The following is a 288,358-nucleotide window of genomic DNA, read 5'->3' as shown; positions in this document are numbered from 1 at the left end:
GGAAAAAAAAATAAATGAATAAAAATAAATTTAAAAAATAAAAAAAAAAACACTCATCTGTAGCATTTTCTTTTTTCATGGTATAAACGCTTTTACCTAGGCCAGTTTTGAGCCTTTACGTAGGCCATTGTTGAGTGACCATTGAACGTGGATTTGGGAAGAGAAGCACAAATTGGAGAGTCGGCAGGAGCCAGCCCCAGCACATCACCATATCAAGGTCACACTGACTTATTCTCTGAACTGGGATAAGTTAACATTTCAAATCCCCAGTTTCATTGCCTGTAAAGTGGAGACTAGGAAAGTTTCCTCAAATATTGATGGTAAGACTAAATAAGGTATTATATGAAAACTCTCACCATAGTATTTGACCTATAATAAAGATTCAAAAGTACCATTTCGGCCGGGCATGGTGGCTCATGCCTGTAATCCCAGCACTTTGGGAGGCCAAGGCAGGTAGATCACCTGAGGTCAGGAGTTCAAGACCAGCCTGGCCAACATGGTGAAACCCCGTCTCTACTAAAAATACAAAAATTAGCCGGGCATGGTGGTGAGTACCTGTAATCCCAGTTACTCGGGAGGCTGAGGCAGGAGAATTGCTTGAATCCGGAAGGTGGAAGTTGCAGTGAGCCCAGATTGTGCCAGTGCACTCTGGCTTAGGTGACGACAGAGTGAGATTCTGTCTCAAAAAAAAAAAAAAAAAAAAAAGTAACATTTTCTCCCTTTCCTGATTTTGTTTTATTCTGGATGTCAGGAGTATTCTGGGTACCCAGATGTGGAAATATTGACACCAAGGCAGAGAAATACAGGAAAAGGGTCACAGAATTCTATGGCTTTATAATCAGTTACTAATTGACATGTGACTCTAAATTTTGCCTAAACATAAAGCACCATGGCAAGAGGCCCTTTTGCTTCTGGTGTCCTTACATGAGACTGTTCCCCTATCAAGGGATTAGAGTATTCACTCAGAGAAAGATACATGCATATCTGGGTTTTATATATATACACACACATATAAATAAGATAAATCAGATTATTTCATTTCTGGGTATGTTTATTTTTCATGTGATTGTAAAATTAGACTCTCCTACACAGACATTAGTGACAGTGAGTTGTCCATATGTCCCCTCTTGTCTCATTGCTATTGTCTGCCTTCTCTCACACTGCAGCAGAGTCCTGTCTCAGCCTTTGACGCATTTTGAAATTCACATGTGAAAACAGCCTTTCTAGATCTAATCCATTTTGTTCTGTAGTAAGAATGTGGCTTGATATGGATTCACTTTCTGTTTTTTTCTACTTCTAGGCAATCTGAGACAATTTTCTAGCCTAAAGTTAATGTATTTTAATGGGAAGCTTGAATAATAGTCACAATGTGTCTTTTGATATCCTCGTCAGGCATATAATCTCGGTCAACCCTGTGAGATAGACATCATTCAACTTATTTTATATAATTTGGGACTGATGATCTGAGATGTTCATCCTCTTCAAGTTGGCACAGATGTGGTTAGCCATTTCTGTGACACCCAACCTTCCCTCTCCTTTTCTTCTCCCCACTGTATACTCAAATATGGCAATACATAATTAATTTAGTACTACATGCTCACTAGGTGCCAGTCACCAAGATAGGCAGTGAGTAAATAAGACAGAAAGCAGGATTCCTTGTCAATCCTCATTCTATATGATTTTTCATCAAATTTTCACACTTTCACAACTGCCTACTTTTGAAGACACTCAATTCCCTTGGCTTCCATGACCTAGGGATTTCTTTGTTAGGGATTTATCTTCCACTATTTTCTTTTTGAAAATTAAACTTTAGAGGTCCTAGACCCTCTCCTTTTACTATATATTCTTCCTGTAAGCAAAATTACGCCACATCTCCAGCTTTAATTGCTATCTCTTGTGAGCTGAATTGTATCCTACCAAAATTTGTATGTTGAAATCCTAAACCCAAGTGTGTCAGGCTATTACTGTATGTGGAAGTAGAAGCATTGAAGAGAAGTTAAAGTAAAATGAGATTGTATGGGTTGGCTCTAATTCAATACGACCACTGTCCTTATAAGAAGAGGATATCGGCACCAAGGGAAGAACATATGAAGGCACTGAAAGAAGATGACCAGTTTCAAGCCTAGTAGTGAAGCCTCAGAATCAACCTGCCAAGGCCTTGATCGTGGACTTCTAGCCTCCAGAACTATGAGGATGTAAATCTGTTATTTAAGCCACTCAATTCATACTTTGTTAAGACAGGCCCAACAAGCTAATACATCATCTATATGCAGGGGCTACCCAAATTTATGTTTCTAAACCAGCTGTCTTCTTTGAGCCCTAGACTGTGTTGTACAACTACAAGATATACCTTCTTGGATACTTTAAAACACATCTGCAAAACCAAATTAATGATATCTCCCATTCAGATATGGCCATCTTCCAGTATTCTCTCTCTACGTCCATGTCACTACCACCAAGCTTTACACATTTGTCTTTATTACCCTCATGTCATCACCCATTTTTGTCCATTTTACCCGCTAAATGTCTATGGAATTCATCCACTTCTCTATCTATCAACTTGGTCTAAGCTACCATTGTTTCTCATGTGTGCTATTATGCTAACCTCCTAACTGGTGTTCTTGTATCTGCTCTTACTTTTTCCAGTCCATTTTCCATGCTGCAACTAACCTACTGAGTTAACACCTTTCCTTCCACCCTCCCATTGCTTTTACCAGAAAGATGCCCACTTTAAGATGGTAGACAACGTGGTTCTGGGTCAGTTAACTGAATATCAGTTCATCAAAAGCCATTTGCTGAATTATGAGGATTTATTTTGTAGTTTTCTATTTTCTCTTTGTTCCTTCTTTGTCATTTGACCTTGAATCTGCCCCTACCCTCTTGTGAGCTCTTGTTCATGGTCACAAAACAGCAGATCCGAAACATATACAGAGGTAAACAGCAGAGCGAAGAACAAACACAGAGACAGGGGCAAGACTAAAACTCTCAGTGATCAGTCCAACTGGTTGTGAGGTAAGTGGCTCACCAGTTTAGAAGAATTGACTCTAGGAATCAATTTCTGAAGAATTGACCTACTTATCCACTCCCTAAGAGTGCTAAGAGATCTGGGTACCACCATTCTTTCCAAGTTATTTCATACCAATTCCTTTTTTACAATCCTGCCCGTCACCTTCAAAGACAAAGGGCTTTTTAGAGTCCAATGTAGTGGTTCCTAACTGGAGGTATAAAGCTGTCTTGGAGATGCTTCAAAATGTGGGAATCATTTTGTTGTCATAAGAAGCAGGGTAGAATTTGGGACCCAGATCCTAGCCTTTCTCAGATGAAGGTAAAAATGCCAGATATTTTTCTATGTAGGTAACAATTCCACCCAATAATGTCTCTGTTGAGAAACATTTGGAGTGCGTGAGTCATCCCACGATAGGCCTTCCCACTTGCTGCTCTTTCTCCCTCCAGTGCTATCCCCACCCTCTCTTTTACCAAGTTAATTCCTACTTAACATGTAGACCTTGGATAAATTGCTACTTCATAGGAACGTTTTGACCTCCCAAATACGTCAAATTGTACACTCATAGCACTGTGTGCTCACAGTGTTATAGTTAGACATTTATAGAACAGTTGACTGTCTGTTTTCCCAGAAGTCTGTACAGCTCCATGTGGGTAAGAACCATACCTCCTTTTGGTAATGGCTTTTTCGGGTAATCCCCAGCACCTGACAGAGTACCCAGCACATGGAGGCACTCAGTCAGTGTTTGCAGACAGCAAAAGTTAATGAATGTGTGAATGCATAGGCCTTGATCTCAAGGGACTTGCTGTATGGCTGGCGGCAGGGAACAGAGCCTGGTGTCAAGCCCAGCATAGAACCACCACTGAGCAAAAAAGCAGTCTGCCCACTCTGTACAAAGTGCAGGGCTGGATGGAAGGTTAACCCCTCAATTACATTTTAAACACTCAGGACTAAAATTAATCATTGGAATGGTGACACTTGATGTAAACCACTTCAAATGGATTGGCTGTGTAAAACCTCTGTCTTGCAGATGTCCTGAGTCAACTCACGGGTAACCACACCAGCTTTTTTCTGGAGGATTCAAAATACCCCTGGACTGAAGAATGCTGCTGTTTGTTTGCTCCTCCAGCAAAGGCTTAGTTGTTTCTTAGAGAACAAAAGGAGGAAGCAGTGGTCTAGTGCTGGTCAGAGCAAACTTCAGAGCTGCAGGGTGAAAGGGCAGAAAATGATGGAAGAGAAAAATTGAACTGGAGATGAGGAGCAGGAAATAAAAGAGCCAGTTTTAAAATGTTTCCTGTAATTGAATAGAAACATGTGTCCCTCATTTGCAGAGGAACCCCGGGGCAGACAGACCACCTCAGGATATTCATTATTTCTTTAAATCTTTAATTGGGCACTTCAAAAGATCGCAATTAAGCTTTTTAAAAATACAAAGTTTTAGTTGAAAGAAATCCATGGGGACCTACACCGTTCAGTCTCCTGGTCTGGACCAATGGCCTTATTAAAAACAGGAGGAGGTGATGCACAAAGGCATCGTTCCTGAGTCATTGGTTAAAGGAAGCATTCAGACTGTCTCTTCCCCATTAATAGGCTAAGAATCAAGGAAACAAAACAAAACAAAACAAAAAAACAAGAGAAGACAGACAATTATGCCCTATTCAACTCTAACTCCCAAATGGAGATGTGCACCCCAAGAGGCCACCTCATTCCTAATGCCTGTGAAAAAATAAAAGTCAGGGAAATACTTACGGTCCATACTGATCTGCTCTGAACTCTGCCTCTGCATTTGTGCACTTCAGTCCTGTCAACACTTGCATGCGTTGTGAATGGGCCCATCCACTTCTACTTTCAGGTTCTAAACCGCTCACTCCTCATGCTGGACTTGCCTCCCATGGCCTCAGCATCCAGATATCCTGGTTAATTCTGCCCTCTGCTGGAAACTTGCTTTGTCCCTGCTGTGGTCACCTTGGTCTCTAGTCTGCTGCTCTGTAACTCATGATTGCTTTCCTAACATCGATCCTTTCTTCCTGTCATTGGGTCCCTCTAATTCTAACAAGCAGAAATACTCATTATATTCCTAGTGTATGGAGTGCTGCCCAACCACTGCAAGCCAAAGACAAATGAAGGAATCTCAGCTCAGCAACTTGGAAATTTATCTCTGTCTTCCTTGCTTTCACTATGTTTGTTCTGTCCTTGAACCCCAGCTGATATACTTTTGCCTTTTCAATGTCACCACACCCACACAAGGCATTCTACAATTCCTTTTTCTGCTCAGTGCTCTAGATCAGCTATGACAGAGGACCTTTGTTGTTAGTAGGAGTCTTAAGCCTAAAGTCTTAAAGCTGAACTGTAGACAACAGAGCTGAGTAATCATGGTTCTTCCAGAATCTTCCTGAATCTGCTGGGGCTTCCACTGTTTTGGAAGGCTGGAATGGCTAGCGCCATACTCTACATGAGTGGCCAATAGAGCCTGATGCTCGTTGCCCTGTTACACAAAATCCTGGCTTTCCTAGACACCCACCCATTGCCAGTGACACACTCTCAAGAGGCCCCCAGCCTCTGCCTGGTAGCACACTACTTCTGTTGGGTGGTTTGCGACAGGTAGTATGCAGCCTTGCATATCTTTCTGATTACTGGGAGGCTGCCCTTTCTGAGGAAGGTCCTGGCACTTACTGGGTTTGTGATGGAGATTTCTTGGCTGTAGCCTGCCTCGGGGTGAGCACTGGGTGTAGGCTGATTCTATTCATCATCTCTAGCTTGTTTCTTCAGCTCTGTTTCATCTCTGTTGACCTGTTGTGATGTCTCTTTATACAGGTCAGCACAGCTCACACTCCTGACATGATCCCAGGGAACAGGTTGAAATGACTGAAGGAAAGCACATTTATTATAAACTGGTCCAAAGCCATTTGGGGCTTCTTGAGAAATATCACATTATCAACCTCAGGTACAAAACAGCTAGGTGTCCAATGAATATTCTCTCAGTCATTCAGGACAGCTCTTCCTAATGACCATTTTCTCTAAGGCTCTTCAGATTTCTCTAGTTATATTACAGGCAACTGATGCTTTATTGTCATCACAGAGTGACAAGTGGACAGAGGTAAGAAAGGCAGTTAAATAATTATAAGGTTATCCATTGCAGCATTGTAGCAATAGTGTCATATTAGACACAACCTTAATGTTCATCCATAGGTTACTGGTTGAATAAATTGTGTGTCATTAAAAAAAAGAGTAATTTTCAACTATGAAATAAGATTTATTTCTATCAAATAATATAGTGTGATTTACTGGATGTATCATGAAGTGAAAAAAGCAAGTAGACATTACTACGTATTGTAAGTAACTCTACCTCTATGTAAAAAGGAAGGAGCACTGAGGATATATACTTATATGTTTGTATACATGTAGGTATTTTACATGCTTTCTTGCAAAAAGAAATACAGGAAGTATATACCAGAATCTGAAGATAATAATTACTTGTGAGAAAAAAGTTGGATAGGAATGGAAGCTGAGTGTGGTGGCTCACACCTGTAATCCCAGCACTTTGGGAGGCTGAGGTGAGTAGATATCTTGAGCTTGGGAGTTCGAGCCCAGTCTAGGCAACATGGTCAAATCTCATATCTACGAAAAATTAAAAAAAAAAATAGTGGGGCATGGTGGTCCACACCATCGTCCCAGCTACTCAGGAGGCTGAGATGGGAAGATGGCTTGAGCCCAGGAGGCAGAGGTTACAGTGAGCCAAAATCATGCCACTACACTGCAGTCTGGGTGATAGAGCCAGACCCTGTCTCAAAAAAAAAAAAAAAAAGAAGAAGAAGAAAAAGAAAGAAATGGATATACAAATTTTCTGAGTATAGCTGTGTATATAATCTTTACTTTAGAACTATATACATGTTTTACATATTCAAAAACTAAAACTAAAATGAGAGCTGAGCTATGAGGATGCAAAGGCATAAGAATGACACGATGGATTTTGGTGGCTCAAGGGGAAGGGTGGGAGGGGGGTTGAGGAATGAAAGAATATACGTTGGATATGTGTACACTGCTTGGGTAACAGGTGCACCAAATATAAGAAATCACCGCTAAAGAGCTTATCTGTATAACCAAGCAGATTCCCCCAAAACTATTGAAATAAAACAAACAATGTAAATTATTTTTTAAATTCACTTAGCTATTGCAATTATTATGTCTCCTTGTGAACAATTGTGTACTGAACTTTTAGTTCTTCCCACATTTCTCAGAAAACTTGAATTTGCCACAGTCTTCCTTTTCTCTCAAACTCCTGTTATTTTAAAGGGCAACTCCAAAATCCATATGGGTGAACTGAATAAATGCCTAACCATAAAGATTCTTGAGCTCCTCGAATCCGTAAATCTTCCTAGGTAGGGCACCTATTAGCCTGTGAATACAATGCTCACCTGGCAAAAAGCAATGCATCTCTAAAACTTTGCTCTAATATTCAATGTTCTGATCTTTGTCTTCTGTGTCTCCAGCTGCCTCATTGATTCTCCTCCACTCTCTCCCTTTCATCACCATCACATGGAATCCCTTCCTCCGTTCTGCAGCCTATATACACAGTGGTGCATCACTTTACCACTTTTTATATTTCTTTATCATGACTCTTCATATATCTAGAAACCTGAATAGAATGGGATAATTAATGACCTAATTCTTAATACTTTTCAACTGTTTTTCTTTTTGCCTTTCCACTTTGACAATTCACAGTAAGCATTTTATCTAGTTCCCAGTCTCAGAGGGAATGCTTCTAATATTTCACCATGAAGTATGATGCATGCTGGAGGTGTTTAGTAAATATTCTTTAGTGTGTCAAAGAAGAGCCCTTTTATCCCCAGGATTCTAGGAGATTTTATCATTGATGACTTTTTAATTTCATCACTTGATTTTCTATATGCATTGAGGTGATCTTTCTCCTTCATTTTGTTAATATAGAGAATTGCAACTATTGATTTTTGACTGTTAGACTAACTTCATATTCCTAGAGTAAATTCAACCATGGTCGTAATTTATTTTCTTTTTGTATAGTTAGCTGAGTGTCTGCAAATTTTTAAAGGGTTTGTATCTATCTCCATGCAAAAAGATAACATACTACTTACCTCTCTTATAATGGCCTTGACAGATTTTTCTCACAAAACAAGTTGGAAATATTATTTTTTCTTTATTCTCAAAAACATATTTAAGATTGTTACATTTATTTTTTAAATATTTGCTAGAATTCATTAATGAAGTCATCTGGGCCTGAAGTTTTTTTATAGGAAGTTCTAAAAATATTGTTTCATTATTTTTAATAGATACAGACTTATTTAGCATTCTTTTTTTTTCTGTCAGTTTTGTAAACTACCTCTCTAGGAATTTGTCCATTTAATTTATGTTCTGAAACATAGTAGACAATTTTGTAAATAATATTCTTATTTTAATGTTTGCAGGATCTGTCATGATGCACACTTACAAATTTCTGGATGTTTTTCACTACCAGTTTCACTAGTTATCGGTTATATTAGTCTTTTCCAAAAAATATATACTTTTGCTCAAAGAAAGTATAGTTGAGGTTTACAATGTGATGTTATGGTATACATACACATAGTAAAGTTGTTACGTAGTGTGGCAGATTAACATATCTATTATCTCACACAGTTACTCTTGTGTGTGACAAGAGCAGCTAAAATCTACTTATTTAACAAAAATTCTTAACATAATACAATTATAGTAACTTTAGTCCTCAGGTTGTACATTAGATCTCTATACTTATTCATTCTATGTAGCTGCTATTTCATACCCTTTGACCTACATCTTCCCATTTCCTCTCCATACCTCCCCCTGCCCTTGATGACCAATATTTTGCTCTCTATATTTGTGTATTTAAGTTATTTTTTAATATTACACATATATATATTAGACTATGCAATATTTTTCTTTCCGCATATGGCTTATTTACTTAGTGAAATGTCTTTCAGGTCCATTTATGTTGTGGCAAATAACATAGTCTCCTTTTTATGGCTTCCATTTGTCTAATTTATCTTTTGTTGTCTGTGTTTTTGTGGTCTTCTCCTATAAGTCTTTATTCAGACCAATGACCTGAAGTGTTTCCCCAATGTTTACTTCTAGAAGTTTCATAGTTTCAGGTATTATATTTAAGACTTCAGTCCATTTTGATTTGAATTTTGTGTATGGTGGATAAAGGAATCTATCTTCATTCTTCTGCATACACTTATCCAGTACTCTCAGCATCATATATTGAAGAGACTGTCCTTTCCTCAGTGTATGTTCTTGGTGCTTTTGTCATTTATGAGTTGGCTGTAAATGCATGGATTTATTTCTGAGTCCTCTATTCTTTTCAATTGTCTATGTGTCTGTTTTAATACTAATACCATACTTTTTTGGTTACTATACCTTTGTAGTATATTTTGAAGTCAGGTAGTGTAATGCCTCCAGCATTGTTCTTTTTGCTCCATATTGCTTTGGCTACTTAGAGTCTCTTGTGGTTCCATACAGATTTTAGTTAGTTTTTTTTTTTCCCCTATTTCTGTGAAGAATGTCACTGGTGTTGTGGTAGAGATTGCATTGAATCTGTAAAGCCCTTTGGATAGTGTTGACATTTTAACAATATTAATTCTTCCAAAATTATGAACATAGGCTATCTTTTGTTTGTATGTGTGTGTTGTCTTCAGTTTATTAAATCAGTGTTTATAGTTTTCCTTGGAGATAACTTTCACTCCTTTGATTTAATTTATTCTACAGTATTTCATACGTTGTGTTACTATTGTAAATGAAATAGCTATCTTGATTATTTTTCAGTTGTTCACTGTTGGCATGTATAAATGGTAGTAAACTTTTATGTCAGTTTTGTATCCTACAACTTTATTGAATTTGTTTATACATGCTAACAGTTTTTAGGTAGTGTTTATATCATGTTGTCTACAAACAAGCATAATTTGACTTCTTCCTTTCCATTTCAGAGGCACTTAATTTCTTTCTCTTGTCTAATTGCACTGTCTAGGACTTCTAATACTATGTTAAAGTGATGAACGTATTCATTCTTGACTTATTTCCAATCTTAAGAGGAAAAGTTCAATTTTCCCCATTGATTCTGATGTCAGCTGTGAGTTTGTCATATATGTCCTTTATTTTTGTATGTTCTTTCTGTATCCAGTTTGTTCAGTTTTTATCATAAAAGTATGTTGAATTTTGTCAACTACTACTTTACCATCTATTGAAATTATGATTTGTTTTTTTCCTTGATTCTGTTAATATGATATATCATGTTCATTGATTAGCATGTGTTGAACAATTCTTGTATCCCTGGAATGAATCCCTCTTGGTCATGGTGAATAATATTTCTAATGTGTTGTTGGATTCAGTTTGCTAGTATTTTAGAATAATTTTTGCATCTGTGTTCATCAGGGATATTGGCTTGTAGTTTTTCATCTTTGTTCTATACTTGTCTAGTTTTGGTATAAGGGTAATTATTGACCTCATAGCATGAGTTTAAAAGTATTCTCCATCTCTGATTTTTTGGAATAGTTTGAATAGAAGTGGTATTAATTCTTCTGTTAAAGTTTCGTAGAATTCAACAGTGAAGCCATCAGGTCCTAGACTTTATATTGATGGGAGACTTTTTATTATTGCTTTGATTTCATTACTCATTATTGATCTGTTCAGGTTTCGCATTTCATCATGGTTCAATCTTAGTAGGTTGTATGTGTCCAGTTATTAGTCTATTTTGATAGGTTTTCCAATTTGTTGGCATATAGTTGTTCATAATAGTCTCTATTGGTCAATTGCCTTTCTGTGGTATCAGTTATTTCTCTCTTTCGTTTATAATTTTACTTGACTCTTCTTTCTCTTTTCTTAATCTAGCTAATGGTTTGTTAATTTTGCTGGACTTTTTGAAGACAAACCTTTCATTTTGTTGATTTTTTTTTTTTTTTTGGGACAGAGTCTCGCTCTGTCTCCCAGGCTGGAGTGCAGTGGCTTGATCTCCGCTCACTGCAAGCTCTGCCTCCTGGGTTCACGCCATTCTCCTGCCTCAGCCTCCCCAGTAGCTGGGACTACAGGCTCCCGCCACCACGCCCAGCTAAATTTTTTGTATTTTTTTAGTAGAGACGGGGTTTCACCGTGTTAGCCGAGATGGTTGTGATCTCCTGACCTCGTGATCCACCCGCCTTGGCCTCCCAAAGTGCTGGGATTACAGGCGTGAGCCACCGCGCCTGGCTGATTTTTTTTTTTAGTGTCCATTTTATTTATAGCTGATCTGAATTTTTTTTTATTTTTTCCTTTTGCATAGCAGGGAGGCTGAGGTGGGGGAAATGCTTGAGCCTGGGAGTGTGCACCATCACACCAAGTTAATTAATTATTATTTTTTTTGTGTGTAGAGACAGGGGTCTCCCTATGTTGTCTAGGCTGGTCTTGAACTCCTGGGCTCAAGAGATCTTCTTGCCTTGGCTTCCCAAAGTGCTGGAATTACAGACATGGGCCACTGTGTTTCACCTGCTCTTATTTTTATTATTTTTGTCATTCTACTGATTTGGGGTTCGGTTTGTTCTTGCTTTTCTAATTCCTTGAAGTGCATAATTAGGTTGTTTGTGTCAAATCTTTATACTGTTTTGTTGTAGGCTTTTATTGCCATAAACATCTCTCTTAGCACTATTTTTGCTGTATCTCATAGATTTCAGAATATTGTATTTCCATTTTTACTTGTTTCAAGAAATTTTGAAATTTCTGCCTTAATTTCTTCATTGACCCAGTGATCATTTAGGAATATGTGTTTTAATTTCCATGTATTTGTATAGTTTCCAAAATTCCTCACCGTATTCCATTGTGATCAGAAAAGATACTTGATAAAATTTTAACATTTTTGGATTTGTTGAGACTTGTTCTATGGCCAAAAGTATGGTTTATCCTGGAGAATGTTTCACATGCTGATGAGAAGAATGTATATTCTGCAGCAGTTGGGTAAAATGTTTCCTAAACATCATTATGCTCATTTGGTCTAGAGTGTTGTTTAACTGATGTTTCTTTATTAATCTTATGATCTTATGTCTAGATGAACTGTCCATTACCGAGAGTGGGGTGTTGAAGTCCCCAGTTATTGTTGTGTTATGGTCCATCTCTCCATTTAACTCTACTAATGCTTGTGTTAAAACTTTGTGTGCATTGGCATTGGGCCATATATACTTACAATTCTTACATCTTCTTTCAGAATTGACCTCTTTATCATTATATAGTGACATTATTTACATCTTTTTACAGTCATTGACATGAAGTCTAAATTATCTGATAAAAGTATAGTTACATTTGCTTGGAATATCTTTTTCCATTCTTTCATTTTTAGTCTCTGTGTCATTGTATGTGATGTCAGTTTCTTTTAGGCAGCATATATTTAGTTCTTTTTTTCAAATTATTCATTCACTACATGTTTTAATTGGAACATTTAGTCCATTTACATGCAATACATGCAATGTTATTATTGATTTACTTTTCTTTGGTTGTTTTATAACTTCTCTCTTCCTTTCTTACTATCTTTTTTGTGGTTAATGGTTTCCTCTAGTAGTATATTTTAATCTATTGTTTTTGAGAGTTTATTTCTAGTTTCAGTGTATCTATTATACACTAAAATATATATGCATATATATACTTTTGCTTTGTGGTTACCATGAGGCTTACAGAGAACATCTTGTAGACATAATAAGTAAGTTTAAACAGACGACAAGTAACTTTTATCACAAATAAACAGACAAATAACAAAAACTCTACACTTTAACTCTATCTCCCCTATTTTGCCATTTTTGTGTCTTAATTTACATCTTTGTATATTGACTATCTCTTAACAGTTTTCCATAGTTATTTTTATTTTTGGATAGATTCATATTTGTGTTTCATACTAGAATGTGAGTGGGTTACACACCACAATTACAGTGTTAAAGTATTGATTCTGTGTACTTCCTTTGGTCAGTGAGTTTTATACCTTCAAAGGTTTTCTTTTTGCACATTTATATCATTTTATTTTAGACAAAAAACTCTCTTTGGCATGTCTTGTAAGAGAAGTCCAATGGTGACGAATTACCTTGGTATTTTTTTTCTTTGCCTGAGAAAGACTCTGTCTCTCCTTCATATTTGAAGAAAAGCTTTGCTGGATACAGTATTTCTGCTTGAAAGTTTTTTTTCTTCTTCAGCACTTTGAATATTTCATCCTAGTCCCTCCTGGCCTGTCTTTTTTTCCCTGAGAAGTCTCTTGCCAGATGAATTAAAGGTAGTTTATTTGCTACTGACTTCTTTTTGTTGGCTTATTTTAGAATCCTTTCTTTGTCTTTGATATTTGAGATTTTGATTATCATACGCCTTAGGATAGTCTTATTTGGGTTGAATCTGTTTAGTGATGTGTGATCTTCCTATTCCTGAATAATTGTATCTTTCTCTAGGTTTGAAAAGTTTTCTTTTATTGTTTTGTTTAATAAGCTTCCTACCCCTTGCTCTTTCTCCACTCTCCCTTTAGTGCTAATTATTCTAAGATTTGCAAGAAATATAGATATTCTTTATATCTTCGAGATGTTCCTTATTCTTTTTCATTCTTTTTTTTCCTGATTGTATATTGTTCAATAGCCTGTCTTCAAACTCATTGATTTTTCTTCTGCTTCATCCTTTCTGTTATTGAGAGCCTCTAACGTATTTTTCAGTTCAATAAATTAATTTCTTAGTTCCAGGATTTCTGTTTAATTTTTAAATTATTCAATCTCCTTGTTAAATTTACCTGATACATTTCTGAATTGCTTTTCTGTGTTGTCTTAGAGTTTGCTGAGTTTCTTTAGGATTATCGTTTTGAATTCTTAATCTGAAAACTAACACATCACTCTTTCTTTATGGTTAGTCATTGGCTCCTTGTTTTTTTTTTCCATTTGGGGAGGTCATGGTTCCCTGTCTGTTCTTGTTTATTGTAGATATATGTGTATGGCTTCACATTGAAGAGGTATTCTAGTTATTTATTCTAGTCTTTGCTGTCAGGTTTGTTTAGGTCTTTTGAAGGTATGTATATTTACTTAGAGGTTCTTTGCAGTTGCCTTTGAGTCCCCTTAGTCCTAGATCACTGTTTCCTTATCAGTACTAGATGGTGGCTTAAGTCAATGTTAGCCTTGGCTCTTGCAAACATGAAGAGCACTGCCCATCCTGGAAGGGAAAATTGCAAAATGGATATGTGGCTATGTGGAAAGGCTGGTGTGGGTGCCTGCCCAGAAGACCCATGGAACATGCCTCCTATAGCATAGTGCTAGTACATAGGCACTGTGATTTAGCATCTCCTTTCACTAAGATAAAGAGCAGGGTTTTATGGGCCGATTTTTTTAGTTCTTGCTGTTCTCATTCTTCACAGCTGCCTTTAGGTGTTTTCTACCTAAACACATTTGGAATGCTTCTCTTGGGTTGAGGCAGAAATGGTATTTCTGCAAGGAAATCCAAAATGATGGAGACGCTAGTTGTCAGCCCCAATTTCACTTTTTCCAGTGTAGAAGCCATAAGTCCAGGAGGAATTTTCTGTGCATGGTGCCTGGTAGATTGGGAAGGAAGCATTGTGTATATAGAATTCTATTTGTACTACCATTTCTCTGAGTTTTTAACCTCTTTGTGCCCCTGGGGACTTTCTCAGCTACAGATTTGAGTTCTAGGATATTGCTGATGACGATCTTGGCATTAAATATTTGTTTTTGGCTTTCTCTTGGGGACAGTGAAGCCAGATTGCTTCTACTTCACAGTTTTTGTGCATCACCTACAGCGAGGGCTGGCTTCATGGTGCTACTCTCTGGACTCTTTCTGGACTGGACACTGCTGTGCCCCAGAAAGTGCTCACTCTGTGGATCATGGACTCACCTTCACAAGGGGGCCTTAAATAAAATAAATAGCAGCCATTGTTTTGAACTGAGATCCTCAACAAGGTCCTGATAGATAAATCATAATGGAGTCACTTATGCTAAATATCACAGAATCAAACAGAATTTAAGAATGGGTCTATTTTCCAAAAGAAAACAGGAGATTCACAGCAAGCAGTTATAAGAAGCCCAGATAATCTGACATTAATTCATACCAGGAAAGTAACTTTGAACCACCAATTCACTTTTTGTTCCACATTTCTCCTTCCTTCAGTCTTTTCTGCCTATAAGATCCACCACCCCTGCTCTGCTCAGCAAAGCACCTTTCTATTTCACAGATTGAATGCTGCCCTATCAGTGAATCAGCAATGAAAGCTAATTCGTTACTGATATGGTTTGGCTGTGTCCCCACCCAACTCTCACTTTGAATTGTAATAATCCCCATGTGTTAAGGGCAGAGCCAGCTGGAGATAGTTGAATTGTGGGGGTGGATTCCCCATTTCTGTTCTTATGAGAGTGAATAAGTCTCATGAGATCTGATGGCTTTTTCAAGGGGAGTTTCCATACACAAGCCCTCTTGCCTGGCCACCATGTTAGACATGACTTTGCTCCTCCGTTGCTTTCTGCCATGATTGGGAGGCCTCCCCAGCCATGTGGAACTGTGAGTCAATTAAACCTCTTCCCTTTATAAATTACCCAGCCTCCGTTATGCCTTTTTTAGCATCATGAGAACAGACTAATAGAGTTCTTAAATTCTTAAACTCAACTTCTTAAAATGTCATTCTTTGACAGCCTAGAACCATTTTATTTCCCAATGAGTTATAGCTCTTCTCATCAAAAAGTGTATGTGTGTATATATATGTTCTATATACATATATACACATATATACATATATACGCATATATACACATATATACATATATACATACACACATACATATACGTATATATGTATACACACATATATGTATACATATATGTACATATGTATACACACATATATGTATACATATATGTACACACACATATGTATACATACACACATATATGTATACATACACATACACATACACATACACATATATGTATACACACATGTATACATATACATATATGTATACATACACACACGTATACATACACATACATATATGTATACATACACATATATGTATACATACACATACATATATATGTATACATACACATATGTATACATACATATACATATATACGTATACACGTATACATACATATACATATATACGTATACATATATACATATATACGTATACATATATACACATATACGCATACATGTATACATATATACACATATACGTATACATACATATACATATATATGTATACATAACAGTCGTTGTTGTTTCTTATTTCTGAATATTCTTTAATAGCCTTACAAGATTCACAGCTTGGCTCAACAGGTTGATACTATGGACTTCATGAGCCAGTTTTTCAGTTAGATTTTTCCAAAGGGATGCACTGACAGGGTATGGAAGGTTGGCAGGACCTTCTCTGCTTCTTTTCTGCTAGACCATTGGATGACTGCAGCTGAAATTCCCTACCTAAAATCACAAGTCACATACAGAAGCCCTCTTCTATAGCTACTGTGATAACTTCCTTTCAAATTCTAAGAAAGATATTCTCTCTTTGTTCCTCCTTCTGTTTTTAATTTAATCCACTTTTTCCAGTTTTGTTAGTTGAAGAGTCTATCAGAATTAATGTACCAATTTTTGAAAGCGAATTCTTCATCTACTTTTCATGGCTTCGAATGGCCTTAGATGTTATACCCCACTGATGGATAGCTACACTTCAAACCTGTTTAAGTTATAAACACAAATATCTAATTGCCTGTTGGAAAACTCCATCCCAATTTACCATTCATATCTACAACACAACATGTTGCAAAATAAATGTTTTATATCTAGCTTAAATGTGTTCTTTATCTCTGATTTCTTACCCAGTTGAATAATCTTTGTCAATAAAAAGTTTGTATTCAAGTGACATGTATTCAGGCCCGAAAATATGTGAAAGTTTAATTGTGAATTTCTGAGATTTTTCACTTCTTCCTTTAGAGAAAAGTTTAAGAATCTCATGTTTTTTGCTGTCTTCTTCTGCATGAAGGGGTTATTTATTTTTCACCTGTCACTTATGATCGAGGTTTTCATGAGTCTCAGTTGTATGCTCTCTTCTATCGAACTCCTTACCCTGGGAAGGCTGTAGGATTTATTTCTTTCTTCTCATTTATATGTTAAAAAGAGAAGCTGATGGAAGTCAATGTTAGCAGATACTTTTGAGTGAAAATTGGCTTTCTTGGTTTCTTGAGTCACAGGAATTTTATTTTAAACTTATGTCTGTTGACCAAAAAAGAAGATGCTGAGGCAAAGTTAACAAAAGTAGAGAGTTTATTTGCACTAAACTTGTGGATTGCAACCTGGGAGCATAGACTCAAGTTGCCCTGAATATACCCTTCAATTAGCAGCAGTCACAAGTAGATTTTTAAAGACAAAAAAAAAAAAAAGAGGAAGAGGAAGAGGGAGCGAGGTGATACAAAGTTGTTTGTCAGGGTTTCTCATTGATTTAGGAAAACAGCATTGATTAGTGATTGGCTACACATTGTCAAGCTATAGGGTGTTGGTTATAGTGTCCGGAGCAATATTATGAGGTTAATGTGTTGCTATTTGTGTCAATAGCAGGTTTAAGAAATGAACACACAGCTCAAGGGGGGAAGTGGGACATGACCTGCTGCAATCTCATTTGACATCTCTCTGGGCCTAATAATTTAAAAGGACTCATATTCCTCAGATAAAAGTTTTTTTTTTTATTCCTCATGTCTGAGCTTTATTTTCTTTCTTTTTCTTTTATTTCTCTATTTATTTCTTTTAGGGCAAATTCAGTAAATCATCTTTCTTATTTTAATCAAAACCCTTGTTTCCAGTGGGAACATTTTATGGTATTTATCCCTCCTTTAAGTTGGTTGATCCATTTATTATGATCAGTCTTGAGTATCTTGAGAGGGTGGTAGATGAAGCACCTCTTGCCCTGACCTTTATTTCTCATGGAGAACATGTACCATGGAGGTCATATAACTTCAAAACAGAGCTTGAGATCCAAAGAATCCTGATGTATTTGTAAATAGCCTAAGTAGTTTTAACTTTGAGTTCCCAGAAGGACCAATTTAGCCATTGGTCCTTCTGGCTCAATGCTACACACATAAAGAAAAAACCTGAGGATCATTTGATCCAAGTGCTGCAGTATTGGCTGTAGAAAACAAAACAAAACAAAACAAAAAACAAACAAAAAACCCTCATTGTTCATCAAAATTGTTTCTCTTTTACTCATACAATGAATTAGTCACTGAGAGGTAGCTGACCTGCCAGAACCTACACTTGCCATGCTTCCTTGCCTTTAGGTGTAATCAAGTCACTTCTTACCACGGAGTTATAGGGAGCAGGTGTGCTTTTTTTTACTACCAATTTTTCCTTCCACCACTTGGGTATAAATGGCTCCAAGATTAGGATACTGGAACAGTAAGATTAAGTTGTCTCTGTCACTGAAAGAGAGTTACCTGTCAATAGTTACACCTTTATAGAGCAAGAAGTAACTTTGATTTTGTTAAACCACAAAAATTTGGGCAGTTAACTTGTTACCACAGTGCTATGGCTTGAATGTTTGAATCCCTTCAAAATTTATATGTTGAAATCCTAACCTACAAGGTAATGGAATTAGGAAGTGGGAACTTTGGGAGATAATTAGGTTGTGGGGGCAGAATACTCATGAATGAGATTAGTGCCCTTATAAAATAAAAGGACCAAGAGAGACCTCTTGCCCTCTCCAGCATGTGAGAAGACAGTAAAAGATGGCTGTCCATAGAATCAGGAAGCAGGTGCTCACAAGACACTAAATTTGCTAGTGCCTTGATCTTGGACTTCCCAGACAGCAAAACTGTGAGAAATAAATTTTAGTTGTTAAGACATGCATTTTATGGCATTTTGTTATTGCAGCCCAAGTAGACTAAGACATACAGATAGTGGTTGGAACTCACATTTATTGAAGTCTGTAATTACTGCAATTGTATTAGGAATTATTAAATACTGCAATTTACTAGGAATTTTTACACATTACTTTTAATTTTTCTGGCACACTTAGTTGGCAAATTTTATAACTAATTTACAGACAAGGAAACTTAGACTCATACAAGCTTATCTTGTCCAAAGTTAAAGCAAAACACTTAAGCATTTATCATTTTTAGATGGCCAGAATGTTTTCCCTTCATTACAGTTCTAACAACAAAATTTCTTCTCCTTATCCATTCATTGGTCACATGACTCACCTTGGCCAATGAGTCTTCCATTCCACCAGCTACACTAATGCCAGTAGACATCTCGAAACCAAACAGAGCCTATTCGGAGCTCTCCACAGGACTTAGTGGACAGACATTGACATAGAAAACTTCATTCCATTGGAGCTACTTACCTAGAACATGTTCCCAAGCATCATTTTTATTGGAGGAACTAACTTCCTCTGCAAAATAAAGTCCAGCATGAATAAGGGCAGATCAAAGAAAGAGTCCTGGCCATGTTGAATTTTGGTTCTAGCACTTGAGACCTGGCAACTGTAACTATATCTTGGTTCCTGTGAGCTTCCCCGACAACCCTCACAGTTACCTGAGCCAATAAAGTTTCAGTTATGCTTTAACTTGTGTGAGCTGAGTTTGTTACTTATTGCCAAAAAAGCCTAACTAACATAGTCATAAAATTTCACATAAAAGCGCCATAAGCCAGGTTTACTTCATGACTAACACTTCATATTGTATCTCTTTCCCGGTACTTTTAGCTAAGCCTTATTTTAGCTAAGCTGTATCTATATATGTCGTTATTGCTCAGGCTCTTTTGACAAGGTAATTCACATCTTTCTTGTGTATTTATTTCTTTGAGATCAGATAGCATTCTTACTGGTATTTTATGAATTGAGAAAATTGACAGCTGCAATGTCCTTCTGTGTCTTGTCTTAACTTTTGTTGAATTTAGGAACCAAAGTCCAAAATTGAAAAATTAAAATTGTATGAAAGTCTCATCTCAATAACAGTTGATTTTTTAAATAAAAGAAAATATTATCTTTCTAGTATCTCCAGTTGTTCAAAGTTTCGAAGCTTAGAAGAACTATATTTTAAATCTCTCTCTCTCTCTAAATTTATGTGTGTATAGAAGTAAAACTGTTGGGTTAAAAATTAAGAATAAGGAGAAGCTGCAACATTACTGGGTTTATTTTTTGATGAGAAGCTGGTAATGGGGCAGGCAGCACCTTTCATGCTTTCAACACATGCATCAGATATACAAACTGGCCTGGAATTAAATCCCCTTAGAGTTTTCTCAGAGGAGGGAACCATATTTTAACTTAGAATTCATTCTGTTCATATAAATTCAAATATGTTTTTTCATTACACTGGGTGCCTCCCAGGTATAGGATAAGAAAAGAAACACTCATGAATCCCATATGACAGTAGGCACAGAATGCTAATGCATACAAAATTCCCCTCATTGTTACTATCACTGGGTATACCATAAAAGAAGCAGCTTTTTTGTTCACAGCTCTGTCAAGAGGGAGGATCCACCTTTTGCTCAAACCCCAGTCAGAAATATACTCTTTTCTCTTAATAGAGAAGGGTTTATCAACCATCCTGGTATAGGGAACAGGTAACTGACCAGAGACTTAGAAAACCAACATTAGAAAGGCAAAAAGGTATAGAGCCATACGAAGAAAGCAAAACCCTGCCTCCAAACCTATAATTTGTAGCAGACATTTTATACATCCTGTTGGAAAGAACAAAAGTTTACTTTAAATGTCATGCCAAAGACACCCAGCTTGAAGTACAAATTGAAATAATAAGCAAAGTGGAAAAATTTTATATCCTGTATCAAGAAAGGACAGGACATGAGTATTATCTTATAAAAAGAGATAAGAGACAAGGAGATCATAGGGTACTTGCAAAGAAACATGTAGAATATAGGATTGATTTATTTATGGCATGACTTTTTGGTCACAACATTCATAATTGTTTTATAAAATTGCATTTAAGTAACTTTGGAGTTGTATGCTCATGCTTTCAATTCCACAATTAATACTGCATCTATAGACCACATAAAGCCATGAGTTGAAGAAATCTTGAAGCATGTATGAATTGTGGGCCCCCATTTGACGACTGTAGTCAAGACTGGGCCTCCCTTAAAAATAAGTGATCTGACTCTTCTCCAACCGCTCCTGTCTCCCAAGGAGCAGCAGCCTGAGTGCTGAGGGTCTGATAGGTATCCCTGGCCTGGATTTCCCTTGTTGGTGGTAGTGGGAAGCTTATTGCTCAGCACTGCCTGGACAGCCCTTGAGGCAGCAAACTTTGCTTTTTCTCCCTGTTGGAAAAAACAAAGCTTTTGTGTACGGAATTGGTTTCTTCCAGTGGGTGCTTGGTCTTGCTGACTTCAACAAAGTGGGTTCTTGGTCTTGCTGACTTCAAGAAGTAAGCCGTGGACCTTCGCGGTGAGCATTACAGCTCTTAAAGATGGTGTGTCTGTAGTTTGTTCTTTCCCATGTTCAGATGTGTCTGGAGTTTCTTCCTTCTGGTGGGTTCGTGGTCTCGCTGACTTCAGGAATGAAGCCGTAGACCCTCGCTGTGAGTGTTACAGCTCATAAAGGTAGTGTGGACCTGAAAAAAGTGAGCAGCAGCAAGATTTGTTGTGAAGAGCAAAAGAACAAATCTTCCACAGCATGGAAGGGGACCTGAGTGGGTTGCTCCTCTGGTTAGGGTGGCCAGCTTTTATTCCCTTATTTGGCTCCACCCACTTCCTGCTCATTGGTCAATTTTACAGAGCGCTGATTGGTCCATTTTACAGAGTGCTGATTGGTCCATTTTACAGAGTGCTGATAGGTGCGTTTACAATCCTTTAGTTACATACAGAGTGCTGATTGGTGCATTTATACAGAGTGCTGATTGGTGCATTTACAATCCTTTAGCTAGACACAGAGTGCTGATTGGTGTGTTTTTACAGTGTGCTAATTGATGTGTTTACAATCCTTTAGCTAGACACAGAGCACTGATTGGTTCATTTTTACAGAGTGCTGATTGGTGCATTTGCAATCCTTTAGCTAGACACAGAGTGCTGATTGGTGCATTTACAATCCTTTAATTAGACACAGAACACTGATTGGTGCGTTTACAATAATCTAGCTAGACAGAAAAGTTCTCCAAGTCCCCAGTCAACCCAGAAGCCCAGCTGGCTTCACCTCTCAGTTTGTTCCCTGAGGGCAGCTTGCCTTTCTTCAGTCTCTCTTTTTTGACTGAATGGGGCATTGGAATCTGTTAGATTCAGCTGTTCCTCAGGGGTAAGCAGCTGTCCCAGTTTCTCAGGAATCAAGGATTTTCTGGGATGAGTACTTTCAGTACTAAAACCAGTACAATCTCAAAACTGGGACTGTTAGTTACCCTAAATCAAGGTCCCCATTCAAGAAAGGTGATAGATGGCCTTGGCACAGTCTCTGCTCTTGTCAGTTTAAGTTTTTCCTAAATGTAGGAGGTGGAAATCTGGGTGCCAGTGGAATCAACAATGATGAGGATGATAGAGATAATAACACTGTTGATAATCACTGAGACCTTATGATTGTGCAGTAATTACTATAAAGATTTTACATGTATTATCTTATTCCATTTTTCCAAGAACCCTAGCATTAGCAAAAGTGCCATCCCTATTTAACACATGAAGAACAGAGAGCAAAGAGGTTATGAAAATGAATCTATGTCCACCTGGTGAGGTAGTGGTACAAGGTGAGAACACAGGCAGTCTAACACCTGAGCTTGCACACTTAAACACTACCATATTTTAATACTCCTTTAATCAGTGACTCTAATGTCCATGGATTCAGTTAGAACCTGGGTGAGCCAGGGGTGGGTCCTGGGCCACTTGACCCCAATCTTTCCCCTGACATCAACCCAGAGACTCTACTTAGTTTCAGTGAAACCCCAGTTTCATGGGGTTTTCTGAAAATCTGTCTGCTAGTTACATTACATGGCACTTTTGAAACGGGAAAAGTTCCCTTGTCCCCCTCGCAGGGGTGTGCGATGGGAATGTGGCTTGCTTCTTCAGTGCCCCGCTACTCAAACCTCTAGGGGAGCATACAGACAGGCAGGCTGTGGGGCTCTGACCCCACGGCAGTGTCTAAGGGTGAATGTTTACAGCTCCTAAAGCCCCAGTGGGTGTGTGTTACAGGGTGCTCTTTTAGTTTTGCTGTCTGTAGGCTTGTGTTAACCAGCTCGACTTAGACCCTTTCCCTCGTCGCAGGACAGAGGGCTTTCTGTATCCCGGGTTCTTGCCTTGGTGTACTGGAAGAATCGAATCACACGTGGGCTTGGAGAATGAATACAAGATTTTATTGAGTGGCAGTAGCTCAGGGGAAGTCAGAAGGGATGGAATGGGGAGATGTTCCCCTGGAGTCAGGCCACTCACCGGCCAGGGCTGTCCTCCAACTCCCCAGCCAAACTGCATTGTTCTACTTTGCCTGTGGGTGGCCTGGCAGTGTGTTCCTCTCCATGTCCAGTCACCCAGGTATTCCTCCGCTGATGTGCTCCTCTTGACGTCCAGCTGCCTGTGTGTTCCTCTGCTGATGTGCTCCAGCCACCTGTGTGTCTGCCTGCTAGAGTCTTGGGGGGTTTTTATAGGTACAGTATGGGGGAGTGGCAGGCCAGGGTGGTCTTGGGAAGCGCAATATTTAGTCAGGAAATGCCTGTCCTCACCCAGATCCATGGGGGTGGAGCCCTAACCAGGGACCATGCCCTCCTCTATCCAGCACTTCCCTTCCTCCCTTCTGTATCTTTTTTTTTTTTTTTTTCTTTTTTTGAGACAGGGTCTCACTCTGTCATTCATGCTGGAGTGCAGTAGCGCGATCTCGGCTCACTGCAACCTCCGTCTCCCGGGTTTAAGCGATTCTCCTGCCTCAGCCTCCTGAGTAGCTGGGATTACAGGCGCCTGCCACCGCGCCCGGCTAATTTTTGTATTTTTAGTAGAGACGGGGTTTCACCACCTTGGCCAGGCTGGTCTCAGACTCCTGACCTCGTGATCCACCCTCCTTGGCCTCCCAAAGAGCTGGGATTACAGGCGTGAGCCACCGCATCCGGTCCCCTTTTGTCTACTAAAATTCTTTCTCTTGGGTTTCAGTTTTCTCCTTTTTAAGAGGATAATAATAATTTTCATTATCACCAAATTAACAATCTTGTCATGATTATGCATAATCACCTATATGAATAACAACTTTAAAAGATAAATATTGGTTAGACTATCAGACTTTCAGCAAGCTTTCATAGAGTGGAGAAAAAATAAAATCACACAGATCTGACTACAATGTGGAAGTTATACAGAAGTGCTGAAAAGAGAAGAGCGTGGTTCCCTCTGTCTCAAAAAAAAAAAAAAAAAAGAATTTGCTTCATTAACCTCTATTTTCTAGGACCATAGAGTGATGGAATGCAACAAGGTGTTGGGACAGTATCTCATTCTTAGTCTAAGAAACCTGTCATATTAGGTAGAATCCTCTGCAAGAGATGCAGCCAACAGCAGGCAGAGATTTACTTGAATAAAGATGCCAGTGTACATTGATCTATGAAAATGTGCTCTACTGTCTGATTAGAATGGAATAAAGCCTATCATTTGACATTGGACCATCCAGATGTGGATCTAATAAGTAATAAAAATGTATGTGTAGAGTACCTGTTGAGGGCTCCTTGGTTGTATGATCGTTCTCTCATGCTTCTGCACAGAATATAGAGCAAAAATTTCCCAAACAGAATATATATTTCTGATAAAAGCAATCTTATTTTTCAAGCCTTGGGGAAAATGACTCTCTGCAGCTTTTTATTTATATATCCGTATTGCATAGGTTGACAGTCTAGGAAGGGAAGAAGAGTTCATGCTTCATGTGGTACACCTCCAACTCTCCTCTGAAGGAAAGAAGTAAATTGTTATAACAAAGAACACCAGCGAAGTCTTGTCAACATCACTTTCTGATGGCAAAGCCCAGTAAAGTTGAATACATGGTAAGGAAAAATAAATATTCTTATTGCCTACAGGACTTGATATCTACATTATCTAGTTTAGTATTGATGAAATTACATTATGTTTCTCTATTAGTGCCATATTTGTAAAAGATAGTATATTTTTTAAAAAGTAACTAATGTCCATAATGAGAAATTTGGTAGTTGACTCAAATCATCTTTCTACTGAGATGATACTCTATTTTAAAACAGATGTACCCCCAGTCTGGGGCTCTTCATCTCTGTTGCCTCAGAGAGTCTCTTTAGGAAACTCATCCTAAAGCTCATCTCATCATTTTATGTGGCCTCCATAGCAGGCTTTTTATTTTCGCTGCAGTTTCTGCCCATAGTGCACACTTGGTGTTTCAGTTGCTCTTGCTTGTCAGTCGACCAGGAATTCAGTTCAGCTTCACTCTTCTATGGCTATCCCATTCAGTCTTGTGCAAACCTATGAATTCTAAGATTTGAGGACACTTCTAGGACACTTCAGGCCCCATAAGTACCTGCTCAAGCTCTTCAAGCTCTATCATCATCCAACTATATTTTATTGACATTTCTTACATTCCAGGTACCTTCCAATATTAATGGCTACCATTGACAGAGCAATTACTATGACCCAGCTATAACAGAGATGCACACATATTGACTCACTGTACCCTCACACACAATCTCTGCAAGGTAGATGCCATCATCATCCCAATTTTAAGATGAAGGACATGAGGTGCAGCTAGGAAGTGGCAGTGCTGGCATTTGAACCTTGGTAATATATCTCAAGTCTCTGTACTCTGCATCACTGGACTATGTTGACCTTTATATTTGTTACTAAATTTTATCTCAATTGGTAAAAATCTGTATGTTGGTGTATATTCCAATTTTACATTTGAAGACATGATAATTCAAAAAGGTTGAACACACTTCTCACAGTCCCACACCCAGTTAGAGGCAGAATTGGAGTTTGAATCTAGGTGTAGCTGACACCAAAGAACATGCATTTTCCAGTAAAATAGTTTCCCTCTGTTGTGGCCTCATAATTTTGAAATTCATATGTTGCATTGATTGCATTGCACCTGTCATGGTATTTATCTTTCACGTGAATGTTAAAAAGCACATGGTTAGGGCTTAGCATGAACCAGACACTAGATTTGGACAATGCTGTCAACACATATGAGGACAGTCAAAAAGATAGACAGTGGCCAGTCTCTAACCTCTAAATATCAGATATCGAGTTATCACACTTTCAACAAAGAACCTGCACAGTCAATGGGAATTCCATTTGTTAATTACAGTTTTGTAGGATTCTGCAGCCAAGAGTTACCAGGGAGCAAAGAGGAGGCCAAAAGCTAACAAAGCTCTGCCTGCCATCCCTACCTAGCCTGTGAAACAGGGCTACACTTTTTGTCTGCCCATTTATGCAAGTTCTCAGAAACAGGGAAGCTTTAAAAAAATTTTTGATTGAAAACTGCAGCTTGGAAACATTTTCACAAAGTCATTGTAATGGCTTTATACTTGATATGAGTTCTATTGAGAGCCTTCATAAGAAACCTCTGATCCTAGCTCAGGAGGCCCTCCAGGCTGATGCTGTCAGTCTTTGATGACCTTGTTTGCTGGTCTAGCAATTCCTGAAGCTTTATAATTGCCCAATCAGCCAGTTTCACATTCTGGCCCTGTAACTGTTTTCTCTTGAAATTAGGTAAATAAGTTTCTCTTCTTCGTCTCTCTGGGAACATCCTAATCATTGCTTAAAGACTAAGTCGATTTTAATTTCTTCAGCAAAGACGGTTCTGCTCTTTAACTGTAGTTGATCATTCCCTTCTTCCTACAACTTCTATGCCTGTGTTTCTTATTACTGTATTTATAACTGGCACCAAATTTATATGTTTACATATCTATCTCTCCTTCTAGATTATATATTCTCTGGGGCGTGAGAGGTGCTGTAGTTTAGTATATTATATAGACTAGAAAAGGCAAACTGTGTTTTAAGAAGCTTTGAGCTTGGGAGTCCCTTAAGAACTTCAATTTGGCTAGGACTACAAACGTCTGCAAACAGAGTGGTCAGGTCACCAGACAAGAGTCCCCACCAGTGACTTGGAGCAAGAAATCAGATTCCTTGGGACAGTAGGCTGGTCTGAGGCAAGACCCAGTGGTGATGTGATTTTGTGCCAAGGTCCCTGGAGAGAAGCAAGTAACACTAGAGACAGAAACTGGGCACTGGCACCAACTATGAAGACATGCCCCTCAGCCTTTAGCTAGGAGAGACAACCAGACTCAAGGCCAGATGGGAGCAAATGTAGGAAGAGAGCAGGCCAAGCAGAAAGGACTTAGGACAGGAATTATCAGGGCACATGCCTTTGTGTGCTGGGGCCACATTCCTATCGCCTGTGGAAGGTGCAGGGTTAGGATAGGATGGACCAATTTACAGATGGAATTTCAATTCTAAAATCCTGGTTTTGAGGGAAGAAGACCTATTTTTACCTTTGAAACGCATTTTCAAAATCTTTGGTCACCAATGCATGATGAGTTCTGGAAAAAATTTAAGAGCTTACCCTCTGGTGTCGTTGATATTGCTAGCAGGTTATGGCTTTGCTACACCTATTTCTCTCAGTGAAATGCAGCCTAGCATGTCTTTTAGAACAATGAAAGAATGGATTGCATTTTCTGATGACTTTATCTGATGTCATAAATGAATGAAAGTTGAATGTTTCTTTGAGCGCTTTAAGAAACACACTGAATGCTAATTAGCTAATAGGATAACAGGAATTTGTCCCTGGAAAAGAGCATCAAAGATGAAAACATTGTGAAGAATATTTAGGATTTGGAGAAAGGATTTTGGCTTCTGAGAATGTTCAAGGCCATTTGTGGTTTTATATATTACAGTAAAAACCTGAGGGATCCTTGTTTATGTACTCTAACGGATTGTGCTAACATTTTCCTGAATGGAGGAGAGAGCAGTGTCACATGTTTAATTCATTTCAGTATAGGGACTTATAAGAATTAATGCCAATTGCACTCACTTTCTACATGTGCCAGGGACTCTGCCATGCAGGATAGAAGCACATTTTCCTACTTGCATTTACCACAAATTTATGCACTCATTTTAGAACCATAAAATGAATTTGCAATGGGCCTGGGGAGACGTGAAATTCATACTGCTTCTCTTTCAGAAGAGGAGGCCAAGGGCTGTTGATGTTATGTCATTTGAACACTGGACCTGGAATCAGGAGACCCAGGCCACAACTCCAAGCCTGCACCTACAAGGTCTTTGATCTTGAACATGTTATTTAGTATCTTTGAGCCTGCACTTCTTTCCCATAAGGAGGGGAATGTATATCAATCTTAGGATGTTTGTTGTCAGAAGAAAATAAGATGATGAAAACGTGAACATTTTTGATATGATCTTAAACACATATTCGTTGCATTTGCGTCTTCACCCAAGGGCACAGACGCTTATGATTACTTGGGCCTTTCAGGTCCCATCTTGCCAGGTCCTCCATAAAGTCATCCCCGCTGATTGCCCACTTAAAAGTCGCTAAATTAGACCCCTCCCTTCCCATATTAACTTATTCATTTACATATATGTTTACCGATTTCTATATCAGGGACTCTAAATTTACACTTGATGCCAGTGTGAGTTTAATTGTGGCGGCCATAACAAATTACCTCAAACTTAGTTTTGAGGTTTAAAACAACAGATACTTATTATCTTACAGTGCTGGAGGCTGGAGTCCTGAAATCGAGCTGTCAGCAGGACTCCCTGTGCTCCCTCTGGGGCCCCGGGGAAGAATATGGCCCTTGCCTCTCTGTTTCAGGTGGCTGCCAGCATCACCTGGCTTTTGGCCACATCACTGCAATCTCTGCCTTTCAGGCCAAGTTGCCTCCTCCTCTGTGTATGTGCCTAATCTCTCTCAGCTTCTCTCTTAGAAGGACACAAGGGATGGAATTTAGGGCTCACCCAGAGAATTAAGGATAGTCTCATCTCAAGATCCTTAACTTAATTATACCTCAAACGTCCTTTTTCCAAATAAGGTAATACACATTGCTGAGATAATGATATAGACCCATCTTTGAGAGCCATTATCAGCCTGCCACAGAGTCCCAGGAAGAATTTAAGATTATTTATTGATGTCCTGGAACAAAATACTTGAACAGCACTTTATAGTTTAAGTCAACTTATAGAGCAGAAAATAATCTTAAGTGGGTTAGCATGGGCTGACAACGGCACTCTGGCAGGTTCTCCTGCCTATCAGTGCCAGGTGACACAAGATGGGTGAGGCGTGCCCAGCAGGAAGTCAGTCCAGGGCACAGACAGCTTCACCAGAGTTCCCTCCTCGCCCTTTCTGACTGATGCAGGATTTTTCTCAGGCTGTTCATGGGACTTGAGATGGGGGCAAACTTTTACTTTGCCTGTCATGCTCAACCCCTTGCGGGAGGGAGCACGTGAGCGAGTGAGTGCAGAACCCGGCTGGCCGCTAAGGGCACCTACACAGGAGCAAGTTCCCTGCGGGGCCCATGACCAGACCAGTGACAAATGAGCGAGTGTGAGACTTACTTGGCCAGCCACTCCAGGTGCCAGCAGGAGCAAGCTCTGGCGGCAGCGCCTAGGTCAGGGCAGCGAATGTCTGCAACCCGCCCCAAGGACCCAGAGCGAGTGTTACAATGCTCCTTTAGTTCCACTGCCTGTGGACAGCTGTGTGTTAACAGCTCAGTTAGCCCCTTGCCTCATTGCATGGGGCGGCTGCCCTCCACCAGCAAGGGCAAAGGGCTGGTGTGACGGCCTTGTTTTGGGTACCCACACTTGGTGGATCCTGAACACTTGTCCAGTGTAAAAGAAAAATGCTTTTGTGGGGGCACTTGAAGGATGGTGAAGGCAAATAATTTTATCGAGTGGTGGGAATGGCTCTCCGTGTAAGGGGAGCTGGATAGGGGACAGGAAGGGCAGATAATTCTCCCTAAAGTCTGGCTGTCTCTTCCCCGAAGTTAAGCTGTCTCTTCTTCCCGAAAGCCTGGCCATCTTCTCTCTGAACATAAGCCATCTCTCCCCTCTACCAACTGAGTATGGGGTCTTTATAGGCACAGGATGGCGGGGATGGGGCAGCCCATAGGTAGTTCTGGAAAAGGCAACATTTGATTGGTGAAAAGGTATTATTCACAAAGAACCAACCTGGAGAGAGTGGGCAAACAGGAATAGAAGTTCTCACTTTGGGCCCCGGGTTTTAGGCTTTTTGGCTTAAAGGTGGGGTTTCACCAGGAACCTGTCTCTCTCTGCCTAGAGCCTCTATCTCTGCCTCCTGCCTCCATCATGACCAGAGGCTTGTGTCCTGTCATTTGGATTTGCAGAACATATTACTGTATCTGATGTACACAAATCTTCACAAACCAGATTGCTGCTATGAGACTGTGGATTAAAAACACTAATGTAAATGTACTTAACATTTACTTGTGCTAAATGTAAACACAAGTAAATTATAAGACAATAGCAATGATGATATCTCTCCCTTTTCTGATACACTCTCATCATTGTCACTTGTCCACTAAGTATTAAAATTACCTGGAAGGCTAAAATATATTTTTGCTATCATTATTATGAAGAATAAACATTGCCTTGAGTATATTGTGCCCTTAAGTTACTAGCTACTGATAACAGAATGCAAAAATGAGTGGCAAGTTATTAAAATATACATTGTTTATTTTATCTTTAGTTCAACTTTAAACCTTGTTAATTTATTTGTTTCTTTGCATACATAATATATCTGAACAGGAGTACCTGTATGTTGGAGGTGAATGTACTTGTTTTTCTTATAGAACATGCAATCAAAAAGGTTTGGTGATCGTTTTTCTACCTCCTGTGACTATAGCTTGGGTGCTTATTTGACCTCTATGTTCTCAACTCTTTTTTTTTTTTTTTTTTTTGAGACAGAGTCTCGCTGTGTCCCTCAGGCTGGAGTGCAGTGACGCGATCTCGGCTCACTGCAAGCTCCGCCTCCCAGGTTCACACCATTCTCCTGCCTCAGCCTCCCGAGTAGCTGGGACTACAGGCGCCCGCCGCTGCGCCCGGCTAATTTTTTGTATTTTTTAGTAGACAGCGTGTTTCACCGTGTTAGCCAGGATGGTCTCAATCTCCTGACCTCATGATCTGCCCGCCTTGGCCTCCCAAAGTGCTGGGATTACCGGCGTGAGCCACCACGCCTGGCCCTATGTTCTCAACTCTTAACTTCAAGTCAATGCCTCTTGAATTTGCAGTTTTGATAGTCTCAGTTATCTTGGCTACATTTGTCTTTCCCTTTGACTTGAAATAATATGAAGTGATCCAGGGTAACTCCTCCAGGACAAGCTCAAAACTTGTTACTAGAATATACTCAAAGAAAGAATCTAAACAAAATAGAATTGTAACATAAATGAAAGATTTAAATATTAAATCACTTAGGTCAAATATTGAAGGAGGATTTGTTTCTGAGCAATGAATACACATCCTCTAATAATATTTCACAGGTGTTCTTCTCACAAAATTTAGAAAATTGCTTCACATTGTGGATATATAGCTATTAAGGATGCCAGAGAATTTCAGTGTTGAGAAATGTATTTAACACTGTTTGGCTGAGCATGTGTCATTTGAACACAAAGCCATTGTCCCACAGGGCATAATATGTTGTAGGGTGATATAGACAAACAGATAACTGACAGAAGAGAGACTTTGGCATGGATTGTAGAGAGACTTTGGCATGGATCGTTACAGTAACATTTTATGCACTCAGCTTGCTGGTCTATAAACCTGATGATTTTTCCAGTGGTACTGTTTCACTATTCCGTGTAAATGATCATTGTTCAGCTGACACTGATTGCTGTTGTATCCAACTAGAAACCTACCTTAGAGAGGAATTGTCACTATTGATGATTTGTACCCAATCATTGCCTCTTGGATACTATTGCAGATTAAACAGACTCTTCCTCATGCCCCAATTTGCAGGAGAGACTGAGAGAGTTGCCCCCAGAGTTGACATGGTGAGGTGCTTGCACAGATAACTCACTCTGTTGCTCCAGGGCTAAGTTATGCTTTGGACTTGGGCATAAGACAAATCTGTTTCAGACTTAGTTCAGTTTTTCACTGGCTGCCTTATTTCCCTGATAGCTCTGATCCTTAGTTTTAGCATCTGTAAAATAGAATACATTTTTACAAATTCAACGGCTACATGAATGACGATGAGAAATCCCTCAGAACAATTCCTCTCCTTGGTTTCTTACCTACCGTCATACTATGAGAACTTCAAGTGTTAAGAGTTAACTATTATTTCAATTTTTCATTGTATCTGAAACTGTTTTCTCCCATATCTGATTCCTCTCTTTATTGGGTTTGCCCTCTGCATTTCTATGCCCTTACCATGAGGAAAAAACAAAACAAAACAAAAAACGCTTAGTCAAATTAAATTTAACAAAGTTTAATTTAGCAAAGAACAATTCATGAATTGGGCAATCTCCCAAGCCAGAGCAGGGTCACTGAGACTCCAGTGTAGCTACATGGGGGAAGAAGATTTATGGACAGAAAAAGGAAAGTGATACAGAAAGTGGATGTGAGGTACAGAAACAGCCATATTGTTTACAGCTCAGCATTTGCCTTATTTGAACATGATTTGAACGTTGACCACCTTTGATGAACCAAAGCTCAGTGATTGATTGGCACAAGAGTAGACTACAGTCTGTTTACGCCTCTGTGCAGGTTATAGTTCACAATGTACAGAGAAACTTTTAGGTTGAACTTAAAATATAGAAGGAGGCATCTTTAGGCTAAACTTGACTTAACACATAAAATTGGTAATAAGATTCTAAAAGTTTCTATGTAGAATATATTCAAATAATAATATTAAAAAGGAAATAATCATGTTAATAAAATAGGTACTATTTATTAAGTGCCTACTATGTGTGATATATTGAGCTGTTCTATATATTTATTTTGATTTGATTAGACTTAAGATTGGGATCCAAAGAGTTCAGAGTAAACTTCACAGTATTAAAACATACAATGACATGAGGAACAATGTAAAATATATGTTGCTTACTCATAAATAAATTATGCATGAAATAAAAAATCAAACAAAACTATTATCTCAGATTATTTTATTGCTACTGTGAGGCCCATTTGACTAGCTATTTCAATGCACATCAAAATTTTTTGTTGTTGTAATGTTGGTTAAAATTTATTTGTATTGGAAAAATACTGGGCTATGTAGAGAGTAGTTTTCAGAATAAACACATTGTGAAAACTCTTTAGAGCTTTATCAGGAGCAATCTGTAAATTGTGTGGATTGATAAAATAACCACCACAATGCCTACTGTGACTTCATTGTTGAATCAAGACCACCATGGTGTGAGTTTGAAAAAAAATCAGAGAGGGGCACTTAAAATGCTAGAAAGAAGGGGCATAATTGAAGGAATTAGAGCCTGGAAATTCTCTGAGGTGTAGAATCTGAGGTGCAGGGAGGTGGGTTTCTATCCTTACCATCAGGACCAATGGCTTACTGGCCTACAGTTCAGAGTTACTGTGACGGAAATACAATGGTTACTATGGTAATAGTAAAACAATTAAGCTTAATAAACCTGTTTTATACCTAAAGCTCAGTAACAAATCCAGGTTTCTATAGAGAAAAGAAGTAGCAGAAATGGCAGAAAAATGGAATTGACACATTTATTTCAAAAATAAAACAGCTAAGGAATTCACAGCTTTCTAAAGGAAAAAGATAATATGTATGCAGTCCAACCAAGCACCATGAATTCTTGTTGACTGCTACAGTTGAGCAAGCCTGTTGGTTTTTGTAGGACAGAGCTCTGGGATTAAAGTATTTGGATGAATCCACCTAAACCTCTCTGACTGAATGTGCTACTCCCAGGGGAGGGGCCAGGTCTCTGAACTCATCATGCTGGCTACGGATTCTGGGTCTAGAGGAAAGAAACAAAGAGAAAAAGAATACTAGGGATAAACATGGAACCAATGCATTCTTAGAATTCTGAATTTCTAAGCTTTTCACTAAAAAGTCTATTTTCATAAAAATATTAATTTGTCATTTTTTACATAATTTATACATGTGTGTATGATATATACACATGCATCTATATGCACATATACATGTAAATTATATATACACACATGTATATATACACACATATATACACATATATATTTATATATATATAAGTTTTCATGAATTCTTTCATTTTTAAAACCAAATTAAAAACTTCTTTGGGCTAGGCATTGCCCTCCCCACAACTTATAAAATAGGGCAAGAGATATGCTGGTAGAAGATCCATGTATTAAAAGGCCGGGTGCAGTGGCTCACGCATGTAATCCCAGCACTTTGGGAGGCCGAGGTGGGTGGATCATGAGGTCAGGAGTTCAAGATCAGCCTGGCCAAGATGATGAAACCCCATCTCTACTAAAAATACAAAAAATTAGCTGGGTGTGGTGGTGCACGCCTGTAGTCCCAGCTACTTGGGAGGCTGAGGCAAGAGAATCACTTGAACCAGGGAGGCAGAGATTGTTGTGAGCCGAGATCGTGCCATTGCCCTCCAGCCTGGGCGACAACAGCGAAACTCCATCAAAAAAAAAAAAAAAGAAGATGCATGTATCCTGGTTCACTTCATTGTTTTAATGTTATCTCAAGAGACCTAGATCTTGCCATATGATGGAGGCTCAGGTACCTTTGAAATGACCTCTATTTGCCTGATAAAGATAGGACATTCCATGCTTCCCTTTTGTAGTGGAAAGGAAGGGTAAGAATAGTTAGATGGTATTTATTCTTCAACACACTAGCCCCAGATATAAATTGATGGGAATATTTTTTGATTGCTGGTTTAGAGAAATGAAAAACAAAAATTAAGTCATTGAAAAGTGAAAGTGAAAGCATTTATTGTCCATCTTGTCCTTGTTATGCATAAATAATATTTCCAGAAATTCAGAAATATAAATGCTTGTAGATAAGTTGAAGGATTATCACTGCTATTCTTTTAAATTTCCACTTTTATTTTAGATGTGGGGGTAAATTTTTAAAATTTCCACTTTTGTTTTAGATATGGGGGTATATGTGCAGGTTTGTTACATGGATATGTTGCACCCAAGTAGTAAGTATAGTACCCAATAGGTAGTTTTTCAAGTCATGACACTCTTCTTCCCTCTCCCCTCTAGTAGTTCACACTGTCCATTGTTCCAATGTTGATGTCCATATGTGCTCAAAGTTTAGTTTCCACTTATAAGTGAGAACATTTGGTGTTTGCTTTTCCGTTCTCATGTTAATTTGCTCAGGGTTGTGGCCTCCAATCCTTCAGTATCATTGCAAGGGACATGATTTCATTCTTTTTATGGCTGCATAATATTCCATGGTGTATATGTACCACATTCTCTTTATCCCAACTGCCATTGATGGGCATCTAGCTTGAGATGGGTCTTGTCTCAGAGGAACCAAGACAGACCGGGTCAAGCTCCACAGCATGCTAGATGTTGATTAGAGAAAGTTTCTCTTGTTGTGCCCACATGCTCTGCTAGGTTAGGCCACCAGCATGTGTGTGCTTGGACCCTGCCCTCCTCACTACATGACACTCTCCCACTTTTACTTTCTGTACCAGGCACAAGAGTCTTTGGAGAGATCCTAAAATTAACCACGTTTTTTCCCAACTCAGGGATTTTATATGTCTCTAACTTTGTTTAAAACATCACTGCCCCTCTAATCCCATGAGGAGTGGAAATATATCATTCAAATCTTAGTTTAAATATAGATGTTTTCTTTCATCGTTATTGCCAATATCAGTGCCTTGATTATTTTTTCGTACATTTACCTCAATGTATAGGGATTCATTTTATATATTCTGTTTCTCTCATTAGACTGTGAGTTCTATAAGGTTAAGAACAGTCTTATCTTCATCCATATAGCCAAAGCCTCTAGCATGATTTCTGGCAAGTTGCTCAATAATATTGTAAAGTATGTAAGAGATAGGTGATAGGACACTCACAGCAACTCGTAATGTAGATGACAATCTTGCTTTATCACAGACACTTGGGAAATTCTCAGGAATACTTAGGAGTATTCCCAGATCAGATCCCCAGAGATTCTGATGCAAGGAACCAGGACCCTCTACTCACTGTGATTCTGGCTCAGCAGCATCCAAATCTCCTGGGAGCTTGTTAGAAACATAAGATCTCAGGCCCTATTCTAAACCTATTGAATCAGAGTCCAAGAATCTTTGGTGATTCCTATGCACATTAACATTTGAATAACACTGGTTGAGGATGTTTACAAAATAGTCCCCAACTGTTTCTAATGTTCCGTTTGTTTGAGAACCATTGATCAAGAATATGGCCAAATCAATGGAATAAAAAACAAAATTACTCCCCAGGCAGAACAGATAATATTACACTGTGCATTTCTTCATTTAACACAGCGTTCATAATGAGCATCTACTTTAATTAGCACTATGCCAGGCTCAGAAGATACAAAGCAAAATCAAGAATATTTCTGTCTTTTAAGAGAATTTAAGTCTAGAAGTAGGACACATACTCAAAAACAATTGATAGCAATAATATGCTAGAGATACAATTGTAGACATCACATAGGCAAGAAAGATGTGCTGAATAGAAAAGGAAGCCCTTTTTACTGGAATCTATATGAAAACCCTTAGGAAACCTACCCTGGTGATACATCTTGACCTGTGCATTGAGGTTCACATGTCAGGGAGAGGTACAGAGGTACAGCGACACAGAGCAGGCTGCTGTGACTGAGAATCTGTGACACATTTGTAGGTCTGGCAGGAAGCAAGAGAAGACTGGGAGGGCCTCAGGGCCATGTGATGCAGGGTGAACATCCACTCTACTTGTGCAACCTCTGCCGTTGGAGCCCAAGAGAGGAGACTGGTGCATGAACAGGCAATTAAATCATACAATAACCAGTGCTCGCACAGGTGTGAGCACAGGAGCTCTGGAGCCATAGGGAGGGCCAGTAGCTAGCCTAGGAACCACAGCTATATCCCAAGCGTACCCAGACAATATGAAAGCGAAGGGAAAAGCAGAGATTGCAACACATTTGAAGGCTTAACAGTTAGGCGAGGCTTCAGAGGGGGGTGGGGTTTAAGGAAAAATAAAAGCTCCCCAGTGTTTCCAGACCAAGTGTAAGGGAGGTGAGGCAGCTATGAATCTGCAAGGTAGGAAAAAGCCAAAGCATGCAGAATCTCCAGTGTCACACAGGCAGCTTGGATTTTACCGTTTTTTAGTGGAAAAACTGTAAATGATTTTGAATCGGAAAGCAATATGATCACACTGTATTTGAAATTTCAGAATGGCAAATAAAGAATTGGAGAGGAAGAGGAGAGATGTGGAGGCCAGATTGTGAGTGAGGATGGGTGTCAACAGTCCAAACAGGAAATGATGAGAATTGGCCCTTGTAGATGAGTATAAGAAGGAAAGGTTTGTTACACAAAGTACAACTCTCAAACACAAGAATAACATATTCCTAAGGACTTTTCAGGAAAAGTGGGAAGTGTGTTCATGAAGGCAGGAAAATGCCTTATCTCATTAAGTTTGAGCGCATTTCTTTTCAAAAGAATTCCCACTACAGCTTGTCTTGGCACTTCCAGGTGTACATAGAAAGTCTTACAGCTCTGCAGACCAGTGACCCACAGCCTCCTTCTCTTACCTTTGACTGTAATTCTGGACCACTCAATCTGGGGCTTTAAAGCCCGGGGAATTTGGTGAGAAAGGTGGAGGTGGAACAGGAGGGGAACAGCAGAAGCAATGTCTCCACAAAGTGACCTGACATGGTTTTCTGATGACGGTCATCATAAACGGCAATGCAAACAATAAGAAGAGGACTGTGGCAAATACTGTGTCTCAGACCAAGGAAAATTGTCAAATTACAGCTCTTTGGTTTAGGGTCAGAAAATAAAGACTGGCTGCATAATATTTGTGTTTCCTCACCATGGTCAGGAGAATTACTGATGAGTTAATTTCCTAAATCAGAAGATTCCTGAAGTCCTGAGAGAGAAGTGGAGGGAATTTTGTAAAATGCATGCACCTAGGCAAAGAAAGGTGTATTGAGAAAAAGGAGATTAAAAAACTACAAAAATATTTAAGTTACATGTAAACATTTTTTAAAGCTTAGGAATTATGAAATTTCTGGGAATGTTTTTTTTTTTTCAAAACACTGACTGTGAGAGCAAGGTGGTAGAGATGAATTTCAAATCCAAGGGATTATCTGGAAGATAAGTCTCCATGAGAGGAAAGCTTGTAAAAATGTGAGTGATTGACTGGAAAAATTCCAGGATTGCAAAAATAGTAGTACAAATAGGAGCCAACAACTTTTGCACATTTACTATGTGCTAGGCGCTATGGTAGCATCTGTTAGTTAATTTAGTCTTCCCTTATAAGGAGAGTTCCATTAACATTCCCATTTCACAGATGAGAAAACTGCTGAGCTGAAGTAACTTAGACCACAGAACTTGTCAGGGACAGAGCTGGTGTCCTGATGCCAAAGTGGCTGCTCTGAACAAATGTGGATTATAGTTAGCTTCTATTATGTATTGCAAAACATGACAAATTCAAAAGGAAGAAAAGCTCCTGAACTTGAGGCTACAATTCCTATTTGAAGCTGGGAAGCATATCCTGATAATCCAATCAAATTGCCACAAACATACAACCATTATCAGATTGTGTTTTCTAAAGAAAATCATTCGCATATTGTTCTCCTGTTCAGACTCCCTTAATAGCTATGCCTTGTCTACAGCAGTAGGTACACATGCCTGAACCTGGCTTGGATTCCCTCCACAATCTTGTTAAAATATCTCCAGACTCAATCATCTGTGCATTTTTACATTCTTACCTCTTTCTACACTCTCCCTTCAAAATCTGTGCTCCAGCCACAGAGAATCACTGTTCCCCCAAAAGCACTTTGTGTCTCTGCTTCTTATTCACCGCCACAAATTGGGCATATTCTTCTCACAAGCAATATATATGAGTTTTTATTTCCCTAAAACATCATAAACTGTTTTGGAACCATGATGGGCACAAACATCTAATTCATTTTGTCACACAACTAGTAAGTAGGAAATCTAGCATTCAAATGAAACTTTTCTAACTCTAAAACCACACTTTTTCTGTAAATTAAGTTGTCTTTCCTTGCCACACTACTTGCCTCTCATTATCTATGCCATTGATTAATTTCAGTTCACTCATGTTGGAGAAGGAAATCTTGACTAAGAAAGATTTTGTTTCATGACTTAAGACAAGTCAGTTGAAGTTCCAGATTAAACAAGACAGTGATTGAGAAGATTATTGCAGCCTATAATTTAGCATGTCTAGATTCATTCCTATGATCCTATCTTCCATATATGAATTGCTGAATAACCAAAGCTGAAAAGAAATTATCCAAGAATAAAGCAGTAAGAAGAAGCAAGCAAGTACAAGTTTCCTACCTTGTTCTTTATCCATATTTCCTTCTCCGAGTCGAGGCTCTTCTTTCAACTCCATGCAGTAAATATTTCTACAAGACCCAACCGGTGCCAAATTCTTGTAGAAACTGAAGCTCTAAAGGTAAACACCCAGAGTGTACTTCCTAGTGAAGTTAACACTAGAGTAAGGATCTTATTGCAAAAAAAACTTCACACGGCAGAATGACCTGTGAACAACAATTCTGCAAAATGCTTTCTTAAAGAGGTTGATCCCACAGTCTAATAAGCCTGGGAAATGCTATGTGCTCTTAGCTCTTCCTTGGTATTTGTTGTAAATATTGTCATGCGTGTCCATGTAGAAGACCACCTAAACAGGCTTTGTGTAAGCAACAAGGCTGTTTATTCACTTGGATGCAAGTGGGCTGAGTCCGAAAAGACAGTCAGCGAAGGGAGATAAGAGAGGGGCAGCTTTATAGGACTGGGGTAGGCAGTGGAAAGTTAGAGTTAAAGGTGGTTATCTGTTGTCAGCACGGGAAGGGGTCACACAAGGTGCATGGTGGAGAGATCATGAGACTCATTGTCCAGGAGAATTGATTGGATGGATTGATAAGTTAGGGTAGGGCAGGGACAAGTCCTAGTGGTGGAATGTTGTAAGGTGTGTTAATCAGTTAAGGCAGAAACTGGTTGTTTCACTTCTTTTGTGGTTTTTTGGCTGCTCCTGACTTCTTGGCTCCTGCAGGCCATCGGGATGTATATGTGCAGGTCGCAGGGGTTACAATGGCTGAGCTTCGGCTCAGAGGCCTGACAAATATTAGCTTATTAAATATCTTGCAGTGATAAAAATCTGTTTTGCTTTACTTAGCTCTGAATTGACTAAAACCCTATGACTACAGACACTTCTGTTTTCCCCTATGCAATATTTAGTAACATTCTATGGAATTAGAGTTCGTTCAAATACATTTGAGGCAACGGTAGCCAAAAATATTTTAACAGCCTCATAATCAATATCTATCTCTTTTTTTCTCCTTCTTCAGACAGTTACTTACACTATTGCCAAGGTTGTCTTCCTCAAATAATTCAGATTATAGAATTTATGCCATGTATACACATGCACACACACACAGGCACACAATTTCAAATCAAACAAACAAAAACAAGAAATCCAAGGTCTACCATTTTATAGTAAATTCTAATGCATCACCAGAGCCTTTTAGGCTTTTCTTTTCTGTCAAAAATGTTTCTTCACTTTTATGAACTATTGTTTTCTTCATCTTAACTCAGTGACATGGTACTATCTACCATTCCCACCAAGCCACCAGACCACACCCTTGATGTTGGTTACTATGGTATTACTCTCTTCCATCTCTGCCTTTAGAGACTCCATGTACTCTGCTACAATCCAGGCCAAGAACTTCCATGAAATCATTCTTGATCCCCACCACCTTAGGTAAGCAGTCCCCCTCCTGTGCTTCCATTGTCTATGCCACTGGTTCTTCTCACAGTCTATGCCACTGATTAATTTCAGCTCACTCATGTTAGAGAAGAAGGTAAGTGTGACTAAGAAAGATTTTCTTTGATGACTTTTTAAGACAAGTCAGTTGAAGTTCCAGATTAAACAAGACAAGTGGTTGAGGAGATTATTGCAGCCTATGATTTAGCATATCTAGATTTTTTCCTATGATCCTATCTTCCAAATACGAATTGTTGACTAACAAAAGATGAAAAGAAATTATCCAAGAATGACATAGTATAAAGAACTCTAAAGTAGTATAAAGAACTCTTCTTGATCCTTTCTTGAAGAATGCAACACATCCTGCATCACTCACTGATACTCTCTTTCTCTTTTTCTGCTGGCCCCTTGAAGGGTACGGTGCATGAGCTAGCAGCATGGTGCCCTGGCTTCACCACCTGTCTTGTGTGAAAGTCCCCATCCTGGGGCATCAAGGCTGCTTAGCTGACTAACGATCCTTGGAAATGGATCCGAACTCTGGGGTAATACAGAATATCATCTTGCCTGGGGAATGTGATTTGTCTCCCTTTCCATTTCCAAATAACAAAAGTAAAAAAAAAAAAACCTCTCATTGGTAAAATAAAAATGGGTTATATTCAATCTTAAAACGAGATATAAGATCGAAATGTAATCAATATTAGCTCTGGTGATGTCAAGTTCCTGACTGGCCAATCAGGTCTATTGGTCTCTCAGGAAGCTTCTTTTCTGTCATTGCTGTGTAACGGCCCTCTTGTTCAGCCTCTGTTCAGAAAACAGCCAGGAAATACATCCAAGTTCAGATACCTTCCAGCAAGACTGTAGGTTAAGGATGACTGTGCATAGAGTCAGGTCCAAGTGTCAAGGAGAAGCCAGCTTTGTGAGGTAACAGTGACTTCTGTCACTCAGCTATCAGATATTTCCTTCTCATAAAGTGGACATATCTGAAAATATTTAGTTAATAAAAAGTGTAAGGTAAAGTTCATTGAGTAGTCACTATCAGTGCGGGGGCAAAAGGCAGAAGAAGAAAGACCTGAGCTCAAAGAAGTTACCTAATTTCCCTAAGATTACAGAACTAGCCACTGTTAAAGTGGAGTGTGGTATCCAGGTGTGTGGCTCCAAACTCTGTGCCCATAACGGTGATCCTCTCCAAGACCACTGCAAGTTCAGGCGAGAAAGACAGGATGCTCCAAAGTGTGCTGTTGGACTGAACATCCAAGAAGGTTTTTTGAGTAAATAAACCAAGTATTTTCTTGGAAGTTGGCTAAATGCAACTTCCCTGCGTGATATAGTTAGACACATGATTTTGCTTGAGTTGCTGTACATTATACCACCAAAGTGGGGGGGGAAAAGTCTGGGTTTGAAATGCCAGTGCCTGTTTCAATGTAAATTCTCCATATGTTCAGTAAAGTACATTGACTTCCAAGTAATAGTTTACTTTTGACTTGATATGTATTGACTCATGCCTACTAGGGACTTATTGATTGTTTTCAGTAAATACTCTGTGAAATGTTTTCTCACTTAGCTAAAAAGACAGCTTAGCCTTCAGCAAGATTTTTTGTTTTCCTTTTCAAGTAGAAAAAAATTTGGTCCTGTTGCCCATTCTCAAAATTGATCTGAAACCATTCATTTTAAGTGTCTATAATCTAAAGACCTAAGGGGGAGAACGTTATTAAAAAAAACAATATTGCCGATTTAGAAAGGAATATAATATTTGTTACTACCACATTAATATAAATACAAAACTATACTTAATATTACCCCAAATATGTAAAATTAGCAAATAAAAATAATTGTAAAAAGATATTAAAAATGGATCAGACCTTCATACACATGAAGATTATTATCTGATTAATTTCCAAAGGAATACCAAAAAAAAAAAAAACATTTAGATGGGCTGTTGTTTGGTCCCAAGTATGTATTTCCATTAAGAGCTTTGTTTACTTTGTTTCTCTTTATACGCCATGAACCAACTTCAAAACTTTCATTCATACTGTATCACTTGCTAAGTCACTGTATTTTCAAAAAAGAAATAAGGCTTTTCCCTCACACATTTATAATTACTCTGTTTCTGACACTGAATGGACCAAAAACACATTCTCATATTGAAATAAGCATGTTGGGGTATTGGCCAGTGTCCAGGACAGAAAATTGTTTTCCCATATGGCAGCTTAATTCTAATTCACATCCTAGGAAAACTGCAGCCACCAAATCAAGCTAATTTTGTTATTTTATCCAAGCAGTTAAAATTATGTTAATTTTAAAATTTTAAGTATCTTCTCTACAACAATATGTTAATAGTAGCTATCCACAGACACTGGGATGATGGGAAAAATATTTTTTTTCTTTCTGCTATTGTTCTGAGCTTTCAATTTTCCTTATCAGTTGACTTAAATAAGATCACTTTAAAATAAAGAGAAGTTTAAAAAAACCTAGGACTTTACATTTTAATTAGGGGATATCGAAGAGATTCTTCAACATGGTTTATTAATACATATATCATTGCATTTTATATCATATTTATATACCATTGCGTTAGAAACAGATATTTTACAGATATTCCATAACTGCTTTAGACATGGAGTGCAGCCTATAAAGTGTAGTTACAGCTTCTGATGAGCAGGAATCTAGAACTAGCATCCCTATTACCATCAAAAAGGGATTTTGTAGGGGTTATTTGCAGACTTCTCTGTGCCCCATTCCCTGTGCTCAATTCCTTGTCTTTCTGCTCTTCTGTTCTCTATTACAGAAACTACATTTCCCAAGATCCTTTGCCAACTGGCTCGCCATGAGATTCAGCCAATGGTAGGTACTAACGGATGATTTGAAGTCTGGAGAAGGGCCATCTTATGGGAGCATGTTTCCTTCCCTCTTTGCCTCAGCTTGTGTCATCTGGAGAAGAGCTCGTCTGTCCTCTAGTATGTCCCAGGGCTTGCTCCAATCACGTTGAAGTCCATCTTCCACTAGCTGGCCCTTGCTCCCAGTTTCCAACAACACTGTCTGCTCTTCTGCTTCCTCCATTTTGGGGTGCAGTAGTTTCCTGTTTGGGTCATTGCTAAGACCCTATTTGCTTTCTCTGGTTTTCCATCACCATATGACCAATTTTCTGCATTAAATTTATCCTGTTCCAAGTATTTAGATTGGTTTCTTTTTTCTGACGAGACCCAGGCACATACAGTGGTCATTTTTGTCATATTCTATGGCCACCATAGCGATTGTGTCATCGCCACTTTCTTCTAAATTTATGAAGCAAGAGCGTATTCCATATGTGCACTGATTATTTTAAGTCTACCACTTACTGAGCAGCCACTGTGCACCAGGTATTGTAATGGATGCCATCCAGCCTATTTCTCTTCAGCCTCACTGCAAGACACAGTTGTCCTCATTCTCTTTATTCCAGACATGTTGGTTTTCTTTCAGGTCACCAAAATAACACATTCGTTTCTACTCAATGCCTTTGCACATGCTATTCCCTGTGTGGCATGGAGGAATGGTTCCTAATCCCAGAAATGATCCTCATTTATTCTATATGTCTCAAGTTAAAATATTACATCTCTAGGTAGGTTTTCCTGACCCTAGACTGTTAATGTTTTCCTGCTGTACACTGCCATTTTACCATGTACTTGCCCCCTTGTGGTAGTTTCAAAATTAATTAATTTACTGTATAGTTTGTATTTTAATATCTCATTGTATCTGTTAAAATGTATGACCAATCGCTGGGCACGGTGGCTCACGCCTGTAATCCCAACAAATTGGGAAGCCAAGGCAGGTGGATCACCTGAGGTCAGAAGTTCAAGACCAGCCTGTCCAACTTGGTGAAACCCTGTCTCTACTAAAAATACAAAAATTAGCTGGGCATGGTGGCATGCACCTGTAGTCCCAGCTACTCGGGAGGCTGAGGGGTGAGGCAAGAGAATCGCTTGAACCCAGGAGGCAGAGGTTGCAGTGAGCTGAGATCGTGCCATTGCACTCCAGCCTGGGTGACAAGAGTGAAACACTGTCTCAAAAAAAAGTATATATATATATATGTGTGTATATATATATGTATATATGTATATATGTATATATGTGTATATGTGTATATGTGTATATATGTATATATGTGTATATATGTATATGTGTATATATATGTGTATATATGTATACTATATATATGTATATACACACACACACACACACACACACACATATATATGTGAAGGCTAGGGCCAAATTCACATAATTCACCTCTGTGTCCCCAGTAGCTGTGTTGATTCTTACACACACAAACATTTGTGCTTGATATTTGGTGAATAAATTATTTCATAATCTTCTCAGCATCCTTTTAAGATGGAAATTATCATATTTTATATAATTGTATTCAATTCTTTCTACAGTGTATTGAATAAGCTGCTACATCACATGGACCATTTTAAATGCTGAAAGATAAAGCAGTGATCAAGACAGACAAAAGTCTTTTCTTCACACAATCAATCACATCAACACAATCAACATCCTAGCTAGGAGTTGTGCAATAAACAAGTGAATGCATAATATGTCAGATGATAAGTGATATTGAAAACAAATCAGGGAAGGGAAGTAGAGTTTGCCATATGAAGGCTAAGTGTTCTGAGCAGGAAGGTTGCAAAAACCTTGATACTGTGATGTGTGAGCTGAGAACTGAAGAAGCTGAGACAGTAAACCAAGTGGGTAGAAGAGAGAAAATAATTTCAGAAAGAGGAAACTGCATCGATTTTAGAGATAGGGAAACTAAAATTCTGAGGGGTGAGGCTAATTTCCTGATAGTATAAGAAGTCTCCATCTGCAACCAAGTCCACATGACCTTAGGCCTGCACACTAGCCAATGTGTTATCAACATGTTGAAATCCTAGTATGTGGGATATAAAATCATTGCAAAAATTTCACCACAGCCCACATCAAATTGAACCATTCAGTTATGATCAATATATTCCTACTCACCATGCTAACCATAGTTTATAAGAGAAACAGCAGGTGGACACAACATTAAGAATAGAATTCCGCTTCTGATTTTAGGCCAGTTTGGCTAAAAACATTATTTTGTAGGTGTTTGTTAGCAGTGGGTTAGGACATCATTACTGGTAAAGCAAAGCTCTGGGCAGCATACTTCAGAGAGCCACTGAATTTTGTACTGTGTCAGAGCTGTGGTCAGACCCTCACCATTTATCTCATAGGAGCCAACAGAGTTGTGGTGTTGGATGCAAGAACATCTACAGTGATGTGAAAACAACTTAAAACTCATATGTCACCTTCATGCACACGGCCATTATCAAGACATCGAAATGATCCTTTTGAAGCCTTGACTAGTGAAAAGCTGATGTTTAGTTCTGTCTTTTAAGTTAGCTGTGGCATTTCTCAAAATTATTTTTATGTGTTAAGAACCACTAATGAAGACAGATGAATACAACGGTCTGTGTAGGAACTCACAATGACAGCTCATGTCACATTGTCCAATTGTAGAGTTCTTTTGGTCGGAAATGGCTCACCATTGCCATGGTTACTACTTCTGCTCATGTCCTTCCCTCTGTTGTCCTTGAGCCTCGAGATTAAAAGAAAACATTCAACTTCAGTGATGAAGTTGCAGGTGGGTAGAGATTTGGAGTTTTCTAAGCTTGGGTTTTTAATTCTAGGTCCAGCAGGGATTAATTATCAAAGATTTATCCCTCCCAACCCCACCACTAAAATACAGGAGCTTGTATTACTAAACTTCAAAGCTTAATACAAAATTATCAATAGTCCACATTAACTACACTAATATTATCTGACAGGTATTAGATCTGAGCAAAAGGCTGATATATTGCATATGTTGTCTGATTATAATTGACATTGTTTAGGAGAAGCAGCTTGGTAGAGGACAAAATCACAAGAAACTGGAACTGAGAAAGCTGAATTATGTCTTTGCTATTCCAATGACTAGTACTGTGACTAGGGCCACATAATGTACCTGTGGAGCTTACTTATTTATTTATTTTTGATCAGCAGTTACAAAGTGGGAGTAGAAGACTTCAAGTTCCATATTTGAAGGAAAAAAATTTTGTGGTTCTCTAACTTATACAGTCAATGTACTTGTATATGTTGGCATCTGGCATTTACAGGAAAATGCAATCGGAAGCACTTGAGAAGATGCTTTTAATGGAAGTAGAATAGACTTCCATTAAAAAGACATATTACATCTGGGAAAGGGCAGCCGTTCTCAATCTCAAATAGCATTTGATTCCACTGTAATACCATCCAGGCTAACCAAAAAGATTACGGATACTTCCTCAGGTAGCCCAGAGTGCTGGAGTTTTTTCTCTCTAATATTTGATAAAGCAAGAAGTAAAAATTATATAAAATACTAAGGTCAATAAAATAAGAGCAAGATGTTTTCAAAACAATAATTAAAAATCTAATGGAAGGGCTCGGTGCAGTGGCTTACGCCTGTAATCCCAACATTTTAGGAGGCCAACGTAGGAGGATCACTTAAAGCCAGGAGGTCCAGACTAGCCTGGGCAACAAAGCAAGACTCCACTCCATCTCTACAAAATAAAAGTGGAAAAGATAAGCTGGTTGTGGTGGCCTAAGCCTGTGGTCCCAGCTACGTGGGAGGCTGAGATGGGAGGATTGCTTTAGCTTAGGATGTCAAGGCCTCCTAAGTTGGAGTGTAGGCCACTTAATCCTGTCTCAAAGGTTAAAAAAAAAAAACTTAATGGAGTTTTGTCTTCCCAGTTTTCACAAAAAATTTCTATCTAGCTTTTATAACCCTGTCTGTATTAATAAGTCTGGAAACATCAGGCGCATTTATGACTACTTGCTTGAGGGTAAATAGCATTTTACCTGTTCTGTTTCTCTGCATTGCTGTTACACAGGTCATTTGTCAGACCTATAGATACTTTTGTATTTTGCAATTATTCTCTCTTCCTGAGAGCACTTTATTGCCTTCCCGATGATTACCTGCTCCCCTCCCCATAATTTTATCTTCCAATGAAAAGTGGAGAAAACACTGCACAACATTATGTCAATTCTTCGAGAATCTCATAAACTATAAACTGTAGAAATTGGGACTGCCCTTTAGAATTTCTCTCCTTTTACTTGGAAGACTGTACATTCCTTGATTTGTAATTTTAAATAGGCAAGCAAGTTCAAATCTTTATATTTGCCCTTTTTCACTTTTGAACAGTAGCTTAGCTTATGTTCTGGCAAACGAATATTCATTAATGTTTGCCTTTCTTTTCTCCTCAGTAGCATTGATAATGTTGACTTTAATGTGACAATGAAACTTTAATGTGATTTATGACATATCACTGACAAAGTATTGGTATGCCTAATATACAAAAAAAAATCTTCTAAAAAGAGAGAGGAATATGATAAAATATACTAATTTATCTATAGAAAATGGGTTAGAGATATGAACACATATTTTGCAGAAAAAGAAAGGCCAATTTCCTTTAATCATATGAAAACGTTCTCAAACTGGGATATAATGAGATAAAGGAAAACTTGAAATGCAGTAATATATCATTTCTTATCTAACACATTGGCAAAATCCAAAAGTTGACAATATGCACTGTTGTGGAGACTATGGGGAAATAGTGTCTGTGGAAATGTAAAAATGATATAATACCTAGGGAGTGGAATGTTGCAATATGTATCAAACTTACATGAGCATTTACCCTTTAATTTCAGCAATTCACATTCTATAAATCTACTGCGGCCGGGCGTGTTGGCTCACGCCTGTAATCCCAGCACTTTGGGAGGCCCAGGTGGGCGGATCACGAGGTCAGGAGATTGAGACCATCCTGGCTAACACGGTGAAACCCCGTCTTTACAAAAATACAAAAAAATTAGCCGGGCGTGGTGGCGGGCCCCTGTAGTCCCAGCTACTCAGGAGGCTGAGGCAGGAGAATGGCGTGAACCTGGGAGGTGGAGCTTGCAGTGAGCCGAGATCGCGCGTATGCACTCCAGCCTGGGCGACAGAGCGAGACTGTGTCTCAAAAAAAAAAAAAAAAAAAAAAAAAAAAAAAAATCTATTGCAAGACATATGCAAAAGGAATGTGTGCACATGTAGCTTATTTGTATTAGCAAAAGATTGAAACAACCCAAATGTCCACACTTAAGAGACTGAATAAATTCTGATAGCTCTATCTACAAAAAGGAGTAGAGATAGCTATAAAAAGTAATGGGGAATGCTTCTGTATGTTATTGTGAGTAAGGTCCTGAATATAAGGGAAAAGACAGCAAAGTGGAGAAAAATTTATTCTTTACTATAAATATATAAAATAGTTAACTAATGTTTATTTGTGAATGTACACACCACATACAAGCACACACACAATACATGCCTACATTTATAAGAAAAACAATGAAAGCATAAACCATAAAATTGAACAGAAAGCTACCTTTGTGAGCAAGAAGACAAAAGGGTAGAAGAGACAGGAATGGAAGCTGGACTGTCCCGAATATATAGCGTTTTATAGATTTGATTTTGTAAGCATGTCAATATTTTAGATACTTATAAAGTAAAATAACATCCCAATGAATAAGAAGATGAAGACAAAGACATTTACATGTGTATCAAGTTGATGATATTATTAAATGAAGAAGAATCATTTCAAAGTATGTGAAACCCAATAATATCCCCATCTTACTAGTGGATTATCCCACAAAGAAAAAGAGAATTGTAAAATAAAATAAAACAACTCCAACTATTTTATTTGCTGAGTCATAATGTTGAAGGTGATGCTGGCATTATTATCCTCAGACCACTGAGTATGTAATATGGGATAAAGCAATGACTAATTTTCTTGCATCCTTAAGGATCAAGATAAAAAAAAAAGAAATGAGTTCACCCAAGCTAAGTAAAGACAATATAGTCCTGAATTTGAATTGGAAGCACCAAAATGACCTTGTGAGCATTTTATCTGTAAAAAGAAATACATATTTTCTAGCTATTCCACAAAACAGTCTATGAAGAAATACCAAGCCAGAGAAAATGAACAACTCTAGCACACAATGTGTGTTCTTAAATGTCATTTTCTACTAAAAGGAACCAAAACTCCTTGCAGAAATGGCTGAGTTGAAAAAGTAAAAGATGAATTCAGGAGCTCTAGTTTGACTAGAAAACAAGAAAGTTATCAGAGACTAATAACATTTTATTAACATATCTCAATTATAAATTTTAAAAAGAATACCACTGACTATATGTGAGACAACCTGAGCATAAATGATGATAAATACTAGAGAGAACTGATGCACATTCATTATAATTAAATCCAGGAATTCGTTCAGAGGATACCAGGAAAATATATTGTAAGTTTAAAAAGTTGGTATATAAAGAAAGAAAAAACCATACGCTTCCTTTCCAACATGTACTGTACTTCAAGATATCCAAGATATCCAAATAATGGATACAGTTTTTCCTTTTAAAGTGTTCAAACTAATATGAAAAAGAGTGACAAAAGTTAGGAGTCATTTTTAACTCCTAACAAATTGATGAATCTTGATAGTGATCATTAATAGCTGCCAATATCACTTCCAAGAAAGTCAACTAGACAGTGTGTGTTTCTGAAGAAAATATATAACCCACCTATGAAGCAATTTTGCCAAAAGCTCTAGAAGATCTACAAAATGTAAAAGCAAATTTACAGGAATACTAGAAACAGAACATGTGAAATGAGACTAGGAGGAAGACTAGAAAATTTGCAAGATAAATATCTGGTTTCTTTAACAAACAGTTGCAAGGAAAAAGTAAAAAGAGATCAACAATAGATCAATAATTCAAATGGAACTTAAGAGACACATCAGTCAACTGCTATATGTTTGAAACCCAAATTTAAATAAGCAAACTTAAAAATACATATATCCAGTGAAATTTAAATACCGTCTAAATCCCTGCTGATATTAAAAATGTATTGCTAGTTGATTTATATATTTGATCCTGATAGTATGGATATTTTAAAAGAAAAATCTTTCTTAGCTTCTAGTAATTCATGCTGATATGTTTACAGATAAAACAATGTGATCTGAGATTTTCTTCCGAATAACCAAAATTGGAAGAAGTGGGTGGTGGTATGAATAAAACAAGACTGGTGATAACTTGAAATTTTGGATGTTATCTATGGGTATCTGGGGGTTTATACTATTTATGCTGTTTATATGTCTGAAATAGTGTATAATAAAAAGCAGAATAAAAGTGTTTATTGCATCACTGCTTAGCACTTTGACCTTTCTCAAATATGGATTAAATAATTAGCTGATGATGTGGTGGTATGAAGAAATCCCTCCAAAAAATGATTCCCAGAATAAAAGTGTTTTCTTACCAGCTAGTCACATATGACCCACTTTTTCTTCTTATACGATTATGACTTTTGTCTCTTGGAATCCATTGTTACCGTATAAATTCCACCCCAAGAGAATCAAAAGCACTAATAATCACAACTTTGTGAGAATTATACCACCAGAGAGCTTGCTTATTGTAATAGCTAAGAAAGGATGCTATGAATGGATTTAAATTTTTCCTTGAAACACTTCACTTCCAGGAGATAGATGCTATTCTAATCAGTTTTAAGTTGGAAGGGGTTTAATATAGGGTATAACGTTGCCTACAGAGGGTTAGGAAAATTAATAAAGTAGTGTAAATTGAATTTCTAAGTATTACTTCCAAAGCCACACAACAAACCTGGGCTGCCAAGGTGACCACTGACTTTTCTATGATGAGAAAAGCTTATGCAATCTGGATATGACTACATTTGGGATACCGTAGTGCCCCAGTCAGGAAGCCAGTTCCAGGACTCTGAACCACACCTGTTACAAAATGTGTCAGAAAAGAAAAAATAACTGCAAGTGTATCAGATAGGCCAAATTTAAATCAAATTTGGATTTCTCATTAAAAAGGTCTGCAAAATATAGTTTTGGCTCTCTAGCCATCTTATTCCTAGAAGTCACATTTGATAGAGGATAGGACTGAAGTGAGACACCAATCAACCACATTCATCAGAAGGACAGTATGTTTTTGGTACACATTTCATCATCATCAGAGAGACTAGGCAGCAGCAGAACACAATCCAAAAATGTCGCTCAGAAGTGGCACTATTTTGCTGCAGAAAAGCTTTTTCTAGATAGAAAATGATACCAGGAACTTGTTCTTTGAAAATAATAATAATAATAATAGAATAACAGAACACATATCAGGATAGTAATCAGGAACTGGTTCGAAAGAAAGTACCAGTGCTAGCAGGAGATAATGGCATCTAATTAAGACATTAATTAAAACTAATAATACTTACCTAATTAGAAAATGTAAAAGTACTATTAGACATTTTTTCTTTTAAATTAGCTGAAGCAGATGATTAGCAGGTGTTCTTAATGTAATTCTTGTAATTAAATAGAATACCACATGCGTAAAATTAGACCTGTAAATAAAGACATTGCAATCAATCATTATTAAATGTTTGTAGAAGACTTTGGAGAATGGCTGTGGAGGTGCTGGCCCCACCATGCTGGCACTTTGCCAACTGTATAATTGCTTTCTTCTGACTCCCAAATTCTACTATAGCTTAAATTGAACAAGCCCCATTCTTCAACATTTTTCCTGAACTTTCTAGTACTCCCTATGCCCTTTGGATCTCTCAGATCTCAGGTTCTAAAAGGAATTACCCAAAGGAATGATTTAAATTGGAGCAGAAAGAATATAGGTTAAACAGGAAATATTACAGTGGGCACTGAAGAAGTTAGCAAGGTTTTTAAGGCTACCCTAGAGGACAAGCTATGTTCTCATTTGCTGGAGCAAGTGCAGGGTTAATGCAATCTTCAGTAGCTTCCCATATCTATGTCTTCTGATTTCTAGATACTATACTTATATGTATTATATTATATTATGTTATGTTATAAAAGTGTTTTCATTTGTTACTCATTTTCATTCTTCTGGTCAAATTAAAGCTTCTTAAGAGTAGGCATTAATCTATCATGTTGTATTGACTGCTACATTCACAACACCAGAATGAGATTGAGAACAAAGTAGCTGGTCACTAAATATTGAGTTAATGAAATAATGAATGAATGAACGCTACTCTGAGTTTGTGTACAAGATGTGTATGCAGGTGTGTAGGTGCATTTCCTCTGGCATTATAAATGCTTGAGGAAAGTACTGTGTGTGTAACTTTTCATAGAATCAGAACTTCTAGCATGCTGGTCAGTAGTAAAACATTCATATCAAGTCTGGATTAAAACTCCATATCATGGAGATATGAAGTTTTAAATAAATGTAATTAGCCTGAGGCTGGTAATAAGATGGCTGTGCTCAGCCATTCAATCTACTCTATTAGTTCCCACAAACAACATCATACCTGAGGACCACTAACCCACATGCATGGAATAAAAATGCACAAAGGCCAAATTCGACTTCCATGTACTGGAGACTGTACATAAGGATGAGGCATCAATGAAATAGCACCACGAGTGCAAAAATGCACGGACATAAATACCACATAGCTCACACTGTTAGGGCTTTTTGATAATTAGGATGGCAGAGTCCAGAGCAAAGCTCTGAGGAATGGCTGGAAAAGAGAGCAGGATCTAGTAGGGACAGAACCTTGGATGTCAGGCTAACAGGCTTTATTTTACAAGGCCTCAAAACCAATCATTGATGGATATGAATTGAAATATCGACTTGTAAAATCCATTTGGATAATGAATTCTAGGGGCCAGAGATGAGACAGGAAGATGGCTTGGCACCAGGATAGTTCACCTTGATTCCATTTCTGAATTTCTAATATCAAGTGTCTAATTAAATCAAAAGTACTGCCTCTCTTGTCCTTTCCACATTCTTCTTTGAGGTTTCTATACTTCCAGCAGAAGTTCTAAGCCCATTAAGGCTTTTTTTAACAAATAAAAAGATGAAGTGAAAATGGAAGAGAGAACCTAAATCTATCAAAATCAGTAGTTTCCCTGACGGTTGCTGTAAAAGGATGGCCTGTTTTCCTGAGCCTTGGTGTGTGTTGAATAAAAGCACTGATGTCTTCACAAGAGAAAAGATATAAAAGTGTTACCTAAAGTTGTTGGGCAGCTATAAAGAAAATAAATGACTCTATTACTTTGAAATGTAAGCAAACATCAACTCTAAAGCCCTGGGCAACACATGAAGCCGCCTCTATTTATAAAAGGGAGTTTGATGACATCTCCTCATATAGTAAATAAAGGAACAACTGCGTCATTGTCTGGGAAAGGGTGTTTGGATGCTTGCCACTGAAGTGGGATTACTGGGGTGTGGTGGTGTGATCCCTCCTCTTCCTTCTAGTCACCGTTAGGCTTCCTCTGTGTCCACAGCACATGGGGACCCAGGGGGAATACAGCATCCACCCTTGGCTGGTTGGAAAAGCTTTACCCAAAACAGACCACAGTATTCCAAGAACTTCAAAGTCAGATGTCTTTCAGTACCTCTACAACATGTAATTTGGGAACTCCCTTTACTCTGTAGGGGGCGTTCATGAATGTTTTATATTCAACCCCAAGGGATAAAGATCTCAGAGGCTACCGTGTTTAAAGACATAGATCTGGTGCTGGCGGCTTGGGGTGGAATGAAGTGGGGAAGCTATTTTCAGGTGGAAGAAGAGACAGTTTAGAGCTACTGCCTGTTTTTCTCTCCTCCAATATGTGATTGGCTGATTAGAAGATCCTGGGTTGTCATGCCCTTGGCTACTGGAGTAGGTTCAGAACAAAGCAAGCCTGGAGTGGGCAGGAAAAACACACTCACACTGTTCTACAATGCAGAGAAGCGTTCAGTGTTTCCTGTGTGCTAGGGTAGCTGCCTTATTCTGCCATTTGAATGGATGACAACATGAGCAAATAGATTGATTGACCCTGGAGAAGAGAGGTAGAGAGAACATTTATTCTAGGTAGCAAAAAATTAAATATCTTTTTCTTGAATCAGACTGTAATTATAATTTATATTAACTTCATTGATTTTGGGTAACCTTTTATATAACCTCTCAGGCTTAATTTCAAGTGCAAAATCCAAGAAAAAGAAAAGAAGAAGAAAAATATCAGATTCACAGGGGTTTGGGGGCATAAAATGGTAAAATGGCCTGACATATGTAATTACTGAGTATATGCTGATTGCATGTAATTAGTATTTTATCACTACTGTTATGTTTATTATTACTATTATTATTGAGAATATAAGAAGGGGTCAATAGGGTTTTCATGAGAGGAAAAATAAATAATCAGAAAGAAGACTTCAAGGATTGTGTGTTCCAATCACCAAAGGAACATTAGCCAGGACAATCTGTTAGGTATTTATCAAAACACACACATACACACAACCTCCCCGTATATTGATTGTAACCTGCATCCATAGCAAGTGGAGGTTTCAGGGCTTTGCAATTGGGTTCCTAACTATGCTGTATTCCAAAGTCCACCAGGCATTCAGCACAGAACTGTGGTGCAGAGCAGGATCTCTGGTTGCTCATCAGAAGTAGCGGTGGATCACTGCAGAATCACAGCAGCACCTTTGGCTGGGTCTGGTCCATTCACAAAACATCACCACCACGCCATGGACCATGTTTACTTAGGGCTAGTTTAGCTTAACTGACAACCAGTCCCTGTGATGCCTTCTTATTTCCATGCTCATAGTCGTGTTTATTCTCTTGAGGCTTGAAGCTGCCCAGGTTGTTAGGTGTCCATATGATGTGCTAAATTAATTTATGCCAATAGGTCATAGTCAAATAACACCTGATTATAATGCACTGGTTTTCATTAAGGTAAAACCACTTGGTGGAGAATGTAAAAGCCTCATTGGTGGTGAGTAGTGTATTCTTAAAAGATTGATGAGTTGCTATTGTTGAGACAGTCAGACCCTGGAATGCCTGGCTACTTTATCTACAGGATCATCAAGGTAATACCCATATAGCCCCAAGCCTGAGAGGCCTTGGTAGCTGTCTCTTCTTCCCCATCAGGACACTGGCTGAGACTCTCTGGCGTAAGCCCTGTTTGCCTTTGCTCTTCCATTCGGTGGGTCCACTGCCTGCAGGAAGAACCTCACTCCTTCTTCTCTCCCTGCAGCTAGCACAGGGAGTCTGCTGCCTAGGGCAGTGGGCAAATGTAGCCCTTACCCTTTGACCTCTCTCATCTTTCTTCTCTTCTAAGTTTCGGAAGGACAGAGACATTAATGATTGCTTTTTGTTTACTTGTACATTGGGAATATAGCTGTCAGTGGAAATGCTCACTTATTTGTAGCAAAAAGGAGTTGATTTTAACACTTGGAGCTATGAGGTTAGACAACACAGGAAGGAAATGCATCTAGGAACCCTGATGGGGGGTGGACATTGGGGTCCTTCTAATTACCGAGTCCAGACTGCTGGTATTAAGGTGTGCGCGTGGACAAGGAAGGTTGAGGAGGCAAGTCCTGACTGTAACCAGTAGCCTGAGGTTTGGGCTCCACCTCACATGTCTTCAGAGTTTGGAAACTATTAGCAAGATTGTTCTTAGTGTCTTCGTCTGCTGTCTGTCCTCAAGAGATTACAGGGGAGAAGGGAGATTAATAGGGTAGCATCCAGGCCTTCTTGCCTCCCTCACTTTGATATCAAAGATGCCATCACAACCTAACCACTAGTCTTAACAGCTGCTGCTATGGATCACTTGTGCCGTGTATGTACTGGACCAATCCTTCTCCGGAGGCACCTAACATGGAAAAGGACAGGCCCTGGTCCCAAAGGAGTCCAAGTTGACAAGGTTATCAAAATTGAGAGGCTGTGAAGAACATGGTATATCCCATTGGTGGGACAAATTCAGTCTTCAAGAAGCCAAGGTTATCTATGGAGGAGTAGGAGAGGAGAAAAGGGAAGAAAATCAGATAAACTGAGTGCTTACTAAGCATCAGGCATCAGTTACTTTCAAACATAATATTTCAATCTGATGGCAAACCTAGAGAGTAGAAATTTTCTTTAAAGCAAAATATTTTGTATTTAATTGTAGATTTGCCTGTATCTGTAAGAAATAATACAAACAGATCACATGTATCCATTAGCCAATTCCCCCAATAGTAACAATTTACAAACCTATACTACCACTGCCACAAAACCAGGATATGAACATGGATACAGTCAAGATACAGAGGAAGTCCTTCACCCCACGATCGCTCAAGGTGACCATTTACAGCCACATGCACCACCCTCACAACCCACCCTCTCCTTAACCCTTGGCAGCAAATAACCTGTTTTCCATTTTCATAATTTTGTCATTTTCCTTTTGTATGACATTTTAAGAATGCTATATAAATTGAATTAGACAGTTTGTCATGTTTTGGGGATTAACTTCTTTTATTTAGTATAATTCTCTAGAGATTCATTCACATTGTTGACTATCAACAACTCATTCCTTTTTATTTCTGCATAGTATTCCACACCATGGATATATCACAATTTATTTAACCATTCACTTGTTAAAAGAATATATAGATCATTTCCAGTTTTAGACTCTTACAACAAATAGAGCTACTGTGAATATTTGTGTACAAGTTTTTGGTGTGTATGATCGTAAGTACCCACTCCCCCATACTGGGATAAATACTCAAGAGTACAATTGCTGGGTTGTATGATATGTAGGTAGCTGCATAGTTTGTTTGTTTGTTTGTTTTGTAAATGCCAAGCTGTTTCCTAAAGTGTCTGTACCATTTTACATTACCACAAAAGTGTACGAGTTATTCCATTTTTCTGAATACACACCAGCGTTGGTTATTATATATGTATATATACATATATATATACCTTTATTTATGTCTACCATATATCTTTATTTAATTTTTATTTCATTTATTCTTATAAGTATTTCATTGTGGTTTAAGTCACATTTCTCTAATGGCTAATGATGTTGAACATATTTCATGTGTTTTTCTGCAATCCATATTCCCTTTGCTGAATATTTTGCCTATTTTCTATCAGGATGTTTTTTACTGTTGCGTTTTGAGAGATATTTATAAATTGTAGATACTGGTTTTTGGTTAGATATGTGATTTGCAAATATTTTTGCCAAATGTGTAGCTTTTCATTCTCTTAGAGCATTTCACAGAGCAAAATATTGATAAAATTTTAATTTTGATAAAACACAAAGCATCAACTTTTTTCCCACTTTTGTTGTCAAGCCTAAAAAGTATTTGCCTTGCTCAGATTCCTGAACATTTTATTTTATTTTTCTCTAAAGGTTATACACTTTTATATTCTACAATTAAGTCCATGATCCATTTCTTGTTACTTTTTGTACAAGGTATGATGTTTAGGCAGAAGTTCATTTTCTTGGTCTACAGAATCACTTCAGCACCACCTGTTGAAAAGGCTCCACTTCCTTTATTAAATTGCTTTCGTACTTTTGTCTAAAATCACTTGGGCAAATTTGAAAGTGTCTATTTCTAGGATCTCATACTGTTCAACTGTTCAATTTGTACACCTTTTTGCCAATAGCACATATTTTTAATTACTCTAGCCATGCGATAAATATTCTTCCCGTTGCATTTTTCATTTTCAAAATCATTCTAGCTATTTTAGTTCCTTTGTCTTTATACATAAATTTTAAAATAAGTTGGTCTATATCTGCAAAATATCTTGTTGCAATTTTAATAGAATTGCATTAAACCTGTACCAGTTTTGGGAGAACTGGCGTCCACCTTTGCTTTGTTGTGTTGTCCAATTCTGAGCAAAAAATGCTTTCTCCATTTATTTTGATCTTTTGATTTATTTCATCGGTGTGTTGCAGTTTTTAGGACACAGGTCTTATACATCTTTCATTACATTTTTATCTAAGTATTTAATTTTTATCAATTATAACTGTATTTTTAATTTCCCTGTTCATGTGCTATTTTGTATATTATATATAGTAACCATTGACTGTTTGTTTATCTTGCATACTGATACCCGACTGTAATTACTTTTTCATTTGAGGATATGTTTTTAATTTGGGAATTTTCTATGTGTCATCTGCAATTAGGAAGAGTCGTACATCTTCTTTCTCTACCTTTATGCCTTTTCTTTTCTTTTCAACTTTTTGTAATAGTTACACCTTCTAGGAGTATGTTAAGTAAGAGTCGTGAGAGCAGACATCCTTTCCTTGTTTCCAAAATTATGAGAAAAGTATTTCATCTTAAACCATGAAGCATAAGATTAGTGCTGTATTATATATTTTTTTAGATACCATTCATCAAGCTGAGAAACTTCTACTCTATTGCCACTTTTCTGGGAGTTGTTATCATCAATAGGTACTGCATTATGTGAAACTCTTTTTTTGTGTATCAATTAATACTGTCATGTCTTTTTTCTTCTTTAGGTTGTTAATATGGTTGATTACATTTTCAAATATTGAACCAGGCATGCATTCTTAGAACCAATCCCATTTGGTAATGGTGTATAATTCTTTTTACTAATTGCTTAATTCTATTTGTTAATATTTTAAATAATGTTTGCTTCCAGCCTTATGAGGAAGTTAGTCTCAAATTTTCCTTATTTTTTTCTCTTTTATTTCTCCTTGTATTTTTCATTTGAATATAAAAGTAATATAAGCTTCATAAATAAATTGAAAATTATTTTATCCTCTTCAATTTTCTGGAAGAGAATCTGCAGAGTTAATATTAATTATTTAAATGTTTGTTAGAATTCAATAGTAACATTGTCTGAGCCTGAATTTTTTGAGTAGGAGTTTTTAAATTACAAATTAAATTAAATATTAGTTATGGGGCTATTCAAAACATCTATTTTATATTGAGTGTGTTGTAGTAGTTTGTGCTTTTTGAAGAATTGGTCTATTTATCTAAGTTGTCAAATGTATGTGTATAGATATGTTTATACTAATTCCTAATCCCTTATTTTCTTTTGATGTCTGTAGAATTTATAGTGATGTCCCTGTTTTATTTGGGTAATTTGTGCCTTTCTCTTTTGTTCTTTGTCAGTCTTACAACCGGTTTGTCCATTTAATTAATCTTCTCTAACAATCAGCTTTCTAAGTGGACTTTTTACATTATTTTTCATTTTCAATGTTATTGATTTTTCTTCTTTACCATATTATTTCCATCCTTTTTCTGTGGGGCTTATTTTTCCTTTCTCTTTTTTAAAATAAGTTTTCAATGTGAGAGCTTAGGTTATTTATATGAGATCTTTCCCATTTTCTGATATAAGCATTTAGTGTTACACATTTCCTTTTCTCCACTGCTTTAACTGTGTCATACAGATTTTGATCTCATGTTTTTTTTTTTCATCTTTTAACCTGTTCAATGTACATTTTACTTTCCCTTGATATGCCTTCTTTTGCCCAAGGATTATGTTTTTCAAATGTCATTTGGTTTTCAAATATTTGTTTTTTTTCATATTGATTTCTGGTTTGATGATTCCCTTGTTCTAACAGAACACACTGTGTATGATTTCAATGTTTTTAAATTTGTTTGTTTTAAGGCCCAGAATATTGTCTATCTTCATTTGTGTCACGTGAATGCTTGAAAAGAGAGGTTTTTCTGTAGTTTTGAATTGGAGCATTCTATAAATGTTAAATAGCTCTTGTTGGTGGATTGTGTTTTTATATATATGTGCTGATTTTCTGATTGTTTGATCCATTATTGGGAAAGGAGAACTGAACAATTGTAATTGTGAATTTGTCTATCTATGTCTTTGTTCAGTTGCATCATATTTTATTTCACACATAGTTATATTTTTTAGTGTGTACAAATTTAGGATTGCAAAACAAGGAAACAGAAATAAAAATAATATTTAGAATTGCCATGTGTTTAATCCATCCTGCCAATAACTCTCTTTTACTTGGTGTATTAAGTCTACGTTTAATGTAACTATTGATGTATGAATTCTTAAGTCGGCCATTTTTATTTGTTTTCTATTTGTTCTTTCCATTTTCCTTTCTTTCTTTTATCTTTTTTCTCCCTGTAGGTTACTTGAATGTTTTTTTAGAATTCCACTGTATGTATCTATAGATTTTTAATTTTTCTAGTGTGTCTCTTTGTATCAGTTTTTAGTGGCTTCTTTAGAATGTGTGTATGTGTATATATATACATTCATATGCAGTTGAACTTTGAACAGCATTGGGGTTTGGGGCACCAATCTCCTGTGCAGTCAAAATCCACGTATAACTTTTTGACTCCCCTGCAACTTAACTGTGAATAGCTTACTGTTGACCAGAAGCCTTACTGTAACATAAACAGCCAATTAACACATATTTGTTATATGTATTATATAATGTACTTTTACAATAAAGTAAGTTAGAGAAAAGAAAATGTTATTTAAAAACCATAAGGAAGAGAAAATATATTTAATATTCATTAAGTGGAAGTAGATTAACATAAAAGTCTTCATCCTTACATTGAGTAGGCTGAGAAGGAGGAAGAAGAAGAGGGGAAGGCATTTTTTGGCTCAGAGGTGGCCAAGGAAGTAGTGGTGAAAGAAGTAGCAGGGGAGGCAGGAGAGACAGGCACACTCAGTGTAACTTTATGGAAATACACCATAATGTCCGCCTGAATGTTCTGCTATTTTACTGTCCTAAAAATGTTTCCATTCAGTACCAGTCTTTTTTTTTTTTTTTTTTTGAGACAGAATCTCGCTTTGTTGCTCAGGCTGGAGTGCAGTGGCGCGATCTTGGCTCTCTGCAACCTCCGCCTCCTGAGTTCAAGTGATTCTCCTGCCTCTGGCTCCCAACTAGCTAGGACTATATGCACGTGCCACCACGCCAGGCTAATTTTTTTTTATTTTTAGTAGAGACAGGGTTTCACCATGCTAGCCAGGATGGTCTCCATCTCCTGACCTGGTGATCCACCCACATCGGCCTCCCAAAGTGCTGGGATTAGGGGAGAGAGCCACCACGCCCGGCCTATAGTACCAATCTTTCTTCTACCACTTGCTTTAGTTTCAGTGCCCATGTCATAGAAGGGTTCATATTGTAAAAGAAATCAAAAGCCGAATAAGCAGAACCCTTCTGAAAGATTATCTAGTGTCAATTTCTTTTTTGGCACTGTTTCTTCTGTCTTGTTCCTCATCATCTGGCACAGATTCAGAAGCATTCATTTCCATTTAGTCATCTTCTGTTGTGTCCCTATTATGTCTTGAGTTTATCTGATCCATATCTTGAAACCCTTTATTTTTCTCCTTCCACCATTTTTTTTTTTTTTTTTTTTTTGCCATATCTACAATCTCTTTCATGATTTTCTTGATTGGCCCTGCCGTAAAAACTGTGAAGTCATGCACAACACCTGGACAGTTTTCTACAGCGAGAATTTATTGTGTCCAGTGTTACAGATAACACAACATTTTCTATAACAGTGATGGTATCTTCAATGGCGCATCCCTTCTGGACTTTCATGATGTTCTCTCTGTTGGGGTTCTCTTTCTTATTGTTGACAATCCTTTCCATAGTGTGTAATGAGTCTTAAAGGTGCTTATGATGCCCTAATCTAGAAGCTGAATTAGAGATATGTTTGGGGGCAAGTAGATCACTTTGACATTTTTAGTGTTAAATGCATGGGGTTCTGTGTGGTCAGGGGCATATCAAAAGAACTTTAAAAGGCAGTTCCTCACTGGCAAAATACTTCCGGACCTTGGCGACAAAACATCAATGGAATCAATCCAAAAGATGGGGGCTTTTGTTGTCCGGGCCTTCTAGTTGTACAACCGAAAGACAGGAATCTGCTGTCAGATCTTTCCTTCAGGATTAGCAGTTTTACAGATATAAGCACAGTAAACCAAACTACATTTATACAAAATAGTAGAGTGAGCCTGGCCTTTCCTGCAGTACATCCTGGTGCTCAATCCCCTTTCTAGTAAATGTCCTTTGTGGCATTTTTTTTTTTTCTTCCAGAATAGAGGACTTTCATCTGCATTAAAAACCCGATCCTTTCTCCTCAGTGACTTTCTTAATGGCATCTGGGAACTTGTGTGCTGCCTCTTGATCAGCAGAAGCTGTTTTTCCTGTTATCTTGACATTTTTAAAGCCAAATATTTTCCTAAAATTGTCAAACCATCCTTTGCTGGCATTAAATTCTCCAGCTTTCAATTCTTCACCTCCTTTTTGCTTTAAGTTGAAATATAATGACTTTACCATTTCTTGAATCATGTTAGATTCTGTAGGTATGTCTTTCTTATAGCAATCCTTTGCCAGCATGAAAGCTGCATTTGTAATACTAGATAAAAAGGTATTTCACACAAAGTGAAAGGTTGTTGCATCTTCTGGCATAGCTGCCGCAAAGGCTTTATAAAGTGCTCTTTACTCTGCTTTTTAGAAGTACTTCCAACATCAAGAGTAGCACTTTCTATGGGTTTCATGGTGTTATTCTAGGTTTACAATAGGTGAGATGAAAAATATGCAAGAATTGTGAGATCGCCTTTTACTGCAAAATGCAATGTACTGGAGAGATGAACTGCTCATTTTAAGGGGATAAGGGTAACACTTGAGCTCGCCACAATAGCAAGAGGAGATGACTATGAAATTATTACAGCACTACAGCACATACTATCATGAATTGTATGTAGTTTTGATTTAATACTACATCTTTACATTGGTTTACATTTCTCTTGACTGTGAATGGCATCATGTGCAGTCTGTGTTGATGTGCATACGTTTTGATAAATTTTGACTTTTTATAATAGATTTGTATATACTTTATGCTAGTAAATTATAAAATATACTAGTATTTACATATATTTCGTGCATTCATGACATACTTTTTTCTTAATTTTTTAAAATATTTCTAGGCTTCTCAGCCTGTGAGTTTTTTCAATCGTCACAACTCTCCAAAAAATGTTTCCAGTATATTTATTGAAAAAAGTCTGCACTAAGTGGACCTGCACAGTTCAAACTCATGTTGCACAAGTCAAACTGTATATATTATGCATCATATATATATATAATATACACACTATATATGTAATTGTGAAATATATTATCTTAGAATTTATTGATGCCAACATCTTACCAGTTTGAGTGAAATGTAGAAACTTTACCTCATTTTATGTCCCATGATGCTTTACATATTTACAGTATGAGACCTTTTCTCTTTTAGAAACTACTCAGTAAAAAAAGTAATATTTTTTGCTTCTGATGGAGAGCTGATGTATTGACTTACAGTTGTTGGCATTTAGGCAAACTGTTTTGGGTGAATATTAAACTACAAGGGAAGTCCCAGAATGAAAGTGTTGGTTCCCCTTCTTATGGATGTACTCACATATATGCATATTTGTTTTGAGAAAGAGAGCACCTATTACTGTGTGATCTGTTGCTTTTTAGCTTTATATTTAGGGAAGATAATTTATCATGGAGGAGAGAAGCCCATGCAGCAGGGACATGTGATAAGCTCCTTGTTCTGAATAATGAGATAGAATAGAGGTATCATAAAACTTCCAGTTAATCATCATCTCAGCAAGGGTATTGGGGACTCAGAAAATAACTCTGAGAACTTAAAAAGACTACTTAGATTTTGTAAAGTTGCCTTCAGTGTAGAAAAATAATGTATCCTCACAAAGATGTCTACATTCTAATCCCCAGAATCTGTGCATACGTTGTTACATGGCAAAGGGAATTAAGGATAAGATGGAATTAAGTCTTTTAATCAGGAGATCATAAAATGGGGAGATTCTTCTGGGTGACTGGGGTGAGGCCAGTAGAATCAGCACAGTCCTTATAAGTGGAAAAGGGAGGCAAATTGGAGTGAGTGTCAGAGTGACGCAGCATGAGAAAGGCTCAACGAGCCCTAGGTGGCTTCAAAGATGGAATAACATAAGCCAAGGAATGCAGGCAACTGGAAGCTGGAGAAAGGACAGAAATGGGATTCCTTCCACAAGGAACGCATAAGGAATGCAGCCCTGTCAACACTTTGATGTCAGCCAGGTGAACCAATTTTGGACTTCTGCCATTGATAGCTGTAAGATAACATTAGGTTGTTCTAAGCCACTAAGCTTGTGATAATTTATTACAGCAGAAATAGAAAACAAATACAGCAACTGTTAATTGTCCTTTTCATTAAAATTGAGATTTCTCCAGTTTTTGACATGATGAGTGGTTTTCAATTGAAATCTGGACATCTAGAATGTAATGTTTTAAAATTCTGGATCTCATTTAATTGAATTTTTAGATGGCTTTTCTAATACTACTCCAGCAAGGAAAGTGTGGATGCTGCCTCAGTGTTGAAGGTGGGGGTAGATGTTCAGGTTCCGTACTTAGCTTCTAATGACACCTGGTAATGAGGATGTGGGTATAATTACTTCTGGGTGGGGGTAGAGTTTCTGTTTCTCCACAGGCTGCCACTGATACCACCCTAACTGGGAGGGTCAGGAGTACCTTGTTACTTTTTCCTATGTGGCTTTGACATCATGGGGACTGGCCTCCTTACCACTGCATTGCAGTGAAAATCTAGACTCTCCACCAGGTCTTCTAAAACGCCATCCCCACATGGAAGGGAGAGCTCTCTTGTTACTGTTTGATGTGAATGGAAGTCCAGGTTGCACACATGATCTCCACCGACATCAGATGAAGTTGGTACATTACTCCCCAGCACCATTGAAAATGCTGGCTTTAGATTCAGCCTTCTCTTGATCCACCTGGAGTAGTTGGGGATGCATCATTACAGCCTGGTGAGAATGGAAGCCTAGGTTCTCCACTCAGCTTTTACTGTCTGAGTGCTGGAGGGGATGCAGAGTTTTTATGGTGTTTAGCTGGTGTGGAGTGGTTCCCATCTAAAACTCTTCTGTCTTTTTAGACTGCTTTTTTTGTTTTTTTGTTTTTTTTTTTGTTTTTTTTTTTTTTTTACTGGTTCTTTGTCTATAGAGAAGAGGCTTTTGTTGGGGCTTTTTGTCTGTACCCTGTGGTGATTTCTGGTTGCCCGCTGCTTTCACTCCATGTCTGGGACTTAAGAAGCAAAAAGGAAGCCCAGGGACTCCCTGCTGTGTTGCTGGTTCTGTCCTGAGATCTGTAGCTCATCTGCCTTCTTCTTTCTACCTTTTAGAGTCTTCTTGCATTGATTTTTATTTTTAAATATACAGTCAATGATTTTTTGTTCTTAGCAGGAGGAACAGAGAAACATATGTCTAATCCATCTTCCTGAAAGCAAAAACCCTACCATTTTCTCTTTAATCATAAATAAGATGAGGTACAAAGATGTTAAATAATTTGCTAAAGCTTACACATCTATTCATCCAGTAGACGTGATGTTGAAGTTAATTGCCTCTCCTCACTTTTTTTTCAACTCTAATAGTTGTAATGATAGTTTAGGGCCAAATAATTGAATGTTTTAAATGTTAAAGAATGTAGACTTTTTTCTAAAGGTAACACAGAAGCGTTGAAAACAATTTAGAAGAGCCAGAAAGGGCATGTGATCAAGTCATTTGGCCCAAGTTTTTATTTAAAATGGGACTTAAGTCTGCGTCTATGTCTAAAACATTTTCTCTTCAACATACTCATATAATTTCTTCTGAACACTGGCTATCTTTTGGATTGTATAGCTATTTTTGGTTTCTGCTTCTAATTCTCACTTGCATTTCTCGAGCCTCAAAATAGATCAACTGGGGGAACAAGGCTGCACCTTGTCAGGTTACCAACAATCTCAGGCAGAGGGTGGGTAAGGAGAGTGTCAAGGGATATTCTGACAGAATTGCCAAATTAAAACAGCTTTAAAAATATGTATTTAGCCAGCACACCTTAGCAGAGCAGCTGTGAGTGCCTCTTGAAAGAGCCAACATGCATTCATCTCACAGAATCCAGCTTTTTTGTGCTAATTTATTTGAACAGAATAAGTGTTTGTGTATGAGTATTTATACAGAAAACACACGTCCATCTCATACACAACTAGAACTACTGCATATCTGATATACCATGACAAGCAGGAAAAACACGTTTTATTTTTTCTTGGATGTATTTTTTCGAAAGTTCCAATGAAACGTTTTCATCCAAACAAATAAGAATTTATTGAAGTCCTAGTGTATGCTTGGTTTATAACAGGATAGAGATTCTTTATACGTTTTAGCTTTGAGACCTGTTTCATCTTTATCAACCCTTCTATTCAATCTGACCTCCTGATGTTCATTAGAAAACCTCACTTCCTACTCAATGAGTAAATCTTGGCCAAATGAACACAATTATTTTAACTTTTCTTTTCTTCATGTGCATGTTCTTCTCCCATTTACTTCTGTTCAAGAAGAAGGTGTATCCCTCACCCGCCATTCCAAGGCTAACGTCTTCATCTGGGAAATTCTCCCCCGTTCCATTCTCAGCCTAGGGCAGATGCTTCTAAGCGTTCTTGCTTCACAGTGCTGGCAGGGTCTCAGTAACTCGTTCATTGACTGCTAGGCCAAAAGAATTACCTAACAGTTCCATTTGTTAAGTCATTAAGTCCCCCAAAATGGATAAAAATGTGTGTCCCAATAGCTTTGTATCCTCTAGAAAAAATAATTTACATTAATTGTAAAAACTATTCTAAGAAAGCACAATTACTTACTAATAGGACAGGTATGCCTGTTGGGCACTTCTCAATTTCTGAAGCCTTGGAATCAGACAGGATGCCAACACCCTCACACCCTGTTTCACAGTGATTTTCACATGGTATTTGTTTTGTATCATGGCAAATTCTGACAATATGGTTTCAAATCAACAGGAGCATGGTGCAGTCTAAAGTAAAATATGTGTACTATTTTGCAAAAGAAATTCATCACATGGAGCTTTGCAATTTAAAATTAAAAATATCCCATGGTGGCCATGTGAGTTTACTGTGCTTCTCTCAGGCACCTGAGCACCCATTGTGTCAGCCATGGGCATAATAGCTGTAAGTATCAACCACAGAGACAGACAGTGTGAGCTCCAGCCCCACCTCCGCCACATCATAGGTATGTGACTTGGGAATAAATCACTTCTCCTGTGTTTGCAGTGTGTACTGTGTGTGTGGTGTGTGCGTGCAGGTGTGTGTGCACACACACACGTGTGCACATGTCCTCACTTAAAATTTTTCTGGATGATAGTATTTATTTCATTGGTTTTAAAAATGCAAATTAAGTAAACTACATATATATACATATATATGATATATATGTGTGTGTGTGTGTGTGTGTGTATAAATTATTTTCAACAATCCCAGGCACAGAGTATACATTATATAAATAAGTGTTAGCTATTTATGTATGTGTTAGCTATGCCCTAATTTTCAAAACTTTAAAAAAATTATCTACTAGATCTTTCCCATAAGACTCAATATATGCTAAAGGCCCCTACCAGTCTAAAAATAAAAATTTTAAAACAACATAAAAAAGAAAGAAAAACATGATTTTCTTAAATATTCTGAAGTCATGTATCCTTTTTTTAGAAAAACAAAATCCTGCTAAAATGCTCTGAAGAATTGAGCTCTGCTCCCACCACCTTCCCACACATGCATCATTCTTCACTGCGTAGCATCTGGTCCTCCAGTACTCTAATTTTTTGGGAAATCTTGTTCTCTACTGTCTTCTCAGGCAGTGAGATGCCTTGGTCTTCCTTCCTTTCTGACTGCTAGTCAATATACAGGTATACCTCAGAGATATTGCAAGCTCAGTTCCAGACCACTGCAATAAAGTGAATATGGCAATAAAGCAATTCATATATTTGTTTGGTTTCTCAATGCTTATAAAAGTTAGGTTTACAATACACTGTAGTCTATTAAATGTGCAATGGCATTATGCCTAAAAAACAAATGTATATATCTGAATTTAAAAATATTTTATTGTAAAAAATGCTAAGAATCATCTGAGCCTTCAGGCAGTCGTAATTCTTTTGCTGGTTGAAGGTCTTGTGTCAATGTTAATGGCTGCTGACTGATCAGGTTAGTGGTTGCTTAAGGTTGGGCTGCCTGTGGCAATTTCTTAAGTAAGACAACAATAAAGCTTGCCATATCAATCAACTGCCTCTTTTTTTTTTTTTTTTTTTTACAAAATATTTCTCTGTAGCATGTGATGGTGTTTGATAGCATTTTACCCATATTAGAACTTTTTTCAAAATTGGAGTCAGTCCTCTCAAGCTCTGACACTACTTTATCAACTAAGTTTACTTAATATTCTAAATCCTTTGTTGTCATTTCAACAATGTTCACAGCATCATCACCAGGAATAGATCCCATCTCAAGAAACCACTTTTGTTGCATGCACATAAGAAGCAACTTTTTATTCATTCAAGTTTTATCATGAGATTGTAGCAATTCAGTCACATCTTCAGGCTCCACTTTTAATTCTAATTCTTTGGCTGTTTTCACCACATCAGCAATTACTTTCTCCACTGAAATCTTGAAGGCCCCAAAGTGATCCAAGAGGGGTGGAATTAACTTATTCCAAACTCTTGTTAATTTGATATTTTGATCTCCTCCCATGAATCATAACTGTTCTTGAGGTCATCTAAAATGGTGAATCTTTTCCAGGAGTTTTTCAGTTTCCTTTTTCCAGATCCATTAGAGGCACCGTCTATGAAAGCTACAGCCTTAAAAATGGTATTTCTTAAGTAATAAAGCCCGAAAGTTGAAATTATCCCTTGATTGACAAGCTACAGATTGGATGTTGTGTTAGCAGGCAGGAAAACAATCTTCACCTCCTTGTAAATCTCCGCCAGAGCTCTTGGGTGGCCAGGTGCATTGTCAATGGGCAGTAATATTTTGAAATGATTTTTTTTTCTCAGCAGCAGGTCGCAACAGTTGTTTTAAAATATTCAGTCAGTAAATCTTACTATATAATCAGATGTGCTGTCATGCAGGCTTTGTTGTTCCATTTATGAAACGTAGGCGGAGAAGATTTAGCATAATTTTTAAGGGTCCTAGGATTTTCAGAAGAGAAAATGAAAACTGGCTTCAACTTAAAATCACCAGCTGCATTATTCCTTAACAAGAGAATCAGCCTGCTCTTTGAAGTTTGAAGCCACGCATTGACTTCTCTCTCATTATAAAATTCTTAGATGTCATCTTCTTCATTATAATGCTGCTTTGTCTGCATAAAAAAATCTTTTGTTTGAGACAAGCAGAGGATTATCATGGCAGACGGGAGGCAGGACTAGATTGCAGCTCCAGACAGCACAGTGTGCAGAGGCTTGCATTGTGAATTTTGGCTCCAGGTAGACTGCAAGAACAAACCAGCAATCCCGAGAGGACCCCTAGAACCTCTAAAGGAAGCGAACTGCTCCTGCAGGACCCGGAAGACACCCCCAAATACTGTGAGTGCCACAACTGTGGTAGTGGGAAAGGGAGAGCCTCCTCTCCTGAACACACACCCCCACTGGGGAAACTGAAGGTCTGCTTGCAAGAGAAGCTTCTGACCTTACTTGGAGCTGAGTCAATTTAGAGAGCCAAGCAAAATACAGGGGTAGAGAAAGCAGCAGAAAGGTCCTGGGAGCTCGCCAGGTCCCTAAGCAGGCTATTCTTGCCTGGCACCAGATGAATCCATCTGGAGGGCAACCAGAGGAGTGGGGGGTAAAACTCCACAGGGAGAAGGGAATCTCTAGCCCAACTGTGTAACAGTGTGAACGGAGGTGGGGAGAAGCCTCCAGGCCAGAACTTAGGGGAGGCCATAAATCCAGGGTGCAGACTCCACAGGCAGGGAAAGAACCAACCCCTTTTCTTTCACAGCTGAGAGGTAGGTAGCCTGGGGCAAGTTTTCAAGCCCAGCTCATCCACACCTGGAAACAGACTCAGGGCTGTTGGGGGCGGGCACAGTGGGAGTGAGATGGGCCCTATGGTTTGCAGGGGAGCTGAGTGAGGCCTGTGATTGCCGGCTTTCCCCCACTTCCCTAACAACCTACATGACTCAGCAGAGGCAGCCATAATCCTCCTAGGTACACAACTCCAGTGACCTGGGAATCCCACCCCCATCCCCCACAGCAGCCACAGCAAGACCTGCCCAAGGAGAGTCTGAGCTCGGACACTCCTAGCGCCACCCCAACTTGATGGTTCTTTCCTACCCACCCTTGTAGCCAAAGACAAAGAACATATAATCTTGGGAGTTCTCGGGCCCTGCCCACTGCCAGTTGTTCTCCATACTACCAGAACTGATGCTGTCTGGAAAGCAGCCACCTCCTGGCAGAAGGCCAACCAACACAAAAATAGAGCATTAAACCACCAAAGCTAGGGACCCTCATGGAGTCCACTGCATACACCGGCCCCGCCACCTCCACCAGAACAGGCACTGGCATCCACTGCTGAGAGACCCATAGACAGTTCACATCACAGGACTCTGTGCAGACAACCTCCAGTACCAGCCCGGAGCCTGGCAGACTTTCTCAGTGGCTGGACCCAGAAGAGAGACAACAATCATTGCAGTTTGGCTCATGGGAAGCCACATCCATAGGAAAAGGGGGAGAGTACTAAATCCAGGGAATACCCTGTGGGACAAAACAATTTGAACAACAGCCCTCAGCCCTAGACTTTCCCTCTGACAGAACCTACACTAATGAGAAAGAACCAGAAAACTAACCCTGGTAATATGACAAAACATATTACCATATCTTTGACACCCCCCAAAAATCACACTAGTTCACCAGCACTGGATCCAAACCAAGAATAAATCAGTGATTTATATGAAAAAGAATTCAGGAGGTTAGTTATTAAGCTAATCAGGGGGATACCAGAGAAAGGTGAAGCCAATGCAAGGAAATAAAAAAAAAAAATAATAATACAAGAAGTGAATAGAGAAATATTCAAGGAAATAGATAGCTTAAAGGAAAAACAACAAAAAATTCAGGAAACATTGGAAACACATAGAGATGCAAAATGTTTTCAAAAGTCTTAGCAATGGAATTGAACAAGTAAAACAAATAAATTCAGATCTCAAAGACAAGGTGTTTGAGTTAAACCAACCCAACAATGACAAAGAAAAAAGAATAAGAAAATATGAACAAAGTCTCCAAGAAGTCTAGGATTATGTTAAACGACCGAAACTAAGAATAATTGGTGTTCCTGAGGAAGAAGAGAATTCTAAAAGCTTGGAAAACATATTTAGGGAACTAATCAAGGAAAACTTTCCTGGCCTTGCTAGAGACCTAGACATCCAAATACAAGAAGCACAAAGAACACCTGGGAAATTCATCACAAAAAAATCATCACCTAGGCACATTGTCATCAGGTTATCCAAAGTTAAGACGAAGGAACAAATTTTAAAAGCTGTGAGACAGAAGCACCAGGTAACCTATAAAGGAAAACATATCAGATTAAGAGCAGATTTCTCAGCAGACACCCTACAAGCTAGAAGGGATTGAGGCTCTATCTTCACCCTCCTCAAACAAAACAATTTTCAGCCAAGAATTTTGTATTCAGTGAAACTAAGCCTCATATATGAATGAAAAATACAGTCTTTTTCAGGAAAACAAATGCTGAGAGAATTTGCCACTACCAAACCACCACTACAAGAACTGCTAAAAAGAGCTCTAAATCTTGAAACAAATCCTGGAAACACATCAAAACAGAACCTCTTTAAACCATAAATTACACAGGACTTATAAAAGAAAAATAAAGATAAAAGGCCAAACAAACAAAAATCCAAAGTACACAGGCAACAAATAGCACAATGAATGCAAGGATACCTCACATTTTGATACTAACATTGAATGTAAATTGCCTCAATGCTGCACTTAGAAGATACAGAACCACAGAATGGATAAGAACTCATCAATCGACTATCTGCTGCCTTCAGGAGACTCATCTAACACATAAGGACTCCAAGTAAAGGGGTAGAAGAAGATATTTTATGCAACTGGACACCAAAAGCAAGCAGGGGTAGCTATTCTTGTATCAGACAAAACAAACTTTAAAGCAGCAGTAGTTAAATGAGACAAAGAGGGACATTATATAATGGTAAAAGGCTTTGTGAAGTAGGAAAATATCACAATCCTAAATATATATGCACCTAACACTGGAGCTCCCAAATTTATAAAACAATTACTACTAAACCTAAGAAATGAGATATGCAGCAACACAATAATAGTTGGGGACTTCAATACTCCACTGACAGCAGTAGACAGGTCATCAAGACAGAAAGTCAACAAAGAAACAATGGATTTAAACTATACCTTGCAACAAATGGATTTAACAGATATATACAGAACATTTCATCCAACAACCACAAGATAAACACTTCAAAAGTTCATGGAACTTTCTCCAAGATAGACCCTATGATAGGCTATTAAACAAACCTCAATAAATTTAAGATAATTGAAATTATGTCAATCACTCTCTCAGACCATATAGGGAAAAAAACTGGAAATAAACTCAAAAGGAACCTTCAAAACCATGCAAATATATGGACATTAAATAATCTGCTCCTGAATGAGCATTGGGTAAAACATGAAACAAAGATGGAAATTTAAAAATTCTTTGAACTGAAAGACAATAGTGACACAACCTACTAAAACCTTTGAGATACAACAAAGGCAGTGCTAAGAAGAAAGTTCATAGCCCTAAACACCTACATCAATAAGACTGAAAGAGGACAAACTGATATTCTAAGGTCACACCTCAAGGAACTAGAGAAACAAGAAAATCCAAACCCAAACCCAGCAGAAGAAAGAAAATAACCAAGATCAGAGCAGAAGTAAATGAACTTGAAACAAAACAAAACAAACAAACAAAAAACACATACAAAAGACAAATGACACAAAGCTGGTTCTTTGAAAAGATAAATAAAATTGATAGACCAATAGCAAGATTAGCCAAGAAAAGAAGAGAGAAAATCCAAATAACCTCAATAAGAAATGAAACAGGAGAAATTACCTCTGACACCACTGAAATACGAAAGAACATTCAAGGCTACTGTGAACACCTTTACGCACATAAACTAGAAAACCTAGAAAAGATGGATAAATTCCTGGAAAAATACAACCCTCCTAGCTTAAATCAGGAAGAATTAGATACCCTGAACAGATGAATAACAAGCAGCAAGATTGAAATAGTAATTAAAAAATTACCGACCAAAAAAAAAAGCCCAGGACCAGATGGATTCACAGCAGAATTCTACAAGATACTCAAAGAATTGGTACCAATCCTTCTGACACCATTCCACAAGACAGAGAAAGAAGGAACCCTCCCTAATTCATTCTATGAAGCCAGCATCAGCCTAATACCAAAACCAGGAAAGGACATAACCAAAAAAGAAAGCTACAGATCGATATCCTTGATGAACATAGCTGCTAAAATCCTTAACAAAATACTAGCTAACCAAATCCAACAACATATCAAAAAGATAATTCACCATGATTAAGTGGGCTTCATAGCAGGGATGCAGGGATGGTTTAACATACACAAGTCAATAAATGTGATACCCCACATTAACGGAATTAAAAACAAAAATCACATGATCACCACAATAGACGCAGAAAAGGTATTAAACAAAATCCAGCATCCTTTTATAATTAAAACCCTCAGCAAGATTAGCATACAAGGGACATACCTCAATGTAATAAAAGCCATCTATGACAAACCCACAGCCAACATAATACTGAATGGAGAAAAGTTGAAATCATTCCCTTTGAGAATGGGAACAAGACAAGGATGCCCACTCTCACCACTCCTCTTCAACATAGTACTGGAAGTCCTATCCAGAGCACTCAGACAAGAGAAAGAAATAACGGTCATCGTAATCAGTAAAGAGGAAGTCAAACTGTCACTGTTTGCTGATGATATTATCGTTTACATTGAAAACCCTAAAGACTCCTCCAGGAAGCTCTTAGAACTGATAAAACAATTCAGCAGAGTTTCCAGAAAACAAGATTAATGTATGCAAATCAGTAGCTCTTCTATACACCAACAGCGACCAAGCACAGAATGAAATCAAGAACTCAATCCCTTTTACAATAGCTGCAAAAAAAATAAAATACGTAGGAATATACCTAACCAAGGAGTTGAGAGACAAGGAAAACTACAAAACACTGCTGAAAGAAATCAGATGACACAAACAAATGGAAACACATCCCATGCTCATGGATGGGTAGAATCAATGTTGTGAAAATGACCTTAATGCCAAAGCAATCTACAAATTCAATGCAATCTCCATCAAGATACCACCATCGTTCTTCACAGAATTAGAAAAAACTGTTCTAAAATTCATAGAGAACCAAAAAAGAGCCTGCACAGCCAAAGCAAGACTAAGCAAAAAGACCAAATCTGTAGGCATCACACTACCTGATTTCAAACTATACTATAAGGCCATAGTAACAAAGACAGTGTGGTACTGGTATAAATATAGGCACATAGACCAATGGAACAGAATAGAGAATCCAGAAATAAACCCAAATACTTACAGCCAACTGATCTTCAACAAAGCAAACAAAAACATAAAGTGGGAAGAAGACACCCTTTTCAACAAATGGTGCTGTGATAAATGGCTAGCCACATGTAGGAGATTGAAACTGGATCCTCATCCCTGCCTTATACAAAAATCATCTCAAGATGGATTAAGGACTTAAAGCTAAGGCCTGAAACTATACAAATTCTAGAAGATAACATTGGAAAAACCCTTCTAGACATTGGCTTAGTCAAGGATTTCATGATTAAAAACCCAAAAGAAAATGCGATAAAAGAAAATATAAATAGCTGAGACCTAACTAAAGAGCTTTGAATGGCAAAAGGAACAGTCAGTTGAGAAAACAGCCCACAGAATGGGAGAAAATCTTCACAATCTATACATCTGATAAAAGACTAACATCCAGAATCTACACCAAACTCAAACAAATCAGTAAGAAAAAAATAAACAATCCTATCAAAAAGTGGGCTAAGGACATGAATAGACAATCCTGAAAAGAAGATATACAAATGGCCAATGAACATATGAAAAAATGCTCAACATCACTAATAATCAAGGAAAAGCAAATCAAAACTACAATGCAATACCACCTTACTCCTGCAAGAGCAGCTATAATCAAAAAAGCAAAAAACAGTAGATGTTGGCGTGGATGCGATGAACAGGGAACACTTCTGCACTGCTGGTGGGAATGTAAACTAGTACAGTCACTATGGAAAATAGTGTGGAGATTCCTTAAAGAACTAAAAGTAGAACTACCATTTGATCCAGCAATCCCACTACTGAGTATCTGTCTACCCAGAGGAAGTCATTATACAAATGATTATACATTATACTTGCACACATATGTTTATAGCAGCACAGTTCACAATTGCAAAATTGCAAATGCCCATCTATCAATGAGTGGATAAAGAAACTGTGGAATATATATATGATGGAATACTAGTCAGCCGTAAAAAGGAATGAATTAACAGCATTTGAAGAGACCTGGACGAGACTAGAGACTACTATTCTAGGTGAAGTAATTCAGGAATGAAAAACCAAACATCGTAAGTTCTCACTGATATTTGGGAGCTAAGCAATAAAGATGCAAAGGCATAAGAATGATACAATGGGTGAGGCATGGTGGTTCATGCCTGTAATCCCATCACTTTGGGAGGCTGAGGTGGGCAGATCACGAGGTCAGGAGATTGAGACCATCCTGGCTAACACGGTGAAACCCCATCTTTACTAAAAATACAAAAAATTAGCCGGGCGTGGTGGCGGGTGCCTGTAGTCCCAGCTACTCAGGAGGCTGAGGCAGGAGAATAGCGTGAACCCGGGAGGCGGAACTTGCAGTGAGCCGAGATTGCACCACTGCACTCCAGCCTGGGCAGCAGAGCGAGACTCCATCTATGAAAAAAAAAAAACCAACAAAAAAAAGATACAATGGACTTTGGGAATTTTGGGGGAAGAGTAGGACAGGGAGTTGAGGATTAAAAGACTACAAATATGGTGCAGTGTATATTGCTTGGGTGATGGGTGCACCAAAATCTCACAAATCACCACGAAAGAACTTACTCATGTAACCAAATACCACCTGTACCACAATAACTTATGGAAAAAATTTACAAAGTATATTTGGTTTAGTGTATCTACCTTAATGAATTATCTTAGCTGGATCTGGATCATTTGCAGCAGCTTCTTCATTAATAGTTGCTGCTTCACCTTTCACTTTTATGTTATGGAGATGGATTTTCTTTCCTTAAACCTCACAATTCAACCTTTACTAGCTTCAAGTTTAATTCTGCAGCTCCCTCACCAATCTCAGCCTTCATAGAATTGAAGTGTTAAGACCTTGCTCTGGATTAGGCTTTGGCTTAAGGGAATGTTGTGGCTGGTTTGATCTATCTAAAACTTCCTCCATATCGGCAATGCAGTAAGGATGTACTACTTTCTTATCATGTGTGTGTTCACTGGGGATCACTTTTTTTGAGAACATTTTTGCATTTGTAACTTGGCCATTTGGCACAAGAGGCTTAGCTTTCAACCTATCTCAGCTTTTCACATGCCTTCCTCACTAAGTTTAATCATTTTTACCATTTGATTTAAAGAGCTATACAAGTCTTCCTTTCACTTGAACACTTAAAGCTCATTGTAGTATTATTAATTGGCCTAACTTCAATAGTGTTGTGTCTCAGGGAATAGAAAAGCTCGAAGAGAGGGAGAGAGATGGGAGAATGACGGGTCAATGGAGCGGTGAGAAAACACACATTTATTGATTAAGTTTGCCATATTTTATGGGCACAGTTTGTGGCACCCCCCAAAAATTAAAATAATAATATCAAAGATCACTGACTACAGATGATTATATCCAATATAATAATAATGAAAAAAGTTTGAAATATTGCAGGCATTACCAAAATGTGACTCAGAGACATGAAGTGAGCACATTGTCTTGGAAAAATGCCACTAACAGACTTGACATACAGGACTGCCAAAGACCTTGAATATATATTTTTAAAAAGCCATATCTGTGCAGTACAATAAAGCAAAAACAATAAAACAAGGTAGGCTTATATTTTAGATTGTGCTCTTCTCTCAAACTTTTAAAAGCAAGTAATTATTAAGGTTCTTTCTTGGTAACTCTGTGCCTCAGCATTACAATATGCAGTACAATTCGTTTATTTTAAATTAAGGGTGATGACTGGTCCCCATCTCTATAGATTCTGCTTGGTTGAATCAAATGTCAGAATCTCACACAATAAAAGTAGAAATAAAAGCAATATCATGATCCTGATTTCTCAATAACTGAATATGGTTTCAAAACTGATCCCCTTTTCCATTGTGGTAGGGTGACAAGCCCAGGCAGTTTGGGTTTTCCTTTTTAAACCAGATTTCATCCATATTGGAAGAGTTTTTCTAAAACTGTGCTGATACCCAGTGAACCCGGCACTAGCCCACTGGGGCTTGGTCATCAGTCTTTGAAATTTCTGTTGCATCATCTCTGTGTCAGTCTGCAAGCACCTTCTTTCTGGAGGCTCTCTTAGAAACCCAAGCACATTCCTGATTGTGTGGAATTGCAATCCTACCTCCACACTACAAACGGGTGCTAGAAAGCTCTCCTAGGCCCTCTCTACATAGGCATTTCCAGTTCAGGCTGTTCCTGTCTGCATTTGCTTCTCAAGTCCAGAGAACTTTGGTGTAGTGGGGAGAGGTGGCTCTTATTCATTTGGGGTCCTAGTGACTTTCTCTTCCTCTCAGGAAACAGAGCTTTAATGGCCAGCAACAGCAAGCTTCCTGTTTCTGATTTTTGTCTCAAATCATTTTCTTGAAGTAATTATCACAGATTGGTCAACCTAAGTAAATGGGGAAAATGCCTATGGCATGAAAGGAAATATTGGATAGAAAACAAATAAATACTGAGGTTTCTGAAATGTAAATAGCTTTGTAGGTTATTCAGATGTGCAGCCAACATGGAGACCCAATGTTCTACATTTTCTACCTTATTCATTTTATAAATGCCATTTATCTCCCATCATGTTTAAATTCATGGTTCCTGTAGTTTTGCCTCTGACATACCATATGATTCTGATGTCCATTTTTTCCTGCTTGACATTTCCACTGCTCTGCATTAGCTTTATCTCAGCATAGCTAATAAGCAAGTATTAACTTGGTTCAAAATTTATATTCCTCTTCAATTCCCAATCTTGGGAAATGGCATCTACCTAACATTTGGTCTAGGAAACTTCAAACTAGCCTTCCATTCCATAGCTCTATACGTCTACTCAGATGTTAAATGGCATAGATTCTGTGATCCCTTTCTAAGACAGACACTGCTTATTCTCCACTCTAACTGCTAACTGACATCTTATAGTGCAGTATATTGCATTTGTGATTTAACACGTATAATCCCAACTGATCTGTATAATAACTCTGTGATGTGGGAGAGGGAGATACTGTTACCACCATTTCACAGGTAAGGAGCCTAAAGCTCAGAGGACTGATGTCTGTAAGCTCATAGTAAGTCAAAATCAACAACTCTATGCACTTCCTCTTGGGCTTAATGATATCAGAGGAAAATCATACTCGATTTATGTGGAAAATAAACATATATATAAAGTTATCCTATAGATTTGACCCTTGAACAATGTGCGGGTTAGGGGAACTGACCCCCTGCATAATCAAAAATCTTAACTACTAATAGCTTACTGCCGATCAGAAGCCTTACCAATAACATAAATGGTTCATTAACACATATTTTGTATGTTATACCTATTACATACTTTATTCTTACAATAAAATAGAGAAAAGAAAATCTATCCAGAAAACCATACATAAGAGAGAAAATAAATTTATTATTCGTTAAGTGGAAGTGGATCATCCTCTTCCTCTTCATGTTGAATAGACTGAGGAAGAGGGAAAAGAGGAGGAGTTGTTCTTGTTGTCTCAGGATGGCATAGAAGAAAATCCACATATAAGTGGGCCTGCCCAGTTCAAATCTATGTTGTTCAAGGGTGAACTGTATGTACATATAGGTAGATGTATTCAGATTAATAAATTAACTGATCTATCTCTGGAATTGACCAAATTTCTCACCTCTCAAGATGTCAGGGTAGCCTCTGGATACACCCATGTGTAAGAACCTTAGGGCTTTCATTACCTCTGTAAGAAGCACTTTTATCTCTAGAATGGTGGCTTGTCCAAAAATTTTATGTTGCTCATTTGCTTATGTTCTACTTAAATCATTTCAATATGATTTTCCTCTGATATCTTCACCACTATTTACATGTTTCTCCAAAAATTTGAGTTTAGTTAGAAGGAAATAAATAAATCCATATTAGGAGGTTTTAATAATATAAAACCCATACATTTGCCTTTGTTTTTGGTCTGAGGCATTCCAACTTAGCCTTAATGTATGCTATGTTTTGTGCAGCTGTTATTTGCCAACTCCTGAAATGAGAAATTTCAATCACAGGAAAAGCACGTGGCCAGAGACGCATGAGCAGATGAGTTTCCATCCCCGCATGTGACCTGCTCCTATTGATAGCTCTATGGGCTGATTTTCTGAGCAAATGAACAAGCTTATACAGCATATCCCAGGGGCAAACCACTGGAGGTGGGAAGAACATGATCCTCCTTTTGTTTTACCTGTTTTTTCCTCCTGTATGCTTGGTGACAATACTTCATGGGCTTCTCAACTTGATCCAATCTGAGAATAAGGTTTGCCCTTGAGCAAAAGGTCTTAGAAAGTCTTCCAATGTATGCTTGTTCTGGAAAAATTGAAGAAATATATCACTAAAGGGGTACAGAGTTTCATAGAATTCATAAGGAAAGGAAAATCGTTGGTTTATAAAGTGTTGATTTGTGGAAGAAGGAAAGCTGTGGGACCTATTGTGCTCCTAATAAATATGTGATAGAGAAGAGAATTAAATGTTAATTCAAACTTAATTATACATTAAAAGTGAGAAACCAAATGGAGTCTTGCTTAAGTACTCCACATGCTCAGCTAGGTAATATAAAGTTATATTGCATTTTCTTGACAAAAATTTATTTCCCAGAGGAATCTTCTTCCTTTGTTCATTGAGATTGCTTCATAAATGAAAAGCAGAATGCAAGAATGATGCTAAAATATCAGCACCAAGAATGCACCATCTCATACAGTCTTAGTGCAAATGTTCTCCAAAATAACATGCTTTGGCGTAAGAAAAAAAAAGTCTTATTTACAAAAGAAGAAAAAGAATAACTAAATAGCAGATTGGATCTGAAAGTATCCAATAAAAGGACAGTGGTAGAAATCACAATTCTGTTGGCAGTGCAGAGACAAAAATAATTTATTATGGGACTCCAAACAAAAGAGAAACCAAAAAATGAACTCGGAGGCTGAAAATTCTAGTTCTGCCACTGACTCCCAGACCATGGGCAGATCATTTAAGCTTCCCTGGCCTCTGCCTCCTCATCTCTAAAACATTGGCAGATCCCATCAGAAAGCACCGTGTTATGGTTACACAAAGGTTCACAGTATCTGTTCCCAAACGTCCTGTCTTTCACACCATTCTACTCTGCAACCTCTCACGTTCTTTTCCAATAATCCCAGGAAACTGCAGGGCTGTGGCCCCACAACTGACTCTCTTATCTATAAGCAAGTGCTATTGTCTTCCTTGCTTATAGAGGTAGGCATATTTTGTTGCTGAATAAACCATACAACCTTAGAGGGCCTTTCTTGCTTTCCCTGATAGTGTTTGATGCTGCTGCTTCTTATAGCAGAGTGTCCAGATTAAATCCAACATCACTGTAGCATTTCTAATTTTCCTTAAAATTCTTCCTCAGTGAAGTGTTCCCTGATTCCCTCAGTTATTACAATTTTTTCTTTGTATCTCAACTGCCTTTTGTTCACAGTGTTCTTACTGTGCTTATCTCATTGCATTGCACTAATTTGTGTATGTGACTCACTCCCCAACATTTATTAAATGAATTGATGAATAAATGAAGGCATCGAATTGAGCAATAATGAGGTCAAGAAGACTGGAGTGAAGCAGGGTAATGGGGAGTATGCTTCAGCTTAATCCTTCTATAGGAGTTAACTGCATCCCTCACCACACCTCACAAAGCACATACTCAAAGCAACCAGTGCTATTTCCTTTTTGCCCAAAAAATACTAGTATTGCTCCAAGGTCAACCTGTGTAGGAATCAGCTCTTGATTTTTGTAAACATAGTATTAGAGAAGACTCAGTTGGCTTGGTACTCAATTTTTCCAGATCTAGGAGCAGCAACAGGAATTTTACACCCAGCACCAGAATCACCTAAGATTTGAATCGTCACCCTTTCCTTCAGCCATCCACACTGCCAGTCTAGGGAGAAATGTTTCAAAAACTGAGAAGAGGTGAACAGAGCGACATTCAGGTGGCATGTGGAAGATGAGATGAAGAACCAGAGCATTTGAAGAGAATAATTGCAAATCCCTAGAGCCTCATCGTGCAGGTGAAAAACAGTTACATCCTCTCTTTGAACACATAATCAAAAACACATAGTGAAGAAAGGTCAGCTAGAAATGGATACCTTTATGTCAGTCTGGGAGGTATTTGATCTGTCTCCAAACCCAATCTAAACTCAAATTTCTGAGCTATCTCTTGCCTTCACAGAAGGAGAAGCTTCCTCAGACACAAGAATCAATGGATTAAGTGGCTTGTCTGCAAATGTTGAAGGTCTTTGTAGAGAGGACTCTGTCTTATTTTGTTCTTCAACCTCTTAGCCTACTACAGAGCCACACATATCATGCTATCAACACATCTATGCTGAATTAAACAAGTTTAGAGAACTGAATTGATGGAGTCACATAGATGTCTGGATGGTAAAACAATTGCCACTCTCTTCTTTATCTCTTAAGACCATTTCTTTTCCTTTCTTTTTCTGTGGTTATTTTTTTTCTTGCTGTAGATTACAAAGAACTAGGGATGAGAATACATTGTTTTCCTTTTGGTTTGTAAGCACATACATTATTGACATGTTTTACTGGAAAAGACAAAGCTAAACTTGCAACTAGATGATGCTGGTAGAATTTGATTGGAATAGTAGATGGAAGGTAAGTCCTACCATTCTAAAAGGAAACACACACACACACACACACACACACACACACACAGCTCACATCCCATTAATCTGTTAGTAGCGCTACAAGTTTACACTACAGAGCCAGTCATTTGCCCTTAGTCTTTATTGTGAAACAAATTTATTGATAGGTTCTTTCCAATGATAAGACATAAGAAGAACATGAGGTTAGTGACAGGTAGGAGGACAGAGGCTTTTTGAGCTTGTAGCTCCCCAGACAAGGTGTGTGCACAGTCCATGCACACCCTAACACTTCCACCAGATTGACCAATGCTATCTTCAGATACTATGCTAAGCTCTTATCTGTGCTAATAGATTTAGTCCTCACAGTAACACTGTGAAACAACTACTATTGTGGTTTACACCACACAGAGCAAGAAACTGAAACCAAAAGAGGGGAAGTCATTTTCCAACAAAGAAACTAAGTGGAGGTTCTGGGGATCGAACTCAGACAATTCGCAAGTACCTGTTAAAAAATAAGTGGCGAGATGGGAACTTCTACCTTGCTGCCTCTGATTAAAGTTAATCTTGCTGCCTTTGATTAAAAAATTATATATATATTAAATATATTATATATTTAATATATATTTATTTAAAATATATATTTTTAAAATAGAGTATATATATAAAAGAGCCTGTGAGGTGTCAGTTTCTTTATTTTTCTAAAATCCTCACATTTTCTTTGGTTTCATATATATATATGATCTTTCCAGCATATATGTATATGTATATATATAGTGAAATATATATATAGTGAAATGTTTCAACAACGCAGCCAATAATAAATAGATACATGCATACATACATACAGTATATGTACAACAATTTTCTTCATAAACTTTCTTCTTCCAAATGATGTTTCCCTGTCCAGTCCCACCCACAACCCTGTAACCACTGCTCCAGTTTGAGGCCTTGGATTCCTCAAATACAAATAGACACTAAAAATAGGGAAGTTATTGATTTTTTTGAGAGAATAATAGAGGCCCCAGAGCTACAGAGCTTTGGTTCTAGAGGTCCTAAATGTTTTATTTAGTCAGAAAATCACAGGGCTATCCTTCAGGTAATGTAACATCTAGTTAAAACTCTACCACTAACTAGCTGTGGCCAAAAATTAATTATTTAGACTTTATTTTCTTTAGTCATAAAATGAATGAGTTCTGTGATGTGTGAGTTTCTTTATTTTTCTGAAATCCTCACATTTTCTTTGGTCTTTTATTAAATGAAAATGAGATGAAATGCTAAATGGTAAAATAATATCAATTGTAATATATTTTGAAAATTATGTTAGTGTAATTTTTCACAAGGCTTGATATACAGGTTAAAAGTTTTTATTATGTTACTTTTAAAAAAGTACTAATATACTAGTCAACAATTTTTGTTTTGTTACATTAAAAAACAATCCTATCACAAAAACACTGTTTCTCTTCTTTCCTTAAAAGTTCTTTTTTTTTTTTTTTTTTTTTGGAGATGGAGTCTCACTCTGTTGCCGAGTCTGGAGTGCAGTGGTGCAATCTTGGCTCACCACAACCTCCACCTCCCAGGTTCAAGTGATTCTCCTGCCTCAGCCTCCTAAGTAGCTGGGATTACAGGAAAACACCACCATGCTCGGCTAATTTTTGTATTTTTAGCAGAGACAGGGTTTCACAACTCCTGGCCTCAGGTGATCTGCCTGCCTTGGCCTCCCAAAGTGCTGAGATTACAGGTGTGAGACACTGTGCCTGACTAAAAATTTTTATCTTCTTGCATATTAACCAATTTTCTGCATTTTCTTGAAATATCAAGTCTCAGTTTTTTCTTGACATACATCAGCTATCCCTAGTTTTCTTATGGCCTACTTGAGTTCACAGATCTTATTCTGATTGTGGACTACACAGCCCATGAAATGTTAGTAGATAGGTAAAAGTGATCAGTAAGGATAAACAATAGATGTCAGATGGAGCACCCCTGCTCATCGTGAGTTAAGCAAAAAAATCATCCATTCCAGAAATATTTATTTGTTGGTGCCGCTATCTGCTGAACAGAGTTCTAAGCATTGACGATAGAGACAGACAAGTTATTTGTTCCCACAGAGTGTACATTTCCGTGAAGGATGCAGAAAATAAATAAGCATACAAGCAGAATAATTTTGGGGGGAGCAAAGGGTCATGCAGAATTAAAGCAGAGTGATTTAATAGAGAATATAGATAATTATTTTAGATGGTAGATTTAAAAAGGTTTCGCAGTGGAGCTGAGCTGACATCTAAATGATGAAAAATAAATTATGGTAGAAATAGATAGAAAACCATCAGGTCTGTAGGGATTTAGAACCTTGTAGGACACAGTGAGACATGAAAATTTCATTTTAAGTTAAAAGGGAGGTCAAGGGTTTATGTAGTAGGGTAAGACGATTTGAGCAATCTCTTAAAACATTGCATTCCCCCTCATTCCAACAATCGATAGAAGTTCATTGTCTCACTCCAAAATACTCTTGAATTCCAGGGTTGGTTTTGCCATCCTTTCCATATGTTAGAATCCATATCTCCTTAGATGACATCTCATAGCCACAATTAAGGTTTCTTTAGTAATTTACCAAAAATAATACATTTAAACAAATGTATGAAGATTTTTAAGGAAAACAAAAGAAGAATTCATATTACAGCAATCCAGAAAACATCCAATTAACTTCCTACCTAAATTCTTAAAATATATTTCAGCCATCCCACAACCATGATATTCTTTGATTTTAACTAGTGTTACCTGCTGTCCATTCTGCTAAATTTTTCTTTATAGTCACATTTTGAGAGATGAAGCCAGCTAGGCTTCTGGGTCAGGTGGGGTCTTGGAGAACTTTTCTGTCTAGCTAAAGGATTGTAAACACACCAATCAGTGCTCTGTGTCTAGCTAAAGGTTTGTAAACTTAGCACCAATCAGCACTCTGTAAAAACGCACCAATCAGCACTCTGTAAAATGGACCAATCAGCGCTCTGTAAAATGGACCAATCAGCAGGATGTGGGCAGGGCCAAATAAGAGAATAAAAGCTGGCAAGCCAGTATGGGCATCCATCTCAGCTACCCTTCCACTCTGTGGAACCGTTGTTCTTTTGTTCTACATGGTAAATGCTACTGCTGCTCCGTTTTTGGGTCTGCACTACGTTTATGAGCTGTAACACTCACTGTGAAGGTGTGTGGCTTTCCTCCTGAAATCGCCAGACTGTGAACTCACTGGGAGGAACAAGCAACTCCGGACACACCACCTTTAAGAGCTGTAACACTCACTGCGAATGTCTGGGGCTTCACTCATGAAGTCAGCCAGACGACGAACCCACCGCAGGAAGAAAATCCAGACGCATGTGAGCAGGGGAAGGAACAAACTCTGGACACGCCATCTTCAAGAGCTGTAACACTCATGGCTAGGGTCTGCGAGTCCATTGTTGCCAGACCAAGAAGCCACCGGAAGGAGCGAATTGCGGACGCGTTTGTTTTTTCCTCTCCAATGATTGGACAAGTAGTTGCAAATTTCTCTTTTTCTACATCATGTAACATTCCAATACTGTAATACCTTGATTTCCTCTTTAAAAATTAGATTCTCGAATTTGAAATGTTTGATCATCAAAAGGAGTCTTATTACTCACCAACAATAGAAGATAGATTTTTTTGTTTTTCCTACTAAAAGTTTCTACAGTTCCTCTTAACATTGAAAGTTTCTAGACAATGTTATTTTATTTAAGACCGTAAGTAAGGCCGGGGCAAACTATCAGTATTTTGGTTTTTCATGTTTGTTAGACTTCTCTTTTATGATTACTTGGGATAAATAGCAATGGAAAATGAAATAAATGGATCTTTCCAAATTAGTTGAATGTACCACAACATAGAGAAACAGTCCAGCTAACTTTACTGGTATTTTCTATTTTACTGTAGGTGATGATGGAAAACCTATTTCTTCCCCTTTTTCTTGGAAAACATGCTGGTCTTTGTTTTGTTCAGTTTTACTGGATGAATAACTTAGGAATACACTCAAATTATGCTCTTAAAAATAACAATATATTGTTTGAGTTACAACAGGATGTACGTTCACAGTTCAAAAATTCTTGCTTTGCTTAATTACCATTTATTTTGTTCATCATTGGCATAAAGGGAAGAAATATCTTTGGGAGCATTTTTAAGGGATTGAAAATAATATATTTTATTCAAATTCAACAGAGCAGGGGAAGTGATACCTATTTTTTTCTTCAATTATTTAATCTATTAAGTACACAATATTTAGAAGTATGTGAGGATAAAGGAACTTGCCATTAAAAGATAAAGGTGCTTGCCATTATTTGAAAACTACACATTCATACAAACATAAAAAGATAGTACTAATCTTTTCATATAGATTGTGCATGATTACACACTTTGATAGTGTTTGGGGAATTTCTTATCTCTGGGTGCCCTCTCTCTGCTTGTTTCTTCTGTACAGCGTCAGTTTATTTCTACCAGCCTCTCAAGGCACGCAATTCAGCTAGTATTTTTCCATCTAGTTTTGTGCTCCAGAGAATAGAAGGAAACGTTTTTCTTTTCATGGATGAAAGTATGAGTTTTCTCCAAAAACCCAAGAGCTCTCTTTTAAAACGGGCAGCAATTATCATTTTGTGAGATATTGTATTGAATTATGTGGGGTCCCATAAAGGAGTGTAGAAACAGTTGACAGGACATATTGGGAGGTGAGAAGAAATCTTAATGACCTGCTCCGCAACATGAAGAAATGATGGAAAAAACCCTTGATTTTATTTCTCTTGATCTTGCATGCTTACAATGCAAATTCCACAAGACTTAATTTCTGAATCAGAAAACCCAGGCATGATCAGTAAAATTCTGCTGAATTTCTGTTTTGGAACTTCATAAAGAAGACTGGGAATAGTTGTAGACTTTTAACTACTGTTGACGTAAATACTCGAATTGACTCTTAAATCTCTAATATAGTTGGATTCTCCTAGTGATTCCGTGAACACTGTGAGCAATGGAAGCTTTCTGGCCTGAGCGCTTGGCTATGAATCTGGTTCCATAAGAATGTTCTGTGTTCTCAGTTTCTGTTTCTGAATTTAGAAAGCCTATGCATACGGATTCTGCAGGTTGGCTACATCGCATCCTTTGTGAATGGGCAGATTTTCCACTAACAATATTGATGTCTTCTATTCAGGCTAATAGAAAAATATTTAGGGTTATATCATGTATGGTACTAGGGAAAGGTGTGTGACTCCCCTGTGACATCCACTGTCACGTTCCCACATTCTTACTAGATGTGCTATCAGTAATCCGAGCTAGGGTTTACAGGGAAGAGGATGCCACTTTATGGCGTAATGTGGCAGGCAGTGCCATTTTAGTTATCTTCTGAGCTGGTCCGGTTCTACCTAGCTCCTGAGCCTAAGGTCCACCTCCTCCTGGCCAAAAGCCTATCAGCTGTTCCTGAGTTCCCTTCCTCAGCAACAGGGATGTGCAGTAGCTTTGAGTCTGCGGTTGACTCTCTGTCATTCTTGCTGTAACCTGTTGGATGCACTTCCATGACTAAACGCTCCCTCAGACCTTAGCTCTCATCTTCAGCGTGTACCTGGTGCTGCTCTAGAACGGGCAGAACTCAGAGAACGCTGACTACTTAAGGTTAGAGTGCTCTTGGTGACTAAGGAGGAGTTAGTTGACCTGACACCAACATCTTCATTTAATCAATCATATTATGAATCTTCAGATTCGATCAATATTTATTACAAAAAAAACCTTGTTTAACCATCTTGTTTTGGCTATTCTGATAACCAAAACATGGGTATTTAGAGAGAAGCTGAGAGTTTAAAAGTGCACAGTTCCAAACTGTGTGTGTATGTGTGTTTATAGGAACACAACTTGATTAGAAGATCACACTGATAACAGTTTTTTTTTTTAAATGGAAACTCACATTGAGTTGCAGGTAAAATATTAATATTTTCTTTATATTCATGTTAATATATTTCATAGACTCAAATTATTAAAGTAAAATAACATTTGGATATTTGCTTATATATAAATTTGCTTATATATGAAGCCTGTGTCCCAGAATTATTAACCCTAAAAACTAAGAATAATTGATTTTGTTGCTTGGATTCCCAGCTCTTTATTATTTCAAAATTAAGATCTTAATTATTAATATTGACCAGTCAAATTGTGTGATTAAATATGATGAATAAATGACAAAATATAAGGCCTCCCAATTAAGGTATTTTTGAACAGTGTGTGTGTGTGTCTGTTATTGTTTTCTACTTTTCTCTTGCCTGAGTTTCAAGTGAATTGGTAATAAGGAAGGATGGGGAAAAACATCTAACATTAAAAAGAATGGGAAAGGGCCTTGAAAAAAAATGAGAGATTTGAAGGTGCTGAGAGAAGAATCACTTCGGCGGAAGTTCTAGCTCAGAACAAGGGCTAGAGGGGCCTTCACCAGGGAGGCACCCATCTGTGTGGGAACCCCAGAGTAGAATTTGGAAGGACTCAAGGCAAGAACAAGAGTGGCCTTGAAAATTAGGGAATAAATGGAAAAACTTTCCACATTAAATCTATGCCAGTGGTGCATACCACTATCCCTCCCTTTACCCTCCCTTCTAGGGTGACTAAAGTTAGCTGTCCAAGCAGCTAGAAGACAGGACTTGGAATGTTCCACACACAGAGAAGTGATAACTCCTCGAGGTGATGGACACCCCACATACCCTGACTTGATTCTTACACAGTCTATGAATGTAACAAATACATATACACAAGCACGCAATGTAATATTAATGTCCACTGAGAACAAAACAATTTCAAACTAATAAAACAATCGCTTATTATCTCAATATGTTGCACAAACTATCTAGGGACACTGGATAGAACATTACTCCACCCTAACAGGAGAAAAGCCAGTTAGATTACAAAGGTATAACTCTCTTTGAGCCTAGAGAGCCCTCCATATCCATCTCCTTCCTTAAATATCAAATAAGAGCTCTTTCATAATTGCTTTTCCCTCCAGCCTTTCTAGTGCCAAAAGCCAGTTCCTCTGTCCTTGCCCATGTGTCTATAGCTGGGGCCCATCTTTTCTCGCCTAGCTGTCTGGAGCTTGCTGAGAATGTTTCTTATTTTCTCTAGGACACTAAGTTCTCCCAGGGAGAAAATATAACTAATGTGTCTGTATACTGCCTTTAGAGGGATAGAACTAATAGGATATATGTATATGTGAAAGGGAGGTTTATTAAGTAGAACTGACTCACACAGTCACAGAGTAAAGTCCCACAATAGGCTGTCTGCAAGTTGAGGAGGAAGGAAGGCAGTGGCGGATCAGTCTGAGTCCCAAAACTTGAAAATTAGAGAAGCCGACAGTACAGCCTTCAGTCTGTGGCCAAAAGCCAAGAGCCCTTGGCAAACCACTGGTGTAAGTTCAAGAGTCCAAAAGCTGAAAAACTTGGAGTCTGAAGTTCGAGGGCAGGAAGCATCCAGCATGGGAAGAAGATGAAGGTTGGAAGACTCAGCAAGTCAAGTCTTTCTACATTCTTCTGCCTGCTTTACTCTAGCTGTGCTGGCAGCTGATTAGATGGTGCCCACCCAGATTGAGGGTGGATCTGCCTCTCCCAGTCCACTGACTCATATGTTAATCTCCTTTGGTAATACCCTCACTGACACACCCAGGAACAATACTTTGTATCCTTCAATGCTTCATCAAGCATTGAAGCATTAATCAAGTTGACACTCAATATTAACCATTACAAGTGCACCCCTTGTCAACTTGAACCAACATACATCTCCTAAAATCATACGCAATCTTCAAATAAAGACAATAATAAGGTCATAATTAGTCATAATTACACCTAACATAATACAGCTATCGTTCATACAACCCAGTGTGCACTAATCCTTAACCTAGATGTTATTACATAGAGTTAAACACATTTAAATGCTGATATGAAGTCAATAAATCTTATGTCACACAGTAAAGGGAAAAAGGAAATAAAATGAAAATATTCTCTTAGTACAAGTGTCTACGTGCACAAATATGTTCTTAACAAAATAAGGAGGAAATACTCATAGCAGTTACAGTCACTCCTCATTCCTGTAACCTGGTCAAATGGTTGTTACTGGTATTGATGATTACCTTCTTCTACTACCCATTTTTTATTCCCTTTGCCTTCAGCAAGCACCTCAGAAGGTCATGGGTTTTTTTTAATTATTATTATTTTGTATGTGTGTGGTTTTTGTTATGTTTTTGTTTTTGTTTTGTTTTGTTTTGTTTTCCTAGTGGAGTGACTCAAACCTTCATTTCTGAAGGGTCTGGATCATTTGTAGTCCAGCCTGGATTGGGTAGTTGTTGTTTCCCCTTGACCTTAATCACAGGGTAATACTAAGAGTAGTCGTAAGAGATTTCCTGTATTCCAAACATAGTCTTCCTTATCTCCATTGTGAAGTAGTAGACTAATTTCATCCTAATAGTCTGAGTCAATCATCCCAGCCAACACTGTAACTCCCTTTTTAGCCCACTGACTTAGAGGTAGGAGGAACCCAAAGTGTCCAGGTGGCAATCTTCACTTCCAGCTTAATGGAATTATTGTTGTGTCTCCTGGTGGCAGCATCCCTCCCTCTGGAACTAAGACCTCTAGGCCAGCAGTACGTAATGTCACAGGAACAAGAAGCAAAAATTTTGCTAGTGGGTCACTAGGGGTGATGGTGAGTGGTGCCATGTCCACTTCTGCCCCTTGATTCCTGGACCCGTGAATCCTGGCTATGGGAGGAAGAGTACCATATGCTGGATGCTGATTCAGAGCATACACAGCCTTCTGAAGAACTTTGCTCCAGCCCTGCAAAGTATTGTCACCTAGACTTGTCATTGTAATTGTGACTTCAAAAGGTCATTCCACAGTTCTATCAATCCAGATGCTTTAGGATGATAGGGAACATGGTAAGACCAGTAAATTCAATGAGCTTGAGCCCACTGCCCCATGTCTCTAGCCAAAAAGTGAATGCCTTTGTCAGAGACAATTCAATGTGAAATACCATGATGGTGATGATGGTGGATAAGGCATTTGGTGAGTCCACGGATAGCAGTCTTGGCAGAAGCACTGCATGCAGGATAGGCAAACTCATATCTGGACTAAGTGTCTATTCCAGTGAGGACAAACTGCTGCCCTTTTCATGATGGAAGGGGTCCAGTATAATCAACCTGCCACCAAGTAGCTGGATGATCACCTTGAGGAATGGTGCCATATTGAGGGCTCAGTTTTGGTCTCTGCTGCTGGCAAATTGGGCACTCAGCATTGGCCACACCCAGGTCAGCCTTGGTGAGTGGAAGTCCATGTTGCTGACCCCATGCGTAACTTCCATCCCTGGCACCATGACCACTTTGTTCACTGGGCAATGACAGGGGTGGCTGGGGAAAGAGGCTAAGTGGTGTTCACAGAACGAGTCATCCTACCCACTCGATTATTAAACTCCTCTCTGCTGAGGTCGCCCTTTGGTGAGCACTTACATGAGATATAAATATCTTCACAGTTTTTGACCACTCAGAGAGGTCCATCCACACCTCTTCTCCAAATTTCTTTGTCACCAATTTTGCAATCATGCTTTTTCCAAGTCCCTAACCATCCAGTCAAACCATTGGCTGTTACCCATGAATCAGTGTAAAATCGCATATCTGGCTATTTCTCTTTCCAAGCAAAGTGCACAACGAGGTGGACTGCTCGAAGTTTTGCCTACTGGGAAGATTTTCTTTCACCACTGTCCTTCAAAGATGTCCTACAAAGGGGCTGAAGATGCAAAAACATATCAACATATCATCCAATATATGCTATATCAGGGCTCCCTTACATGGAGCACTTTTCCTCTCATTATTAGTTAATCCATTGCTATATGGCCGACACTATTCCCATTGTTTGAGTTATAGATATGCAGAATATGAACCATGTTCCTGAAGGAAAACATAATAATCCTCCCCAAAATATTGAAGATGACTAAATTAAATACACTAAAAGCGTGGGCTCTGTTTGCCTCATGGCAGGGCATAAATCTTTCCTCACTAAGGACAGCACTCGCTTCTCAGCCTACAGACGATACCAGCAGGCACCAGAGGAATCTGAGAAGCGATTTGACTAAGTTCTCACATTTTCCCACCTTTTCAAAAAATGGAAGTGTTCTATTCTTTGTCTTGTCTCTATTTTGGACTTATGGCTCTTTGTTAAAATATTATTTAAGCAAGGCACGTAAGCCACTGCCTTGAGAGAGAACTACTTTTAAGCTAAGGCTTCTCCTGCATGATGGGTACAGCACGTGTTCATACACTTCTGCTTTGTTGTTGTTGTTGTTAATTTGACTTTTGTTTTCAGGAGAGTGTCTCAACTAAGAACTAAGAAGAGAAAGAAAAGAAATTATGTTTTCTTCCCTCCATCCCTAGCTTGTGAAATTGACAGTGTACCAGGGAAATAGTCATATAACAGGTAAATAGCATTTGCTGAAATGCCACAGCAATATGAAGCACAATCCTGAACCCATCCTTTCTGTCTCTACATTTTCTCTAAATCTAAAGGCCCACATTTTAAACACTCCACGAGTCACTTGTATTTGGATGTTTTGCTATCATTTTAAGCAGTGTGCCTCATCTGAACTTGGTAACTTCTCCTGGTATATTCTCCCTCTTTCACGTTTTTCAATTCTCTTAATAACAATATCTTTGCCTAATGACAAATTTTTAAAAGATCCTTTATATTCTAACCCTAACCAAGGGCAGCAAAATCCTTATCAGAAACATTTTTACATTTTCCTTTTGTTTTAATTTCCACTGCTGACTCTCTGGTCAAAGTTCTAGTCGCTTTGGCTCCAACTCTGTTTTCTCTCCTTCCAGTTGATCTGCACAAGCTTACTACCTCCTGCCTCAAAACTATTGGCTTTAAACATTTTATTTGATGCTTAATTGACCACAATAATTGTACAGTTTTATGGGACACCCAGTGATATTTTGATGCATATAATATATAGTACTCAGATCAGGATAATTAGCATACCCGTCATCTCAAACATTTATCATTTATTTGTATTGGGAACATTCAGTATCTTCCTTCTAGCTATTTGAAACAACAGATTATTGTTAACTATAGTCATCCTGCAGTGATATAGAACACCAGAACTTAATCCTCCTAACTGGCTGTAATTTTGTATCCTTTAGCAAATCTCTCCCTATTCCTCCCCCTCACCCCTTCCCAGCCCCTAGTTTGTTAAATGCTTTTAACACTTAAAATGTCAATACTGCTTCCTATAATCAGTTGTTCCTTTGTCAGATAATGCTACTAGAGAAAGTCACATATCAATAGAATCTCAAAGGCTAATAGGAACATGGAACTAGTACTAGACAGATACTACATGGTTGCTGGCAGCTGAGGGGATGGTGTGTTCAATGTGGGAGGTAGGGTTTCCACTTAGTAAAAGTGCATAGATGAATACCTAGAGGCAAATGATATTGAGAGTTAAGAGTGCAATGAGGGGTATAGAAGTAGTTAACATTATGCAGAGACAGAGTTAGAGAAGGTTGAGCAGAATATCTCTTGCGGAGTCTAGCTTTAATTTTTCAGGCACTGGGAAGTCAAAGATGTGGTTTTAGCAATATAATTATATGATTGGATTGGGAACCTTTAAAGAAAAATCATTCTGGCATCTTTCTCTGCATACTGCAGTTCAAATTGTTTATTCTTTTTCCATTAGGTTAAGATCTGCTCAAGGGTGAAGACCAAGTCTTAATCCTGAATCTCCAGTGAGAACCAAAGTGGGTGGTTATAGCAGGCACACGCCCCCTGTTGACTGATAATGGATGATAGTGGATGGTAACAGAAAGTCTCTTCCAGACATTTTCCACTTAATTATGTTTTAAAGTCGTCCTAGAACAATTTAACAGTGTGTATTTTCTCTCTCCAGTTAGACACATTGTTATTTATTTATTTTTTAGACAGAGTCTTGCTCTGTCCCCAGGCTGGAGTGCAGTGGCATGGTCTCGGCTCACTGGAACCTCTGCCTCCCGGGTTCAAGTGATTCTCCTGCCTCAGCCTCCGGAGTAGCTGGGATTACAGGCGCGCACCACCATGCCCAGCTAATTTCTTTTTTTTTTTTTTTTTTTTTTTGAGACGGAGTCTCGCTCTGTTGCCCAGGCTGGAGTGTAGTGGCACTATCTCGGCTCATTGCAAGCTCCACCTCCCGAATTCACGCCATTCTCCTGCCTCAGCCTCCCAAGTAGCTGAGACTACAGGCGCCCACCACCACGTCTGGCTAATTTTTTGTATTTTTTAGTAGAGACGGGGTTTCACTGTGTTAGCCAGGATGGTCTCGATCTCCTGACCTTGTGATCCACCTGCCTCAGCCTCCCAAAGTGCTGGGATTACAGGCATGAGACACCGCACCTGGCCATTGCTATCTTTTTTTAAGGGTAACTATTATATTTTATTATTAAATTAAATGTATATATATATATATATATATAGAGAGAGAGAGAGAGAGAGAGAGAAAGAGTCCCCTCCTCTCAATGCAGAAGACACAGGGCATCACTTATAAGGCAGTCATCGATTGGAGCTATTGATCTATTGATAGATTCGATCATTTTTTTTTTGAGACAGAGTCTCACCCTGTCACCGAGGCTGCAGTACAGTGGCACAATCTCCACTCCACTCACTGCAACCTCTGTCTCCTGGGTTCAAGCAATTCTCCTTTCTCAGCCTCCCAAGTAGCTGGGACTACAGGTGCATGCCACCACGCCCAGTTAATTTTTTGTAGTTTTAGTAGAGACAGGGTTTCACCATATTGGTCAGGGTGGTATCTAACTCCTGACTTCAGTTGATCCACCTGCCTTGGCCTCCCAAAGTGCTGGGATTACAGGCATGAGCCACCACGCCCGGCCTCTTTTCTTTAATATAATAGGTTAGCTGTTCTCGTACAACATAATGACAGATTTTCTAAATGAAAATTTTCAGTGTTGTTAAAGTCCTGTCCAATTTCCCAAACATGTTTGTCCTTTTAAAGGCCAGGAATGCCTCTTTTTCACATCTTGGACACAACCTTTATATTAGTTTGTCACTGGATGTACTAATTTTGATATATTTTGAAATAACTTGATGTACTAAATTTGATATATTTTGAAATAACTTGATGGATCTTGAAAAGTACGAGTCTGACTTGTTTTCAGAATTAAATTCATGACATCTGTTTCTTCTGCAAATGTTGTGATAATCTAAAACCCAAGCAATAAAGGAGAAATAGACCAACTTCTGTGCAGAACTATTTTCCTTAAGAGTATGAACTAATAATTTATATATTATATCAGGGTAAAGCTTGTTGCAATAAATTATTAATGCATAACTGTATTTTTGTTGATATTGAAAACCTGTATCCAGCATTTATAAAATGTCACAGCTCTATTGTAAGTTATAGTGAAAGGCCACATGGGAGTACAGCTCCTAGAGTAATAGATATTTGCCTCACCATCATTGTGAATCTTTTATTATGCAGTTACTTCTGTATGACAATGTACAAGAAAAACACATAAGCCTAATGTCTGTGCTCTCAAGTGTTGTCACCTAAAATAGTCCCTGGGATTTATTGTTACTTAGTAAACACTTTCTGAACAGGATGACAGATACGGTGCTGGAACTTCAACACACAGATCTGTCTGGGTTGCCCTCAACCCACTGGAGGGGTATGAAGAATGTTTAGTGAACAAGAGAGTTGTGTAATTCTGTTGGCCTCCCTGCCTTCTTAGCCTAACTCATTGAGATAGTATCATTCCTTCTTGGAAACAAGAAAAGCCTGGAGGGATCATCAGTGCATGCTGTGATACATTCCACAGGGCAGGTGATGCCATAGGGCTTCTCATCCTCCTCTTAGCTGTCGTTTTTCCATAAGGAATAAATAACCACTGGGTACAACAATTCAGGCAAATAGATCATTCAGCTTATTTCTACCAACCCACCAAGTCATATGCAGGCACAGCAAGATGCTTCCAAGTATGCTAGGCCAGCAAGATCTATTGTATTAACTCTACAAAACTAATTAAAAAAAAAATTACAGGCGGAGTCTTGCCCTGTCACCCAGGCTTGCAGAGGTGCAATCTTAGCTCATTGCAGCCTTAAACTCCTGGGGTCAAACTGTCCTTCCACTTCAGCCTCTGGAGTAGCTGGAATTACAGGTGCACCACTATACCCAGCTAAAACTCAACTCTTGATGTTCTCCCAAAAGGGAACAAACTTTGGCTGGAACTCCTTCATTCCACTCTCTGCTTATTATATTTGCATGCAGTTTTATGGACTACTGCCTCTTGTTTTTCAGTTTTGCTCATAAGAGAAGCATATAAATAGTTTGTACTAAAAGATGGTATAATTCAACCCTTTAAGAAGAGAAGCTTAAGATGACCATGTTTCTATCAGATGGTGTCTGAAAAGAGGTTTAGGGAGAGCTCTGACAGACAGAGAGGGGCTTGGGGTAGAGAGGAGTAGTCTCCGTGGTGAGAATAGCATGAGGGGAGACAAAGGACTTTCCTACAGGTTGCATGACAGGTAGTCTTTGGCTTGTTTGACTGGGGCATATGGCAAGTATAGGGGTGTAGCACAAAGCAAGAATTGAATGTTAGAGGCCATCGAAAGGATCTAAATACATATTTACTAAGTAACAATAAATCCAAGGGACTATTTTAGCCATCGAAAGGCTCTAACTACACATACGCAAACACCACATACACACATTTATATATACACATTTTATATGTGTGTGTGTGTTTGCACATGTGCGTATATAAATACATACACACATTATATATATTTTGTGTTCATTTCAAATGCATATATGTATTTGTATATACATATATAGTATGTGTGTGTGTGTGTGTATATGTATACGTATGCATGTGTGTATTTGAAATGCACTTCACCATTTAGGGAAACAGTGTAAAGATTTGACTTGTGCAAACAGACATTGTGAACAAGCCTGAAATGAGCAGATGTGAGAAGAAAGAAGAGTCAGAACAAGAGGTGAAAAGGAGCACCTAGAAAGGAGAGAAGAAAGGAAAAGAGTGTTTGGTGCAGCATCATGTGCAGGGGTTGGGGCCTGGATTGTCCCCTGCTGTGTTGAAGGATTGAGAGAAGACAGAAAACAATACAGAAAAAAGTTTTAGATTTGAGAGGAAGAACTCATTGCTAATGTTGGCTTCTCGATTCCCCAAATCTGAACAAAAGGAACTAGATTTACACCCTGCAGAGAGAATGCCACTTGGGATTAAACAGTTAGGAAATAAGTGGGCTGAACTTTCATGTGTTGAAGGGACGCTGAGCTTGAGAACTCAAGAATGTGTAAACTCTTCTGATAATTTTATTTCACATTTCCATCTGTTAATTATGGGAGCTCTCTAATTTTTCTTTTTCCTTTTTAAGTGATGCAAAGATGGCTTCCAACTTATTGGTTGTGGAAATAGTTTCATTCCTAGTCGGGGACCAGTCTGCCTTCCCTGTGATGGAGAAAAGCCACAGGAAGCAAAGCACTAAGGCTACTGCCTCATCAATATCAGCCTCAGGGCTCCTCAAAGCCCCAGCCTTTACACATTTATCTCTTCCTGTTCTGTGTCAATTTCAACAGTGGGGAATGCCCTGGGGCTGAAATAGACACAAGATCCAAATGAATCAATGTCCTATAAGCCAAGTGCTATGCCTTCAAGCAAGGCAGAGCAATTATTACCCAACACGGGTGCTCCTGCTGGTTCTCAAGGACAAGCAAGGGAAGTGAATCTATCACAGCCCTGCCACTTAAGATGCATTTTAAACTGCAGTGGCCCTCCCGCACAGCCATCGTTCACTTATGCTCAGTGTCATTCTTTTGCATTCTTTCAACACTGGCAATTTGCACAAAGGAAACCAAGAAGACAAGGCACTAGGCTGGTGGGTTTAAAGTGCAATCTTAGGGATAAAACTGCTCTTAAGAGGGGAAGAAAAGCTCTGGTGTAGGAACATCTCTTGAGCATTTTCAGTTCGCTGCAAATTCTTCACCCCAGCACGTGTATTCCCAAAATACATAGAAAGACGTTTTAGTTTGGTGTCCTGTCAGGCACTTAATTAGCCTCTGTTAAAGGATACTGAAGGGAGAAATGTAGCTATCCTTTTGAGAAGATCCCATCCCGATGAGAGAGACAGAGAACTAAACAATTATAATATTGGGTAATCACATTAGCAGCGGATACAATAAGGAGTGCCAGGAGCAGAAAGGAGAGCCATTTTCCATATCTGGCGGGAGTTCCCGGGAGCACTTCCTGTCTACCAGGTATACCTGAACTGACTGTTGAAGAACAAAGGAAGAAAGAAGAGTCAGGGAAGAACACTGTGGGCGGAGAGGGAGAATATTGCATCTGGTGGAGTGTAATGGCTCATCGTGTGTTAACCATAGGGTTTCAAGAGGGCAAGAGATGAGAGATAAAGATAGAGAGGGAGACAGAGCAAGATACTGGTAAACCATCTGCAGAGCCATGGCCAGGGACAGGACCCCCATTCAGATCCCAGGAGATCCATAGGGGAGTTGTCAGCAGCAGTGACAGGACAACATGTAACTATTCCACAAAAGTGAAGGCTCTGTTCTTTTAAGTACTGAAAAGTATTTTATAGAATGATTTGTGAAATGCGTTATGCACTTCATTTCTCCTTAAAGTATTTTTTTTTGGCCCCAAAATATTGCTCTTTCATCTGCACTCTAACCACTCTCAGTTGGTACTTGTTTTATGTTGTCTACTTAATGTCATAAGTTGTGATATTTTTACCTAACTGGCTTCTGCCTGTCTCTCTTACTAAAAGATAAGCTCCAGGAAGTGGCTGCTCTTTGAAGTTTCTACTCTTGTTGGTTTTGACTTTCCTTATCACAGGATACAGTTGGAATCTCACCTAGGAGGTATTCCAGATGATATTTCCTGGAAATATTCCCTGATAACTGAGCTTCTTACTCTATTCCTGGCAAGTAGAGCTCCAGGACACAGTGTCACCAGGGAGCCTGGATCATCGCAGAGGAGGGGCATGCCAAGTTCCCACAATGTAGAGCAGTAGGGCAAGGAAGATCTGAAGAAAAGTGCCTAGGGGTGCATTTGGACTAGCTCTAAATTAACAAACCTTGTGATGCCTCCATTATGAAGAGCTGGTGTAAGAGAATTGGAAAGACATGTAGTATAGAAGAATGGAAATAAGGTATAGAGGTCAGAAATATGAAACTGGAGTCAGAGCCTGGAGGTGCTAGAATTTAAAAGGAGGGCTCTTACTGACTAATTCAGTCTGAACTGAAGGAGCAGTTAGGCACCAAAAATCTAGAGAGGTTAAGAAATTAAGTCATCAAAAATCTAGAGAGAAGTTTAGGTATACCTACTCATCACTCATATACATATATGTGTGTGTGTGTGTGTATATATATACACGTATATATATATGCACACATGTATATATATATACTATATATGTACATATATACACGTATATATATACTATATATGTACATATATACACGTATATATATACTATATATGTACATATATATGTGTATATATGTATATATAGTATGTGTATATATGTAGGCTTATATATATATAGGCCTATATATATATGTATGTATATATATATAGGCTTCTGCCATTCTTCTGAAAAAAATATTTTTCATTAAATTTCCTTTGTACTTAGGGAGACATAAATATCCAGTATTTGGCAAGTACTGTAATAGAGGTAAACCAGGTTCTATGCAAGCATATGATACTCTCCTAAATCTGTTTGGTTAAGAGGGTTAATGAATGAAGGGACCTGATCAAATCCTACTGGATTAGTAGGAATTATCCAGCTAAAAGGTAAGAGCATGCACACAGCGTTTTAGCTGAGAGAGTAACTTGTTCAGAGTTACAAAACTTATGGCATGTTAGAGACACTGCAAGGGGCTTGATATGGCTGGATCCTAGTGTTTGAGGTGAATATCAAGAAATAAGGAATAAATTAGTAGAGAAATCAGCTTAATGTTATGCTAGATACCAATTTATTCAATCTTTTTGGAAATCTGTATGTGTTTAACCAAAATATTTTAAAAATATACATAACTGGAAGGGAATAGTTTTTGGTAAAAATGGGAGACTAGAAACCTCAAAAATTATTTGCTCCATAAAAGCAGCAAGCAAACTTACAAATGTTTGCAGAACAGATTTAACTGCTTAACCTGGATGCCCCAATCGCTAAATATGACCTCATGGGTCTTGTAACAATAAACAAGTCCATATGAAACCTGTGAAATTTTTCTTGGAGTTAAAAATGGTTTTTCATTTTTGACTTTCTCTTTTTATTGGTTTACGTAAATAAAATAATTTTTAAATAAAAAAAAGAAAACTTACAAATGTCAGACTAAGTTTTTTCAGAAGTCTAGAAATTAACCAACAGCTTGCAGCAATCCTGAAAGTTTTTATTCAAGAAAAATAGCTGAATTTCAGGACTAACAGAGATTCTTGTACCTTTTTAACTTGCGCTGCTTCCATTCCACACCTCCAACTCCATGGTTTCCTTGAAAACCTACAGCCAACAAGCATGGTCAGTGGCATGGCAGCCACCTGGAAGGAGGAGGTTTGGTACCCCTTCGAAGCCTAATTCCCCTAGACTCGTCATTATTTGTCCTGTCTGACAGTCCAATGAAAGACCACACTCTCAGAGCCCTCTTTATTTGTCCTGACTTGGAGCTCCCCTAGTGTGAACAGCCTTTTTCCTGGGGCATTTATAAAAAAAAAATAATAAGTGGCAATTGTTTAACATCACTGCTGCCTTAGGCAGTAAATAACAATTTGGACTAACAATAAGCTACTCCAAAAGTTTAAAACAAAAATCTCGAGAATGAGATATCCATGGGAGGCTTTGAAAATCTCTGATGCATTCCTGGGATATAAAAGGTCACACACATGCATGTTGCCCTACACATGCCCAGGCTGGGCATATGGTCCAAAAAATACCTGAAAGTGCTCCAAGTTCCCACCTCTGCTAACCTTGAAGGCACTGAACAAACAGGAAGTAAAGGCTCTGGCTTGGTGTTTGAAGGGTGCCCCAGCTCACATGCGGAGCCTGCCAACAAAGACTGGAAGATTTGTTGTTTCCAAGCATTAAAGGAAATGTGTGTCCAATCATTAGCTGACCATTAAGTTAACTATGAAGAGGTTTCATGACACAAGCATGATGGAATCATTCAGAAGAAGTTCCTAAACAAACAACAATAATATTAAAACAAAAAGTAACACATCCTAAGGCAGGGAGATAATTTTATTTCCAAAGTTGCCACATTATATTATTTTAAATGTCCTGTTTTCAGCAACAACAACAACAAAAACCAAGGCTTGCAAAAATAAAAAAGGCTTGGCTCATACATAGGGACAAAAGGTTATCAAAAAACTATCCATTAGTAAGTCCATGTATAGGAATTATTAGACATAGATTTTAATCAGGCATTTTAAATATGTTCAAACAAATAAAACTATATCTAAGAATAAAAGTATAAGAACTGATATCTTACCAAATAGAGAATATCAATAAAGAGATAGAAATGATAAAAACAAATCAAATATAAATTCTGGAGTTGAAAGCTACAATAATTTAAATGAAAAATCCACTAGAGGAGATTAGCAGCAGATTTAAGCAGGCAGAAAAAGGTTAATTAAGGTCATCCTATCCGAGAAACAAAAAGAAAAAAGAATGGTGAAAAATCACCAGACAGAAATTCAGAAATGTGTGGGATGATCAAATGCACCAATATGCATACAATGGGATTTCCTGATAGCAGAGAGACAGGCACAGAATAATATTTGAAGAAATCATGGCAGAACTCTTCCAAAATGTAATAAGAAGCATTAATGTGCACATCTCAGAATCTCAACATACTCGAAGTATATAAATTCAAAGAGATCCCTGCCAAGACATATGATAATGACACTGTTGAAACACATAGACAAAGAGATTCATGAGAGGAATGAGAGAGAAGTGACACTTCACATACAAGAAATGCTTGTAAGATTATGAGTTGATTTCTCATCAGAAACAAATGGCGACCAGAAGGCAGTGGGACAACATATTCAAAGTGCTGAAAGGAAAAAAAATGTTTAACAAAAATTTCTAGATTCCTCAAAATTCTGCTTTGTAAAGGATGGAGGAATTAAGGCATTTCTAGAAAATAAAAAAATAAGAAAATTTGGTACTAGCAAACCTATCCTAAAAAATACTAAAGGGAGTCCTTCATGAAGAAATGAACAGGCAGTTCATTCAGAACAACATGAGGACATCAAGAACACTAGAAAAGGTAAGTACATTGGTAAACATACAAGAGAGTATAAATACATTTTTGTTTAACTTTGTTAGTCCTATCTGATTTAAAAGAAAATTCTATTAAGCAATAATTATAAATCATGATGGTTACATTATGCCAACTAGACTAGGCTATGGTACCTACTTGTTTGGCCAAGCACTAGTCTAGATGTTACTGTGATGGTATTTTGTAGACGTGATTAGCATGTATAGTCAGTTGAACTTAAGTAAAAAAGATTATCCTATATAACATGGATAGGCTTCATCCAATCAGTTAAAGGACTTAAGAGCAAAAGTGGACGTTTCCCATAGAAGAAAGTCTATAATAAATTCTGCCTTTGATTCCAGACTGCCAATCTGTACTATACATTTCAGACTCAAGACTGCAACATCAACTCCTTTTGCCTAGTCTGCTTGCTTGCCCTGCAGATTTTATACTTGCCCATATCCACAATCATATGAGTCAATTCCTTAAAATAAACATATCCTAATGGTTTTGTTTTTTGGGAGAACCCTGACTGGCAGTGTGCAAACATGTAGAGTTGATTCTCATTATTCGTTACACATATGTTCTATAAAGTCTTTGTAAATATTGATTAGCAAATACTGAACCATTGCTCCTAGCGTAAGTTTTATCATATACATACTACATATATAACATAGACTGTAATTGCAAATTTTATAAACAACTCATTTTGATAGATTCTATTTTCTTAATTTTACAAAATAGAAAGTTAGGTTCAGAAATATGAAATCAGTTGTCTGAGGTCATCCCACTAACAGTTGTCGAAGCTGATATTCAAATGTCATTTAACTGGCCCTAAAGCTGGGGCTTCTTACACTGTACTACAATGCACCCTACTGTTTCTATCCTCTGGTCATGTCTGCATGAGAGCTGAAACAAGAAGACAGAGCTCTGCCTTGTCCAACCTCATGTGGGAATGTGCAAGTTAAGAAGTTAAGTATATATATATATATATATATACACACACATACACAAAATATATATATATTTTGACCAAATACATTTATACAAAATATATATATAAAATGACCAAAACATACAAAATATATATATATATATATATATGCGAGAGGAAGCTCTCACATAATGTTTGGCCGAACTCTGGATTAGTCTTTCCCCACACTTTCATTCAACTTTAGTTTAAACTCATAATATTTTGGGGCTCTCTCATAATTATGCAAATTGTGTATATACACAAAATATATATATAAATTTTGGCCTTATGTAACTGTTTGTCAATGACTGCTTAAGTGTCACTCGTATTGATTTGGGAGTTACAAATATATTTTAGCAAGTAGGGAAAAGTACAAATGCCATGATTAATGAGAATTGGGTATAATTTGTGACAATAAGCACAAAAGAAGTTGGGAAAATATAGCTACCAAGAGCACAGCATTTTTATACTATAGAAATTATGTCGATATTAATGCCAACTAGACTGTTATAAATTATGATGTTAATTGTAATCCCCAGGGCAACTATTAAAAAAAATAACTGAACAAACCAAGAAAAAGTAAAATATGAGAAGATAATTAAAATAATGCAGTAGGTAATGTCATTTAACACAAAAGAAGATAGCTATGAAAGAGTAGAAGAATGACCAAAACACAGAAAAGGAGGGGGCGGGGCAGGGCATAAAACATACAGAGAACCGAGAGCAACCTGGCAGCTGTAAATCCTACCTTACCAGTAGTTATATTAAATGTAAATACATTGATCACTCCAATTAAAGGACAGAGAATGGCGAATAATTAAAACAAATTTAGAAAAAATTAAAAAAAGAAATTTTATCCAACTATATGCTGGCTACAAATAACACACTCTAGATTCAAAAACACAAATCAATTAAAAGTAAAAGGAGGTTAAAAAAAAATCCATGCAAGTAGTAACCAAAAGTCAAGTGGAGTGACTCTACTGATATCAGAAAAAAATAGATACTAAGACAAAATTATTACTAGAGACAAAGAATGACATTTATGAAGATAAAGCTGTCAATCCTTCAAGAAGATATAACAATATAAACACGTGCATAACTGTCAAGGAAACCCCAAAACTGACATGATGAGAGAAATGGACAATTCAACAGTAATAGTGAGAGACTTCCATACCTTACTTTTAATAATGATACACTTAAAATAGCAGTCAGTTTACATAGGGGTGCATGAATGATAAACACTCATTCATCCTGTGAGACACTCCTTACCTTCCAGGTCTTGCTGGAGGAAGCTCTCGCATAATGTTTGGCCGAACTCTGGATTAGTCTTTCCCCACACTTTCATTCAACTTTAGTTTAAACTCATAATATTTTGGGGCTCTCTCATAATTAGGCACTTTTTATATGCCTCTCAGTCAAGAAGATGAACTTTGAATAAAGAAAGCCTGTCTCTTTGAGCAGATGCTCTGGTCCAAGGGCACATATTCAATGAATGTTTGAAGAATGACATGGATATTCATTAAGTATTATTCCATTTATAGCAAAAGATGAAGTTGGCTGAGGTAGATAAAGATAAACCAAGTTTTAAGCAATTATAGCACTAAAAAGAATTTTAAGAACAGCTCAGGCAATGTTCACAAACTTCCAATACTTTCCTGTTAACTATGTTGCCTCTACAGCTACAGCAGCCTGATTAATAAAGCAAAAATAAACTTTTCTTTAATTTTTCTATAATTGTTGGCATTATCTTTTATATTGCAACTTACCTCATCCAAGAGTTGGCATTTTGTTTTAATTGTTTCATGTAATTTTTCCATTGCTGTGAAGTCAGGAATTAATAACTCAAGAAGCAGGAACAAATTATTCGTCCCTTTTCTTTCCAGGTGAGCATTTAAAAAGTTTTGGGATCAAAAATAATAAGGGTTTCAATGTCAGATGGTGGTACAAGAAATACCACAGGAAAACAAATGGAAAGATTGATACAGAAAAGTTTCTGTTTTCTTCATTAAAGTCTCTGGTGAGTGTGTGTGTGTGTGTGTGTGTGTGTGTGTGTGTATGTGTACTGCAGTGACACATAAACAATTTTATATCTAATGAGATATAAGTAATAAGGGCTGAGTTTTTGAAACAGCTGCAAAGAGATTATATGTATTATGTTTTCTCAGGTAATAAAACAGATCAAATACAGCTGAATAAAATTTCTTATCTTTTTTCCATTTTCTCCTTTCTGCTGATTATAAAAACAGCCATTCTCCTGGATTAGTTATAATAGACATTTTCAATAAAATCTTGTTACTGGAAGGGAATTAAGCAGCTTTTGTGCAGGAAAGAGCATCAGTTACCTTGTGATGGATTAAGAAGAGAGCAGTTGAGTTGGTCACTGTTGTATATACCTGCCTGTCATTTTCAATCACTGTGACAGGGTGGGTGTCATAGCAACTAGAGCTCTAAATCATTTTCCAATGAAGATTTCTAGGAGATCATTCCCATTGTCCAGGGACAGATGCAACTTTGTGTGTGTGTGTGTGTGTGTGTGTGTGTGTGTACATGTGCACACAAGACAGCATGTTTTCCATTTCACGCCATGCTTTTGTTTGTTTACTTGTTTTAGAGTGTTGGGGGCTATTATGGGTAAGAGAATCAGGCTGAGTTTCTGAGTGCTTGAAACTGCAAGGTTTTAGTGAAGAGCAATGTAAACTGTATTTATTGGTTCATTGAATGATAATTTATTTGGGCAATTATTTTTATGCCAGGTACTTGGTTCTTCGTTCTCTCTTAAAATACAACAGAAAATTTGGGTCTAAAAGCATCATAAAAAACAATATATTCCATTCAGAAAACACTGTTTTTGTTTTAATAAATGGCCAAATAATCTACTTCTCATATGCTTACTTCTCAGAGCTCCTGAACAGTGGTGACTAGTGGGTTATTTGGTGAGTTTCAGGAAGGTTTCTTGTCATAGCGTAACTGGACCAAGTCCAGCTGCTTGCTGCTCAGAGGCCAAAAACACGAGAAGCAGGGTGTGGTGAAAGGAAAGCAACTTTATTGATCAAATGCTAGCAGATGGGAGATGGCCAGTCTTCTTCCTCAAAGGAACCATCTCTGCCTTCTGGGCTGAGGGATGGGGTTTAAGAAGGAAAACGTGAGAAACATGCCGGAGTGGTACAGAAGGGGTCTGCGTGTCTCTTTCCAATGGTAACCTTGAATAATTGCCCGTCTGGAGGTCTGTTTTGCATTATCCTGACATGGGTCTGGTAGTGGTGGGCTAACTGTTTGAAACACCCCTTAAGTGGGAGGATTCCCCAGCTGGGGCCCTCGGCCTGGTTTGTTTCAAAATTGGCCCCTGGAATTTCCAAGCAAGTACAAAATTAAATAAGTGAGTACTGTTCATGGAAGTCCCTACCGAGAAAGGGAGAAACAAAGAGTTTCAAAGTATGTTTCAAGGGTGAAAACAAAAAAGAAAACAAACAAACAAAAAAGCTTGAAAATGCATTTTGAGGCTGGGATCTTCGGTTACAAGACTGGTCTGAAGACCAGCGGGGGTTCCTGACTTTTGTAAGAACTGCAATGAGGTAAGTATGCACACTGAAGGCAAGGTTTTAGAGAATTTTACAGCAACTTGATATTGCTGCAAATCCAAGAACTGAATAACTTTTTAAAAAATCATTTTTACTATGGGTTACAATTAATCAATTAAAAATGAAAACAAAAACAAAATAAAACACATCTGTTGTTCAGGAGAGATAGTTTAGGAGCAGCCGGCCAGAGTACTTTGTCTAGTCTCTTTCTTCCTGTTCTAGAGAGATATTTGCCTTGCTTAGTAGCACTTTTCCTAAGGCTTAACAGATTTCCTCAGATTGTTTCTTTTTTTTCCTGGTTTAGCTATTCTGCGGCACTTTTCACCTTATATATCAAAGGGGAATGTTTATAGCTTGCTTGACAATTAAGGAAAGGATCTTTCTCATCTGTGTGCTACTATAAATCTAATACAAGTTAGAGTCTCTGGTATTGGGAAAGTGGTTTGTATAAATTGTGTTTTATATTGAGCAACCAAAAGTTGAGGCGGAGAATTGTCATCATCTAATTCTCCTCCCCCAAGATAGATAATTTTTTTCATCAGACTTCCAGGAGGAGAAATAAAGCACTTAACCTAAAGCCTGATTTGTTCATATTAGCTATTTGTCTTATCTTTCTTCTTAGTAAAAAAATAACACAAGGAGTGTGAAAATCTGCACAAAGCTTTAATGCTAACAAACATGAGTTTTCACATTAGTAAAAGCTAGGCAATCACTTATTTCTATGCTTCTACTGAAAATATAACCTGATTTTTAAAAAAAAGTACAGAAAAAGGCAAGGAGCACTTGTGAGGTGAGAGAAATATTTTCATGTATTTTGACTGTTCCAATGCTGAGTTCAGTTTATGCTTGTAAGATGGGGGTTGTCACTAGAAAACAGCTAATTCACAAGTCAGACTACTTAGAGAAAAAGACTATTTATTTATTTCAATAACCTCAAACTAAGAAAAAATGAAGCAGTAAAGCAAAATATGAGGTCAGACTGTACTGTCTTATCCAGCGTACCATGTGACATAGAACACAATATACCAATATAAGTAGAAAAGAGAAACAGCCTATAAACATGTTATGGATATTCCTGCATAACTCTCCTGTGATGATGTGGGCATAGGTCTAATCTTTGGTGTTATAGGAAAGATAAACACGCATGTCTCTCCAAAGCCTCTTACTTGGTGGATCTTATCAGAACCCTAGACTGGGGGATCCACAGAGCTGGCCTGTGGCATGGGGATGGGGCAAAAGTTGGGGCCCATCTACATACATACTTTTCACTGGGCTCAATGTTAACATTTCACCATCATCATTAGGTACAATTTAGCTCCATTTCAAGTCCCTATACTTGGCACTATATAGAATGATCCTCATCCCTATTCTAGAATACTAGATTCCAGGAAATACTGCTGTAAGGAAACCTTTGGATTTTGTTAATAACCTTTCCCAAATGTTTTGAAATAAAGACCTCCTTTTTTCATATGACATGCATTAGCATCACCGAGCATAACTTTGGTAATGCTCCATTCAGCTGGAACTTGCAGCACAAGGCAGGTGTCCAGTGCCAGCTGCAGGGGAGGGCAAGGCTGATGGATGCATCTTCTAAGGGCGGGGGTCCAAGCAAGTCAAGTCTGAGACCACACTGGTTTGCAGCTGTGTTTACCAACAGCATGCAGATTCAGTACATGCTGGATAAGGAATGAGAATCATTATGAAGAGAAGCCATAAAAATGATGGTTAGATATATATAAAATAATATTTAAATTCAAATGTGTAGAGTAAAGTGAGCATAGAAAAGAAAGGAGAAGCCGGGCACGGTGGCTCAAGCCTGTAATCCCAGCACTCTGGGAGGCCAAGGTGGGTGGATCACGAGGTCAGGAGATCGAGACCATCCTGGCTAACACGGTGAAACCCCGTCTCTACTAAAAATACGAAAAAAATTAGCCGGGCGCGGTGGCAGGCGCCTGTAGTCCCAGCTATTCGGGAGGCTGGGGCAGGAGAATGGCGTGAACCTGGGAGGCGGAGCTTGCAGTGAGCAGAGATCGCGCCACTGCACTCTACCCTGGGCGATAGAGCGAGACTCCGTCTCAAAAAAAAAAAAAAAAAAAAAAAGAAAGGAGAAAATGCAGAGTAGGTGACTATTATTGAGGAAAGAGGGAAACTGGAAGTTTTGGGGAGAAGAATGGCTGAGAATAAAAGCTAAGATCCTCAGAGAGAGGTGCCTGTCTGGCTTGAGGTGTGGACTTGGCCAAGGTAAGGTAAGGAAGCCAAGAAGCCTGGTTCTGCTTCTTATCTAATGGCATGCTAGCACATGGACCTTTGTCATGTTTTCCTTATTTTTAAACACTGGTTCTAAACACCAAGCAACTAGTGTCTGTTGCTCCTCCCTTAGTATACTTCTTACTCTACCTCTAAGCCCACTCTGCATTGAGACCTGGAAGGCTCCAAGAGCCGGCCTCCCACAGCATCTGACTGAAAGCTTTAATGCCTGTAACTGACAGCTGTATAAACGGAATTGAGGACTTTGGTGCAGGGGAAGGGAACAAAAATAAATTTACTGACAAAATAAAAATCGAGTTGTACTATGGTATGAAAAATTGCTGATGTTGTCACATGTGGCATCTCTTTATTCCCAATGAATAAAGTAGGCTCTTTAACACCAAAACAAGGGGAAAGGTCAGTTCTACTGAGAAGCAAGTTGTACGTTGATGGCTCTTTGGTGAGCCTGTTATGTACAGATCCTTCACCAGGCTTCTGACCCTTTCAGGTTAATCCAAATCCCCTGGGGTCTGTGACAGTGCAGATGCCTTCTCAGTGTATCTAAGATGTAGCATGTGATGCTGCATTCCAGCACACTCGTATTGAGCAAGCCATGCTGCTGGTCTTTAGGCCTCCTGGAGAGGGGAGGGGCCCTCAGCAGAGTGCCTGCCTTACCCCCACACTGGAGAAGCCCCAGCAGAGGAAGCAATTCACAGTCTCCCTCTGAACTCTCTCTGCAAGATGCTTCTCACTCCTAGCTTCACGCTTTCTCTATCTACATCTATCTATATCTACCTATATATTTTTTGAGATGGACTTTTGCTCTTGTTGCCCAGGCTGGAGTTCAGTGGCGCGATCTCGGCTCACCGCAACCTCCACCTCCTGGGTTCAATCAATTCTCCTGCCTCAGCCTCCCAAATAGCTGAGATTACAGGCATGTGCCACCATGCCTGGCTAATTTTGTATTTTCAGTAGAGGCAGGGTTTCTCCATGTCTGGCTGGTCTCGAACTCCTGACCTCAGGTGATCCACCCGCCTTGGCCTCCCAAAGTGCTGGGATTACAGGCATGAGCCACCATGCCCAGCTTTCACTCTATATTTGATGGCACCTGGCTTTTACCTAACATAGCATGTTGTCCAGTTGTTTTCCAACTTATCAGTATGCTGATGTTGAGCATTTCCAACCATAGGAACCATGATGATAGGTTCGTGAGCACTTGCAACATAGTGTGCCAAGTACTTCATATATTGATTCTCTCTCCTCTCCCCTTCCTTGATTTTATTTTCCTTTAGAGCACATAATTCCTTGTGTGTCTTTGCCCCTGGAAAATAAACTTCAGGAGAGCAGATTTTTATCTTGTTTGCTGCTGTATCCCAAAAGCCTGGAACATGTCCAGGCTCTTTAGTGAGCAATCAATAAATATCTTCCAAATAAAATGAAGAAATAAAAAAGTAATCAATATCAAATAGGTATTACTATGTTCATATTGTAGATGAAAAAAGTAACATTTAGTTACTGCCAGTCACACCTTTGAAATAATCCCAAATTTCTTACCACTAATGCCATAATTCACCCAAACTCATTTCTTACCCAGAAATTTGGTCTATACCAAAATTGTCAATTTCACCAAGCCTAACCTGTTGTGAATAAAGTCAGGTAAGCATAAATCCTGGTTTGACTTAGTTGTGCTTCCATTGGATAGCATAGCACTTGGCCTGCTGCCTGGGAGCCACCCTCAAGGCAGTGGCAATGGGAAGAATTGGTGGTTCCACTAGATATCAGGAAAGGCACCTTGCCTCTTTCAGGCTCTCATCACTACCTTGTCTCTACTTCCATTAGCTGCAGCAAAGAATGACAGCTAGTGCAAAACCCAGAAACATAAGATAATAAAACAAGTGAGAAGGAAATAAAGAATTATGTGAAATTAGATTTACAAAGAATGTTTATTGGCCAGGTTTCAGATTATACAATCTGTAGTTTCCTCTCTTTTTATCAGGACTGAATCTTGGGTCCATCATTGCATTGCACAGGTACATCATCAATAGTCTTTGCCTCTTGGTGAGCTCCTAGAGGACAGGGCCTCTGATCTTGTCACTCTGTTTCTCTGATTTCCAGCTTAGTACCTACCACATAGTAAGTGCTCAGTGAATATTGTTAAGTGGTGACATTTGCTAAGCTTAACCTCAAATATTTTTTTGAATATAATGCATATAGAATGAAGAAAGGAGCGCAGGGATAAAATAAAACATAAAAGGTGAGAAATATGAAGTGAAAGAATAGGCTCAGGTAAATAAGGGCAGTCCTGCACAAAATATAAAAATGTCATCATCTAAGTTGGTAAAGGAGAAAGAGATGAGGGTAAAAAGAGGAGCTAGCAGACAGACATATACTTAGAGATTTAGCAGAGAAGTGCGGCAGGGCACGAGGGAGCAGCATAGGCAGGAGCAGGAGATTCCCCAAAAGCAGAGTTGTGGGGTTTTTTAATAGTTTACATATGTTTAAATTATTGATTTAAATTATTACAAAGTAATTTGTAAATTACTTTTTTATTTAGTAGAGATGGGGGTCTCACTATATTGACCAAGCTGGTTTCAAACTCCTGGCCTCAAGCGATCCTCCCATCTCAACCTCCCAAAGTGCTAGGATTACAGGCATGAGCCCAAAAGTAGTGTTTCAATATCATGTATAAACTATGTAAAGGGGACAGTCACAGGTAGAAGTGTACAATGAGGAAAGTTAGCTTCAGAAAGAGGGATTGTTGCTGAACACTTAAACATACAATGTCAAGCTTAAACTATGATTGGCTCCTGTCAAAACACAAGATGCTTGTATTCCATAAATAGGTACAGTTATTATGTGTCAGTTAAAAGTAATAAAACATAAGATGTTGCTGACAAAATTGTGCAAGCTTGGTTCAACACCTGAAAATCAATTGATGGAATATATATCAATAGAATAAAAAACAAAACAAATTACACAATCATTTCAATAGACGCAAAGAAAGTATTTGACAAAATCCAACACACTTTAATGGTTAAAAAAAAAACACTCAGAAAACTGAATAGAAGGGAATTTAACCTGATACAAGGCATGTGTGAACAACCCACAGCTAACAATAGCTTAATGGTGAAAGACTGGAAGCATATACCCTAAGATCATGAACAATATAAGGATGTCTGTACTTCTGCTTAACATGATACTGGATGTTCTTGTCAAGGCAATTAGGTAACTTTAAAAAGTCATATGGATTGGAAAGGATGAAGTAAAACTATATTTATTGGCAAATGACATGATCTTGTATATAAAAAATCCTAAGGAACCAACTAAAAGAGTATTTGAACTTATAAGTTCAGCAGTGTTGCAGGATGCAAGACAAATATAAACAAATCAATTTTGTTTCTGTACACTTGCAATCAACATTGAAAATGAAATTAAGAAAAGAATTCCACTTTCAATAGAATAAAAACAAAATACTAATAAGTTCAACAAAAGAAATATACCATTTATAATCCAAAAATTACTTAACATTTTTGAAAGAAATTATACAGATCTAAATAAATGAAAAACTATCCTAAGTTCATGGCTTGAAAGATTTAACACTATTGAGATAGTAATGCCCCTTGAACTGATCTACAGATTTAACTTGATCCCCATCAGAAACCCAGTGAGCTACTTTGTAGAAATTGACAAACTGATTTTAAAATTCATATGGAATTGCAAGGACACAAAATTGTCAGAATAATTAGAAAAAGAACAATGTAGATAGACTCACATTTCTTGGATTCAAAACCTGTGATACTGGTTACGAGAGTAAAATGTAAATAAATGGAATATAATTGAGAATTCATAAATAAAATTATGCATCTATGATTAAATGATTTTTGACCAGGGTGCCAAGACTATACAACGGGGAAAGAATCACCTTTATTGAAAAGATAACCACATCCAGAAGAATAAAGGTGTACTCTTATCTCACACTGTATTAAAAAAAAATCCAAAACCTAAATGTAAAAACTAAAACTTTTAGTTAAAAACATAGAAGTATATATTTACGGCCTTAGATTTTTCCAAAGATTATTCAATGTAATACTAAAACCACAAGTAACATAGGAAAAAATAAATAAATTGCACTTAAAAATTTAAAAACTTTATACTTAAGAGGACACTGCCAAAAAATAAATAGAAAGATAGCTCACCTAATGGGAGAAAATATTAAAGCCAGCTCGATTGTCCCATAGAACTGATGTGTACTGCTTTGAGGATAAATATAGAAATGAACTTTCAGTCTTAAAACTAGAAACTTACATTTGTCTTATCTGAGTCCCTTCCTCAGGAAACTGACCCTCAAGCAAGAAATTGAAACTCACCAAATCACCACACCCAAGCAGTGAGATGCCAGATCCCTCATTTTCTTGATTGCTTCCTTACCTCTCCCTAATTCCTGTTTTCCCACATGTGGCTACATTCCTTCCCCACTATATAAGCCCGCAATTTTAGTCATTTGGGAGAGATGGATTTGAGACTGATCTTCCTTGTCTGTGGCTAATATCAACCAAATAAAAAGCCTCTTCCGTGGCAATACTTGCTGTTTTAGTGATTGGCTTTCTGTGCTGTGAGTGACAAGACCAAACTCCTGGCACTTTGGCAACAATATTTGCAAATCATGTATCTGATGAGAGATTAATATCCAGAATATACAAATAACTATTAGAACCCAATAATAAAAACATTTAAAAAGAGCAAAGGATCTGAATAGATATTTTTCCAAGACATATGAATGTTCAATAAGCACAAGAAAAGATGCTTTCCATGATTAGTTATCATTAAAAACACAAAGCAAAACCACAGTGAGATGCCATTTTATACCCACTGGCATGGCTAGAATTAAAAGTCTATAATAGCAAGTGTTGGTGGAGAGGTGGAGAAATTCTAACCCTCATACAGTGTTGGTGGAATGTTAAGTGCTGCAGCTGCACTGGAAAGCAGCCTAGCAGTTCAATTAAATCTAGAGTTACAATATAACACAGCAATTCCACTCCTGAGTATATTGCCAAGATAAATGAAACCATAAGTTTATACAAATATTTAAAATGGATGTTCAGAGTAGCCCAAATATCCATCAACTGGTGAATGAATGAAGCAAAATGTGCTTTGTCCATTCAATGGCGATTATTCCCTCACAATAAGAATTGAGAAGTTATCCATGCTACGGTCTGAATACATATTGATAACATTTTGCTAAGTCAAAGAAGCTGGTCACAAAAGGCTACATATTACATGATTCCATTCATATGAAATGTTTAGAGCAAGTAAATCTACAGAGAAGAAAGCAGATGAGTGGTGCTTGCGACTGGAAGAATATATGGGGAAAGACAGCAACAGCGAAAGGGTACAGAGTTGCTTTTTGAGGCAATGAAAATATTCTGAACTCTGTGGAGATAGTTGCACGTATCCGTATATATACTAGCAAACACTGGCTTTTACTTTGAATGGGATAACTTGTATGACATGTAACTGTATCTCAATAAGGATAATTTTTTTAAAGATGCCTCTGATGAAATTCTGGTTTTATTGTTTGATTTATTTATTCAAAAGATTTTAAGATCCCACTCTCTTCCATGCACTTTCTGGATACTCGAATTAACAGAATCAACAGAACTGACAGAGCTTCTTCCCTGGTGCAGGCTGGACCCTGTCCTGTTTCTCCCAGTAGAAACTGACCAAGTCAATTCAGCAGGTGCCCATCAAACTCCACCATACACCTGGTACTGAGATGACAGAAATCAAGGCCCTGGTCTACGTTCTCAAAGCAGCTTGAGGGAAAGGCAAATAAACAGTAAGGAGATGATAAAGGGGAGAAATATAATTTAGCTAGAAGGTGCCAGGAGAACGTGGTTTCCAGTCTGCTGAGAGGGGCCATGCCCAAGCTACCTGTGGAAAAGTGGCTATTGCTGGCTACTAGATGAGGATCAGAGAGCCAGCAACTCGATGGGGCTGTTTAGGCAAAGGTGGGGAAAGGAGAGAAGCTTAGAAGTCCAAGTCTCCCATCTTAATGAAATGCAAGCTGATAGAGGATTCGTGGAGAAGCTGCTTTTTTGCTTCCCTGTTCCTTTTGCCTCCCCAACTTCTTATTACCTAGAAATTCCTGTAGCAGAAGTGAGCCCTGCTTGAGATTCAAGGGAAGGGTATTTTCCAAATGATGAAAAAATGCAGAAACAGGGATAGCCAGGCAGGGCAGAGGAAGAACCAAGAGGAGAAGAATTCCTCAGTGTATTACTAAGTATCCAGTACTAAGAAATTGGGCAGGACTAAGGATTTAGGAGATTGAGTGGGCCATAAAAAGCTTAGCCATCTGTTTAAGAATAATACCTTGGATTTATAGAGCACATTGACTTCCAAAGCACCTTCCCATCTATTTTCCCCTGCTTCCTGTCTGGCTGTGGGTGAGGGGCACAGGGCCTGCTAAAGGGAGAATCTCAAAGGCCTCTCTGAGCTTCTGCCAGGGACAGAGCCTGCAGTGACCCCTCCCCACTCTTTGCAGCCCAAGAGGCCCCCTGTTACCATGGCAATAAAGGAAAGCTATTTTCTGGACCATAGCTGCAGGCTAGACACTATGCTGTAGACTTAAGAGGCATCTCATTTTCACAATAACCTTCTAAAATATGACTTTTAGCCCCCTGTTTCTACCAGGGAAGTTGAGGGCCTGCAGCATTAAGTACCATGCCCAAGGCAACACAGCCAATGACTGTGTTGTGTGGACTAAATCTTGTACTCAGATAATTTTGTGTACTTTCCACCATAGCATGCTGCTTCAAAAAGCAAGGCCTAGGTTTCTACAGACAAAAACTGCATTTGTGAAATTGCTAACATGTAAATGAGGACTCAAATAATTTTGGGTGGGAGGCTGTTCTTCCTCAAACTATGTAAACTTTTCCAACATCAGGTAGTCTTTGGTGACATTACTAGATAATAAGAATATGTATTAATAGATAATGTGTACATGCTATATGTGTATGTAACATGAAATTAATGTGTATAGTTTATATAAACACAATATGCATGTAATATCTAAATTATTACAGATATACATGTTTACATGTGTGTATGTACACATATATAAGCGTATGCACACACGTACGACACATACAGTCATTGTGAATGGGAACACTTACCAATCCACTGGCTGATCATTGAAGTCAGCAGACAAAAAGGGCGAAGTCAGCTTGCAGGGTCAGAGTTGCAATAGTTAACAGAAAATGGTCACTTTTATAGAATCTTAACTGGAGGCCTCTAGGTGTCAGGTAGTATCAGAAATAGTTGGGTGGGTAGTGGCAGGGTAGTGTGGTGTTGATTAAGAAGGAATAGAATAAGTTTAGTTTCCAAAGACCTCCAGTAACACAGATGATAATCTTTAGGGTTGATTTGCTAGGAAGTTTGCATGTTTGAATGCATTAAATTAGAAAGGTGACTACAGTAATGAAGCCACGCAATTTAATATTACCTACGAATTGCTCTGAGAGTTAAATCAGCACTTTCTTATCTCCTGCATATATTTTAAAGGAGCTTATGCCCTTTTGGAGAGACTCAGTAAAATTAAGCAATAAAGCAAAGATACCCTTCTTGAAGGACGTAATCTGTAAAGACAACTATAAATCAGTGCATATTGATTTAAATAAATAGGGTTGTTGCCCTTTGGTAAATGTGGTTCAGAGGATGGGCAGGGCAGTCTTCCTTGCTTAGAAACCCACTGGCTTTGCATTTCTAAGAAACCCAAAAAGGGATTCCCTCTAAAATTTAACTTACTTGCATTATCTCACAGTTTCAGATTTTATCCAAATGCTAAGGGCATCCAAAGCAAAGTCAGACAGAGGCATCAGGCTGTGGGTGACCTCAGCATTGCTGGGACCCATCTATGTGTGTTATAAATCAAAATGTGGCATTAATAAAATATCTTCATGAAGAGGCATTAAGGCAGCTTCCCCAGGAATTCACGTGGATGGCACTACTGTGATTCTCTTTCGCTTGTACCCCAGTGGATCACTTCAGTTCCCAACATATTCAAAGATCTTGTGATAGGACTTTACATATATTAATATTAATTTAATTCTTATAACAATCACTGATGGCTGGACGCCGTGGCTCATGCCTCTAATCCCAGCACTTTGGGAGGCCCAGGCGGGTGGATTACGAGCTCAGGAGATTTGAGACCATCGTGGCTAACATGGTGAAACCCTGTCTCTACTAAAAATACAAACAAAAAAAACAGCCGGGTGTGGTGGCAGGCGACTATAGTCCCAGCTACTGGGGAGGCTGAGGCAGGATAATGGCATGAACCCAGGAGGTGGAGCTTGCAGTGAGCCGAGATCGCGCCACTGCACTCCAGCCTGGGTGACAGCACGAGACTCTGTCTCAAAAAAAAAAAAAAAAAAAAAAAAAAGAAAAAGAAAAAAAAAATCACTGATGAGGTAGCTATGATCTTCCTCTTACACCATAGTTTTGGCAGGCACAGTCAAAACATGTGTGACAACATATGGCTACCTCATTCACAACCAAAATAAAAGTCACACAGTTCATAATCAAAGGAGCTGCTGTGTGTGAGCCTGGGTTCTGCAAATCTCATATTAATTCTCACTCTTATTAGCTCTGTGATCTATTAGTTATTAGTTAACTGTGATCACTAGTTAACTATACGCTCTTCCACAAGCCCATTTTTACTTCTAAACCACAGATCCTTTAGCTTAAATGAAAGGATATAATTTTCTGGCTCAAAAGTTCCTAGTATACCATTTTTCTTTGAGTTGTGAAAAAAGACAAGGCCCAGGATAAGGGGAACTTTCGGGTTTGGAAACCAGAGACAGAGATTCAGATCTGAATTCCTTTCTTCCCAGCTCTGAGAAATTAAGTCACTCTCTAGGCTTCTGCCTAACAAAATGGGAGCACTATAACCTGGTGTCAGGCCAGGAGAACAGCGCGCGTAACCACAGCATCTAAATGCTAAATAGGGGCTGGCAACATGCAGTGAGATCTTTGAAGGGGAAGTTCAAGTGAAAGATCTCAGGCCTGGCCAAAGGCACATATATTGAGCAATAAGAAACTTCCTGTCATAGAGGCCACACTCGCCTTCTCCCATAACCAATATTGAGAGTCTGACAAAAAAAAAAAGTTATTCTGTCAACCCCTACTTGGTGAGTAAATGGCCAGTTATGCAGAACATCCTGTAACTAACATTCAGTAACCCCGTTTTGAAATGTTTCCACCTGCTTCCTTGCTCTCTTTCAACCAACCAACGACTGCCAAACCTGCCTGAAAACCAATTAGAAACTGTCCCTGCTTCCTAAAATGCCACCTTTAGTGTGCCCGGAATTGGTTCCTTCCAGTGGGTTCATGGTCTTGCTGACTTCAAGAATGAAGCCACCGACTCCCACAGTGAGTACAGTTCTTAAAAATGGTGTGTCCAGAGTTCGTTCCTTCAGATGTTCAGATGTGTCCCAGTGGGTTCGTGGTCTCGCTGACTTCAGGAGTGAAACCACAGACCTTTGCAGTGAGTGTTACAGCTCATAAAAGTGGCCCTTCTGGAGTTGTTTGTTCCTCCTGGTGGGTTTGTGGTCTCGCTGACTTCAGGAAAGAAGCTGCAAACCCTTGTGGTGAGTGTTACAGATCATAAACATAGCGTGGACGCAAAGAATGAGCAGCAGCAAGATTTATTGTGAAGAGCTACAGGACAAACATACCACAGCCTGGAAATGGACCCTAGTAGGTTACCGCTGCTGCCTAGGGTGGCCAGCTTTTATTCCCTTATGTGGCCCCACCCACGTCCTACTGATTGGTCCATTTTACAGAGCGCTGATTGGTCCATTTTACAGATTGCTGATTGGTCCGTTGTTACAGAGTGCTGATTGGTCCATTTTTACAGAGTGCTGATTGGTGTGTTTACAATCCTTTAGCTAGACAGAAAAGTTCTCCAAGTCCCCACCTGACCCAGAAGCCCAGCCGGCTTCACCTCTCAATAGCATGTGTGCCCAACACTGTTTCCTCTTTCTACTCTAGAAAACTTACTCTCTTTTCAAACACCCTTGAGCCCCTGCTGAAACAAAAGTGAGGGTAGATGAGTGTTTTTTTCAGCTTATGCATAAACAGATTTTGTTAATGTGGGCTCCAACACTGTTTTGTCTCTGCCAGCAAGAAAGGGTTTAAGCAGACTAAGAGAGTGCAACATGAAAATGCTGCCTTTACCCAGGAATCTGTGTAAATAAGTCTATAGATTGATTAACAAATTTGAGTATCATCAATTCAGCCTTTTGGCATAATACAACTTGCTGTTATTGTGGGAGTGGGTTTGTTATTGTGAGAGTGGGGTCCTTATGAAGATGAGTTTGTCCCCCTCCCTTGCTCTCTCTCACCTACATGATGCCTTCAGCCCTTGGGATGATGCAGCAAGAAACCCCTCACCAGATGGGGTGCCTCAGCCATGGACTTCCCAGCCTCCAGACTATCAGCCAAATAAATGTCTGTTCATTATAAATTAGTCTGTGGTATTCTGTTATAGCAACACAAAACAGACTAAGGCACAATGGATTAGTGTATTACTTCAAGAAGGACTTCAGAACATTGTTCTTCAGCTTGGCAGACTTTTCCAAAAGACCAGGACATCATGGTTGGTATGTAGTTGGTTGAGTAGCAGTTCTGGATGACACTGATGGACACTGGCAGAGCTTCAAGGCTCTACCAGGTACTGAACTGAGTGCTTCAACTCTCAGCTTCATGATTCAATCAGCGAGGTAATACTATTTCCTTTCACAGAATGAGAAAGCTGAGACTCACAGGCTAAGGTCCTTGCCTACAGTGACATAACTCATAAATAGTGAAACCAGGATTTCAAAGGTGATTTCACAGCTCAGATTTTCGAGGGCATCAGTCTTTATCTAGCTTAGACCTTAGGCCTTTTTGTCAGACACAGAAATTAACTTGTCAGTCTCCAATGTTTCCACATTTTCTGAAGATTTCTTTGTGTCTTTGTTTCGCAGAAAACTCACCTTTAATGCAAATTCCATTCTATAATGAATTCCACCCAGCCATTCATTTTTATAGACTTTTTTATACAAACATACTGCAAAGGTGTTTCAGATTGTGCCATATAAATCATAATGGCGAGTTGATGGTTTTCTTTCTAGACACTTTATCTTTTCTCATACCTTTTCTATTGTTATTAAATCAAGAAAATGTTTACATGTTTTGATGGAAGTAACGCAAAAAAAGACAAGATACCCTCGTGTATGCTAAGGGACTGCCTAAATGAATCATTAAGTTCCAGCCTTGTAGACACATTCACACTGCAGATAGATACTAGGGGAAGATAAAGTTCAGAATATACATATGCAGATTATGCAAATAAACCTGCACCATTGAAATAACACTCTTGAAGCCATAAAAGGTTAAATACTATTTGTTTAATCTTATTTTTGAATTAGTGATTTCATTGGCTTTGTGGAAAAACCTTCTTGCCTATTGTACAATTTTGCAACTTTACAGCCTGCATTCACCAGAGGGGTAAATACTGGGAGGATAATGCACAGTCTGTAAATTGAACTAGCCATTTTGAGAATGGTGGGTCAATTAAGTTTCCTCTTTATACCTCCCAACTAATTTTCCTTGTTTCTTTTGTTTTCCCAGCAGAGTAGGTTGATCAAGAAATCTTTTAGCTGATAATATGAGAATCAAGATTTTACAGACCAGATGGATGCAGGCATTTAATGATCTGAAAGAAGAATACCATTGCAGTCACAGTACAGAAAAAATTAGTGAGGACCTATTAAACTTTGCAGGTTAAAGAAACAGAAAGTAGCGTGTAGATGATGAGGGGGCAGGTAAGGTAGGAAAAGGTGGAAAAGATAGGCAGAGGCAGGCATCTAGAGTCTTCAGGAGCAAGGTCAAGGTTTATATTTTATTCCAAATGCTATGGGAGGCCACAGTGGTTGTATCTGTCATATTTTGAGTGGGCATATCCAGAGAGCCCTTAAGAGTGCTCAACTCAAAAGAATGCAATGATCAGTTAGATGTGTGAAAAGTGTGAGCCAGGAAGCAACAAGGGATGTTGGGGATTCCAAGGATTACCTGTAATTGGGAACTTTTACTGCTCCTTGGCCTAAAGGTGAAAATGCAGTAATCAGTATTGCCACAGTACATTAGATGCAGAGACTGAGAAGAAAGGCTGCCAGAACTATACCTGAGGAAACATAGCCAGTGCTAGGACAAGCAAACGAACAGGAATCACGTAAATACATCTCCTTATCCTGTCTCTTTCCTTCTCCTTTTAGGTTGGATTGTGCCTTTGGACAGATCAGCGTCATAGAGTGTGAAACACTGTGGGAAGGGTGAATGATTGATGGGGGTAGGGAAAAAAACATGGATTAATCACAGAAGGGGACTCGTATGAGATTTATATAGAGCTCATAAACTAAGGTGACTTAAAGGAATGCTTACCCTAAAATCAACAGTGGTTTTTCAAAAAATAAAATCATTTTTGGTTTTGTTTGGAACACATAAACTGAGGAAGCATCAGAACAACTATGTGAAGCCAATGAAAAAACTTCTGAAATTGGGACATTTTAAATCAGAAAGAGAAGAATCATGTTAAGATAAAAATGTATCAGACAGATAAAGGTAATATTTAATGGCCTAGATGCACCAAATCTCCTCATGTAGACTGAGTGAATAGTGTAGTAGTTCATTTTCATGCTGCTGATAAAGACATAACTGAGAATGGGCAATTTACGAAAGAAAGAGGTTTAATGGACTTACAGTGCCACATGGATGGGGAATCCTCACAATCATGGCGGAAGGCAAGGAGGAGCAAGTAACATCTTAGTGGATGGTGGCAGGCAAAAAGAAAACTTGTGAAGGGAAACTCCACCTTATAAAGCCATCAGACCTCATGAGACTTATTCACTATCACAAGAACAGCACAGGTAACATGAGCCCCCATGACTCAATTACTTCCCACCCGATCCCTCTCATAACATATGAGAATTCAATATGAGATTTGGGTGGGAACACGGGAAACCATATCATTGCATCCCTGGCCCCTCCTAAATCTCATGTCCTTACATATTTTAAAAGCAATCATGCCTTCTCAGCAGTTCTCCAAAGTCTTAATTCATTACAGCATTAACTTAAAAGTCCACAGTCCAAAGTCTCATCCAAGACAAGGCAAGTCCTTTCCACCTATGAGCCTATAAAATAAAAAGCAAGTTAGTTATTTCCTAGATTTAATGGGGGTACAGGCATTGGGTAAATGTAGCCATTCCAAATGGGACAAATTGGCTAAAACAAAGGGACTACAAGCCTCATGCAAGTTTGAAATCCAGTGGGGCAGTCAAATCTTAAAGGTCCAAAATGGTCTCCTTTGACCATGTCTCACATCCGGGTCATGCTGATGCAAGAAGTGGGCTCCCATGGTGTTGGGCAGCTCTACCCCTGTGGCTTTTCAGGATATAGCCTTCCTCCTGACTGCTTTCATGGTCTGGCAATCAGTGTCTGTGGCTTTTCCCTGTGCATGGGGAAAGCCGTTGGTGGATCTACCATCCTGGGGTCTGGAGGATGGTGGCCCTCTTCTCACAGCTCCAATATGTGGTTCCCCAGTAGGGACTCTGTGTGGGGTCTCTAATTCCACATTTCCCTTCTTTACTGCCCTAGCAGAGGTTCTCTATGAGGGCCCCACCCCTGCTGCAAACTTCTGCTTGGGCATCCAGGCATTTCCATACATCCACTGAAATCTAGGTGGAGGTCCCCAAAATATTTTACTTATTTATGTATTTATCATTTATTATACTTCAAGTTCTGGGATACCAGTGCAGAATGTGCAGGTTTGTTACATAGGTATACATATGCCATGGTGGTTTGCTGCACCCATCAACCAGCCGTCTATATTAGGTATTTCTCCTAATGTTATCCCTACCCTTGCCCCCTCCCCTGCAACAGGCCCTGGTGTCTGATGTTCCCCTCCCTGTGTTAATGTGTTCTCATTGTTCAATTCCCATTTATGAGTGAGAATATGTGGTGTTTGGTTTTCTGTTCCTGTGTTAGTTTTCTGAGAATGATGATTTCCAGCTTCATCCATGTCCCTGCAAAGGACATGAACTCATCCATTTTTATGGCTGCATAGTATTTCATGATGTATATGTGCCACATTTTTTTATCCAGTCAGTCATTGATGGGCATTTGGGTTGGTTTCAAGTCTTTGCTATTGTGAATAGTGCTGAAATAAACATACGTATGCATGCGTCTTTATAGTATAATTATTTATAATCCTTTGGGTGTAAACCCAGTAATGGGATTGCTGGGTCAAATGGTATTTCTGGTTCTAGATCCTTGAGGGATCACCACACTGTATTCCACAATGCTTGAAATAATTTACACTCCCACCAACAATGTAAAAGCATTTCTGTTTCTCTACATCCTCTCCAGCATCTGTTGTTTCCTGACCTTTTAATGATCACAATTCTAACTTGCGAGAGATGGTATCTCATTGTGGTTTTGATTTGCATTTCTCTAATGACCAGTGATGAGCTTTTTTTCAAACGTTTGTTGGCCTGTATAAATGTCTTCTTTTGATAAGTGTCTGTTCATATTCTTTGCCCACCTTTTGATGGGGTTGTTTGTTTTCTTCTTGTAAATTTGTTTAAGTTGCTTGTAGATTCTTGATATTAGCCCTTTGTCAGAAGGATAGATTGCAAAAATGTTCTCCTATTCTGCAGGTTGCCTATTCACTCTGATGATAGTATATTTTGCCGAGAAGAAGCTCTTTAGTTTAATTCAATCCCATTTGTCAATTTTGACTTTTTTTGCAATTGCTTTTGGTGTTTTAGTCATGAAGTTTTTGCCCATTCCTATGTCCTGAATGGTATTGCCTAGATTTTCTTCTAGGGTTGTTATGACTTTACATCATGAGTTTAAGTCCTTAATCCATCTTGAGTTAATTTTTGTATAAGGTGTAAGGAAGGGGTTCAGTTTCAGTTTGCTGCATATGGCTGGCCAGTTTTCCCAACACCATTTATTCAGTAGGGAATCCTTTCCTCATTGCTTGTTTTTGTCATGTTTGTCAAAGACCAGATAGTTGTAGAAGTGTGGCATGATTTCTGAGGCCTCTGTTCTGTTCCATTGGTCTATATGTCTGTTTTGGTACCAGTACCATTCTGTTTTAGTTACTGTAGCCTTGTAGTATAGTCAGGTAGCATGATGCCTCCACCTTTGTTCTTTTTGCTTCAGATTTTCTAGGCTATACAGGCTCTTTTTTGGTTCCGTATGAAATTTAAAGTAGTTTTTTTAAATTCTGTGAAGAAAGTCAGTGGTAGCTTGATGGGGATAGCATTGAATCTATAAATTGCTGTGAGCAGTATGGCCATTTTCACAATATTGATTCTTCCTATCCATGAGCATCAAATGTTTTTCCATCTGTTTGTGTCCTCTCTTATTTCCTTGAGCAGTGGTTTGTAGATCTCTTTGAAGAGGTCCTTCACATCCCTTGTAAGTTGTATTCCAAGGTATCTTATTTTCTTTGTAGCAATTGTGAATGGGCGTTCACTCATGATTTGGCTCTCTGTTTGTCTATTATTGTTATATAGTAATGCTTGTGATTTTTGTGCATTGATATTGTATCCTGAGACTTTGCTGAAGTTGCTTATTAGTTTAAGGAGTTTTGGGGCTAAGACGATGGGGTTTTCTAAATATACAGTCATGTCATTTGCAAACAGAGACAATTTGACTTTATCTCTTCCTATTTGAATACCCTTTATTTCTTTCTCTTGCCTGATTGCCCTGGCCAGAATTTTCAATACTTTGTTGAATAGGAGTGGTGAGAGAGGGCATCATTATCTTGTGCCATTTTTCAAGGGAATGCCTCCAGATTTTGCCCATTCAGTATGATATCGGCTGTGGGTTTATCTTAAATAGCTCTTATTATTTTGAGATATGTTCCATCAATACTAGTTTATTGAGTGTTGTTAACATAAATGGGGTGTTGAATTTTTTTGAAGGCCTTTTCTGCATCTATTAAGATAATCATGTATTTTTTGTCATTGGTTCGGTTTATGCAATGGATTACATTTATTGATTTGCATATGTTGAACCATCCTTGCATCCCAGGGACGAAGCCAACTTAATTGTGATGGGTAAGCTTTTTGATGTTCTGCTGCATTCAGTTTGCCAGTATTTTATTGAGGATTTTCACATCGATGTTCATCAGGGATATTGGCCTGAAATTTTCTTTTTTTGTTGTGTCTCTGCCAGGTTTTGGTGTCAGGATGATGCTGGCCTCATAAAATGAGTTAGGGAAGAGTCCCTCTTTTTCTATTGTTTGGAATAGTTTCAGAAGGAATGGTACCAGCTCCTCTTTGTACCTCTGGTAGAATTTGGCTGTGAATCTCTCTGCTTCTGGGCTTTTTTGGTTGGTAGGCTATTCATTACTCCTTCAAATTCAGAACTTGTTATTAGTCTATTCAGGGATTTGACTTCTTCCTGGTTTAGTCTTGAGAGAGTTTATCTGTCCAGGAATTTATCCATTTCTTCTAGATTTTCTAGTTTATTTGCATAGAGGTGTTTATAGTATTCTCTGATGTTAGTTTGTATTTTTGTGGGATCAGTAGTGATATCCCCTTCATCATTTTTTGTTTTGTCTATTTGATTATTGTCTCTTTTCTTCTTTATTAGTCTGGCTAGCAGTCTATCTATTTTGTTAATCCTTTCAATAAGCCAGCTTCTGGATTCATTGATTTTTTGAAGTGATTTTCGTGTCTCTATCTCCTTCAGTTCTGCTCTGATCTTAGTTATTTCCTGTCTTCTGCTAGCTTTTGAATTTGTTTGCTCTTGCTTCTCTAGTTCTTTTAATTTTGAAGTTAGGATGCTGATTTTAGATCTTTCCTGCTTTCTCATGTGGGCATTTAGTGCTATAAATTTCTCTCTAAACACAGCTTTAGCTATGTCCCAGAGATTCTGGTACATCATGTATTTTTTCTCATTGGTTTCAAAGAACTCATTCATTTCTGTCTTAATTTCATTATTTGTCCAGTAGTCATTCAGGAGCAGGTTGTTCAGTTTCCATATAGTTGTGTGGTTTTGAGTGAGTTTCTTAATCCTGAGTTCTAATTTGATTGCACTGTGGTCTGAGAGACTGTTTGTTATGATTTCCATTCTTTTGCATTTGGTAAGGAGTGTTTTACTTCCAACTCTGTGGTCAATTTTAGAATAAGTGCTGTGTGGTGTTGAGAAGAATGTTGATTTGGAGTGGAGAGTTCTGTAGATGTCTATTAGGTCCACTTGGTCCAGAGCTGAGTTCAAGTCCTGAATATCCTTGTTAATATTCTGTCTCACTGATCTGTCTAATATTGACAGTGAGGTGTTAAAGTCTCTCACTATTATTGTGTGGGAGTCTAAGTCTCTTTGAATCGGGGTGCTCCAGTATTGGGTGCATACATATTTAGGATAGTTAGCTCTTCTTGTTGTATTGATTTCTTTACCATTACGTAATGGCCTTCTTTGTCTTTTTTTCTGTTTTATCAGAGACCAGGATTGCAAACCCTCCTTTTTTTTTCTTTCCATTTGATTGATAAATATTCCTACATCCCTTTATTTTGAGCCTATGTGTGTCTTTGCACTGAGATGGGTATCCCAAATACAGCACACTGATGGGTCTTGACTCTATCCAATTTGCCAGTCTCCATCTTTTAATTGGGACATTTAGCCCATTTACATTTAAGGCTAATATTGTTATGTGTGAATTTGATCCTATCATTATGATGCTAGCTGGTTATTTTGCACATTAGTTGATGCAGTTTCTTCATAGTGTCTATGGTCTTTACATTTCGGTATGTTTCACAGTGGCTGGTACAGTTTTTTCCTTTCCATATTTACTGCTTCCTTTGGGAGCTCTTGTAAGGTAAGCCTAGTGGTGACAAAATCCCTCAGCATTTGCTTGTCTATAAAGGATTTTATTTCTCTTTCACTTATGAAGCTCAGTTTGGCTGGATATGAAATTCTGGGTTGAAAATTCTTTTCTTTAAGATTGTTGATTATTGGCCTCCACTCTCTTCTGGCTTGTAGAGTTTTGTAGAAAGATCCGCTGTTAGTCTGATGGGCTTCCCTTTGTGGGTAACTTGACCTTTCTTTCTGGATGCCACTACCATTTTTTTCCTTCATTTCAACATTGGTGAATCTGACAATTATGTGTCTTGGGGTTTCTCTTCTCAAGGAGTACCTTTGTGGTGTTCTCTGTATTTCCTGAATTTGAATGTTGGCCTATCTTGCTACGAAGTTCTCCTGGATATTATCCTGAAGTGCATTTTCTAACTTGGTTCCATGCTCCCTGTCACTTTCAGGTACACCAATCAAACGTAGGCCCAAACCCCAATTCTTGATTTCTGTGCACTCGCAGGCTCAACACCATGTGGAAGCTACCAAGGCTTGAGGCTTGCACCCTCTGAAGCCATGGCTTGAGCTCTATGTTGGCCCCTCACATCCACACCTGGAGAGACTGGGAGCCAGAGCACCAAGTCCCTCAGTCACACTCAGCATGGGGATCCTGGGCCTGGCCCATGAAGCCATTTATTTATTTTTTTTGATAGGCCTCTGGGCTTGTGATGGGATGGGCTGCCATGAAGACCTCTGATATGCCATGGAGACATTTTCCCTATTGTCTTGGGGATTAACATTCAGATCTTTGTTACTTATGCAAATTTCTGCAGCGAGCTTGAAGTTCTCCTCAGAAAATGGGATTTTCTTTTCTATTGCATTGTCAGGCTGCAAATTTTCCTAGCTTTTATGCTCTGTTTTTCTTTTAAAATTGAATGCCTTTAACAGCACACAAGTCACGTCTTAAATGGTCTTCCACCAGATACCCGAAATCATCTCTCACAAGTTCAAAGTTACACAAATCTCTAGGGCAGGGAAAAATGCCAGCAGGCTTTTTGCTAAAGCATAACAAGAGTCACCTTTGCTCCAGTTCCCAACAAGTTCCTCATCTTCCTCTGGGACTACCTCAGCCTGGACCTTGTTGTTCATATCACTATTAGCATTTTTGTCAAAGCCATTCAACAAGTCTCTAGGAAGTTCCAAACCGTCCCACATTTTTCTGTCTTCTTCTGAGCCTTCCAAACTGTTCCAACCTCTGCCTGTTATCCAGTTCCAAAGTTGCTTTCACATTTTCAGGTATCCTTTCAGCAATGTCCCACTCTACTGATACAAATTTGCTGTATTAATCTGTTTTCATAAAGCTGATAAGAACATACATGAGACTGGGCATTTACAAAAGAAAGAGATTTAATGGATAACTCACAGTTCCATGTGGCTGTGGAAGCCTCACAATCATGGCAGAAGGAAAGGAGAAGCAAGGCAAAAAGAAAGCTTGTACAGGGAAACTCCACCCTATAAAGCCATCAGATCTCAAGAGACTTATTTACTATCACAAGAAAAGGACAGGAGAGAACCGCCCTCATGATTCAGTCACCTCCCACTGGTTCCCTCCCATAACATGTGGGAATAGAAGATGAGATTTGGGTGGGGATACAGCCAAACCATATCAAACAGAGTACAGTCATTTCTACCTGATGGCATTAAATTATTTGGTCAGTTTTTAAAAACACAGGTTCCTTAAGTCCCTGCAGACACACTGAATCTTTTTATCACTTCTACATATGGTTCTGATACAGAATCATGTTTGAGAATTACTAATGTATATTGCTCAGTAAGAGAAAATTAGTCAAAACAGTAAAAACATAGATTATTTTAACAATATGGTTAATAATAAACAATGCGTTTGTTAGCATGCATGGAACATGTAGTAAAATTAATTTTATGCTAGAATACTAACTAAGCCATATATTTAAAATGCATTCAATCATGCAAAGTATGTTTTCTGACTACAGTTGAAGTAAATTGGAAATAAATTACAAAATCATAACTAGGACTCCCCATACCCCCATGTTTGGAAATTATTTTATGGATTTCTAAATATCTTATTGGACAACAAAGGAATCACAATGGAAATTAAATTATATTTGCAATGAGTAATAGTGGAAAGATAAAATATCAGAATGTGTGAGCAGCAGCTAAGGGCATTCTTTTTTTTTTTTCTTTGAAACGGAATCTCACACTATTGCCCGGGCTCTAGTGCAATGGCGCGATTTCGGCTCACTGCCACCACCACCTTCCAGGTTCAAGTGATTCTCCCGCCTCAGCCTCCTGAATAGCTGGGATTACAGGCGCCTGCCACCACGCCTGGCTAATTTTTGTATTTTTAGTAGAGACAGCGTTTCACTATGTTGACCAGGCTGGTCTTGAACGCCTGACCTCGTGATCCACCCGCCTCAGCCTCCCAAAGTGCTGGGATTACAGGCGTGAGCCACTGCGCCTGGCGGGGCATTCTTTGAGGAAAATTTATAGCCCTAAATTTGAGGTGATGATGATCTCGATTACCCATATTTGGTAATTATACATTGTATGATTTTAACAGAATGTCACGTGTACCCCACAAATATGTACTATTATATATCTATCAAAAATTTAAAAATAAAAATAAAAAAACGTAATCTAAAAAAAGAATACCCAAAACCAACTAACTAAATTACCATTCTGATGATTTAGTTAAATTAAACTTCAAAAAAAGTAGAATGATGCAAAGTTAAGGACAACAGCAGAATGAATTAAACAGGACGTATGCACATATATACAATATTGTACAGAATATCAACAAACTGAAAATCAGTTCTTTGGAAGGAGTAATACAACAGCTAAGCCCTTCTAAATGTGATCAAGTATTAAAGAAGAAAATAAATTACTAATATCAGAAAAGAAAAATAGAGTATCATTATAGATCCTGTAAACAATAAAAGGATAGTGTGAGAACTTTATGCTTATTAAAAACAAAGCAAAATGCTCCAGGTATAAATAGCATCTAAATATTTAATATTTTCAATATCTTCCAAATATATGAGAAAAACTTAATTTTACATGAAATATTTCAGAGACCAGAATAAAAAGAGGAAATTCTTAACTCATTTTATGAAGACTGAATAATAACGATTACAAACCTAACAAAACAATTACAGAAAAATAAAATTATAAGCCATTCTTTCTCATAAGCAGCCCTAAGTATAATAGTAGAAACCCTAATTCAGTGGTAATTTAAATAATAACGCACAATGCTGAAATCGAGTTTATCCCAGAAGTGAAATATTGACTTAACATTTGAAAATAGATCATTTGAAAATAGATTAACATAATTCATTATATTAATGAAATAATGGAAACAAACCATATAGCATCTCAAATTATACAGAAAAAGTGATTTCATAAAACATAATACCAATGTATCTTAAAAATAAATTTTTAGCAAAATAGTAATACAAATTAATTTTATTTAATAACTAATTTCCTGAAAGGAAAAAATGTGTAGGAAACTTCAAATTAATTTAAACTACTGTTAATAAACAAAATTACATGGATTTATACTACCACTACTCTTATTTAACGATTTACAGAAAGTCCTGGGTGTGAAACAAGACAAGAAAATAATTTAAGCATATAAATATTGCAAAAGAAAAGCAAAATCGGCCAGGCGTGGTGGCTTATGCCTGTAATCCCAGCATTTTGGGAGGCAGAGGTGGGTGGATCACCTGAGGTCAGGAGTTCAAGACCAGCCTGGGCAACATGGTGAAACCCTGTCTCTACTAAAAATACAAAATTAGCTAGGTATGGTGGCAGGTGCCTGTAATTCCAGCTACTTGGGAGGCTGAGGCAGAAGAATTGCTTGAACCCTGAAGACAGAGGTTGCAGTGAGCCGAGATCATGCCATTGTACTCAAAAAAAAAAAAAAAGCAAAATCTAGATTGAAACTGTGTAAATCTAGAGTATAAAAATACAAAAACAAAAGAGAACACCAGCATACCAAGATATTGGATCATTTGAAATATTAAAGTCACCTGGATCTCTTTTAATGAAGAAACCATAAGTTAAAATAAGAGTCCTTCCATCTTTTAAGAGTTGTCAAAGAATTCATTGCTTCAAAGAGAGAGTCTCATATGAGCAAAGCAAAAACAATGTTCTCAAGAACAATTAAAGGTGACAGTGCTTTGCTTCTTTCAGACAACAAATTCATGCCAAGACTGTGTCCTTATCAATTTATATATGTAGACTATTTTGGTGTGTAGACATAACATAGTCAAGAATTGTAACAATGATGCTGAATATTACCAATCTGACAGAAAGTGTGTTTTCACTGCAATTTCATCTTTTGCATATTTGTGTATTCTTTCATTTATTCTTGTTTTGGTTTGTATCTCAGTTGAAAATCCCGCATGATTTCAAAGAAGAGGTGATTAAAAGTACAGTGTTTACTTTCTTTGAATCAACTAAAGTCATTGAGTAATAAGAGCATATGTTAGAAATAAGTGAGGCTAGACACAGTAGGTCAAACCTGTAATCCCAACACTTCGAGAGGCCAGGAGTGTGAGACCAACCTGGGCAGCAGAGCAAGATCCTGTCTCTATAAAAAATAAAATAATTATTTGAGTGTGATGGCTCATGCCTGTAGTCCCAGGTACTCAGCAGTTTGAGCCAGGAGGATTGCTTGAGCACAGGAGTTTGTGGCTTCAGTGAGCTATGATTGCACCACTACATTCCAGCCTGGGCAAGAGAGTGGGACTCTGTCGTTAAAATGATTAATTAATTAATTAGAAAAATAAATAACTGAGTGTTTTATATTAAGTATGTATTCAAATATGTAGAAGAAATATTTTTTATTAACTTTTCCCAGAAGATCATCATATTTTCTAAATTTTTAGTCATAGTTGCTTGTTATAAAGTATCCGACACTCTGTAATTATCTAAACTTTTATCTGCTCATGTATTTATTTCTGGCATGACCTAATTAAATCTGGAATAATTAGTGAGACTATATAGTTCATTTTATTGTAAATAATGCATCATCAACAATTATTAATTCACCTTTTTAAGACTTAGAGTTAATGTAGTCTAAACTTTATTTTCTTTTTTTTGTTAATTTGCACCAAGCCCTGTCTTGTTTTAGCATTTAGTATTGTTTATTTGTGGGTACATGAATTAATTTTAAAAAATCCACATCTTTAAAACATGCATCAAATTTAAAAGTTTACTTTTTATGTTTAATAATTATTTATCCAAATTTATAATATGATGTTGTTTAATCAGTATGTATTATTAGCAATTATGAAGACAACTTTAATTAAAAAGAAAATAATAATTCTTAAGGCCTTATGGTCACAAGACATACAAACGTCTAAATTTAAATATATAGGTATATTTTTACTGCAGAGATGCATAAGAAGGTGATAAAATACTTTTGGTAATAAATTACATTAGGATTAAATTCTGATAAAATAGAATATAAGGTTAAGAAAAAATAAAGCCATATAAAATTTTTGACTTTTAAAGACTTTTTCATACTTAAATTAATAGTTATTGGTACCCTATTAGTATGGTACTGATATTCTACTGTATACATTTAAAAGACATATAACAGCTTTATTTTAAAACATTGATATTTCAAGACAGCAACATATATACCATTGGCGATGATAGTATTTATGGATCAGAGAAATACAAGGATATTCATGTTTTCACATATTCTTTAGAGGGTATTAAAGTAAAACCTGTAAAGACCACAGGGCCAGATCATTTATGGAGTATCTTGAAAATTGAGACTTTTAGCTTTGCAAAAAACTTATTCTAGATCAATTTCAAGATCGAGTCTATAAACCGTGGGAGAAAAGAATGAGGGAGCAATTAGTGGAAGCCCAAAAAGCAAACACTGAGGCACGAGGAAAATCTGGCCCAAAACTCCTCTGTAAATCCTCCAAAATAAAAGATATCTAATCTTGAGCAAGAGAACCAGTGGCAGTAGATTTGATTATTTATTTTCTTTTCCAACATTATTTATTTATTCATTTGAATTAACAAATGAAACTTGTATATATTTATGGTTTAAAACATGGTGTTTTGAAATTTGTACACATTATGGCTATCAATGGAATTAACATATGCATTACATATTTTTCATTTTGGTTTTATAGTGACAGCACTTTAAAAAATCTAATTTCTAAGCAATTTTCAAATACATGATCTATTGCTATTAACTATAATCACTATGTCATACAACAGATCTCTTGAACTTATCCCTCCTGTCTAACTGAAATTTTGTGTCCTTTTGCCAACACCTCCTCAGTGGTTCACCCCTCTCCCAGTCCCTGGTAACCACTATTCTACTCCCTGCTTGTGTGAGTTGACTTTCTTAGCTCCCACATATGAGTGAGATGATGTAATAACTGTCTTTCTGAGCTTGGCTTACACCTAACATAATGTCCTCCTGGTCCACCCATGTTGTCACAAATCCCCTTTGTTTTTAACCTGAATAGCATTCCATTGTGTATATGTAAAACATACTCTTTATCCATTCATCTGTCAACGGACACTTTTGTTGCTTCCATATCTTTTCTGTTGTGAATATAATTCTGAGAAAACATGGGCAGTAGGCTTTTTATATTGCCTCTACCAGATGATGGTTAATCCCAGAGAAGAGTGTGCTGGGAATTGAAGCTGGGGCTACATTTGAAGTGGGCTTAGTCTGTTGGGATCCACCCATGCTTTGCAACTGCAAAGTCTCCATATGACACTTTTCATTCTCAACCATGTCATCCAATGTTCTAGCCTCAATGTTTCCTTCCCCTGGGTATTAATACTCTCACCCTGCTCTGCTTACAGCTAGTAACACCATTACCCTCTGAAGCCCTTAGATTTCTCCAGCTCTGAGTGAACATGGAGAGCAATGTGGTCACTTTACCTCCCCTCTTCCTAGCGCTCCTAAGCCTGGCCTTAACAAGGTCTCACCAAAATGAAACAGCCACGCATAGCTTTTTTGTTGACCCACATATCTTCAGGAGTACAACATAACTCTGCAGACGTAACACATATCTGTCCATGGATGCAGTACAACCTGCCTGTGTTCTGAGGGATCTCCCTGTCATAAGAGAAGTATTTTTTACTCAGAATTTTATTTATTTATTTATTTATTTATTTATATTATTTTATTTAAGTTTTCATTTCCATAGGTTTTGGGGGAACATGTGGTGTTTGGTTATATGAGTATGTTCTTTATTGGTGATTTGTGAGATACTGGTGCACCCAACACCTAAACAGTTTACACTGTACCAAATTTGTAGTCTTTTATCCCTCACCCCCCCACCATTTTCCCCAAGTCCCCAAAGTCTATTGTATCATTCTTATGCCTTTGAATACTCATAGCTCAGCTCCGACTTATGAGTGAGAATATATGACGTTTCATCTTCCATTCCTGAGTTACTTCACTTAGAATAATGGTGTCCAATTCCATCCAGGTTGCTGTGAATGCCATTATTTTGGTCTTTTTTATGGCTGAATAGTATCCCATGGTATGTATGTGTGTGTGTGTGTGTGTGTGTGTGTGTGTACACATACCACAATTTCTTTATCCACTTATTGATTGATGGGCACTTGGACTGATTCTGTATTTTTGCAGTTGCGAATTGTGCTGCTAAAAACATGCACGTGCAAGTATCTTTTTTGTATAATGACTTCTTTTCCTCTGGATGGAAACCCAGTAGTGGGATTACTGGATCTAATGGTAGTTCTACTTTCAGTTCTTTAAGGAATCTCCACACTGTTCTCCAAAGTGGTTGTACTAGTTTACATTCCCACCAGCGTATAAGAGTGTTCCATTTTCACCACATCGCCACCAACATCTATTATATTTTTTATTATGGCCATTATTGCAAGAATAAATGAAACTGAATCCTTATCTCTCATCTTATAGAAAAATAAACTCCAGATAGATCAAGAACTTAAATCTAAGACCTGAGGCCATAAAAATTCTAGAAGATAACATCAGAAAAACCCTTCTGGACATTGGCTTAGGCAAAGACTTCATGACCAAGAACCCAAAAGCAAATGTAACAAAAACAATAATAAATAGGTGGGATTTAATTAAACTAAAAAGTTTCTGCACAGCAAAAGAAACAATCAGCAGAGTAAACAGACAATCCAGAGAGTGGGAGTAAATCTTCACGATCTATACATCTGACAAAGGACTAATATCCAGAATCTACAAGGAACTCAAACCAATCAGCAAGAAAAAAACAAACAATCCCATCAAAAAACAGGCTAAGGGCATGAACTGACAATTATTTTAAAAAGATGTACAAATTGCCAGCAAACATATGAAAAAATGCTCAACATCACTAATTACCAGGGAAATGCAAATCAAAACCACAATCATTCAGAATTTTTTAAGATTAGATGAATCCTATTTTATAAGATGCTGAAGACAGAATGACATCATCATGGTATTTTCTTGTAGAATATGTAAATGACCAGAAGAGGTTTGTGTTGTAAGGGCATTCTTGTCATTTCAGCTTTTTTTTCAATTTACAGTGCCAAAATTCTTTGATATTTCTCTGCATCTGAAAATTGGCAAAAATGCCTCTTACCCTCTAAACCTAGAATTTACTCAGCTTTCATCCTGGGAAGCTAATGTTAATGCTACCCTTACTAGCATTCCCATACACAATCACTAAGTGTAATGATTACATTGTAATGGTTCTATCATATTTCACAAGTCTGTGTTCTTGTCTGTCTCCTTTACCCTTATCTTTTATCTTCATCTATAGCAGTATAGAAAAAAACTACTCTGAAAGGTGCTCACCAGTTCTTCTTTCTCTTTAACTTGCTCAAATTTTCTGAATACACCTTAAAGGATATATGCAACCAGAGTCTTTGAAGAACGCAGAGCTAGTTCATCTGTTATACTCAACTTTTAATTTGATACCTAGTTCAAAACTTTGAGGCCAGAGAAAGAAGAAATTGGGGACAAATTTTTGTCATCCAGGCAAGTGCTTAGGTTTGTAAATCAGGCACTGTTCATAGGTCATTACATTTAATTCTCACAACAAACTTATTGATATGATTTGGCTCTGTGTCCCCACCCAAGTCTCATCTTGTAGCTCCCATAATTTCCAATGTGTTGTGGGAGAGACCCAGTGGGAGGTAACTGAATCATGTGGCCAGGTCTTTCACATGCTGTTCTCATATAGCAAATAAGTCTCACAAGATCTGATGGTTTTTAAAAGGGGAGTTTCTCTGCAAAAGCTCTTTTCTGTCTTGCTGCCACCATGTAAAAAGTGCCTTTCACCTTCCACCATGATTGTGAGGTCTTCCCACCCACGTGGAACTGTGAGCCCAATAAACCTCTTTCTTTTGTAAATTACCCAGTCTTGGGTATGTCTTTATCAGCAATGTGAAAATGGACTAATGCACCTATCACAAAGGTATTATAAAGACCACCTAATAGATTATGTAACTGAAGATCAAGAATACCTTACACGTGATGACACAGAAATGACATAGTGTATCCAGGGTCCAATACCACTCTTTTCACGATTCCATGAGAGTAATGTTGGAGTCATTACTTTGGAGGGATAATGGTAATTTTTTAAATTATACAATTTTAAATTTTAAAAATGTAAAAATTGTAAATTGGCTTATGCCTCTAATCCCAGCATTTTGGAAGGCCATGGCAAGAAGATTGCTGAAGGCTAGGAGTTTCAAACTAGCCTGGGCAACATAATAAAACCCCCATCTGTACAAGAAAAATAAAAAAAAGTCCAGACAGGCTATGCATTCAAGAATGCTTAGTGACATCAGTTCAGTGGGTGCAATTCTTCATTTGAGTTGATATTTCATAGTCTTTTAATCATTTTAAATAAAATTATCTTGCTAGCAACAATAAGGACTGAACAATTAATAAAAATTATTTTTTCAAAGTAATTTTTATTATAAAAAAAGAAGAAGAAAATTTAAAACAATTTAAACTATTTGATTCTAATTTTTTTCACTCCTCTGCTATTCAAATAGTTCCACTTCTTTCTATAAAGCCACCAGCCATAATTTAAAACATTTACTGTTTCTTCATCCTTAACTGCGGACATGCCAAATACCTTGTAGAAACTTTTTTTTTTAAGCTATCACAAAAGATAGCTATAGACCAAGTATTTTATTCCAGGGCTTTATAAAATCAAGTTTAGTGTTTGACCCATTCTTCCTTATTTAAATTGGTCCTGATTCTCAAAGTAGTGGTCAATAATTAAACAGGTTTCCATAATTTTAATAAAGCCGCCCCCATATTTGTAGAAATATTCTCCAAAGACATGCTTTAAACACAGTGGGGTGGGGATACGTTGATTCATCATCATATTTAATTTTGTGGGAACCACGTGGACAGTGTAGGTAAAAGAGTGATGCCTCTATTGTTCCCTGATTCTCCAGGTAAATTGCTACCTGAAATATTCAGCTCCCAGTCTTTTTTCCCTTCTGAAATATTAAATAATTTAGCTCCTATAGTCTTTCACTTAGACTCTGTTATATATATTTAGATCATTGCAATATGACTCTTCTACTTGCATGTTTGCTGTCCCCATAAAAAAAGAAATCTTGAGAAAAAGGACAACATTAGATTAATTTTAATATTCCAGTATATAGAATGGTGACAGGTAAGTCTCATTAAATGTTCAACAAATGAATGAACAGTAACCCAGAGTTTTCTGTCTCATTAACTCTAATTATTCCCCCTCCCACTTTGGAGAAGGAAGAGTTTTAATGTAATAACCATTTGAACTTCAGCTATGAGAGATGATGCTTATTGGCAAGTAGAAAGTTTGTCTCATGGAAAAATCTATATTGACTAATCTAAAATACCTAGCACTTCTTCCATGGAGAATTGTGTGCTCTCAAAAACAAACCTCTTAGCATCCCCAGTGGAGAATGCTAAGAGGAAGGAGCGATGCCTCAACCATCTTGATCACACAGTGCCAAACAAAATAGGATAGTGGCGGGGCTGAGTAGCAGGAGGCCTGGGCAAAGCTGTCAGAATAGGAAAAGGCAGATCGAAGGAGAAGCTACATTTGAGACTGACTTCGCCAGAGCCAAAAGGTACTGAAAAATTAAACCTTGGTTTGCTCTCTAGACTTTGTACGTGTGTGGTAAGTTAGCTGGCATTCTGCTAATGGATTGTGTCTACTTGCCTTTCTAGACATTTTAGGGCAAAATGCTGGGATGATAGAATGAAATAAATCATAGGAAAGATCTAGAAAAATTATTCCTGGATAATATCTTTATTTCATTTTATTTTTTTAATGAACTCCTCTAATTCACCAAGTATCCACTTCATTATTTCCCCAATTAATACCTCCTTTCTCCAGAAAAACAAATCGTTTGTAAAGCATTCTGCCTTTGGATTTCTGTAGCTTGAATGCCTATAAACTCCCCATGCTCATTCACCCCATCCTCAAACCCCACCTGGCCCACTGACCTCAAGCGCTGACCACAAGTAAGCAACTCCAGTTATCTCAGAGGATACTCAAGTGTGTAACTGAAGTACAGTCCAAGAACGCATTTATTTTCTTGCAGGCTTCTAATGCAATTTGTTTTTCTTCCCTCCTAATCCAAACAATATGTTCCTTTTACCACAACAACATTCTCAAATATGAAGCACATAAAGAAGTGATTTTACATTAGGCTTATAAAGTTAACACAAGTAGAATAGAAACAGAATAAAAGGCAAAGAGGCATGGAGAGAAAGGTGTTTCACCAGAGTGATGCAACTTATTTTATCGAATATGATTATCTAAATTAGAATTCATTGAACACATTAATATACAATGAGATCCAGTATACAAAATGGAGTAACAATACATAAAATTACAATTTTCAAAAAGTATATGTGAAACCACTTGATAGTTCTATGTGAATATACATTATGCTCTATTTTACATTCTAACTTTTCTACAAAGAAAACAGATGAAGAGGTACCTGTAAGGGAGGAAAATGTAACATATTTATCTCACTGGCGAGAAGATGAAAAGAGCTACGAAGGTAGATGATTTCTTTATCTGGGGGGACATAAAGCAACAAACATAATTGTTGCCAAGGTAATGGGAAATAGATTAAATTTTTTTTAAAAAAGTTGAATTTTTCACTTAGATAAGGAGATTGACACCATCTTTCCTTTCTCTTTCTGCTTTTGTTCTTAAGAGCTGTGAAGCCACATGAATAAGATAGGGCCATGGAAGAATGCTGACTCTGGGTAAAGGTAGCTCTCTTACTCAAAAGAAGCTGAGAAGACTAAATACTGAAGCCCTGTTGTCCTCAAGGCGCACACAACCAACTTTCCTCAAGTGACGAGGCACTCCTAGAGCTGTCTTTAAAATGTCGAGGTGCTTTTCACAAGTGATGCTGTAACTAGTTTGGTCATGAAACACCTGATAATAATAGCACTGTTTGTGGAAATGCTCCATGAAGCTTTCTACCTTCAAGAACAAATTTATGACTAGAAAAGATGACTTTAAAATTCATTTTCTTAATAAATATTTAGTGCAAGCCAAATGTGTGCTAGACATTCTAGAAGTAGCGACACTGCAGTTTAAAAAGCATAAAAAGTTCCTCTAGTCTGAGACTTACATTCTAATGGACTAATGGATTGGCAAATGTCAAAATACACTACTGTAAAGAAATTGCAAATAATGTTTCTAAAAAATACCTGATAGTGTTTGTCATTAACATTATTTACTCTGTATTAAATTTATTTCACTGCCAACTAGTACTAATTGAAGAGAAATATTAGCAGAAAAAAATTTATTAGAAATATGCTATAGGGGTAAAATTTAAAAGTTACATTGGGGCATTCCTTCTATTAATTGTTTTAAATTCGTTTAAATTTTCTATAAATTAGAAAGCAACCCCCATTACTGGAGTTGGGTAATGGAAAACCGTAATCCAACTCAGACAAGCATAATTTGAGAGCTACTGAGTTACGTAAACTGTGAAGAGACAGCTGCAATTTGATTGATTGACAATGTCAGTGATTAGGCATGGTTAAATGTTTGGAAGCAAAGTCTGAACTTCCTGTAGGCAGTAACCCACAGAGATGGTGCTTCCTGGAGGAAGTGGTGGACAGTCTTCAGTACCCAAGTAGGTGGCAGAGATGGGGCAAGGCAGCAGCACTGAGACCAGGAGGCTAAATTTGTTGTGCGTAGCCCAAATCACAAAGGTTCAGAGACTGACATGAGAATGGGGCTATCATATGAAATTTCAGAGGAAGGGAGGAAACTGTAACAAGAAGGAGAGCCAAGACCAAACCAATTGGAGAAAGAGCTTCTTTGCGTGGCTTTGAGAACTGAACTGCTTAGCTGCACGTAACTACTGAGCACTTGGAGTGCAGCTGGTCCAGAGATACGTTGTAAGTATAAAATACACATTGGATTTCCAAGATTAGTAAATAAATAAATAAATATATGAATATGAAATGTAGCATTAATAAATGTATATTGTTTACCTATTAAAGGACATTTGAGATATGTTGGATATATGATTTTACTGATTTTCTGTTAATTTATCTACCAGGAAATTTAAATTATGCATGTGGCTTATGTCTCCATGGGACAACACAGTTTTAGAGAGTAAATCCCCAACTTTCTTGAACATGTCTACCTATAGTACATGCAATTTAAATATGTCCTCAGTATTTATTTTCAAATAGCAAATCTGTCAAGCTCTATAAAAAGGTGGTGTATTTTATAAAATGTATGGAAAAATAAAAATTTCAAAAAGGCAAAACAAAAACAGAGAGAGAAATTCTCATACTTTCTTTCAGATCTCCAGTAGCTTATGTGATGTACCCTTTTAGAAGCTAAAAAAATATTACCTGCACCTTTGTTTATGAGCCAACTAGCTAATCACATGTGGCTAATCCTGACAGGCTTAAAGAAACAGAGAGCTGGAAAAAAATGTTTATTTGTAAACACATTTTAAGTTACATATGAAATTTTGTGTTAGGTTTAAATATCTTGTTATGTTATCTATGTAGTATTTATGTACAAATACTGGCCTAAATACTAAATTAATATAAAATACTATCTTTGCCATCATTGAACAAGTGGATACAAAATTAGAGCGGTGAGATGGGCAATATCACAAATCCAACACTAACATCCATCCGTTGGCTGATTTCTCTAATTATGAAGAAGAAGTAAAATAGGAAAAGCTGGAAAAAAAAAACTCATAGAGGAAATACTACCTAAGCTCTGATTTATTAAACAGGAATAAATGCCCAATTATCTCAATTATGTAGCAATATGTCCTAAACACATATATTATTTAGCATATAAAAATTACAGTCTTGGACTCTGAGAGCTGGCAGGAAAATTAATGATCATCTCTTCCACCTTTTACTGTAAAGGTGAGGAAGCAGAAGCCCAGGGATTCTAATGACAGCTAACAGTGCATGGTGGGAAGCAGCCAGGGCTCATACCAATCCCCTGTGTCTGTCATCTACGCCCTGACCCTTTGCCAGTCAACACTACTTCCTGAATTCAAAACTCTAACAGCCTTTACAGAGACATATTCCTTTTTGTTCTGGTTCCTTTTTTTTTTTTTTTTTTTTTTTTTTGATCCTTGCTGTGATTGTTCCATGTTCTCCTTTCTCATGAGCAATAGTTATACATCACAAGGAAAGATATTATTCCCAAATTTGTACTAACCTCAAATCAATTGTACCATGCCTGAAAACCTTAATTTTCAGACTTTGCAGGGTCTGAGTTAATAGGGCTTTACTGAATATCATAGTAAGGGAAGAGCTCCCAGTTCCTCAAGCTCTTTCTCTATGCACACTTCAAGCCTTTACTTTCTGCTGTGTTTAAATGAAACAGTATGAATTCCCCAAACACCTCAATATGTTTTTATGATGAACTATGCCATTATGTTCAAATATTTATCTTACTCATTGTAACAGTAATGATGTGGACAACACTTAATATCCTATCACACTTTCCCTGTTGATCTTCTGAATAGAGCAGAGCAGATGTTCATATATTATAAACCACTTTTTAAAGTGCACATGTGTGAACATTGACTTTCCAATGTATTAAAAAGTAATACAGCTTTTTAAATATAAGGTTTTAAAATAAATATAAGCAAATTCTTTGGCAAGGATGGCTTTTAGTAACTCTAGTCAAAATTTAATAAACCTACCTTTGTTAAAAGAAGGACTAAATTTATAAAATTAACAAATTCTTAAAATACTTTTAAGTTTTTTTGGTACTTAATAAAATCAATTATAATCACTTCTATGTACTAATTAGAATTAGTAAAGAATTTCAAGTGTGAATTTGGTGGCATACAGACTTTTTGGGTCAAATTTTTTAAAAGAAGAACATGTTACCACAATCTTCAGGTTACATTTTCATTTAGATTATTGGCAAAAAGAAGGTCACCTTTGCAACATACTTTTAGGATTTTCAAGCCTGAAAAATAATCTTTTAGTGTCATGATAGTTAAATAATTGTCCTATGAGCCATCTATTTTATGTACATATACAAAGCATGTCGTCATTGCGTTGGCCTCCAAACCCCACCTTGTGGAGCACAGTGCAGTCCAGGTATTGACACTTGTGTGGGTCACATATGAGAGTCATGTGCAGTAAGACCGTAAGTTGGGATCTGCAATGGACTGCAGAAAAATATTCAGAAAAAGGTATCTTCTTTACTAGATAATTCCTGTGAGTCCTCCTGAGGAGAAACAATATTTACCTTCTAGAGCTGTGTTGCACAAATATGTAAGCTACTCACCATGTGTGGCTGTGGAACATCTGGAGTGTGGCTATTCCAAATTGACATGAGTGTAAATGACACACTACAGTCTGAAGACTTTATGCAGAAAGAAATGAAAATATATTATTGGCAATTTACATTGAATTGATGCTGAAATAATTTTTTTGACATTTTGTGTTAAATAAAATACATTACTAACATTAGTTTCATTGGCTTCAGTTAACTTTTTAATGTAGCTATTAGAAAATTCTATTATATATATACACATAGTGTACATAGACACATTGAGGGATTACAGGCATGTGCCACCACACCTGGCCTATTAGAAAATTTCAAATTGAGTATATGTCTTGCTTATATTTCCACAGGATGTTGTTGCTTTCGAGTATTTTGAGTGGACATGTGTATAACTTGTAAGCTTTGTGATGAACGGTAGATTAAAAATTACTTTAATCCATGACAGTGCTTGAGTCTTTGAGACTTTCTTCAATTCAAAAATTTACCAGAATGCAGTGAAGCAGTGATCGCATTAAAGTTTGGTTTGGATTGGTTAGTGTAGAAGTTGAATGTATGGAGTTTGGGAGGATTATTTTTAATTTGGTAAAAGATTTTTCCTATAATCTGCAGCTAACCATAGCAATTAACTTAACAAATGTCTGAAGAAAAAATAAAAAAGTAAAATTAAAAAAATCAGACTTTCCAGAAAGTTAACAGTGTTTAATTATTAAAAATGATATATGTACTTAAAGTTAGAAAATACAAATTAAGACAGAAAGAAGAAAAACAATACAGGCTGAGCATCTCTAATGCAATAATCTAAAACTCAAAATACCCCAAAATTTAAAACACTTTAAGTTTCAACATGACACCATAGATTGTCAATGTGGGTGGCTGAGATAGTAACACTGTTGCTTTCTGATGATTCAATATACGTGAACTTTGTCTCATGTACAAAATTATTAAAAATATTGTATAAAATCACCTTCAGGCTATGTGTATGAGGTATATATGAAACATAAATGAATTTTATGTTGAGACTTAGGTCCTACCTCAAGATATCTCATTATCTATATGCAAATATTCCAAAATCCAAAAAATAAAAAATCAGGAGCAATTCTGGCCTAAAGAATTTCAATTAAGGGATTTTCATCCTGTAGTAAGCATTCCTAGAGCATTAATTTAATAACTATACTCCATTAAGATAGGCGATAAGATATGCCTATTAAAAATAAGACTTCTATTTACTGTTGAGTGGAAGTTGTGGTAATTGTGCAATATATTGTGTGTGTGCTCAGAAAATTTGATCAGGCCTTAGTTCTAGAGACAGTTTAATTGGTTTTATTCTCAGAGCCCTTCAAATTAGAAAATTGGTCTATTTTCCTCTTTGTCTTCATTACTGGGAACTTGCTTGCCATTTTTATCGTCCATCTTAGGTGTCTCTCTGGGGAAGCAAGCTTTGATTTTCTATAATTCTAATCTCACATTAGATTTAACTAATTATTGCCCCCTTTTGATTCTCTTACTTCAAATCCTAAAGTTAAAAAAAAAAAGAAAAAAAGCCTTAACATATGGTACTATCTCTAAATATTTGCTGAATAACGCATTATGTGCACTGACTCTTCAATGTTTTGCTCAGACATAAATCGCCCTAACTTAGGAAGCCCAGACAGCTCTTTCACATCATCGAGGCATCATCAAGTAAATGCAGTTGGCTATCTGTATTCCTGGGTTCCACATCTCTGGATTCAACCTATTGTGAAAAAAAAAGTTTTCTTTTTTTTTACATGTCTATACTGAGCATTTAGACTCTTTTTTTGTTTGTTTGTTTGTTTTGATGGAGTCTCGCTGTCACCCAGGATGGCAGTGGTACGATCTCAGCTCACTACAACCTCTGCCTCCCGAGTTCAAATGATTCTTCTGCCTCAGCCTCTTGAGTAGCTGGGATTAAAGGTGCATGCCCCCATGCCCAGCTAATTTTTGTATTTTTTGTAGAGACAGGGTTTCACCATATTGGCCAGACTGGTCTCGAACTCCTAACCTCATGATCTGCCTGCCATGACCTTGCAAAGTGCTGGAATTACAGGTGTGAGCCACCTTGCCCACCCTACAGACTCTTTTTCTTGTCTTTATTATTATGTTTAAACATTTTTTTAGACAGGATCTTGTTCCATGTATTAGTCCATTCTTACACTGCTAATAAAGACATACCTAAGACTAGGCAATTTTTTTTTTTTTTTTTTTTGAGATGGAGTCTCACTCTGTCACCCAGGCTGGAGTGCAGTGGCGCCATCTTGGCTCACTGCAAGCTCCACCTCCCATGTTCACACCATTCTCCTGCCTCAGCCTCCTGAGTAGCTGGGACTATAGGTGCCCATCACCATGCCTGGCTAATTTTCTGTATTTTTAGTAGAGATGGGGTTTCACCATGTTAGCCAGGATGGTCTCAATCTCCTCACCTTGTGATCCGCCCACACCAGGCCAAGCTAGGTAATTTAAAAAGGAAAGAAGTTTAATTGACTCACTGTTCAGTAAGGCTGGGGAAGCCTCAGAAAACTTATAATCATGGTGAAAGGTGAAGCAAACATGCCTTTCTTCACATGGCGGCAGCAAGGAAAAGTGCTGAGCAAAAGAGGGAAAAGCTCTGTATAAAATCATCAGGTCTTGTGAGAACTCACTCACTATCATGAGACCAGCATGATGTTAACCTCCCCCATGATTAAGTTACCTCACAACGTGTCTCTCCCATGACGTGGGGATAATGGGAACTACAATTCAAGATGAGATTTGGGTGGGGAAACAGCCAAACCATATCATTCCACCCCTGGTCCCTCCCAAATCCCATGCCCTCACATTTCAAAACACAATCATGCACATCCAACAGTTGCCAAAAGTTTTAACTCATTCCAGCATTACTTCAAGTGTTCAAGTCCAAAGACTCATCTGAGGCAAGTCAAGTCCCTTCCACCTATGAGCCTGTAAAGTCAAAAGCAAGTTAGTTACTTCTTAGATACAATGTATGTACATGCATTGGGTAAATATACTCATTCCAAATGGGAGAAATTTGCCAAAACAAAGTGGCTAGAGTCCCCATGCAGTCCAAAATCCAATAGGGCAGTCATTAAACCTTAAATTCCCAAAATAATCTCCTTTGACTCTATATCTCACATCTAGGTTACACTGATGCAAAAGATGGGCTCCCATGGCCTTGGGCAGCCCCCTGTGGCTTTGCAGGATACATTTCCCCTCTTGGCTGCTTTCACAGTTGGCTTTGAGTGGCTTCAGCTTTTCCAGGCACAGAGTGCAAGCTGTCCGTACCATTCTGGTGTCTGGAGGATGGTGGCCCTCTTCTCACAGCTCCACTAGGCAGTACTCCAGTGGGGACTCTCTGTGGGGGCTCCAACCCCACAGTTTCCTTTCACACTGCCCTAGCAGAGGTTGTCCATGAGGGCTCCTCCCACGCAGTGGATTTCTGCCTAAACATGCATGCATTTTCATACACCCTCTGAAATCTAGGTGGAAGTTCCCAAACCTCAATTCTTGTCCTCTGCACACCAGCAGGCCCAACACCACCTCGAAGCTGCCAAGGTTTGGGGCTTGCACTCTTTGAAGCAATGACCTGAGCTGTACATTTGTCCCTTTTAGCCAGGGCTGGAGCAGCTTGGAGGCGGGGCTCCAAGTCCCTAGGCTGCACACAGCAGTGGGACCCTGGACCCAGCCCAAGAAACCATTTTTTCCTCCTCAGCCTGCAGGCCTGTGATGGGAGGAGCTGCCATGAAGGTCTCTGACATGCCCTGGAGACATTTTTTCCATTGTGTTGGTGATTAGCAAGATTGTTACTTATGCAAATTTCTGCAGCTGGCTAAAATTTCTCCCTATAGAATGGGTTTTTCTTTTCTATTGCATAATCAGGCTGCAGATTTTCCAAAATTTTGTGCTCTGCTTTCCTTTTAAACATAAGTTCTAATTCCAAACCATATCTTTGTGAATGCACAAAACTGAAAGATTTAAGAGCTCCCAAGTCACCTTTTGAATACCTTAGTGCTTAGAAATTTTTTCTGCCTGATACCCTAAATTATCTGTCTCAAGTTCAAAGTTCCACAGATCTCCTGGAAAGGGAAAAAATGCTACTAGTCTCTTTGCTAAAGCATAACAAGAGTCATATTTGCTCCGGTTCCCAACAAGTTCCTTATCTCCATTTGAGACCACCTTAGCCTGAACTTGGTTGTCCATATCAGTATCAGTTTTTGTCAAAGCCATTCAACAAGTCTCTAGGAAGTTCCAAACTTTCCCAGATTTTCCTGTCTTCTCCTGAGTCCTCTAAATTTTTCCAACCTCTGTCTATTACCTACTTACAAAGTTGCTTTTACAATTTTGGGTATCTTTAGAGCAGCACCTCACTACCTGGTACCAATTTACTGTATTAGTCTATTCTCATACTGCTAATAAAGACAAAGCTGAGATTGAGTAATTTATAGATGAAAGAGGGGTTTAATTGACTCACAGTTCCACATGGCTAGGGAGGCCTCAAGAAACTTATAATCATGGTGGAACAGGAAGCAAACACGTCCTCCTTCACATAGCAGCAGCAAGGAGAAGTGCCAAAAAAAAGGAGAAAAGCCCCTTATAAAGCCGTCAAATCTTGTGATAACTAACTCACTATTTACGAGAATAGCATGAGGATAACCACCCCAATGATTCAATTATTTCCCACTCACTAGGTCCCTCACATGACATGTCGGGATTATGGGAACTACAATTAAAGATGAGATTTGGGTGGAGACACAGTCAAATCATATCACTCTGCCACCCAGGCTGGAGTATAGTTTCACAATCACAGCTCACTGCAGCCTTGACCTCCTGGGCTCAAGTGATCTTTCCTCAGCCTCCTCAGTAGAGTACTTGAGACTATAGGCATGTGCCACCACACCTAGCTTTTTTATTTTTATTTTTTTAGAGATGGGATTCCACTAGGTTGCCCAGGCTAATCTTGTCATTATTTCCTAAACAATATAGTATAACAGCTATTTACATAGTATTTACATTTCATTAGATATTACAAGTAATCCAGAGATGATTTAAAGTATATGGGAGGGTGTAGGTTGTACGCAAATACAATGCCATTCTGTGTAAGAGACTTGAGCAACCATGGATTTTCACATCCTCAGGGGATCCTGGGACCGATTTCTTACAGACACTGAGGAACAACTGAACACACAAGTGAGATGATTGCTATGTCTGCCATGACAAAAAAAGAAGTCTATATATGCAGAGAGATTTGGGACAAAAGGCTCTTGTGTGTTTAAGGAAACATAAAATATTCCACCTTAAGAGTCATTAAGACTAACAGTTTCAAAATGTAGGTGAAGCTTTTGGTTTTACACTCAAATGCAAGAGTTAAGAAACCATTCTTTCTGAGAAATAATTATAATAAGAAAGCCACACAGTCTCCACTAATTAGGAGCTGTGTAGCCTAAGGCCACTCCACTAACTGAATTGTGCATCTCTTTCTCCGTAAGTAAAGAAAGACTTAATAAATAATGCCTACCATTCAGGATTCTTGTAATTAAATTTGTGCAACCAATAAACCATAGTTATTGTTATTAAGGTAATAACTGAATGTTGTTATATTTTCAGGTTAAAATAGAACATGGGACCCCAGGAAACAGATTGTCACAAGGTAGAAGAGCTTGACTGTGCCAAGGATAAACTCAGCTATTCTCTTTTGATGTGTTTTATGTTGCTAGACTTCCAATGGTTCTGCAGCCTCCAAAATTTCTGAGTTCATGAACTTCTGATTTCTAAGAGAGCAAATTGAACACCAGATCCAAATACAGAGTTGACTCTTTACATATGTAGATTTTTAAAATTTGTCTCTTCAAATCTATCACGTTAACTATCCAGGTCTTTAAGCCTATTCTAGTTATTTGAGATTGCAGCTCTATTTCTTCATGAAATATAAAGAAGAGTAGCTACCATTTCTAGCTCTGGAGAAACTGTGTTATTTAGGACCTACCGGCTATTACAAATAGTTTTATGTTGGATCCCAAGATTTCAGCAACCTGCTGCTACTGCTAAGTGTGTGTTCAACGACAAAAACCTGTAGGCCAATAGATAGGGTGTTGAAATGATAATGTGTTAAGAAACACAGAATTTTCTCAGCCGAAAGGAAAGCAAGACAAGGGAAGTGATGAGAAAAAGAATGCGATCAGTCAATTGATTGGACAGCAATATACCTCACTAAGTTACCACCTGGAAGCTGCCTTAGGTTAGCATCAAAGTAAGAGCAGGAAAGGATATGAAAAGTTATTCACAGGCTGACTCTTGAAAGTATATAGTATCTAAGAGTATTTTTTCCTGGCTGGTGAACAAAAATGTTTAATATAGCCATATACGAAACAATAGGTTAGTTCTAATTGTGAATATTACAATCCCATCATATCTAGAGACATTTAGGAGTGAACTAATCTGTTTCATTACTTCTCAGCAGATGTTTAACACACCCATTTGTGTGGATGAACATTCATCCATTAATTCATAAAACTTTAAAAAATTGTGTGTTAACTGGTTTATTCCTGTAGATGAAATGGTGAAGAAAAAAATTATTGTCCTTATAGAACTTATAAACTCCGGGGTAAACTCTCCTTCCTTTCTGTAAAGAAGAGGCAAGGAAGTAAAAAGAAAAACAAAGTTTAACAATTACTTGGTAATAAGTTCTGTATAACAATTATATATTCTAGTGAAATCTATATCCATCTATTTAAAAAAATAAACATTGGATTTTAGCAATACTCATAAATTACTTTTTAAAAGGCAAGAAACACACCATTTTTTGCCCAACTTCAATTGTGAGACTACACTCCTGACTGGTCGTCAAGAAAGGTTTCCTCTTGTTTTGGAAATATCCTCTTGTTTCAGAAACACTGCAGTTTGTAAGGAGATCTTGTATCATTGTACTAGGTTATCAAACACTAAATCCACCTTGGAGAAAGTGTCCTGGAGCCGCTATCTACAAATCTTTCCCATGAGCACTGGTAAAAAGTGCCAAAAATGTTACTTTTTGGTTGACTCTCTGGGATCAGACAAGAAGAGACAATAGATGTTATTTGATGATAACCTGTTACCTTTAAATAAATGTAGAAATGGTTTGTGGGTTGAAACAAACAGTTGGCTCATAGTATTTGCCTTTTTTCACATAGTCCGAATAACATTATTTAACCAATGAACACAGACAGAAATATCATCAACAAAATACTAGCAAGCCAAATATTTGTGTGTTGACATATCAAAAAGATAATGCACCATAATCAAGTGGGTTTTACGCCACGGATGCAAAAATAGTTGAACATATGAAATCAATAAATGTAATACATTACTCAAGCAAAATGCAGCACAAAAACCATATGATCATCTTAATACATGCAGAAAAATCATTTGACAGAATTTAGCATTCCTTTATAATAAAAATCCCTAAACTAGGCATTGAAGGAACATACCTCAAAATAATACAGGTCATATGTGACAAATACACAGTAAACATCATACTGAATGGGGAAGAGATGAAAGCATTCTTTCTAAGAACTAGAACAAGACAAGGATGGTCACTTTCACCACTCTTACTCAACATAGTCGTAGAAGTCCTGGCTAGAGTAATTAAGTAAGAGGAAATAATAAAAGGCAACTAAACTGGAAAATCAGAAGTTAACTTATCCCTATATGCTGGTGATGTGATCATATATCTAGAAAACCCTAAAAGTTCCACCCCAGATATCTTAGATTTATACATGAATTCAGTTATGTTTTTGGATAGAAAATCAACATACAAAAATAAGAAGCGTTTCTTTACACCAATGATAACAACCAATTTGAGAACCAAATCAAGATGGCAATCCCATTTACAATAGCCATGAAAAATACCCAGGAATATACTTAACTAATGAGGTAAAAGATCTTTACAAGGAAAACTACAAAACACTGATGCAAGAAATTGTAGTTGGCACAAACAAATAGAAAAACATCCTATACTCATGGATTAGAATAATTAATATTGTGAAAATTACTATACTTCTCAAAACAATCTACAGATTCAATGCAATCCCTATCAAAACATCAACATCATTTTTCACAGAATTGGAAAAAAAAATCCTAAAATGTATATGGGATCAAAAAAGAGTCCCAATAGCAAGAGCAATCATAAGCAAAACTGGAGGCATCACATTATCTGACTTCAAATTATACTACAAGGCTGTAGTAACCAAAACAGCATGACATTGGTAAAGAAAAAAAATTCAGACACATAAATCAATATAACAGGTTAGAGAACCCAGAAATAAAGCTACAAATTTACTGCAAACTTATCTCTGACAATATCATCAAGAATATTCACTAGGGAAAGGACACTCTATTCAATAAATGATGCTAGGAAAATTGGATTGACATATGCAGAAGGATACAGTTGTACCATAATCTCTCACTATATAAAAAATCTACTCAAGATGGATAAATTATTAAATGTAAGACCTTAAAATATAATAATATTATAGGAAGCCTACAAAAAAACGTTTCTGGACTTTGTTTTAGGCAAATAATTCATGACCAAGATCGGAAAAGCGCAGGAAACCAAAACAAAACTAGACAAATGAAACTTAATTAAACTTAAAAGCTTTTGCTAATTAAACTTAAAAGCTTTTGCAGAGCAAAAGAAATAATCAACAGAGTGAACAGACAACCAGCCAAATGGAAGAAAATATTTGCAAACTATCATCAAACAGGAGATTAATATCCAGAATTTATAAGGAACTCAAACAGCTCAACAACAACAACAAATAATAATAATAATTCCAATAAATAGTGGGCAAAAGGCATAAAGAGACTTTTTTTTAAAAAAAAAGACATGCAAATGACCAAAAAGCATATAAAAAATGCTCAACATCACTAATAATAATCAGATAAATGCAAATTAAAACCACAATGAGATATTTTGTATCATTCAGAATGGCTATTACTAAAAGGACAAAAAGTAATAGAAGTTGGTGAACACTCAGAGAAAAGAGAATGTTTTTATACTGTTGATGGGAATTTAAGTTAGCACAACCTATAGGGAAAACAGTATGGAGATTTCCCAAAGAACTAAAAATAGAACTACTGATCAATCCAGTAATCACAGTACTCGATATCTACTCAAGGGAAAATAAATAATAATATTAAAAAAATACCTGAACTTGTATATTCATCACAGCACTATTCACAATAGCAAAATTATGGAACCAGCCTAAGTGTCCAGCAACTTAAGACTGGATAAAGAAAATGGTACATATATACAATGGAGTACAATTGAGCCACCAAAAAGAATGAAATCACAACATTTGCAGCAATGTGGATAGACCTGGAGGCTATTATCTTAAGGGAAACTACATAGAAACAGAAAGACAAATACCATGTTTTTACTTATAAGTGGGAGCTAAATAATGTATATACATGAAAGTAGGGTGTGGAATGTGGACAATGGTAGACAATGGAGTTTTAGAATAATGAGGACTGTTGCTGGGGGTGAATGATAGAAAATTCCTTACTATTTTTACTTAAATATAAATTATACTCTTACCCCTTAAATTTATATAAACAAAGCAATAAAAAATGTTATTAGATAAGAAATAACATGGGCTGTGAGAGGAGTCATGGGAAAAATGGGTAGAAAGGATTTGAGCAACATAATTAATAAGGTTAATCTCGTGAATAATTGTACCTTATGAATAGGAACTACACATCATTTGAAACATATATTAAACATCCACAAAACACATACACAGGAACCTCCCACAAATATCACCAAGAATCAAAAAATAGAACTCAAACTCACAATCACTGACCAAAATGCACTAAAATTAGAGATGAACAGCAAAAACTGAAAAAGAAAACTATACACCTTAAAATTATGTAATATCCTTAAACTCTCAGCTTAAACCAGAAATGTTGGCTGGGCCTGATGGCTCATGCCTGTAAATCTCTGCACTTTGAGAGGCTGAGGCAGGAGGACTGCTTGAGCCCAAGAGTTAGAGACCAGTCTGGGCAAAATGGTCAACCCCTGTCTCTCAAAAAAAAAAAAAAAAAAAGCCACACATGGTGGCACATGCCTGTAGTCCCAGCTGCTAAGGAGGCTAAGGCAGGAGGCTCACCTGAACTAGGAATTTGAGGCTGCAGTGAGCCATGTTAGCAACGCTGCACTCCAGCCTGGGTGACAGAGCAAGATCCTGTCTCAAAGGAAAAGAAAAACAAAGAAATGTGAACTGGCATTAAAAACCATTTAGAAATATATAACAATAAGACATGTTAAACGCAAATGCTTCCTTCCAGGTAGAATCAAAATCTAAGTAGGGAAAACTTACAGCCTGAAATATTTTCAATAAAAATTAATGAAAACCGTTTTTTTAAAAGAGTGAACTGAACTTTAATCCAAAAAGATGCGTTCTTAAATAATTAACAACCTTTAAAATGGTAGAAATACTATTTTTTAAAAGAAAAAGGCCAAAGCAAAGACAATATTTGACTTTGTTAAGTACAATGATTATATATTTTACAAATTCAGAGGTCAACAAAAGAATACAAATAAAATGGAGGTATCTTTTTATATATAAATAGTATCTTAAATTATCGAAAAATTTTGTGGCAACAGTTGATTTTATGAGAAACAAACAAGAACTGTTCACAATTTTTTGTAGAATCTGAAAAATCTGACCAGAGTGATAAACTCTCACTAAAATTTTGTACTTCTATTTTAGACACAGAGAAGCACGAATGTGCACAGCAGGCTGCCCAACAAGTCTTTGTGTTTGTTTTGCTCTGTCGGTGTATCTGGAACCCAAAAAGTTTTATTTGGCTTGACCTACTTTGGTGTCAAGATAAAGATAATATTCATGTTACATATCCTGTTTCAAAGCCTAGAAACAGATGCACAGCTAACTAAATCATTTTACAAGGCTAATGTAGTACTGATTGCTTATGGAAAAAGAAAATACAAACTAAAAGAACAAAGAACAAACATCTGGGCAAATATCATTGTGAACAGAAGTAGAATTTCTTAATAAAACCTTGCTGAGTTTTGCTTGCTGAGTTGAAAGCAATGCATATTAAAAGAGGTTTTCAGACAAGTATCTCTAGTTTTTCTAGATTCTGAAGGATATTTAACATTAGAGAATATGTTAATAGAAACCAGTATGTTAACAAATGACAGAAAAATATTATCATTTCAATAAAATAAAACTGGTAGTTAAATCAACTAAACATGACTATAATACACAATTCCTAAGAGGCAAAACTAAATACACATACCAAATACTGAACAAAAATAGCCTTTCCTAATCTGTTAAAGAGTATCTGTATGAAGAAAACATGTTTGGTGTTAAAAAAAATATTGGGAACATTCTTATGATGCAAGGAAGGGGATAATGATGTCTACTATCACTTTTATAATCAAAGTTTCAACATCTTTTTAGAGGTCCTAGCCAGAACATTAAAACAAGTAAAATATATGTACATATATCTGACCTATATATTTAATTTTAAAAGTTACAACTCTTACGTTCCTAGATGGCAGAGTTGTCTACTAGAAATTCAAGGGAATCAATGAATAGAATATTAGAACTGGGAAACAGTTACAATTAAGAAATATAAGTAGACTATATATAAGTAAAGTAGAAACATTATCAAAACAACAAAAACAAAGTTTTCTTATATGGCGAATACTATTTTATATGAAAACAGACTACTAAGCTACCACCCAAAACATAGCACATTATATCACCTTCTTTTTGACCATTATCTCTAGAAATGCCGCTTCTCTGCTGTGTGTGTGCGTGTGTGTGTGTGTGTATACATGTGCTTTCTCAGCCAGGTCACACTTGATTTTCACACTTGATGGTGACCTGGATATAGTTTTATTTTCTCTTCTTCTCTCTCCATGATTGATTCTTTTTTTTTTGCTCTAACCAATCTTAGTATATATATGAAATATTAAGAGATATTGCCATCAATAGAATGCAAAAATAAATTAAAATTATTAAGGTTATTTTTCATAATTTTACAACCATTTTCTTTCAGAGTTTGCCACATACTTTCTTCAGGTATTTGCACAGGTTTTTCTCCAGTAGAAATGAATTTAAAACATGCTCTAAAACGATATGGCATGTTCAAATGAGGCCATAGGGAGATGATATTGAAAGTAGGTTTATATATATTTTGTTCGTGTGTGTGTATGTGTGTGTGTGTGTGTAAGAGAAAGACTGAGCTGAGCTATAAAATAAGTGAGCAGAGTTTTTAAAAAGACTATTTAAACTACTATATTTCAACTCAGTTTTTATAGATTATTTGTTTCACTTTCTAGTACAATCTGATACATAGTATTTCCATAGAAAAGCCATAAAATTCAAATATTGCTATTTTATACTCATATATTAAGAATGCACATTATTGCTTTCTAATACTATGTTGACTCTCAATTTTTTCCCCAGAAAAACATAAAATGACACTTAAATCGATTGCCATAATAATGTCATGCACTTAATAGTTCCTTTTAAATATTTGTTTTCACTTTAAAATAATTTTGCTGTGTTCAAGAGCATCCCTTCCAAACTTCTGCCCACTCCACCCTTAAGGGAAACAGGTCACTGAGAGCCAATTTGACCAACTTATCACATTTCTTAGGTTGCTTTTTAATAAGCAACTTATTTGCTGACTTTTTTGCTTTCTCTGCTCCTTGACTCCAAATATTAAAATATAATTCAAGATCTCAAAAGTGGTAAATGTTTCTCTAACTTGGATTTGCCATGAGAGTCAACATCCACTCAAATTTCCTTTGACATGAATAAGGTACATCTTTAATCTCTAAAGACTCCTTCTGTGACATGTACTGCAATAATCCAATGCACCCTGATGTTCTTATCTTCAGGGAGTAAAACCATGAATTAAATGCATGAATGAAAAGCCTTGATATACGCTGACCACTTAAATTGTGTGTGTGTGCACATAAGAGAGAGAAAAAGAGAGAGTGCACTAGTGTATATTTACCAACATGAACTGGAATCCCTCTCAAACTAATGATTTGCAGAAAGTACTTACTCTGGCATAAAAAACAATGTATTGCATAGTTTTATGGGGTTTTGGGTGCTTTTCATTTTATTATAACTTCACAATGAAAATTTTTTGAAAATAGTTCATTAAGGTTGAAAAAGTAATTGTAGACCAACAAATCATCTCGCACATGTTATAGGACATATTGAACAAAGTCAAACTATGGTTTATAGTACTATAATAATAATATACAATTCCATATAGCAAGATGATATACAGATACATCATATAATGGTACATCCTGTTATATCTATCATTCTATTTTCTCTATTACATATACATATTCTACATATTCTAAGTATACTGCATTAATTATAGATCAATTTGAGGCTTGACATTATTACAATGTTGAATTTCCGAATCTGTGAACTTTGTATCTTTGTATAACATTTCATATATTTATGCCTTTAAAATTATCTCAATAATATTTTGTACTGCATTGTAATCTCCTATGATCTTCTCAAGTTCTATTCTTTGATGTTTAACAATCTTAGATGCTATTGTAAATGCTATCTTATTTTAAATTTTATTTTCTATTATTTTATTAGTATATGAAAATGAAATTCAGTTTTACATGTGGATTTTTATGTGCAACAACTTTGCTAAATTTATTAATTTATTAATTATAATTGCCCAAACATAGATTTATTTTCAATCACCTATCTAGGCAATCATCCGTAAGTGAAGAAAGTTTCATTTCTTTTGTTTCAGTCCCTATGCCATTGCTTAATTCTGTTGGCTTATATGCCTAGTTAGTACCATCAATAAATAGTTGAACAGAAGCTATGATAACAGGCATCTTTTAGAATTACCATCAGATTTTTGTTCTATGTTATCTTAATGCGTTGAATTAATTGATTGCTCGTCAAATGAATGACATGCCAGTTTATAATGAAATAAGCCCAATTTAATAGAGACAATATAAGATAGTTTTTAGTATATGCTGAAACTGGTTTGGTAGCATTTTGCTTTGGTCATGAAAGATGTTATTTTTCCTTTTTTATAATGCCTTTATCAGGTTTTGAGATCAAGGTTATTTTGGACTAAGTAGATGAGTTGTATTATTTTTCTGCTTCTTCATAACAAATTACCACAAATTTGGTGGCTTAAAATGACACAAATTTATTATTTCTTGGTTTCCATGGCTCAAAAGTCTGCACATAACCCAGGTAGGTTCTCTGCTTCAGTGTTTTGCAAGGCCGGAATCAAAGTCTTAGTAGGGCTGAGTTCCTTTCTGCAGGGCCTGGGGGAAGAATCTACTTCTCAGCTCATTCAAGCTACTACAGTATGTGGAATTCTTCCCTCCTGTGTCAGTTTCAGGTGCTCAAGATCACACCCCACCTCATTCCTTCTCACAGGGCCCCTGTAATCTTCAAGTAGCCAGTATTCTCATTAAAGCCATCTAAGACTTTTATGTTGTAAACTCTGTCCGATCTCAGTCAATCAACCAGCCTGGATCTAAAATCCCATAAATATTCTCCCCTGACTATTCTGTGCTGAAGAACTACTAAGTTTGTTTAGATAGCATTCTCTTTTATGGCAGTTAGTCTAATAAACTTAATTTTCCTTGATCCAAAAGATTTTTTGGTGTTCTTTTAGACCAATGATGGTCTACACGCCTAGTTTCTCTCTCCCTTTCTCTCTCTCTATGTATACATATACACCTCCCATTGCCCCTCATCACTTTCCATATGTCCCGTACCGGCTCTTCCTTATTTCAAAATTCACTGAAGTTGCTACTAATACTTACAGCTTCAATTCTCTCACCTACTATTCCGTGCTTCAAATCAGACAATGTGGGCATCCACCCACCACTCCACTGAACTGCTCTTGTCAAGGGCACTGGATGCATTTATGATACAAAAATCCGAAGGAGAGAATTCTTGCTTCATTTTTTAATCTTATTATCAGCACTTAGGATAGGAATCAACTCTCCATTTTACAATAATCTCTGCTCTTGGCTGCCCAGGCACCACATTCTTTCCTTCCTCCTCTTTCTCAGTGCTTTTTGTTGGCTGTACTTTCATTTTCTCTACCTAACATGAAACGATGGCTTTCCATGGGCTAAATACTGGAGCTTCTCAGAATCTGGTACTGGGCCTGGCCTTACTCTTTCTAGTTTTTCTAAGTGATCTCCTCTGTTCTCAGCATTAGAAATAGTATCATTTTGTTGATGATTCTCAAAGATATATCTTCTTCCTAGATGTTTCTGAGCTCTATACTTGAATACAGTTAATTCTCACTATACATGGATTCTGTATTTGTGAATTCACATATTCATTATAATTTATTCCAATACTGTGACAATTTTGTGGCCATTTGCAGACATACGCAAAGCAATGAAAAATGTGATTTTCACCCAATGTGCATATTCCCTGCTGAGGTTGAACAAGGCAGTGTTTTGGCCTCTTGTTTCATCTTTCACGCTGTAAACAAGTGTCCTTTTGGTTGTCTAGTGCCATGCTTTCCCATATTTATGCTTGTTTGTAATTTTGCTGTTTACTCTGGCCCCCAAATGTAGTGTTTAAGTGCCCTCCAGCATTCCTACGTGCAAAAAAGCTGTGATGTGCTTTAAACAAATCTTTAAACATAAACACACATAAAACCAAGTTCTGTATTGATCAGTTAGTGAAACTGTGGTCAGGGGCTGCTAGGAACTTAACCTTGTATTTCTCCTAGGGGCCAGGGTTCAGTATTTATGAATTCAGTGTTCATGAAAGCTTGATGACTTATTATGATAAATAACAAGAATCAATTGCATCTTCTTCACTGGATGACCTATAGCCATCTCAGACTTTAATATATAAGATACTGAACTCTTTCTTGTCACCCACCATCCTAAATATCAGTAAGTAGTACCATTATCCTCTTGGTTACTTAAACCATTTCTCTGCTTCTTTTATTTTTTGTTTTTAGATTTTTCAATGTTTTCTGCCTTCCACATCTAATCTAATACCTAATTCTGTTGGCTCTATCCTGCACATTTATACAGAATGTACCCGTTCCTCATCAAGATCATGCCTACTACCTCTAAACAAAGTCTTTAAATTCTCTTTTCTGGACTAATGCAATACAATTCTAACTGGATTGGATTCTGAAGTTTATCAAACAAATCACTTCTATCCAAATCCTTTCAATAAATTCTCATTACCTTGAAATACATTTTTTTTTTCTTTTTTTTCTTTTTAAGTTCTGGGATACATGTGCAGAACGTACAGGATTGTTGCGTAGGTATACATGTGCCATGGTGGTTTGCTGCACCTATCCACCCCTCATCTAAGTTTTAAGCCCCACATCCATTAGGTATTTGTCCTAATGCTCTCCCTCCTCTTGCCCCCTACCCACCCCCGACAGGCCCCAGTGTGTAATGTCCCCCTCCCTGTGTCCATGTGTTCTCATTGTTCAACTCCCACTTATGAGTGAGAACATGTGGGCTTGGTTTTCTGTTCCTGTGCTAGTTTGCTGAGAATGATGACTTCCATCTTCATCCATGTCCCTGCAAAGGACACGAACTCATTCCTTTTTATGGCTGTATAATATTCCATGATGTATATGTGCCACATTTTCTTTATCCAGTCTATCACTGATGGTCTTTGCCATGGTATTAACCTTACATATTCTGGTTACTAACTACTTCTCCAACTACACCTTATGCCATTTTTATATTTGTTCCCCTTACTTTAACAACAAATGCCGTAAGTCTCTATCACCTCTTCTGGGAAGTTTTCCCTGAGTTTTCTAAGCAAAGACTGGTTTATTTGACTGTGCTAATACCACACCCTATAGGTATCTCAAGCATCACTCTTGTCAGACTGCATCGTAATAACCTGCTGTATACCTGGATCTCCTACCAGACTGCAGAATACTCAGCAGCTATGAGGGCCTGGCATAAAATAGGATCTCGCTAAGTATCTATTGAAGAATTTCAGAACACATTGAGCAAGTAGGGTAGAGATTTCAGAAGTGGATTTAAGTAAACTCTGCTTTGAGAGGAAAGGTAAACCATAACAAGAACTAAGAATAAATCAAAACCTAACATGATATTCATGCCCAGACACTATTTTGTTGTTGTTGTTGTTTTTCTTTTGAGACGGAGTCTCGCTCTGTCTCCCAGGCTGGAGTGCAATGGCGCGATCTCGGCTCACTGCAAGCTCCGCCTCCCAGGTTCATGCCATTCTCCTGACTCAGCCTCCCGAGTAGCTGGGACTACAGGTGCCTGCCACCACGCCCGGCTAATTTTTTTTTTTTTTGGTATTTTTATTAGAGACGGGGTTTCACCTTGTTAGTCAGGATGGTCTTGATCTCCTGACCTCGTGATCCACCTGCCTTGGCCTCCCAAAGTGCTGGGATTAGAGGCATGAGCCACTACATCCGGTCTATTTTGTTGGTCTTTTAAGCAGACTGTGTGACCTTTCTGTCCTCTTCATCAGTAGCAGGACAGGTATGCCAAAAAGTCTGACAGCATCAGCCCTTCACTCCCCAGGGTGATGTTAACAGAAGTGAGGAGGGGGCAAGAAAGACACCAACACTCTCCTGATCATTGGCTACATCTTCTAGCAACCCCAGGTTCAACCGGAGCTGTCCTTAAGAGGGTTGTCTTTGAAAGCTAGAAAAAGTGACAGATATAAGGGACTGAAATATAAGACAGCTCTTTAAAAATTGATATATTGATATCCTTTGTATGATAAGGTCCTATTTTAAAGATACCTCTTCATAATACTTAAGGCTGCTTTTTCCAAACTCAGTGGCTTAGCCCCCTAAGTTATAGGAAAATAGTCAGGGGCATTCTGCCTCAGTGGACAGCTCACGTGAGGATGCATGCTCATGCTCTCAGCCAGCTCACATGACCCACTCAGGTTGAAGCTCAAACCACGCATGATGCTTCAAAATCCACTTTTTTTCTCTTTCGTTAAAGAAACTATATTTAAGGGCAAGTCAGTGGTAGTATTGTGATGGTAATAACCTCTCACAATAGAAAAAAAAACGAGCTTTTTCCCAAGCTTTGGTACTTAAACAATTATTAATTATAAAATATGGAAGTCCAGGCCGAGGCAGATAAACCCTGCAGGCCATGAAGTGTAAGCTTCCAGGTATTTTTTTCTACACAAACTTTTCTTAGCTCTATGTTCACATGGCCAGTAAAATTTGCAGAAGTAAAATATATTGCCCACTGAGGATTGAAACTGCTATGATTTGTGTACTTCAACTTTCTCTCCCTGACACTTCTCCTTGTGTCCTGGGGTATTGGAACCACAAGGAAAAAGAAATGTTGAGAATTCATGTGGTTCAATTCCCTCAAATTATGTTATTTTTCTTGATATTGTAATAATTATGATACTGTATTACTTTTAAAATTTATATACATCGAGGATTTAGTTTTCTCATTCTAGTTTGATATTTAAACTTTGTATTTTTTTCTTTAAAAGAACCACCCCCAATAAACAATAAACTTCAGGTTCCACAAAACTTGGATGTATTTATGACTCCAGAGTTCATCCTAGTCCCACCCAGTGAATCAGCCTCTATTTACATCAGACATGACCCAGTTAGCCTCTCCCTTTACTGCCCAGCACTAATAAAATGGTACCTCTCTTGGTCCCCCCTTTCTTATCTTCTTGTTCTTTCTCCTGTCTAATCTTTCATTTTGCTTAAGTATATCAGGATGTTTGTGCCCATCTGTCCTAAACTGTGCCATAATCACTTGCCCCTTGCTCTTAAACTGTTTCTCTGGTTCCTGGTGTTCAGTGAGGTCCTCTATGGACAGCATGGACCAAGCCCCATCCACACCTACAGGGTCATTAAAGCCTGCACTCTAATGATACCCCAGGTGATCCATATGTATATTTAAGCTGAGAAGCACTGCTCTAGCCGAATGTGTACTTATTATTTGATATATGACAGCATGTATCTCATGTCGGTGAATACTTAGCGTTTTTAATATTATTGTGTTGAACTGCCTTTGCAAAGATTATGGCAGTGAGAGAAGTCTAGCATGGCTGACTCCATCTTGCTTCTACCCTCATAGGCTGATTGTCTCTGCTCATTCCTGGGTATAGGCCAAGTTAATCATGGGAGGAATTTAGTTTATAGTTTAACTTGAAAGCAAGGATGATAATAGTCCCTCCCTAAAACTAAACCCTTCCTTGCTTAGGGGCACAAAACAACTTTTGTAAGACTAATGAAAGGACACGAGATGAGGATTGTGGGAAGGGCCTGAGTTCTGCTAAAATGTATGCATAATTTTTATAATTCCTTTTTGCTCTGGAGTCATGTGGTCAGATGTCACAGGACTTGTGATTTTCTCAATGGCTTCTATAGATAACATCAGTATTGTAGAGGCAAATAGTCGCCTTTTGAGGTGTATTTCAGATTTTTGCATTCTGACAACTCACTGGCCCCTTGTGGACTCATGACTCAACTGGTCCTGTGGTCCCCCTATCCAGAGGCAGACTCAGTATGTAGGGATCATTTTCCACAACCCTATGATTGCATCCCCAACCAATCAGCAAAGCCCATTCCCGAGTCCCTTGGCCACCAAACTATCTTTAAATAACTCTAATTTCCAAGCTTTCAGGGAGGCTGATTTGAGTAATAACTCTATCTTCCATGTGGCCAGTCTCCTGTTAATTAAACTCTTTCTTTATTGCAATACCATGGTCTTAGTGAATTAGCTCTGTATGTGCAGTGGGCAGGAAGAATCTGTTGAGCAATTACAGTGTTACCAGGTTTTTATTGTTGATTATGTAAAATATTGGTGCATATTCTAGTTATTTGATAGACAAAACCAACCTCTCTATACAGTTTGTTAATAATTGCTACAATTTACTGATAACTTATTATTGGGTTTAGCCATGAGGAATTTGCACTTTTGTAGATAAAAATAGTCAAACATTAAGAATTTTATATGGTTGTGGCATAACTCTGTAAAGTTGCAATATTTTACATATATTAGATCCTAAACAGACACATACAACATACACACAGGCGTGTAGTATCATCATTTCTATATTCATGCAGAGTACCAGAGGCTTAAATAACCTGGGCAATGACTCAGAGCTGATTAGAGTTTAGGAAAGATTTAAACCCAAGCAGTGCAACTCTAAAACATGCATATTAGACGTAAGGCCGTATTATCTCTGTCATTCCAAGTAGCTCAAGGACTGTACCTTATTCTTTTTGCATCATTAAACGAAGCCTTGTAGAATACTATCAGTCATGCAGTAAGTGTGAAAATGAACTGGAGTTGACCTAGGCTGGTGGGGGCAGTCCTACTTAGTCATAGCAACTCAGCAAGACCCTGTGGGTTACCTGTCTCTCCCTATTTTGTGAAGCATAGTAAAGGGGGTTTTGGGGTCATAGTGTCTTTTTCCACGAGGCTATGCCTCTGGCTTTGGCATATGGGTCATGAAAAATACGATTCATTTCCATTTAGATTCTTTCAATGTAATTGGCAGTAATAAATTCAAGTCTTATTTCATGTTCCTGTTGAAGCTCAAGGGAGCCTTAGATATTTAAAATATTAAGCATTTCTAGAAATTTAATGTAGGAAGATGGCCTTCCAGTACGTCTTTTTGAAATTGGAAATTCAGCAGTTTTGCACAGATCTTAAGGTTTTGGTTTTTAGAATTTCTCTCATTCTTTTTTGCTATTTCTCCAACTTCCTTTTATCCCTCATGCCCTATTTCAATTGAAAAAGTTCTTTAATAATGCCTACATATGTAGGTGTGTGTGTGTATACAGAAATGTATAGGTGTGTGTGTATATACATATTTCTATACATTTCTGTATATACCGAATATGGCATATGTCTCTCTCTCTCTATATATGTGTGTGTGTATTGTGTATGTATGTATTTGTATGTATGTGCACACACACACACACACATATACCTATGGTCTCCGACTTAAAATGTTTCAATGACTTACAATGGTTTGACTTACAATTTTTCAACTTTACAATGATGTGAAAGTGATAAAAACTTAGCAGAAACCATACTTTGAGTACTGATATAACCACTTTTTTTCACTTTCAGTACAGTATTTGATCAATTACATGAGATATTAAACACTTTGTTATTAAAAAAGGCTTTGTGTGTTACACTATTTTGCCCAACTGTAAGCTAATGTAAACATTCTGAGCATGTTTAGGGTAGGCTAGGCCAAACTATGGTATTTGGTAGGTTAGGTGTATTAAACGTATTTTTGACCTAAGAAATTTTCAACATACAGTGGGGTTCATCAGAATGTAACCCATTTGTAGATTGAGAACAACTTGTGTATGTGTATATATATAGAGAGAGAGAGAGGGAGAGAGACGGAGAGAGAGGGAGAGAGACGGAGAGAGAGAAAGAGAGAGAGAGAGTTGAAAATAGCTTCCGAATATATGGATTCAGATTTACCTTATGTGTATGTTAAATGTCTACTATGTGCCAAGCACAATGCTAGCTGCGATGGTTAATACTGAGTGTCAACTTGATTGGATAGAAGAATGCAAAGTACTGCTCTTGGTTGTGTCTGTGAGGGCATTCACAAAAAAGATTAACATTTGAGTCAGTGGATTGGGAAAGATAGACCCACCCTCAGTCTGGGTGGGCACCATCTAATCAGCTGTCAGCATGGCTAGAATAAAGCAGGCAGAAGAACACGGAAGGACTTGACTCATTGAGTCTCCTGGCCTTCATCTTTCTTCCATGCTAGATGCATCCTGCCCTTGAACATCAGACTTCAAGTTCAACTACAATTCAAGGTGAGATTTGGTTGAAGATACAGTCAAACCATATCAGCAGCCTATTTTCCTAGTGTACTGGCAAGTGTGTTTGATTGAGAGAGCCTGCATAAAGATCTTCAGATAATTTTTTTAATATTCTTAATTTTTCTTCTTTTTCTGTATTCTGAATGCACTTAATAATAAAGTGTAACTATAATAAAAGATTGTCTATAAGTACAAATTTTATGTTTTTGGAAAAGTAAGCATTTATTCCTAAGGTAAGTATTCAAGAAAATTATTGATGGCATAAAATACACAAAATTCTACCATAGTATGGTTCTCAGCCAGCATTTTTGTTATAATTTTGGGGACTCACGGGGAAATCTTTGGTTGCAAGTTTCAATTAAAAATTTTATTTATTTAAATATTAACAAATTTTTACTTAAATGTACTCTGGTGCATCTGTTTCTCAGCCACTCATTCCACAGAGATCAGAGAGATGTGCAAACAAAAAGAACCACAGCGTAACTTCTGAAGTTGTCCTTCAGAGGAATGAACAGAGGGCTGTCAGAGAAAGTTTATGAGATCTCTGCTTGCATACGGAACGTGCAGTAAAATTCAGGATAAATTCAGTAATATTGCAGTTTGTTTTTGAAGTCCTTGGAAAATTACTTCATATAATTATAAGTCATTATTTCTTGTCCCTGTATTCAAGTTACTGTATTCAATTTGAGGTATATGTTTAGGCACTAATTCCTAAGAGATTTAATTATCCTTTTCACTGGGTACAACACAGACAAATGCTTTGCTCCTAAGGATGAAAATACATCAAGTCTTAGGGCAGACAGAGCTTTATTTCAGCATTTAATATAACAAATGCTTACTAAGCAAATAGATAAGGTGAAGAAGACGGCAAAGGGGATATTTATCCTCTCTAGGAAAGGAAAGTAAAACAACAATGAAAAGACAATGGTTTGCCTGTGATTGAGTGCTAATCCAAGAAAATATGTTTATTCATTGAAGCAATATTTGTGAGGCATTTTCTAACTGAATTGATTTTTTAGCGTTTGACATTAATAATATTCCTAAAAATAATAAAACCAAAAGTATTTCACAGTGTAATGTTAATGATTAAAGTTAAGTTATCTTTCTATACTTGAATACTTAAAAATTAATTTACATTAACCTATTCCTACAAAACTACATTTCCTTGTCCATAAGATCATTTTTTAAATAAAACTACTCACATGATTGTGAAGTAATAGAAAAGATTTCATAGATAAAAAAATTAGACCATTGACTCTTGTTTTTGTGTCATGAAAAAGCCTTGTATGACCAGGAATTTCACCAATTTCAAGACTTTTAGAAGCAAAGTAGCTTCTATCAGAAAGCAAGTTAAATCTTATGTCAGAGGCTCATACTGTAGTCAGTGAGTGAGCAGAGGCAGCATACCACCTCAGGCTGGGTCTTTGGCACGCTGCTGAGGAGTCCGTGTTGAGTAAAAGGAATTGGATTGAGTAGGCCCGGTGTGGTGGCTCACGCCTGTGATCCCAGCACTTTCGGGGGCCAAGGTGGGAGGATCACGAAGTCAGGAGTTCGTGACCAGCCTGGCCAACATGATGAAACCCCGTCTCTACTAAAAATACAAAAAAATTATCCAGGTGTGGTAGAGTGCACCTGTAATCCCAGCTGCTCAGAGGCTGAGGCAGGGAAATCGCTTGAACACAGGAGGCGGAAGTTGCAGTGAGCAGAGATCGCATCATTGCACTCCAGCCTGGGCGACAGAGCGAGACTCCATTTCAAAAAAAAAAAAAAAGTAAAACACACAGAAAAGTAATGTGGCTGATGGGAATACACCATCCTATATCTTCTTCATTCTTCTTCCCTAGAAGTGGGAGAGAAAAAGAAACAAAAACAAAAAACACTCAGGAACTTCGGGAAGTTACAAAGAAGGTAGGTATCTTAAGGTATTTCCTGAGAACTATGGGACATCTAAATAGGACCTAGCCTGCCGCATGGGAATTGCCATCAGGGTCCACCATGTCTGCGATATGGAGGACAATGAAGAGGGATGCCACAGTCATTTCCTTAATTAGGCAAAGCAAATAAAATTTGCACAGGGTATTAGAGCTTCAGATAAGCCAAGGTCCACAGGAATATTTGGGCCAGAGTTTCTCAGTTTGTAGCATATATTAAAAACCAAAAAATGCTATTACATATTCCAAGGGAACAGAGTACTGGTCAAATAAGTTTGGAAATCATAGCATATAATACCCTATTTGAGATTTCATAATGTCAGTATTGAGATTAAAGGTTCAGCAGTCTCACAGAAAACGGACTTGTTCCAATTTGTCTAATCTTGTGTGTCTCAAACCAGTTTGGGATTTCTGTCTTAGTAATATATTTAGGAATACTCCGCAGACCTGTGTTCTTGGGAACTCTAGTTTGGGAACTGCTAAGTTTCAAAACGTGTTAGAATCAGGCTAGAAATAAAACTTGGTCCAGGGAGCATTGAAAAGTAATGAGAAATGTCGTTACATTATTGTATATTTTAATATTCACTTAAATAATTATATATAAAAATATATACACACAAATATATAGAGAGAGTGTTATTTCTCTATTTTATAGACATAATAGAGTGAAATTTCCATTTGGAACAATTAGTCATGGACAGTCTAACTACAGTTAAGGCATCTGGTGACATCAATTATGTAGAAAGCATCTAGAAGATAAATTCTGAAATGCTACAAAGTCAACATATATGATTAAGCTTTTCACAAAGCATAATTACTGTGCATATGGATGTACATATTTTGTATGCTTTTGTACGTATTCTGTATATTTGTATATATTTTTTATATTTTTAAAAGAGAAGTTCTTTTGATATAATATGCGCAGTAAGATCGTATTGAACCCAATATGCCCAACCAAAACAAGAAAGCAAATTCTCATTATTTGTTAGAATTTAACTAATAGAGTAAGAGGTTCCTGTTTCAGAATATCACAAGAAAGGCAGTAGATTAAATATAACACCATTTATCCGCCATATAGCCTGGGATCTTGGAAAACTCACCTCAATCATTTGGGCCTGCATTGTCTCACATGCAGACAGGAAGATTAAGTGATATCTGAGGGAGTCTGGGGCTTAATGAGGTAAGAACTCTGTACATCATCCCAAGTTCTTTCAACATTGAAAAGGGACAAGAAGGGGCATGCCCTTATTGTATTTGTAGAAACTGAGGTCAAAAATTGCTTACAACATTTCCTCAAAGAAATACATGTGGTTAGACCTTTATGCTTCAGGATTTTGTGCAAAGGTATACACTCCCCACTCCAGTAGCCTTAAAATTTCAGTTCATAGGTGATACTCAGGGGAGAGGAGACAATTTTTTTATTCTTCTACCCAGCAGTAGAACAACGCAATTACCTTTTATGCACAAATTCCAATAAAAGCATCTTAAGATACCGTGTTATACAAGGCATGAAATTTAGAAATAAAAGAACACACGTACACATAAATACACATGGACAGAAAAGGTGAAAGAGACATCAGCTTAAGAACAAAACACATAAAACACAGAGGCAGCCTCTTCACAGGAGTTTGGAAGTGGAATTACTCTCCTATCCCTTGAATCAGAGTTCACATTCCTTGAGGGTTGCAGCCCCTTGCCTTTTCTCTTTACATCCACTGCCCAGCTCCAAGAACCCAGGACCTAGCTAAGCCCTTGCAAAAGGGTGGACAATGCAGGCACAGATACCTTTGAGTGGGTCACTTGGTTTTACACCATGTCACTGCATTCTTGTATTCAATCATTCATTAATCAGTTCATTCTTTCATTAATTTGCAGAGTACTCTGGTTAGACATTAGACCGTGGAACAAAGTTGAAACACTAAGAACATTTAAGTCCTTCACCATCATCATTGCCATGCTTTGCTCTTGATTGCTTTTCTTATCTCTGCTAGCAAGGAGCTGGTGAGGAAATCACGTGGTCAGCAGGCTTGGGGAATCAATATGCTTTGTTATCATTTATTCCCAGCTGTAGTGCTGCCGTTGTCCTGGCTGCCAAGCACTGTCACCTCCCGGGAGGCACCTAGAGAGGTTAATTAGTTTACAGCTGGCCATAATTAGGAGCAAAAAGCAGCAAGAAAGAAGCTCTTCAGAATCCTGACAAAAAGCATATGCAAAGATGATGCTGTCAGCTTGGGCACACTGTAGTGTTTTAACGAGAAACTAGGCATCTAAAAGTTTGGAAATTGCTAGATAGGAGTGCCAGGTAAAGGCATAATTACAAAGATTAAGAGACATCCAGGAATTCCACAGTGGTGAGAGGCTGTGCTGGGAAGAAGGAGACATTTAGGCACTTGACTGACCGGGCCATCCCTGTGAGCCAGTTTTCTCAAAAGTAAAATGAGGTGTTTCCCCTGAACAGTATCCAGGGCTTCCAACATCGTTCTTCACAATGCCTCAAAAGGCTCTCAGGAGTTGTCAAAGTGATAAAATATAGACTTCATTCAGATTATTCATAGCAATAATAATAGTTGCCAATCCTTTCTTATTTGTCTGTGCTCGGCACTATTTTATCTGATCTCCACAGCAACCATGAAAAGTGGATGTTGTCAACACCATTATGTAGATGAGAGTAATAAGATTGCAAAAGGAGAGGTCACTTGCTCCAACTTACATCCTCATCAGTAAGCAGGCCCAAATTTAGACACACATTTCAGACTCCAGATCCCCTTACATTCCATGTCTGGAGTCCATCAATCTGCATTTAACCTGTATTTTCTAATACATTCTACCAAGGAATGAGCTGGATTCTCAGCAAGCACCTCCATTCAATTCATCTAGCTTCTTTCCCAGAAATGTAGGGAATCAACAGGGAAAGGAAAGAAACATCTTGAGAGAGGACTTGACTAATTTAAGTGTCTTCTCAAGACCAGTAGTATGAATTAATCTCGTCTTGCTCCAAAAGCTTCTTCTGTTGGTGAGCCAGACCAAAGAAACACACAAATCCCGGAGTGGGGAGAGGAAGACGCCCTGGATATGCCCATAACTTCATTGAGTCACTTCATTTTGGTGGATCCCTCGCAGTTAATATACCCTTCAGAACTACCTTCCCTCGACTACACGTGAAAGGCCTCCCAGGCCTCTCTTTTTCACTCTTTTTAATTTTTCTTCATAGCATTCTATTTTTTATTTTGTATCTCTTTATTGTCTGTGTCTCCCACTGCACTGTCAGCTCCATGAAGCCAAAATGTTTGATTATTTTGTTAACTCCTCCATCCCAAACACCTAGAATAATGCCAAGATGATAGAAGCAACTCAACTCATATTTTTGAATAAATAATTGAGTGTATGAATGCAGGAGAAAAACATGAATATCCATTTTACAAAGGAGGAATCTGGTTTTCCCAGAGGTTAAGTAATTTGCAGAACTTACACCATTTGTAAATATTAGACCTGTTATGAAAACTTGCGTCTGTTTGAGTCCTTACCCTGGCTCTATCCAGCACATCATGCTACAGTCCAAGGATGGTGTGGCTTTTTGCAAACATTCACCCAGTCGAAGGGAATTCTCAGCAAATTCCTGATATCCCACAACATAATTTAAATGAATAAAAGTAAAGAGTGGGACAGGATGATTTCTTGTTGAAGTTATTATGCTTCTCAGAAACTATGATCAGGTCATGCAAGAATTAAGTCAGAAAGTTAAATAAAAATAGTCGTATCAGAGGCCGTCTATATTAGTTCTTGAAATCCATTAGTTCTTGTGTATCAACGTTTTTTCATATGTTAATAACCTGTGCAGCATTAAATTCACATTTGGGAATATATTCTAAAGCATTACTACAAAACAAGATAGATGTAGACAATTATTTATAACCACAAATCTTGTTATGAAGACTTCTAAATGGCTATCAATAGTACATTAGTGAAATATTTTGATGGTGCATAAAAATTGTTATGGTAAAAATGATAATAGGATAAAATGTAGTTGTATACCTTATGCAGCACCATATATATACACAGACACACAAACATATACACATATGTGCACACACACATACACACACAGACATACAGGGTGAGCATCCCTTATCTGAAATGCTTGGGACCAGGGTTGTTTTGAATTTCAGATTTTTTTATTTGTGATGCTCAATCTGTGTGTACATATATATATATATGAAATATTCTACAACACAACATCAATAGTGACTGAATGTGGTAGATACATAGATGCTTTACAGATAAAGGCACTTTTTCCTAATTTCTATGTTTTTAATGGATATATTGTCTTGGATAAAATTTGCAAGTAAAGCAGGTTAAGGCAAAGCAAAGCAAAACAAAAAGAATTAACAAAAACTACTTACTACCTAATCAATTATTGGCTATTTTCAGTACATAATTTACTGATTGGATGATGACAATCAATCAGACATCATCTTGTGAATGATCAATTTTCAAAATTAGCAAGTTTGATTCTGGATCAACACACAGCCACAGTTAGCCATCATGTTTATTCTCACCCATGTCTGATCTCCATCTGATTGGATTTTTAATAGCAAATTCTGCAGGTGAGTTCAGAGAAAAACTGCATCAACAAGAAAATAAAGTCAGGGCAAGTACATCATAAAATGGAGTTTTATATAAACATTCTTTACGTTTATCCTGTGAAGCACATTCAATATTCCAAGAATTGACTCTGACACAGCAAAATGGCTTGACATAAGGCCAGTAAATTAATACTAGGTCGGACAGCTTAAACATTCAAAAATGAATAAATTAAGAATAACACATCAGTTGAAATGGTACTGGAACCCATTTAGACATTGGCAAGCGCAAATCAAATCTGACCTTATAGACCTCAACAGAGGAAATGAAGAAAAACTATTATTCATGAATCTTTAAGCAGTATAATCCCTGGAATGAGATATACAAGGACAGATGAAATAAATATCACATAGTATTCAGAATTTTATTTCTTTTTCAATATTTGCAATTACATATTTGAACATCATAACTGGAAGTGATAGATCATTGTTTTATCTGGGATTACCTAGGAGGGCCATCTCAAGACAAGAAATTAAAGAAATAAATGAGAAAGAAGAACAGAAGCTCAAAAGCAAGCACCTGCTCTTTATTAAGCATCCCAATTAGAAACACACATAAATTGACTTGCAAAATAACCCTGAAAATCTCACAAGTGAGAAATTACTTCCCTGGACAAGTACTTTTTGAGGTATGTGTGTCATCATTCTTTTGTGCCATCTTTCTCTGAGCAGAGTGTTAGGTTTGCCATTGATGGCTCAACCATGATTAGTACAAAATTAATGTTTTGAAATTCAAACAATCAGACTGTCTGCATTTATCACTCCTTCACACAATAGCTTCCTCCCAGGGCTGTATCAACTGCACACTATCCACCAGAGTAGGTACTGGGCAGGAAAGCAGAGACAGATAAAGCAGAATCCCTGCCCTCCAGGACTTCACAGTCTAGGGGGAATGACAGACAAAAAACAAACAAAAAAAATTATAATAGAATGAGTTAGGTGCTCCAATCACAAGGCATTGCTATATGATTGTAGAGGGGCAGCCATCCCAGCCAACTCAATTCAGAAGAACCCAAAATTTAAAATATGTATGTATTAAAGCTTCATGAAAGAGGAGATATCTAAGCTGAAGTTTTAAAGACAGCTTAACATTGATAGAAAAAAAAGGTAAAATTGAGTAAGGGAATTTCTGGCAGAGAAAAGAAGCCCACACAAAGATTCAGATGTTAGAATACTCAACCTACCATACTGATACTACTTTATTATGGTTAGAAATAATGGTGACCTCAAGAAGTCACCATTCTAGACCCTGGGTAGCAAATACATTTTATTCCAATAGCACATCTATTCAGCTGATAATGGCAAACTGTGATACCAAAGCTTAAAGGGTTAAATTTGACCTCAACAGAGAAGAGTGATGTGCCTATTTAGTCATGTCAGTGACACTAGTGAGGGGTAGTGAATATCTTAATGCCTTGTATTTGCTGATGTGGTCCAGATGTAGAGACACTAATATGTGAATTAGTAGCTACAGTCCAGAAACTCACCATCACTGCAAAAATAGCATGCAAAGAGTAAAAGCATTCAAAGCCATAGTTCATGCAAGACAGGCTGGTTTACTGTTTGTAATGGCATGTTTTCCCATAAAGAAATTTTGACTTCAGGCATTTGAAACCTCATTAACAACTCTTGTTACAGTGATGGCATGTAAACCCCCTTGGACTTTTTGTAAAATTACTCCAATATTAATGATATTTGCATGAGCGTCTTATAATTTTCCTCCTCAAATAATTGCAACACAAATTTTGAATATTTGAATTGAGTGAAAGGCCTATTAAATTTAACTTGAGAGGATATTACTGGTTTCTGTGATGGAAGAGGAAGGCAGAAATGCTTGGTTTCATTTCAACTGTAGGGATAATGTTCTATTTTAAGCTTTATTTTGTATTACTGCCTGTGTGCTATATACACTATCTCACTTCTGTGAACCAACATGAAATGGCTGCCTTCCTTCTTTCTTCCTTCCTCTCTCCCTCTTTTCTTTCTTTACCTTCTTTCCTTTTTTATTTCCCTTTAAAAAATTTAATTTCTGTATGTCTTTCTTTCTTATTTTAGAAAACCACTTTATGCCGCTCGACATGAGACAAACAGTAAGTAAGTTTTCCTCTTCAATTCCCCCTGCTTCAAAGTTCCTAATTTGATTTCATTCTATTATCTCAAGTAGTGTTAGTAACCAAAACAGTGTATTATAATGAAGCACACTATACGGAAGTACTGCATGAAATCATCATGAAAGTAAAGAATAGTGAAGACATTTAAAAAAACAGCATCCCATTAAAATAGACTACATTCATCAATTACCACATCATCATTATAAACTGGCATGAGAAAAAAAAAAAACAACAACTTCAGATTAATACCCTGTCAAGCGAAGCCTGTGACTCCTTCCTGCATTATCCACTCAGCTCATTTCCTTTCTCTCTGTCACTAGCGGCCAAATCACTTCCCCAGGAGACTGTCATGTGGAGATCTCTCATTATTTCCAGAGAAAGGCAAGTATTGGCATAAAACACTGAATTAGAGGTGTGCTGTCATATGTCATATTGAGCTTAATTTGAAAAATGGAGTTCTTCATTAATGAAAATTATGGATTTAATTTTGACGTTCTGGAACACACAGACCATTACTAGGAAGCCAGGTATGAATTAGCAAGTGAAAAGGTGTTCCTTAATATGTATGTAAGTTTGTATGTATGTGTGTATTTATTTGCCTGTATATAATGTCTTTTATTCCAGAGATGATGTTACAGGAAAATAAAGCCAATTTTATTAAAGACTTAGGCATCCTCTCCTAACTCTACTTGACTTCTATAGAGATAAGTTCCTGCTCTTGGTGTTTGATCTATTTAGGGTTCCTCAAACTAAGTAAAATGAGCATTTTTTGCTGAGAAAAAAGAAATGCTTAGACTCATTTGTGATTCCACCCAGACTGGATGAATTAAGTTTTAACTAAGGGGAGGAAGAGCCAAGCAGCCACACCATGTGCACCGGGTGAAAGTAAAGCTTAGTGAGGGCAGAGCGGGTGAATTGTAGGGCCTTCCAGGTACTTTACAGAAGGAAAAAGAAAGATAGTGAATCATTAGGCTTTCTTATAAAGTCATTCAAATATTTTAAGAAAGAGAAGTAACCAGAAGTGTCAGATTTAGTTACTTCTGGGAGAGCTTGCGTCCTAGCCCTCCGAAGTCCTGAGCATTCTCGTTCTCCAAACCCACCTCCAGGATGACCCGCATAACCTTTCTATAACCACTATTACTCATATTACCTATTTTCCACATATATTTATGAATATGATTTATATTCATCTTTCTCTTATTTTTCAGTTTTATATACAAGTTAATGTTACGTATTTTTTTGTTATGTAAAAGTTTGTATGTTATGTATGTTATGTTATGTTTTGTTACGTATGTTATGCTATGTATGTATGTTATGTAAAGTTATGTATGTTTTCTTTGCATTAATTGATTTTGCATCTTTTTCCATATACTTATAGATAAATATTGCTCAGGAAAAAAAATTTTTTGAGACAGCCTCTTGCTCTGTTGCTCAGGCTAGAGTATAGTGGCACAGTCACAGCTCACTGCAGGCTCGACCTCTTGGGCTCAAGGGATCCTTGCCCCTCAGCCTCCCAAGTGGCTATGGCTACAGGCAAGCACCACCATGCCAGGCTAACCTATTAATTTTTTGTAGAGATGGGTCTTCTTATGTTTACCAGACTGGTCTTGAACTCCTGGGCTCAAGAAATCCTCCCACCTCAGCCTCCCAATGTGCTGGGATTATAGGAGTGCGCACTGTGCCTGATCAAAAGGATTTCTTAAATTAGGAATTTGTAAAATCATTTTAGTTAGTTGCTTTGCAGTATTTGGGGAAATTTGTAGTATAATAATTAGTCATCTATGCAATGGAATTACAAAATAAAGTTAGATTACCAATGTAACAAAAACAATACCTGTACTGATTGAGTTATTTTGTCTCATGGATTGTTTCTTTGTAGATTTTATCCCTCAACTAGAAAATTCAAGTAGATGAAGACAAGGCTTTAAATTTCCTTTATGGTCAGAGTCTGGGTAAAATTCAAGCGGAACTATGGGCTGAGTTTCATTGTTCTCTGTTTTCATGTATTCAGTGGTTGATTCCTTCATCACATATTTATTGAGACTTTTCTGAGTGCTGGTCATTGTTCTAGGGACTGCGGTCACAAAGACAGACAAGGCTTAACTCCTTCCCCTTAGAAGAAATGTCTCTGGGTGAGGCAAACTTATCTACTCACAATAGTAATATGGGTTGGAACAATTGTGCAGGTTCAAGCATGGGTTACCCTGGGAGCCAGGAATAAGAAAGATTGTCTGATTCCAGGGAAGCTTCAAAAAATCGTCTCTTGATGCAGAGTCATAAAAAGATCAGTCAGTGGTGTTCAGGGAAAAGAGTTGGAGAGACATACTAGCAGAAGAAGCAGTCTTTGTGAAAGCATAGAAACACCCGGACTCATCCCAGGGCCATGAGAGGCTGGAGGGGCTGGTAACTTTAAAGTCAGGATCAGATCAAGAGATAGGATACCTTCTGTGCTTTTCTAAGAAGTTTCTGTTTCATTCTATAATCACTAGTCAAGCTCTGCACTCTTATCATCTCAACAACTCTGCCAACTACTTGTGAAAGTTCTTAATTCTCTGAATTTTGACATCTTCATCTCCTAACATAGAAATGGAAAGTTTTCCTCTCTAGGCTTATAATGAATAAGGGAAATTAAGTGAACATATGAAACATGCTTCATGTGTATAGGTGCTCATGAAAATTAGCAACATCTCAATTTCCTTTCTTAAATAGAGATATAGTATGATGAGGTTTGTGTTTTAAAATAATTCCACCAGGAATTAAAGACAGGTGAGATTAGAAGCAGGAGTTGAGCCAGGAGACTAATTCAAGAATTCAAATAGGGGGGGTAAGAATACTAAACCAGAGCTGTGGGATGTAAATGGGCATGAATATGAGGCTGAGTATTTCAAAATCATAACCAAAATAATAACAACAACAACAATAATAATACAGCTGCCATTGCTAAATGTCAACTTCATAAACTCTGTTACACACTCTAGCGGTTATCTCATTAACCTTCACAAAATCTATATGAGAATAACATTCCCATGTTTTTAATGAAAAATAAAATTAATGATATGAAAAGCTAAGGTAATACGCAGGGGTAAATGTCCAAGGGAGAATTGGGATTCAAATCTTTATTTTTCTAACTCAAAAATCATTGCTTGTACCACTAGTCTGAGCACTCAATTTCCAATATGCTTTTTATTTTATAAATAAATCCTGCTAATTACCATAAGCAGAATAAGGTGAATTTTTCTCTCCCTGTTCCCCTCTCTTATCTTTATTTCCTTTCTTCTCTCCTCCTTTTTCATCAGTTGGCACATGTTATTCCCCCTTGGAAATTTTCAAAGTCATCATCAAATTGGTCTTGACTTTCATCTGTAAACAAGTAATGGATCTCTTTTCTTTCATTGCTGGTATTAACTGGGTTGAGGCAGTTGTTTGGTAACTCAGTAAAACATGGTTATTAAGTCCCTTGTACGTGCCAGTCACTCTCTTGAAAAGAAGACCCATGAATTCATGCTTTATAGGAATGAGATGTGGATTTAAAATAGAAAAGTAAAGGAACTTTATTTAGCTGTGGGGAAAGAAAGCACAATTTAATGACTTGACTTAACTCTCTCAAAATGTCTAGAGGAAAAGTTGGAAAATAGAAATGTCCAAAAGCTTTTTCTATACACTATCAAATAAACATATAGTTGGAAATACATGAATGTTGGATTTAAAATAGTAAATTAAATATCTTATGAATTTTTGTACCTTACCCAGAAAATTTGTACATATACATACACACCACGCATTTAGAAGCAAATACAGAGGAATGGTAGGGTAGTTTATAAAGTATCTAGACAAACACACAAACACACACGAAAAAAGAATATTTTCAACAAAAAGAGGGGAAAGACAAGATTGCAAAGCAGTAAGATAAGGTGTTTTGGTGGGGGGGGGGTCTTAGGAATTATAATTACATAGACACAAATTATAGTAAAGGGTAAACTGTGTCCAGAGAGGTGGAAGGGAGTAGGGAATTTTAAAAGTGCAGAGGATGATTACATAAATTTTCTTGAAGAAATTGTCACAGGTGGAGGTGGCTGACTTAGTACATGAATCCATAGATCATTTTTTGTCACTGTTCAGGAGTTGCAGCATTGGTGAAATTCCGCTGTTTTCCAGGATGTTCTGGTCATTGCACTTTGGCCCAGTTCAAAGGTTCAAGGCAAGTTCTTGCATTTTCTTTTGTTTTGCTTTGTTTCTTTTTGCAAGGTTGCAGGTTGTGTGGGTAGTTCTTCTTCGAATGGCTTCCTGACTAGATTTCAGAGCTCTGAACCAGGGTGACACCATTTTCTATATCACACTTCATAGTATAAAAATGAATTATAATTCTTTTTCAGGTTATGACACCTTCTCATGAGATTTGTAGAGAAATAAAAATGTTTGTAAAGGCCAAACACTGTAAGATTTAATGAGAAGTTGTCTATAACCATGACTGCTTTATCTGTTTAATGCTTGATTTCCTCTTTGCTAAGCTAACGTCTAGTATGACCAGTTGATAACTACTCCTTTTTGGAGTTGGTACATCACACTGAAAGAATAGGCTTTAATATCAGAAAAGCAACAGCTTGAATCCTGTCGCCTACATTTATTCATTTGCTGTATTACTTTGGAGAGATGACATAAACTATCTGCATCTCATTTTTTTCTCTTCCAAAATGATATTCTTAATACTTTTGTTATACTACTATATATATTAGTTTTGATGTATATAAAGAGGTGGAGACAGAATAAATGGTAGTTATTGATCTTATTGTTGTTACTATCCTAGAAAATTCCTCTACACGAAAGATATTTGTGGCCCTGATTTACCTTCCTTAATTTCAAGTGTCTGGCATATGATCAATCAGGAACATTGGTAAACTATGGAAGCAGAAAAATGGGAGAATGGGTTATTCTAGAACACGTGGGTGATTTTTCTTTTCTTCTATTTGAGTGGTTCTGAAAGGGTAAATCACAGGCCTGTTTGTATTACCAGGAGGCTTATTAAAAATGCAAATTCATGATTCTTACCTTATGCATCAGAATCTGGAGGTAGGGCATAGGAAACTGTTTAAACACGCTTTTGTGGTAATTAATTATGCACATTCATGTTTGAGAACCATTACTCTGTGCTACCCTTTATGTTTCTTACCTATACAGTCTTTCCTCTCCTGCTTAACAAACGATTTTCAGCCCACCTCTTTTTGTCTTGGGAAGATGTCCAAGCCAAATCACAGCTGAAATAACAACCCCCTGCACCCACTTTTGGATGTCTTTTAACCTCAGAATACTTCAAAGCTTCTCCTCTCCCAGCCTTACCCCTATAGGAGGACTTCTCATAAGTGAATTTAGTAAATTCACTGTCCAATGCCTTGAAGAGTTCTCATTGTTTAGAACCAGATTTGGAATATGTTAGAGTTCTCTTGTTTCTCAAAATTTATCTCTTGTTATTTTATTCTCTTATATTTAGGAGGTCAGGAATACTAAGAGAACCCTTGCTGCAGACCAGAAAGAAGTGGGCAAGGAACAATTATGCCATGTCCTTGGGTGAGCAAAAAGCACATGTGCAGCTGTAACAATACAAAAATACATTTTTTGGCAATAATAACACTAGTATTTCTAAGTGTTGGGCTCCCATTTGTACACCCTTGACTGTACCCACAACCATGTCACACTGGCACTGTCACCAGCTCCATTCAGCAAACAAGAAAACCAAGGTTTTAATGACTTTCTCAGTAATTCAGTGAATTAATGGTGAGACCAGGATTTCTTCCTGTACATCCTAACTCCATTGCTCATGCTTTTAACTACTAAGCTTGAGTGTGTCAAGGAAAACTTTCTTGGTACTTTCCTCTTTCTTTGTTTATGGAGTGACACAGTGGGTGGTATCAGCAAATAGTGTAAAAGGAAAAATCTCAGGTCTGGCTGGCATTTATATTTCAGGGTTAAAGGGACAAAATAATAAAACAAGAATGAGCTTTCTTTTTATTTTTGCATAATAGGTGTACATAGTTTCGGAGTTTGTGTGATAGTTAAATACACTCATATAATTTGTAAAGATCAGCTCAGCGTACTTAGGATGCCCATCACCTTAAAAATATGTCTTTTTTAACGCCAGAAACATTCAAATTATTCTCTTCCAGCTATTTTGAAATGTACAATAGGTTATTCAGATGGAGTTTTCTATAGTGCCTGATTTTGTTCAATAGATTTAGAGTTTAGATATAGATATGGGCCAAGTTCCAAACAAATAATAAAGAATATGCATTTGCTTAGAGTTTTCAGGATCCATGTAGTGGTTTGAGGGGTTTGTTGCTAAGAAATGTCAGTATTTGGGCCTCAATATGTATTTTTAGATTTAAATGCAACTCACTGTTCCTTGACATCTGGCATCACCCAACCAAAAAAGTGTATGTTTTATGTTAGTTGTTTTGTTAATATTGCTGGTGTTCCATTTTAATGTAATCTAGAGGATATCAAACACAGTTTGGCCATTTTATGAATATTAAGACAATCAGTCAGTCATAAGCTCTTGTGATTTTCCAAGTATCTTCAGCTGGCACGAGAATAGAAATTCTCTTTCAGGAAGCTCACTTAACTTCAATATGAATTTCTAATTCAATGATGAATAAATAACAGCCATCAATTATTTATAACTTATGCATTTAAAATTATAGTAATGATTATATCTTGTACATTGCCTTTATTCTAACAATCAAGCTATTTTGCAAAGCCAAATCACAGGACCAAGATGCAACCCTTAGATCAAAAGCAATTCAGGATTCAAGAAAAAAATGGACAAATATATATTGAAGGATGGCTTTCCTCACAAGAATGCCAGATCAGGTCGACTCATTCTTTTCTGTATCTGGCCATGGGAAAATTATTACTTTTCTGTGTGTGGATTGACTTTCCTTAAAGGACACACTTTTAGTCACTGCGTACATTATTCCTCCAGATCTCCAAGCACCCACTCTCCAGAACAGCTTTTGACTTAATCTCCTCCTTTCCTCAATAGCCAATCCATCTCCAATTCCAATGGATCATTTTATCAGTTTTCTCTTTACTCCTGTTGTTAAATAAAGCTTTGTGTAGCTCCTGCCCCAAAAGATTGAGCCTCTCCAAGGCTTGTCTCTTTCTCATGCAAACAGTTGGGTGGAAAGTCTGCAGGTGCGTTCAGGCAGATCCCACTTTCATATTATCACCATCCTGGTAAAGGGATTCAAACTTGTTATGTTTTTATTTTTTTCTTGTCTGAATAAGTTTGACTCTTTTCCAAATACCCCAAATGACAGAGTTCTCCATTGAGGAGATCACACCAACATTCATCTTCTTCTCACCATAACTTTCACTCCTCGACCCACCCATGTCTTCCTTCTCTCTCCTATCTGTCTTCATCATTTCCACCTCAGGAACATGTTGTATTGGTGTGTGAGTGTTTTTTCTTCTTCTCTTTTCATCTGAATCCCACCCCGTCCTTCTTAGGAGAGTGGTTCTATGACATGTGCTTATTAGAATATACAAAGTCTCAGCTAGATATGCATTCAATTTCCCATTCCACCATTAGTATCTCTAAGACCTCCATCAAATTACTCAACAGTGCTGAGCCTTACTTCCTAATAATTCTATTTCACAGTGACCTATTACTTTCTTTTGAATATTTTTTGCTGTTTTTTAGCAGATATAAAAAGCCATGACAATGATTCTCAACCTTTGGTGGAAATAATTTTATCAAAAAATTGGGTTTCTGCCACAATGTAAATAAAAGCCAGATTTGATGTAAGGAAGACATTTACATATTGAAGGGCATTCTATGACTATATTTAGACTTTAAAAATGTCAAGAATCAAACAATAATAATTTGAAGGTGCAACTGTTTTGATATGGCATGTTAATTATACTTTCTCATAGACATAGATTATAAAATATCCAAATGTCAGCAAGAATATGAAATATGTGAACACGTTAATTAAAGAATGAATTTTTAGTATTAGAAATACTGTTTTAGAACACATATTACAAGTGTTGATTGACAACTTTATCAGCTATCTCAAAGTCCTTTCATATATCCATAATGCTGTTTCATATATATGCATTGCTTCTCCAATCTAATTACAAATGCATTGTGAGCTAAGATTTATTAGAAGTCCTTATTTTGTATCTACCAGATTGAGGGAAATCATGCTGGACATATGTTTGTAATAGATGAATAGAATTGCTTGGGATTTAGAAGTGGGCTTGACTGAATTGCCTGAGTTATCCCAAGACAAGTCTTACCAATCCCTAAAAATTGGGTAAATGGTATTCACAATGAAGACTTGGAAGCTCCATGATCAGATTTTAAAAAGCTGTACCATCTCTTCTTCCCCGGGCCCTCATAATTTGGCCACTGGTTCCTTCTGACATCTGATATCTCATGTAAAATGAAAAGCTAATAGTTAATCATTTTTCTGGACTATTATTTTCAACATCAATTTGAAAATACTAATTTGAATTTTTTTTTACATTAATCACAGTATCACTTAGCTTTGCTCCCTAGTAAGCTCAAGTTTAAGGATAAGGAAAGCACTGTATATATTTATATTTTTTTTCCATACTGTATTTCCAGGACTGAAACACATTTATCCAGATGACATTTCTCAAACTCTTATTTCTATAAATGAATGTGTTCCATCAAAGCAAAAAGCAAATTTTAGAATTTTAGCTAGCTCAACACTCTTAGTAGCATTTTGTCAAAACGCAAGTTCTGATCACCCGCTGCCTGTCTGACACCACTTTCTGCTATACTCTATACTCAGCAGCTTTTTCCTATTTCTCTTCTCCCACTGTACTCAACCAACTCTAGATCCCTGATCTGAACCGTTTCAAATGATTTGATAAACCCGCTCCATTCACCGGCCACCCGAATGCAGAAAACATTAGAAACTAGACCTCAGAGAAAAGGACCAGAATTGGGCAAAGTGTTCTCATGATATTATTGCCAGGGTAGCATTGCGGGAAGAGTGTAGACTCCTGGAAGCAGCTTAATTATAAGCACCACAGTCCTTGGTTTCAGATGGACCTGGGTTTGAAACCTGGACCTTGGTTACTTGGGCAAAGAACTTAACATTGAAAAATCTTAGTTTTCTCAGGAAAGTACTAAAATACATCTTATGTGCTCATTACGAGGATTAAATTATGCATGTAAAATGCTTTGCACAGTGGTGAGTTCATAATAATACATGCTAGAGGTTGTAGTTATTGTTTTACTGCTGCTGTTTAGAAATAAAATTGAGTTCAGTTACTAGCTACCTCACTGACTTTCTGATAAATAGAATAATGTGATTTCAAATAATCATTTGTATAAAATCTTACATAAGAGGCATTCAATAAATCTGGGTTTCCTTGTTTGGCAGGAAAGAATAATGATCAAATGATACGTCTATAGTGCATATAGATGGAAAAAGAACAAAAGTTCAAGAGAGCATTTTTCTATTTGTTTTGTTGTCTTTGTTATTGTTCCTACACTTTTCAGTGATGGTGACCTTGTTTATTCTTATTCTCCACAATCTCTAATGAACAAAGCACCTGCATATATATTAATTTTTCTGATAATAAACCAATCAAGCTGTATGATTCTTCCCCGTTGATTTGATTGGCATGCTAATCCCCACAATACACCATACCACAATAAATTTGTATTTTGGCAAATTCACAGCTTCACACTCTGTGATTACAGTTAACATGGAGAATTTTTGCTGATCCAAGTATTGTTTTGCTAAAGTCTGGTCAATTTAATTACAATTTCAAGCCTATGCTGCACCACTCAGAGAAATTGCAATACATTAACACACAAAATATTTTTCAGAAAAATTAATGGTTGATCAGATAAAGTAAGAAAAAATATTATTACACCACCATGACATGTGCTTACCACCTTAAAACTGCTTAATATAGCAGCATGGCTTAGAATAGTTGGAAGACAAAAAAGATAGTAGTTTCCATTCTTCTCTTGCTTTGGAACTCTGGCCAATTCAACCAACTTCCTTATATGGGGTCGGTGTTTAAAATAGAAACACAAATTCTTATTTCACTAATTCAATAGCTATGTATTTACTATCTGTGATTTACTAGACTCTGACATAATTATTGGGGGAGCAAGTAGGAGGATAACAAGAAAATAAATAGCCCATGTCATCATCCAGAATACATTTTTGTGAGAAAACATAGATGATCAACGTGTAAACAAATAAATAATAATGCCAGTTAATGAGAAGTACCCCAGGAAAAATGCAAAAGATAATAAGACAGAATGTCTCCTTTAGATGGGGTAAGGAGGGAGCTGCTTCCGCTACCATGGTCAAGGAAGCTCCCTAAGGGACTGAGAGTTCAGTGCTATAAAGGAGCTGGTAACATACAGATCATTGAGAAAGTGTTCCAGGAAGAAGGAAGAACAAGCAGTCTGCAAACTATGGTGCTGCTCACCCTGAAGTACAAATGCATGCAATAAACTTGAGGGTCATGAGGGGTTGGAGGAAGGCTAGAGTTAGAGGGAAGGAAACATAAGGAAAACTTGCAGGAACCAAGTTGCTAGCAGTGAGGGTGATGAGAAAATTGCCAACCCAGGAAATACACTGGGGGGAGTTGTACTGAATTTGTTAGATAGGATATGGAGATGGTGAGGGGGAAAAAAACAAGAAAAAAAAAAACATGAGAGGAGGTTGCCTAGGTTTTGTCTTGAATTATTGGGTAGATGGTGATGCCAACAGAAAAGACAGAAAGACAAAAGAGAACTTGTGAATGAGGAAAGAGCAGTTTTGTTGAAGGTCAGATCCCTATTAGACATCCAGATGGAGATGCCAGGCGAGCAGCCAGTCTTTCTGGAGCACAGGGGATGAGCTAGAGACATGTAATGTGAGGTCATCGAAACACCGACTGCACTTACAGCCATGTGGCTGAATGAATGAGAGCTCTTAGGGAAAGAAAATGGATATAAAAGTCAAGGGTCCCAAAACTGGGGAAAAAATGGAGAATTTGCAAAATGCAAAATACATGAGAGAAAAAAAAACCAGTAGGGTGGTAGTATAACAAGAGGTATGGTGTTCCAGAAGCCTGGAGAACAAGAATTTTCAAGAAGTAGGAATGATCAACTGTAAAAAAAAAATATGACATCAAGTAAGATATGATTAGGAATTAATCAGCCAATGTGGCCACTTGGGGTGTATGGGTGGTCTTGTTGACATTCCTGGTCATTTTTTTTAACCTATAAAAATACTGTTACATGACTGTATATTACCTGGGAAAGTCTGAATTATTTGCAGCTCTCTATTTGCCCTTTGTAATTAGATCACATACTCATATCTTTTGCTATGTCTCCAAGTAAAGTAGGCAAAGTACTCATCTCTTTCTCTTGCCTTGGGGCTTGGCCATCTAACTACCCTGGCCATGCAGGAAAGATAGAATATATCTGTAAATGTTAAAACTTTGAATAGTCAGAGTCTGACGTGGAATCCAGAGGATTACCAAATAGATAATAGAGAGAAGTTTAGAAAGAAACACGCATATTTCTCCCAGCGCCATGAGAGAAAAGGCAGAATATATGGGGAAAGATGCGAGCAGGTTAGTAGATACAGTGGTAGGAAGTCAAAGATGTTCTAATCTTAACCTCTCTGCTAAACCTTCTCCAAACTATCTCTGCTAAAATATACACAGACTCTGCTCTGCTCAGTCTCTGAAAAAATTATTACCTATGAAAGTAGTGTCGGTCCCATCGACTGAGATTAGGGGTTGCTCCCTCAGGATTAGCAAAAACCCAGCATTCCAGATGTCCAGAAACCTGAGGGGGATGCTCATATAGAAAAAATAATACCTTTGTATTATTTAGGATGGGAATAGACTTCAGAAACTATAGACACAAAATTGTGCAATGACTCAACACAATGTAAGTTTATTTTCACATCACACAACAGTCTATGACGGAGGCTCTTTGACTGATGATTTTCCTTCTTCCGGGACCCTCTCAACCAAGGCTCCTACCTTCCTAGAGCATTGGTTCTCAAAGGTTAGCATGCATTAGGATTATCTGAATGGCTTGTTAAGACACAGGAATCTGGGTCCTACCTTCACATATTCTGATTAAGTAAGGCTGCAGTGGGGCTGAAGAATTTACATTTCTAAGAATTTCCCCAAGTGAGAAGCTGCTGCTCTGGGAGCAAGTTCTAGAACCACTACCCTAGAGCAATCATTCTTGACTGAAGCCAGGCAATGAGAGTGGAAATGTGCTTCAGAGGAATGTGCTGACATTTTTCTGACACTCCTCTTTATCCTTCTTCGGGCTGCTCTATGCCCCAAGAGGCCTGCACCAATGGTCCTGTCTCACCACTAGGCTGAATTTGGGCTCGGCCAATAAGGAATATGAGCAAGCAATACATGGGACAGAGGAGAGAGACTGGATTACTGATTCCCTTCCCAGTGGAGTTGCTGCCTGCTGGCTGTGTCCACAGCTGAAGGTTCTATCTCCTGGCAGATATTCCCCTCTACAGGCCTCTCTGTCTCTGTGTTTCTAGTATCTGTATCCTCCTCATGTTCTTCCAGGCTTAGGGAGTTCAAAGACCTCCCTGCTATTAGTCCTGGGAGTTGCACTATCCTTTATGGCATCCTTATATCCTGACTTCACTTTTATAATCATGTTATTAAACTCTTCTTAAATGACTCAATGTGAGCCTATCATTTATTTCAGACAAGGAGTGTGGTTGATATAAAAGACATAACAATGTTTCTTAAAAGACTTGGCTAAAAATGGCAGACCTGATTTCTGCTTTATTTAATTAGTTAGACTGCAAGTGAGGCCAGGGAATTTGTCTAGCTTTGCTCCCAGAAAAAAAAAATATATATATTTTTTTTTGATGAACAGTCTTTTCCGCACACTTAAATTTGCCATGTCCTAGTAGAAATTCATGTAGATGAAAACAAGTTTATAACTATTTGAGCTTAGAACCTAATTCTATTTTATATGTATACACAGAAATGCTTCTGATACATACTTGGTAAATTGAGGGGCAAATATATATTATTTTATGCATAACTTTACCAAGAGTTGTCTACTATTTCAGGAAATCTTATCAGCAAGAGTTATTATTTAAGTCACCAATACAAGACAAGATAATCCTGGCATTTGACCATTTAATCATGTGTTCTAGTGTGGTCTTGCCTCAGTAATTACATGCTGAAATAAATAAATATATATATATATATATATAGTTTTATCTTCTGTTAAAAATATGAAATTCAAATGATTTTTCTTTTAAAATCACATGCATTTAAGTTAGAGTACAATATTATAGTTTATAAATAAAAGCATGTGTTATAAAAGAAGGTATTGGGTTTTTAGGACTGAGAACCGTATTTTGTAAAGAGGAACCTCTTGAAAGACATTTGTAGTCTCGCACCTGTGGGAAAGCTTAGGCCTAAACTAGTGAATCATCATAGTTAGCAAATAGAGGAAAGTGGACAGATGTCAGTGATGAACAAGTGACAGTTGGATGGAAGCTACCAGACACTCCAGCCCCAGATGATCTGGAGAATGGTGAGGCTGTTTGCAGAAATTCTTCCATACATGAGCACAGTCATTGTTTATGAGTTTCATGACATTTCTAGCCACTGGTAATTGTACCTCAAGTTTGAGTCTTGAGAACAATTGGAGAAAGGCCCAGAGGAAGGAATAAAATCCATTTATTTGTTCATTAAGTAGCACAATTTCAGTAACAACATAGGATATTACTAATACTGCCTGGGGGTATAGCATATTTTCCTTCTTTTTACAATGTGGGTATTTGCTTAGAAATTATGATCCAACACGTAAGCAAAATATTAATCTTCATACCTCCATTGCAATAACATAAAATAACTGCAATAAAGAGAATAAACACGAGTGAGTGTACATGCAGGCACGTGCACACACACACTCCCATACCTTGACTGGTAAAGGATGGCATTCACATGTTATTAATACCAAATTTGCATGCTATTTAGAGCCTATTGGAGCTTATAAAGCACTTTCTCCTATATTCCCTCATATCTTCCTCACAACAGCCCCCTGGAATAGGTATTTTTATATTTAATTATTTGCAGAAGAATGCCATGGAACTCAGAAAGGCTAATTAAATAGCCTAACACTATCAAGTTAGTAAAGTGTGGAGTTAGGAATCAAGATTTATAATTCCAGCATCTACTCCTTTTTCTTTTTTTTTTTTTTGAGACGGAGTCTTGCTCTGTTGCCCAGGCTGGAGTGCAGTGGTGCAATCTTGGCTCACTGCAAGCTCCACCTCCCGGGTTCATGCCATTCTCCTGCCTCAACCTCCCAAGTAGCTGGGACTACAGGCGCCCACCACCATGGCCAGCTAATTTTTCTTTTTTTGTATTTTTTTTAGTAGAGATGGGGTTTCACCATGTTGGCCAGGATAGTCTCGATCTCCTGACCTCGTGATCCACCTGCCTCAGCCTCCCAAAGTGCTGGGATTACAAGCGTGAGCCACCGGGCCCAGCCAATTCCAACATCTATTCTGATACCACAAGTGATTTTTTCTTGTGCACTGAGCTCTGTGTCAGAAACGTTTGAGGTGATGAAAGAAAGAAGTGACCTTGGATTTGATCATGAAGGCCAGACCAATTGTGTGAAATATGGAAAAAATACTCTCATCTGCGACTGTCTTTCAACCCTTTGTATTTGTTTTTTGACATCATTACATCGATGGAATTGTTTACTCATATTATTATTTTTTGATAATTAGAACAATTTTTTTCTTTATTTTAACTTGATCTCTGAATTTTTTATTATAAAACTTAATATAGGTAGATGTAGATACATTTCTCTGGGTTAGTTTTTAGTATTGATTAGAATAGAATTAAAACCACTCATACACACAGTCTCCTTGGGCAAGGTTATCTATTCCTCTGGTTTCAACTACAACCTATAAGCTGCTGACATTTACAGTTCTCTCCTGAGCTCAAGACCTCAATGTGCAATTGGTGATTCAACATCTCTTAGATATCTCATGAGCACTTCATACTCAATGTGTTCAGAGAACTTTTGAATGTCTTCCTTCCAGCCACTTCTCAACATCTATACGTACTTCACACAACCTGCAACTCTTCCCTCCTTTTACTCACTATTATGAGTTCTAGTTATCAAACGGATGGAATTTACAGGCTGAGAACAGTCGTCCCGTGATCTGGAAACCGGAGATGCATCCTTGCTTGATCGTTTACTCAAATCAACCACCACTTCCTGTATTAATCATTATAGCTGTTAACATTTAAGGTTCTTCTTCTCTTAGTCACACTACCTCTACTTTAGTTCAACTCACCATCACCTACTAAGTGAACTACCTCAAATCATTCTAATTTTCATGATCTCAGGCTTTGCAGTTTCTGATCCATTAGCCAAGTTGTAGCCAGAGTGATTAGTCTTAAATGAAAATCTGATGTTACTTCACTGTTTCTCACCTCCAATTACAGGCAGGTACACAGACGAACGTGCAGGGTAGGGTGGCCTTGTTTTCTTCTGCTCTTTGGCCATTGTACACTGTGCTATGTCTAAAAGCCTTTTACAATCCCAGTTCTCCTTTAGTTTACATCCCAGACAAAACATACTTTTTATTATCGGTTTATAGGCTTTTTCTCTTGCTCATGGGCTTATTATTATGATAGCGTTTTGCTCACCCACTTAATTATGTGCATGTCTGTTTGTCTATTTCAGCCATTCATCTCCAGTCAACTTGAAAGCAAGAATTGCATTTTATGTATCATTGGAACCCCAGAAGCTAACAGGGTCTGACACATAGAAGATACTCAGTCAATGTTAATAAAAATAATAAAAGAGTTAATTAATCAATGGATGAATGTGGGTAGGTTAGAGAGAGGGTATATATAGTCAGAAATAGAAGTGTCTCACTCCTTCCTGGTTTGGCTGAGCTGGCTATTCTATAGCAATGCTGCTCACCACACCCCTCAGTGATCTAGCTTGACTGAGAAAAGTTTTGCTGGCAGAGACTGAAAGAATCATCACCATAGGAGTGACATGGAAGGAGAGATGTTTGCACATGAGTTACATCACTTCTCCAAGACTGTCTCAGACAGACAGACAGACAGACAGACACAAATGAAATACTACTGCTAGCCTCATGGAGTTGTTACGAGGTGGTGAATGAGATGGTGGGTTTTACAGGGTGAGAACAACTTATAAATGTATACTTTGGCAGTGTCAGTACACAAAGCTACTGGTTCAACTATCTTGATGGAAATCAATTTTGATAATGTGAGTGATAAATTCAATCATACAATTTATTAAATGTATTCCACCATACCAATTGTGGGGAATCAGCTCAATTGTGTAAGACTATGTTTCTATTGAGACAATTAAACATTGTAGCTATTTATGACTTTGAGAATTTATTATATGAATATGGACTTTGAGAATTTCTCTTGCACTGTCTGGCTTGAAATAAATGTTCAAGGACTGAAACTCATAGCTTTTTATTATCATTTATTATTTAAAAAATTAACAGAAAAATGCTCAGGTAATGTTTTACAATCATTCAATATTCCAGAAATATTTTTACTGTGGTTTCAAAGGGTATCTCTTTGTTCTGCTCTTTGGCTCCTGTATACTGTGCTCTTTACACCTAAAATATTTTCCTAATAGTAGTGACACAATAAGTAATTTAGGAATTCTTAAATTTGGAGGATTAAAATATAGTATTGCTGTACTTCATTTATCTTCAAGACATAGTTCCAATACCTAGAATATGTGTATGTGTGTATGTGTGTGTGTGTGTTGTGTGTGAAAGAATGCAGAAGACAGATAACAATTTAAAAGTGTTAATTTCATTGTTGGAGGTTAAACATTTAAGGAAGTTTTCAAGCCGGGCACGGTGGCTCACGTCTGTAATCCCAGCACTTTGGGAGACCGAGGCGGGCGGATCACAAGGTCACAAGGTCAGGAGATTGAGACCATCCTGGCTAACATGGTGAAACCCCGTCTCTGCTGAAATACAAAAAATTAGACGGGCATGGTGGCGGGCGCCTGTAGTCCCAGCTGCTTGGGAGGCTGAGGTAGGAGAATGGTGTGAACCCGGGAGGCGGAGCTTGCAGTGAGCCAAGATGGTGCCACTGCACTCCAGCCTGGGTGACAGAGCAAGACTCCGTCTCAAAAAAAAAAAAAAAAAAAAAAAGAAGTTTTCTAGCCAGAAGTTAATGGTGTGGTTGTGTTGTGGTTTTAAGCTGAGTTTGTAAATTGAACTTTTTTCTTTTATTTTTCTTTTGGACTTGAATTGGTGGACTCTCAAGTAAAAGCCAGCACCTAAAACACAGCAGTATGTCAAGCACTGACTTTTCCAAGGCCCTTCAGAAATGGGCACAAGTCCTTGATGTACAGGTCATTGTTCTTTTAACGAAGGAAGATCACTAACATATTTGCTTCTCAGATGCTTTTTTACTGTTGCCCTATAAAAGGTTTGGGCTTAAATTAATACATAGGTGACAATTTAACATGAGCAATTACCAAAATTTAAATTACAAACTTTATGTGGCCACAGTATTTCTAGACTGTTTTGGGCCAGCATAACACCCTCCTCACGTCAAACTGAAGATCACCTTCAGCGTGGAGGTGTGAAGGATAAACAGTTTCTGAATAAGGTCTTTGGGAAGTCCCCTTTCAACTCATTATGAGAGTGTTCTGTTGCAGCATTCATGTGCCAGGTCAGTACATCTCAATGAGTCCCAAGGAAATAGGGGATCACACTATTTGGTATAAAGAAGAAAGAGACCCAGTGAAACATGAAAATAATGTTAAAGGAGAGAACAATGAGAGGAAGTAAAGTCCATGTGTCAGCAGTCTCATGGGTCCCAGTTTATTGTTTTTCTCGAAGTAGATGCCTATGCTTCAGGCAGAAAAAAATGAATTACATCAAATGCCTGACAAACGCATTTTGAAATATAGATCTCTTAGGGGACTGCAACATAGTAATAGTGCATTTCTTTTTTAATGTTTGCTTACTTTTTTATTCTGAAAAAATGTGATTACATAACACCCAGGACAATAACAGAATAATATAAAGATATTTTATTTTTATTAAATACAATAAAAATTCTATTTAAATGATCTGTTATTTTTATTCATCTAGGCTATTATTAGTATCATAACTGATTTACAGCCAAGCCTCTGGGTTAAAAAATATTAGTGTCTGTTTATGTCTAATAGAGACCACTCCCATTTAATAAATTATTTTAATTATCTCAAGCTTGACATTTTACAAGTCAGTAGTCTCTTTCCCATCTTACCTTATGTGACTCCACAAAGCAAAATACATTTTTGTAAGGAGCTTATTTTAGGTATTGTTTATACAGGGCTACCAGACCAAGCCCTCTGATGGATTCTGAGTCACAACATGGTGGGTTCAGTAATTCAACCAAGATAATGAATTTCTACCAAACTCATCATATGGCATTAGCTTAATTGAGTAGGAGTATCAGCCCCAAAAGAGACAATCTAGTTCTCAGTTAGAAAGCAAGAAAAAAGTCTTATCTGATTCAGCCTTGCTTGGCAAACTTGACTTCCAGTTACAGTGACGGCTGACAAACACAGCATTCTGGCATCAGAGAAGAGTGTAAAGTGTAAGAAAAGTATTATTGGATAGAACTTGATTTAAATCCCAGCTCGATCTCTTCCCAGCTGTGTGACTAAAGTACTTGCATCATTTTTCTCACCTGTGAATTGGCATTAAAAAGTATCAGTTCCTGAGTACTATTATAAAGACTGAATTTTAGACATGTATAAAGGACTTGGCTTCCTTGCAGCATGCAGATAACATGTATACTTTCTCACTTTCTCCTTTTGACCTCTTAATTTTCTTTGTTTACTCCTTATTCATTGTCAGCATCGAGGTACACACAAAACACTACTCTGTACATATAACTTGTCTTAGCTTTTGCATCCCTCTATTAGAGCACATACAGCCTACCTTGTAACTAATTTACCTGCCCACACCTCCCACTAAACTGTGAACTTCTCAGCAGTGAGAATGGTCTCTAATTCCTTAGAATATTATTTTGGGGTATAGATTAAAGAATATTTGCAGTTTGCCACTGCCCTGCAAAAGTCCCTAAAGCACAGCCTAACTTCAAGAATCTCTTATTAAGAATAGAATACAATTAGTACAATTACTTCTCACTCCCTGGCTAATAAACAATGCTCTAGTTCCTACATTGGACAATAGGTAAGTGTGTGCATTTTGTCAGCTGGCACCAACATTTCATTCTATTTAACTGCCTCAAGGCATCCAGAGTCTAGGGAGTTGGAGCATTCATGCTCTCTCACTAAGTCACTTCCGCCTTTGTATTTTTAAGTATTTTCTTCGCCTCAGGATCTCCTGATCTCCTCTCTAACAAATTAATATAAAAACACCAACTATTCTTTAAAACCATTTCACTTGCTTATGAATTCCCTAACAGTGTGCTCTATTACTTTAACTTGTCCACACAGAAAGCAATCATATCCATCTCTGAATTTTATTTTCCTTAATTGTGCAACTGTCTAGATTAGTTGTCTGTTGTTGCAAAACAACACCAAAATTTAGCAGCTTAAAACATAAACATTCATTAACTTATGCAGTTTCTGAGAATCAGGAATCTGAGTGTGGCTTAACTCAGAGGATCTGACTCAGGGTCTCTCAGGAGGCTGTTGCTGAGGTGCTGGCCAGGGCTTCAGTCATCTGAAGGGGCAGAGCATCTCTTCCCAGCTCACTCCTATGGAGTTACTAGGAGGATTTCATTTCTCACTACATGAGACCATCTATAGGGCCTGGGATGACAGCTGGCTTCCCCCAGACCATGTGTGTGGTCCAGGAGCAGAGAAAGAATGTGAAAAAGTTAGCAAAACAAAATACGTGTTGCCTTTTGAAACTGTCTCCACAGGGTTAACAAGAAGCTGGGCTTTAGATGAAGCATTAATCAGGGTGCCTTTTGACCTACTTCTCTGTAGGGGCTTAGGGACCACATAGGCCATGATTGAAACCATTAATTTCCTCACTGTTTCTATAGATAGTATCTGCATTAGGCATTCTTGCACTACTGTAAAGAAATACCTGAGGCTGGGTAATTTATAAAGAAAAGAGGTTTAATTGGCTCATGGTTCTGTAGGCTGTACAGAAAGCACAGTTGCTTCTGCTTCTGGGGAGGCCTCAGGGAGCTTAAAATCATGGCAGAAGGTGAAGCAGGAACATCTTACACGGCCCGGAGCAGGAGAAACAGAGAGAGGCAGGAGGTGCCACACACTTTTAAACAACCAGACCTCAGATAACTTACTATTGTGACAAGAGCACCAAGAAGGATGGTGTTGAGCCATGAGAAACTGCCCCCATGATCCCATCACCTCCAGCACTGGAGATTACAATTGGACATATTTGGGTGGGGACACAGATTCAAACCATATCAGCACCTTTAACTTTAGGAGCTTAAAACATTTCATTTGATCTGTTTTTTTCACAATGGCTGATACCAATTGCTCTGAAGACCTTGCCAATTAGCCAAGTCAGTGTGATAATGCAGTTTCTTCACTTCTTATTTCATGGCATCACACTTCACACTTCAGCCAATCAACACATTTACCCACTACCCTTCCAAATTCCTTAAAATCCCTGGGCCCAAACTCTCTAGGAATGCAAATTTGAGGTTTCCTTCTGTCTCTTTTTTTGGTGGTCCCATGATTAAAACTCTTTCTCTACTACAACCCTCAATGTTTTAGTGTATCGATTTGCTGCACATCAGGCAATGGAACTATTACGGTTACATTTTTATAACTTGATCTTGGAGTGGGATCCTACCACTTATGCCTTATCCAATTGACCATCAAGACCAATGTTGGCACAGTGTGGGAGGGGACTAAGTAAGGCTGTGGAGATCCAGAGGTGGGCATCGCTGGGAATCATCTTGAAGGCTACCATCTTTCTCATGAGTCTTATGCCTTTATTCTTTCACTACCATTGAGTAGGATATTTTCTTACACATGAGATCTCTTTCATTGTGAGACCCTTGATAGTTTATGTCTTTTTTTTTTCACCGTATACATTTAGTGTCTGCAATGGTGTAGAATAAATATTTATTGAATTAATAATATTAAATCCATGCTTCATGAAAGTAAAAAAAAATCTAGCTTCTTAAATAAGGACACTGGGATGTATAGGTTTAAGTCAAAATATCAAAGGCAAAATCGTATTTTAAAAAATACAAAGGCTTTTACATAAATTCATAAGGACATTTGGGGAGGAAGTCTTGTCTTTATTTTTCTGGCTTATAAAATAAAGGTGCTAATTTAAATTACAGATTCAATCCTAGCTGTAAATTACCAGGTGAAATGAAATTCTCCATCCCTTTACCAAAACAGCCACCTACATTCAAAGTACATGCAAAGTAAAGAGAAGATGCAAACAGAAACCCTATTTTACACAAATTATGGTCACTTAACAAATCATCCTTGAGTTATTGTGTAGGCAGAGGCTGAGCACAGGCATGATTACACCTTTCAATCTGAATTTGTTTTCTTTTTTTTTTACAGCGCTATTTTCCTGTTTGTTTTTTTTCAACAACTTCCTGAAAATAATCCTAATATTTTTACCTTTTTCATAACTCCACAATACCTAATTCAATATCCTCTACATAAAACTATCCTTTACGATCATTTTTCAGAAACAGAATGGCATTTAGTCAAATGATTAGTACTGTCACATTGGGCAGATTATGAATCCTCTCCAAGTTTCAGTTCCCTGATTTGTAAAATAAGAATATAGGTTTTTATTATATTAAATCCCTATATTGAAATTAATGAATATGTGAAACTCTGAACTACAGATATCTGGCACAAAGCCTTGCTTTCCATGGCAAGTTCTCAATAAATGTTTACTGAACTCAAAATGTTTCTAAACAAAAGCAAGCTTAACTGGTAAGAATCAGATACAATACATGTTTAAAAGATACTTCCAACAGACTTACTAGTGTCTGTGGTTTTATTTCCTTTTTTTTTGTTTTGTTTTGTTTTTACTTTTAGTAATGTTTGTTGTATCTGTAGATTAACAGAAGAGATGGCATTCAAATGTGTCAATGTGCATGTGGGTGAATTAAAGGGTGATTACCATGCAGTGGGGTACACATTGTTCTATACTCTTTTTCATTCTTTCTTCCTGAAATATGAGGTCAGTTAATGAAAACTCAAAAAATGGACCACCAGTAACTGTTTCCTTCTTTGGTGGTCTGGGCCTTAGGGAGATAAGGGAACTTCAGGGTTCATCCTGTACTTTGAGAGAGACAGAGGGTTGAGAGATGGAGGTGGGAGTAGTCAGAGCTTGAGGCTGCTCCTTCAGTTCAGCCTGTAAAAGCACCGTATTTTGGGGTATTGGTTTCTGATCCTTTATACTAGTATAATAATAAGAGCAATTACTTCTTACAATTTATTGTGTCTTGGGAAGTTTGTTAACTGTTTTACAAAATATCTCATTATCTAGACCTCACAATGGCGCCATAATTTTGATAAACAAAGTTAAATCTCTGATTATTACCCAAGTGTTCCTGTTCCTCTCATCCAGTTTCATTTGTCAAATTGTTGCAGGGTTTGTGCATGTGTGTTTGTGTATGTTTAAGGGGTTTTGTGATAAGAGCTGGGAGAATGTGTTTCTCCCCCACAGATGTAAAATTTGGATTTGTTGTGGAGAACATAATCCCCTCTCTAGCTCAGATCTTGAAATGAGCCTATTCAAATGAAAGAGTCCAACTCTTCATTTTATTAAAATGGATGACCTCTTGTTTGTTTTTCATATGGGAATACTTGATTTGTAAACTATTTCTACATAAACAAGTACTGCTTTAAATTTTAGTTTTAAGCCAAATCAAATCAAAGTTTTAATAAATTCTAAAAAATCTCCTGGTAAAATCGTGGTAAACATATGCATTCAAGTGAATAAACTAATGATCCACATGACTGCTAAGAAAGCTGAGAATTAATTGTATTTTATACTCAGTCATGGTAAATCCCTTGAGTTCTGCAGGCAGTGGCCAAAGATACATTTGCTTTTATCATGCAAGATAATGGGATTACCAGGCAGTCTAAGTCTTTAATCCTTGTTGATAAGGTGAGATGAATACTCAGGAAATACACTAGGTGGGCTTAAATTGCTAAAGGGAGGGGAAAAAAAAAAGAGAGGAAAAGCCTGAAGTGTTAGATTGCCTATCAGGGAAATAGAATTAAGTGTAAGTACATTTGCATAGTTGAAAAGAATTTCTATCCATGGTTGCAAGGTGTAATTTTAAAGTTGGTTGTCTAATGCACATAATTGACATGTATAATGAGCTACTTAATTTGTGTTCTTTCATTTCTACTCTTTGATTAGAATATGATGTATTGCTGTTTTTGTTCTTCCACACACATTAATTTAGTTATAAAAGTGACGAAGTTAATAATTTCTTTGATTTTTAGTGAGAGAAATGAATGCACTCCTGTTTTGATTTATATTATTTTTCTTTAGTTTTATTTTTATTTCCCACTTCAAACTGTGTATATTCAACTAGAAGATTTGCTGGAAGATAGCTTCTAGCACTGACTTCTGTGTGTTGAGTTTGCTGAAATATTGTATGTTTTTAACAAATGCAGCTTTTCATCCTTGTTTTTTTTGATTTTATATAATTAATGGCTGGCACAAAATATATTATTGCATATCAAAATAAGGTTAACTCTTTAAAAAGCCAACTTGCAAAATGCATTTAAAATTTACTACTTGATAAAGTAAAATAGGCACACTTAACATAAAAAGACATTGCTGATTGTTGAAGTCTTGGCTACATCTATAATGAAAAATTTGCAAGGCAGATATTAATATATTTATTTTCAGTTGATGCCATTCAGGCTCAGAATGGTGAGTTTCTCTGCTCAAGGTCACAAAACTTATACCTTGTAGAGCTGGGAATGAAGCCAGGAGCAATGCTCCTAACTCTCAGAATACTCCTGTGATTACTGAATTCTAAATACTCTCCCAAAATACTGCCTCTTATGGCTTCTTGGGATCAAGCCTCTTTGAATTGCACATACAATCTTGTTACTATAGTCCACTTTATACATACAGCAGACAACGAATTTTGTTTGATGATAAACTTGAGTGTCACAAAGATACAAGGTCATCTACATACATAGGGTTACACAAGTTAGTATCTTTTTTCAATAGACATTTCTCAGTCAGACATCACCAGATTCCTCAATAGTGATACAGGATTCTAGTGGAGCAAAATCTCCAAAAGCTTAAGAAAATATTAATTTGAGTGTAGAATTCTACCCTTGGCCAAATTCTTAATCTTGAAGAGAGATTAGATGTATTTTTAAACACACAAGGTCTAAAAAATTATGAATATGGATGGGGTTCAGAAAATGCTACCCCCAGTTTATCATCATTAGATCATGCCCTTTGGTTTTCCCATCATATTTCTCCGTGACTGCCCACCCTTCATCAAACGTAAGCATGAAAATACAGACTTACCCATTTCTTTGGGTCTTCATTTCCTTGTAAAGTGTCCAGTGTCACACAAAACTTACATTAAATAAAATGCTATGCATTTCTCTTGTTAATCCACCCTTTGTTATAAGGGCCTCAGCCGTGATGGGAAGGAAAGGTATTTCTTTTCCCTGATAATACCAATCTCTGTCTTAAAAAATACAAGAAATTTTGCTTCAGTACAACAAAGTAAAATTTTTAAAATAGTGGATATGGGATCTAGGAAAGAAAAGATCCTGGACAGTGAAGTGGCAAAGGAAGTTCAAGCATTGTTTAGGACGTCTGGAGTCCAGTTGGCCCAATAGAACGGGGAGGATCTTGGAAATTTGTTGTGGAACTAATAGGTGATTTTTGCATTTCAGCATCTGGAAAACGCATATAGGATTTTAAAGGTCTAGTGTAGCTAGGAGAGAAAAAAAATGACAGATACTGCTAAAACTAATCAAATACAATTTTTAAATAAGTGTTTAGTGTTCTTGTTTTTTACACTCTTATTTTAGGTCTAGGGAGTATGCGTACAGGTTTGTTACACGGGTCAATTACGCGTCACTGAGGCTTGATGTATGCATAATCCCATCACCTACATAGTGAGCATAGTACCCAATAAGTGGCCTTCCAGCCTGTGCCCCCTTCCTAGAATCACCCCACAAGCAGTTCCCAGCATCTCTTGTTCTCATCTTTGTGCCCATATGTATTCAACACTTAGCTTCTAGTTATAAGAATATGTGGTATTTGGTTTTCTGTTTCTGCACTAGTTCATTAAAAATAATGGCCTCCGGTTGTGTTCATGTTGCTATAAAGGACATGATTTGATTCTTTTTATGGATATGTAGTATTCCATAGTGTAATATGTACCACATTTTCTTTATCCTATCTACCACTAATACACATCTTGGTTGATCCCATGCCTTTGCCATTGTGAACAGCAGTGCAATGAACATACACACGCATGTATCTTTGTGGTAGAATAATTAATTTTCCTTTGGGTATATACCCAATAATGAGATTCCTGGGTTGGAAAGTATTTTTATTTTAAGAACCTTGAGAAATCTCCAGCTTCTTTCCACAGTGGCTGAAACAATTTACATTCCCATCAGTGTATAAATTGTTCCCTTTTCTCTGCAATCTCACCAGTGTCTGTTGTTTTTTGACTTTTCATAATAGCCATTCTGACTGATGTGAGATGGTATCACATTGTGCTTTTGATTTGCATTTCTCTAATGATTAATGGTGATGACATTTCTTCATATATTTGTTGGACTCATGTATGTCTTCTTTTGAGAAGCGTCTCTTCATATACTTTGCCCATTTTTTAATGGGGTTGTTTTTGGCTTGCTGATTTAAGTTCTTTACAGATTCTGGATGCTAGACCTTTGTTGGAGGCACAGTTTGCAAATCACTTGTTCCATTCTGTAGGTTATCTGTTTTCTCCGCTGTTAGCTTGTTTTACAATGCAGAAGTTCTTTAGTTTAATTAGGTCCCACTTGTCAACTTTTGTTTTGGCTGCAATTACTTTTGAGGACTTAGTCATAAAAGATTTGCCAAGGCTGAAGTCCAAAGTGATTTCCTAGGATTTCTTCTTGAATTTTTATTGTCTTCAGTCTCACATTTAAATCTTTCATCCATCTTGAGTCAATTTTTATATATGGTGAAAGGATAGGGTTTAGTTTTAATCTTTGGCATATGGTCAGCCAGTTATCTCAGCATCATTTATTGAATAGGGGGTCCTTTTTATGTTGTTTGTTATTTTCAGGTTTGTTGAAAATTAGATGATTGTAAGGGTGTAGCTTTACTTTTGGGTTCTCTATTCTTTTAATTGATCTGTATGTCTGTTTTGGTAGAGTACCATGTTTTTTTGGTTACTGTAACCTTGTAGTGTAGTTTGAAGCCAGATAGTGCAATGCCTCTGGCTTTGCTGTTTTTGCTTAGGTTTGTATTGGTGATTGCAGCTCTTTTTTGGTTCTACATGAATTTTGAAATACTTTTTTTATTTCTGTGAAAAATGACATTGGAATGGCATTGAATTTATAAATTGCTTTGGACAGTATGGCAAACGATGTTGTTTGGCTTTGTGTTCCCACTCACCCAAGTCTTATGTGAAATTGTAATCCCTATTGTTGGAGATGGGGCCTAGTGGGGGTGACTGAAGCATGGAGGTGGTTTCTAATGGCTTAGACCCATCCCCCTAGGGCTTTCTCATGATAGAGTTCTCAGGAGATCTGGTTGTTTAAAAGTGTGTGGCACCTTCCCCTTTGCTTTCTCTCTCTTCCTCCTTCTCCAGCCATGTAAAATGTGTCAGCTTCCCCTTCACCTTTTGCCATGATTTTAAGTTTCCTGAGACCTCCTCAGCCATGCTTCCTATGAAGCCTGTAGAACTGTGAGTCAATTAGACCTAATTTCTGTGTAAATGACCCAGGCTCATGTAGTTCCTTATAGTAATGTAAAAAATGCATTAGTACACCCACTTTGATAATATTGATTCTTCCTATCCATGAGAATGGATTTTTTTTATTTGTTTGTGTTGTCTCTCATTTCTTTCAGCATGTTTTTGTAATTCTTAGTGCAGAGGTAATTCACTTCCTTGCTAAACTGTATTCCTAGGTATTTTATTCTTTTTGTAGTTATTGTAAATGAGATCGTGTTTTTATTTGGCTCTGAGTTTGACAATTACTGGTGTAAGGAAATGCTACTAATATTTGTACATTGATTTTGTATCCTGAAATTTTACTGAAATTGTTTTTTAGTTGTAGAAACCTTCTTGTGGAGTCTATGCAGTTCTGCAGGTATAGAATCATATCATCAACAGAGAGAGTTTGATTTCTTCTCTTCCTATTTTGATGCCTTTTATTTCTTTATCTTGACTAATTGTTCTGACTAGAACTTCCAGGGCTGTGTTGAACAGCAGTGGTTAGAATGGAAATCCTTGTCTTGTTCCAGTTCTCAACGGGGGTGCTTCCAGGTTTCATTCAAGCTTCCATTCAGCATGATGTTGATAGTGGTCTTGTCACAGATGGCTGTTATGATTTTGAGGTATGTTCCTTTGGTGGCTAATTTGCCAAAGGTTTTTAACATGAAAAGATGTTAAATTTTATCAAAAGCCTTTTCTGTGTCTATTGAGATGATAATGTGTTTTTGTTGTTAATTCTGTTTATGTGATGAATCACATTTATTGATTTGCATATGGTAAACAAATCTTGCATCCCAGAAATAAGGCCCACTTGACTGTGGCAAATTAATTTTTTGGTATGCTGATAGATTTGCTTTGCCAGTATTTTGTAGAGGATTTTTGTGTCTAGGTTCATCAGAGATATTGGCCTCAAGTATTCTTTTCTTAATTGTGTCTCTGGAAGTCTTTGGTGTCAGAATGATGATGGCTATGTAGAATGAATTAGGGAGGACTACATCCCCTTCGATTTTTTTGAAATAATTTCAGTAGGATTGGTATTCGCTCTTCTTCATATGTCTGGTAGGGCCTTTTTTGTTTTTTTTTTTTTTTGGTCTGTAGGCTTTTATTTCTGATTCAATTTCAGAATTCATTATTGATCTTTTCAGGATTTTAATTTCTTTGTGGTCCATCCTTGAGAGGCTGTATATTTCCAGGAACTTATCAATTTCTTCTAGGTTTTGTAGTTTGTATGCATAGAGATATTCACAATAGTCCCTGAGGATATATTGTACTACTGTGGGGTCAGTTGTAATGTCACCTTTTTCCTTTTTGATTGTGTTTATTTGGATTTTTAAAAAATTAATCTAGCTAGTAGTCTATCAATCTTGTTTAATCTTTTTAAGAACCACCTTTTGGTTTCTTTAATCTTTTGTATTGATTTTTGCATCTCAGTTGTGTTCAGTTTAGCTTTTATTTTGGTTATTTCTTTTATTCTGCTAGCTTTGGGTTTGGTTTGTGCTTATTATTCTAGTTCCTCTGGTTGCTACATTAAGTTGTTAATTTGAAATCTCTCTGACTTGTTGATACAGGTTTTTAGTGCCATAAACTTTCCTCTTTACCATGTTTAGTTGCTTTCCAAAGATTCCGATATGTTGTGTGTCTGTTTCCATTAGTTTCAAATAATTTTATTTCTGCCTTAATTTTGTTTTTTACCCCCAAATTATTCAGGAGACAGTTGTTTAACTTCCAATTAATTGTATGGTTTTGATTGATCTTTTTGGTATTGATTTCTATTTTATTGCATTGTGATCCAAAAATATATTTGTTATGGTTTATATATTTGTGAGTTTGTTCAGACTTGCTTTATGGTCAAGCATGCGGTCAATCTTAGAGTATGTGCTGTGTGCAGATGAGAAGACTATACATTCTGTTGTTGTTGGGTGGAGTGTTCTGTAGATGTCTATTAGGTCCAGTTGGTTAAGTATTGAGTTTAACTCCATAGTATCTTTGTTTGTTTTCTGCCTTGATAATCTGTCTAACGCTGTCAGTGGGGTGTTGAAGTTCCCCTGTGTTATTGTGTGGTCATCTAAATCTCTCTGTATATCTCTAAAGTCTTGTTTTATAAATCTGGGTACGTCAATGTTGAGTATGTATATCTTTAGAATGGTTAAGTCTTATTGTTGGATTGAGCCTTTTATCACTATGTAATGCCCTTCTTGGTCCTTTTTGATCATTGTTGGTTTAAAGTCTGTTTCATCTGACATAGGAATAGTTACCCTTGCTCTTGTTGGTTTTCCATGTGCCTGATAGATCTTTCCCATCCCTTTACTTTGAGCCTATGGGTTTCATTACTTGTGAAAAAGGTCTCTGAAAACAGCAGGCAGTGGGTCTTGCTTCTTTATCCATTTTGCTGTTCTGCATCTCTTAATTGGGGAATTTAAACCATGTATATTCAGTATCAATATTGATATGTGAGAATTTAATCCTGTCATCATGTTTTTAGCTGGTTATTATGTAGACTTGATTATACAGTTGGTTAACAGTGTCAGTAGGATGTGTACTTAAGTGGCTTTTTGTGGTGGCATATATCATTCTTTCTTTTCCTTAGTCAGCACTCCATTTAGGAGCTCTTGTATGGCAGGTCTGGTGGTAAAGAATTCCCCTAGCATTACCTTGTCTGTAAAGGATTCCATTTCTCCTTCACTTAAGAAGCCTGATTTGGCAAGATATGAAATTCTTGGTTGGAATTTTTTTTCTTTAAAAATATTGAGGCTGGGTGTGATGGCTCAGACCTATAATGCCAGTACTTTGGGAGGCTGAGGTGGGAGGATCACTTGAGGTCAGGAGTTTGAGACCAGCCTGGCCAACAAGGTGAAAACACATCTTTACTAAAAATACAAAGATTAGTTGGGCATAGTGGCATGTGCCTTTAAGCCCAGCTACTAGGGAGGCTGAAGCAGGAGAATCACTGGAACCAAGAGGCGGAGGTTGCAGTGAGCCAAAATTGTGCCACTGCACTCCAGCCTGGGCAACAAACTGAGACACTGTTAAGAAAGAAAGAAAGAAAGAAAGAAAGAAAGAAAGAAAGAAAGAAAGAAAGAAAGAAAGAAAGAAAGAAGAAAGAAAGAGAAAGAGAGAGAGAGAGAAAGAAGGAAGGAAGGAAGGAAGGAAAGAAAGAAAGAAAGAAAGAAAGAAAGAAAGAAAGAAAAAGAAAGAAAGAAAGAGAAAAAAAACAATACTGAAAATAGCTTCTTAATCCCTTCTCACTTGTAAGCTTTCTGCTGAAGGTCCACTGTTAGCCTGAAGGAATTCCTTTTGTAAGTTACCTCTCCTTTTTCTCTAGCTGCCTTTGAGACTGTTTTCTTTCATGTTGACCTTGGAGAATCTGATCACTATGTGTCTTGGGAATGGTCACTTTGGATATTATCCCACAGGGGTTCTCTGTATTTCTTGAATTTGCATGTTGACCTCTCTAGTGGGATTGGGAAATTTTTCATGGATTATATCTTCAGATATGTTTTCCAAGTTGTTTGTGTTCTTTTATTCTATTTCTGGAATGCCAATGGATTGTAGATTTTGTTTCTTTATATAATCCCATATTTCTTGGGATATTTAATTCACTTTTTAAAATTATTATTTTTTGTCTCTCTGTGTTGCTTCAAAGGAGTTGTCTTCAAGCTATGAGATTCATTCCTCAGCTTGGTCTATTCTGTTGTTAATACTTCCAGTTGAATCTTGAAATTCTTGTGGTATATTTTTCATCTCTACAAGTTCAGTTTGTTTCTTTCTTAAAATGGTTATATTGTCTTTCAAATCTTGGTTTGTTTTACTGTTTTCTTTGGATTGGGTTTAATCCTTCTCTTTTATCTTGATGCACTTCCTTGGCATCCAGATTCTGAATTCTTTGACATTTCACCATTTCAATCTGGTTAGAATCCATTGCTGAGGAGCTAGTGCAATCATTTGGCGGTAAGAAGACACTCTGGCTTTTAGAGTTGCCAGAGTTCTTGCATAGGTTCTTTCTCATCTGTGAGAGCTGATGTTCCTTTATCCTTTGAAGTTGCTGTACTTTGGATGTGGCTTTTCATTTTTATGATCTTTATTGCCCTTGAGGATTTGATTGTGGTGCAAGTTGGGTATAGTTGAATGGCTTTGTTTCTGGATGCTTTCAGGAGGCAAGACTCAGCTCCACACTCTTGGGTTATGAGTTCGTACCCTGATGGTCTGGGACTGAGTCAGTGGCTTTGCCTTCTGCTTTCTCAAACTCAAGCCCCAGCTGGGCTGGAGGCCCTGAGATGATTCCAAACTATTAGCAAAAACACTCTGTAGGTGACAGGGGGAGTACCACTGGTAGGGGGCTCTCCAGGAGGGATGTGTTATGGTATGGCAGGTGAATGTATATTAATGTCAAACAAGAAATTAGACATGTGTATAAGAAAACAATGTTTATTAACATAATTCCTGACTAAGCCAGACATTATTTATAAATTACAAATCATAGAATAAAAACTGTGACAACTTAACAAAAAATATTGACGTGTTACAATATTGGGAGAGTAAAATATAAAGATGGTTTAATAAGAGAGATTAAGCCTCAATTACTATATTAAGTGATGTCTAATATTGTTAAGCCAAGAAATAGCTTTCTTTTTTTTATCATCTTATTTAGCCACACTACAGCATTTGCCTGAAAATAGGATTTAATTTTGAATGTGATCACCTTTGATAGAACTATGGAATAGGAAGGGATTGAACAAAAGATTTCTCTTTTTCATTTTGAAAATTTAGTCTTATTTGATTTTTAAATTTACACATTCATTTTTTCATTAAACAAATTAAAATAAATTTAGTAAAAAAAATGTGATTAGTGCACTACCCATAGTAGTAGCTTTACCCTTCACAAATAACACTTGCCAGAGATATCTTTTATTGTCCCAGTTACAGACTTATCTAAATGCAAGAGCACAAATAGAATTTTTCACTCACCTGAGATGGCTGCACCAGAGAGAAACACAGGGCTAGCATTTTGTCTCCTTTATAGATGTAACAAGACCAGGCCTAAATTCAGTTTTCTACTCATTAAATTTCTGGTGACAAAATTTGCATCTGTGTTTCAAATAAAATTGGAACAAAACAAAACTACAATTACACTTTTTATTTGGTATTATTTCAAAAGAAGATTGATCATCTTTGAATTTGAGTAACTCAACCTTGAAGAAATGGAAAGGTTAGAAAGTTCAGATATTAAGAGCACCTATGGTATTCTGGGCCTTATATAGATCTTTTACATTCAGTTTCTTCTGCAATCCTCATTAGAAATGTCTTTGCACTCTCTTCAACAGAAGATCTCACATTATTTAAAAACATATCCGAAACAGGCACTCATTAGGGTATGGTATTCCTGTACTCACTTTAATTATTTCTAATTTGTCCCTCTACATAGACAAATGTTAAAGAAAGGAAAATAGATATTTTAATCTCCGAGAAGATGTTTTCTAAAGACTCAGCAATCTCTATCTTTCCACGGAAGAGTTTTTAATTATAATCATTCAGAGTGTTTAAAGTAGACTGTGGAATTCAAACAAAGTGTGCACAGAAAATCTTCATTAATTGCATTTTTTTGGTGGCTGTTTTTTTTTCTCTCAAACATACATACACACCCACACAGTCTCCCTCTCTCTCTCTCTCTCACACACACACAATCACACACACACAAATAAAATACATACACATATGCACAATCACACACACTGGTTTTCCAGAAAGGAACTGTTTAAAATTTCTCATTGTCAGTGGACTTCTAAATTCAATAGTCAGCAAATCAGTTCAAATTTTTCTACTGAAGAGAATGGAGAAAATGTCAGCATCTGCTGGAACACCTGCATGAATAGATAGGGCTCACACATTATCCCAGATTTGTAAGGATTTTGTATCACTAGGATGAGTCATATGTTGGCCTTTCCTCTAAGGCCTTTATTATGACACAGAACAAATCTCATCCTGTGGTTAACAGTTGAGATAGCACACATTTTGTTAAACAAATGGAAAGATCAAACAGTTATGAGAGCAATAACCAAAATTTTCCTTATTTTAACAGCTTTCTCAAGTGTGGAATAACTTTAAATCCTTTCACAGTTCAGCAGGAAAGACCTCTGATGTCTTTGAAAAACATCAGGCCTGAAACCATGCTGGGGAACTTTTTCAACTCGGCACTAAAATGTACTTTCTGCTAACATGGAAGGAGGGAAAATCTAGCACATGCGTTTATTTCTCTAGCAACACTCAGCACCTAAGACTGTGCACTCAGACCACAGTCTACAAATTTGAATGGGACATGTATTCTCCTTTTTTTTTTTTTTGAGATGGAATTTCGCTCTTGTCACCCAGGCTGGAGTGCAATGTCACCATCTTGGCTGTCTGCAACCTCCGCCTCCTGGGTTCAAGCAATTCTCCTGCCTCAGCCTCCCAAGTAGCTGGGATTATAGATGCCTGTCACCATGCCCAGCTAATTTTTGTATTTTTAGTAGAGACAGGGTTTCATCATGTTGGCCAGGCTGGTCTCGAACTCCTGACCTCAGGTGATCTACCCTCCTCATTCTCCCAAAGTGCTAGGATTACAGGCGTGAGCCAGGGCACTCAGATTCATTTTGTATTTTTTATTATTTTCATAGTGGCCATTACTCAATGCTTTGACAGATTTCCTAATGGTCTAATACTTGCTTAACTCCCATCTACCTATCTCCTCTCATCCCCCGAGTGCACTATAAATTCTAGTTATATTGTAACTACTTCTCTTTGTTGACATTATTATGTTTTACATATGATCAAGAAGGACAAAGAATCTTCCAACATGATAGATCGTCCCTTTTTGTCAAGAATCTTGAATTATGTTTGTGCTGTTAAAATGTAGTTTGCTTTAGGAAATAAGGATGGGAGAGAATAAAGGAAATCAGATTAAGGGTGTCACACTTCCAGTTGTCTTCAGCTGTTTATACCTCAGTGTGTGCCTAATGGGTAGGAGCACCGATTAGAAGGGGCCCCGATGTAACCGAGTAAAATAATGTCAGATTAAGTATTCACTCTACAAAATACATGTAGGAGACTTTTAAAAGGTATCATCTTATGTTTAACATGTTAGCAGTGTCTTCTATATTTGTTGAAATCTAATGAAGTAAATTAGTAGCAGAACATATGTTCTGTGAGACAATGTGAAGACAGGAAGGCTGGAAAGATTCCACATTCTTACAGCCATAACCCAAAGCGGTCCGAGAATATGATGGTCGAATGATGGCAGATGCTATTGGTGCTCCACCCATATACCTTCATCCACCTTGCTGTGCCCACACATGGCAGCCTGCCTTTCGACTGTCAGCATCTATATCTTGTTTAGAAGCTTTCCCTGAGGGTGGCTGCTAAATCCTGTATTCCTGAGTAAATGTCCTTCTGGTGGAAGCTCTTAAACAATGAATGACAGATGTGGGCACATAAATACTCCTGTTGTCTTGTCCCTTAGCAAGGTCTGTATCCACAGGACCCCCCAGAGTTTTCCTGTAGGATTAAGCATCAGTCACCCCTTGAAGTCTCCCATTATTGTCTCTCTCTCTTTGGTATCACCTAGTCTCTGCTGGTATCTAGGTTTTCTAAATAATTATATGCGCCCAATTTTTATTTCTGAGTGGAGTGAGGGGCCTCCTTGGCTGAGCATGAGGGGAACAGGGAGAGGAAATCCACCAAAACAAGAATTCTTGTCTGAGAACAGATCTAGAAAATACCTTCCCTATTGGCCGGGTGCTGTGGCTCATGCATGTAATCCCAGCTCTTTGGGAGGCCGAGGCACGTGGATCACCTGAGGTCACGAGTTCAAGATCAGCCTGGTGAGCATGATGAAACCCTTCTCTACCAAAAATACAAAAATTAGTCAGGCTTGGTGGCATGCACCTGTAGTTCCAGCTACTCGGGAGGCTGAGGCAGTAGAATCGCTTGAACTTGGGAGCCAGAGGTTGCGGTGAGCCAAGATCATGCCAGTGCACTCCAGCCTGGGTGACAGAGTGAGACGCCATCTCAAAAAAATATATATATAGATATATATAGTATATATACATATATAGTATATATAGAGATATATATAGTATATATACATATAACTTATATATGTATATATACTATATATATTTTTTGATATATATATATTTTGATATATCTCAAAAAATATATATAGAAAGATAGATCAATATAGATCTCAAAATAGGAAATAGAGATATAGATATATCTCAAAATAGGGATATATTACATATTCCCTTTATACATATATATAATATATCCCTATTATATATATAAATTTCCTATTTTTTACATGTATAAAATAGGGAATATATAATAACATATATTATTGTTATTATAGGAATAGGGGAAATGCTTGTCATGCCATTGTCAATAAAACGATGGCGACTATAGAAAAAGAGGGAGTGGGAATCATAAAATGATGTCAACTTGAGAGTCAAGGATCTGGGTTTGTGATTGAGGGGGTTTAAGGAGAGGACAAAGAGTGTGGAGGAGCCTGGAGTGGACTAGAGAGATAGAAGACAACCATTCTCCAAAGGAACTGGTCTCAGGCTTTTGTAAGATTGAGAAAATACATCCACCTTGACCCAAAAGGAGGACACACGAAGACAGGTGAGAACAGTTGGCTGCACAACCAAGCCCGGGAGAGTGGAGGTCTTCTGAAGATGACAAGGTCCGAGATGAGTGAGTAGAGTTAAACAGGAATATCCCCTTGCAGAAAAGCTGGGAGGCAGCAAAGGAGTAGAAAGTTAGGTTACGTTTATTTGTAGCTTTTCTGATCTAAGGATTAGAATTTCAGAGATACTTCAGGCAGCTGTAAGTAGTTTCATCTGACTTGAGGGAAGGTGTTGGTGGAGGTGTCATCAAGAGATGACAGTGAAAAGTTAAAACACTGGAAATCATGAAGAGCCCTGCATAGCTCCTTTGGGCAAAAGAGAGGAGAAGGAAACGGGGAAGAAGAGTAAAAAGGAGGAAAAGCAGAGTTTCTGAAGACAGCCTCAGGACAGAAAGGAGGATGCTGAAGAGGATGGCGCAATATAGGATGAAAACATTTGTACACATTTTTCACTACATCCTAGCACTGATGCTGCGTTGTTGATTTTCAAAAATGTGTATTTCATTTTTCACCCTTAATAGACTGAATTTTGATGTGCATGACTTGACTATTTCCCATGATCTAAATGAAAGTGAAATGGTTGAATAAATCTGCCATCTTAGCATCCTCCAAAATTCAGAACTACATATTTTTCTTCTTTCTTCCCAATCTCCAAAGGCAGTGTTGTCCTCATTTTTTAAGCACCTGCAGTCTTTTGCTAGTTTAGTCCTTAAATTATAAGCTCTTTAGTTCTGATATTTTGTATACATTTATTTGATAGTATGTTTTTTATTTGCTGCAAAGCACCACAGGCATTCATGTAGCTATAAAAGTAATAACACTTAAAATAATAATAATTTTATATTGAGTCTGTTAAGTTATATTGTTTTTCTGGCATGGAAGTGTTTCGGTAATGCTCGGTGACTGCTGTACCCATGAGATCTTCATGAAAATGAGATGCAAAAATGTGTATTTATGGAGCCATACCATTGAACATATTTTCAGCAGAGTACTTCTCTTTCTTTTAAAGAGAGCCTGAGTTTTCAAAAATGACTACAGACTGTGTGACATTCCCCAGTCTATGAAATACTGTACTGTGCATTAACAATTTCTTTGTAATAATGGGGATACATATTTTAGAAAAAAAGTGCAATAGAGGATTGAATTCTGCTATGTGGATTTGGTGCTTTGGCTATACTATTCTCAAAATATGGACAATTCCCAGTAATGGGATGGCTGGGTCAAATGGTATTTCTAGTTCTAGATCCCTGAGGAATCGCCACACTGACTTCCACAATGGTTGAATAGTTTACAGTCCCACCAACAGTGTAAAAGTGTTCCTATTTCTCCGCATCCTCTCCAGCACCTGTTGTTTCCTGACTTTTTAATGATTGCCATTCTAACTGGTGTGAGATGGTATCTCATTGTGGTTTTGATTTGCATTTCTCTGATGGCCAGTGATGATGAGCATTTTTTCATGGGTATATACCCAAAGGACTATAAATCATGCTGCTATAAAGACACATGCACATGTATGTTTATTGTGGCATTATTCACAATAGCAAAGACTTGGAACCAACCCAAATGTCCAACAATGATAGACTGGATTAAGAAAATGTGGCACATATACACCATGGAATACTATGCAGCCATAAAAAATGATGAGTTCATGTCCTTTGTAGGGACATGGATGAAATTGGAAACCATCATTCTCAGTAAACTATTGCAAGAACAAAAAAACAAACACTGCATATTCTCACTCATAGGTGGGAATTGAACAATGAGATCACATGGACACAGGAAGGGGAACATCACACTCTGGGGACTGTTGTGGGGTGGGGGGAGGGGGGAGGGATAGCGTTGGGAGATATACCTAATGCTAGATGAAGAGTTAGTGGGTGCAGCACACCAGCATGGCACATGTATACATATGTAACTAACCTGCACAATGTGCACATGTACCCTAAAACTTAAAGTATAATAATAAAAAAAATATATGGACAATTCTTTATACCATTGTGATTTTCGGAGTTGTTGGCATGTAGCTGAAATAACCCAAAACAGGAAAAGCTATATGTATATACGTCCATATCTGTGCATGGGTCTACAATATTTAAATTATTATTTTTTATTTTTTGAGACGGAGTTTCACTCTTGTTGCCCAGGCTGGAGTGCAATGGTGTGATCTTGGCTCACTGCAACCTCCGCCTCGCAAGTTCAAACGATTCTCCTGCCTCAGCCTCCCAAGTGGCTGGGCTTACAGGCATGCACCAGCACGCCTGGCTAATTCTGTATTTCTAGTAGAGACAGGGTTTCTCCATGTTGCTCAGGCTAGTCTCGAATTCCCGACCTCAGGTGATCCGCCTGCCTCAGCCTCCCAAAGTCCTGGGATTACAGGAATGAGCCACCACACCCTGCCTGTTTAAATTGTTTTAATACTTAACAAAGTAAATAAAATGTAAATTTAATGGCCAGGTCTGAACCATTTATCTATTTGATCTTGAACATTTTCTTAATTTTTTTCACCTTTAAAACAGAAATAATCTTACTCATTTTGATGGACTTTGTTAAGAGAAAATAATATCTTATAGAGTGTTTATTACTATTCCCAATGCAGTAAAAATTTAACATAGAGCAACTATTACTGCTAATACCACTGTTACTCAAGAAAGTACAGATGACATTGGGAAAAGAATGACTAAAGGCTTCATCTACCTACAGTCTATTTCTTTTGAAACCACATGTGGCTGAAAAGCTAAAATTCAGGGAATGAGCCAACAATACTGATGGACCTCTAGTAAAATGCATGGAAAAAAAAATAGCCATCAGTGGTTTTATTGAGGGTTTCTGCATTAATCATTTGCTCCTAGTTCTAGTAGGATTTGATTACTGATTTCTGAAGTCTTTGTAGATGACTACAGATACAGAAATGTACCAGGGCCTGGGTTGATAAGCATTTGTTCTGCAGTGGACCCTGGCAACGGGCAGCCTGATGGCATGAGCAGAGCTACAAAAAGTAACAAGGATTTTAGATGAACAGAAGCGAGAGACCATTCGGGTGGAGGCACACGTCTGACCTCACCACATCCTGCTTTAAAATATTATTTACTAGTATTGTTCATATGGATGGATATCAGTTAATGTATAAAGCAGATATCAGTTAATATGTAAATTCTGTTTAGAAGACTTTTTCCCCAGATAGTAAATTATTATACTTTATATATGAAAATTACATCCATCAGATGCTTTGCTTATTATAAAATCTAGCTCTCTAAAATGAAACATTTTTTAAGAGTCCTACACAGCTGAATCCTGTAAAAATTTTTGTTTTATAGAGGAAGAAATCAATGTTAAACATCTATTATATACCAGATCCTTCATCTTCTAAAACTCTACATTAATTAAGATACTTTTTTCTCCACGGAGAACATTAAGAAGAAAATATGCCTAAAACACCAGGAAAGAGACTATCATCTGTAATAAAGATAGCAATATAAGAAGTTCCAAAATTGTTTAATTTAGTTACTGAATGGCATCAGATGGGTTCTGGCTTGACCTTTTTTTCTCCCCATTTCCTTAAATTTCTAGAAGGTGGCTGCTATAGCAGCAAGGCCTGTGCCTTTACAAAACAATGCCCAAGGTAGGAAGGGAAAGGGTGTAAGGGGAGGAAATCTCTTGCACAGAATTTACTTCCTTTCTTTGTCTCTCTCCCTCACTTTCATGAGGGAGGGAACTCATTCTCAGAACCCTATAGCTCTCAATGTCCAGTGCTGTGTTATTGTACGTGGACAATGTTCAAACAAAAAACGATGCCAAGGATGTGCCTAATTTTAACTTTCAATCTCATAAAGAATGCCAGCATGTTGCTAAAGTGAGATGAAACTATGGCATTTCACCAAAACCCCCTGCATGACTGGGGTACTTATATCTGCAACTATGCTGTGATACCCTCAACTGAAGACAGCTTCTCACCCAAAGACAAGCCCCAATTCCCAGGCAGCTTATAACCAATATCTGGTCTTGTGGAATATAAATCCCTAGCCCCTATGTCAACACGGGACTCCTGGCTTCAGAAGTCATTATGGGGTTGACAGAAATGTCTCCTGAGGCTGTCTTGCAGCCAACCTCTCTTGCCCATCTTCCTTCCATTACTCCTTCCTAGATGATCACCCAGAGAGCATTTCTCAATGACCTTCATTCATAACTCATCTCAGAGGCTGCTTGTCAACAAACTCAATCTGAAAAAGATGGAAAGAAGTGGAAAAGAGCTCTAAGATCAGTAACTAATAGTTCTGCTAACTCTAATTTAATTCTCGCGATAATCTTATGGAGTTATTATCACTCCTTTAAGAAACAAGAATATAGAATAGTATTGACATTGAAAACCTTGTCCAAGGTCACACAGCGCAGATCTTTGTCATGCTTTTTCTCAAATATCATGCCTCTTCTGTTGTTATGTTCATTTTTTAATTTAAAAATAAATCAAATATAAAAGTTCATTTTTTGTGGTTTAGGTATTTGTTTTTTTAAAACTATTTTTGTGTTTTGAAATTAAATGACTTGTAAAATTTAAGTAGAGTGGAATTATTTTAGTTGATGTTTATACTGATCTATTATCATTGTTTTTGCATCAGCTCTCTGGCTCTTTGGATTATTGCAATTGTCTATTAAGCTATGATCAGTCTTCAGAACCCTATGATGATTGAGCAAGGTTCTCTATTTTTCTGTTAAATCTTGCCTCAGAATTTAACTGCTATTTCTCAATGTAATTTTAGAAAGCATAATGTCAAATGCTGAAATTTAGTCAATATCCTGAGCAATCCAGGATATACATTTTTATTTCTTCTGAGGATTCCACTGGAGAGAGTCTAGGAGACCATCCTCTTTATTTAAAACATCTTTGGTTTAATGTTGCAGATGAACACTGGGGAAATTTGAAATGAAAAAAATAAAATCTTTATTCCGGAGATTCAAACTCCATTTTTCTCTGTTAGAGGTATTTTTAGTTTTAGATTATTTGGTCTTATTCCTGTGAGCATTAATTGCTGCTTTTCTGCATCATCAATTTAGCACTTTAATATTGAGCCAGGTATATTATTGCATTGAAGCGTCTTACAATAAACTTTATTAAAACACAGATCATTCCACAGTCTGGAGAGGTGATAAACATGCCCATCTTAAAATTATAAGACGGGGTTTTTGCTGTGCAATCTAGGATGGGTTAAAAAAATCCTCTTCAGGTTTTTAATTCTTCAACCGCAGAGAGATGTGAACATGATATCTAAACAGCACAATATTATTTATTCATTAACTGCTTATTGAGGACCTACGCTGTGTCAGACACTGGGGATTTTAGGATAAATTATAAGATATGCTTCAGGAGCTAACATTATAAAATAGGAAATTGCCTGAAGGCACATAAAAATGAATAAAGGAAAAAAGAGTTAATGGAAGAGTAAGTATTTTAAAAGCTTGACATAGTTTATTCTAATTAAACTAGAAAATTAACCAGCATACAAGGTCCACATTATCTCCATTTTCTAAAAATAAAAGCCTTCCCATGTTAATTGTGTAGAAATGCTTTCAGCTCAGATACCTCTCACCTCCCCAATCATTTAAGAATCTATAGTTATTTTGGTCTATTTATGTTCAATTATTTTTCAGTAGTGATGCCAAATGAATTGAATGGGGAAAAGGTATTCATTTCAACAAATAGTACTGGGAAAACCAGATTTCCAGATACTCGCTGTGAAATTATGCTAACATTTTCAAGAGAAATATAATCTTTTTTCTTTAACTTCCCCCAACTGTGTTTTCTCCTGTGACCCAATTAATTTATTTATACTTCAAATGCAACCGGTTGTAGTTTCTTAACAGACCACACATATTACACTTCTGCTTCTGGCATTGTGCAAATGCTGTTCTTATAGTGATGTTTCTAATGCAAAAATCGGCAACAAGTGTTCTCAATAGTTTTAAAATATATCCAAATCACAGAGATAATATTTACCAAATTAAGGCAAAATAATATGTTTGTGATTTCTTCTTTGTATAAAAATACACTACAGTAAACCATTTCTGTATAAGTAGCAGTAATGAGCCATACAACTTGTTGGCTCAAACACTTTTGATCAGATTATTTTTGTCAGTGCCAAGAATGAAACTAGTTTTTATTTTTCATTCTTTCTTTCTCTGTGATTTTTAATTTTTTTCTGAATATTTTTGAGCCACCACATAAAAGTACTTTTTTCCTTGAGAATTCCTATAGTCCATGAGCCATGTATGCATGGGTGTAAATGTAGCAGAAACCATTATTTGTTCCAAAATATACCAATTTCAACACACCTTCAAAACTCTAAATGAAATGGGTCATTAATGGAAGAATACCAGTGGCTGGGAAAGTATAAGCCTTGTCAACTTTAAACTACACAGCCATAAACGCTAATGAATCTGCATCCCTTAGAAAAATATCCCCTCCTGGGTGTGGAGCTACCTATCTTTATTATCTTTAATATCCTGTGCCTGATGCACTAATTTTTTTTTTAAATGAAATCACTCAGACTTACAGCACATAATGAAAAATGAAAACTTTACAGCTAATGAATCCAGCCAGCCTATTTTAATTCCATGCCTAATTTTCCTTGGACATCAAGAGCAAACACCTCTGTTGGGGGAAAAAATACCATAAGTCTCTCACTCTTACATCATGTTCAAATTACAGGGCCAGGGGGCAGGTTGCTGTTTCACCCAGCCTGGAGAATGCAGCCTTGTTCCTAGGTAGGGATAAGGTCAGATTCCTGCCCAACTCACAATCATCTAACACAGCCCTATCAGCTTTAGCAAGCAAGAAATGTTTGTTTGTTTGTTTTGTTTTGTTTTTGAGGTAAGGGTTAGCTACATTTTGCTTAGACTCCAACCAAAAGAGAGGGAGTGAGGATAAGGGATTGCTCTCTGGCATAACTTCATTTGAGACAAAATGGCATCAGTAACACTCCATTTATTCTGTATCGTGCAATATTCAGTTTCTGCACAGCAAGATGGAAGACTAGGTCCCTAACTTTCTCTCCCAGAATCCATTAATATTAATAGTCTGAATAATAGGTAGGGATGAAAAAGCTGTTGTGAGTGGAGCATGTAACCTACTTTTGCAGTCTTCTGTTTGGTTGGTGAACACTCCCTACTGCCTCTTTCTGGTGCGTTGTTTCCCCTTCTGTCATTTAACTGCTTTAAGTTGAAATACATATGCAAGGATATTATTCATTAATAACTATTTTCCATCACAAAATTAACTGGAGTGAGACCTGATGTGGTGGTAATTTTGTGAAAATAAATAATTTAAAAATTTTCCCTAGGTCAGAAGCAAAACACATACAGGCACACACATCTATGGTATTATATTATTATTTTTGCTTATATTTCTTTTGTTTAGACAAAAAGCTGCAAGGAGCACATTAATGGCATGAAAAGAAAGATGCTTTCTAAAAGTAAAGATGTCATGCTCCTCAGGAAAATGTTTCCCTGGGTCCATCATGGTGAATCCTCTATTCTGCTGGTCTCCCTGGGCACACAGTAAATATTCGTTGATGGAATATAAATTTTCATGGGGTCTTACACTCCAAATGAGGAAAGAAATCACAGCGTCAATGTAAATCGCATATCTTAAACCAGCTTTTCACTTCTGATTCTTTTATCTTCCTTAACTCTCCTCAGTTTGCTTTCTTTTAAATATTATATTAAAATGATGACTTTACTCTGCTTTTTGCTAGAGTATGAGCTTACTAGACACCAGTTATTATTGTTCAAATATTAATAATCACTTTATATCTTATCCTTGCTCTTGGAAATCTATTTGGATTTGACATATCTGAAAACTTAAAGTAAGCGACCTGTCTGCAACGTTGTTATGCTTGTCTTCTACTCATCTCTGTGAACAGCTGCTATATTTATGCTCTGTTTCTAATTGTAATACTCTGAACTGTTTCATATGCAGCATGCTTTTCTTTTTTAACCAGGATTAATCTTTGCAAAGGCAAGGATCGCTGTATATGTATGTATTAGGTGAATAATGTTTTTGTTTACCAAAAGAAAAATAAATTAGATGTGACAATTTCTTGTGATGAAGTGTGTATCAATTCCTAAAAAGCACCTAAAGTAAGAAGTTTTCAGTTCTATTATCAAGACAGGCCTTATTAAATGTGTGATTTTTGAGCTGATCTTTTCTCAGATATAAATGCTTTGCTTTCAGTCGCTTATTTAATTCTCAGTTCTACCTACTTCTTTTTTTTTTTTTTTTTTTTTTTTTTTTGAGACAGAGTCTTGCTCAGTCGCCCAGGCTGGTGTGCATTGGCGTGATCTCGGCTCACTACAAGCTCCACCTCCCGGGTTCAGGCCATTCTCCTGCCTCAGCCTCCCAAGTAGCTGGGACTACAGGCGCCGGCCACCATGCCCGGCTAATTTTTTGTATTTTTAGTAGAGACGGGGTTTCACTGTGTTAGCCAGGATGGTCTCAATCTCCTGACCTCATGATCCGCCCGCCTCGGCCTCCCAAAGTGCTGGGATTACAGGCGTGAGCCACCGCGCCTGGCCAGTTCTATCTACTTCTATATAACCCTACTGAAATTTTCTAAACTCAGAGTTTCAAAGCAATATTTAAGCCTAATGCAATAGCTTCCTCAGTGGTCTGTCTTTAGTCTTTCAACCTCCAATAGATCCTACATACATACAGCTTTCAAATAATCTTTCTTAAATCCAAATATTTTCCTTAATTCTCCTCAAAGTCAACACGTTGCCTTAATTGGCCCATAAGTTATTTTATTATCTTACTTCATTGCCTCATAAGCCTATGCTCCACCTATTCTATACCATATTTTTTTTTCTGTGTGCTGTGTAACTTCCACATTTTTTGCCTTATTGCTTTTGACTGTGTTCCTTAATTTTCCTGGTTGCCCATTTATCCCTTATGAACTTGATCCAATGCCATCAGCTCTTAGTAGACTCTCCAAGATTATCTCCTACCAAGGAGTTCCATATTGTTTTCTCTTTTGTATCCCTAAGTTACCTTCTGATAATATTCTGAGTGCAATTGCCTGATTTGTTATGTCTTCCTTAACCTAACTGTAAATATCTTGAGGAGTGTATTTTGACATTCAATGTAGGCACAGTGTCTGGCATATAGTAAGCTCTCAAAATGTTGCCCAGTAAATGAGCAATTGGATTAATAAATTTAATATATTTTGCTGAATTTATGCTGAGATGAAGAAAAAAATTAGTAATTCTATTCATTTCCCATGTGTCTGTCATTTTTATGTTTTAGATGCTTTCATTATCTTTACTTACTAAAATTTGTTACAATGATAATCTTGGGAATCATTAGTTTAGTCTAGAGCAATTGCATAAAGGCTTCTGAATGTGATATGTCTATGCTATGTCTAGGCAAACTGAAGTACAATAGAAATAAAATAATCAGAGGGTGATTTTGGAAAAAGAAAATAATGTATATATGAATGTTAAATTGCAGAGAAAATCATGAGGTGATTATCAACTTAGGAAAACAGAAATGCTCTGAAAGAAAGTTTACTTATTCAACAGTTCCTTACATTGATTGTTGACCAGGTACGTTTTCAGAATCTGGAGATGCATGGGTGAACAACAACTACAACAACAACAAAAGAAAATTGTCAACGTGGAGCTTGCCAACTAGGAAATATAATCATAATACACATTTTTGACTCCGCAGTGACCGTATTTTAGTTATATTGCTGTAAAATTTGGCTATTAAGTCATAGTAAAGATAAACTATATTCTAGAAATGACGAAGGAGATTTGTGAAAAAGTACATGTGTATGCATATTAGTTATAGGGCTAATTCCTCCTGTATCATAATAGGCAAACTTACTGTATAAACAATAGATTAAGAAAGTGGAGTATAAGCACATTATTTCAAAATATAGTAGTAACTACCAGGCAAAACAGTTCAATTAAGCAGTTATTTCTGGGGAATGAGACTGCATGGAAGATTAGAACAGGTAGATCTGTTTAATTATTTCATTTAAACATGTTGGTGGCATTATATTTGTGACTACTTTTAAACATCAATTTTTTAAAAAAAGCAATAAAATATGGATAATACATTTTGGTGTCTGTAGAAGTGCCTTCAGTTAGTTAATTACGAATGATGATATGCTTTCGTTAAAAAAAGAAATCATAAAAAGATCAAAAACCAAAAACAAATTCTGTACATGCTCAAAGATGAGAATATCATTATGTCACTATGATCCACACTACCTTCTATATAAGCTACTTCAGGACAAATTTCTATTCAATACATTGCTAGAATAAAATGGAGTCTTATTTTAAATGGATGATTTATTCTCTCTGATGAGAAATCGAAAGATAACACCATATAGTTCTTTATCACTTGGCTGCCAGGAAGCACATGGTTAACTAAATATGGGGTGGAAGACATGTTTTCGTTTTCCTTTTCAATGTCTAATTTTTTTAAAAATGTAATTCTTGTTTTTTTAGCTTTATTATTTATGACTTTTATTTTATTCTGCCTCAAACCCTTTTAGTAAAGAAGTGGCACATGAATAAATAAGTAATAAGATGTGCTTGAAATATAGATGTGACAAGAAAAAGTTCACGAGCCCTAAAAGGATCACATAGTTCAGAATGTGAGAAGCAGGGGCCAATGTATGGCAGTGAAAAAAGTAACTGTTACCATGGACCTAGAGCAAAATCGCTACAGCTATAAACAACCTGGAGATGGTTCAGAGTTGAAGAGTCACCAGGTTGGAATATTTTTGAATCCGGAGGAATAGAGTATTTTTACATAGAGAAAAAATAAAATGAAACAACAGGGGAAAACAAAACAGCATTATAAGCCTGAGTTATCAAACTTCTGTTAGATAATTAACAAAAAATATTGGGAGCTTTTCTATAAACCCTGAAAAAGAAAAACAGCAAGAAGTTACTCCTTCTGGCTCAGAAAGAAGAGGGAGAAAGAAGAGGGAGACAAAGGGAAGGGGAAGAAAGTGAAGACCAAGGGAAGGAAGAAGAAAGATAGAATAAGTGGTAGAGAGAGAAGAGGTCTTAAAAAAAAAAGAAAAATACAAAGAAGAGGAGGAGGAGGCCAAGTAAGAAAAGTAGAGGAATGAGATTGGAAATAGCTATTTAATTTTTTAATACCCTAGAAATGATGCATCCTTTTCATAAGGAGAGATTGATGTCATAGTTGTAATACACTCTATATGTGGTCTAATCAAAGCCATCTCAATCTGTAGATGAAGAAGGCAAGGACTAACGACAAGAAATGAATTGTTGGCGGGGCGTGGTGGCTCACGCCTGTAATACCAACACTTTGGGAGGCCAAGGCTAGTGGATCACCTGGGCTTGGGAGTTCGAGACCAGCCCAACCAACATGGAGAAGCCCCGCCTCTACTAAAAAAAAAAATACAAAAATTAGCTGGGCGTGATGGCGGGCGCGCCCCCTAATTCCAGCTACCCTGAGGCTGAGGCAGGAGAATTGCTTGAACCCAGGAGGCAGAGGTTGCGGTGAGCTGAGATCACACCATTGCACTCCGGCCTGGACAACAAGAGCAAAAACTCTGTCTCAAAAACAAAAAAAAAAGAAAAGAAAAAGAAAAAAAGAAACGAATTGTTTTTCTTCTTACAAAATTCCTCACAGCCATCTTGCTCAGCAACTTCACCTTGATGTCTCCCTACCTCCTCGTCAAATAAAGTTTCACTTGGAGTATCTATTAATTCCCACGGACCTTCATGTGTCTTTTGATTACATTACTATTTCAGAATTTTATTAAATCTCTCTATCATCTTTCCAAAATTGTTGTACGTCTCAAATTCTGCTAGGCTAAAATTGTTTTAATGAATTAAAAATGTATTAAGAAATTAGCACATACATTCAATGCCATTTTGAGAAATTACAAGCCTGCTGAGGGAGAGTAATGAACATCTACATTGGATTCTCTTGTTTTGTATCATGCCATATCATTTTGCCTTGACTGTTGAAATACTTATAAATTCCTATGGGGGCTAGATGTGGTGACTCACGCCTGTAATTCCAGCATTTTGGGAGGCCAAGGCAAGAGGATCACTTGAGCCCAGGAATTCCAGACCAGCTTGGGTAACATAGTGAGATTTCAGCTCTACAGAAAAATTTAAAAATTAGCCAGGTGTGGCTGCATATGCCTGTAGTCTCACTTATTTGGGAAGCTGAGGCAGGAGTATAGCTTGAGCCCAGGTGGTGGAGGTTGGAGCGAGCCGAGATCATGCCACGGCACTCCAGCTTGGGTGACAGAGGGAGAACCCATCTGGAAAAAAAAATCCTCCTGGAAAGGAATTAACATTGATCCAGAACCTGCATTGTATGAATTACTGTTCTAGATCTTTTCCATAATCTACGTCACAGAAATATTTCCCCCACATAAGAGATAAGAAAACTGAATGACAAAGAGGTAAAGCAATGCAATCAGGATTGAGTTGAGAAAGGAGAAAAATGTGGATTTGTGTTTATGTCTCCCCAACACCAAAGCAGATTTTCTTTCTGTCATAAACTCTGACTGAAGTACCAATAATAATGAATCAGTAATATTTGTATTATCAAGACCTACTTACTTATCAAGACTTACTCATGATGGCATGAAAATCGCACTAAAATTTCTTATTTTCCTTTTCACAGAGGTTGTTTTTAGCTTGCTACTAGGTCAGTAAATTCCCCGTAATCTAGACATGATGTGCCATATGGTGGGTTAATATTGCTATGAGAACTTTAATTTTTTTGGATTTCTGACATTTTATTTGCAACTTATCAATTTTATTTTGCCATTAGGACTGGTACTTTTTTAGCATTTATTTTAAATAGAATTCTTCAGTTTCAGGTGATCCAGAATAACATATCCATCAGGTAATTCAGTGGAAAATATAACTCAAGACACGAACACATTTCTGTTCTGGTAAAGAAAGATTTCTCAACAAATCAGATGAACTGACATTCTCTTTATTAATGAGAAATTACTGGCTGGAAGTTGGATTCTTTCCTGTTCATGATGTATTTGGAAATATTTCTTCAATAAAAGCATAAGTATGAGCTAGCTGCTATTTTGTTTTGCATCTCTGGTCAACCACACTGAAGATGCTTTAGTACAAAATAAACAGTCACCTGCTCCCTCTGCGTTGCAAGTAAAGGATCCATGTAGCAGGTAGAGAGACAGAGTAACTGAATGCCCCTGCACACTTTGTAGAGGCTTGAAAACTAAACCCGTACAGATGAGCCAATTACCCCATTCAACTGAGAAATAAAATGTAATGGGAAAAGTGTTAGGCTTGTGTTCAAGATACAGCTTTACCAATTATAAGCGATATTATTCTTGAATAAATGAGTCACAGCTTCCTCAGCTTGAATATATTTAATATTTACTGAGAATAGAACTGTGAGGCTTATAGCTTTTTATGAACTTGAATTTTTAAGAAATACTAGTGTTTATTATAAAAATAATTGTTATAATTTTTGTCACCAAGTCATGGCCATTGTAAATACTTTCTAAAATTGCATTGGAAAGGGTGCTACAAGACTTATTTTATTCAAATTCCAGTGAGAAATAGAGAAATTGGAATATAGAGTTGTTATTTCTAAAGTGCTTTAAAAATAAAAAGTACTGACGATGGTATTCATTGTCTTAAAAGACTGTAAAGAACAACATGAATTACTTAGCTTACGTCTTTCACATACTAAAAAGCCCCTATTGTTATGAGAATTTTTCTGCTAAATACACATCAGTCATGTTTGAGGATTGAAAGAATTCTTCCTCATGTCTCTATTGAATAGCTCCTTTTTGGTTTATTGCGAGTTATTATACGACTTAAAAACAAGAAAATTGCATTTCTAAAAATAGCAAATTTTTATAACTCAAATTTTGACTCTAGCTGGACATTCTAACAGGTAGACATTGTGAAGGTAGTTTAGGTTAGACTAGTATCTGATCGTCTAGAAATGCATAACCCAGCAAGGAAATAATGCTTCCTTACTTGACTCAAATTGGTCGACCAGCTTTTAGCATCATTGGGAAATTTCCAACTTATCTCCTATTGCTACATTTATAACAGATATAGATAATACATTTTACACAAAGTTATAAATAATAGTATGAGCGAAAATATTATTGTCGTCTCTAATAAATTACCAATAAGGTTTTTCTTTGTATTATTACTATGGCATTTTGCCTGATACAATTGTATCCTCACAACAACGTAGTGATACAGATTTTATTCTACTATCAGGTGAGGAAACAGAAAGGGAGAGATGGTTAACTAAGCACATCATTCAAAATGTCAAACTGCTAACCAGAGGAGCCTGGATATGAGGCCAAAACATATGCGAACTGCTCTGGGTAGCACTGACATAGTAAAAAATATTTAACAATTTCGACTTGTTCCTCCTTCACTCCCTTTGCCCATCCTCACACATGACAAATTTTGTTTCAAATTAACCCAGTCAAAATGTTCTGGATCTGAATTTTACCTATGGCCAGAGGGGATGCCCTTAGGTATCTCTGTCTTAAAGATTATACATTTTCAGGTTAAATGTTTGGTTTTATTTTTCTCCCTATACACTAAACAAGAGGTCCTAAACAAGGATAGTATCTGAATCTCTTTTATGTACATAAAAACACAATAATAGGCTGGGGAGAAGATAAGAGCCACTGCCTTCCAGGTATGAATTTCTACTTTTGAACAGTCTAATGGAAGTACTGAAAACGGCTCCCAGGCAAGTGAGTGGTTATGGGAAGAAATTTACCTAAACAAAATGGCAAATATTGAAACTCCTAATCTGAGAACATCAAGGTCCCGTCTGAACACACGAACCTTACCCAACCTAAGAAAAATGACCTAGAAGTCAGCCCACCTAGCATCAGTATCCTCCTTGTACTGCCACCTGATAGCCCAACCTCTACCCCCTTATAAAATTTCTGTAGGACAAATGGGAGGAGGACAGTGAACACAGCTTCTTCTCCTACTTTCTCTGGAAACAATCACTCCCACAGTTCTTTCATAAAATTGGTCATTTTCACAGATATATATGCATTTGCATTTAAGGCTTTTATTAATTTAATCAGAGATCTTTAATAGGTAACTCTCAATGATGTAATCTATAGGCTGGGAAGAAGCTACGATGCTGTTGCTATAGAATGTACCATCACTATGACTATGCCTATGATACAGTAGTCATCAGGAATTATTAGTGAGAATCAAACTCGACTTGAAATCTAGGTCCACTGAGAGATGTTCTAATCCTTTAAATAAAAAATCATAATCTCACTCTGTGGCCCAGGCCAGAGTGCAGTGGCATGATCATAGCTCATTGCAGCCCCTAATTCCTGGGCCCAAGCAATCTGCCTTCCTTGGCCTCCCACAGTGCTGAGATTGCAGGTGTGAGCCACCACAGCTGGCCCTGATCCAGTAAAACTTCATTTAAAAGCTTCTATTCACCAGCAAAAAAAGTCTCACTGAGTCCAGGTGGCATTACAATTGCAATCAAATACATTTTTTGTTTTGAAATACTAGATTGGTGCAAAAGTAATTGCTGTTTTTACCATTAATTTTAATAAAATGCAGTTTATCAATTTTTGTCCCATTTCATTTCCAAACCCATACAGCGACTAGAACATATTCCTACATATTGCTTTCCTATTGTTGCCTGAACACGTTGCCACAAGCTTGTCGGCTTAAAACAACACAAAGTCATTTTCTTACAGTTCTGAAAGACATAAACTCAAAATCAGCTTTACTGGGACAAAATCAGGGTGTTAGCAGGGCTAGCCTTCCTCCAGAATCTCTAGGGAGAACCCGTTTCCTGGTCTTTTCAAGCTTCTAAAGCTGCCGTCCTTGCATTCCAATGCCTGGAGCTCTTGCTTCATCTTCAAAGCCAGTGCCAGGACATCTGAGATTCCTCTCTGTTCCCACATTCTTCTCTCTCTTATCTCCAAAGTTGACCCCCAGCCTCCTTCTTATAAGGACTCATGTGATTACATCACTGGGCCATATGACTAATTCAGGATAATGTCCCCATATGTAAAAATTTTTTTCCAACATAAAGCAATGTATTTCACAGGTTCCAGGAATTAGGACATGGACATCACATAATTAAAAAGTATGAGCTAATACAGGAAAGATATATTGAAAGAAGTCAGTGAAAGCATTTGAACCCTGGTGGTTAACACTGGTGTTTAACCCTGCTTTTTAATGCTTTTTTACTTTTAAAAAAATTGAGTTAATTTTAGACTTACAGAACATTTGCAATTTCCATATTCCCATTATCTAGTTTCCCTTTATTCTAACATCTCAATCTTGAGACATTTATCTAAACTAAGAAATGAACTTTGAGACTATGCAATTAATTAAAATATAGAACTTATTTGAAGTTCATTAGTTTTTCAATTTTTTTTTTTTTTTTTGTTCTAGGATCCCATTCAGGTTTCCACGCTGTATTTACTTGCCTTGGCTCGCAGTCTCCCTTAATCTGGGACAGACGATTAATCTTTCTGTGTTTTCACTTTACAGAGTCACTTGCCTCCATCTTGGTTTCTTTTAAAAAATGTACATACAGTAAAGTTTACATTGCGTTTCGTATAGTTATATGGAGTTTGGACTAATGAGTAAGTTGAGTATCCACTAATACCATTCCATACGGAACACTTCCACCACCCCAGACATTCCTTTTGTGAAGAATTTCTCCTTCCCTCAATCCCTGGAAACCACTGACTGGTTATCTTTCCTCTATTTTTCAGAGGATGTAATATAAATGGAATTATACAATATGTAGCCTTTGGGTCTGGCTTCTTACACTTCCTAAAAGGCATTTAAGAACCATCCAAGTTGTTCCATGAATCAGTAGTGTGTTTCTTTTAATAGTAGTATTTTAATGTATGGATGGACCACAGATTGTTTATGCACTAGGGGTTGAAAGACATCTGGTTGTTTCCAGTTTGGGGCAATATAAATAAAGCTGCCATAGCATTCACATACATATTTTTATGTGAAGAAAATATTTTATTTCTTTTGGGTAGAAATTCAGAAGTGGGATTTCTGGGTCATATGGCAGGAGTATGTTTAACTTTATATAACAAAGCAGATAACGTTTCCAGACATGGCTGTACTATTTTACATTCTCATTGGGAATGAATTGCTGCTCACTAAGCAAAAGTGGTTGATTCAACTAAAGTTTATCAAGTTTTTATTTTATGGGTTATACTTTGGAGTGATAGTTAATAATTCTTTGGTCAATCCAAGTTCACCAGTTTTTCTCCTGTATCTTCTTCTAGAAATTTTATAGTTTTAGGTTTACATTTAAATCATGAAACCATATTGAATTAATTTTTATATTAGGTGTGAGAAAAAGGTTGAAGATTTTTTATTTAAAAGTTTTATTGATATTTAATTCACATGCCATAAATTCACCCACTAAAGTTATAATTAAATGGCTTTTAAGAGGGTTGTTCAACCATCATTTCAATTTTTGAACACTTTCATCATCCCGAAAAGAAAACTCACACCCTCTGACTGTTGATCTTAACCACCCACCCCTCTGCAGCCCTAGGAAACCACGGTTGTACTTTCTGTCCCTATGCATTTGCCTATTTTGAACATTATACAAATAGGATCACAGAATATGTGGCCCATTGTGACTGACTTCTTTTCCTTGGCATAATGTTTTCAAGGGCCGTCCACGTTGTAGCACATGTCAAGTAAAGTTGATCTCTGAACCACACAGGTTTCAGCTGTGCAGGTTCACTTATATGCTTTTTTGTTTGTTTTAAACCAAATGCAATTCGAAAACACAGCATTCATGGGATGCAAAACCTGTATGAATGGAGGGGTGACTTTTCCTATACACCACAGAGCTGAATTTGGAACTTGAGTCTGCCCAGATTTGGGTTTACCTGGTTAGTCCTAGAACCAATCTCCTGCATATACTCCTGCAATACCCAGGGACAAATGTACTCTATTTCTGTTTTTTGCCTAGTAATATTTTTCTCTATGAACATACCGTATTCTATTTAGTCATCTATCAGTTGATGAATGTTCGAATTGTTTCCACTTTTTAGTTATAAATAATTATGTTATGAACATTTGTGTACAACATTCGGGTGGACACAAGTTGTCATTTCTCTTGAGTATACATCTAGAAGTTGAATTGATGAGTCACATAGTAACTTAATGTCTCATAGTTTGAGCAACTGCTATATTGTTTTCCAGGATAGTTTAGCCATCTTACATCCCACCAGCCTTTTATGGGGGACCTAATTTCTCCATATCCTCACCAAAGTTTGTCTTTTTGACTGTAGCTATTAAAGTGGATGTGAAGTGGTATTTGACTGGTTTAGCTTTGCATTGAAATAAATAGTCCGAATCAATTTTTAATGTTTGACTGCCACTAAGCCCCTCTCTTGTTCCCTCTGCCTTGTGTCTGCACAAGGTGATATATAAGCCAGAGCACTCCGTTTTCGGGCATGGACAGAAGTCTCATAACACGCAAGTCCTTCCTCAAGTATGGGAAAGCTCACTCAGCATCACTTCCTAACTTCCATAAAAACTCTAAACCTACTTCCTTTCTTTGCTCTCTTGAGTACTTTTTAAACCAGATTACGAGGGCTGCCATACTCTTCTCATTAGCTTTATTATGTAAATGATGAACTTTTCTTGCCACCTTGGTCCTTGTGCCGTCATCAGTCTTGATGGCTGAATCAAACATTTTGTGAGGTCTATTTGGTCACTAGGAGATGGCCACAAGATTTCTAATGGCTAGCAATGTGGAGCATCTTTTCATGTGCTCATTGCACATTTGTGATTTTCTTCTGAAAAAATATTTCTTCTAATCATTTGTAAATTTTTTAATTGGGTTATTGTCTTTTTACTATTGAGTTTTAATAGTTGTGCATATTTTCTAGATATAAGTCCCTTATCAGGTATATGATGTGTAAGTATTTTCTGTCATGGTGTGGCTTATGTTGTCACTTTATTGATGAGGTCCTTTATGGATGAGGTACATCAAAGCACAATAGTTTTTAATTTTGGTGATGTTCAATTTGTCTATTTTTTCTCTTTTGTTGCTTTTGCTTTTGCTTTTTGTGTTGCGTTTACAGGGTCATAAAGATTGTGCCTAGGTTTTTTTCTTTTAATTTTATAGATTGAGCTTTTACATTTAGGCTTTTCATTTACTTTGGGTTAATTCTGACATATGGTATAAGGTAGAGGTACACACTATTATTTTCATGTGGCTGTTTAGTCACTTTATTACTATTTATTGAAGCTACTACTCTATCCAGTAGAAAATTAATTAGATACAATGTGAAGATTTATTTCTGAACTTTCAACTTGATTCCATTGGTTTACATGTATTGTTAGGACCATACCACACTGTATTGATTAATGTAGTTTTGCAGTAATTTTTCAAATTAGGAAGTATGAATCTTTCAAATTTGTTCTTCAAGATTATTTTGAATATTCATGGTCCTTTGAATTTCCATATGAATTTTAGGACTATCTTCTCAATTTTTGCAAAGAAGTCAACTGAACTCCTGGGCTCAAGTGATCCTGCCATCTAAGCCTCCCAAATAGCTAAGACTACAGGCATGTGTCACACGCCCAGCTGATTTTTTTAAAATGTATTTTTAGTAGAGATGAGGTCTCGATATGTTACTCAGACTGGCCTCAAACCCCTGAGCTCAAGCAATCCTCTTGCCTTGGCCTCTGCAAGTGTTAGGATTACAGGCGTGAGACACCACACACAACCCAACATTTTAGTTTAGATCCAAGGGAGACATATGCAGGTTTTTGACATGAATATATTGTATGACACTGAGGTTTGAGCTTCTAATGATCCTGTCATCCAAATAGTGAACAAAGTACCTGATAGGTAGTTTCTCAAAATGTGTCCCTTCTCTCCCTCCCTCCCTCCCACTTTTTGAATCCCCAGTACTTATTGTTCCCAACTTTGTGTCTGTGCAAACTCACTGTTTAGCTCCCACTAATAAATGAGAACATGAAGTATTTGGTTTTACATTTCTACAGTAATTTGTTTAGGATAATGTCGTCCAACCTCATCCATGATGTTGCAAAGAGCATAATTTTATTCTCTATTAGGACTGCATGGTATTCCATGGTGTATATGTACCACATTTTCTTTATCCAATTCACCATTGATGGGCACTTAGATTGATTCCATATATTTGCTATTGTGAATAGTGCTTCAATAAACATGTAAGTGCAGGTGTCTTTTTGTTGAAACAATTTATATTTCTTTGGGTATATATTCATTAATGAGATTGCTGAGTCATACAATAATTCTGTTTTTAGTTCTTCGAGAAATCTTCAAACTACTTTCCACTGGGGCTGAACTAATTTATATTCCCACCAGCAGTGTATAAGTGTTTCCTTTTCTTCACAGTCTTCCAAACATCTATTATTTTCTGATTTTTTTTAGTAATAGCCATTTTGACTGGTGTGAGATGGTATCTCGCTGTGGTTTTTATTTGCATCTCTCTGATCATTAATGATGTTGAATGTTTTTTTCATATGTTTATTGGCTGCTTGTATGTCTTCTTTTGAGAAATGTGTATTCATATCTTTTGCCCACATTTTAGTGGGGTTATTTGTTGTTTCCTTGTTGATCTGTTTAAGTTCTTTACAGATTTTGAATATTAGACCTTTGTTGGATGCATGATTTGCAAATATTTTCTCTCATTATGTAGCTGGTGTGTTTACTCTGTTGGTAGTTTCTCTCGCCATGCAGAAGCTCTTTAGTTTAATTAGGTCCCACTTGTCAATTTTTGTTTTTATTGGATTTGCATTTGTGGACTTAGTCACAAATTATTTGCCTAGGCCAATGTATAGAAGGGTATTTCATAGGTTTTATTCTAGGGATTTTACAGATTGAGATCTTAAATTAAGTATTTAATCCACCTTGAGTTAATTTTTTATATGATGAGAGGTGCCCACCCAGTTTTATTCTTTTGCTTATGTATAGCCGTTTTCTCAGCACCATTTATTGGTTAGGGTATTCTTCCTCCAATGTTCATTTTTGTCAACTTTGTTGAAGATCAGTTGGTTGTAGCTTTGCAGCTTTCTCTATTCTGTTTCATTGATCCATGTGACGTTTTCTTTTATCTTTCCTTTTTCTTTTTCTTTTTTCTTTCTTTCTTTCTCTCTCTTTCTTTTTTTTTTTTTATCAGTACAATGCTTTATTGGTTACTGTAGCCTTGTAGTATAGTTTAAAGTAGGGTAGTGTGATGTATCCAGCTTTGTTCTTTTTGCTTAGGTTTTTTGGTTATCCAGACTCTTGTTTTGGTTTCATACAAATTTTAGAATATTTTGTTTAATTAAGTGAAGAATTACATTGGAAATTGAATAGGAATAGTGTTGAATCTGTAGATTACTTTGGCAGTGTGGATATTTTAACAATATTGATTTTTCTAATCCTTAAGCATGGAATCTGATTCCATTTGTTTATATTGTCTATGACTTCTTTTATCAGTGTTTTGTAATTCTATTGGTTGAGATCCTTCATCTCTTTGTCATCTCTTTGACTAGATGTATTGCTACATTTTATGTGTGGGTGTGTGGCTATCATAAATGGGATTGCACGATTGCACTCTTTACTTGATTCTCGGCTTGAACATTATTGGTGTGTAGAAGTGCTCCTGATTGATTGTTGTACATTGATTTTATATCCCAAGAACTTACTAAAGTCATTTATCAGGCCTAGGAGAAATTTGGTAGAATCTTTAGGGTTTTCTATATATGGAATCATACAGTCAGCAAAGAGAGATAATTAGACTTCCCATTTTCTTTTCTTATTTAGATGCCCTTTCTTTCTCCTGCCTGATTGCTTTGGCTAGCACTTTAATAGTATGTTGAATAGGAGCAGTGAGAGTAGACAACTTTGTCTTGTTTGAGCTCTCAAAGAGAATGATTCCAGCTTTTAAGGTACAGTATGATGTTTGGCTATGAATTTTACATAGATGGCTCTGATTATTTTTGTATATATTTCTTGGATGCCTAGTTTATTGAGGGTTTTTATCTTGAAGGGATATTGAATTTTATCAAAAGCTTTTTGTGTGCTATTGAGATATTCATATGGTTTTTTTTTAGTTCTGTTTATGTGATGAATTACATTTATTGATTTATATGGGTTAAACCATCCTTTTATCTGAGGAGTAAAGCCCAGTTGATCATGGTTAATTAACTATTTGATGTTTTAGTGGATTCGGGTTGCTAGTATATTGTTGAAGATTTTTGTGTCTATGTTCTCCAGGCTTGTAGTTTTCTTCTTTTAATTGTATCTCTGCCAGATTTTTGGTATCAAGAGCATTCTGGTCATAGAATGAGTTAGGGAGGAGACCCTTCTCCAATGCTTTGGAACAATTTCAGTAGGATTGGAATCAGTTCTTCTCTCATGTCTAGTAGAATGCAGATGAAAATCTATCTGATCCAATGCTTTTTAGACTGGTAGGCTTTTTATTAACTACTTAACATCATTACTTTTCCTTGGTATCTTCAAGATTTCTGTTTCTTTCTGGTTCAATCTTGGAAGGTGTCATTTTTCCAAGAATTTGTCTATTTTCTCTAGATTTTCTAGTTTGTGTTCAGAGATGATCATAGTAATCTCTGAGGGCTTTTTCTATTTCTGTGGGATCAGTTATGATGTCTCTTTTGTCATTTCTGATTGTGATTATTTATATCTTCTCTTTTTTTCTTTGTTAATCTAGCTTGTGGTCTGTCGATCTTGTTTATCCTTTCAGTGAACCAACTTTTCATCGTGTTAATCTTTGTATGTTTTCTTGAGTCTCGATTTCATTTAATTATGTTCTGATCATAGTTATTTCATTTCTTCTGCTAGTTTTGGGTACAGTTTATTCTTCTTTATCTAATTCCTTTGGTGTGAGGTTAGTTTGTTAATCTGAGATCTTTCTGTATGTTAATGTAGGTGTTTAGCGCTAAAACATTCCTCTTATCAGTTTTTGCCACATTCCAGTGATTTTGGTATGTTTTGTCTCTATTTATATTTGTGACAAAGAATTTTTCAATTTCTTCCTTAATTTTGTTTTTTACCCAAATATCATTTAAGAGGAGCAAATCGTTTGGTTTTCATGTATTTGTGTTTTGAGACTTCCCCTTGGTATTGATTTCTAATTTTATCCTCTGTTGCCTGAAAAGATACTTGGTATAATTTAAATTTTTTTGTTTGTTGAAACTTGCTTTATGACTGAGTATGTGGTCAATCTTACAGTAAGTTCTGTGGGCAGTTGAGAAGAATGTATATTCTGTGGTTGTTGGCCAGAGTATTCTGTTGATGTAGGTCCAATTAGTCAAGTGTAGAATTTAAATGAGAAGAATGCATATTCTGTGGTTGTTGGGTGGAGTATTCTGTAGATGGAGGTCGAATTGGTCAAGTGTAGAATTTAAGTCCAGAATTTCTTTGTTTAGTTTTCTGCTTTGATCATCTGTCTAATGCTATCAGTGTGGTGCTGAAGTACCCCACTATCTCTATGTGTATGTAAAAGTTTTTTCTTAGGTCTAGAAGTAATTCTTTGTTAAATCTGGGTGCTATAATGTTGGGCGTGTACATATTTAGGATAGTTCGGTCTTCTTGTTGAATTGAATGTCCTTCTTGTCCTTTTTTTTTTTGAGACGGAGTCTTGCTCTGTCGTCCATGCTGGAGTGCAGTGGCATGATCTCTGCTCACTGCAAGCTCTGCCTCCCAGGTTCACGCCTTTCTCCTTCCTCAGCCTCCCGAGTGGCTGGGACTACAGGCGCATGCCACCATGCCTGGCTAATTTTTTGTATCTTTTTTAGTAGAGACGGGGTTTCACCATGTTGGCCAGGATGGTCTCAATCTCCTGACCTTGTGATCAGCCCGCCTTGGCCTCCCAAAGTTCTGAGATTAGAGGTGTGAGCCACCGCGCCCGGCCTCTTTGTCCTTTTTTACTGGTATTGGTTTAAAGTCTGTTTAGTGACCCTTGCTTTTTTTTGTTTTCCATTAGCATGATACAATTTTCTCTATCTCTTTATTTTGAGCTTATGGGTGTCAGAACACATGAGACGAGTCTCTTGAAGATAGCAAAAGAATAGGTCTTGATTTTTATCTAATTTTACACTTTATATCTTTGAAATGAAGTGTTTAGTCTATTTAAGTTCAAAACTAATACTGATATGTGAGGTTTTGTTCCTATCATGGTGTTGTTAGATAGTTGCTTTGTAGTCTGGATTGTGTGATTGCATTATAGAATTTGTGGGCTATGCTTGTGTGTACTTTTGTGGCATCCAGCATTTAATTTTCATTTCCATGTTTAGAACTCCCTTAAGCATCTCCTGTAGGGCTGGTCTAGTGGTAACAATCTCTCTTAGCAATTGCTTGCCTGGGAAATACTTTATTTCTCTGTCATTTATGAAGTTTTAATTCAGAAGGATATAAAATTCTTCGCTGGTATATTTTTCTTTAAGAATGCTGAAAATGGGCCCTTGATCTTTTCTGGCTTTTAAGGTTTCTTCTGAGAATTCTGCTGTTAGGTTGATGGGCTTCTCTTTACAGGTAATATAACCTTTTTTTCTAGCTGTATTTAAACTTTGTTTTGTTTTGTTTTGCTTTGTTTTTGTTGTTTTTGTAATGACCTTGGATAGTCATTTAATGACTATGTGCCTCGGGGATGGGCATCTTGTGTAGTATCTCATAGGAGATCTCTAAATTTCTTGTATCTGCATGTTTCTTAATCTTTAGCAAGATTAAGAAATTTTTCCTGAGTTATATCCTCAAATATGATTTCCAAGTTGCTGATTTTCTATTATTCTCTCACAGGAATGCCAATAAGTCATAGATTTGATTGTTTTACATAATATCATATTTCTAGAAGGCTTTGTTCACTTCTTAAAATTCTTTTTGCTTTGTTTTTTGTCTAATACAGTCAACTTGTAGGACTAATCTTTGAGCTCTGAAATCTTGTCTTCTGTTTGGTCCCATTTGTTATTCAGGTTTCCAACTGTATTTTGAAATTCCTGCAATAAATTTTTCATTCCTAGAACATCTTTTTGGTTCTTTCTTAATATAGCTATGTCATTTTTCAAAACTTGGATTGATTTTCTGGCTTCTTTTTGTTGGATTTCAACTTTCTTTTGCATCTCATTGAGTTTCTTTGCAATTCATAGTCTGAATTCTATATCTGTCATTTCAGACATTTTGTTCTGCCTAGAATCCATTGCTTGGGGACTAGTGGGATCCATTGGAGGTGACTAGACATTCTGGCTTTTCATATTGCCAGAGTTCTTGCACTCTATTTTTTGAATTTGCTACATTTTTGATGGGACTTCTTGATTATTTTTCTTTTTTCCCTTGAGAGTATGCTGTGGTGTGTATTGTGTATGATCAATTGTTTCCATTTCTATGTGCTTTCTGAGGAGAATTTGGGCAGTGGCTTTCTTAGATGTAGCTTATGGCAACACAATTTTGTTTGGCGGTGTAATTCAGGCTGAATTCCAGTAGATGGCACTGAGGAGTAATAGCTAGTCAGTAGTAGGGAGGGGGCAGAGGCAATGGAGAAGTGTGAAAAGTGCCCTCCCCCAGCACACAGCGAAGCCACCGGAGAAGCCTGAAAAGTAGTGTCTTTCAGCCCGTGTTTCCTGAAGAGCCTATGGGAAGAGTCATTGTCTGAAACAGTGCACTGAGGAGGGAGTTAGGAAGCAAAAGGTGACCCCATGTCTTTTCCTGGGCTTGAATGGTGCTGCCTTCTGTGACTGGTGACACACTCCACATTTCCCTTGGTCCAAGGGGGTCTATGATGACCGGCACTCCCCTTCTCTTAGAGGTGGACTGCACAGAGCATTAGATTTCCAAGGGAGTGGGGTCCTCCTCCCACTCCTCAAAGTTTGTGGGGTATTATGCTCCAGCTGGCCAAGGGATCAGGCTCAGACATCCAAAACGATATACATAGACTAGTTCCAGGTGACAAAGCTGTCCCTTGCTGAAAGTCTCACCGCCCAGGAGAAACCTCAGCTTTAGTTACTCTCCTCCCATTCCAGCCCTAAGATGAAGGAGAGCCTAATTGCAGCACCTACTGCGGGGGTACTCTCCACACTCACTGGTTAATTCTGGCCGTGAGGGCCTTCCTCATTCCAGAGCAAGTGCTCCAATCTCTGGCTTAAGACTAAAATGCCTGCTATGGCTGCTGATTCAATGTCTCTAAACTTTTAAAGTGGTGGCAGCTTTAGGTTTGTGACCAAAGAGGGTAGGCCCCCCTCAGGTGAGCAGCATGAGCAAGAAACTCTGGGAAGTGCAGTCCACATGCAACTCTATCTCACAACATCCCACAGCAGGGCATCTAGTATTGTCCTAGGTATGCACAGGAGAACCTGGCTTCCCTGTCCCGCGTTGGCTGGTCAGTGGCTTCAGCCTTGCCATCCCAAATTCAGGCCAAGCACGGATTGCAGCTCGGCATTAGTCTCTCAAAATTATATGTTGACCCTGGAATCAGGGAGGGTGGGCACTACCCAGACAAGCACCATTGGCAAGAAGCTGGAGGCAGTGCAGTCTCATCACTTTCAGTCACACCAGCCCATTGCAGGGCAGGGGGTATTGTCCTATACATGTGTAGGATGGCCTTATCTCCCTGTGCCTTTTTGCCTGAGCAGCAGCTATTGCCATGTCAATTCAAGCTTAGGCCAAGGTTAGGAGGCAGACCAGTGTTAAAGTCTCAAAATGCCACCTTGGTGGGGATCAGAGAGGATGGGGCATCGCCCTGGCAAGCAATATGAGCAAGAATCTGTGGGAAATACAGTCTACTCAAGTCTCTGTCTCACAGCAGCCCGTTCCAAGATATTATGCTAGACTAGACTTTGATAGGATGTCCTGGTAACCCTCCCTTGGAGGCTGGGCAGCAGCTTCAGCGTGTCAGCCTAAACTCAGGTTGAGTGAGGGGTGCAGCCTAGCATTAAATTCTCAAAATGCTATTTGGTCTAGGACCAGAGAAGGTGGGGGATACCATCCAGGAAAACAGCCTGGGCGAGAAGCTATGGGGAGTGTGGTCTAATCATGTCTCAGTCCCAGTGGCTTATAGCAGAGCAGCAAATACTCTCCCAGGGGGTGAGTGGGCGCACCCCATCTTCCTCTCTCTCCTTGGAGCGGTGCCGTGGCTGCAGCCATGTCTCTACTCCTGGTATCGGGGCTCTCAAAATGGTTCTCAGCTGAAGCTGCTCCAGGCTTGGCTTCCTGTGGGATTCTGTACGCGTTCTCTTTCTGGAGCCACATCTCTGCAGACTTTAGGCCACTCCATATGCCAGGCATAAATTCCTAGTAGGTTGAGTGTTTCCCCTGTAGCCAAGATTGTTAAAGCCTGTTTCAGAGCTCTGGGGATTTCTTTCTTACTATTTCTCCATGTCCAGCCTCTCCCACTCTCAGTTGGTTTGCGGCTGGGCAAATTGCCTCAAGCCCATCTTCTTACTTACTTCTGGCACTTCTTGTCTCTTCTCTGATGAATCCAGGCATTCTCTCCTGGATGATGTGCTTGGATTGTGAGTATATGCTTACTATTATGGCTGTCCTCTGTGGAGGAGGTGCACATTATGTGAGTCTGGTCAGGCATTTCCCACCCCTCCTCCCAGCTGAAGAATTTTTTAACTTTTCATTTAGGTTTATTGACAATTAATTTCCTTATTTTTTGTCTTTCTGACAAAAAAATATTTTATATAAATCGGAGTTGACAATGTTTTGGGTTTATAGTTTATTTCATTTAATAATATGACTTTTTAATTATCTTTTATGGCTTCTGACAAGAATTCTTCTGCAATGCTTATCTTTGTTACTTGTTAAATGCTTCTTTTTTCTCTGAGAGACATCAAGATTTTCTCCTTTTTGTTTTATTTTGTTTTTAGCAGTTTGAATATCATACCCTTAGAGGGTGTGTGTGTTTAAATTTTATTTTGTTGTTTGTTTGTTTTATTTTTATCCTGCTTCCCTTTTTCTGATCTTTTTGCCTCAGTGATTTGGTATCAGCTGTATTTTGGAAAATTTCTTGTTTGCTCTCTTTCTCTACCAGCATTCTAATTTCACATGTTAGAATACTTGATATTGTTTCACAGCTCTTGCATGCTCAGTCTTGATTTTGTTGTTGCTGTTGTACTCTTTTATTTTCTGTGTGTTCAAGTTAGGTTGATTTCTATTGATTTTTCCTCAAATTTGCAGATTCTTTCTTCAGCTGTGTTGAATATACTGATGAACTATTTGAAAATGTTCTTCATCTTTATTACTGCTTTTTTTTAAAATTTCTAGCAGTTCCAGTGATTTACTTTTACAATTTCCATTTCGCTGCTGAAACTAACCATCTGATCTGTTAGCATATCGATCTTTTTTTTAACATTCTTTATTAGTCTAAAATTTGTGTCATGTTGGAGTATAGTTCTAATCGTAACTTCGTTGGAGGTTTTGCCTGTGTTTTACATGCCTTATAGTTACTTTTTTGTTATATGCTAAACATTTTTATAGTACACTAGACACTAGGTAATACTTTTTATACCTGAAGTTGGACACACCTTTCTTTCTGCTAGGTCTTCACCAGAAACTTCAAATTGATGTAAATGAATTGCTGTATGGAGTATGGAGGTTGTCTTTCCATAACAATGTCTGTTTGTTTCTGAGTTTTAGGTATTTCCTTTACATTGTGTCTCAGAAAGGGCATCTCTTGTTCTTTTACCAACTGCATTCTGCTATTACTTTCTAATTCATGCTCATTAGCTCATTCAGGGTGGGGTGAGGTTGCAGCCTCTATTCTTCTGATTGAACCTTTGTGTTAAGTATATGTTATTTCCCTGAATCTCCTGGGTGTCTGGGTGTGGCCTTTTTTTTTTCTTTTAATCTCATGCCCTTTCTCCAGCTAAAATTGTAGTATCAGTGTGTAATCATGCCAGTTTTATTGATTTAGTTTTTTACCTCTTCCAGTCCCCTAACTCTGGTAGTTTCATTAATGTTTTAGGGACAGCAGTGCTTCCCTTTCTTCTCCTCCTAGAATAAGGTGTTTCTTCCATCGTGGAGAAGAGGATAATAATCCAAGCAGAGTCTCTGACCAGTCCCTCAGAAATATTCCCCTCCTTAGATCTGCATTTCAATAGACAATCCTGTGAGCTTTTTTTCTGATATTTTCTGGGATAACCTGGTGGAGTTCATTAAGAAAGTGCCTTCAAGAGAGTGCAGGTTCACCCAGTTTCTATGGCACTGTGGGGTTTTATGCTATCCTAAAATATTACACCTGGTCTTCAGCAATTTGTCAACTATTTTGCTTATTGCTTTCTACTGACATCTGTTTGCATAATTCAAAGGAGTACTTTGTCTCACTTCTCTTCCTGTAGGTACCAGTTCTCAGAGTTTGGTTTAGTTTGTTGCATTGTGACTTCAACTCTCAATGACTTCAAACTAAGTTACTAATTTGATGTAGTTTTTTCTTCTTCTCTGTAAGGGTGAGAGTAATACTCTTCAAGTTTTCTACTTCCCAGGGTAGAAACCATCAACATAAAATATTGTGAACAGTGAGATTATGTCTCAAAGTGAGCTTTCGTTTTGTTAATCAAAATGCTAGGGAAATATGTTATGATAATAATAATATTATAATATTTGATAATATTTAATAATATATTACATACTATTAATAATATTTATTTAATAATTATATTAAAATTGCAGATATTTATTAGGCTTTTATCAAGTGTTAGGCATTTTGACCAAGAATATATGGTTAATTGTTATCACACCCAGACTTGTAAGACAAATGGAAAGTTCATGTGAAAAACAAGACAATGGACAATGGCTCCTTGGCTAAAAAGGCTCCGCACCCCCTTTAGATAAGCATCACTCTGAGTATCACATAAAGCCTTAACATTTATTATTTTAAATACCTTGGTGTGGTACTTGTTTCTTTCAAAACTAAAGTGAAAATTGCATTAGCTAAGAAAAGAAATGCAGTATTCACGGACCTGACAACTTAAGTGCATTTGCACCTTACTTCTTAAGATGTTGTTTAAAAGAGCTCTTCAATCCTTCTTTGGAAAGAAATACCTCCTTTCATTTTTTTCCTTGATGATTTATTAGAGTAACTCAAATTTAGCTCAGTCCCTAATAGATTAATAATTCTATATTAGTTTTTGGGTAAATAATAATTGTACGTATTTATTGGGTACATGTGACATTTTTAAACATGCATATAATGTGCAGTAATCAAATGAAGGTATTTAGGACCTCCATCACCTCAAGCATTTACTTCTTTGTGTTGAGAACATTCCAGACCTCCTCCCCTGGCTATTTTTAAAAACAGAATAAATTACTGTTAATGATACTCATTCAATTTGCAAGTGAACACTAGAAATTGTTTATTCTATTGAACTACATTTTGCACCTATTAACCAACCTGTCTTTACGCCGCCACCCCACTACCCTTCCCAACCTCTGGTAACTACCATTCTCGTCTCTATCTTCATGAGATAAACTTTTTTAGCCCACACACGAGTCAGAACATATACAATATTTGTCTTTCTGTGCCTAGATTTATCCATGTTGTTTCAAATGACAGAATTTTATTCCTTTTAAAGCTGAATAATATGCCACTGTCTATATATACACCACATTTATTCATCCATTCATGGACATGTAGATTGATTTCTATATTAATTTTAATATTGAGATATTACAAAGGTTGATACTTGAAGGGCTTGTTTTAGTGAATTAGAAAATGCTGAATGTTTCTGTACTTACTTCCTAGTATCTCTCACAGTAATATCCATCTATTGACTTTTGCTTCTGCTTTTCAGTAAGCTATTTTTAGGCTGGGCTTGAATGTCTGTTTCCCAGGGACATCTTTCCTAATTTTCAGATGTTCACTCTTTTTTTAATGCCAGGTAAGGATCACATGGTACTACAGATTTTTCATGACAATCATGATAATTTATTATAAGGCCTTGTCTTATCAGTCTCTTCTATCTAGGTTATAAACTCCATAATGAAAAAATCTGCTGTTCTCTTATTTTGTGTTTATCTTATGCATCCAGCATCACACATGGCACAATAAATATTTATTGCATAAAGACAGCAGGTACTCAAATGCTTACAAATACGCTTCACTTTCAAATTTAACCTAACTAGGAACAGAATTCCATTATATTTATTTTCATATTCTCAATGGCCATTTTTTATTTCAAAACATGGTAGAAAATAAGTGTTTCCTGATAAAATTAATAAATCATTCAAGTTTAACATGTTGCTTACTTAGTATTTTTTAGAGTATGGTTTGAATATTTTATATTGGATGATTTTCATCCTGTTATCTCTGACCATTTTCTCTGTCTATTTTGCTTCACTTAAATTTGCCTTTTAAAAAAACACAAATGATCAAGGCTATGTCTACAGTACACTAAAACACCTGGCTCATTCATATAAGTGAAAGAAAAGAACACAGTTACATAAATGGACAAAAATATAAATAAAAATCAGTCAAATTGTTTCTCACTGCAAAGACGACATAAGCAGCTGACTGAGTGATTTCTTTTTCACTATTCAATTCCTTGATTTAACACTATTATCACACAACTTGTAAGTATGTGCATTAAGTCTTTAAGTTAGATCCAAAGAAGAATAGCTCAGTGAGATTCATTTACTCTCCCTGACTTTGGGAAGGAAGCCTATTCATTAAAAAGATGTGATGCAGAACACGAAGAAAGAATGGGCAATTCTTCAACCTGGAAGTTATGTATATTTTCTCTTCCTGAAAAAAAAAAAAATGGAAAAAGTGGATGGTCTGTGTTTAGGAAAGAAGTTCCAAAAATGCTGACCTCAGAAGAGATTTGAGAGATGGAGTGTAGCACAACGGGCAAGTAAAATTTGTATCCAGACAAAAACCTTGAATTCAGCCAGATGCAGTGGCTCGTGCTTATAATCCCAGCATTTCAGGAGGATGAGGTGGAAGAATTTCTTGAAGCCAGGAGTTCAAGCTTGGGCAACATCGTGAGAATCTGTCTCACCAAAAATATAGAAAAATTAGCTGGGCAGGCTGGCGTGTGCCTGTAGTCCCAGCTACTAGGGAGGCTGAGGTGAGAGGATTGCTTGAGCCCAAGAGGTTGATGCTACAAGGAGTTGTGATCAGCCTGGGTGACAGAGTGAGACCCTGTCTCAAAACAAAACAAAACAAAACAAAAACCTTGAACTCAGAATATTTTATTGATAAAATGTTAGATCTTGAGCCTAACATGTACTTGTAGAGATCATTCAACAGTTAAAGAAACAGAACCTGAGGCAATTATAAATTCACAAAGAATGTATTTGCACTTTTTACGGATAGACTTAGAACTGAACCATGACTCTATTTTTTTATTTCTCTCTAGCACATAATTTCACCTGCTCATCCTTTGTAGGTCAGAAAGTTATTGATGGTGCATATAGTGTTATGCTTATTTTTGATTTCACAATAACTTAATTCTGTGTCTGTCACATATAAAGGCAGACAATAAATATATGTAGAATTGGTACTATTTTGAACATTGGAGAATGTTCTACACTTTTAAAAACAAGTGAATTTTTTAATTGTATTTTATTTCATTTGCTTATTTCAGATGCCATTATTTCCAGAAAAGTTTGGGTTGGTAACTGTCTTTCCTTGACATCATTTCTGCATAGTTAAATAAGTGCCAAAGATATGGGCAGAAGCGTCTAGAGAGGAATTTTTAAAAATCTGGAATGAATAAATATTGTTTTTTACTTTGCTTCAGTATTTTGTTAACCCCCAATTCTGCAAAAGTCAAAGAAGATGGAAAACTAAGAAGCTCTAGAAACTGATTTGTCACCACAGTAACAATTGAGCTAACAGGAATTGTCTAAAGCAACTGTTTTGAGACTCTGGTATATAATAAAGCACTTGCAGTATCCAGGGAAGAGCTTGAAAAAGACACTAGTATATTTTGGTAAACTTTAGTGACTATCCACATTATGTGTAGCAACTATCATACCCCATCTGGTAGCCCTACAACAGGAAGCCATGAGAATGATGGCATGTGCTCCTGATATGGCTTGCTGGTTTCAGGGTAGGCCTGAAGGAGCTTGTCTTCCAAAAATTACAGTTGTGTTTTTTAATTGCTGCTCATTGCGCTTCATCACTAAGAGAAAGGCACAGAGGCCAATCATTCTTTTAACAATCATGGACCAAAGCAGGGTCTTAGCTGAGAGGCAATTAAAGAGATAGGCCCTTTTATCTATTTTTTTTTCTATTTTTGGAGCCAGAAATTTATGGAAATATTCACCATGTCACTGCCTGACTGCAGAGACAATGGAATAGAAAATTCAGTGACCACATACAGCAATGAATATACACTTTAAAAAACTAGTTTGGAAAAGACAAATAGATACCTTAAGCCCTAAACAAGAAAAATCAGCAATTTCTGAGGATAGGGAATTAGATTTCTAGAGTTAAGACAACATAATACTCAGAATATCCAGATTCAACAGCAAACGCAACAACAACAAACATACAGAGAGACAGGAAATATGGAGCAACTGCAAGAAAAAATAATTTGACAGAAAATATTCCTACTAAGCTGAGATGCAGAAATCAACATAAAATAGAGTTAAATCAGCTGTCTTAAAAATTGTCAATAACATAAAGGAAAATATTGGAAACAACTATAAAAATCAGGAAAACAATGTCTAAAAAATACAAATATCAATATATAGCTACAATATCAATATATATTACAAATGTCTAAAAAAATACAAATATCAATATACAAATATCAAAATACAAATATAAATATCAATATAAAGATTCATTATACAAAAGAACCAAGCAGAAATTTAGAAACTGAAAGTTACAAGAATTGAAATGAAAACTTCACTGGGTGGGTGCAATAGCAGATTTGAGGAAACAGAAGAAAGAATCAGCAAACTTTCAGATAGTACAATAGAAATTATCTAGTCTGAGGAGTGGAAAGAATAATGTCTGAAGAAAAATGGACAGACCCTGAGGTTCTTGTGAGATACCATCAAGGGTGTCAATATTTGCATTATAAGAATCCCAGGATAGGATAAAGAGAAAGGGGGCGGAAAAACAAGAAAATAATACCTAAAATGTTCACAAATCTAATGGAAGATATGATTATACACATCCAAGAGATTAAATTAACTCCAAACAAAATACAATTTAAGATACACAGTGAGACACATTATAGGCAATCATTAGTATCCTAAAACAAAGAGACTTTTGAAAGCTGAATGAGAACCAAGACTTGTCACACATATAAGAGATTCTCAATAAAAATAAGAACTAATTTCTCACATGTTGGCCAGGGGTCAGTGGGATTACATATTTTAAATTCTGAAAGAAAAACACCTCTGAAATACGAATCTGTATCCAGAAAAAAATATCTATCAAGAATGAAGGAGAATTTCATACATTTCTAGATAAGCAAAGCATTGTATAATCAAGCTCCTGAAGTCAAGGATAAATAAAGGATCCTAAAAGTAGAAGAGAAAAGAAACAAATATCATACAACGGACCTCCAATACATCTAGCAGCAGTTTACAGTCCAGGAGAGAGTGGCATGATGTATTTAAACTGAAAGAAAATATCTCTTATCCTAGAATAGTATATCTGGCAAAAATATCCTTCAAACGTGAAGGAAAAATAAAGACTTTCCAAGACAAACAAAAGATGAGGGATTTCATCAACACCAGATCTGTTCCACAAGAAATGCTAAAATAAGAACTTCAACTGGAAAGAAAAGGATTGTGATGAGCAATAAGTAATCACCTAAAGGTACAAAACACACTTGTAATGGTAAGTACACAGAAAAACAGGTCGTTGTAACACTGTAACACCACAATTACAGTGTGTAACTACTCTTACCCTCAGTACAAACACTAAGTAATTAACCAATCAAACATAATAACTTTAACAGCTTTTCAGGACATAGTACAATAAGATATAAATAGAGGAACAAAAAGTTAAAGAGTAGGGGACAAAATTAAGGCATAGAGTTTTTATTAGTTTTATTTTTGCTTGCATATTTGTTTATGCAAATAGTGTTTAGTTTTTATCAAGTTAAAGTAAAGGGTTATAAGTTAGTATTTGCAAGCCTCATGGAAACATCAAGTCAAAAAGCATACAATAGATACACAAAAAATAAAAAGAAACTAAATCATATCACCAGAGAAAACTTCAAATAAACAATCTAACAATGCATTTTAAAGAAGCAGAAAAGTAAGAGCAAACCAAAGCGAAAATGAGTAGATGAAAAGAAATAATAAAAACTGGCTAGCCATATGTAGAAAGCTGAAACTGGATCCCTTCCTTACACCTTATACAAAAATTAATTCAAGATGGATTAAAGACTTAAACATTAGACCTAAAACCATAAAAACCCTAGAAGAAAACCTAGGCAATACCATTCGGGACATAGACATGGGCAAGGACTTCATGTCTAAAACACCAAAAGCAACAGCAACAAAAGCCAAAATTGACAAATGGGATCTAATTAAACTAAAGAGCTTCTTCACAGCAAAATATACTATCATCAGAGTGAATAGGCAACCTACAGAATGGGAGAACATTTTTGCAATCTATCCTTCTGACCAAGGGCTAATATCCAGAATCTACAAAGAACTCAAACAAATTTACAAGAAAAAAAAAAACAACCCCATCGACAAGTGCGCAAAGGATATGAACAGACACTTCTCAAAAGAAGACATTTATGCAGCCAACAGACAAATGAAAAAATGCTCATCATCACTGGTCATCAGAGAAATGCAAATCAAAACCACAATAAGATACCATCTCACACCAGTTAGAAAGGCGATCATTAAAAGATCAGGAAACAACAGGTGCTGGAGAGGATGTGGAGAAATAGGAACACTTTTACACTGTTGGTGGGACTATAAACTAGTTCAACCATTGTGGAAGACAGTGTGGCAATTCCTCAAGGATCTAGAACTAGAAACACCATTTGACCCAGCCATCCCATTACTGGGTATATACCCAAAGGATTATAAATCATGCTACTATAAAGACACAGGCACATGTATGTTTATTGCAGCACTGTCCACAATAGCAAAGACATGGAACCAGCCCAAATGTCCATCAATGATAGACTGGATTAAGAAAATGTGGAACATATACACCATGGAATACTATGCAGCCATAAAGAAGGATGAGTTCCTGTCATTTGTAGGGACATGGATGAAGCTGGAAACCATCATTCTCAGCAAACCATCGCAAGGACAAAAAAACCAAACACTGCATGTTCTCACTCATAGGTGGGAATTGAACAATGAGAACACTTGGACACAGGAAGGGGAACATCACACACTGGGGCTGGTCATGAGGTGGGGGTAGGGGGGAGGGATAGCATTAGGAGATATACCTAATGTAAATGACGAGTTAATGGGTGCAGCACACTAACATGGCACATGTATACATATGCACGTTGTGAACATGTACCCTAGAACTTAAAAGTATAATAAAAAAATTGGAGAAGAAATAAATGAATTTCAAATAAAAAAATACAAAAAATGAAACAGAAGTTTGTTTTTTGAAAAGTTAAACAAAACTGACAAAACTTTAGCCAGACCTTCTATGAAAAAAAAAAAAGAGAGAAGATCCACATAAATAAAACAAGACATGAAAAAGTAGGCATTACAATTGATACAGTAGAAATCCAAATGATTATTACTGGCTACTATGTGCAACTATATGCCAATAAGTTAGAAAATCTAGAAGAAATAGACAAATTACTAGACTCATACAACCTACCAAGATTAAACCATGAAGAAATCCAAAACCTGAACAGACCAACAACAAATAATGAAAATGAAACCATAATAAGACATCTCCCAGTGAAGAAAAGCCCAGGACTCGATGGCTTCACTGATGAATTCTACCAAACATTTAAGGAAGGACAAATACCAATCACATTCAAAAAGTTCCAAAATTTACAGAAGGAGGGAATACTTCCAAGCTCTTTTTATGAGGCCAATATTACCCTGATACCAAACCCAGACAAAGACACATCAAAAATAGAAACTACAGGCCAATATCTGTGATTAATATTTGATATGACTTGATTGTATCCCCACTGAAATCTGATCTTGAATTGTAGCTCCCATAATTATGTGTTGTGGGAGCAGCTGGTGGGAGATTATTCAATCATGGGGGTGGTTTCCCCCATACTGTTCTCTTGGTAGTGAATAAGTCTCACGAGAAGTGACGGTTTTGTTAAGATGTTTCCCCTTTCGCTTAGCTCTTATTCTGTCTTGCCTGTTACCATGTAAGTTGTACCTTTTACTTTCCGCCATGATTGTGAGGCTTTCCCAGTCACATAGAACTGTGAGTCCATTTAACATTTTTTTCTTTATGAATTACCCAATGTCAGGTATATCTTTATCAGCAATGTGAAAACAGACTAATATAATATTGATGCAAAAATCCTGAAAAAAACACTAGGAAACGGAATTCTACAATACATTAGAAAGATCGTTCTTTGTAAACAAGTGGAATTTATCACTAGGATGCAAGGATTGCCGAACCTACCTAAATCAATGTGATGCATCATATCAACAGAATGAAGAATAAAAACCATATAATTATTTCAATTGATGTTGAAACTGAATTTGATAAAATTCAACATCATGTCATGATTTTAAAAAATCCTAAAAAACTGGTTATAGAAAAAAGACACCTCAAAATATTAAAAGCTATATACAACAGCCCCACAGCTATTATTATACTAAATGGGAAAAAACTGAAAGCCATTTACCTAAGATTTGGAACATGACAAGGATGCCCCCTTCCCCACTGTTATTCAACATATACTGGAATTCCTAGCTAGAGCAATCAGACAAGAGGAAAAAAAAAAATAAAGGGCATACAAACTGGAATGGAAGAAGTCAAATTATCCTTGTTTGCAGATGATATCTTATATTTGGATAAATCTAAAGACTCCATCAAAAAATTATTAGAACTGATAAACAAATTCAGTGAAGTTTCAAGATACAAAATCAACATACAAAGATAAGTGGCATTTTCATATGCCAACACTGAGCAATTTGAAAAATCGATAAAAATCAATTCAATTTATTATGGTCACAAATAAAATTAAATACCTAAAATTAACCAAATGGAAATATCTCCATAATAAACACTATAAAACACTGATGAAAGAAATTGAAGAGAACACCATAAAATGGATAGATATTCCATGTTTACAGATCAAAAGAATTAATATTATAAAAATGTCCATACTACCTAAAGTAATCTACAGATTCAATGCAATCCCTGTCAAAATACCAATGACATCATTCACACAAGTAGGTAAAACAATCCATGTGAAATCACAGAAGACCCAGAATAGCCAAAGCTACCCTAAGCAAATGATCAAAACTGAAGGAATCACATTACTTAAATTCAAATCATACCTCAGAACTGCAGTAAACCAAATAGCATGATACTGGGATTAAAGCAGACACATAGACCAGTGGAACAGCATCAAGGACTGAGAAAAAAGCCCACACACCTACAGTGAACTCGTTTTCACCACAGTTGCCAAGAACATACACTGGAGGAAAAGATAGTCTCTTTAATAAATGGTGCTGACATAACTGGATATCCATATGTAAAATAATAAATTTAGACCCCTATATCTCACCATATATAAAAATCAAACCGAAATGTATTGAAGACTTAAATCTAAAACCTTAAATTATGAAATTACTACAAGAAAACATTGGAGAAAATCTTCAGGATATCGCCTTGGCAAAAATTTCTTGAGCAGTATCCCACAAACACAGTCAACCAAGGAAAAAGTGCATAAATGGGATCACATCAAGTTAAAAAACTTCTGCACAGCAATGGAAACAATGAACAAAGCTAAGAGACAGCCCACAGGATATGAGAAAATATTTTCAAACTACCCATCTGAAAAAGGATTAATATCCAGAGTACATAAGGAGCTCAAACAACTCTACAGGAAAAATTCTGATAATATAATCAAAAAAGGACAAAAAATGTGAACAGATATTTTTCCAAATAAAGCATATACGTGACAAGGATACCAATGAAAAGGTGCTTAAATCAGTACTACCACTATGGAAAACCTTTTGGAGGTTACTCAACAAATTAAAAATTGAGCTACCATGTGATCCAGCCAATCTCATTGCTAGGTATACAGCCAAAAGAAAGGATATCAGTATAATAAAGAGATACCTGTACACCCATGTTTGTTGCAGTACTTTTCACAATAGCTAAGATTTGGAAGGAACCTAAGTGTCCATCAACAGATGAATGGATAAATGGTATATGTACACAATAGAGTTCTATTCAGCCATGAAAAAGAATGAGATTCTATCATTTGAAACAACAGGGATGGAACTGAAGATCATTATATTAAGTGAAATACACCAGGCACAGAAAGACAAACATCACATATTCTCACTTATTTGTGGGATTTAAAAATCAAAACAATTAATCTCATTGACGTAGAGAGTAGATGAATGGTTACCAGAGGCTGGGAAGGATGGTGGGTGGTGGGGGGTGGAGCTCGTGAATGCGGGGAAAAAAAAAGGATGAATAAGACATACTATTTGATCACACAACAGAGTGAATATAGCCAAAAATCTTAGTTGTACATTTAAAAATAACTAAAAAAAAATAGTTGGATTGTTTGTAACATAAAGCATGAATGGTTGTAGGAATAAACACCCCATTCTTTGTTATGTGATTATTTCACATTGGGTGCCTGTGTCAAAACATCTTATGTATACCAAAAATATATATACCTACTATGAATCCATGAAAATTAAAAATTTAAAAAAGTAAAAAGTAAATATGTTTGAATATGTTTTGTAAAGAATGCTCAGAGCTCAAAGACTGGTACTCCAAACTACCTCAGTCAGACATAAATAAAGAAAAAATAATAAAACAGAATGAATGAAACCTCCAGGAAATACGACATTATGTAAAGAGATCAAATATATGACTTATTGGCATCCCTGAAAGAGAGGGGAAGAAAACAACAACTTGGAAAGCATATTTTTAGGATATTGTCCATGAAAATTCCCTCAAACTCATATCTACCACAATCAAGTAGGCTTTATCTCTGGGATGCAAGGTAGGTTCAACATATACAAATCAATAAATGAGATTCATCATGTAAACAGAACTAAAAATGAAAACCACATGATCATCTCAATAGATGCAAAAAAGGCTTTTTATAAAATTCAACATCTCTTTATGTTAAAAACCCTCAACAAACTAAGCATCAAAGGAACATACCTCAAAATAATAAGAGCCATCTATGGAAAACCCACAGCCAACATCTTACAGAATGAGCGAAAGCTGGGAGCATTCTTCTTGAAAACTGGCCCAAGACAAGGATACCCTTTTTCACCACTCCTATTTACCATAGACTGGAAATCCAAGCCAGAGTAATAAGGCAAGAGAAAAAAATTAAAACATTGAAATAAAAAGAGAAGAAGTCATACTATTTTTGTTTGCAGACAATATGATTTAACCCTTAGAAAACCCATAGTCTCTGCCCAAAATCTCCTTCTTCTAATAGACAACTTAGGCTAAATTTCAGGGTACAAAATCAACGTACAAAAACCAGTAACATTCCTATATACCAACTATATCCAACCTGAGAGACAAACATAAAATATAATCCCATTCACAATAGCCACAGAAAGAATAACATACCTAACAATAGAGCTAACCAAAGAGGTAAAAGATCTCTACAATGAGAATTACAAAGCACTGCTCAAAGAAATCAGAGATGACACACACAAAAATGGGGAAACATTCCATGCTCGTGAATAGGAAAAATCACCATTGTTAAAATGGCCATACTACCAAAGTCATTTATAGATTCAATGCTATTCCTATCAAACTACCAATTACATTCTTCACAAAATTAGAAAAAAAATCTTAAAATTCAAATGGAACCAAAAAAAGAGCCCAAGTAGCCAAGGCAATCCTAAGAAAAAACAGCAAATCTGGAGGCATCATGTTACCTGATTTCAAACTATACTGCAAGGCTGCAGTAATCAAAAAAGCATGGTACTCGTACACAAACAGACACATACACCAGTGGAACAGAACAGAAAGCTCAGAAATAAAGCCACACACTTAGAACCATCTGACCATCAATAAAGGTGACCAAAACAGGAAATGGGGAAAGGCCTTCCTATTCAATACATGATCCTGGGATAACTGGCTAGCCATATGCAGAAGATTGAAACTGGACACCTTCCTTAGGCCTTTTACAAAAATCAATTGAGGATGTATTAAATATAAAACCTAACACTATAAAAAAGTCTGTCAGACAACCTATGAAATACCATTCTTGGACATAGGCCCTGGAAAAGACTTCATGACAAAGATGCCAAAAGAATTGCGATGAACGTTAAAATTTACAAATGGAACCTAATTAAGCCAAAGAGCTTCTGTACAGCAATAGAAACTATCATCAGAGTAAGCAGACAACCTACAGAATGGGAGTAAATATTTGCAAACTATACATCTAATATAAAGAATCTATAAAAAATTAAACAAATTAACCAGTAAAAATTAAGCAACCCAATTAAAAAGTGGGCAAAGGACATGAATAGACGCTTCAAAAGAAGACATACATGCAGCCAAGAAGCTTATCAAAAAATGCTCAGTATTGCTAATCATTAGAGAAATGCATATCAAAACCACAATGAGATAGCGTCTTACACCAGTCAAAATGGCTATTAAAAAGTCAAAAAATAACAGATGCCATTGAGGTTGTAGAGAAAAGGGAACACTGGCGGGAATGTAAATTAGTTCAGCCCCACTGAAAAGTAATTTGAAGGTTTCTAAAAGAACTTACAATAACTATTTGATTGAGCAATATTATTATTGGGTATATACCCAAAGAAATATAAATTATTCTAACATAAAGAGACATGCATGCATATGTTTATCACAGCACTATTCACAATAGCAGACATGAAGTCAACCTAAATGCCCGTCAATGGTAGACTGGATAAAGGAAATGTTATAAAGAAAATGTAGGCTGGGCGTGGTGGCTCATGCCTGTAATCCCAGCATTTTGGGAGGCTGAGGCAGGCAGATCACCTGAGGTTGGGAATTAGAGACCAGCCTGGCCAACGTGGTGAAACCCCACCTCTACAAAAAAAAAAAAAAAATACAAAAATTAGCCAGGCATGGTGGCACATGCCTGTAATCGCAGCCACTCAGGAAGGTGAGGCAGGAGAATCATTTGAATTCAGGAGGCACAGGTTGCAGTGAACAGAGATTATGATGACACTGCACTGCAGCCTGGGTGATAGAGTGAGACTCCCTCTCAAAAAAAAAAAATAAAAAAGAAAGGGAAAATGTATTTGTGGTATACATACACATGGAGTACTACACACTCATGAAAAGAATATCATGTCCTTTGCTGCCTCATTGATGCAGCTGGAGGCCACTATTCTAAGCGAACTACACAGCAACAGAAAACCAAACATCACATATTCTCACTTATAAGTGAGATCTAAACATTGAGAACAAATGGGCTGGGTGCAGTGACTCACGTCTGTAATCCCAGCACTTTAGAAAGCCAAGGAGGGTGGATCAAGTGATCAGAAGTTTGAGACCAGCCTGGCCAACATGCAAAAGCATGCCTCTATTAAAAATATACAAAAATTAGCTGGGCATAGTGGCACACACCTGCAGTCCCAGCTACTAAGAAGGCTGAGGCGGGAGAGTCACTTGAACCTGGGAGGTGGAGGTTGCAGTGAGCCGAGATTGCGCCACTGCACTCCAGCATGGGTGACAGGGAAAACTCTGTTTCAGAAAAATAAAATTAGTTAAATAAATGAATAAACATTGAGAACACATGGACAACAAGAAGTGAACAACAGGCACTGGGATCTACTTAAGGGTGAAGAGTGGGAAGAGGGAGAGGATCAAAAAACTACTTACCAAGTACTATGCTTATTATCTGGGTGATGAAACAATCTACATGCCAAACTCCTGTGATATGCAATTTATCTATATAAGAAACCTGCACATGTACCCCTGAAAGTAAAACAAAAGTTAAAAACGTAAAATAAAATAACAACAAAAAAGAATGAAATGCTTAGGAATAAACTTAACCAAGGAAGAGAAAGACTTATAAACTGAAAACTACAAAAGATTGCTGAAAGAATTTGAAGAAGACCTAAACAGATGGAAAGACACCTGTGTTCATGGATTGGAAGATGTAATATTGCAGATTCAATCCCAGTGAAAACCCAAAGATGTTTCTTACAGAAATAAAAAAAAATCTTACAATTCATATGAAATCCCCAGAAACTGTGAGTAGCTAAAACAATTTTGAAATAAAAATAGCAAATTTGTAGGATTCACACTTCCCGATCCCCAAAATCAACATAAAGCTATAGTAATCTAAACAGTGTGATACTGGCATAAAGTACACATATAGACCATTGAAACAGAGTAGATGGCTTAGTAATAATCTGTGCATACGTCGCTGAGTTTCAGCAAGGTGGGAAGACCATATAATTGGGAAAGTACATTCTTTTCAACAAATGTTTCTGAGGAGACTGAATATTCACATGCCAATGAATGAAGGTAAACCCTGATATGCCTTAAATTTTTGTCCCCACCCAAATCTCATGTTGAATTGTAATCCCCAACATTGGAAGAGACGCCTGGTGGGAGGTGATTGAATCATCAGGGCAGATAGCCCTCTTGGTGCTGTTGTTGTGATAATGAGTGAGTTCTTGTGAGATGTGGTTATTTAAAAGTGTGGGACACCTCACCTCCACTCTTTCTTTCTCCTGCTCTGGCCATGTGAAGTGGTGGCTTCCCCTTCAACTTCTGCTATGATTTTAAGTTTCCTGAGGCATCACCAGAAGCTGAGCAGATGCCGCCATGTTTTCTGTACACCTGCAGAACTGTGACCCAATTAAACCTCTTTTCTTTACAAATTACCCAGTCCCAGGTATTTCTTTACAGCAGTGTGAGAACTGACTAGAACACACCCTTACATTTCACCATATACAAAACTTAACTCAAAATTGCTAAAAAGATCTAAACTTAAGAGCTAAAAGTCTTAGAAAAAAAAAAGTGAAAAATCTTCATGACCTCATATTAGACAATAAATTCTTAAGTATGACACCAAAACTTAAACAAAGAAAAAATAAACAATTTGAGATTCATAAAAAAACCAAACGCCGCATGTTCTCACTCATAGGTGGGAATTGAACAATGAGAACACATGGACACAGGAAAGGGAACATCACACACCGGGGCCTGTTGTGGGGTGGGGGGAGGGGGAAGGGATAGCATTAGGAGATATGCCTAATGCTAAATGAAGAGTTAATGGGTGCAGCACACCAACATGACACATGTATACATATGTAACAAACCTGCACATTGTGCACATGTACCCTAAAACTTAAAGTATAATAATAATAATAATAAATAATTGTACAAAACTATAAAAAAAGAATTTTTTAAATATGTGCATCAAAGGACAATATCAAGAGAATGAAAAGACAGTTCACACAATGAGAGAAAATATTTCCTTTTCTTTTTTTTTTTCTTTCTTATTTTGGTTTTAAGGAGCAAAGAGTTTAATAGGCAAGAAAGAAGAAAGAAAGAAGAAAAGAAGAAAACACCTTCCCCGTACAGAGACAGAGGGAGGAGGGCTCGGAACAAAGAGACCCTGTGAGAAAATATTTTCAAATGATGTTTATTATAATAAATGAATAGATAGGATGCTTAAAAAACTCTTAAAACTCAACAATAAAAAATACAGTCCAATTCAAAAATGAAAAAAGGACTTGAGTAGACATTTCTCCAAAGAAGATATACCAATGGCCAATAAGCACATGTAAAGATGTTAAACATTATTAGTCATTAAGGAAATACAAATCAAAGCTACAAGCAAGTACCACTCTATACTAATTAGAATGGCCATTAAATCATAAATTAATTATTTAATTTTAATTAGTAAATTAATAACAAGTGTTGGAAAGTCTGTGGAGGAATTGGGACTCTTGTACATTGCTGCTCAGAAGTGCAAAATGGTATAGTTGCCATGGGAAACAGTTTGGCAGTTTCTAAAATAGTTGAACCTAGATTTATTATACTATTTAGCAGTTCTACTCCTAGGTATACACTCCAAAGAATTGAAAAAAGGAACTCAAACAGATAATTATACACTAATGCTTATAGCAGCCTTAATTATAATAACCAAAAGTTGTAAATAGCAAAGTGTCCTTCGGCAGATAAACGGAAAACAAATGTGGTATATATATATATACATACCATCAAATGTTATTAAACCCTGAAAAATGGGTGCAATTTTGATACAGGCTATGATATGAATGGATATTGAAAATGACAGGATAAGTGAAATAACCCAGACACAAAAGAACAAATATTGCTGTGATGCTATATGTATTTAGAATCTATAGCAAGCAAATTCATAGCAACAGATAGTAGAATAAAGTAGAAGAGAGTTCACCAGGGACTGGGAGAGGGAAAAAGAGTTATTGCTTAATGGGTAGATAATAATTTGAGTTGACGAAAATGTTCTGGAAATATATATTGGTAATCATTAAAGAGCATTATACATTTTCTTAATGCCACCAAATTGTATACCTCAGAATTGTTGAAATGGTAGATTTTACGTGTATTTTCCCACAATTAAAAAAATTTTAAGAGTACTGAGAAGCTAGTAGAGATGGCTTATGGAATTTCTTGTAGAATGTATTCATAAAAGTGGGGAATCATGGCTTTGGGTTGAGAGCCTTAATTGAAAACTGTTTGGACTGTTCAGTCAAACACCACAACTTCTATTAATTCCTATTCAATCCTTCAAAGAACAATTCAAATTAGTTTCCTGTATGTGTCCATAGCCATCTATGTATATGTGAATTATTCATTCATGTATATGATGAAGAGCACTTTCAAATGCCTATTCTATAGACACTCAGTAACTTCCAGGCACCTATGCATTTCACTGCCTTTTACCAGAAATACCTTCTCAGCTCCTCAGTAGGGATATATTCTTTTCAGTTCTGTATCATAAATGACTAGCAAAATGCCTACAGCTTTGTGGCTGTAATTTAACTTTTGTAATGAATAGAAATGAAAAAGAAAACAAAATAAACTCTAAATGAGAGTCAAACTTATTTGGTAAAGATGTTCGTTAAACAACAGCTTAGAAAAGTAGGAAAATTTTTCTTTCTGGTTTGAGTTTTTAGGAAAGAGAAAAATCTCCATTGCAAAATTGACAGATGCTTATATTAACTAAAGTCATTAAGCATCAATATTTAAATTATTTCACAAATATTGATGTAAACTAAGTTAATTAACTTTTGGTATAGAATATTGGGGCCAGTATAATTTCAATCAATCAACATATATGTGTTCACACAAGGAAGTCAATGAGTACTAAGATGAAATTCATCATACAGGTAGATGAAAAGTCTGATATAGCAATACCAAGACCCAGAAATTAAGGTTAAGGCCTTCCTCTACAGAAGAGCTAAAATCAAGTTAAAGATTAAAGCTATTACGAAGCTGTGAGAATTCAATTAGAAAGTATTTTTTTGTGCAATACACATTAAAATGTGAGAAACGGCACAAAAATTTTTAAATTCTACAGTGGCTTGACTAATGGGCATTAAAAAACATACCTGGAGAAACAATGGAATGCAAATGGCCAGGTGTTTCTATGCACTAAGTCACAGACACCTGGTAATCTCAGCCTACTCATTTACTTCTCTGAATTCTACTTCATTTAAGATAAATTTAAAGAAGTAGATTCTACAGTGTCTAGCACACCATAGGGCAGCAGAATCTAGTGACTCAGAGCATGAACTTCAGAACCAGAATGACGGATCAAACCCTGTCTCTGTTTTTTCTTTTTTTTTCTAGCTATACAATCCATGGCAAGTTACTTTGTTCTCTGGCCCTTAGGTTTCCCGTGAACTTGAGGTAAATATTCTGTCTTCCTAAAAACCTTGTTGTAAAGATTAGATGAGATAATGGAAGAACCATTTTTACATTAATATTTGACACATGGTGTTACATAAGCATTTATGTGTATTTTAAAAATTATTACAAAACTCTATGAAATACAACCATACACTAAAAGTAATGCAAAAGTCATGGATGAGAATATTTGTGACATTAAGAATGTGTTTTAGTGTATATACCTATCCTTTGTCTATATGTGAATGGTAGTTTTGATTCTAAGTGTTTCCAGAACCAACATAAGGAGCAGATCACTTACTTTTTTTCCACTGGTATCATACAATAAAACATAAATCAACTGTTTAGTGGATGAATAACTGTTCTTGGTGGTGAAGCCAGCTATTTCTTCCAAGTTTACTTCCAAAGAGGAATGTTCTAGATCAATAAAAATGCCCTCAGTGACAGGCCCACAACAGACACAGCTGCCCACTTTCAAGAGCTGTTTTGGGAAGAGGCTGTGGACCTCTTACTCAAATCCCATTCAATCAAAGCCTATCTGTGCAGAATTTGGTCTTCAAAGTCCGCCCTCTAACTATTCATTTGTGTCTTTGGCAATTAGAAGGAAACAAAGATTAATGCACTATAATAACTCTGAAATGTCAAGTTTAAAGTTGGATTTTTAGGCAAAGAGGCTCAATTGCATTAGAATTAAAATTTTATTGAAATACTGTAGGTTTTTTCTTTTTTCCCTATGATACAGGTTGCCCAGAGGGCTTTAAATTCCTGGAGCTTTCGTTATCTATTTCCAATATACTGATAAGCACCTTTAGACATCAAAGTTCTCACTAAAATAGGCTAAATAGAAATCTTATCAGTGAGTACTAGCCAGAGCAACTAGGCATGAGAAAGGAATAGAGGAATTGACATCGGAAAGGAGGAAGACAAATTGTCCCTGTTTGCAGATGACATAATCTTATATAGCGAATCCTACATACTCCACCAAAAAAACCTATTATACTAATAAACAAATTCAGTACAATTTCAGCATACAAAAAAGCAAACAAAATTCAGTAGCACTTTTATATGCCAATGGTGAACTATCTAAAAAAAAAAATCAAGAAAGCAATCCAATTAAAATAGCTACCCCAAACCCTACAAATACATTTAACCAAGGAGGTGAAAGATCTCTACAATTAAAACGATAAAAAATTGATGAACTAAATTGAAGTGGACATTAATAAATGAAAAGATGTCCCATGTTCATGGACCAGAAGAATTAATATTGTTAAAATGTCTGTACTACCCAAAGCAATACACAGTCCCTATCAAAATACCAATGACATTTTTCCTAGAAATAGAAAAAAAATCTAAAATTGGTATGAAACCACAAAAGACCCTGAATAGCCAAAACAGCTTTATAAAAGAACTAACCTGGAGTCATCATACTACCTGACTTTAAAATACTCTAGATAGCAAGCATAACCAAAACCTCATGGTACTTGCATAGAAACAGACACATGGACCAATGGAACAGAATAGAGAACAGGAATATATCTACACATTTATAGTCAACCAGTTTTTGACAAGGATGCCAAGAATACACATTAGGGAAAGGACAGTCTTTTCAATAAATAGTGCTGGTAAAATTGGATATCCATATGCGAAGAATTAAATTAGGCCTTAATGAAATTAGTTCTCATCCCTTACACAAATCAATGCAAAAACAGATTAAAGATTAAAATATAAGACCCAAAGCTATGAAACTACTGGAATAAAACATACGTGAAACACTTTATAACATTGGCCTGGGCAAGTGCTTTTTGGATAAGACCTCAAAAGCACAGGCAACAAAAGCAAATATAGACTAATGGGATTACATCAAACTAAAATGCTTCTGCACAGAAAAGAAAACTATCAACAGAGTGAAGAGACAACCTGCAAATGAGAGGAAATATTTACAAACTGTGCATCTGATAAGGGATTAATATCCAGAACTCAAACAACTCTATAGAAACACACACACAAAAATCAACAAATAATCCAATTAAAAATGAGCAAAAGATCTGAATAGACATTTCTCAAAGAAGACATTTAAAATGGCCAACAGCTATATGAAAAGTTGCCCAATATTGTTAATCATCAAGGAAATGCAAATTAAAACCACAATGAGATATCCCCTCACCCCAGTTAGAACGGTTATTATCCATAAGGCAAAAAGTAATAAATAGGGCAAGAATGTGGAGAAAGAAGAACTCTTATACATGGTTGGTGAGAATGTAAATTAGTACAGCCATTCTGTACAACAATATAGAGTTTTCTCAAAAAATTAAAATTAGAGCTACCATATGATCCAATAATCTCAGTTGGGATATATATCCAAAGGAAATGAGGTCAACATATCAAAGAGATATTTGAACGCTCATGTTTATTGCAACAATATTCACAATAACCAAGATATGCAATAAACCTAATGTCCATTGATGGACATTAGATGATGAATGGATAATAAAATGTGGTATATATACACAATAAAACAATATTCAGGGATAAAAATGGATGAAAGCTTGTCATTTGCAACAACATGGATGAACCTAGAGACATGATGATAATTGACAGTACCCATACACAGAAGGACAAATACTGCATGATCTCACTTACATGTGAAATTTTACAAAGTTGATCTCACAGAACTAGAGAGTAGAATAGTGGGTATCAGAGACTGGGAAGGAAAAGAGGGAAGGGGGCTTGGGGAGAGCTCTGTCAATGGGTACAAGTTTACAGTTAGATCAGAGGAATAATTTTTGGTTTTCTATTGCACAGTAGAATGACTATATTTAACAATAATCCATTGTGTATTTCAAAATAGCTAGAAAAAAGGATTTTGAATGTTTTCACTACAAAGAAATGACAAGTGTTTGGGTGATGGATATGCTAATTACCCTGAATTGATCATTACACAATGTATACATATACTGAAACTTCACACCATAGCCCATAAATATGTATAATTATTATGTGACAGTTAAGAACAAAAATACTTAAAAAAGAAATGTATTCATTGTTTCACCAAGGATGATAAAACAGTTGAATAAATTGACTTGAAATATCAACATTTTCTCTGAAATAAACTAGATAGAAACCTATTGTTTCAACTATACTCCCTTTGAGTACTAAAACACATATAGAAAAATGCGTGAGACTTTGTAAGTCTAAACTGAATGTCTCTATATGCATGTTTAAAAATAACCAAAATAGCCAATGTCTAGAAGGGCTTTTTAAACATTATCTTCTAGAGTTCTTATGGTTTCAGGTCTTAGGTTTAAGTCCTTGATCCATCTTGAGATGATTTTTGTATAAGGTTAGAGATGAATTTCCAGTTTCGTTTTTCTACACGTGCCTTGCCAAAGAGTTCATGACCAAGAACCCCAAAGCAAATACAACAGAAACAAAGATAAATAGATGGGACTTAAACCGAAAAGCTTCTGCACAGCAAAAGAAACAATCAGCAGAGTAAACAGACAACACAAAGCATGGGAGAAAATCTTCACAATCTATGCATCTGACAAAGGACTAATATCCAGAATCTACAAGGAACTCAAACAAATCAGCAAGAAAAAAAAAATCCCATCAAAAAGTGGGCTAAGGACATCAATAGGCAATTCTCAAAAGAAGCTATACAAATGGCCAACAAACACATTAAAAAAATGCTCAACATCACTCATTATCAGAGAAATGAAAATCAAAACCACAGTGCAATAACTTACTCCTGCAAGAATGGCTGTAATAACAAAATAATAGATGTTGGCATGGATGTGGTGAAAAAGGAACACTTTTACACTGCTGGTGGATGAATGTAAGCTAGTACAACCACTATGGAAAACAGTGTGGAGATTCCTTAAAGAACTAAAAGTAGTACTACCATTTGATCCAGCAATCCCAATACTGGGTATGTACCCAGAAGGAAATAAATCATTATATGAAAAAGATACTTACACACGTATGTTTATAGCAGCATAATACACAATTGTAAAAATATGAAACCAGCCCAAATGCTCATCAATCAACAGTGGATAAAGAAATTGTGGTATATATACAACAGAGAATACTACTCAGCCATGAAAAAAAACAAAATAATGGCATTTGCAGCAACCTGGGTGGAATTGGGGACCATTATTCTCAGTGAAGTAACTCAGGAATGGGAAACCAAACAATGAGTGTTCTCACTCATAGGTGGGAGCTAAGCTATGAGGAAGCAAGGGCATAGGAATGATACAATGGACTCTGGGGACTTGGGGGAAAAGATGGGAGCAGGGGTGAGGGATAAAAGACTATACATTGGGTACCGTGTTCACTGCTCTGGTTATGGGTGCACCAAAATCTCAGAAATGACCACTAAAGAACTTATTCATGTAACCAAACACTACCTTTTCCCCAAAAACCTATTGAAATACATAAAATGAAATTTTAAAAGAAAAAAATAACCAAAATATTGTTTTGAAAAAATACACTTTTTAATTAACATATTTAACTAATATTTAATAAGTGCATACTATTTGCTCAGAACTTTGGAAAATTAAAAATAATGGACAGAGTTTTTGCCCTTGAAGAATGTGGAGAGTAATAATTCAACGGTCTTTTTGTATAACATTTCCTCGATCCCTTTAAGTACTGAGCAGTGTGAAATGTGTTGATCATGTTTAAATTGCTGACAAACATTTTAAAGAAAAAGATAAATCAGGACAGTAAAACGATCTAAATCAAGTATCAGATTCACTGGTTCATGTAAATTACTGAAGGGAAACCTGTGGCCAGAGGGGAAAACTGGCTTTAATTTAGCAGCCTGTTTCTAAAGAGTAGGGAAAAACCTTCCCCTTCAGGTGACTTGCCCTGGCTGAGCTGTTGGGAGTAGTTCCACAGAAGGAAAGATGGAGAGTTTAGACATCTCTTAGTGTTAGTTAAATATATGGTGGGCACGTGGACAAATGATGATAATAGGAAGCAACTTTCTAAATATGGTTCAGCGATCAGCTGGGATAAAGCCAGAAAAACGACTTCTGTTTTCTTTCCCACGACAATAATGTTTCTGTTTTTCTTGTGGCCCATAACTGCCTGTGTGTTTCTCTCTTTTTTTTTCACTTTATCTCACTTCTTAACTAACCTTTTTTTTTTCTATTTCTATTTCATGTCCTTTCATTTCCACTTTCTCCAGTGAATTTCCAGTCTACTTCATCAACTTACTTACTTTCTCTCTTAATTGGCCTTTATATGTTTTAATATTTTTTCAATTTAAAAGTTTGAAGACTTTTTTTTTTTTTTTTTTTTTTTTGAGACAGGATCTAGCTCTGTTTTCCAGACTGGAGTGCAGTGATGCTATCATAGCCTTGACCTCCCAGGCTCAAACGATCCTCCCAATCAAGCCTTCCGAGTAGGTGAGACTACAGGTGCACCCCACATGCACAGGTAAATTTTGTATTTTTCTGTTGATACAGGGTCTCTCTATGTTGCCCAGGCTGGTCTCAAACTCTTGGGCTCAAGTGATCCATGGGCATTGGTCTTCCAAAGTGCTAGGATTACAGGCATTGGTCACTGTGTCTGGCCCTAAACCACTTTTAATTGTGTTTGTTTCTCTCAACAACTTAACACATCCTCCTGCTAAGCTGAAACTGCAGATTTTGACTAGAGTCTTGAGATTGCCACTATCTGACGGCCCCATGTGAGCAAGTCCTTTTATTTGGGGGGGTTTCAGCTTCTTCATCAGCAATGTCAGTGTCAGTCTAAATGAGCTCTAAGATGCTGGCAGTTCTAGAATTCCATAGTCCTTTTAAAATGATTTTATTAGTAGTTATTTTTTAAGCATTTAGTGAAGTACTGAAAATTGCCCCAGGGTTATTGGGATGAAATTTATATTAGGTTAATCAAAGCAAGGGAAAGATGTAATTATCAATATGGCTATATTACATAGAGAGTCCCTCATTATCTTTTGTACAGGTTAAGAGGTGGAGTGTTGTACAGCTTGAAATGCATATTTTTTTTCCAGCAAACTCCTGGAGAAAATGTTGCTTATACCGGTTACATTTTGGCTTTCACAAAAATTTTTTAACCAGTATTTAAGTAAGAATGTAAGAGATATAACATATCTGATGTCTGATAGAATTGGGGTAGAATAGACGGAACTAGGCCTTCACAGGGTGAAAGAAGCATATTGTTTTGCCAGTCAGGCTCAAGAGTTACTTCCATGATTCATTTTTACATAAGGTATTCGATTTTTATTTAGTTGGTAATTTAGTGAAAAACATTTTGTTTAACGAAACCTAAATCTTACATATGTTAAGTGAGCTACATAGAGCAATCGTCCACTCACTGGTTCATTCCATTAATCTACTAACTTACTCCTGCACTCACTAACTAATTCTGAGGATATCCCTTGAAATCTGAACTTATAGAGAAGGCATTGCATGGGATTTTCTGATGAATTTGAATGGTCTCTTAATTGGTTCACAGTTCAAAAGTGAGATGCACACGTTCACTAATGAGTACAATACTGTCAAGGGTTCTATTTTACACATTCACGTAAAGTAACCCGATGCCTCAAAAAAGGGAAAGGTAGGCATTTCCTAAGAAAATGATACAAAAAGAGACTTCAGGAAGGAGGTTATTAGTTGGCATCAGTCTTGAAATATAAGTTGTTTTTATATTTCAGGTGGGCAAGGACATCGAAGTGCTCTATACAGAAGCAGAATGAATAAAAGCATCCTGGAAGACAATTTCTTGGCTTGCTAAAAGTTTTAAATTATTATATTCCATAGATTCCTATGCTAAGCAATATCTCAAAAAGTGTGTGTGTGTGTGTATGTGGTGGGGGCGGGTGGTGGCTAACTTGACCCCAGGGGCACTTGGAATCTCTGGAGACATTTTTGATTGTCGTAACTGGGGGTGTTCCAGGGTGGCCACTGGTATTTAATCTATAGAAGACAGATGCTGCTAAGCATCCTGCAGTGCACGGGCAGCCCCATGTCCTCACACCAGGAACTGTATGCTCCAAAATATCAATAGTGCCAAGGTTCAGAAATCCAGATATAAGATGTAAAATATAAGGGGAAAAAAGCCAATGCAGAATGAGAGATGTGGGAGATAGCACACCATGACAGAATTTTATACTATGCTAAGAAGTTTGGACATTACTACCAAAGATGAATGCCAAAAGGATTTAATATTGTTTTCTTTTCTAAGAAACACTATTCTGATCTATAACAGCAGCTTTGCAAATAAGGGACTGAAGTCCAAGCAGTTTGTTGATTGTTTATTGACCAATGAACATTAAGTGAATTATTAAGCGAATTCAGATTTGAATAGACTGTGGCTTCAGTAATGTCATTTATCTCATTTGGGTCTCAATTCTCTTATTCGTAAAATGAAAAGTCTGAAATAGACAATCCAATGGGCCATGATGTATTAAAATTCTAACATAATATGTCTGTGAGAAAATATAATGTGGCAAAGAATTGTTTTATATTTATATGCTGATGTTAATCTTAGTCACATACATAAAGAAGCACATACATATACTCATCTATACTTTACCTCTCAACCTTCCTGACACAGATTTATAAATGCACAGACTATAAAGCTAGCTTGCTTTAGGTGTACTGATGTGAGCTGATGAAGCCTGATGTGTGTTCCTTGTAAAATCTTTAAAACATTCGTTAATACAATTCTCCATTGTCCTACCTGAAATCAGATAATAAACTAAATAATGTTGAACATACTTTTCTGTATTGCTAAGAAATTTTTTTTAACAAATATAGGATCTGGAATAATTTTTGTTACATTTCTAAGCCCTCATTACCTGTGATTAGAGAGAATTGTACCATCAGTATATATTGTTTTTGGAGCCAGGATCTTGCTCTGTTGCCCAGGTTGGAGTTCAGTGGTGTGATGCTAGCTCACTGTAGCCTCAAGCTCCTGGGCTTAAGTGATCCTCTCACCTCAGCTTCCTGAGTAGCTGGGACTACAGGTATTTGCCACAACGTCTGGCTAATTTTTTGTTTTTGTAGAAATGGAGTCGTGCTATGTTGCTCAGGCTGGTCTCAAACACCTGGCTTCAAGCGATTCTCCTTGACTTGACCTCGCAAAACTTTGGGATTATAGGTGTGAGATACTGTCACTGGCTGGTCCCATGAATTTATAATGATTTCATCACATCAACAATAAATGTCAGATGCCACATGTCACTAAAATAAGTTTTCTTATTGTTTATTGGATAGAACTTGACTTCTAAGTTATTGTAAAATACTTAACTTTAGATAATTGTGCCTGTATTATATTATCAAAAGGAACATGTAATAAACAAAATGAATTTGTGTGATGAAGACAAGTATGGAATCGAGACTTAGGAAGAGGAGCAGGGACTTCAACATCCTACAGAGCTTTCAAGACTGAATTCCAAACATTTATTGTCTAACCAGAGCATCATCAGACTAAGTCTCCTAGGATTTCTTTACCTGTGAGATCGTCATCAGATTGCTAGGCTAGGTAACCTGAATATAAGAGAAACTATAACGTTCTAACAATATTACCAGGCACAAGGGGCAAAATATGTTTGCATAAACATTTATATCACAAAGGACCCAATCTTACCATAATTTCTCAAAAAGTCAACAATAATATGACATTGGCAATTCAAAATGAGTAATGTTAGAAGAAACAATTTTGTGTTAAACATATTTCAGAGGGAATAATTAGAAGGAAGTGATCTAAGTCTCCAAAACTTAAGGCTACAGGCATTTTCTCCACATTTTCCAAATGCAGGTGCCTATGATTATATCATGAAATTCATACATCTCTGCTGCCCTCTCCTCTAACCAACCTACAGAATATTGATTTTTATGTGTGTCTTTGAAAGTATAAATGAAACATTAAGTTTTGAGGAAACAGCAGAGGAGTTTCCTCAGGATTAGCAAACTCAGGATTAGCAAAAATGACAGCAGTGGCCTTGAGGCAATTTCTGCAATTCTTACAAACTTCATATACTATAATTCTTGATTAAACCATAACCACATCCACTCAGTGTCAGTTTAGGGCAATGAGGTAGCAAAGGGAAAACCTACCAAAAATAATAGAGCCTAGTGACAAGGAAAGCAAGTGAAGCAGTCAACCCCCAGTACAGAGACTGACACCTCAGAGGCAGGAAAGAAAGAAGAGACACATGGCCCAGCAGCAGGAGAAGAGTCTTGCTACTGAGCACATTGACTTTTCTAGTCTCAGATGGCTTTATTTCCAAATTTCCCTGGGGAATATAATTGCTAAGCAGAGGTGGAGGTTGAAGATTATTCTCCAGTCAACATATTTCTCAAAATGGCATTGAGGCATCAAAGAAAAACAGACATGTATTGATGCTGCTCAGTAGTAGCAGCTTTTCATTACATCTATGGATTAATTTCTTTATCAGCATAGGGGACTAAATTAATACAGGACAGAAATATAAAGTCCTAGGTAGACTTTAGAAGAAAATACAAAACATACCACAAATACCTCAATATTTGACATGAATTGAGAACGAATATGAATTCCATTATTCTTTCTCATAAAAAATGTACTCTTTATTGACATCCCCTATATTCTATATAGACATCATACTCAGTAGGGAATAAATAGCAATCTTTGTAAAGAAAGCCCAGGATGAATTCTAGTCTGATCTATACAAGGCAGAGAAGATTCATCTCTCCTTGTTACTCCTAGCTAACCACAATAATGAACCCTATAAATAAAGCAAGAGGCAACCAAGGGAGAACTCTAAAAGGCAGAAGAGGAAAACAAACTTGTCTGCCACCCCATGACTAGAAAAGTAACATAGTGAAAGGCCACCTTATGACTCACCCAATTGAAGACGGTGATCCAAGTCCGGTTTTTTGCAATTCCCAACCTAGTAACAGATGGTGGTTCAGCTGAGCTCATTTCTCTCCTAAGTCAAAGAGTCCAAGTGAAAACAATAGGTGAGACTGGCAGCACCAGCAGGGAGGATCAGTCAATCACATTTCTACAGACTAGCAATGAAGTATGTAAAACAAAATTGAAACACAGTACCATTTACAATTGCTCTGAAGTGAATGAAATATGGAGATATACCAACTAAAAAGACATATTCATAAACTTTATACTGAATATCACGAAATACTGAATAAATAAATCAAAAAAGATCAATACATGTGATACACCACAGAAACAGACTTAAAAACAAAAATAAGAATCATCTCAATAGACGCAGAAAAAGCATTTAGCAAAATCCAGCATCCCTTTATGATTAAAACGTTCAGCAAACTTGGCATACAAGGAACATACCTCAAAGCAATCCAAGCCATTTATGACAAACCCACAGCCAGCATAAAACTGAATGTGAAAAAGCTGAAAGCATTCCCTCTGAGAACTGGAACAAGACAAGGATGCCCACTCTTACCACTTCTATTCAACATAGTCCTGGAAGTCCTAGTGAGGACAATCAGACAGGAGAAAGAAACAAAGGGCATCCAAATCGGTAAAGAGGGAGTTAAACTGTCGCTGTTTGCTGACAACATGATCATATACCTAGAAGAAACTAAAGACTCTTCCAAAAAGCTCCTGGAACTGATAAATGAATTCAGCAAACTTTCAGGATACAAATTAATGAACACAAATCAGTAGCTCTTCTATACACCGACATCGATCAAGCTGAGACTCAAATCAAGAACTCAACTCTTTTTACAATAGCTGGAATAGAAAATAAAATACTTAGGAATATACCTAACCAAGGAGGTGAAAGAACTCTACAACAAAAACTGCAAAACACTGCTGAAAGAAATCATAGATGACACAAACAAATGGATACACATCCCGTGCTCAAGAATGGGTAGAATCAATATTGTGAAAATGACGATACTGCCAAAAGCAACTTACAAACTCAATGCAATTTTCATCAAAATACCACCATCATTCTTCACAGGACTAGAAAAAAACAATCCTAAAGTTCATATGGTACCAAAAAAAAAAAAAAAAAAGAGCCTGATTGAAGCAAAAACAAACAAACAAAAACTAACCAAAAAACAAATATGAGAGCATCACATTACCTGACTTAAAAGTATAATACAAGACCACAGTCACCAAAACAGCCTGGTACTGGTATAAAAATAGGCACATACACCAATGGAACAGAATGCAAAACCCAGAAATAAACCTAAATACTTACAGTCGATTGAGCTTTGACAAAGCAAACAAAAACATAAAGTGGGGAAAGGACTCCCTATTCAACAAAAGGTGCTGGGATAATTGGCAAGCCAAACGTAATGTAGGGGAAAGAAACTGGATTCTCATCTCTCACCTTATACAAAAATCAACTCAAGATGGATCAAGGACTTAAATTTAAGTCCTGAAACTATAACAATTCTAGAAGATAACACTGAAAGAACGCTTCTAGACATTGGCTTAGGCAAAAACTTCATGACCAAGAATCCAAAAGCAAATGCAACAAAAACAAAGATAAATAGATAAGACTTAATTAAACTACTGCACTTCTGCACAGCAAAAGGAACAGTCAGCAAATAGACAAGGCACAGAGAGGGAGAAAACCTTAACAATCTACACATCTGACAAAGGATTAATATCCAGAATCTACAAGGAACTCACACAAATTAGCAAGAAAACAAATAAACAAACAATCTCATCAAAAAGTGAGCTAATACCATGAATAGACAATTCTCAAAAAAATATACAAATGGCCAACAAACATCAACAAATGCTTAACATCACTAATGATCAGGGAAATGCAAATCAAAACCACAATGCCTTACTGCTGCAAGAAAGGCCATAATAAAAAAATAAAAATAATAATAGATTTTGGCATGGATATGGTGAAAAGGGAACACTTCTACACTGCTTATGGGAATGTAAACTAGTACAACTAGTACAACTATGGAAAACAGTGTGGAGATTCCTTAAAGAACTAAACTAAAAGTAGAACTACCACTTGATCCAGCAATCCCACTACTGGGTCTCTGCCCAGAGGAAAAGATGTCTTTATATGAAAAAGATACTTGCACATGCATGTTTATAGCAGCACAATTCACAATTGCAAAAGTATGCAACCAGCCCAAATGCCCATCAATCAATGAAGGTATAAAGAAACAGTGATATATATATATACACATATCCATCATATATATATGTGTATATATATATATATATGTTATCACTGGAATACTACATTATACATGATGTTATCACTGGAATACTACTCAGCCAAAAAAGGAACAAATTAATGGTATTCGCAGCGACCTGTACAGAACTGGAGACTACTATTCTAAGTGAAGTAATTCAGGAATGGAAAACCAAATATCATATGTTCTCACTTATAAGCGGGAGCTAAGCTATGAGGATGCAAAACTTAAGAATGATACGGTGGACTTTGGGGAATTGTGGGAAAGGTGTGGGAGGGGGGTGAGGGATAAAAGACTACAAATTAGGTTCAGTGCATACTGCTCAGGAGATGGGTGCTCAAAATCTAACAAATCACCACTAAAGAACTTCCTCATGTAATCAAGTATCACCTGATTCCCAAAACCTATTGAAATAAAAAATTACAAATAAACACATAAATAAATAAAAATAAATAAATGGAGAGATACATTGTGTTGACAGACAGGAAAAGTTAGCATAGTAAATATGGTAATTCTCCCCCAATTGATCTACAGGTTTAGTGCAATTGCTATCAAAATACCAGCAAGTTTCTTTGGAGACATGAACAAGCTTATTCTACAATTTGTATGAAAGACACAGGCCCTGTAATGGTTAGGCAATCTTGAAAAGGAAAATAAAATGAGAGAAATCACTCTAGCTGAAATTAAGCCTTACTATATAGCCACAGTCATCAAGGGAGAGTAGTACTAGCAAAAGCAAAGACACATTGATCAATATAATGGAATAGAAAACTCAGAAATAGACTCACAGCAATTTGCACACGTGATTTTATATGAACTTTTTATAACAGCTTTATTGATAAATAACTTACATACCATAAAATTTAGCCTTTTAGGTATATAATTAGGTGTTTTCAGTATATTCAGAGTATGCAGTCATCACCACTAATTATTTAGAACAACTTCTTTTTGACAAAGGTGCATAAATAATTCAGTGGACAAACTATCACCTTTCAAGAAATCAGCCTTGATCTAAACTTCACATCTTAAACAAAAATAACTCAAGTTAGATCATGGACTTAAATGTAAAATGGGAAACTATAACACTTTTAGAGATATTGAGAGAAAGTATTCAGAATCTACTACTAGAAAAATATTTCTTAGAATTAACAGCAAAAGCAGAGACAATAAAATTGATAAATCTCATCAAATTTTAAAACCTTTGGTCTGTGAAAGAATTTGACAAGAGAATGAAAAGACAAGTACAGACAAGAAAAAATTGCAATACCCATATTTGACAAAGTATTAAACTTTAGAAGATATAAAAAACTCAAAACTCGGTATGTTACTAGAAAACCAAGTTCTATTAGAAAATGATGAAAAGATATGAGCAAATATTTTTTTGAAAAGATTATACCATTGGCATGTAGCTACATGAAAAGTTGTACAACATGATTGGTCATTGGTCATTAGGGAAATTTAAAATGCAACCACCTTGAGATGTCAATATACTCACATCACGTTGGTTAAAATAAAAAATAGAGACAACACCAAATGCTGGCAAGAATATATATAGAAACTGCATCACTCATACGTTGTTGGTGGCAATGTAAAATGATACAGTCTCCCAGGAAAACAGTTTTGGCAGTTTCTTGTAAAACTAATTATGTAATCAACACATGATATAACAATTACACTCAGGCATTTTCAGAGAATTGAAAACCTAAGTTTTCTGTTTAGATAAAAATCTGAACATAAATGCTCATAGTAGCTTTATTTATAATAACCCAAAACTTGAAACAACACAGATGTTCTTTAAAGAGTGAATGTTGAAACAAACTGCAATACATGCATACCATCAAATAATATTCAGAAACCAAAATGAATAAACTATTAATAAATTCAACAACTTGAATAAGTCTACAGGGAATTATGCTGAGTGAAAGAAGAATCCAATACCAAAATGTATATTTGTATGATTCCATTTATATAGCATTCTCAAAATTACAAAATTGTATGAATGGAGAACAGAGTAGTGGTTGCCAGGAGTTTAGGAGAGTGTGGGTAAGGAAGGAAAGTTGGCATGGCTATAATAGGGCTACGTGAAGGATTCTTTTGGTTATGGGACAATTCTGTTGAGACTGCATCAAGATTGATATCCTAATTATGACATTAATACTACATTATACATGATGTTATCACTGGGTAACTTGCTTATAAGGAACCTGGGATCTCTCTGTGTTATTTCTTATAAGAACAGGTGAATCTACAGTTATCTCAAAACAAAATAATGTAATAATGATACTACTAACAAAAACACAGAATGGAAAAACATGCAGGTCCTCGTCTTTTCACTCTTTGAGTGCACAGTGAAATGAAGCTAAATAAACATGTGTAAATGATGCTGAATAAAAATAAATCTAAGGTGAAATATGTACTAGAGTAACACAGACAATTTTGTGAAGCTATCAAGACACTGTAGTATCATGAAAACTGCATTGGAGCTTGAATGCAATGTAAGAGTCAACACTTATAGACCAAGCAAGGTTGAGTCCTCTAACCTCTTTGGAATTTATCTTCTTCATGCGAGAGAATTGTACATCTTTATACTTCTGCTCATTAATTATCTGGGTAACACAAGCCAATATATATCTAAGTCCTAAACACCTGAATTTTCCATGGCAATGCTCAGCTAAGATAGAGTCAGGCATTCTCATGTACCAGTCAGGAAGCGCCACCATCTTATATTTGCAGCATCTGAAAAAATAGCTTGTATCACATGGCAAGAGAAGAAACAGAGTATGGTGTATTGCATAACAGTTCCTAAAGACTTTTCTTCACAACTGGCACACCCCACTCTGATCTCATTTCATTGGATAAAAAGCAAATCACAGGGCCATGACTAGCCCAAGGGGATAAATAACTTCAATCCCCCACGTGTCCTACCCTCAATGGATAGTGAAGTCTCACTGGAAATGGTGTTGATGAGAAAGACTATTGAGACTCACTCCTCAAAACACAACAATATAGAAACAGAGTGACTCAATTCTAATCTATTTAGTTTCTTATTTATCTTTAGTCTACAATAAATAATTGCATATATCTACTTGCTAATTTATAGCTACAGGATTATATCGAGAGTGATTGTCTTTCTTCACTAAGCACAATTCATCACTTCTTGACAAGTAAATTTTAGTTTCTCATTGTATATAAAAGTTCCTGTATTAGTTCAAGATTCTCCAGAGAAACAGAACCAACAGGATATATGGTTTGCCTTTAAGCAACATGAAGGTTAGGAGTGCTGCTCAGTAAAATTCATATACATGTTTTGACTCCTGCAAAACTTAATCATAACAGCCTACTGTTAAGAGGAAGTGAAAGGTGATGGCGTGTTAGCAGCCCTCAATCGCTCTCGGCGCCTACTCCTGGCCATGTTTGAGGAGCCCTTCAGGCTGCCACTGCACTGTAGGAACCCCTCTCTGGGCTGGTCGAGGCCGGAGCTGGCTCCCTCTGCTTGCGGGGAGGTGTGGAGGGAGAGGCGCAGGCAGGAACTGGGGCTGTGAGCGCCTTGGCCAGTGCGAGTTCCAGGTGGCCGCCAGCTTGGAGGGCCCTGGAGCAGCCGGGCGGCACCACCAGTCAGGGGCAGTGAGGAGCTTAGCACCTGGGCCAGCAGCTGCAGAGGGTGGGCCGGGTCCCACAGCACTGCCGGCCCGCCCTCGTGGTGCTCGAATTCTGGCAGGACCTCAGCTGCCTCCCCTCGGAGCAGGGCTCGGGACCTGCATGCAGCCCGCCATGCCCAAGCCCCCACCTGCCTCCCTGTGGTGGGCTGCTGTGCCACCTGAGCCTCCCCAACCGGCGCCGCCCCCTGCTCTGGGGGTGCCAGGTCCCATCCACCACCCAAAGGCTGAGGAGTGCAGGCACGTGGCACGGTACTGGCAGGCAGCTCCACCCATGGCCCTGGCACGCAGGCTCCACTAGGCTAAACCAGCTGGGCTCCTGAGTTGGGTGGGGACTTGGAGAACTTTTATATCTAGCTTGAGGATTGTATACACACCAATCAGCACCCTGTGCCTAGCTCAAGGTTTGTAAATGCTCCAATCAGCACTCTGTGTCTAGCTCAAGGTTTGTAAACACACCTGTCAGCACCCTGTGTCTAGCTCAAGGTTCGTAAATGCACCAATCAGTGCTCTGTGTCTAGCTAATCTAGTGGGGACTTGGAGAACTTTTGTGTGTAGCTCAGGGATTGTAAACCCACCAATCAGCACCCTGTCAAAACAGACCAATCGGCTCTCTGTAAAAAGGACCAATCAGCTCTCTGTAAAATGGACCAATCAGCAGGATGTGGGTGGGGCCAGATAAGGGAATAAAAGCAGGCTGCCCACGCTAGCAGTGGCAACCCACTCAGGTCCTCTTCCACACTGTGGAAGCTTAGTTCTTTCACTCTTTGCAATAAAGCTTGCTGTTGTTTACTCTTTGGGTTGGAACTGCCTTTATGAGCTGTGACACTCACTGCGAAGGTCTGCAGCTTCACTTCTGAGGCCAGTGAGACCACGAACCCACCAGGAGGCCAGCGAGACCACGAACCCACCGGGTGGAATGAACAACTCAGGATGGGAGGAATGAAGAACTCCAGACGTGCCGCCTTAAGAGCTGTAACACTCACCACGAAGGTCTGCAGCTTCACTCCTGAAGCCAGCAAGACCATGAATCCACCAGAAGGAAGAAACTCTGAACACGTCCAAACATCAGAAGGAACAAACTCCGGACACACCATCTTTAAGAAGTGTAACACTTACTGCAAGGGTCCGCGGCTTCATTCTTGAGGTCAGTGAGACCAAGAACCCACCAATTCCAGACACAGAAGTATTATTGATAACATAATAAATTGATTAACATATATTCTGTATGTTATTATATACTCTACTTTTACAATCAAATAAACTAGGGGAATTTTTTAGATATAACCATAAGAAAAAGAAAATATGCTTAATATTAAGTGGAAGTGGTACGTCGTAAATGTCTTCATCTTGTTTTCACTTTGAGTAGGCTGCAGAGGAGGAGGAAGAGGAGGGGTTGCTTTTGCTGTATTAGGAGAGGATGAGGGAAAGAAAAATCTGTGTATAAGTTGACGCTTGAAGTTGAAATTATATATATATAATTACATATATATGCGCATGTGTGTGTATATATATTCTATTGGGGAAGTTGGATCATATAATTTTGAGGGCTTAGAGGTCCTGCTATGGATCATCTGTGATATGAAGATCCTGGGATGGTGGTCATGTGGCTCAGTTCAAGTCCTAAGACCTCAGAACTAGGGAAGCAGTTGCTGTCTGTATTAGTGTGTTTTCACGCTGCTGTTAAAGACTTACCCAAGACTGAGCAATTTACAAAAGAAAGATGTTTAATTGGATTCACAGTTCCATGTGGCTGGGGAAACCTCACAATCATGGTGGAAGGCAAGGAGGAGCAAGTCACATCTTATGTGGATGGCAGCAGGCAAAGAGAGATTGTGCAGAAAAGCTTCTCCTTATAAAGCCATCAGATCTCATGAGACTTATTCATTATCATAAGAACAGCACGGGAAAGACCTGCCCCCATGATTCAATTATTTCCCACCAGGTCCCTCCCACAACACATGGGAATTACTGGAGTAGCTTTCAAGATGAGATTTGGGTGGGGACACAGCCAAACCATATCATTCGCCCCAGCCCCTCCAAATCTCATGTCCTCACATTTCAAAACCAATCATACCTTCCCAACAGTCCCCCAAAGTCTTAACTCAGTTCAGTATTAACCCAAAAGTCCATAGTCCAAAGTCTTATCTGAGACAAGGCAAGTCCCTTCCACCTATAAGCCTGTAAAATCAACAGCAAGCTAGTTACTTCCTAGATACGATGTCGGTTACAGGTATTGGGTAAAGACAGCCATTTCAAATCAGAGAAATTAGCCAAAACAAAGGGGCTACAGGCCCCATGCAAACCCCAAATCCAGCAGGGCAGTCAAATCTTAAAGGTCCAAAATGATCTCCTTTGACTCCATGTCTCACCTTCAGGTCACACTGATGCAAGAGGTGGGCTCCCACAGTCTTGGGTAGTTCTGCCCCTGTAGCTTTGCAGGATATAGCCCTGCTTCTGGCTGCTTTCACGGGCTGGCGTTGAATGTCTGTGACTTTTCCAGGTGTATGTTGCAAGCTGTTAGTGGATCTACTGTTCTAGGGTCTGGAGGATGGTGGCTGTCTTCTCACAGTTCCACTAGGTGGTGCCCCAGTAGGGACTCTGTGTGGGGGCTCTGACCCCACATTTCCCTTCAACACTGCCCTTGCAGAGGTTCTCCATGACAGCCCCACCCCTGCAACAAACATCTACCTGGGCATCCAGGTATTTCCGTACATCCTCTGAAATCTGGGTAGAGGTTCCCAAACCCCAGTTCTTGACTTCTGTGCACTTGCAGGCTCAACACCATGTGGCAGCTGCCAAGGCTTGGGGCCTGCACCCTCTGAAGCCACTGCCCAAGCTCTATGTTGACCCCTTTCAGCCACACCTGGAGTGGCTGGGACACAGGATTCCAAGTCTCTAGGCTGCACACAGCATGGGGACCCTGGGCCCAGCCCAAAAAATTACCTTTTCCTCTTATGCCTCTGGGCCTGTGATGGGCGGGGCTGCCCTGAAGACTCTGACATACCTTGGAGACATTTTTCCCCATTGTCTTGGGGATTAATATTCGGCTCCTCATTACTTATGCAATTTCTGCAGCTGGCTTGAATTTCTCCTCAGAAAATGAGATATTCTTTTCTATTGCATTGTCAGGCTGCAAATTTTCCAAACTTTTATGCTCTTCTTCCCTTATAAAACTGAATGCCTTTAACAGCACCCAAGTCACCTTTTGAATGCTTTGCTGCTTAGAAATTTCTTCCACCAGATACCCTAAATCATCTCTCTCAAGTTCAAAGTTTCAAAAATCTCTAGGGCAGGGGCAAAATGCAGCCAGTCTCTTTGCAAAAACATAGCAAGAGTCACCTTTACTTCAGTTCCCAACAAGTTCCTCATCTCCATTTGAGACCACCTCAGCCCAGACTTTATTGTCTGTATCACTTTCAGCATTTTGGGCAAAGCCATTCAAAAAGTTTCTAGAAAGTTCCAAACTTTCCCACATTTTCCTATCTTCTTCTGACCATTCCAAACTGTTCCAACCTCTGCCTGTTACCCAGTTCCAAAGTTGCTTCCACATTTTTAGGTATCTTTACAGCAGTGCCTCACTCTACTGGTACAAATTTACTGTATTAATCCATTTTTACACTGCTGATAAAGACATACACAAGACTTGGCAATTCACAAAAGAAAGAGGTTTAATTAGACTTACAGTCACACATGACTGGGGAAGCCTCACAATCATGGCAGAAGGTAAGAAGGAGCAAGTCACATCTTACATGGATGGTGGCAGGCAGAAAGAGCTTGTGCAGGAAAAGTATGCCTTATGAAGCCTTCAGGTTTTGTGAGACTTACTGTCACAAGAACAGCACGGGAAAGACCTGCCCCTGATTCAATTATCTTCCACTGGTTCCTTCCCACAACATGTGGGAATTACAGGAGTACAATTCAAGATGAGATTTATGTGGAGACACAGAGCCAAACCATATTACTGTCATTCTCAGTTTGAGATCGAAGGCCTGAGAAACCCAGGGTGGGGCATCTTTTTGTAAGTCCTGGAGTCCAAAGGCTGGACTTGCAATGTTCAAGAGGAGAAGAAGAGTATGTTCCAGCTCCAAAATAGAAAGAAAGAAAAAAACATTTTCCTCTATTTTTTGTTCTATCCAGTCCCTCAGCCAACTGGATGGTGCTCATCTACCTTGAGGGCAGGTTTTCCTTACTAATTCCACTGACTAAAATGCCAATCTCCTCTGGAAAGACCCTCACAAAATAATGCCTTGCGAGTTTTCTAGATATTTTTTTATTCCGCTCAAGTCGACAAACAAAATTAACCATTACAGACCCCACTGCTCATCCAGCATTCATAATCCACCCATGTTTTTGGACTAAATCTCCATATCTGCTATGCAAACTACTTATCTGACAGAGCAGGGTTTGACACCCTCAGAACTATTAATATTTTTGGCTGGGTAAATATTTGTTTTGGGTGCATTTCTGTGCATTGGAACACATTTAGTGGCATACCTGGGATCCACCGTATAGGTGCCAGTTAGTAATTCCCACCAGTTGTGACAACCAAAAATATCTCCAACATTACCAAAAGTCCCTTGGGAGGCTAATTTTCTGCACACTCTCACATCTACTGAGAACCACGGCGTTATGGGTTGTGAACATCCCAGCTCCTTTCCGTCTTCTCCATTGCCATTTGAAAGCCTTCTTTTCCTAAAAGGTTATCTGGAAGTTCGTCTTCTCTGAGTAGATATTAAGATCTGTCTCATTTCTTTTCTTTTCTCATAAGAAAATTTCAATTTGTAATACATTTGATAGTTTATAAGATGCTTTCACTTGTTCTATTTATTATGATACAAAAATTCTATGAGATCTGAAAGATAGGAATATAAACCTTTGACAAATAAATAAACCAAATCTCAGAGAGGTTAAGGGACTACACCCAGATCACTCAAACTGCAAGCAGCAAAGTATGCTTAGTAACTTGCTAACAAAACATACACAGTATTGATGCCTGGCTAACTCAATGGAATTTCCTTGTTCTTCTAGTGTATTCCTTACCTTAGCCTTATTTTCACTGAGGAATTTTTATGAATATTTACCCTGCTTCCATTATAGGGGGAATCATTCCTAAATTTCCCCAGCATCTTTTGCTTTTTATACAAAATTTTTATCTAATATTAAAAAAAGTTTATATTTATTGACTTTTTATTTTGGGCCAGGCAGATATTGTAAGACAATTCAGTTCTCATGCAAAAACCTTATGACTTAACAAATCACTCCTAATAGCCTTATTTCAACAAATGAGGAAACAGTCTTTGAGGTTAAGTGAATTGCCTCAAGCCATGTGGTAAGTACTTGATAGCATCTGAACTATGGTGGAGGTTGACTGAAGTGTGGTCCAGGCTGATTGACTGACCATTACAATGAACAACACATTTTTTAAAACTGTACTGCATTAATTCAATTTCTATAGCACTAATTTGGGCATGATTGCATATGGCCAGAGCATGGCCAAGTGACCCCCACGCAGGTGAGTGCAGCCCGTCAGGATGCGGCAGACTTTCCAGCTTGTGGCTAGTTGCCATGTTCCCACAGGCACTCTGAGGCTTGTCAGTCTGTGGCTCTTCTATGTCACTTTTCTTTTTAATTTTTCTCTGGTGATGTAATGAAACTCAATCCCTAGAAAAATCAGACAAAATAAACAAAAAATGCATTATCAGAAATATACATTAGCATATAATTTGAAACCAATAGTATTGCTTGGGTATATGCTGCTGCACTTCCACTTATTATGGAAGGAGAGCTGTTCTGCTGGAGGTAAGGTGTTTGTAATTTAGGAATCTTTCCTAGGTCCCCTGAAACCCTCTGAGCACAGGGTCACTTGATCTGCCCTGGATTATGTGAAGAGGTTTATTCTCCATCTAAGCTCCTGGCAATCTGCATTACATAAAGATTCCAAATTCTATAAACAAGATGGAATTACTAATTTAGCAAAATTAATATGTGCCTCTGACCTCAAAATCATATGAGGTCACACTGTCCGACATGGCACAATAACCAAAAAAGAATATTTGGAATTAGAACTTACCTGAAAGAGTAATTTCATTAACAGTTGTGGTTATTATAGATGTTTATTTTACAAGGTAGAACTGGCCCAATATATTGGAAACAATTATAAATATAATTTAGAAGCTAAAAATTTCTCAAAAGACTTGAGTTTTATTCCACAGTTGCCAGATCAAGATGATTTGGTATTTCCATGTTATTTACCCTCTCTGTGACTCAGTTTCCTTTTTCTGTTAAATAGAATTTCTTGTCCATTTTGCATATGCCACAGAAATACATTTAGAATCAGTAAGGCAGAGGAGAATCTGCACTTTCATTTCTAAAATGCCCTTTCTGCTCTGATGGAACTAGCTGAACAATCTCAAAGTTTCTTTACAGTGTGGATTAACCCACAACCCAGTGCTGTGTTTCTGGGCCAGAAACTCTGGGCTGGTGTTAGTGTTTCTTCTTCCCTTCACTGTATCAGAGGATCTCTGAATTTATTCACAGAGGAAAGTTCTGCAGGACGGGGCGATAAGGAGCCTGCCTTTCTAAGGCTCTGCTCCCCTAGTTTCTTTCCCTCTCCCATATTCCTCAAGGGCTGCCTCAGACCTTGCATCCAGGGCCCTAGAGCAAGGCGCTTTCCTGTCCGGTGCGGTGGCTGCTTCCAGCACACAGGTGGCGGTAGAGGACCAAGCTGAAGCCGGTGGCCTTTTCTGTTCCATTTTCACAAGCCTGGCTCTCAGAGCTCCAGGGCAGCCACTGTGGTGAGGGGTGTCCGCAGACGCTGATCTGGAAGCTGAGCCACGCTAACTGAAGATGAGAGCCACGTGCTCATGCCAGGCCAACCTGGAGTAGGTCTCGAGCAAATAGCTCCTCTAGGGCACAGTCGGAGGCCACGAGCCAGGCTGAGCCAAGTCTGCTTCTGTTGCTTCAGTGAGTGTTTCTTTTTTCTCTATATTATACTATTATTTGCCTCCACCTCTATGTACAAATAATTTGTAACTTTGCTGCATTTCCGTATCCCTCTAAGACATCATAGCCTTTTTCAGGGATCTGCCTGTTAAAGAATGAAGAAAGGAGGGAGGGAGGGAAGTGACTATCCATTTATTCATTCCCTTATTTAAAAACACGTATTAAATGAATAATACAGGTTAGCAGGTCAATTTTTAGAAAACATTAACAGTAAAGCCAAATAAACCTTGGTAACCTATTGTCTACAAAAGTCAAATGTCTTGTCAAGGAACGGGATGAGCATCAAATTCAGAACACTGGGTACCTCTGTCTCCATCTTGTCTCACAGATGCTGTACCATCCAGCCCGTGACACTAAGCATCTCTCCAACTGTCTCATCCCAATGCTCTGCTCTGTGCCTGTAAGCAGTAGCCTCTGCTATTTTACTGTGCTTCTCTGCCCACAGCACCTGGAAAACAGTTGACCCTAAATGTCAGCAATAGTGTCATCTCCTCTGTGGAAAACAATAACAACAACATTTTTTCTAGTACAAGATATTTTCTTTTTCATAACGTTCATAAATCTCTTCTCATTCAAATAATTATATGGCCATGGCAGATTGAATTCTTGATGTTCATTCTTTCCTCTCTTGTAGTAATGTACATTTATAGCCTTCCCACAATGGGTGCTGTGTGTTTCCCAGCCCTTAGCCCACGTGACTTGCTTTTTCCAATAGGCTGTTAACAAGATTTGACATAATTGGCGTCTTGAAATGTGCTGTGTGGTGGGGCCTGTCCTCTTGTGCTCTGTCCTAACCATGAGCTGACATACCCTGTCAGCTGTGTAGCTGCTGTGCCTTCATCCCAGTTCTCAGAACTGGACACGTCAAGCCTACTCTAGCCTGACCTGCAGTCCAGAGACAAGCACTGCTGAATCCAGCCCAAATTAGCTAAACTCCAACTAATTCACACACTGAGGAGAGAAAAAACTAAATGTATGTGTAGTAATTTTTTGATAGTTTGAGATTGTATTTATTGAATCGGCATTACTGTGGCAACACCTAACTGATAAAATGCCCTTTATTGATTGGGAGTTCAAGGTCAGTACCTTATTTGCCCATGTATTAATAAAGGTTTACTGATTGAATTAAAAAATAAATATGCTCTTATTCTGACAGATTTAAAAGGTCGGGAATAAGTGTTAAGCCTTCAAGAATCTTAGTGTTCAGGTAGGACAGGCAAGACAAATATATAAATAGCTAAGCTAAGAAGAATAATGTGATGTCATGTGTCATGAGACGGCTCTCAGGGAAGTTTTGTAACTGGGACCAAGACAGTACTTCCTTTCGAGGAAAGAAAAAGGAAGGTTTCATGATTGTATGAGAACAGTCATACAAGTAAGTGCAAAGTGGAGATTTGAAGGTACACAGAATTTTAGTAGTCAGAAATAAAGGGGAATTAGTAAAGAAATGCAAACAGGCATTCTGGAAAAATAGACAGGGTCCTATAGACAGGTACCTGAAGAAGCTCAAGGATAGGAACCATGAGAATTTCACTTGTGCTAGTGTGTAGAAAAAATAAAAGTTACTATCATGAAATAGGGATGGAAAAGTTTATTGGCAATCACAGAATCTTTAATTTCATACCAAGAAATTTTTATTTTCTTCATTAGGAAATGGGGAGCTTTCGGACAGTTTTCTGGGTGGCCTTGGACCAACCAAGTTTTCCACCCTTTCTCACTTGTAATTCTCAAGGATAACTGCAGAACGTGCTGATATTGTAATGTTCTGAGATAGAGAGTGACTGAGTGGAACAGCCCAGGCCCTGCTCTTGTCCCTGTAGAAACAGAACATACTGCAACGCTTTAGCCCAGTGGTCATCTTTTCCTCAGGGTATAAAACCCTGGGCGGGCTGCTTTTCAGCGTCCCTCAGCTGTGGTGCAGGTGGGGGCAGAGGCAGACAAGACTCCATCCATCCTGGGCAGTTTCCAGAGCCATGGAGAACGGGTTCGCCATGAATCCTAGGCTTCTGCTGTCTTTTGCTGCCTACCTGGGAGTGATAAAGTTGCTTCGTTTAACTTGTTGTGTGAGGGTTCAGTCTCAATGGTCTCATGCAAGTAGTAGAGATTGCAGCCCAAGAGGCAGCAGGCTGAAGTGGTGATCTTGCTTTGCAGGAGCCATCGCAGGCCTTGCAGAACTTATATTGCAAGTTTCTGAAAGGCGAGTTAACTCATTCATTATGTATTAAGATAAAAGAGTTTTATGCATGACACATTACATTAGGCTAAAATGCTGTGTAGCAAGTAGAACAAAAATACAAGTTCAAAAAGATAAAAATATATACAATTTCTAAGTATTAAAGAAGAGCTTATTCACATACATTTTAAATGAATAGTTACGAATAGCAAATTGTTATAGTGTTTAGAGTCTATTGGATGCATTTTAAGAAGCAATATAACAGTTTTATTTCAAAAATGTCAACTTTTACAGGGTTGGATGTTATATCCATGCAACTAATTAAACTGAAGTAGAAACATTTTAGATGCAAACTTTAAATGTGTAAGAAAGTACAGCACTTATCAAAATTTTAAGAGGGAGTAGAACAAAAAGGTTTGAATATCACCCTTGTCTCGATTCACAAAGGGATAAAATTACAAGAAAATATTTTCCTTGTCTTATAAATTTTGGAAATGCTATCTGAACAATCCACCGCATTTTCCAATGTACATTAGCCTTTTTAAGGTTGTGGAAGTCACTATATTTATTTGATCACTAAATTTCTCCTCACTTTCTTTTTAGATTATATTTATTTATATATAGTACAGGTGGTTTTCTGGAAACACAACGCAGGAAAACACTTTAGTAGTGTATGAGCCAAAAATTACTTAATTTGGCTACTTTCTATATATGGATGAAAACTGCCTTGGTAATTTGAGGAGAAAATAAATCTCTCTGGCTACTGTCATTCTTAACAATTAATTACAATCCTAGAAATATTGGTTAATAGAATTCTGGAATTTTGAAAGTCTAGTAAAGTTGGGTTCTAGTAAATGGAAACAGAGAAGCCACATGATTTCGAGTCCAACATTAAGGTTAATTTGATAACTAAGCAGGATGCAAAGGATAATGATTGAGGTAAGGAGGCAGGACAAAGTTCCTGTAAATAAATCGGTTGAGAGATAATGGTTTGAGATAAAAAATGGTTTGGGAGGAGAAACTAACAATTAAGAATGTTGTTTGGGTCACTAGTATTTGTAAATGTATTATATAATTTTTTTTCCAGCTGGCTTGTAATATTCTTAAGAGCTGAGATAATTTTGTTTCCCTATAGCACAAGACTTCAGTTGTTGGGTAACGAAAATATTTTCTAGTTAATAGTGCTGACATTTAATTTCAGAACTATTTCTATAATGAAAGATATATAAATTATATGTGCATGGTTAAATATTAAATATTGTCTCAAACTACTTCTTGAAGTTTTATTTTTAAAAAATAGAACCACAGAAATATATAGATGTGAAAAATTATCAGTAAGAGAACAAGATACACAAATTAAGAGGAAATAAAGAAAGTTGAGGGAACGTAAGAACATTTAACAAAATCTAACTAATGCTTTTGTAAATATTCAAGAAGGTACTGTATATATTCAGTTAAAATTTTAAAAAGTAACTATTAAAAATCAACAGAATGAGAAAGAGGTTTAGGAATGAACACCACGACTACTTAACATTAAAAATTTGTGTAGGTTCATGTAACAACAAACCCCTATCTTCTATCTTCTATGAGACTTTGTTCTACCAGTGATGATACCTCTTTCAATTCTTTACTCATCCGCCCTTCTAGTTCCCACGATCCCAGCTTTACCTGTGGCATTTAGTGTTATACACACATCTCACTTGATTTTTTGATCCTCCTACCTTTTGTAAAGTAGCATTCTGTTAGACTTTTTTTCTATGTCCTTAATTTCTCATTTTCTTTCTCCTCTAATATTCCAACCTTACTTTTTCTACCCAACCATGAACATTAACATTGTCCACCTTCATATTCCAGTGTCTCCTGTTTTAATTATATTTTTCCTCTTTTCTGCAGTCAGGGTGTACTAACTCTTCAGACTCTATCAACATTCAGTCCACAGGGAGCTTGATGGCTTTTCCCTTCCACAAGACATTGTGCTGACCCATCATGTTGATGATGACATGCTGATTGAACCTGGTGAGCAGTAGCAGGTAGTCTAGACATATTGGTAAGATATTTATTTACTTACCTGTCAGAAGGTGGAGAATAAATGCCATAAAAACCTAGGGGCCTTCCATCACAGTGAAATTTCTGAGGATACAGTGGTTTCGGATATGTCAAGATATTTGTTCTATGTTGAAGGATAAGCTGTTGCTTCTGGCCTCTCCTACAACCAAAAAAACATACAACATCTGGTGAACCATTTTGGATTCTGGAGGCAACATACTCCTCATTGGAGTGTGCTGCCATGGCCCATTTACAAATGCACCAAAAAAAGCTGCTAGTTTTGAATGGGGCCCTATGGAAACGTGATATAAGACAGAGATAGATAGTTTCTACTGGGGCCGTATGATCCAGAAGATTAAATAGTGCTGAAAGCGTCAGGGGCAGTTAGAGATGCTGTTTGGTGCCTTTGTCAGCCCCCCACCAATAAATCAAAGTGCAGACCCTTCAGATTTTGGAGAAAAGCCTTCCATCCTTGGATAGTTGTCTTGTCTGAGTGGATAACTCCTTTTCTTCTGATAGCGCTTTTGGCTTGCTACTGAGCTACTGGACACTTAGCCACAAGCCATCAAGTTACCAGATTACCTGAGCTGCCCAACATGAACTGGGTTGTCTAAGCCACTAAGCTTTAAAGTTGGGTGTGCACAGCAGCACTGCATGAGTACTCCAGCAGGCCCTGAGGCAACAATTCAGTTATGTGAGGAAGTGGCACAAACTCCTATGACCTCAGCTTATGCTACACTTTTCTCTCTCTCCCATGCTGTTAGTATGGTCTCACAAGGAGTTCCCTACAGTTAACAGAGTAAGAGAATACACGGACCTGATTTACAGATGGCCCTGCATGATGTGCAAGCGCACTCGAAAATGGTGCCCTTTTCGGGGACATTCTGAAGGGCTGTAGTGAAGGGTAATCCTCCCAGTTGGTAGAACTTTGAGCAGCGCACCTGGCTTTTTTTTTTTTTTTTTCCCTCTCAAAAGGGAAATAGCTGGAGTTATGACTCTGATGCTGAGGAGATGCAAAAAATAAATAAATAAAATAAAAAAATTGAAAAAGCCAAGCAATTCTAAGCTTTGGGAGCCTTGAATTGGTCCACCTAAAAGAGGCACAGAATCTGACTTTTGGAAAAGTACAGCGACACTGAGAAGGAATGTGCAGAAATGACAAAAGCGACCCTGAGAGATCCAGGCAGAGTAACAAGAATGCCTACTCCCAGTACAATTCTTATTGTATGTATTTTTTAATGGAACATAATCTATAGGACTTAATCTATCGAAAAGTACAAATGGAGCTAACTGATTTCACATAATCTCTCTGTCATACACCAAGTTCCCATACATGTGTGGATCCATTTATCTACTTGCCTTTTACTGTACCAAATGCCATACTGTTCACTGGCATAGGATTAAAAATCTGATAGCATACTTGTCAGTAATATATTCTTCACCTTTAAAATTATCTTCTCAATTCTTTAGCCTTTAATTTTTCATATGTATGCAAAAATCAACTTTTCAATTTCCATGGGCAAATGTTATCAGGGTTTTAATGGGAATAGCATTGAACTTGTAGATTAATTGACATCTTTATAACATTGAGCCTTCCTATTCATACACATTGCATATTGCTTTACTTATACAAGTCTTTTATTTTTCTCAAATTGTGTCATCTTCTCTAAGAACATCTTGTTTATACCTGGTTAGATTGGTTTCTAACAACTTCATAGTTACAGTTTGGTTGCCATTTTAAATGGAATGTATTTTTTGCTATTACACTTTTGTTTTCTTTGTGCTCGTGTATAGAGATGTTATTTTTATATGTCATTTATATATGGCAATCCTGCCTAACACCATTAGTTCTAATAGTTTATATGTTCTAACAGATTGTTAATGTAAATAACTATATTATCTGCACATAAAGTAATGTAATTTCTTCTTTCCCATTTTTATGTCTTATTTTTCTTTGTTGTCTTATTTTCTTGACTAACATTTCAAGTTCAACATCACCCTGCAGAGATAATAGGTGTCTTCTCTGTCTGACTTTAATAGGATCATTTCTAAATTTTTCTTAAATTGGTATCTTATTTGCTGTAAATTTTTAATAAATACACTTTTCAAAAGTTTAAAGTTAAATAGATTTAGGCTTTTCCTTCTATTCCCACTTTGCTAACAATAAATGTTACTGTGAATGAATGTTGACTTGTAGATTGTTGAAAATTGAATTACTTTTATGCATATATTGAAATAATTTTATAACTATTCCTCAAACGTATGTTAAGGTGGTTTTACATTAATATATTTTTAAATATTAAACCATTTTTTATTTTTTGATTAATCTTACCTGGTATTTTTATGCAATTTATATGATTATTTACTAATTTGCTATTATGGTTTAAATAAAAACTATAATTGTTCTTTTTTGACAAAACTTATCTTGAAGGATAAAAACATACAGAAGATTATACAGATTATTAGTTTATACATCTCACTGAATTTTCACCAAGAGAATAAACCCATGCAGTCATCACCTGGTTCAAGAAGCAGAATATAACCAGAACCCCAATAGCTTTTTTTGTTTTTCGTTCCATTTACTGTCCTGCTCAAGGGTAATCACAATGCTGATTTTTAACATCCTGAATTAGTTTTGCCTTTTTTAAATGTAATACAAATAGAATAATAGTGCATGTTTTATTTTATGTCTATCTTCTATTTTTCTATATTTCTAAGATTTAGTTATTGTACTTTGAAGATACAATTTGTTCACTCTTATTTTTTATGAATATATATTGAATGATTTTATTACAATTTACTCACTCTGTTTATTCTCCTATGACAATCATTTAAATTGTATCTGCTTTTTGACCATTACTTATCTATGAATATTGCTTCTGTATTCCTATTTTCCAATTAAGGTAATGTTTGTACAGTAAGGTGCACAGATCTCGTGTATAATTCAAATGAGTTTTACAAATATGTACCCCCTGTAATCAATACCCAATCCAGATATAGTACATTTCAATCACTCCTGAAAGTTCCTTTGTGTACTTCTTCAATCAATTCCCCTCCTTATGGACAGCCACTTCTCTCTTATCTATCCCTATAAATCAGTGTATCTTTATTTGGACTTCTATAAATAAAATCAGAGTAGCTACTTTTTTCCTGGCTTCTTTCATTCATTATAATGCTTTGGGGTCTCATTCCTCTTGTTTATTACACAGTTGCTCATTGTTTTTCCATTGTTAAGTAGCATTCCATTGTATGAACAATCAATTTGCTTACCCATTCTACACTTGATCGACAAGTGTAGAATGGGTTGTTTCATTTTTTGGCTATTATGTGAAATAAGCCACTATCAAAATTCTGTCTCTCTCTCTCTCTCTCTCTCTCTCTCTCTCTGTGTGTGTGTGTGTGTGTGTGTGTGTGTGTGTGTGCGCGTGTGAGATTTTTTGGAAATATACTTCCATTACTTTTTAATAAATTTGAGAGGGAAATGTAAGTATTAAGGGTGACTGTATATAATGTTTAACTTTATATGAAAGTTCAGTTTTCCAAAGTAGTTGTATCTTATTATACTCCCATAAGTAATTTCTGAGATTTCAAGATACTTTATATCTGTACCAACATTTGCTGATGTCAGTTTTTTGAATTTTATTCTTTATAATAGATGTGAAAGGGTAAAGCATTTTAATTTGAATTTGAATCCTCTTGAATACTAATGATGTTAAACATCTTTTTAAGGTCTTTCAATTCTTACATTTTTTATTCTAAAATGTCTGTTTTAGTCTTTTCACCATTTTTATTTGGGGGTTAGTTGTTACATTGTTGAATTGTAAGAGTTTTTGTTTCATATATTTTGAGTATAAGTTATCAGATGTATGCATTACCAATATTTTATTGGGTTTTAATACCTTTTTTGATAAGATTTATTATTTCTTTTCTTATATGACAAGGTTATTTTCAATTGGTTCTCAAAATATTTGTCAATCCAAAGTCATAAATATATTTCACAATATTTTACAGTAGAATGTTTACAACTTCAATTTTTACATGTAGACTTACAATCCTTCTCAGATTACATTTGAGAATGATGTGAAGAAAATGTTAAGGTTCATTATTTTCCATACATTTATTTAGTTGTTCAGTATCAGATGTTGAAAAGACTTTCTATCCGCATTTATTTATCTTGGCACATTTGTTGAAAGTAAATTGGCCTCAGTGTAAGTCTGTTTGGGAACTCCCTACTGTGTTCCACTAAGCTTTATTTCTATCCTTATATTATACCACCTTGTCTTCATTGCTATAACTTTGTAATAAGTCTTGTAATCAGCTGGTACGAGGCTTCCTAAATGTATTCTTTTTTTTTACATTGCTTTGCCTATTCTATGTTCTTTGTATTTTCCTATGAATTTTAGAATTGCCTTGTTAATTACCATCAAAACCAAAACAAATACACCAACCAAACAAACACAACATTGCGAAGTGTTGATGGCATTGCACTGAATTTAGGGAGAATGACATCTTTAATATATCTCTTTGTTTGTTTAGGTCTTTTAAGTTACTGTAAATGTTTTGTTGTTTTTCATG

Source organism: Gorilla gorilla, chromosome 11, assembly GCF_029281585.2.
Source record: "Gorilla gorilla gorilla isolate KB3781 chromosome 11, NHGRI_mGorGor1-v2.1_pri, whole genome shotgun sequence".
Taxonomy (NCBI): domain Eukaryota; kingdom Metazoa; phylum Chordata; class Mammalia; order Primates; family Hominidae; genus Gorilla; species Gorilla gorilla.
This window is presented reverse-complemented; position numbering follows the sequence as displayed.